The 288358-nt window shown below is 41.1% G+C and overlaps 1 protein-coding gene across 1 annotated transcript; it reads left to right on the top strand.

The window, feature by feature from the left end:
* Positions 1–62329: 62329 nt before the first annotated feature.
* Positions 62330–279607, top strand: TAFA1 (TAFA chemokine like family member 1; the record flags this gene model as incomplete). The annotated part of the gene is made up of 4 exons (XM_084269492.1): positions 62330–62447; positions 234868–235008; positions 274630–274754; positions 279590–279607. 4 exons carry the CDS (start codon positions 62330–62332, stop codon positions 279605–279607), a joined length of 402 nt encoding a protein of 133 aa, XP_084125618.1.
* Positions 279608–288358: the final 8751 nt, after the last annotated feature.

Here is a 288358-nt window from a genome sequence, read left to right as displayed (position 1 = left end):
CTTCTTACTTTCTGACTGTTCAGTTTACATACAGTTGCACTTTTGTTTTTTTCCTATTTGATATGATCAACATGCTGTTTATTTGCTTAGCTATCCATGCTGATAGTGTATCTGCTCAAGCTGTGGCTGCAGAGCAGCATTTCCAACATAAATTGTAATCACCCCATTTCGGTAGTGGTAAGGAGGGAGGCAACATTGTGCTGGGGATTAGGAGAGCAATTTCTCATGTTTCTGCTGATTCAGCGTGTAACTACAGGCAGGTCACTTCTCCTCCATGTCCTTCTTCCCTTTTTGTTTGTTGTGTCATGCTTTGAAGTGGGGATTGCCTCTTTTCTGGTGAGTCTGTGAAGCCCCTGGGTGTTTTTCCCCCCATTTTCCTTCCTCTTGATCTTGTAAGAGGGGCCTGAGGGCCCTGTGCTGATGTTTCTGCCCTGCTGAATGTCCACGTGGCATATGGGAGGCTGAACAGGTCAAGCCTCAAACCAGTACAGCTCCATTCTGCACCCATAGTTAGGAACAAATTGCTCTCTTTGCAACCCACAGGGGACTATGGAGCTGTGCAACACATCCCTTCTGCTCCATATTGTAATGTCTGGAGGAGGGTGTGCTAATGGGGGGTTACCATCCCTTTTACTCCTTTCTGCTTTATCTGCTCTGAGAATAAACAAATAGGCTGTGTACACACACACTCTGTAAGCAGAGAAGATTCTGCAGGAAGCTACTCAGTATGTAAGTCATAAATCACACAAGAAATGAGCGTTGCATCCATGGGCTGTGTGACATCAGGGATCACTTAGGTAACAAACATTCCCAAAGAGAAGATAAAAATGGCTTTCTATGGCCAAGACTGCCAAAACACAACATCTTGCTGTGGGAGAGAGGGGCTCCGGAACTTAAGTTGTCACTGAAGGCAGGAGAGTGAAGATGAAAACTGGGGGAATGGTAATGCAGAGAAGAAAGCTGGAAAGAAAAAAGAAAACCACACAAAACTCGAGCTGTTAATCACATCCCTATGTTGATAAAATATTTATGAGATCTCATTCAATTAATTAGAATAAACTATGTAACACTGCAGGAAACAAATTGAAAATTTAATAAAGTAAGTTCACTTCCAATTTCTTTTGAAGAAAGAAGCTAATTATATTTAGTTCTGTAATTATAACTTTAATTAAAATATAATGCAAAATATTTCATAAAGTGAAAACAGTTCTGCGTTAGGAAATGGAACCGTTAAGACAACTTGCTCCTCAGACAAAAATTCATAACAATTTCAAATGAACATTTGAATACACCTCTTTCTAAAGTCTTTATAGGGTAATTCTGATACAAATCCATCTTAGAAATGCTCATTAGTGTTAGCTTTTATTTAAAATATAATGTCTTACCTTTCTGCCTCTATCTAGAGATGTTTCTCGCTCTACGACAGGGATGTGAGCTTTACTCACTGTATTTAAACCAGAGACACATCTCTTATTTATACTTGCCTATTGCAGCATACAGAACCCAATTTTTATTTAGAGAATCATTTCAAAACACATTTTAAAGTATATCCACATAGCAGCTGCCTTCACGTGAGCAGCAAGGGAAGAGAACGCCTCGGGCAGAGATCCAGGCAGGCACAGGGAAATTTGGGTCTAGCAGCATAAAATGAGAACGCTGACAAAATGACCTTTTGTTGATGTTTTTGATGATGATTTAATAGCAACAGAGTCTTCTAGGCTTCTGTAAAATGAATTTGTCTTTAGGACTAAAAAAATAGTTTTACAAATTATTTCAAATGGGAAATTCCCCAGGGAGTCTGGGATGAATGGGCTGTTTGTTGATGCTCAGAGTTTATCTGAACGGCATCTGAAGTTCAGGTGCATTTCTCTCACTTTGTTGGATTCTGATTGAGCCAAGCTCATAAATATTTTCATTTAAGATAGAAGCCATAATTAGAAGCTTAAATATATTTTAAAATAAGTGTATCTTGTGTTTTAACCCCAGCTGGCAACTAAGCACCATGCAGCGGCTCACTCCCCGCAGCAGGATGGGGGAGAGAATCGGAAGGGTAAAAGTGAGAAAACTTGTGGGTTGAGACAAAGACAGTTTAATGGGTAAAGCAAATGCCACACACATGAGCAAAGCAAACCCAGGAATCCCTTCTCCATGTCCCATGGCAGGCAGGTGTTCAGCCATACCCAGGACAGCAGGGCTCCTTGACACGTAACGGGGACTTGGGAAAACAAACACCATCGCTCTGAACATCCCCCTCTTCCTCCTTCCTACCTCAGTTTTATATGCTGAGTGTGATGTCATATGGTCTGGAATATCCATTTGGTCATTGGGGTCTGCAGTCCCAGCTGTGTCCCCCCAAACTCCTTGTGTACCCCCAACCCACTCCCTGGTGGGTGGTGTGAGGAACAGAAAAGGCCTCGTCTCTGTGTAAGCCCTGCTCAGCAGGAATGGGAACATCTCTGTGTTAGCAACAGTTTCCAGCACAAATCCAAAACACAGCCCATACCAGGTAGTATGAAGAAAATAAACTCTACCCCAGCTGAAACCAGCACATTGTCCACCCTTCATTCCATACCATATACATCACACTCGGGTACCACACTATCTAATACATCCTCATTAACCACCCCTCCCCTTCTCCTCCTATGATACAATATTCAGATATCATCAGCTTTTTACTTCCCAGTGCTTAACCAGCAAACTTTGCTGAATAACCATGGGAGTGTTGGAACTGCACCTCAGTCCTTCCCACCTACTTTTTTTAATTCAGAGCACTCTGTGTGGAATTAGATCAGACAGTCTTCTATAGAGGGCCCACAGCTGTGCTGGGTGGTGCTTAACATCACCAGCATCACTGTGGAATAACACTAATTGTAATTGCTAGTGGTGTATTTGGCATAATGAGATTTGGGGGTTTGAAAGAGGTGTTTACCTCTCCCAGATACAATAAAGCCCTTTCTCTGAGAGCTTTCCATGCTGGGCTGTAGTCTCATGTTTCAACTGAGACAAAAGTATGTTTTGCTGTCCTCTTCTGTTAAATAGTTAAATTCCTGTTAATACACAAAGGAAAAAGAAAGCATATGGAAGAAGAACACAGAAGAAACTTAAGAAAAAAAGATTACTTTATCTCTTACCAGTGTTAATGTACATCAGTGATCACTAATGAGATCCCATAGAAAGGTGCTTTTTACCTCTATTCCCCTCTGGCTGTAGGAAGAGAAATGCCTTGTCTTAGCCTTCATGTCCCTTAGTCCTAGGGACTTCTACGTAGCCTTTTTAACACCATTTTGAGATGGGCCTTTGAGAATCATAGAATCATTAAGGTGGGAAAAGATTTCTGAGATCATCCACTCCAACTGTCAACCCATCACCACCATGCCCACTAAATCATGTCCTATAGTGCCACATCTACGTTTTTTTCACACCTCCAGGGATGGTGACTCCACCACTTCCTTGGGCAGCCTGTTCCAATGCTTGGCCACTCTTTCAGAAAAGAATTTTTTCCTAATATCCTTTTTAAACCTCCCCCCATTCACCCTGAGGCCATTTCCTCTTGTCCTAAGAGTCAGATCTCAGATCTTTCTGACTTTCACCTGTGTGTCACTGCTATAAAGTTGCTTAACTATAGATTTTCAGTGCTAACAAAAACTCCTTCTGTTCTTCCTGAACAGATCAGATGTAACAAGAGTGAATCAGTTATAGCAGTGTTAATTGAACAAAACAAGAACTGAAAATAGAACACTTTGAAGGAAATGCTGGATTGACATATGCTGTTTTCGTACATTTGTTGAACATTATTGAGCATTTCTAGTGCAGTAATCAGAGAGTAGGAAAATATCTGGGAGTGTTTATTTGATAGAGTTTACATTACACAGCCTGCAATACAGCCAGAGCAGCATTTTGTGATCTTTCTGATCATATAGTTCTTTTATTTTTTCTCCTCTTTGCCAAGGAACTTGTTATGATCAAAAATGACTGCTGAGTGACCACAGCTGATGTTTCAAAGTCTGTCTAATGAATAAGAAGCCCATTAGCAACAGGAGTTCTCAGAGTGGATGAGAGACTGTACCACTATTGCTAAAGAAGCTGAAGAGTTCACTCCTCCACTGAGGCTATGGCATTGGATGCTTTTATCTCCCACAGTCTCTAGTTTGCTCTGCCTGGTGAGTCAATCAAGGTGGTGGTCATTCATTTGCTACTCCACAAAGCCCTTTGTCCTTCAGGCCCTTTTTATGATGGAGTTTCTTCATCTCAAGGAGAACAGGTAAAGAGACTTGCTCATTTCTAGCTCACTTAATCCCTTTTTGCCTGGACTGGGCTCTCCAGTGACATTTCAATCTTCCTGCAGAATGGGAAAAGCTAAAGATGTGGGATGTCTGGACTCATCCAGATGAAAATCAATATTGAAGTCAGTGTAACTGAATCAGGACACGATTCATGCAAATCAGCAGAATCTCCACTGAAATTACTGGAATTGTTGCCATGTCAAATCTAAAGTAACATTTCACTTTAAATTACATTGGAATATACACACTTGCTACCTTGTTTATACAGACACAATATTAATCGCATGTTGCTTTGTGTCTTTGATCCACTCAGCGGACCGAAAAGGCCAAACTATCTTAAGGAAAGATAAATGTTTAAGAAAGATCTTATAAAACTGTACTTGATCAACATGTAGCTAGGTTGAAATGAAAATTTTGGGGTCTTTTTCTAGCTAAGAACGAAACCAAATTCTAATTTTTCATTCTTTTAAGAAGAGATCAAACCCCAGTGGCCTCCATTGCAGACCAAACTGAACTACAAGGCCTGAGCTTGCTGAGCAGAAGGTCAGTTGAGCACTTATATTGTTACTTAATATAGAATTACTTACTGTATTTTATCTTGGTGAGATCAAATCCTCTGATATAGACAAGAATTTATCCAGCTTTTATGCTTCTTTTAAATTCATTTATGCTTTTTTAAAGCAATTTAAGAGAATTAGGCACTCATCCTCAATCAATTACATTTGCAGAAAGATGTGGTTTATATTCTTATTTCTTTTGGGACTGTTGTTTACTGTAGAAACCATCTGTGGGTGAAGATTGTCTTCTGCTGGGTATTATTCGCAAAGTCAGGGACCCTTACAAGGTGTCTACAACCTAAATATCATCTCTATTCTAAAGATAACACATTGTGAGGTCTGCCATGAATCTTGTGTACAGCTTTTTTCTCTCTCTGTGTATCTCTGTCCTCTCTGGATTCTATTCTTCTGCCTATCTGGATTATGTAACTTCTACACACTACTTCAGGAATGAACCTTTATGGTATATAGTGCATATAGTACCTAGTATAAAGGGGTGTTAATCTCAGTGGGGTCTCTGGACAGTATCATCTTGCAAATGAGTTTAATCTGTAGCATGTCTGACAGTGTTGTTATCAATGCTTCTACACATTTGAAGAAAAACTAATAACAAAGGGAAACAGACTCAGTTGTCACACAAGAGATGTGAATACTTAAACAGCTGCCTGCTCTCTTTCATATTTTTAAGACTTAAATGTTCATGGGTTTTTTTTCCCCTTGCCTATGTTAAATGAAAACATCTTTACTCGATATTCATCATTCTACAGTGGCCATTTTATCACCTAGACAACATGAATAAAAGTTATTATTCTTACTCATTAGTCACTCAGTCAGGGAAAAGAGAAAAATTGAACGTTTTAGAACATTTTACTTTTCTGTCATTTTAGAGTAAATGACACTCCTAAATGATGGCCAGTCAAACCTACAGAATCTATTAGTAACTTGATAATAAGTGTGAAGGGATGCTGGGACCCAAAGGAGTCTTAAAGTGGCATTTATCAGGCATGTCACATCATTGCTACTGGTAATAAAAGCATTTTTGTTTTATGCTGCAGCGTCTATAGAGAATAATATTTTTTGTGCTATAGCCAAAAGTGATATTGCTACATTCATCACACTGTTTGATATGAAATAGCCTAAAAGCACTGGAAATTGGCTGTCATTATTTGTTTCTTTCTTTTTTTTTACCTAATCAAGGAGCCTGCTAACAGTGGTGAGAAAAGTTGTCCTTGTCTTCAACTTAAGGCACACAGACACACAACAATTATAACATTTCTCCATCAGAAGTCTAACCTTTTGTTAATAGCAGTATCTTAAAGTTTTAGTCACCTTTCAGGAAGAATATGTATGATGAGCTCATTTCATTTTCATTTTGTCCCTCTTCCTGAAAGTAAGGTTCAGCGTCTTTGGTTTGCTGCTAAGTCTTTCCTGGCAAAGCTTTCATTGGCCATGCTGAAAATTCTGTGTTTGGGCACTGCAAGACAATGACTTTGGATGTTAGCTTCCAAGTGTTAGAAATCAGAAAAGTAGTCAGTTGCCTGTGAAAATGAGAAAGTTATTTTTTCCTCTTTATTAAATCTTCTGTATAAGATAATTCAAACCAGGACAAATCACAGGGTGCCAAAGGTCTCTGTGTGATAACCCAGGGTTGTAGAAGCCCCTGGTGAAGGGATTCTGATGTGTATGCTGCTGAAAATAATTTTCCATGCTGGCATAGCTGATGATGATATAAACTAAATTTATTCTTTGGAGGGGAGGGATTCTTGAAGTATGTAATTTTTTTTTCAGTCCTAAAAGACACAATGAGACCAAGCTGAGTGTTTTAGTGTAGTCTTGGCTGGTGGCACCATGAGAAACTATTCATGTCCTGACTGTGATAGACTCTGTTCTTCCTAAAAAATACTGGTAAATGTAATGAAATGTTAAAAGTGAAAAAAATGCCAAATGAAACACACAAACCCCCCTGGAAGAGTCTTCTTTTCAGCTGCCTTTCTTGATAGGAAAAAGATCCACCAGTTACTTTCAATTGATGGGTCGACCAGTCACGGCCTTGGGCTCTGTGTGCACTAAAGAGCAGCTGCAAATTTGCATGGGAACACTTGTGCAATTTCCTATGGAAATGTAAGGCTAGGATAGGCAAATGCATCGCTGGAGCTCATTTAATAGCAGAGAGAAACAGAGCACATTTATCATATTGAATTCTTTCCTACAGATATTCATCATTTGCATGTAAAAATGCCATCTGATTTTCTCCCTCATAAACCCGGTGTGATGTTTTCCTTTTTTCCTGTTGTTGTTATTTTGGTTTGGATTTAAATCTGTCACTTTTGAAAACTTATGCTTTTTAAGCCCCACTGCACTCTGGAAGTAGAAGCGAATGGGATTTAGAAGGAGTGGGAAAGTTTAAATACACTTTGTTGAGTGTGCTGGTGCAGCACGATGGATTTTATAATTACCTGAGCCTGTTCCTGGTGGTGGGGTTGCTCCTGGAGGTTAAATTCTGCCCTGACCACTTTTTTTCCAACTACAGAATTTGTCATATTGACTGACTGGTAAGATCTGGCATGTCTTATTAACTCTCCTCAGCAAAGCAACCCACTCTTTGTCTGAAGCATGTAGTCAGGCAGGACTGTTTGAACAGTTAGAGCAACCTTTACACTTCTTAGGACCCTGATAACACCAATATGGTGAACAGTTCTCTGCACTTCTTTCATATTAACCTTATTCTGTCTTTATAATATGCTGATTTATCAGCTGACTCCACGGGACATTCAGGCCAGTAAGAGTCTGATGCTATGACAACTTAATTCAGGTTTTTAGAAGTTCATGCAGCCAGACAATTAAAAAAAGGCATAACATGCAGAAATGTGGAAAAGCACTGCCAGTGTGGAAGTGCTATACCATTACTATGGATTGGCACAGTTAAACTGGGTGAACAGTTTACACTTTCCTTTTCCTCACTTCTTATATCATTATTGCTGGCTCTTTGCACAGCAATTAAGTCACTTGCCAGTGAAGCAAGCTGTCGCTTTGAGGTCAGATATATAATCGAATCATAGAATTACACTAATAAACTATAGTGCTAAGGAACAGCCCTAAACAAATAAGCTAATTTGTAAATAACACTGATTTATTGAACTCAAGAACTCTCTGTATGAAGCAGTTCAGCCTTCCAGAAGATGCGACATGCCTGAAACCACTGGTTGAAATACCCAACAGTTATAACAACCTGCAAACCACACTGAGAAACCCTCTAGTTATAGAATGGTTTGGATTGTACAGAACCTTTAAAAGGCACCTAGTCCAACCCCCTTGCAATGAGCAAGGACATCTTCAACTAGATCAGGTTGCTCAGAGCCTAATCCAACTTGACCTTAAATGTTTCCAGGACCATTTAATCTGCCTTGGGAATCCTGTGCCAGTGTTTCACCACCCTCATTGTAAAAAAAAATTCTTCCTGATGTCTAGCCTGCATCTACCCTATTTTAGTTTAAAGCCATTACCCCTTGTCCAATGTCAACAGCCCCTTTTAAAAACTCTGGCCAACCTTTTGTATAAAAACACAATAAAGGTCTCCCTGGAGCCTTGAAGAAGCTAAACAACCCCATCTCTCTCAGTCTTTCCTCATAGGAGAGGTGTTCCATCTCTGATCATTTTATGAATGCCTCCATGAATAAACACATCACCCTGCACAAACTTAATTTCTTCTATGTACCTCTTCCCCAACAGCATTTCTTCCTGAAGCCGTTTCTGGCAGAAATCAATCTCTGTGGCCTTAGGGTAACTCTTGTGGATGCTGTTTTCTGCCAGTGGCTGTTTTCCTAAGCCCTCCCTACCTCTTTCTCTGGTAGTATTTGCTGATATATTTCTGAAAAGATAATGCATACACTAGCAGACAGTTCTGCAATAATCATGTCTCAGCAGTTGTCTTTGGTCACCAGTAATGAGAAGAAAGGAACAAGCTCAAGAAAATGCTCTAATTAGTTCCTGTAGATCAGAACACTTCTCAGCTGAAATAAGCCATGTGTCTTCACAGAGCTAATGTCATTGCACTGAAACATGGGCTTTTTTTGAGGAAAGAAATTGCAGTGTGTTTTAAGGGACAAACCAGGATAATTTCATTATGCAAAACAAACAAACAAACTGCAATAGACTGAGGAGAAGTAGTTCAAGTTTTGTATCTCAAAATCAAATATGCTTATATTTATGTGTTTATATTATTATGTACTTACAGCTGATATGTAGTTTGCTCTGTGCAGTATGGCTATTTTCAGACTGGGTTTCTTACACTGTTTGCAAAAATTTGCCTTTTCTTTTTTCAGTGCTCAGGTTCTTTCTTGCTGGTTTCAAACATTACTCTCTCTCTTATTGGATTTGATCTAAGCAAAATGACCCACTTTTGCTTTTGTTACTATTTGCATCCAAAGCTAGAGATATTTACAAAGGTTTCATGAATTTATTCTACAAGGAAAGGCTGCTCTTATTGTGAGCAAAGACAGCTTTTCCATGGGAGCACAGAGAAATTTCACCAGGAGCAAGGTGCAGATGTGTTTCACCAAGACAGCTTGCTGTTTGTTAGCACAGGCATCTTGCAGCTTCTAGAACACCACTTTTTTCAGGAGCAGTTGCCTCTGTCTCCACTGCATGTTCTGTTGAGTCAGGTAGGTGTGTGAATTGCTGACATCCATTGTGGACACACATTCACCATATCTGCGCACTCTAACTCACCTACCTGTACCCTCCTTAAACGGGAACTTTTTCCTGCCCAGCTGTTTCTTTGCACATGTTTACCACTCTGCTTCAGGGCTGTGTCCCCTACCTGCTGCCATAGGAATAGGGTTTGGGTCAAACTAAATTAAAGGTCCATCTAGGCCAATACATTGTCCCTGATAGTTGTCAACAAACTGATACCTGGGGAGGAGTAGAGGAAGGGCCATATATAGATTCTTCTCTCTAAACTCTTGCCAGACTCCATCAGTTCTCAGTATGAGTACTGCATTTTCAGTAAGCCTCAGTGGACTTTGATTCCATGAACTTTCCCATCTTCCCTCAGAACACCCAATACTAGCATCCACAGCACCCTGTCAAAAGGTTTCACAGACCACATGCCTGTTGCAGCGAGTAACTTTGTTTCAAGCCTGACCTAGACTTTCCTATTTTCTTGTTTTCTTTTTTTCCCCCAATTTGAAATCAGCTTGCAGCATTTCTATGACCTCTTTCCTTCTCTCCCCCTTCAGATAATATCTGGTTATTTGTACTGCTCATACCTTCTCAACTCCAGTCTCCTCCAGGTATTCTGCATGAAATTTGTAACCAATAGCCTATGACATAAGATCTCCAAAAGTCTGTCTTGCTTAAGTGTTCTCCACCTTTAGATCTAATAGCATGTAGGTATTTACATAAGCAATGCAAAGCCCATGTCTTTGAGGGCTGTCATTTCAGTAGGATGTGACAAGTAAGATCAGCTTGTTCCATGCCAGTTTGGGTTTTTTTCCTGCTACTGAATGCATAGGAATTAACTTCTTATCAGCCATTCAAAGACTATCCTGAGGCATTGCAGAAAAATGCATTGGAATGACTCAGCAGTAATAAAATATTCCAGGCTCAGATGCAAAGTCAAATGCAAAAGCATTTCAGCTTTAACTAAACTCTTGGAAAGGACATTCAAGCTTAGGAGCTGAATGAGGCTGCAGGTAGGTTCTATCCAATTGCTAAGGCCTAATGCTTTTCCTGCTGACTCCAGGTGTTACCAACTTCCTGCATTCTTCTCTCAATTTAAAGGGCATTCAAGCTTTAGCACAGGCTCCCCAGGGAAGTGGCCACAGCACTGAACTTGACTGAGTTAAAGAAGCATCTGGATGATGCACTCAGTCCCACACTCCACTGTGTGGAGCCAGGGGTTGGACTTGATGATCCTTATGGGTCCCTGTCAACTCAGGAGATTCTGTGGTTCAGTGATTAGCTATGGACACTTTGAACCCCAAGGACTTTGGAAGCTTCTCACACACATGAATGTGAAGTTTGCAGGAGCAGAAGCATTTATCTATCAAAAGGGCTAGAGGAGCAGTTAGCTAGGAGGGAGTGCACATGGAAGCTGCAAAGGCATCCACATAATGGTTAGGAAAGGGGAGAGAAAACAGAAGTGGGTAGTTGACTGAAACTGAGTGTTAAAATGTCACTTATCCTTAAAAAGAAAACTACCAAATGTTTTGCATGCTCACCAGTTTGCTGCAGTCCTGTATTACTTGTGAAACTTAAGTGATGGCATTTCTGGGATAATTCTGCATGCAAGAATCTTGGTGTTTCTGTCTTCTAGAAAAGAGGCACATCCAGCAGTGACATTAACAGTGGTGCATAAGCCAGAAATGATATTACATTTCCTAGCTTAACTCTGAGTTAATAGGTTTTGTGAGGCACCTAGATTTCTTCAGTGGTTTCTATAACACCCCTGTATTTGTATATACAGTCTGTGTGTGTGTAGTTCCAAATCAAAGCTGATGAAGGTGGGAGGAATATAGAGAGGTGGAAGAGTAATGTTTGCTGGAAAAGAGCTGAAGAAAGGGAAATTTCACTTATCTGGACGGCTGGATTGCTGTGGAAGGCAATATTTGATGGAAGACCCATGGAAATGTCAGGTAAGAAAGCAATACATTCTGACAGCTATCAGAGATCTAGCAGAAAGATACTTCTAAAAAGTAAAGTGAGGCTCTACAGCAGCAACATCTTCAGTGCTTTCTGAAGAGTGGAGATGTGGCAGGTAAGACAGAGTAGAAATTGGATATTTTGGTACAGCATTTCTGAAATCTGTCTGGAACCAGAGAGCTGGGTGGGGAATTGTTAAGCAGATTTTTTGCAGATCTACCAACCAGATATTTGAGACAGACATTGTACAGCAAAAAAGGATACAATTTCTAGTGAATTCATTGCTTTTCCATATTACTCAAAGCTTGAATAAGCAAGTTGTCAACTGTAGCTCACAGGGACAGGGAAGAAAAATGGAAGACAAGAGTATGACAGGTTGTGCTGTTAGGACTGAATACAGACAGGGAGGACATCATGTGAGCTGAATTTGAACAGTGTCCAGGCAACTGAGATGCAAACGTGTCACTTCCCAATCTCTCTGCACAAAGGAACTTACATGGTCAGAATCCTCCAGTACTGCAGAAAAGTGCCCTATTACTGCAGAATGGTTTGAGGAGGTACAGTGTTACAACCTTTCTACTTGGGAAGACTGATACAGATGTAATAGCTCAAATAACCACTGTTCCCACTGCTGCAGTCATTCAGGTATCAAAAATAAACCAGGGTTTGTGCTTATCTTCTGGATAACAGTTTGTATTGTAGTGGGAAGGCCTCTGTAAATTAATCATCCTTCAAAGACCTTATCTCCTTGTTTAGTCCATTCTCCTACGTGAGTAATAGATGATATAATGCAGTCCCTGCAGTTTAAAAAAAGCTCAGACAGCCTGCTTTCCTAATTGTAGAAAGAGGGCAGTGTTTCTTTCAGTTCTAAGCATGGTTTAGTTGGGTTTTTTTTAATTGAATGAAATATCTAAGAAGTTAAGCTGGATTTTTATCACATGTAGACACACTTCAGATGGGATAATACAGAAATTCTCCATCTTGCCCACATAGGGAAACATCAGAACCATAGATTTCAGGGAGGAAGCTTATTTCCTGGCATTTTAATTTTATATCTACATAAGTTATGTAAATATATGTTATAGATAGATAGATAGATAGATAGATAGATAGATAGATAGATAGATAGATCAATCCACATAAATTTGTGTGCTTTCTAGGTAACTGTTTGCATCTACCCATCTGATTAACCCTTGGACAATTCTTACCTATAAGTGCAGCCAAGAGGGTAATTATTTAGAACAGCACTTTGCATCAGTACTCTGCAGCTCAGCAATGAATGGGTATTGTGTAGACACTAAGATATAGGTCAGACTATGCTACTACATCATGTCAGATTTTAGGTATTCAGGGATATAGCTTCAAAGCATGTGAGTTTGAAAAACTGACTCTAAGTATAGTGCTGCCTTCCATCTCTGTTTCTGTCACTAGTCATCCAGGGTATTTGGTAATATGAAAGTCTGTCTGATATTCAGCTTTTTTCATTTTACTTTCTCCTTTGAAAAACAGTGTTAAGAAGAGGTTACTGGCTAGTTTTTCTGTCAAGTGAGCTATCATGTTATTTATACCAATTTATCCTGCCCCCTTGTCCATCTAAATCATCCCTGACTTAAAGATCACTGTTAAATAGTAGATTTTTATAACACAAAATAGGAATGATTGCTATCTGGACAAGTGGAACTGAAATAAGATCCCACGGCTTGTGATAATAGCTTCACAGTGTGTCCTGAGGGCAGCTCAGCCACTGCAGTTCTATTGATTTCAAGATATTGCATACAAGTTCCTAAAATGTGTTATTAAATAGGATTTTCTCCTATTATTTGTTGCAAGTAGAATGTGAAACACCCACAGAAAGTCACAGTGGAAGGAAAGCTAAGGAGGCAGGTGAATATGACTTGAGCCACTATAAAACTGATGATGCCCACTTTATTCTAATGGAACCAGGTCTGTGTGAAACAAAGCCCCAGCAGTCCACAGGTGGACCTCTCATTTTTGTTGCATGCCAAGTTCATATTCCTTCGACTCTTTCTTGAGATTTTTAAACCTGCAATTTGAAGGAAATGAATTTCAGCCACTGGCTTTTGCATTGCTTTCTAATAACTGTAAAATTGCCCAGGTTCTTTGGAAATTGCCCAAGGATCATGAACTACAACAAACCTTTGGAAAATATTGTTATAAGTTCCAGATGCTCTTAGGAGTGTTTCCAACAGCCTTCAGTGATAAAGCCTGGAAACATTCCAAAGCTGGTAAATGCATCTAATTCCCTCCAGGTCCAATAGCTACTACAGCCTCCCTTGGAGCCTTGAACCGTAAGCACATTGTACTTTTGTTGGGTAAGTCAGACTTTCCTTTAGCAGATGATCAGAATGTAATCATGTTAGCAGCGAATTTTACATTAAAGCAATCCCAAAAATACTACCAATCACTTTAAGCTTATGAACCACATCTCTCAGAAATGAACCCAAGTAACAGGAATTGTGTAAGAGTCAGATAATCCTTCCAAGCGGCAGAGAACTCTGCTAGCAATTGTTTTAAGCTGTTATTGGGGGATGAAAGCACTGCTTTAGCTGTCAAACAATAATAAATGGGGCTTTTTCTTACACAGCACCTCTTTTTATTTTTTTCCCTTTTTTTTTTGTTTTTCTGGTCATTACCTGATCTACTGTGCATTTTAATCCAATTTTGTAATGGTTTACCTCAGCTTTCTCTTACTACTTTTCAGCCCAGAGGCATTTTATTTCATTTACTTACATTCCCTAATACTTCCCCATTACACATTTCCCATCACAATCATCACTATTGTTTTGAATAGTTCTTGATTGGAAAGATACTGCAGTTATTTTACCCTCATGAGTTTCAGCCTTGATGGGGTACAGAGCAGTACTGCTATTTTGTATAATATTGGCTTTATATATTAAATCCTTTCCTTTGACCTGTACTGTAGAGCATTCAAAGCTAATAGCTGTAAAAATATTTGGCTGTGGGCCCATGACTGACTGTGCTCTAGTTATAACAGCTAACCAAGCCCACCTGCCCAGCCAAGGCATAGCTGGGGACAGTAATATCAACTGTGACAGCTAAATCCAATCAGGCTATCTGTTGGGAAAAGCAAGAGCAAATATCTGTTCAGCTCAGCTAAGCTGTGGATGCCAGTCTAGGTTTTTTCCTACTGCAAGTGAGATGGGACAAGCAAGGCAGTTGCAGGTTTGTATGTGTACAAGTCCAAAACAGTCAGTAGAGGCTTCAACAGTCATGTGAGGGCTAAAACTTGGATTGCAAGTGCACCTAGAGTTTCCAGCCCTCTGCTTGGTTCTGGTTGTTGTGTTTTCATTCTATTTGCAGGACACCAGAGCATCATATGAATAACTCCTAAAGCTGCTATTTCTAAGGCAGTGCGTGAAGTGAACCAATCTCAGGTTATCTAACAAACCAAACAGATAACTGCTGAGTTCCTCACAAGCCATCCAGTTATCCCCACAATGGTGACATCTACCATCTGTGTGATAGGTGAAAATCTGGGGGCAATGATCTCTCAGTCAGGAAGAACACAACCCATCCTATCCCAAGGGCACAGTCCCATGGTGTACATTGACAATTTAGGGGCTTGAGAATCCATGTAGATAAAATTCAAAATTTAGAATCCATTAGGGATATTTTTCATATAATGTGTTATGATCAGTTTCCTTCTAAAGGTTTTTATCTCTACATGAGGTTGTGGAGAGATTTTCTTGCTTCATTGCCTTTGCTGGCAGAAACTTCAGGACAATAAGATGATCTGGCTCTGGTCTGATCCAGATGCTATTTTAATCTCTCCTTATAGGAGGACTCTAAAAATCACTAAATGGTAAGAAAGAAAAGGATGGAAACTTAATTCTGTTAGCATAACTTTTTAGGGATTTTTACTTCCACCTTCTTTCAATAACTCATTGGCACTCGGATTATTAAGCTTTGAAGTTTTGTCTTCTGCCTGGGGTTTAGTCTTTAAATATGGGCAGGCTTCAAAATGGAGTGTTAGACTGCATCAACAATGTTTTTCATCACACAAACTCTAAATTTTGTGTGTAAAAGTATTTATTTTTTCTTGCGATTTTTCTTCAGTGTTTGCGGTGACTGTAATGTCACCATCTGTTCAAGAAGAAACAGAATAAGGTGCCAGCTCAGATGTGTCAGAGAGATTAAAGCCCTGTAATGCTCCAAAATTTCATAATATGATAAATCTATCTGGTTTCATTTAATATATGTCCATGCTGGTTATTGTTTATAGTCAGAATGCCCAAGTATGAGACTCATATGTGAGAAGCTCAAAACTAACTGGATACTTGGGGTGAAATCTTGGCTCCAAAGAAGTTGAAAGCAAGATTTTTTTTCTTACTTCAGTTTATAATGTTTCTGAAGTCAGCTCTAAAAATTGCCTGCTTATTTTGGGCCTGCTTAATAGAACACTTCAGAATAGTCATTGCCTTAGCAGATCAAGTTGTGTTCGCTCTTGTCCTGCATTTCAGCTGTAGTAATCATCAACCTTTGATGCTTCAGGAAGAGTGATGCTTCTATTTTATCCTTGTCTGAGATGGTCTGTCAGAGGTGGGATTACACCAGATGTCAGGCCTTACACTTTGGCAGTTTTTAAGTCAAAGTTTTGCGACTAAACAATTAATTGTGCCCATTTGTTTTATCTAGCAAGCTTTGGGTGGGTGCTGACCCCTTTGAAAAATTAATCACAGGCAATTATTTTTTTCTGCAATAACTGTTTCTGTTATTAAAATATTTATAATGGGAATTATTTAAAGAGGTTCCTTTATGCAAAAGGCTATTTGCCAAGCAGACTGCAGAGGAAGCAATGAATACCAGATCTATATGCAGGCTGCTTGTTTCTGTAAAAATATCCAACAGGAAGGGATGTTCCCTTTGGAAACAATCAAACCAAACTGGAACCTGCAGAGGGGACTAAATCCAACTACATTTTGACAGGATCCTCTTCTGGCATTCAGATCCATTAATCTATATAATCCGATAGTTTTTGAACTCTTCTACTCATTCAGTGTCCAAAGCACATTTGAGATTTCTTTTGCCAGGAAGAATCCTCTCCTCTGACAGTGAGGATTAGCTGAATTCATCCCCTTGCCAAGGCTCCAGAGTTTATCACAATGTTAAATTTCAAATGACAGGAAAGAATGAAATGATGGTAATGGTGATACTCACATCAACAGAGAGTGCTGTCACCTCTCTGCATTTTGGAAAGTTCTCAAGGACCTCTGACTTCAAAGCCTTATTAGGATCTTTCCTCTTCTGCCCCAAAAAGAGATTCAACCTGCACTCTGTGGTGTTAAGTGCATTCTCTTGCTAGTATGGAGCTGCAGCTGCTGCAAGTTCAGAAGTAATTGTAGACATTAGAACAGGGCATGAAGGTCTGACTGAGGAACTGTTCAGCCTTGCAGATATTTTTAGATGGCTGAACATCTCACTTAGTATGACTTTTAGAAGTACTTTTAAGGAGATTTACATAATAGTTCACTTCTGTGTGCAGAAGGAGTATTTCTCAAGATTAATGTTGCAGAAGTTATAAGCAATGCCTGTACTGGGTACCTAATGATGACAGTCAGTGAAAAGGTTAGTGTTCAGATTATTCCAGGGTTCTTCCCCAGAAGTGTTTCTTACCTTGTCTTCTGAATCTGGCCATTGTTGGATAGAAGGATCAGACCTGCTGTAGGAAAGCCTATTCTCTTAAATACTGACATGACCATATAGAAGTTCAAAAGACATAAGAAAAACAGGCTCTCACATCTAATGAAGATATGCAAAATATTTTCCAATAAGCACCTCACAAGAGGTTTCATATGTTGTCGTTCTCTGTCAATAAACAGTTTGAATTTAAGGTTTAAAATTAGGAAAGATTTGACTGAAGAATTGTTAGGTAATAAATCTGCTTAATTTCACTCTAGCATAAACCAGCCATCAAGTTCATAAATGCAAGTAAACATAGTAATTTTCCATCAGAAAACCAGGCCAATTTGTGAGTGCTATCTGGGTAAGAAATGGATGTTATGTTGATAGTAAGTACATGGTATGGAAATAGCTCCTATTTTTGTGTACATAGCAGATTCAGCAGCTACTCTGTGAAAGAAACCTGACAGGTACTCCAGGATCAGACAATATTTGGAGAAATGATCATGTTTTAGAATAATCTGTCTCATGTTGGAGAAGAACTGGTACAACTGAAATGATCATTCTTTCTGGCTGGACAATAAGGTTAGCACGTTCCCCATGAAAAGCAGCGGGTGGGATTAAAGAGCTTGTACAGTTTGGAGGGCAGGAATGCTCCTGAGATGCTGCATCAATGGAAGATTTTGTCAGTTCAGCAACTTCTCTATTAAAACAAAGAAAGAAGAAAACCCATGTAGCAGTGCTAATAAAGCGCAAATCCATATGAGTTGTGGTATTTAAAGTTCAGCCTGAAATATAAATGTGTGCTACATTGAATGGAATACTTCAAATTCAGGTACTTCAGAATCTCTGCAAAATAAAAGTAGGAGATTATAATCTTCACAATCCCTTAAGGCTACTCTTTTTTGAGCATTTTTAACCAGGAGCTTAATCAGTACAAGGAAGTGGGTGAAGAACAGCTTTAGGCGTATGTAAGACAACCCAAAACTCATATTGACAAATCTCATGCCATGGACAGGATTGGCTGATACGTACAACCCTGTCAAAATCCCTTTTTCACACTGAATGAAACAGAAGCCTCTGGGCATGTGAACTCAAGCATGTGAAGAAGTGAGCAAATGTTTCTAGAGCAGTTTAGTTTTTTTCATAACTTGTTGAGTTTGTTCTTTTAATTCTCTTCAGAATAGGATACCTACAGCTATCTCAGGTACAAAGCAATGGCTGCTACAAAACTGCAGAGTAATTATAGAGAAGACAATACCTGAGGTCAGATCTCTACATTTTAAAACAGTTTTGTCTCCTGTCATGCTGTCAGTCACATCTCTGTCCGTGGTTGCTACCTAAAAGCAGAAGGACCGAATAAAAAGTATTATAGTGTAGCCAATTGTTCCCTTATTTAAAAAGGGGGGGGAATTAATGTCTGACCCCTGTGAGCTGACTGGCGTATGTCTGGTAGTACGAGATTTAATTAAACAGATGGTAGCATACATTACTGCTTTAGAAATGTGATTAATCATTATAAATGTTCTAGGTCCTTTAAAAGAATGACTAGAGCATCTGGCTTTCCACACCGAAACAGTGTACACCCACCTGACAGGAATCCATCTCTGAAACATAGATGATGCTTGTGTTTATGTTAATTACTCTGCATCTTTATGTTTCACTTGAATGGACAAGTGCTGGCACATTCTTTTAAGCAGGAGAAGTTAGACTGCATTTAGATTCTACCTACAGTTGAATTTTAGCATCAACAGAAAGCATGAAGCAAAAAAATCCAACCTTAACCCATTGGTTTTCAAGAATCCTGGAGATGAAATTTGAGGTAGGCTTTTAGACTAGGAAAAGGCAGAGTGCCTTTTGCCTGCTGTGCCTGTACTTTCCTTCACTGAATCATCAGATTGGTAATACCCCATCACTGTAAATCCTGGGCAAGGGCACCAACATCAGTCTAACATGTTCTAGCTGACATGCTCTCCAGCTCATTTCAAAACAGCTCTCATGTTACACATACATGTCCTCCAGTTTTATCAGCAGTCAATGAACAGAAGAGCTGCCTGGATGAAGTTCCTTGATTTCCATCGTCCTAACAGCATGACTGCAGACCAGGTGTCTGGGGAGTATTCCTTACGCAGGTTCTTGGCAAGTGCCTGACAACCTGTCTGTGTTTTCCTGAGGGGACACAGCATGAACTCAGCAGGAGGTTGCTAATGCTGGTCAGCCCCTTCTGCTGGGTAAGTACCTTTCCTCGGATGGTTATGAGCGTGGTGATTTATTTGCCTCAAATAGACATTATATTTTTTAGGCCTCTATATTTATCCACGTTCTGTCATTTAGTTCCATCTGCTGTACACGGGAAATGGAGTTTTTATTTTAGAATCCAGTTCTGTGAACTGCTATCAGCTTGAGGCTTTCAGAGATTCACAGATAAAGCTGGACAGGCCCCTCACTGTTACTCTGTTCTCTAAAGTGCATGCCTCTTAACTTAATTCATTTGTGTTCTCCAATTGCACGTTGCTGGCTGATTTCCAAAGTGTATAGCAGTCACTCAGGAGATGCTTGGTGCCTTGCAGGATGGGGAGATTCCCATGCAGCTCTCTGAGGTTCCTCTCCTTGGGAACATTTCAGTCATGCTAAATGAAGAGATGAGACTAGCTTGAGGCTGAATTATAGCCATCAGGTCAGTAGCAAGCAGTGCCAAGCAAATACTGCAGACTTAACTGACAACTTGGCTATACAGGTTTCTACACCTTAAGGCACACAAACCAGATTATTCTGTTTCTCTTGTACAGCAGATCAATGGATTAATGCTCCCTATCATTTTCATATGACTCTGAAAGGTTTACAGAAATAAACTTACTTTGGAGGATTACCTCCAAGTTTCTGTGCATTTATAAATGCCATCTGTTCATATCTGAGAGCTGGGTGTTATGGTAACCTGAGTCTTTTAGACTTGAGCTAATTGCAGAGTACAAGCCCATATTCATGGAGCACATATGCATGTGGGTGCATAATGCTGGTTTGGGGATGATGGCAGGGAAAATCCAGAATATGGGAAGCCTTTGGATGGACTTCAGTGGTCTGTTGGGAAGCAAGGAGGTCTGCAAGCCCAGGAAGCAAGGAAGGTTACTTGTAATACATGGCCAGAGCCCAGGTGTCAAGAGCTCTGCTCTTTTCACTGTGCAGAACAAAATTTGGGGGAAATATGAGGGCAGGGTGGAAGCTTCCATGCCTGAAATTTTCTTTTTTCATTAAAAAAATATGAGATAACTTGTGGGTGATTCAGTGTGAGAGTGTTGCCTGTTCAGTTCATTCCATCTCTACAAGGAAAAGCACATGATTACTGTGGTCATGGAGTGAATTTCAATCATCGTGCATTTACCAAACTTCTTAGGTTATTCTTCATAGAAGGTAATTTGGCTTATATTCATAACATTGTCTCAGATGACTTTTGCTCTTAGAAGTGTCTTTCAGCAGGTGGCCATGTAGATCTAATAAAAGTTAATAAAACAGTTTCACAAAGTTGGACAGATACAGAGCCTTAGTCCCCACAGCTGGCTGTGGCATTAACTGCCATACTGCTACTGTTTTCCTGCTCTGTGCATCCATTAATTATGGATCAATTATTCAATTCTTTAGGAACTCAGGTGATGCCTGGGCTACTGAGTTGTGAAATTAAAGCAATGCCACAGTGAACAGGAAAGAACATGCATTTACTTTTGATACATCATCCTACAATACTGATATTCCAGGACAAAGGCATTATTCTTCAATCAATAATCAAGCCAATTCATATGAATATCCTCTTCCTCACACAGCTTCTAACTCTTCTAGCAGAACATTTATCAAGATCTTCTTTCTGGGTAACAATCTTTCCACATTTTTTCATTGGCACAATCAAAATCTGAGAGCTAGATGCCTGTTATCACCACAGGCATAATTCACTGTGCTCTATATTTTTTCCTAAACGAAGTACAATGCAATTACCAAAAGAACAACTGCTTTACAAAGTGAATCTTGTAGTTCAGTCAAATTCAGCCACTGAGGATCAGTTCAACAAATAAAGTATTAATTTGCTATTTGACATGCTAGGAAAAGTGTCAAACCAAAATGAGAGCGGTGGCTTCTCTCTAGTTAGTGAGAAGTTGTTAACAGCTTCTAGTTCATTCATGACACGGAGCTAAAAGCCTCATCTTGAGCGGTTTAAAGCCTTCTTAGCTCCCTAAATCTTCCAGATGCACACATTATATTTGGCTCTTGCCAACTCTTTCAGCCTTTAGAAATGTTTGTTAGCTCTCTCTCTGAACTATAGTTTAAACTTAAGACCCAGCAGACCAGGCTTTTTAAAAAAAGTGTTGATCTTCTTTATTTCCACCTAGGTTACTTGGAGTCCCAACCTGAGCTAAAGCAGAACTGTGGACTGCAAGATAGGTCTGTGATTCAAGCTTACTCAGAAAAATCCCAACCTGATGACTGGACTTTCTGGTTTGCTTTGGTGTTTAGTGTTTGTTTCCTTGTTTGTTTGTTTTCTTCCAGAGAAGATAACATGGTCTTCTGTGATGGGAAAGGTTGTCGTCTCTCATGTGGTCTGTGAAGGTGTGGAGTGTGCAAAAGGAAAGCTCGGGGTTTCTTTTTTGCCTTCCTTAGGTTTTAGCATAGTAAATGGCAAGACAACTTACTTCAGGGTAGTGATGATTTTTGGATCATATGAGGAGTCCAAAACATTGTGCTGCTCCGGCTGAGCTTGTACATATGCTGCTTTCAGAGGTTCTTGATGAAACAAGAACGTGTACTAGGAATTCAGAGCAAGCTTTTGACATGCATGATTTAACACAGAGTTACAATACAGAGTAATTTTTAGTGGGAAACCTTTAACCTTTGAAAATGCTGTGTTGGAGCACTGGTTTGTTAATTTAGAAATGAAGGGGTGAAGTTTCCCTTAGTTTCTTTTGAAAGCTTCAGCCTCCTTACATTTGCCAGTTTCTTCCAAAAAATACTTCTGAGGTGCAATAGCTGCCCAAGGATGGTGACAGGGTGCACTGTTCTGGTGGCTATTCATTTGCTGACAAACGGCCTGCCTTTGGCTCTAGATTTATATGGCCATTTAAGGAGAGAAAATGCAGGACCTGTAGACTGGACAAGAGCACCATAATGTGCTATTTCTCCATCTAATGGAAATGTCAGCTTCCTTGGTCACTCCTTCATCTGCCAAAGAAATTCTGTGCCTTTGAAGGGCAGGTGTATTTTATATAGGATTGGACTAATGAAAAAGGCTCTTTTTTTGCCTCCTGATGGAATATTTTTTGTGTTCATGTATGCAACTCTCTACAGAGGGACAGTCCTGGAGGGAATCTAAGCATTTGTTCATTCCCATGGTCTGGCTGGAAGGAGGACCAGTGAGCTCAACTCTAGTCCCCTTTAGGTTTAAAATTCATATCTTCATGAGATGAATACAGATATTTCAAACTTCCCTGTGCCAGAAAGCATAATCCACTCCCAAATCCACTCCCAACCCCAGAATTCATCTTGCAGCACTGACACAGTAGAATCACCTTTGATGTGAAGTTCAAGAACCATGAAGTGCGGTCTGGGAAAGGCCGCATCGCTGCCCCTCAGTTCAGCAATCCTTTTGATGGACTGATATCAGCTTTAAAAAGCAGCTAGAGCAATTCAGATAAGCTGTTTAGTTGGAAGCATCATTAGTAGATGTTTTCTGACAGCCAAACGGGGATGACACTTTCCGTTGTTCTGTATTAAAGGAGAGTTTTCCCCTTCTTCATGCTGAGTTGGGATAGCATCACCAACCATTGCAAACGCATTTCCTGATTGCTTTTCCTTTTCTTTTTAACTTGAGAATACATCACTTCAGGGACTGCCTATCATTTACTGAATTGCTTCTGTTTGCCTCCCCCAGCCACCACCTGCTTTGTCAGCAGTCTGGGATCCAGCCGGTGACATTTTTCACTCCTTGTCTCAGAGGCACGCGGTGCTAAGTCCTGCCCAGATGCTCCTGCACTCCTTGCTGGAAAGTCTAATGATAGAGCTGTTCAGCTGAGCGATACTCATAGCAAGAGGGGCAGGTCTTGAGAAAGAAAATCAGACAAAAAGCAGACTTGCCTCAGATGCTGAAAGCGGTCAGGGAAGAACCTGATTTCCATTTAAAGGGCACTTCTGCTTTGCCACTTCTGAAGTGCAACGTGTGGTAATAAGAGATGATTATGCCGCACCATAGCCTGAATATAGTCGCTGAACCAAGACGGAATTAAGGAAGGTTCCTTCTTGTAAGGCATGATGTAATGATTTCTGTCATGCTTACAGCCATAAATGAAAATAGCAATTCATTACACACCAGAACTAAGCAAATAGTTGAGGCTGGAGGTAGTACATGAGTAATAAAACCAAAGCCAATCTAAGGACCCAGGGGCTGAGTGCATTTTCTACTTTATTTATTAGTTTTGATCTCGACCAAAATAGACTAGACTAGAAATAACCATCCACCTGCTCTGAGCACCCTGCCAATTATTTCAATCAACAAAACCAAAATGCAATATGAACAGCTTACCTCTTCTAGAAAAGTGCAATACCCGCTCAGATATTTCCACCCCTCCCTTCCCACTAGTACTTCAATTCATTTCTTTCTCTTCCCAGTGCCAGGTCACACAGATGAGTATTGTGAGCACAGCTGATAGATGCAATAGCAAACTCGTCTTTTCCTCATTTTTCAATGAAAAGTAAAAAATGTTGTGTGAAGTGCAATGGAAATGCTTTGCAGTGTGTGTTTTTAGAAGCAGGTTTGTAAATTATCAGGCTTTTGTTCCTTGTTCTGACTTTTCTTAAGAGACTGCTTTTTCTCATCTTTTCTGTGCCTAGCTACTTTCTGTAATATTTTGACCTACCAGCTTCCTCTCTGTGCTCCATTCGACCTTTTAACAGTAAAACCTGACAGGATGAGTAGCTATATTGCTTTTAGTAGGAGAAAGATATATGAAAATCTGCCAGTGTTCTAGCTATTTAACCATTATGTCTTTATTTCTTTTAATCTCCCTAGAGGTCAAATTCAAGAGTAAATCATATAAAAGGATTAACACTGTAACAATTAACTGTCTTAACAATGAGTTTATCAGGTGTTGCTGTTATTTATTCACAGACCAAGACAATACAAAAGTGATTTTGTGTTGCAACAGTAGGTGTGAAGCCGTAGATGAAATTTTAGCATCCTGAAAAATCCATCTCAGAACTTCCTAGAGTGCCCATGCCTAGATCTACACAGAAAAGAAGTGCCCAAATCTCCTTGAAAATCTCAAATTGCTCTCAAGCAATGTCATCTCAACATACAGATGGTTTGGGAGCTGTTGCTTCATGATAAATCTACAATAACACACTGCAGAGTAACCCCATGGCAGTGAAAGCAGAATTTAGCAAACAACTGATGAAAGAGTTTGAGGCTCAGATGCTCCCATCCATGATTACATCTTCCACTCCTGCTACAAATACCGTTGGTTCATGCCTCCCTACAACTGGGCGTAAGGCTGCAGACACACAGTCTCTTCTGGAACATCTGTGCTGCTTAAAGAGGTTATGCCCCCATCCCACTCCCATCTGTCTCCTCTCCCTCTTGCTCTTTCTTTAGTTTCCATGAGTCAGCTGGTACCCTCCAAGTCTTCCAGCTGTCTGTCCAAATCTCACTGCTATTAGCAATAGCCACAAAGTAGGAGATCAGGAATTCTTTCACTGAAAGGGAAAAACAATGTTTTCCCTTTTCTAATCAAGGTAAATAAGTGGAAAGGATGAGATGCATTTTTTTTTCAGCCAAAAGTCCAAGGCAAAAGGTGGGTTTCTCATTGGCTTCACTTTGTGGTTTCCTTAATTTCTTATAAAACAAGAAAAAAAAAAGCATGGTGAATGTATGTGGCACTTCAGATCTGCTCAGAGTTATGCTGCAGGGGAGCCCTCCCCTTCTCCAGTGGAGACACAGGATCCCCAGGGATGAGATCTCTGTATACCTTCCCCTCTCTCCCCTACCCCAGTAAGGATCTGCAGGCCTTGAGGCAATACACGTCATGGGAGCGCAGTGGAAACATGACGTACTTTTCTTTTTGCTGTTTCATTTCAGGACACGTGTTAGCCTGATGCATAAATAAACCTGAAGGTGACTACACCGTATGAAATATTAATAAAATCTCCTTCCTCCCACTTCTACCGTATCTTTGGTGCGTCTTTGCATCCAGGCAAACCAGCTAAGTGACTTTCTGAGCTGCAGCAGATGCTGCCTCTTCCCTTCTGGTCTCCTTCACCCCTACTGATGGCTGGTCCCGGCCATCTGGGTCTCTGCGCTGGCTGCAGGCTTCTGGTGCCCTGCTGTGCACAGCTCTTCCCCACTCTATTCCCTGAAACATCTTCCTGGTCAGGTTTAGTTGCTCCCTCTATCCTGTACAACCTGTCCTAGGGACCCTGCTTTGGCAGGGGGGTTGGACTCGATGATCTCTGGAGGTGCCTTCCAACCCCTGTGATTCTGTGACTCCCAAAACAGTTACCTGAACGGCAATGCCCTTTCAAAGGCTCTTACTGCACAGGCAGAGAACAAGCAGATGCTATCACTCACAGGAAAAGGGAAAGCCTTTGCCTAATCTGAAGGTGTTGTACAGCCTATTTAATATTAACAAAATTGATTTTTAGCAATTCAGAGATAACTCTGAGACACAACTTGCCTTAAGTGTTTTATGAAATGCCTGAAAAGGGCTTCTACATTTCTAGGCTGTTTCCTTCCATTGCTTTAGTAGCAGCAAACAGTGATGTGTTGCTCCCTAGTTCCTTTGTTTATATGCAAAACCATATTTGAGATGGCACAAGACCTCCTTTAAATATCCTGGCAAATAGAAGGAGATAAAATCCAATTTATAGATGAAGATTGTAAAATTCCATACTCAGTGCCCTTTATGCATTTCAGTCCTATGTTCTTGAGATTCCTTACAGATATATTACCAGGCTTACACCTGAGTAAAGGTGAACTTTATCAAATAAGTTCATTGTAATGGTATTTCATAGGTTTGGGCTTGCAATTAATGGATTGTAAATGTATACTTTAAGACTAGAAGAACATGATCATATAAATAGTCTCATTGAAGTTAACAGGGCTGTTCTTTAAAAAAGATGCCATTCAGTAGAACACTTAAATGTATGCATTGCTCTGAGCGTATGTTTAAGTTCAAATGAAGTCAATCTATTTGGTTTTAGGAGGGCTTGCCTGTGCTCAGGCTCCTTGAAACATTTATATTAATATATAGGGTGGCTGCTGCAGTAGCCTTGGGATGTCATTAATGTTTTAAAAACAATAGTCTTTCTAAGCACTCATTAGCATCAGGTAAGAGAACTAAAGCTAGTTGGCAGACAAGTTAAGACCTTAAAAACTGTCATCTGATATGTTTATTAAACTTTTGTATGTATTGTACAGATGCAAAGAAGAGAATTTCACTGCATACCAGTTCCTACTGCCAAGCGTTGCAGATAAAAGGTTGTCTGACTGCAGTTCAAGAATGGTGGTAAGAAAAGGATTTGGCATTTCTAATTTTTCTGCCTAAATATTCAGAAATATTTCCTTGAGGTTTTTGTTTTTTGGTTTTTTTGACTCTCCCTCCCCACATAGACTGTAATAGAACCTTATGGAAAAATGTGAAAGAAATCCCTGTGGTCATACTTCTCTGTAGTAGGCACATCATACCTTGGTGAAGGAGCATCGCTGACACAGCAGCCACCTCAATGCATCTCCCTTACAGCAAAACCTGCACTGTGTGAGGGGAGTTTGAAGGCAGAACTTAATTATATTTCTGTAAGAAAGACATCTAATGTCTTAATTACAAGAAACTGATACAGAACTAACAGGAACATTCTACATTACTTATTAAACAAGGGTATAGAGGTTGAATGTATTTTTTTTGCTCTGTACACGTAGGACACTGTATATACAAAGGAAACTTTTGTAGTAAGCATTCCAAATCTGAATCTCAAGGTCCTTATGGTAGGTAATCTATCAAGAAATGCAAAACAAACAGCAGGCTTAATCCCCCTGCTTCTTAAGTGTATCTGCAGTATACTTGGCAGCCTAAAGCAATCACATGCTCCATGGAGCATCATTTCCCTGATTGAGAGGAAATCATCCCATAATTTTTTTCTCTCCCTGATTTCCAAAATAATTTTTACAAGAGACTCAAAGTCTTTATATAACTGCAACCACCACTCTAAAACTGAAAGATACTGCTACTATCCCATTGGTATCCATAGCCCAGGTCATACCTTAAATTTGCCCCAAACTTGTTGACTTTCCTGTAGTAAGGAGTTTCCCTGACATCCCAGAGGCATTACAGTTCCCTTGGCCTTAGGATCCTTGTATCTAAAGGAGGAATAACGAATAAAAGAACAGCTGCAATGGTGATTGATCTAATCTGGCCCCTATACATTTGAGAAACCTTTCTGGCCATCATTTTACATTACTGAGGTTTATCAAGCTTTTGGCAGTGACCAGGTATATTTATAAAATTAGAGAGGGAGAGGGAGTGTAACCCAGGGCTCCCTCCTTGCCATTTCTCTTCTGTAGTCTGAACTCCGCTATACAACACTTGGTTGCTGTTGTCTTGAATAACAACATTCTCATTTGCATAATTGAGTTGATAATCTCACTTTTTTTTTATATAAGTTCTCTTCCACATGAATGCACAAAAGTAGCAGATTCACACCACCCTGCTTCACGCTGGACACCAATCGGTGCAATTCAGAAGAAATTCAGTAGTGCCTCTTTTTTAAAGCCAGGCATAGATATGCATGAATTGAAAACAGCAAAAGTCCTTATCTTCCTGTTGGTATTGAGATCCAGTACAATGAGTAAATGTTGATTAAATGTCAGATATGCTACACTGGGCAGTCCTTTAATCAGTTGCTTCTATATATTCCAAAAAGAGATGAGGACTTTGAATTAAAAGGTCTGAAAAAACATACAAAAAACAATCCAAAATGGCAGTGCTCTTGTCAATAGGATGTAGAGAAATACCTGGGATCTCATTCAAACATTTTTAAGCTTTTGTATAGTAGAACTATGCAGGGTTTAGAAAAATACACTATTGGAAATGTAAGCTTTTAACACTGCTGCTCTGCTCTAGTGAATGGCCATAAATATGATATTTTTAGTTTTCTGTTTGTCAGTCAAGGATCTGATATAAAACCTATTAAGCTTATAATTAGAAATATAATCTGTTCCTTTTTCCAAACTCCAGACTGTACTCTAGAAGTCAAGGTACAAACTTTCTGTCCCAGGCATTGACAACAAAGATGAAGGCTTTATATCAAATTAGGGACAAATTAACACCTCGGTATCTTCAGTCTCTTTAATGTACACAAGACTAGAAATTATTAAACAGCTTATATGAAGAGGAAGCAAAGGAGGTAACTTCCATTCCACTCTTACATCTGATCTGGTTCTCAGTGGCTGAGAACAATCAAAAAAATCTCTGCCATAATGGTCAGTGGGATGAGGCAACTGGTGTGTGCAGAGGACACTGGGCACAGGAACTGGTGCTGTTTTTACATGGTCTTTGCCAATTGGAACCATAATTTGACTTGTAGCGCATGCCCTTTTTTTCCTGTACAGAGAGTTACCACTGAACTGGTGTAAGGGAGTTGTGAGCAAGTTCTCCTCTGGACATTAATGTTTGGTTGCCCCTAGGAGAACAGAAAGTAGCTGTAGTCCACTAGCAGCTGACCAGTGAACAGAGCTGGCAAGTGTTAACCCTTAAAATACACTGTGGCATGGTAAATGAGGACAGTGTGGTTTACATTTCCTTGATCAAGAGACGCTGGAGGCACAAGCTCACTACTGACAAAGTTCAAAGTTGTTGTGGTCTAACAAGTTTTCCAAGAAAAAGATGTAGACACTTGTTTTGGAAGATCACCTAGCTTAATGTTTGTCACTTCTTATTGAATCATTTGAATGACCAATCTATTGGGTTTTTTTAAATTAAAGTTTACAGAAATGATGTAGGGCTAGCCTATGAGTCTCTGAGCATTCCTATATATTTATTTTGTTTTCAGTTCTTCCTTGAATTAAAAATAAAGTTCCCATGAATGGTAGTTTCCTCTGACAGTTGGTGTTCAGAGCAGCATTCCTCTAGTTGCAGCTTAGCGATGATGTTAAGGAATAACAGAAACTTTTTAAATTATAGAACTAATTATCTACACGCAGCCGATCAAACACTTTGCACTTCTAGCTGTGAGCTCAACTCACCACATCTGTTGGCCTCTCCCTGGGTAAGTCTGCGCTGCAGTCGCTGCTGTGAATGTTATGGAGTGGAGACGCACCAAAGGCAGCATTAAACTAACAAGCCTTGGATTTGTTAGTGTGACAGCACAAAGCTTAGTGGTGGCTTTTTGCCTGGAGTCTCACTCAGTCACTTGCTGGGTGTTGGAGCCAACGGAGAGTTTGGGGGTGCCACAGAGCTGGGCAGCTGCAACTGCTCTCAGCTGTACAGGCTAATGCTGCTCTGTCCTTCACAATCGCTTTCCTCTACTGTTTGTTTGGCTGTTGGGTCTTTTTTAAGATACTTTACTTATACTGAACGCTCACTGGAGCTACAGATTGTACTTAATGTTCTTAGAGGACAAAGGAGCGACAGTCAATTGGCACAACATCAAATAGGGAAAGAATCCAAGCCATCTATGGGGTAGTTTATCCCTCCATGAAAGAGCTGACTATCCTTGAGCTGTAGTTAAGTGAAAGAGGAAATTCGTTGAGACAGGGACAGTGTTCTCTTGAGTAGATCTTATCATGTCTATTATTTAATATTCAGCCTATTCTGTTCTCACTTAGATTGTAGACTTGCAGACTGTTAACACACGGGGTGCTCACCCTTGCCTGTCACATGGAGGGACTGTGTGAATAGTCTCTGTCATACGCTCTCTCAGACCACATGAATAATCTTCTGTCAACACATGCAGGAGGGGAAACATTGTCATCCATATGCCTTGGGAAACCCTCCACTCCTGTCTTCTGTACAGTCATGAACTTGTGCTGCATGTCCAGCTTTTAATATGCATCATAATAGTACTTTAAAGGCATATGATGTTCTGTTTCATGTTTATGTACAATGAGTGCTACAGAGCTGTATGATGCTCTGTATTCTCACTGCAAGCAGAAGTGAAGAAGCAGCTGAATCCTTTTTTGTTCAGACTCATGCCATTTTCCACCTTTCAGGATCAGCAATTGTCAGCCCATTGTTTAAGAATCCCTTGTACTGATTCTGTTTGCAGTGCCTAAAGAACCTGCTTTCTCTGACTAACAAAAAGCTTCTTTTTATTGTTATTTTTTTCCTCTGCTGAATGAGAGAATAAGGGCAAGCAATTTTTGATTTAACCTTCTGCTGCTGAGTTTTCAAATTTTTAAGTGTTAACAAAAGGGACCACGTGTTTTCAGTGCTGAAAACTCTGATTATACTATGGCAAAAATTTATAAAAATCAAACGTGGGCAGAGAATAGCAGGCTAGAGATATGTGACTTTCCTTAACTGCTGGCCTCCTGTAATAGAAATTGAACTTTCTTGGGAAAACAAGCTGTAAAAAAGAGACTGTTTTACCAAGTCTTAGTCTGTACCCATTTCTGATAGATTTAGTTAACCTACAAGGGAACAACAGTATTGACATACATCACTTTGAAAAATGCCAGCTGAATGAGATATTTTGGTTTCCTGGGTTACATGATGAAGCCATGTCATTTGTTCTAATTTTTTTTCCATCCCTGCTAACAGACTCTGTTCCTGTATTTTATGATTATATGTTCGCTCTCTGAACTACCCCAGAGATATTGATTACATTTTTTGGTCAGTAAACAGTATTTCAAATAGCCTACATGAAACTCAAACTTTTATTCCTATTTATGTAATTGTTTGGACTAGAAATGCAATTGGATGGATAAAGTTCTTACCCTACAGAGCCTCTAAGCCTGGTAAATAATTTTTGGTGAGAAGAGGTCTGGTTCTAATTTTCCTCAGCCAACGTCACACATGAGAAAAAGTTGCCCCTCAAAGGAGAAAACAAATGAGATTAGTTAAATTTGGGTGTTTTCCCAATGGGTTTGTCCAAAGAATTAATCGCTGCCTGGTCCTGTGCCTTTCCAGTGTCCCTACTGGAAGAGTAACGAATATTAAGGAAAGGAACCTTTAGGGTTTTTGAGTCTTCAGTGGAACTATGGATGCAGCTGCCTGCTGAAGCACCTCACAATACAGACCCAGGTCTGGGATTTTAAGGTTCAGATCTGCTAAGAGCATGACCTAAAACCAAAAATGGTATGGACAACATCACCACTGCTTTTACTTACAGCTTGTTTGGTGAGAGGAGCGTGGGTCAGGCTTGTCAAGAGAAGTTGAGCAATTATTCTCTTTTACTTTCATTCTCTTTTCTTCTATTGCCTACATCTACAGGGAGTGGACATCCACGTGGCCAAAGCCTGCCTTTGTTGCTGTTTGCTGGCACCCTGTCCAATCTGTGAACAGAAGGCACACGCACTTGTATGATTCATCCTGGTGGGGCTCAGGATGCTGATTTGAGCTTACTGCTCGATGCTCCCTTCCTGGGAAAGCCATTGCTTGTTATTTAGTTGATAGTGTTGGTAGTGAAGGGTGTTGATAGCAGCTCAGAGCAGCTTCGCTCCCAGGCCAGTGCCAGAAAACAGATGTGTGACGTGCCATATCCTTAACAGATGGACATGCCATATGCCATTAGATGTGGTTATCCAACTTTCTCTCACACTGTGGATGAACAGATCTTATCTTTTGCATCAAAGCCTTAACAGGCAAAAAAAGTGTTAGTTCCTAGGGGAGGTAAATAACTAAAAGGAAGATTTCCCAGGTGTCTTCCAGAGTATCTCAGTGATGAATAGTTTTTTGCCTTTCGAGGGTCTGTCTACCTGAGAGTTTGGTGTGTCTGTGGGAGGCATCTTCTCTGACTCATGGTCCTGGGATTACACTAATGCAAGTCCAAATCTGAGCTATTTTTTTGCTTTTCCTAAGGCAGGCTTGGAGCTAGGCTAACATGGTCATGGGGCATCTGGAATGGCTTGGTATGCATGAGGAACAAGCTTTCATCTCACAGAGCAGTGGCAGGACTTGTAGAAATAAACTTGGACATATAGCTGAATTCTAGCTTCCCTACAGGAAGGAGTAGAAAGTTCCACAATAGGCTAAGAGCAGATACACACGTAATTTATGTGCTGGTTACATATCTAGGTTAAGTGGGACACTTCCAAGCCATGCTCCATGGGTATATAGGTACTAAACCGCTACTGTGTTTTAGGCTCACACTTGGTTATGGACCCATGGCTGATGCTATGGTATTGAGTAGTTAAGTGGTTTGATGGACTATGGTATAGGTTCTTTTTTATATTCAGGAGGGAAAATTATTGTTATACCAGTAGTCATTTGTGGTCTTAAGAAGAAAGCTGAGATGATCCAGGTTTTATCATTTTAAGGTATGAACTGCATCTCATAAAGAACTAAACCCACTTCAGCGAATGACTGGAAATATTTACAATGGTAAAACATTGCAATTATACTGAGAAACATAGCTTTTATAATATAACTTGTGCTTAGAAGACTAGCCACCTATGAGGAACGTAGAATTTTGCTGGATATGTGCCAAAGTAAGACTGTTTCAAAGCTGACTGGCATATTGGTTTGGTTTCCCTCTCACTGGAAATTTGGTTCATTCAGATGAATACTGGGCTTTGGGCTAGTTGGTATTTTAGGTGGAGATGCTACCATATGGCAGTTGAGAAGAAAAGATTCAGGGAAAGTCTTCATAGGTGAAGTCATCTTAGATCCCAACCAGCTCCCAAGGGTGGTTGTTTTTCTCTCCCAAGTTATTCGGAGCCCCAAAATGCAGGATGATTACAATGAATGGGTTTGATTTGGAGAGTCTACAGCATAATGTGGGACGATGGCCACAATAAAACCTACATGGATTGAATAGTGCAGAATCAATACATGAATGGAACTGTGTGACAGGGGTTGCTATGGCATCTCCCTTATTTAATAAAGGAATAAATAAAGGAATGGAAATCTCCATAAATGGACTCAACACAAATTAGAGCTATTCCTAATGGCTCTAATATATGCAAGAGCCTTTTTGAAAAATTAATTATCTTCCTCCATAAACAAGAATGGTGTTTTTTGATCATACTTAAAATTACTTTAATTTGGCTAAATTTATGCCAATTCCGGCTGAACTGTCCCTGAATCTTCACCTGGGGAGTAGGGAAGTTATGAATAGAGAGATCTGTACAAGTGATTAGTTCAAATGCCTTCTGCTGTTTTGTGCTGGAAGTGTTAAGAGGACAGGCATAAATACACCCTAAAATGCAATTCCTTGGAGAATATGGAGCCTAAATTTGTGAGAACTCGAGCCCTTAATTTTAGTACTTGGCTTAACAGAGAAGGGACAGTAACAGGATTTACTCAGTGTGGTAGAACTGGGCTGAAGGCTGTTTCAAATCAGGATGTCCAAGGAATTAATAGGATTACAAAGTTTGGGTGTGGACACTGAAAAGGCAACCAAGTTATATGTAATGAATAATTAGCTTAGGATGTTCAGATCTGGTTTTGCTTGCCAAACATTGATTTTCTCATTTAGCCTTACTAGGATTTGATAATATCACACACGCTTTAATAGTTTTGCCTGATCTGTAACTTCCAGGGTATGTTGTTTAGTTATGTGTTGGTAATCATGTAGTATAGCTCTTCATCTTCCACAGGACAGTACTGAAGCTGCACATCACATCTTGTAGGTGTTCAGATATGTAATTTATTGACACATGTTTTCTCAGTAACATTTCTTATTGCAAAAAACTCAATTGCTCTCAAGAAGAGTTTCATGCAAATGAATGGCAGAGGAGCATAGTGTCAAAAGGTGACAGAAAGAAAACTTGGATGAAACTTCTTCAGATGTTTTTTTTCTTCTATTTAAAGGTTGAGTGGAGGTTTGTCTGTGCTTGAGCATTTGTTACCCCTTAAATGTATCACACCCACCACATCTCCTACTGTTCCTGGAGAGTGTGTCAACCTTTCAATGAATAATTTAAAGCGAACTTAACTTTGCCGAGGAGCAGTCTAATGAATAGATGTGACTGGTGCCCCCTAGTTATCACAGTCTAGGGTACTTGGTGAGTAAATTCTCCCTTTTCTTCCCCCTAGTATGAAACAGTCCTAATTTATGAAAATGCATTTGCTAGTCACAAATATCCCTCAAAAAAAATAAAAGCACCCAGACAAAATAGTATTTGTTATGTGCGAAAGGCCTTCAGTCACTTGAGTCATGGGCAAGTTTGTACTTCAACAACAAAAAGTAAATACCAAATGGCAAATGATTAATGTTTGCTTAGGAGAAAATATCATTGTTTGCTTGCAAATTCAGGCATTTTTTATAGGCTTGATTTAAAGGCTATGATTTAAAGCCTACCAGTAACTGGAAAGTCTCCCACCTTGTGTAGGTCAGACAACTGAAGAACATATCTTTCCCCATATATTTTTGTGAGAAGAGAAAACAAGTTATGGGGATAAACTGGTCAGAAGTAACAGGTACAGGCAAGAAAAAGAAAGATTATTTGAATAGCTCTATGTGTCTTGCTGTTACAACACAGGAATATAAAGCAAACAGATAGGAAAATACTTCACCTTGTGTGCTTTGGGCTTGTGTAGCACCCTGGTTACGAAGGGGACTGCAATTTCAGTTACTTAGCCAGTTGCTGAAGTTAATTAAAAGTATAAATAATTTACAACGAGAGGACAAACAGGTCTGGGAAAATTATTTGTCCACATATTGATTGCTCATGATTTGATAAATCCCACAGGTGGTAAAAAATTTGGGCCAGATCATTAGCTGAAAACTCAGCATTATTTGCATTCAATTCCAAACTGCTGAACAGTTTTGCCTTAGCATAGCACTGCTCTGCAAATCAGCAAGCAAAATTTGGCAGCTGAGTACTTCATTCTCAATAATAAACTATGCTTGAAAAATGTTTGCACTTCCTCTCTTCTGTGGATTTACACAGATACACTTTTCTTTGGCATCATGTCACTTTTCAGCCAAAATGTATTTTGAAATCTAAAAAGAAGCTAATGGATGTGTATTAAGTTATTAATTACTTTTCACTTACCCATTAGGCTGCATTTTTGCCTTTTTAAAAGCAGATATTTAAACAACTTTTGGCCAAAAATATACAGTAGGAAATGTTACAGCCACCCTGGTCCCCATGGGGATTTTACATGTGCCTCGGGTAGGGACAAATAAACAACTGTATTCACTATAAGATCACCTCATGCAACTTTCTCTTGCCACTAGTTAGGCCTTAATATACTTAGAAGGTTGCTCTTCTAATTTGAACTGTGTGAGACTTTGGCTGGAGGCTACTTCTGTGTCCCAGTGATAAAAGAAGACATAAAACAACCCAGTGCCTGATCATTCTCCCTGGCTGTCAGTGAATCATGTTTAATAGCATCTCCATTGCAGTTTTGGCCAATTTGCTTGCAATGGCATCCTTTTCCATGGGCTTACTGCTCAGCAGGCCCTGAAGCAATCTATGAATAACTTCCCAACAGATGCTGTTTATGAATTGAAGCAAATGGCTTCCCTGTTTCTCTTTTTTCTCACTTCAATAATTTTCAGTTACATTACGATGAATATTTATAGTCCTATAGCAGTGCATAAAAATGGGAACAAGCAGACCTGTGCATTGTTTCATACGTGAGTGCTGTTCTAATGGGTTTTGGCTCAATGGGTTTAATAATGTTCTGTTGATGGACTGAAGAGAGAATGCAAATTGTAGATCAGTCACTTCCATTCACTGTTTTAGCAGACTGGGCGTTGATGGAAGACTATATTAGGAGCACGTATAGTGCACCTTATCTTCTGGAAATAATACACCCCCTAACACAGGCCTACAGTATCCTTCTGCTCAGCTTTATTTCCTATGAGTAATCCCAACTAACTTCATTGTTAAATGCAGGATCTTAAACTACTGCAGCCAGTCTTTACTGGGTTTATCAGGCTCTGGATAAAACAGAATGTGATTTATAATGAAATTAATAGTTAGTGGCAGGAGTAGACAGGGTTACAAGCGTGTCATTTCTACAATTAAGTTGGAAAGTGCAAAGGAGAGACTGATTTGCCATCTTTCTTTAACAGAACAGCGCAAAATTCTTGTTCAATCCTAAAAAGGACACTTTACAACATTTTATAATTCTGTAACGGTTTTTCAGTGTTGTTTTGCCAAGAAAAGTGGTTAGATTTACAGCCGTGGATGCTTATTGAACTTTTTCCAAGGGAACTGTTCTTGGTGCTGCTTCATTCATCTCCAAGTGTCTGGTCTACTTGTCATTTCTATTAAACAATAGAAAAGCTGGAGAAATAACACTTTTACTTCACAGTAATTCCAAGATTAATAAACCCTTCTAACTTACTAGATACACTTGTACAAACATATAATCTATAAATACACCCTAGATAATAAGCATGCATATTTAAATACAGAATATGTCAAATTATTGCATTTTCCATTGCTCAACAATAAATTCATTGGTATGATAAAAATAATTGGAAATGTGAATGACCACACATGTTATTCACACTACACACGTTTCACGCAGCATGTTATTCCCCTGTAAAGAAGTTGGAAACAGGAAATAATCTGAACAATTTCCTATATCCTAATATGATGGCGCTCTTGGACTACAGCTTTTAAAAGTCCATTGTAAATAGGGCACGCTAAATAAATATGACTGTTGTGCTGTGAAACTCAAATCGTGTGATTTCATCACTTTTAGCTTCTCATAAATGAATAAAAAGCACATACCATGTTAACTTAGATTACCAATTGCCATCTCAGGAGAGTAAATATAGACATGAGTGTGTCCTGAGTTCTAGGCCATTAAATAACAAAACAATACAATTGCCTCCACAACAATTCGTGCTTCTAGAAGCATTTCTTTAACATTCTGCTCTCTTCTAGAAAACAGCACTTGTTGTAGAAGGTTTTCATTTCTAATTCACAGGATAATTTAACATTTGTTCCATTTTCCATCAAATCAATAGCTTAAAGAGCTGTCACGTTGGATTATAAAGGCATCAAGGTCAGGTCTGGCTTGCCAAACTGGGAGCTGCTGGATGGGCCCAGACCTGTGGCTGTTCAGAGAATTTGGCCCCAGCCTTTTCTTTCCACCTCTTGACCTGCTCTTCTTCTTCTCTAGCCTGTGCCATCTGCTGCAATTTCTGGCATTTCTTTTCTGCTTCTTTTTCACCAGAAGAGTGCTGTGTACCCATGTCTTTCTCACATCTCTGTTGATGATTTTTCTGGTCTTCTCTAATCTGTCCTGCATACCATATAGCTTCATAAACAAGGCGTTCCCTTGAGACTGGATTTAATTAAGAAAGGTACCAAAACCACAGTAAGAGAAAGGCCTCATTTGAATTTTTCAGTATCTTTTAAGAATGAAAAAAAATCCATCTAAATGTTGACTAGATATTCACAAAAATGTCTTCTCCCTGTCAATCACACACAGTGCTCTTTTATTTAATTATTCCATATAATTTATCTTCACAGTTCCCTCTATAACTCATTTCCACAGCTCCTTGCTTCTTGGACAGGTTATTGATCTAAAGTGTGCAGGGAAGGTTTTTTAAAGGCAGTCTCTTAATAATAATCACCTACGCACAAAATCAAGGAGCTCTTTAATGTAAGCAGTAGTAGAAATTTGATCAATGTGAGCATTACAGTATTAGGCCTTAAATTAATTGTTTCAGCTCCCACTTTAGATAACTTTGACATCACTTCAATATCTGGTCTTTTCAGAATTTTATCATCGAAGAAACCTTATCTTCATAAATCACTGTCAGCTAAGAAATTTGGCTGGAAACGTAAAATAAAGTAAGTGGTCTGAACAATTTTCCAGTTGGGGACTGAACTAGATACTAGGCCTAGTTTCCAGTCCCCATGACAGTGATTTAATAGCTCAAAAATCCCCTGGGAAAGCAGTGAAAATGCTCTGCCCAAAACATTTGGCAAAAAGTTTATAAGGTTATTCAGAAGCGTCACTGATAAACTACCACCAAGATGCAGAGATTACGTATCTTAATAAGAAGATGGAGTCTATATCAAAGACCTTTTTTCTTTAATTCACCACACAAATCCTGGTGAGGAATATGCTGTTAGTTAAGTTTTCATTTATTTTAAAAAAGGTGGTTTTTTCTAATCACTGGACTAAGATCAGAAGTGTAGACCCAGTATTCCCTCCTTCTTAACCTCAGTTAGGGGTGATAAATAGATGCTTTCTTAGATTAATCATAAAGAGTTTATTTTTAAAAAGATACACCTGAAATAGCATTTAGGCAGTGATCTGTGGGGGTCAAGCGTGAACAGATTTCAGATCATGCACTGGTCAGCTTCCCACTGTTCCTTGGGTGCCATCACTGCTTGTTGTGCCTACCCTTCAGTAACAGGAATAATGGAGCAGGCAGTGGGCCCTAAGACATGTGAGGGAAATGGATGGATGTTCTCTCCAGGGGGAGGAGATACAGATTTAAATGTACATATATATGTAGATATATATTCCTTCAAAGGAGTTTAATGATTTGCCTGTAGTTGAGAACAGTTTTCTGTACACTTAAACAATTCTAACTGTTTCTAATGAGTTGTTTATTACTGTGGACCTTCAATTTACCATGTGCTGAGCAGGCTATAAATACTTCTCCTATATAAATTATTAATAAAATCAACATCTTTTATCACTTTCTTGCCTGACATAAACTATGATGAGCTGAAAGTCCTACAAATGCTTTTAAGTGGTCCCCTCTCCCTAGTACACACAAAGAAAATATTTGCTTTTATACAACCGTAGAAGTACTTTTTCTCTGGCTAGAATAAATTTCCTCAGTCTTTCTATAGTGGATACTAATAACCAAAGTGGCTTTGTTATTACCTAACAAAGGGCTAACATGCTTTAGCTTTTAAAAAAGTCATATCTCTCCTATTGTCCTTTTCATCTCAGCCTTGTTTTCTGCTATAGTTAATTATTTTTCTCATAGGCAAAATAAACCCCATTAGTACTAACAAGGGAGATTCAGATTAAGGGCTCACAGAGACTTGGATCTTAATGTTAACATTATTGTGTGAGCAGGAATTTATCAATTTGGGATTAAAAATTAATCACCAAAAATGTTTTAGGAGCATGATTCATAGTCGAACCAAAATACCAGAATGTTTATTTGATTCCATAGAAAAGACAGATGTCTTTATCTTAACTCTATGGGAATTGCACTGGAAAATAAAAAGCAGTGTGTCTTTAACAAAGCTAAATTTGAACTGTCACATGTGGTAATTTCTTTCTTTTTTTTTTTTTTCTTCTTTCTCTGCCTTTCTCAGTGTGACATGAGTCAGACAAAAATAGCAGGATAATATCACAGATGTTCCTTTACACCAGTCACTGGTTATTGCTTATCCAAATGATGTTTTAATACAAACACACAACTGCTCCTTCTGGTTTATTGCTGTCAGAATTTTGTTTCAAATTTAATAAATGGAGAAGTGTGAGCAGATGTGTCATTGACAGTTTGCTGTCTTCACCGGGCTGCATGGCAAGCCAGAGGATGTTTGTCACATCTGCATTTTCAGAGTACTTATTTCTGTGCCTTTTTCACCCACTCTGACCTCCTCTGACCCACTTCAACCCTCCTTGGTTGGCTTGTAGGGTCGGTGCAGAAGGGCAATGCCTGCAGAGCAGATCTGGAAGGTTACTGCAGTCTTGGAGCTGTGCACAGTGTCATCATCCATTGTTAGCTAGCTCCTGGAACTTCAGGTACCTCACTGGCTTCTTGGACAGTGTTGAATAACCTCATCCTTCCAGCCACAGATGGTCCCTGAAAACCTTATCGACAATCCCATTTACCCCAGATGTTTCCCAGTGTTTGACATAGTACTGTAGCATCCCAAACTGCTGCACCACTTTGGTTTCGGTTCCAGCTGTGCTCTGGTAAGACTGGCTGCCAAAATCAGATCAGTGGGAGTCCGCAGCCTCTGGGATGCCTGGGTCATCAGAGAAAGGGCATTTCTTGTCTGATGGAGGTGTGGTAGGACATATTGTCATGTGCTGAAATTTGGGCAGCTAGATCTAGCTAGCAAGTATCCCCCAACCTATTCAAATGGGTAGTTGATCATTCTGGGAACCAGGCAGGGAGAAATCCCAAGGAAGAAACTATCTCAGTGTAACAGCTGAGGCCACAGAACACTGCAAAATAGATATACTTTATAAACATAAAGTGAAAAAATTGTCCCTCACTTACAGTTGCGATGTGATTTATGTCTTTAATTTATTTAAATTAGTGACCCATCAAATGCAGACACAAAATTAGAAATTCAGCAAAAATTTCAACCGCCATAGAGAAATACTGAGTTTTTATTTGCTCTTCTCCTGCAGCTGCCTCTCCATGTTACATGGATTTATCTCAAGATGAAGCATGATGAGGAATCATCTCGCCAGAATATTATTGATCTGCGATTTGGGTACCAGACTCAGTACACTGCAGGCACGGATTTGAAAGAGACAATTTACTCCCTCTCACCCCCAAATTTTTCAGACTACTTGGTTTCATATATATAAATCTGTAAGCTTTCCATAGCAGTTTTGTCACCAAATATATGTTGCTTATATTACTTAGGGGATTTTTCAGTCAACCAAGAATAAGTCAGCATCCTTGCATTAATCAGATGGCCACGGTTTGAAAGCTGCTGATATCCCTGTCGTAAGGCCCAAAGGGCTCCACACACAAGAAATCGAGTCTGTAAGGCAGTGAAGTGAAGAGTTTTCTTTTTTTTCCCCTTTCTTCTTTTTTTTTTTCCCCCATTGGTTACAGTGGGATTTGGTTCAAGCTCAATAAATTCAACAACAAGTACCGTATCTTCAGCTGGTGTAAATTTCACACATTTGCTTCAAAAGCAGCCGCTGCCTTTCACGGTGGGAATTTTCCTGCTATCTTGGGTCTACACAATTTGCAAGTGCTGAAGTTGGAGTGTCCAGCTTTATAACTTTGAAAAAGATACTGAGATTTTCTACAGGTTACTGGTGGCTGTGCTCTGAACAGTACTTTTCTCCTTCTCTTCACTGTCTTTGTTGTTGACTCGTAAAATGATTATTTGTACTGATGTTTTCCAGAAGAATGTGACCAAATTGTGCCTGCAGCATTTGAGGAAACCATGATCCAAGTATCAGGACAAGCCCAAAAAATTTACAGCTCGAGGTTTTCATTAGCCTGCTGTGCTTGATTTCCTTTCAGGAATTTGGTGTTTGTAACAATCTGTCCCTCCCTGACCAAATAATCAAACCCTCTTTCAATATCCACCAGGAAAGCTGCACCAATGTATCAATCGTTAATTACAAAAAAACATGTCTGAGCACAGGAATAAGGGAGAATTCTAATTCCCTCCAAGACATTGATTTCTTTTCTAGCTTCTGAGTAGTCAACCAACCTGCTTGCCCTTGCAGTAGCCACTTATTCAGAATGCAGGTGGTACAGGAAGGAAGGGATGATGGGGCAGAGTGTCTGTGCAGATGTTCTTGGCATGAATGCAACACTTCTATAAATGGCTGCCTCAAGAAAAAGACTTCACTTTTGCAGAATTGGAATTGTACAAGCACTACTTGGGAAAGCTCTTTTATCTTTGATAGAATGTCGTTAGTTCAACTCATGAGCCTATTTATGCCTTAGGAAAATACAGAATCATAGAATGCTTTGGGTTGGAAGGGACCTCAAAGATCATCTAGTTCCAACCCCCTGTCTTGTGCAGGGACACCTTCACTAGACCAGGTTCCCCAAAGCCCCATCCAACCTGGCCTTAAGCACTTACAGGCATGGGGCTTCCACAGCCTCTCTGGGCACCCTGTGCCAGGCCCTCACCACCCTCAGAGTAAAGAGTTTCTTCCTAATGTCTAACTTAACCCTGCCCTCTTTCAGCTTGAAGCCATTGCCCCTTGTCCTGTCCCTGCACTCTTTGGTGAGCAGCCCCTCTCCCACTTTCCTGCAGGACCCCATTAAGTATTGGTAGACCACAATCAGGTCTCCCTGGGGCCTTCTCTTCTCCAGGCTGAACAAGCCCAACTCTCTGATCCTGTCTTCATAGGAGAGATGCTCCAGCCCCCTGATCATCTTCATGGCCTCCTATGGACATGGTCCAACAGCTCTATGTCCTTCCTGTACTGGGAAATCCTGTATCTATAGAATTAGGGTCTTTGAATTGCAACAAAGACAAGCTGTGCTTTCTAATGGCTAAGACATTATCTGTAATAGCTCATTCTGAAGTTAGTTAAAATATTTTAAAAGTATTTTGTTCATAAATTGAGCCTTAAAGGTGAGATAATTTCATTCAAATATTTGTTCTTGTTCCACAATGATTACCTTATTACATTACCTTTGTCAAGAAAAAGCTCTCACATTAATGAAGGAGATTTTCTGCACGTGATTCTTCACAGCTATGCTCAGGTCTGTGCAAAGATAGAGAGAGAGTTTGTCACCTATGTCAGGAGATACCCCAGATGTATTTAAACCAGATTGCATGAGTTGAAGAATCTTTATAGGTGTAAGGTGGGATACTGGAAAGCACACTCTCCCCTATCCTTATCCAGAGGGTGATCAAGTAGTGGCTTGCAAGTCCATTGCCTTGACCTCAGGTTTTTTTTCTTTATAGTCTCAGAAGCTTTTCTGAATTTCAGTTTTGAACATCAACTCTTCCCAGGCTTTCTGACCACATACTTCTGCTCCATTGCCTGGTGTCATGCTGCTGTGCTGACAGCTCCTTCTACAGCTCTGATAGTGATGGACGACCAGCATGGCATGCAGCTGTGTCTCTGCAATTGTTATAGCCAAGTTTAGATGCAGATTTAATCTCTATCAGGCATGGATGCTCCCTGCATTTGAGTCTCATTAACAAGATCCCCTGATAGGCAGCGTATGCCAAGTTTTTCTGAGTCCTGGCAAGATAGATGATAGTAGTATAACATCAGATCCATCACAATACAAGAGGTAGAGATCCATGATATGTGATCTACCTTTGGTAAAATCAAGCCCCACTCGAATTTTCTAAAATGATATGAACTAGCAGAATAATATTATACCAGACCAGCTCTTTACATTGTCAGCTGTGATGCTTTTACCATAATACTAGGACTTCAGAAGCTGAATTTACAGTACCATCAAACCACAGCTCCAAGTGGAGACTATAATTCTCTTCCCAGTGTCATCTCTATTGACCTCAAGATGAGACTGGCTTTTGCCATACTCTGTGGATTATGGAGCCCTCTAATGTCAAGAAGCTGCATTGGGTGAAAAGTGTCCTCCACGGCTCAGCTCCTCACCTTTGAGCTGGTTTAAGCTGTAGATACCAACAGATTCATTAACTCTTGTTGAAACAGAGAGAAATATACTCTATGAATGAAAAACGTGTCTTACATATACTCTACATGCAGACTTCCAGATTGTGCTCCTGTTTATACTCTGATAAGTGCTGGCTCTGGTGGTCCTTAAGCAGGCCAGAACTCAGCATGGTATCTTTCAGAAGTTGATATTTTTCTTATTATAGATGTTTGGGTTTTTTTAATGGCAGTGGTGACACAGACCATCAAGCACTGATTGGGAAATGAGGTAAATAAGCACCCTGTGTTGCATGACAAATCCATCCACAAAATAGATGCGAAACAAATTTCTGGAAGAAGCCAGTAAGTTAAAGTTAGAAATTAAATCCTGTCAAACCCTTAAAGTTTGGAAAAATGTGTGGTTACCCAAGGAACAAAAATATATGGAAAGAGTGCCATGGCATTGAACATCAAGCATTGTCCAATTGCTGAAAGCAGGAGTAAGCTGTATTAATAGTAGAATTCAGTATGTAGCAATGAGAAAATCTGTAATGATGGCTTAAAAAGCCAGTCTAATTTTCCATGACCCTACATAAGCCTAGTAATACTCATTAGTGTCTACATGAATTTGTTAAACCTCCTCAGACTGAGAAAACATGACTTCTTTCAATTTGGAGTTGTTTGCATGTAAAACTTTCATATGCCGTAGCTTCCTTGGGAGTGACAATAGCTGGTATCTGAGGATTAGTGCAATGTGTTATATATTCCACATCCCAAAAAAGAGCAGCTAAATAGCATCATCTACCACATCTGTAAAAGCAATCTCATGGACAGGCACCTGCCCTTTTAAATAAGCCAGCTTGCCTGTAACAGAAGCATTCTGAATTTCATAATTAAATGAAAAATTAGATGGATGCAAGTGAGGCTATGAGTTGATGCGGCTTGATTGTAACAACAGGGTCATTAATAGTTATTAAGGATAACTGGGAGAAGCTGTCAGGTATCATCCATGTGTAACTAGGTAGACATGAACAAATGATTAATAAATGTGTCTTAAAGAAATAAAATCCTTGGCTGAGACTTTGGTGAACTCGCAAGTGCAGAGAGAAGATACAGGAAAATCCAGAAACAGAGAATTTGTTTTAATTTTGGATATACTAAGTTTGAATAAGGAACCCAGCATCACACAACTATGGAAACAGTGATGTTACGGGGTTTAGAAGTAAGTTGCAATGAAATGCCCTTTTTGGCTCAAAAGCCTGTATTCACCCCTGACTAATTTCATTATGCTGCTCAAGCTGACACCCTGATTAAAAGAAAGTCATTCCATTTACTGCTCCTTTTAATCATTAGGTAAACAGAATACGGAGTGCTTGCTACGTTTGGTAAATATGAAGTAGATCAGCTATTACTCCTCAGGTGCTGATAGCGCTATCATACTGGATTATCTCCTTTGTTATCAGCACCCTGTTCTGCCATGTAGCAGCTTCCTGAAATTGCAACACTGTCAACAAGAGGCCTTTGGGTATTTGCTTTTCTCTCTTTCAAATATACTTAATCACTCAGCAATACCAAGATGGTTAAATTATCCTTAGAGCCAAATGACTTTGAATTAGATTTCTCTCTCAACTACATCAATCCCCCATGAGCCAGTGATGTCTGTGGAGCTAGTGCACAAAAAGATCTCTTCTGGGGCCGCATCCTGCCACCCATTGCCAGACCAAGGTGCATCTAGTGCATGAAGCCTCCTTGATAGCCAGAGAACCTGGTTCTCCAAAGGAAGGGATGGCTGAGTCTGCCCACAGTGATGCCCCTTTGAGGGCTGTCAAAGAATCTTCTCCTGTGTCAGTGCTGTCACCCCTTACTGAAGAGGGATGTTTTCATCTTACGTGTATGACCTACTGTTTTCCAGGTAAGTGAAGGCACTGCAACAGCAGGGTGGGATTTAGCAGAGCACTGATACAGGTCTAGCTCTTCCAAAGTAATGGGAGCTTTACTATTGATTTCCACAGGAGTGGAAATAGAGCACAGCTTTCCAAACCTCTTCTGTGCAAAAAATGCAGAATGCATTTTGAAATTTAGGCATGATGTAATGAGGTCCAAGCGAAGCTGAGTCAGAGGGCTGATGGGCTGCTTTGCTTTTCTCTCACTGTTGGCCATAGAGAACCACAGATTCACAGAATTGTAGGGGTTGGAAGGGAACTCCAGAGGTCATTGAGTCCAACCCCCCTGCCAAAGCAGGTTCCCTAGGATGGGTCACACAGGTTGGGTCTTGAATATCCCCAGAGGAGGAGACTCCACAACCACCCATTTGTTTGCTTTTGCACTGACACCACCTGACCGGAAAACCCAGGGGAAGCAGTGGATGGGATGAAAGAGGGGAAGGTATTATGGCACTGGCAGTGTTTTTCCTTGGACATGGCTGATCCTTTCCCTCAGACCCACAGGAGTAGAGAGCCTTGCTATGCTGCCTTGGAGGGGAACCACACAGAAGGATGTGTGTCTAAATTCTGGCTAACTCTACTAAAATACGTTATCTCATTCTGCAAGAAACAGCCTCCAAAGGTCCCTCAGGTAGGAGTTTTGAAAAGCTCTAACTTTGCAAATTAATATTTTTTCAGGCAGTTTCTGTCATATTTATTATTACAATTACTACTACTATTATTGGCATTTTTGCTCATAGCTGCTCATGCATTTTCACAGAGCCTCAGTAAAATTGGAACCCAATTAATTTTTCCAATTCTACTCTCACACCTCTAAAACCCAAAAAAATTCAGAAGTTGTCACCAGTCTGCCTATTATTTTATTTGCTGCTTCCCTCCTGAACAGTGACATCAAGATGAGCTTATATTTGATACCTTGTTGTCACTTCCCTTTGTTTTCTGTTTGTAAGACGCTGATGGCTGGTTGCAAATTGGAGTAGGCTCCCAGCACATCAGCTGTCTGGACAAACTGCAGGAGCAGGTTAGCTGGGAATAAAACCTCCCAGAGATGCAGGTTTAATACTGTGTGCATGGCTTTCCCTCTTCAGTTTGCAATCACTCTGAATTCAAAGAAATGTTTTACAAGTTCAGAGCAATGTAGAGAAAAGTATTTGTTCATTCTTCCCATCATGTACTCCCAGGAACAGCCTTACAACAGTTGGTAAAGGGGAGGGAGGTGTTTTATTGTTCTGAGTCCCTTCAAGCGGCGACGCCTTGCAAGACTGCAGGACAAATGTAGGCGCCGTGATTTTTTTTTGCTGTCACCCTTCCTAGTTTGTGTATTCCAGTATAATATGTCCTCACAGCTGTGATTTTCTGTGGGCATAATTAATATTTTGCCTTCTGAATGCAGTAAGATGCATTTTCTGGTCCGTTTAGAGGCTTAGCCAGGAAAGATTGTTTCTCACTTGGTAACATTTTAATGGTCTTGAGGAACACCGATCTGTTCAAATAACACCTCAGCCAAAACTGCTCTGACTCTTTTCACATGAATCTTTCCAATGGCCTTGTTTTACGCATGAATTTTCTTCAGGCATTGTTGCATTTACCTGTTTGTTTATTATTAAAGACATGGCAGATTGAGAAAAATAAAGGCAAGGAGGCAAAGCTGCGGATTGCTGAACCAAAAGACTCACAATCACAGAATCATTAAGGTTGGAAAAGATCTCCAAGATCACCTAGCCAAACTATCCCCCTATATTACTCACTAAACCATACCCTAAGTACCCTAAGTATCTCACCCAACCTTTCCTTGAACACCCTGAGGGATGGTGACTCCACCACCTCCCTGGGCAACCCTGATAACATACAGGGAGGTGTAGAGGCTTCTATTAGGATAAAAGTCTGGCCACAAACAATGACAAAACTATTCTTGTCTTCAGGAAGAACAACAGTTCTCCAGTACCTCTCTTCAAAGAGCAGAGGTTCTCCTACTTTCACTGAACCTTGTTCCTAATTAAGTCACCATCACCACTTTCCCTGATTTCAATCTCATTATAAAAGTCATCTATTTTTTTCCCCTTCCACTAAAAAATTAGACTTCTTTAAACCAAACTATGAACACTGCAGAAATAATCTGGTTTAGACAGAGCTGCCATCGAGTAGCTAGGTATTGCTTGTCAGAAAGACAGTAAGATCGTGGCACAGATTTCACACTGGTGCTGAGAAAATTTACCCTTCAGGCCCGTGTCCGATTGTCCTGTTCGCTTGATTCATTGCAGATTTTCCTCTTATCAGGTGAGTGGTTTGACCATTTGATTTTATTGTTGGCTTCTTTCTAGATGCCAGAAGAAGAGTATTTAAATATATATCTGAAGTTCAGCAGGAAATTGAAAATTGATTCTCTACAGCAGTTATCTGAGATATGGTTCGAGTTCTTGTTTCGAGTTACCCAGAGCAAAGAGCTGCAGCCGTCTCAGGGGAATGAATGCCAGTGTGGCAGATATCCTGGAGTGATTTCTGTGGCACCTTTCAAGAGGCATTCAGAAATTATGCATTTTTCTAAACAAGTCTTCTCTTCGCTGCCAGCCCTACTGGCAAGTGAAAAGAAGTCTTCACTTACTGCCAGCAAGCATGGAGGGTGAGAAGAGAACAGGAAAGGTTTTGAGTTACCTGCATAATACACAGGCACCTTTTCATGGAGGCGTAGGTGATGAACTGTGAAGGATGGTGATGAGCAGATTATGACTCCTTACAATTGTCTTTAGCTGTGCTGTGACATGGTCACAGGCTCCAGTTGATCTAGAGTAGATCTTACATGCAGAGATTTATATGAGGTGGCTTCTGCCCAAAGAACTAACCCACAGATTGCAACAGGAGCCAGTGGGTTGGACAGGACAAAAGCAGGACACAAGATCACAGAATCACAGAATCTTAGGGGTTGGAAGGGACCTCAAGAGATCATTGGGTCCAACCCCCCTGCCAAAGCAGGCTCCCTATCTCACATTACAAGATGACAGACCATCGCTGAGCCTGGATAGCCATGGAGACAGGCATCTCCTACATGGATGGCTGTCCCTGCATGCACACATCCACTGCTAACTGGTGTTGAAGACTCATGGCTTGACCTCTGTCATAAAAGTGAATTTACCATCCTTTCACTTCTCAAGCAGCTCCCAAGGCTGCTGAGCACAGCTGAAGCAGAGGAGTGCACTCCAGTAAAGCTAAGTGCCTACTGTAAAAGTAAGTGGCATGGCATAAAGTCGTATTTTTACTAATGCTTCTATGAATTTGCTATACTAACAGAGATGTACTGACTCGAAATGGTAACCTTTGTCATTCTGAGTCACATTCAGACAAATGGTTAAAGCAGAGCTTGGGTGGGGAGCTCAGTGATGTTTTTCTCAGCGAAATCAATGACACTAATCTTGGGCAAAATATATACAAGGATATATAAGTGACTTAGACACTTCTCTGCCCAATCTTATGCTTGTTTCAAGAGCACCTCAGTGGCCACCTATTACATTTTACTTGGGCTCCAGAAACTGCGATATACAAGAGAGCTCAACCCCCATTTCAGGCAGTAATGATTCAGTATTACAGGCCAGCATTAGTTCAATCCACCGTTGATTTGGGTGCTGTATCTTCTTGTTTAAAATGAATTTTCACATAAATGGGCCCAGTGTGTTCAGACTTCCTAAATAATCATTCCACCAAAATTCTGCAATAAATAAATTACTCTCAAAAATCTACTGGAATTAAAAATAAATCAGCAGATTCTCTGTTCAGCAGCAGCAATAAATCCTTCCTCTATCACAGCATACACTGTTTACATTTGCCTAGGGGCTCTAAAACATTATGAGATGAAATGATTTTCCTGTTCCTTGGTGTCTGGCTGCCATAGAATTTAAGTGTTTCATGAATTTAATTGTGAAGAGAACAGTTTAACATTTTTCAGCCCCCTGTGGGGAAATGGAAGGAGGAGCCAACTGGGGATTATGCTGCCTGGAAAATGATCCATTTTTAATATTCTGCTATGATGACTGTGTCAGGTGAGATTCAGAAGGCCAGCAAATGATCTCATGTCCATTAAAGACCATGCAAAGTGCCAGAAGAGGGGTTTGATATTATAAGCAGGCCCTAGACTTCTGCTTCAGGTAGAATTTCATTCCAGGTTGGATTAATATCTTTATTTATGCAACATTAAGCCAATTTTCAGCATTTTCTTGAAAATCTATTAGTTGTATTCAGGCTCTCTGAAAGGCATCATATTTCATTGCATGAGAACTCATCTCTTGTACTTTGGAGAGAAAGTTTCTATCTCCAGCAGCTAAAAGCTCACAGAGAAGCAGTTGTGCTCTTTTGCTGGAGCACAGAGAGAAGAAACAAAAACCACCACTGTTGTTTAGAGGTAAAAAGAATTATTTTTTCAACTGAAAAGATTGTCCTGGCTTAATTTGATTACTGAAATCAGGGAAAACATGTAACTTAAGTTTACCAAACCATTTTTGTACAATTTAGGGAATGGAAGAGAAGAAAAAAACCCAAACCAAACTACTAGTTATCCCTTCTTTAAACATATACCTGTTTATATTTTCATTTTCCAATCTGTATTTTCTTTCCTGGGTCTTCTTTTATTCACTTTCATGCTTTAAAGGCAATACAGGAAGGATTTCTGTGCCATTGTGTATGCTCACTTATTCTGACTTCTCTGCTTGGTGCACAAAATCAGGGTGTGGCACGAACAACATTTTGATGTACAGAGCTTCCAATGCCAAAAGAATCTACTATTTTATTCAGAAGCAAATGACAACAAAGCATTTGAAAACCTGAGAGGAAGGTGGGGCAGTAAATGGGATGTGTGGGAGAAAGGGAATATAAAAAAGAAGGATCAGAGGAGATAGCATGTGATAACATAGTTTCTTAGAGTTAAATTTGTAGCTTTCCATGTATTTTAGTGATGGATTCCCACATAGGAAGCTTACCCTAAATTATCCTTTACAAATTTGTTTCCTTAGGAAAAAAATAAAAGGAATTAAATATCATCTTATAAATTTTGCTAATGCGCTTGGCAGTGAAGCAAAATCAGCAGTAAGACAAAGAATGCTGCTGACAATTTCAGTGAAGAACAAAATCAGTCAAGTATAATGTTAATCATTCCTTATTTGCTTTGATAATTAGATCCCGACATTCCGCACTGTGATGTGCACGGCTTGCTCTGTTCAAGATGTTATCCACATTATTTCTTTGGGAGTTGTTGTCTTCTCTTTCCACCAACTTAATGTGCGAGCTTTTAGGGTACACACATGGAAAATGAGTGCTTCAAAAGTTCCTGATCAGCCCAGCACCTCTCCACACACATACGAGATGACATGGAGCCAAAAGAATCTGCTTCCACAGACACCACTGCCTGAAGCGTTGCTCTGGTTCATTAAAGCAAACGCCTGGAGTTAGGGTCAGTAAATGTCCTTTATCACTGACACTTGGCAGTGGTGTGAACTTGGTCACCTGAGCTTGAGCACTGCAGTCAGGGTTACCAATGACAGTATCTGAGTGCAGGGAGCTGGGAAGAAATAAAAGAGCGAAGCTGAAAACAGAACAGACTGGAGACTGGAGCACTCCGGCATCTCTTAGGGTGGAACTGTGCATTAGCAGATGGCAGCCTAAAAACAATATGTGCTGAAAGAGCTCGAGATGTATGGCAAGATTTTCAACACCTACGCGAACGTTCAAAAGAGTATTGTCTGTCAGGGGTGGTGGAGGAATTTACAAGTTGCTTTTGTGTGGATTTCTGCAGCTATTATCTACATACGATCAGCTCGGAGATGTTGGAGGCAAATTCAAGGCAAATTTTTACAAAATGGGATATGAGAACTAGTCACAATATTAATCCATATGTTTTGATGTGAGCCTTGTAAGACGCGTCTGAAACAGCCCAGACCCTGCCGATTGGTGGATGGTGGAGCTCTGGCTTCCTTGAGAGAGGCAGCAGAAAATTGCAGCTGAAGAGCAAATCGTGATCTTGCCATCTGCCTGGAAGGGATTATTATATAGGGTTTACTGTCAATCAAACAACCTGTTTTGAAGCAAAGACAGAACAGTATATGATGATTTTTTTTTTCCATGCTCATTTCATGCACTAATTCCTTAATGGGAAAGGAACCAGTTCCAGCACTAGTACAGGGGCTCTGGCTGCACCTGGGCAACAAGTAGAAGAGGTGTGGAAGAGAGTGCTCAGAGTGTTTTTCTTTAAATGGTGACAAAGCCCGTAGCTGTGACAAGGAGTTGAATGTTAAGGTATTGTGTTTGCTAAAGTGTTGGCATCTGGGAGGTATTAGTTACTGTAGATCACATATTCATGCTGACTCTCACTTTTTTATTTTTTCCAGTGGGAGAACATTCCTCAATGTCTCATTTTCACCTCTTTAAGAGAGTCTTTGTGTTGCTTTCTAATTTATTTTGTTTCTTCTGTTGGGTTTTTTTTTTTCATGAAAAATAGTGAGAAATTGCCTGCTTTATCCTTTGAAGAATTTTTCTACTATTGTACACTACTGCATTTCATAGAATCATGGAATGTGTAAGTTTGGACGGGACCTTTAAAGGCCATCTACTCCAACCCCCCTGCAGTAAGCAGGGCATCTTCACTAGAGGTTGCCCAGGGCCCCATCAAGCCTGATCTTGAATATCTCCAGGGTTGGGGCCTCCGCTACATCTCTGGGCAACCTGCTCCTGTGATCCACCACCCTCACATTGAAAAACTTTTTCCCAATACCCAACCTAAATCCCCCTCTTTTGTAAGCAAGTTAAACCATTGCCCCTTGTCCTACTGCTACACGCCCTCATGAACAGTTCTTCCTCAGCTTTCTTATAGGCTATTTCATCCATAATCAAAACCACCTTATGTAGCACCTCCAGCCTGAGGCTCCCCAAGCATGCTGAAATAGGTGTGCAGAAGCCACACTGCAGAATCCAGGACATTTTAGAAATAAGACATGAAATATAGCTTAAGATCACGTAGTGAGTCCATTATAAGGGTTTGCTCTGCAGGGGGCAAGTGGCAAAGAAACGTCTCAATTTGTTAATGTTTCTCCACCACTGGCTCACTCTGTGATAAAGTGGAAGCAAACACACAGGTTTGCAAATAAGCTATTTGGTCAATCCCCTAGCGTGATATAAGAGCTGAGATTTCCTCTGCAGCTGGGGCCAATGCAGCGTTCAGAGACTTTAAAGTGCTATTTTCAGGGTAGCACCTGGCTTTAGAAAGACCAGAAGTGCAATACTGCAGAGCTGAGTTGGCTCCTTGAATTTTCCTTTTGCAGCCAAAAGCCAGCCAAAGCTTTCTTTCCAAAATAAGATGTTTCTCAGCACAGGTGCTGGATTGTGCCAGGATGTGCATTTGATGTGTGCTGGAGCACCCAGGCATACCTGGGTACCCGCAGACATTTCATAGCCAGGAGAGGCATTAAGCTCATAGCAGAGTTTCCTAGGACACAGCACAACCAGCCTGGCAGATTTCCCAAATCACCCTGTTTGTGCTTCATCACTGGGATTTACTCTAAGCAAAAAAGTGTTTGCACCTGGTAAGTTTTTTGAGCCTCCAGACCAGCTCGTTCCTGTGCGGGGCTGTGGATCCTTTAAAGGCTCAGGTGGGTTGAGTTCCTGTTTTCTCAGTCTATGGAAGGAAGAGGAGTAGGGTGGGGTTATGATGTTGGCTCCTTCAGGAGTAGGGGTAACAGTCAGAAACTTAGGGGAAGAAGCTTTAGGGGAGACAGGAAAAAAAGAGTGAAGCCTGCTGTGAGCTTGGATCTGGTTGTTTTCAGGGTTGGTACTTGGGAACTAGATTTTTTTTGGTGAAGTGGGTTCCTGGATGTGTTTGTGGTTTGGGCTTTTGTGGTGTGTTAGAGAAGAACTTTCTTTTCCCAGTGATGTTGAGAAGGGCAGAGGGTAGTTGGGGAAGGGCTGATATGTCTTTTAAGCTTTGGTCTCTGGGGAGGAACCTTTCTGCTGTGGGTCCTGGCTGCTTCTCTTACTAGTTTCCCAGTGCCGGGAGCATATGGGAGGGTGGCTAGGCCAAGGGAGGGTCTGCCCCAGCACAGCTGGGAAGGAGATGGAGCATTGAGCTGGAGGTATCTTGCTGCAATGCTTGTTTCCTAGATAGCCCTCTTTCTAAACTGAAATATGTGAACATTGTTGACTGAGGTTTATCTTAGTTGCTGTTAGAGCCTCCTTTTTTTGTTGTGGGAAGGTAATGGAGACCTACTGTTTGTTAAGTTTAACTGAGAGGTAGGAACACAGGAAGCCTAGAAGGAGTGAAGACAGCCTGGTGACCATGTTGAGTTTGCCTCCTAGAGTGTCTCAACTGTTTTGCTTCTCATGGATTAATTTTATTTATCTTGTGGATATTGAAAACATTTGTACCTTCATGTGAAAACTGACTTTTCAGCAGCAGATAAAAACAATAAACTTGTGCTTGAGGACTGATATTTGACATCCTGAAACTGATAAATTAAATACCAAGTCTCCTTGCTGACTATAGCTATACTTTCAGTTCATGTGCTCTGGCCCATCATTTGTCTGCTGTAGATGGGGTCTTGCATGTAATGTGGCTTTAACTTGCATGGAAAGGCAACTGTAGACTGACAGTGGTACTAGTTTGCTCTGAAACTAGGAATGTTTCAATAATATTTCAGGTAATGGGTTCAGCTAGGCTGCTATGACAACATCTGGGCTGAAGATTTTTGAGTTTATACTCTGCAGAAATTAAGAGTCCCTGAGAGGACATTCTAGGTTTTCAGATCAGGATGATCTTTCCAACTAGTGTATAGCTGATAAAGGATAACAGTATCATCACTACTTGACAAGATCACCATGACCAGCTTTGCTTTAGGACTGTTTTAACTTGAATTTCTTTAGTATCTCTGAACTGAAACTAAATAAACAACTTGTCTCCATTACACAAAGGTTATGGTTTGCTTGCTGTGATAACCTGAGCACAGTCCTGTCTCTGTAGTTATGTTCTGGATGCACTGAGTGCTGTTGAAATGATGTTGCATGGTGATAACATACCTCACAGGTAACTGTTAATCCTTAGCAAGTACTTGTCTAATGGCAAGTTACAAATAAGTGGAGGGCTGTTACATGTGTTGTCCTCTGTACTTTCAAAACAACTAGGACACAAACTTTTGGATGTCAACTTCCTTGACAAATGTAGATGTGTGGGTTTTTTTTCCCCCTTTTGTCTTCTCTCTTAGGCATGGAAAAACTGTGAGAAGCAGAATGGTTGCCTCCCAGACACAGTAATTGTGGAGAGTAAACATCACTTAAACAAGAAACAGCAGCACCTTTAAGGTAGGCTGGGAAAACGACAAGGAAAATGTTTCCTTTTGTGCTCTACTTTTGCTTCTCCTTGCTTCTGTCAATATTTGGACTTGTTGTTGTGTATTGTTTTCCAGTACAAGCTACTTACAGCCGTCTTGTGGCTTGTTTGGTGTTTGGCTTTTTTCTTTTCCTTTGTTCTAATGGCTTTGGCTATGAGGTCTCGCTGGCTTCTCTTCCCTGCCCGTTTGGGGGTGGGAGATAGCTTACAAAATTGTTCCTTCTTCCTAGCAGGGGGAGAGGGGCTGAGGTGACATGGCATAGGTGAGAGTAGCTTCTGGGTGCTGAGCACAGCAAGTGGAGCTCCTCCACTAAGTGTGTTTTGCTTTTCCCTGGTGTTGCTGTGTCCTTGTCTGGTCCCCTCTACCTACTCAGCTGTACCCCATGCTGGAAACAGCAAAATTCCTGGCACCCTGTATGTGAGGTGGGACAGTGATGGTCTGAACCTGCTCCTGGGGTCCCGTGGGAGACTTTCCCTGCACATGTTGTTGTTCAGCTCTGCTTCTTTTGCCTTTTGGTGTGTGTGGTCTTTGTGTTTGGCCAGCAGAGGCTGTGGTCACAGCCAGGCAAATTGCCAAATATCTTTGATGTTCTTTCTTCACGAAAAATTGTGTAGCTTTCTGGCTGAGCTTTGGATGACCATCATGGCTACCTATAGGAAAACCAGGGCATTTTCTCTTGCCACTGGAAAAGTTAAAGGAGAAGAAAGCCTGACAACACGGGCTAAAGGATTTAGTACTGTTGTAGAAGGGAAAGGAAGGAAACTCAGTAACTGAGGTTGGACCACACCTCTTAAGGTAAGAGGAAAAGCAGGGACTGAGGAAAGGAGGTCTCTGGGCAGAGGAGGCTTCCATGTGAATGTATCAAAAGCTCTAGTAAGGAAGTGAAGCACTACTGTGGGCATCTGGCTGAGCACAGAGCATGGGTGTGCGTGTGAAACGTCAAACGTCGCTACACCTGCATGAATTGAGCAGGTATAGAAATGTTCTGGACACAGGCAAACTGCTGATTTCTAGGAAGAAATAAAAGGATAAATGGTTTTTGTGCTCCACTGGGAAAAGAAACCAAGAGCCAGAAAGGCAAGGAGGCTTAGGGACCTGGAGAAGGGTCGCTGCTTGGTTGGGTTTACTCTGGGCTTCACGTTGCTGTTCAGGCTGTTGCATGTAGGCAGATCAGTCTTTGCATGCTCAACTGCTGGTTTTCCACATGGGCTGGCTTTCAGCAGAAGACAAGCTGCATGGGGAGGCTTAGAGGGCAAAGCAAACCTTGTTCTGTCAGACTTTTCTTGGGGAGTGGGGGTGGGGGAAAGAAAAGCTTCCATAAACACTGTGGACTGAAGTGGAGATAAGGTGTAACTTGCTGTTAGAACACACGTGGCTCACCTGGGGTAGGAACAGTAGGTACTAAGGAGCTGTTGCCCAGGCAGCAACTAAGACGACGTTTGGGTCTATAGGAAAGAGCTTTGTAGGGTGGGTGGAAGCAGCTGGGAGGGATGGAGAACACAATCTGTGAAAAGCAAAGCTTCAGTTGTCCCAGGAGCACTAGAACTAATGAGCTTTGCATTTCAAAGGTGGCAAGCCTTCTTCAGACCCTGTAAAATATGCGCCTGGGATTTGTCATGTTAAATCTCTACATGGGGATAAAGTGTGTCTGTGGGGGAGGAGGAGAGAGAGGCAGAGGAGGCAGCATGCAGAACGCAGAGGCCAGGGGCTCTTATTTGGGTGCAAGCACCAATCTGCTGTCTGCATGAGTCTGCCTGAGTTGCATATGCTCTCCTTTTCTGTGTGCACAGAAAATTGTGATAAATAGAGGTTCAGGCACTGAAGAGCATTTATTTTTATTTGCCTATTTTTGTCATTCATTTGGCATCTCTAGATGAATGGTGGAACCTGGAGGGAAGAGGCTATTCTCCTTGTGAATACAGTCCCTGTATGCATGAGGCAGCCTGTCTCAAAGACATTTTGATGCCTGCTGACCCCGTGCATCCTACCTGTACCTTGGAAATATCACGCTGGTGTAATGGTCTGCTTTTGGCAACCCTGTGGAGTCTTTCAGTCAGAGCTGTGGGTAGGCAGTTTTCCATGCTCTCTGACTGGGATAGCTCAGGTCCTGGTCTCTGTCCTGTCTTCTGATCAGGTATCAGAGTGGAGGTGGAAGGGCTTCCTTCTGACACTTCACCTCCCAACGACCAGCCATACACCATGTAATATGAAGGCTGTTCTGCCCCTCTGCAGGGCCTGGATCTGTCCTATCCTGGTGCTGGTGGAGGCTGCCATAGCGTGGGATGGTTGATGCAACCTTTTGTCCCATTTCCCTTCTCTCCAGAGACAAGCTACTCTTTCAGCTTTCCTGTCTCATGAGAGAGGGGTTTTGAAATGTGCAGACTGTTAAGTAGTGTCTTATTATTTCTTTCCTATTATCTTTCCAATGTGCCTGTGTTAAGCTCACATTCAACACACGGACCCATGGGTACATGTAGAACATCATCCCCTTCCTGTCAAAGCTAGTGACTCCTGAAGTGAGATGGCTAAAGCCCCAAAACATCAGGTGAAGATGCCACTGTGCCTAGCTCAAAGCAGGGTAAAGAGGAGCTGTTCCACATCTTGTTGGTCCACTGAAAGTTAAAATTGGCAGCAAAGACCTCAAAGCAGGTGTGAGGATGCTTCTGCAAGATTCGCCAAGGACTCCTCTGTTCCTGTCTGGTGCTGGGAGCCAGGGCAGGGAAACACTGCAAGCACAGCCTGTTTAATATTCTCTTCTGTCCCTCTGATCTCCCCCCTACCCTGCAGAAGCAACATGTCCCAGGTTTCTGCAGAGCTTGTCCTGAGCAATAGCAGCATCTGTCAGGGGTTACGGTGGCATTAGCCTCATGGAGCTGGGAGTTAGCAGTGCTTGGCAGAGTGACAGTTCTGCTGTACCTTACATAAATCTGTATCTTGCATAAATCTGTCTCTGCCTACTCTGCCAAGGTGTGTGGTCACAATTTGTCTCACTCCTCCTGCTGTCCATAAGGCCCTTCAATTTCCTAGAAGATGTGATTTGCTTTATGAGGCCCCTCTCTGTCCTTTCTTCACACCTCCCCATTCCACACCCCCTTCCCTTGTAGTTTCCCATGAGTCCTGGAGGGAACATATCTTGTTAAACAGGTGTTATTTTAAAATAAATGCCCATCACCTGCCTCTCTCAGGTACTGCAGGGACCTCCCTGTGTTCCTATAGAAAAAGAAAGGTCTTGAGCATCCCTGTGGCTATAGCAGCAAACCACAGCAGCTCCACCCACCACCTGCTGTTATGGGCTGTGCCCAATCCCAGGCCCTGGCTCCTTGCTCACCAGTACTTCATGTACCTGGTGCACCTTTGTTGCCTCTCATCAGCCTTCTCAGATGCTTCTAGACTCTTCTGAGGCAAGAAAGTAGCAGCAATTGCCCCAGTTTTTGGCCTTCTTCCCATGCCTAAGGGAATTCTTGAGGAAAACAAGAAAAGCCTTATGAAATAGGAAATTAGATGCTCAAGCATACTAATGCTGTGTGTTTTCATACAAAGTAGCTGAAAAAAATCCCACTTGACCTTGTGGAAAAAAATTCTCTGGTCTCCACAAGGCTTGTCCTAAGCCACCCTCTCCTTCCCCAGGGCTGCTCAGGGCCCTGCTGGAGCCATGCTGCCATGGTGGTCTGTGGTGTGACCAGTGTTTTCCTGTGTCACTCTGTCACCACCTCATTTGCTTTAGTGTTTCAAGGCCCTGATGAAAAGCTGCTCTGAGCACTGTGGCACAAACCAGGGCAATGTTCCTGTCATTCTGCAGGGCCAATCTCTTACTATGTGCTACAGCAGCTCCAAAGGAGTGTATGGTCTGACAGGTAAGCTCATCACACATCTCAATTTCCACCGAGATACGCGTCCTTGAGTGCTGAGGAGGTGGAGGCACTAGAGAGTCAGGGCATTTATTGTTATTTACTATTGTTTGGAGCTGTTAAGCAGTGAAAACAGTACACTCTTCTACCACAGGTTATTAAAGGGAAGAAACCCTAAAAATCCCATGTGCTGCTAGAGTATTTACCCTGGGCTCTTAAAATGGAAGTTTCTGTTTTGTCTCCAAGGCTCCTTTCTTTTGTAGGCAGAGGTGAGAGCCACAAAGCTAAGCCAATGGTATGTATTAAGCCTATACAATGGCTCCTTAAAAAATAATTACTTATGGTACAAGAGGGAGAGGAAACCACTCCATTCCTGTAAATGGCCACTTAAGATGTGGACGATAAATAAATAAGGGTAATAAATAACCTGGTGTATCTGAGCTTGAGCATTTAGGAGGAGTAAATCAGGAGTAAAGCTTCCTCCATTGTCTGCCAGGATGCATCAGAAAGGGAGTTGAAAGGAAAGATTTCGCTCAGAGTTGTGACAAGGTGTTGGAAAGCCCTTGGGAGCCTCCTGCCCCCCAAGCCCCCCCGCCCCCTCCCCAGCCGGTCTCTGCCCCTGCACCACCCCTCCCCGCCCGCAGGCATGTGAAAGGCAAGGGACTCCCTTAAGTCTCGTTTGCCTCTCACCAATAAGTGCGAGCGCATCCCCTCGGGGAGAATCCAGCCGGTGCGGGCGGAACCGGCCGCCCCCCCGGGTCGCTCCTCGGGTACCGGGTCCCGCTCCTCCCCGCCGGCGTTCCCCCCCACCACCCTTCTCATCCCGTTCGTACCCGCTCGTCGCGGATGGAACCGGCTACTCCCCTGCTCGGTGCCAAGTCCGAGTGCCGGTATTTAAACGCAGCTCCGGTTGCTAAGCCTCGGTGACTCGCGGAGTGCCTGCTGGGGCTTGCAAGCGAGGGCTGTGTCGCTTTAAGGCATGTGATACTTTCCCGAGCAGGGATGTATTGAAATACGGTACTTACAGCATCGTATAGCAGCGTACGTACAGCCTTACTCTGCACTGCCCGCGCCGGAGTCAGGCTGCTCTGTCGCTAAACACAAACTGCTCCTCGTCCTTAAGTATCCTGGAAGCTGCAAATTATCTCAAGATCACTTCAAAGGTCTCTTCGAGCAGAAGGTGATGCTAGGAGATGATTTAAAGGTGAAAATGAGAAGGTTTCCACCCCTCAAACCTTGGCCACTTTTCTGACGGCAGAGTCTGAGAGCTCAGATGTCTTCTTTACTCTGGGAACAGGATTTGTAACGAAAAAGATTTAATTTTTTTTTTCTTTTAATCCTGATAAAGAAGATTATTGGGACGCTATTAAAAAAAAAAATCCCTTATTGTGATACAGATGGATTTAAAAAAGTGTTAGATCTTTCCAATGAACACTAATAGAGTGCTCTGCTCTTGGTTGGATTACTCAGGTAAGGAGCTTCTTTGGGATTTAAGATTCAGAAAAGCAGATCTGCAACTCATCAGATAATAAGTGGGGGAATACTCACTGCTGTGTTTCTTACTAAAGATGAGATGATCCGTGTGTAGAAGTGCGTATGTGACAGCAGTTTGCTGACGGACAAGTGCATGGGGAAATGTTTGGAAGAAATGTTGAGTTTTGAGCAGAAGTAGTTTGAAATAGTGTAGTTAGAGAGGTTTGGGTTTGGGGGGAAAAAAACGGGGGGTGAGGGGGAAGCAGAGAGCTAATAATAAAGCCTGGGTTGGGTTAAGTCAGGCTGCTGTCCATGTGGTTAAGAATATGATGCCCAAGGAAAGATGCAGGAGCGGTTAGCAGGCTGGAGAAGTTTCTTTGCTTCGCTGTTTGGCTAGGATTGAGACAGTTCAATTTAAATAACCTGAATACCTGAAATCTCCCTGTGTGAGAGTCACCTTTCCCTCTTCCCTTGCCGAATAAAAAGCACGGGAGCACCCGCTCTGACAAGAAGGCATTAATTCCTGAGGACACGGGAAGCCTACTGGGAGCTCCCCGGTCTGAGGGGGCTGCATCTATTTTGCAAGATAAATAGGTCTGAAAGGAGAGGAGAGAAAAAGTACGCTGTATACTGCAAAGTAAACAGTCGGAAATGAAATTAATCCTACGCTAAGCATGCATCAGCCACCCTGTACGGAGGAAGGAAGAGCCTCATGCTGATCAAAATGATGTTTTGGTATTTTCTATTAATAATATTTGTAAGCTACTGTGGTTCTCTTCAGCTAATTAGACTTAAAAAGCTCCCCAAAGACTGTCTGCTGCTTTAAAATCAGGGCGGAAAAAACCCAAATCAATAAATTGTATATGCAATATATTTTATTAGCACTGTATTTCGCTATTATTTTCATATTGTTAATACTCCAGCTGCAGTAACCCCCCCGATATGTCACATCCAGACTCTTTATTTTTTTGTTTTAGCTTAAGGACACGATTTTTTCTGTGCGAGAGGTTTTAATCTTTCAAAGTCTTTCTTGCTCTGTGAAAATGATGTTCAGCTGATTGGATTATTAGATAGAAAATGGCATCGCGTCATTGGCTGAATAAGGAGAGTGCCTGAAGTTTGATTAATTTGGCACTACGAAATGCAGCAGAAGGTGTTGTTAAGGGAACTGGACGATGTGTAGCGTAGCTGAGCCTTGCAAACCTCCCGATCCTTGCAGGAACTGAGGAAGAGCTGCTGAAGTTAAAAACTCCGAGGGAAATTTAGCCAGTTAGTGGGATAATGAATACAGGTATGCAGAATCACAGCTTCTATATTGGAAAGCCAAGTACGCCAGGGCTGGGGGACAAAGGGATTGCTCTTGACTTTTGCAATAGGAATATTTTTTAAAAATAATTCACACAATGTGCTTTGTGAAAAGATTGAATCTTCTTTAGAGTACGTAGGAAATGAAGTCTGGCCATACTCCAGTCTCTTTGCATGCACAGGTCGAACAAAAGGAAGCTGATTTCATCTGGGGATCAGAACGGAATTCTCAGAAACAATTATTTTGTTTAGCAGACAGCATCATGATTAAAAATTAATGCTCACAAAAGTCAAAAACAATAAAGTGTTACCTTCTGGGTCAGTATTAGCCTGCCAGGGAGTATTTTTGAAATGCATCTGGAGTATCTGATGATGTTGTATGCCCATCTGTAATGTGTTTAAAGTAGTTTGGATATTGTCTGGGAATCATTTATTTTTTTAGCTGGCCATGTGATTTTTTTATTATTATTTTTTTATAACTCCATTTTAAATATGGCTATGGACCAGTGTGTAAATAGAAAGCTGGAAAATATTCTCATTGGTCCGGGGCTTTTTTTAGTCCTTAGATTATTAGAGTTTCATTTTTACCACTGAATTCCTAAAGTTATCCAGGTGCCTGTGTTGACATCTTGTTACCTCAACTGTCCTTTTTGGATGTGACCTTTGTATGACAATTGCATCTTTCCAGGGGGGAATATTAACCCAGAGACAAAAGGCATTTAGCAAAAGGAGTAAAAAAGAATAATAATTTAAAAAATTATGCTGTTGTAATGGAAGCTGACTATCGTGTGCTGCAAGGCAATGGATAATAATGTCTGTCTAATATTTTGTTTAGAGAATGGCAGTGGTCTCTGCAATGTCCTGGGTCCTGTATTTGTGGATAAGTGCCTGTGCAATGCTGCTCTGTCAGGGGTCCCTCCATCACACTTTCCAGCAGCATCACCTGCACAGACCAGGTAGGACTAAGATCAGCTGTGGGATGCCATAAGATTGCAGGCTTGCTGCCCATGCTTATGTCTGTCTTGATAAATGATTGAATAATCATAAAATCCTTCTTATGGTTTAACTTTTATGAGTTGTTTGCCTTTGTATTGCACAACATCATTTTATTAAATTTGTTTTGGTTGATATAACATATTTTGCTTTGACAATTTGATGTTGGAATATTCATTCTTTAACATCAACTTCTGACTACTTCCTGACCCAGGAATCCCACTTGGAATAACTGCTTAGATTGTCTCTTTATCCTTATTTCTATTTCCCCTTCTCCCCATTTCATGCTGTTCTGGAGTGGGTGTGTAACTCAACAGACATTGTGACAGCCCAGGTTTGGATAGCTTTGCAGTTATCTGACCCAAACTGGACACAGGTTTTACTGAAAATATTGGTCCCAAACCTCACTCAGAGTCAGTGTTTACTGGAGGACGGGTATTTGCCTTGGCATAAACAAGACACGTTTATTCTGAGACTCTTGAGGCTCCCTCTGAAAACTGGTGGGGTTGCAAAAGCCCAGCCCAGGGGAGAATTTGTGGCTGTCCTTCCACAGAGTTAAATGCCTGCAATGTCAGATTGAATCCTACTGATTAGCAGTGGGAAATGCAGCTCACTTTGGCTGTTGTGATCAGCAGAGACTGCACATTAGTAGTTTTATTGTGTTTTTATTAATAGGAATGGATTGTGCAACTTCTTCAATTGTTAATTGTGCTTTGAGGAATAAATATGTGCTGTATGAAAGATTGAGGAGCTGGCGTGTTGTAGCTAGCACAGCATTATTATCTGGTTAAAATCAGATGGGCCAAGAATGTTGCTTAACAAATCTGGATCCAAGGAAAGGTGGGAGATGTTTTAAGAGCTTTAGAAATGAAAGATGGAAAAAGTTAACTCGGTGATGAATCATTTAACAGTGTGGTAACTAATATTTCAATGTGGGTTTTTTTTAATCTAATGGCATACCTTCAGAGATGGACTGTGGTCTTGAACTGTAGGTCTTTAGCAACCTTGATGACTCTTCTTTTTTCCCAACCACTCTTGTTGTCCATAAGTCATAAGTATTGGCATCGTCTGTTAATGTCTTGGATGGACCAGATCTGGGTTGTGACATTAGAGCATCAGATTAACTAATGGTGTTCTGTCTGCTAGTTGGCAGTAGAAGTTTGAGTGTGTTAAGTTGGAGTGTTGAGGTTCTTTAGTTGGGACTTGTGGAGACGCAAACAAAACACTCTTCACACTGCAATAGTGAAGTCATGCTGCTGGCTATTTGAGTCTGTCCCCCAGTGAAGGAAATAGGGAAAAACAGCCCAGCTAAACAGAGAGGTAAAAGGAAAATGTAATCTTGTTTTGTAAAATCAGTTGAAACAAGTGACATTATGAGAAAAAATGAGAGCTGGGCAGACCCAGAGCTCTGCAACATTTGCCTAAGCTTGAAAAATCGCCTTTTTTATGAAGCAGGAGCAGCAAGACACCAAGTGCATACCAAGCATTGGGGAAATGTGAAAAAATGACAAAACCTTTCACTCAGAGATGTGATACAGATAGAGTGAAGGTTTTACAGCTGCCTCATCACCTACTTAGAAACAGCCAAGCTTTCCCTCCTGCGAGCCTTTCTCGGGCAGCTTCTCCGCACCCTACATGAATAAGATTGATGGTGTTCTGATCCCAGGCAGCCAATTTCAGTCTCTCAAGAAATAATCCACTACATTGACAGATGAGTGGAATTTGACATGATGTTCACCTCAGATTCAGATTGGGCTGCACCTGGGAAGTACCAGCTAGTGAGTGTCCTTTAGGGAAACTGTTAGAGATTTTGGACAATTTCTGCTGTCACAACAGAAAATCAAGACAGTGTTTTTAATAAGGCCATGAATTTGCAGTCTGCCAACTGAATGTGAAAGGTTGTACATAAAAGGGATGGAAATATGTTAACTAGCAAACTGAGTGATTTTAATGTATTCAACTGCAGTCCCTGAGCACACCCTATTTTTCATATTTATAATATTAGGAATGCGTCATTTACTTTTAGTTAGTCACTGTGTAAGTAAGATTAAAATGTTCAGCCAAATAAAAGTGAATAAAAAATGGATGCAGATGAGCCAGTGCATAATTTCAGTAATTTAATATTTGGTATATGAAATTTCAACTTATTGAATCATGGCAAATATAGCTGTAATCAATAGCATGCTCAGCATAGCTTTTCCTTCAGTTCGTGATCTTCCATAGATAATGAGAGGCTGTAAAAGAAGAGATTTTGAGCTCTTCCAGCTCCCATCGTGGGGCTACTTTGGTTCAAGATAATAAAAAAAAAGCGGGTTCCACTCTATCTTGTGCTTCTCATACGTGATGAATAGAAGAGTCTCGCTGAGCCCAGGAAGGTGCAAGGAAAAGATAAAATCCTCATGGAGTGTATTTAGCATAATAAACTTGAGCTGAACTCGGTGGGTTAGCACGGTGAATATACCCACCTGTACTGGGGGTAACCCAGTTCTAAAACGCTGGAAACCAAGGGTGATGTATGAAAGGCTTAGTTTATCATCAGGCTTCTGAGCTTGTTCTTTTTCTTTTCTCCTTCCGACACATTCCTAAGCCAGTGCCTGAATGGGTTGAAAGATTTCCACACACTATGTGCAATCACGGAAGTTTAAAGCTTCCTTTCAGTGGAGCATAATTTTTCAGTTTTATAATTCAGTACTTCTTTGTGCTGTTAGATGTAGGGGAAGGTACAAACCTGAAAACAAATGCGATAAACTGCTTTACGTGACAGTATTTGTAATTGGCTGTAGCTTTACTTTCCCTCAAATGTTGACAGGCAGGCACAGATAGTAAGGGCATAGTAAATATTGCTGGAGTGTAAGATGGGTGATGTTGTAGGTATTTGTACCTGTTCATATATTCTTTCCTCTCTTCAACCAGATAAAGAGTTTGGATGCCACTGGTAAATACCCTTAAGGACTGGTGGCTGTTCCTTCTGACTGGTAGGTGAGGAGGGCTGGGTGTATTTTTTTTGGCTTCCTCACCAGGGTCCAGAGGAGACCTTTGGAATGAGGTAGCTGAACACTGTTGCAGTATAATTCACTTTGGGTAATATGTATGGCTTTCTATAGGTTTTTTTAATGACTATTTCATTTTCATGATAACTGTTGGACAAACTACATTTGAACACATTCACAGGAAATAACTTTATGTAGGAACAGAATTCCCTTTTTTGTAGTTCCCATGCAAGTATGTAACTTCTGTGTGAGTTAAGAAACAGTGATAATGAGAAGAATTCCACCTTGGCTGGTTTAGGCTCTGAGTTACACACAGTTGTAGAGCTGTTGATTTGGCCTGATGATTAGTGTGGACTGGTTGTGATCTGCAGAGTTAGCTGAGCGCCTGTCCTAGTCTGTTGATCATCTGATTGATGGTCCTGCCCCTGCCTGGGGGTAGGAAGTGGATGCTAGCATTTGGCAGGACAGCAAGATATTAACAAAGCAAAGGGTTCAAGTTTAAAAAACCAAAATAAAATAAAAATATAGCTACTCCCCCTCAACCATGCAATTCCTAGCAGATTTTTGGCTTTGTTCCATAAATGAGGGATGTCTTGCTCCCAGAGAGGACCACCAACTAGTGCTGGATCCCAGTGGATAACTCTGGGCACGTGTGGCTTAAAAATACAGGAAAGCACTTTGGATTCACCGGTAAGATTATGTGAAATAATTAGCTGTGCATCAAGGATGCTGGGTTAGTCTGGCGTCCAGTGTAAAAACGTGAGGCAGGCACAAGCAGAAACATGTACCTACTGTAGCAATGCTGACATTTGCAAATATGTTAATTAAAAACAGGCCCGTTAGGGGAAGAAATCATAGATTGAGTCAAGGCTGGAATTGCCTGTCTACTAAACACGAAGTACCTCTTGTTGTGACAGTGGTTAATGACGTGCCCATTAAAACTCATTTTAAGTAGTGATTCTCTGTGCCTCACGTTATGAGGAGGGAAATCGGTCTCAGAGCAATTCTGCACAAACTAACAAGCAGCAGCAACCTAAGGATGCTCTGACTGTGTTTCTCAGCAGACAGCATTTTGCAGAAACTTGAGTCTGTGGCTGCGAGGGAAAAAAAAAGTCTTAGTTCTGATCTTGGCCTTCCCACTGATTTTTTTTTATAGCCTTGGGTGAAACTGCATATTTTCACATTTCAAAAGGTCTGCTCTTTTCATATGCCCCATACACGTGGTTACTCAGTTCAAAACAGACTGGGAAGAACGTTGGTCTGAATCTAATTCCTCAGGAAAGTGTAAATAAAATATGTGTCTTTCCTTTGCAGAGGAACTGAGATTTGGAAGATGAATTCAATGGGATTTTTGCTCTTAATGTTGATAGAAGCAAGTGTAGGACTTGGTAGTTGAGACATGTGTGCAGTTTCTGTGATTAGCAGGAATTGTATTGTTAATCCTGCTGTGTGAAAGCAAATTGTTGCCATCAACGCACAATGTCCAGGTTGTCATGTACCAACTTAGTGAGTGCTCAGTAGATTGTCATGGATGTAAAAGCTGAAAACTGGTGTTTCTTGCTGTGTTAATAAAAATGAATAAATTGATGAGCTCTGAGGCTTGATTCAGACCTTGCTTACACCTGTAAATGCACAGGGGGCACAAAACATATCCCAGTTTGTTTGTGATCAGAAAAACCTGCTCATGATGAGCTATTCCAGTCACTCACTAGAAATCAGCTTTCTCGTGGTGCCTTTGTTGCATATGCCTGGCCTTCACAGTCTGTTCCTGAACATGTGAGGCTACCAACTGCCAAGTAAGGGAATCCAGGTTGGAGGTACTTACCGTATTCCCAGTTGCATACAAAATGGATTTGGTCGTGTGTGGACAAAAGTATCTGTGTGTATTTTGCGTGGGCAGAGATCTGGTGTAACAAAATCAGCTTAGGGATGGGGTAGGATTACTAGCAGCTTGATAACAATAGATTGCCTACTGTGCTTGTGTGATGCAGGTTGTTTACAGCAGCAGACTTTATTAGAAGTGTCACAACTTGTCTTATATTTTTTTTTACCCCCTGAAAAATCAAAGTTCTGAAGGAGAAACCGTGTGGCTGTCGGGTGTGTTTTCAGCCCCAGAGTTACCTGTGTGGGCTTTTTTAGTGGAAGCTGTTAGCTGACACACAGAAGTGAAGGGGGATTTGTAGGTAGGCATTGCCAAGGAGCAACCAGCACTCTGGAGAGGGTCAGAGGCAAGAGGACACCTCTCCCCTTCACTGGAGATGGGTGTGTAGCTGCGAGGCTCGCAGCTCAGTTGCAGGTGGAAGGAAGCTGTCACCAGTCACACCGCTGCCTGTGACGCCTTGTTACTTCTGATCCAGGGAGACGAAGCAACCTGAGGGGGAGCAGGTGTTGCAGCTTGATGGACTGTGAAGAACAGCATGGCCAGGGTGCGTGGTGGAGCGCTGAGCAGGTTGCGGTGCCCAGCGTAGCTCCACAGGAGCTGCCAGAACTGTGGCTGCAGTGCCTACAGTCGCCCTTGTACAAAGGAACAATGGGGAGGTACTAACAGTGGTATTTAGAGAGAAAGGATGTGCCCCCTGCATGTGTGGCTTACACTCAGTGTCTGTCCTCTGTTTTGGTCCTCCCAGCCATGCTCCCTGTATAAAAAAGACAGGGATGTCCTGGAAAGTGTCTAGTGGAGGGCAATGAAGGTGATTAAGGGCCTGGAGCATCTTCCCTACAAGGAAAGGCTGAATGAACTGGGGCTGTTCAGCCTTGAGAAAAGAAGACTGAGAGGGGATCTGATCAATGGTTATAAATATTTGAAGTGTGATACATGGGGAAATGGCCAGCCTCTTCTCAGTGGTCTGTGGGGATAGGACAAAGGGTGATGGCCTCAAGTTGGAGCACAGGAAGTTCCACACCAATATGCAGAAGAACTTCACAGTGTGGGTGACAGAGCCCTGGGACAGGCTGCCCAGGGTGTGTGGAGTCTCCTTCTCTGGAGATATTCAAGACCCATCTGGATGCTGACTTGTGTGACCTGTCTTAGGGAACCGGCTTTGGCAGGGGGATTGGAACCGATCTCTGGAGGTCCCTTCCAGCCCCTACAATTCTATGGTCCTGTCCCCATTCGCTGCCCCCTCAGGCCTGTCTGCAGACAGCAGCGCAGGCGGGTGCAAAGCATGTCCCTCTTCATGTGGCAGAAACTGCTGTAGGGAAACGGGGACCACAAAGCGCCTCTTGCTGCTATAGCCCAGGCAGGCATCTTCTCCTCCCACAGCCATGTGCTGAGCCTCCATCTCCAAGTGCAGCCTGGGGGCCTTGGTGAGTCATGAAGGGACCTTTCAGTGCACTGCGCTATTTGTAGCTTGCTGTCATGGTATTAAAGACTCTGAGAATTCATACTATGGTGGTTAAGTCCCAAGGAAAATTTGGCACCTACAAATATAACCCCCAAAGGCAAGCGACGTTGCTCTGCGCCGGAGTATTTCTGCTGATAACATCAGAAACCTGCCTTTAATGATTAGCCTACTTTAGTCCAAGGCTCATTTATATTTTAAAAGGCAATATCCAAGTGCATTTCCTCGTAAGATGGATGTGTTTTCTCCCATTAAGTTTCATATTGTTTTATCCTATCCTGCCCATAATCTTTGTGTTTCCTTTTGAATGTTTTCTTTTCACTGCTGTGAAATCAACCTTTGCTGTGAGCAAGATTTATTTTCCTGATGGGATTCAGCATTTTTGCTATTTTCAGATGCTCTGTACAGAGCAGTTCTCTCCAGCTTAACTTATTTTTTTCGCATGGCAGCGGTGCTGGAGATTTCTTTTCATTGTGCTCTAGGCAGGGACCACGAGGACTGCAGCACAGTTGGACTCTAAATTTATGAGACTCAGTCAATGATGCACAATGGGGAATTGGGGGTGTAAATTAAGCTGAATGAAGTTACAAAGCCCCGTGTATGTATCTGTGACTCATATTTCTATGCTCTATTTAGAAGATTGTTATCTGACATCTCTCTCTTGCCTTCTCTATTCCTTTCAGAACAACAGTTTTCCCCTTTTCCTTCGCAGCTGGTGAAGAAACCAGTCCTGCCCTCCTTGAAAGGTCACTTCAGTGACAGCAGGGGCGGGATGACTGTTGTAATCATATGGTTGTCAATAATTGTGTCATTCCATTGTAATCTGTATTTTGCTTTGAGAGAACAGCTTTGCTTGGAAGCTGAACTGATGGCAGAAATGAAGAACCTCACTGGGTTTTGGGTAATGCCGAAGTGATTCCTTGGAATCACCAAATCAAGATGGACATTCTGTTTTCTGAGATGTCTGAATTTCCTTCTACCAGGGTGCTCTCATTGTTGTGCCTTGCCTTTGAGTTATGGGTAACCTGGGACTAGCCTGTTCTATACTAGCAGTTCTCCCCCACAGTCTCATGTGCTGAGTACTTTTTAAAAGATAGAGCTGTGAAGTTTTATTTGTATACTATGCACTTTGCCTTTCACTAAATGATTAGGCGATTAAAAATGAGCTTAAACAGTGATCCTTGTCTGTTAGTTATTAGGAGAGCTACTGGTTCAGGTCACAATATGCATTTAATCCATCCTCGTGCATGATTCAAGACTCCTGTTGGACTAATTTGGTTTTGTGTAGATGACAAATCTGAATTGGGAGCAAAAATCACTTCCATAGTGAACTTCTGTGCCAGTGAGAGTTACATTGAGGGAGAACTTGATTGGAAGTGGAAGTTGTATTGGTGTGAAACTTGATTGGGAAAACTCCTATGAGCATAAATGTCGCTTTAGTGGAAAGTGGGGTGTGTGGAATTGTGACTTCCTATGTTGTAAATAATGTCAATACCCAACAGATCAGCCTGTGTGTAGGCAAGAGCCTCCGGATCTTAACTGCACACGCTCTGATAAAAGTTTATTATTTTTTTTACTGTCCTCATTAGTGCTCTTCAAAAATGCCGTTAAATATTTCTGGCAAGCAAAGCTTCACTGTAATTTTACTGTATTGTTAAGGATTTATTAATTATAATCTTTTCTTGCGGAGTCTATTTATATTTGATCATGACACTAATTGGTTGCCAAAACAAACTAGAGTTAATTGTGTTTAATTAAGTGGTTGGAAGGAAGCAAAGATAGTTTATTTGGAAAATCGGTTTCATTGATTTATATGTTTATTTTTTAAAAGAACATGAGTAAGTGAAAGGGAACTTATTGTTTAGCACCTCTTTCCCTACGTGCTGCCCAGGAATCATCAATAACACAGTTGTGACTTTGACCAGGTTCAGGAGCAGAAAAGTATCTGTCACTATATGTATTTGCCTATACACACCTACTAAGAAGTAAATGTTCACGTTCTGAATTTAAATAAAACCCAGGCAGAAATGAGATCAAGTGACACTGAAGCTAGCAGTAAGGTAGTGTGCAGAATGATGCATTTTGAAAAATGCGTTTCAGAGAAACCTTAGCTTCATTTCTGACTTGGCTATAGGTGCTTTGGATACGGAAGGCATGGCAAAATACATGAGACAGTTACTATATGAGTATTCTCTATAATAAATATATTAATAAAATAGTTATTGTATTTCTGTGATATAGTAATTTCTGTATTTCCTGTCATGTGTTTCAAATTCAGATGACTTTACAGTTCAGAAGCTTTTGAACACCAGCCTATTTGACGTTTTAGTGCTAAAATCAGAACTGAGTGGAGAGGGCTTAATGTGGGGGTTTCTGACCAAGCAGGTTTCTTAGAAACTAATTAAAAAAAAAAAAAGTTTCTCTGTTCATTCCTTGTTTCTGCCTTGATACTCCTTTGTGGGGATAAAAAAGCAGCAACCTTGTTGCAGTCATTTGAACCCCAGCAGCTATCTAAACCAAGTTGTTATCCTGATAGAATAAATTCTCCCTAGAAGCACACATTGAGATACACTAGTGGCTGCCTCTTTCCCAGAAGAAATCAAGACCTTAGAGACTTCAAATCCAATACTGATGCATGCAAGAGGAAGGTCATCCAGCTGGTACCATCTCTCATTCGATTTGCATCAGCACTAAACTTAAAGGAGGCCTAGTGTTTGGTCTAGTGTTTCCCAGAAGCTGTCTTTCCCCTCAAATCAACTTTCTCTGCTGCTTTAATAAAAGGTATTTCCCTTATGTAAAAATCTTGTTTAAATCCATAAGCTACCCAGGCTATAGCAACACTGCCTGCTGTGAATATCATTAACTCATGAAGGTCCTTTTCTTGGTGACTTGTGTCAGATTCTTTCCAGTCCAGGTGGTTGGTTGATCAGCCAGAAGTCACTAGTGAGGGTTATACAAAACCTCAAGAGATGAGATGAAGATAACAGAGGTTTTCAAGTTTGTAATTGGTTTCAGTTTGCCAGGGCAGGATCTGACAGAGACTGATTGTGTCTAAGCCAGCTCCCACATCCGTAGTATAATCATTTCTGTAGCAATATCATATTTTTGTGAGACTTTAAAATGGAGCTGCATTTTCACACACACACACACCCCCCAGGTAATTAAGCCTTTCCATGGCTGAAACCTCAGCACTTTCTTCATTAAGTCAGCTGCCTGGGTGGTGTTTATCTTAACCTTGTTTTGAGTTCCTCCAACAAATAGATGACTCCTTTAGTTTTAATTTTGTTTCTCTTGGTATTTCTATTATCTCTTTCTAGTTGGCAGGCAAGGAAATCAGATGTGCATCAAATGAAACCATTTGTCATGGATTAGTGCATGCAAATGCCTTGATGACAGCAATAGACAGAAGCCAGTGAGTGTCTGCATGCTAACTTTGGAAGTGAAAATTAATGAGGCCAAAACACCAGCGACAGCAGCCCCCCAGAAGTGATCATTCCATGCCTAAGAGCTAAAGTGACACTCTTCTGTCCCTTCCCTTGCCACTTGTTCTCCTACTGAACCCTTAAGACATTAGGGCAATGTGTGATAGCCCCTGCTGAGTAGCAAAGTGTCCATGGGAGCTGCTGGCTTTCCCAGAGCTGCTCGATAGAAGGACCTTTCCTCTGCTTATCCCTCTCCATTTGCCCCCACAGCAGAGGAGAAGGATGGCACTCATGGGTAGGCAGAAGTGGAGGAGACCATTAGTGATGTTGCAGTGTTCAAGCCCTAGTTTGTCGCAGCACACTGGGAGTCAGAAGGGCTGCCAGGCAGGATACATAAGTGAATCGTGTTGAGGTGGAATATATCTTCCTCAATGTCTGGGTTGCAAATGTTTTGCATTTCCCTTTTCCCTGAGGCCAGGATGGGTAATTGTTTAATGCTCGTCATCTCCTGCTGATAACGCACTGCACTGAAGGAGTTGACAGCAGTTATTAGATATTTATCTCATGCCTCTGATTGTGTTACTCCAGTTTCTTTATGAGCCTGCTTGGACTCCAACTTTGAGTCTGGAAAGGTCGGTGTGGGCTCTACTGAGTAGCTCACTTGAAGGGTGGTGTGAGGAAGAGCTGAGATGTGGCTGTGGGGAGGGAAACTTGAGATGTCCTGACTGGGAGCAGGCTGTGGACAACAAGGATTTTGTGCACATTTCCACACCGGATTTCCATCCCTCCCAAACTACCCAGTCCTAGATGCTGTAGTTCAGTTGAAGAACTACAATACAGCCAGACCTCCTGCTGTCTTATCTAGGTTTTGCTCCACTTCAATCTCTTTTTTTCCCCTCTCACTGATTACTCTGTCTCTCAATCTGTCTCCCTTTAAATCAATTTCCATTATTTACTTCTAAGTCTTTCTTTATTTAAGCTTTTTGGGCTCTCACTTTTAGAAAAGGTTCTCTGAAACTCCTCCTCTTAAAGTCAATGCACCTCGATGTGATGTTTGAGCAATAAAATGCCACTTGATTTCATCCCAACTAGATCACCACCCATGGTTTTATGAAAGAAATAATTTCAAACATTATTATTTGGAAAGAACCAAAATGGAGCTATTTGATCAAAAGATGTGAAACACTAAACACTTTCCACTTTCTGATATTAATACTGCATTTTAAATGTTTTCTGGAAAGGAGAAAAAACCAACTGGGAGAAATATAATCTATAAACTTTTTCATTCATACGAAAAAATGTTTCTGTTGGAAAAATAATGTCTCTGGATCAGAACTTTTCTTTAAAAATAATTCACGTGTACCTTGTGCCTGTCTCTGTGGCAGACTATGCGAGGCAATATACTATCAAAGCGGTTTTGAGGGGTTTTTGTTCCTCCTCTCTTCCTACCCTTATGCTTTGAGTTTGTGTATGTGTACTGGAACCAGACCTTCATCCTTATGCCACTGCAGTTTCTCCCTGTTTTGATACTGTAGTGTAGCCAAGACACCTTGTTAAACTCCTGATGTGACCACAGACATAAGCATGTTGGTCAGATGGGGTGATGCAGGCACTGGGAAGTGAACTCTTGACTGAGCACGACCAGGTCAGAAAATTGGAACAAATGCTGGTGATAAAAATAGGTGCTGATTAAAGGGAAAGGGATTTCTGCTTCCAGTGTGACTCACTGATGCTTTCCCCTAGTAAAACAGTCCCTTGACTTGTTAGGTTGTATTTGAATTGGCCTTGAGCTGCCTGTTGCTGCAGCGTGTTTTGTGATGCTGTGCCTTCTATAAGCACTGTGATATCAAGCAGTTCTTTTGTACCAGACATACTCCTCTGAGGTTCAGGTTATGCATGTGCCCCCTAAACCCTGTTCTCATGTAAATTGAATTATTTGCTTACATTCTTTTTTTATGTTGTTTTCCGATCTATCAAAGGAGGAGGTGTGTAGTGTCTAGAGATAAACAAACTACAAAGCAGTATTACACATAGACTGAAGTCCTTCTGATGAGGATTGTATGTCTTTAATATTCTGTTCCCTGCATCTGAAGGGCTGTGCTCTTTTGAGACGTGAGAAGAGATTATCCCATAGTCCTGACAATCTATGAATCAAAACCTGTTAGGGAAAATTCACATAGAGTTTGAATTCAAGCCTGCTTTTAGTGTAATTGGAGCAAATAATTTCCTTTATATAGTACATATGTGTTGTATGATTTACCTGAACTACATGACGTTTCAGAGGTCCTACTGTAAGCTATGCTGTGTCTGCTCTTAAAGAAGAGCTTTAAAGTCCAGATTTCACATAGGAACAAATTCAAATTTACCTTTGTCAGGAAGAAGTACTCCCTACTCTGAGAGCACATGCAGATCTCAACATCAATATTTGCTATAAAGACAGCCTAGTTTTACAGGACACCCAACCATTGCCTGCCTTCCTGTTTGGCTCCTTTCTCGTTGTGCCCAACCAGGGGACAGCCAGTTCCCCTGTGCAGGCTGTACACAGCATCCAGCAGCAGGATAGATCAACCCAAGCAAACTGAGCAATCCCCACCATAGAACGTGTTAGGTGGGAAGGGACCTTCAAATGCCATCTAGCCCAATCCCCTTGCAGTAGCAGTAACACATTTAACTAGATCAGGTTGCTCAGAGCTTTATCAGTCCTGACCTTGAATGCCTCCACAGATGGAGCGTCCATCACCTCTCTGGGCACCCTGCTCCTGTGTTTCACCACCCATGAGCATATTTAAGCATCATGAGCATATTTAAGGCAGTTGAGATGCAAGTGAGTGAGGTTTAGTTATTCTGTTCCTCACATAGCATCTTTAAAGGGAGCCTGGCAGCTGCTGGACACGCTCCTCCCAGCTGGTACCCAGAGCAGACATCCTGTCCCTAGTGCTCCCGCCTTGGCGTAGCTTGGCATGCAAGTAGAAGTGTTGCTGTGATGGATCATGGAAGCTCTTAGCTCCCTCTCTTCATGAAAAGAAGTGCTTTAGCGTAAGCCAACTTCACGCTGGCTTAAACTTTCATGGTGGTTAAGCTATAATCTATCAGACTGCCCCAGCTGTGAGGTGTTAAGAGCTTTCACGTTCAGTTACTGTTACCCAATTGACAAGCAAGTGGTACTGCTGTTGTGACTCTTTCCTGGGTGTCCACGCTCTCAGCTGAGCCGCCAGCCCAGCACATGCAGGCAGCTTGCTTCAAACGTGGAACTTCCCACTCTTTATTTAATTGCTTCCTTTAAGGGATGAGAAGGTTGGCCTTATCTTTGGACAAAAAGGCATCTGTTTTATGAATGTTTCTCACTTGAAGGCTCCACTTCCCACCAGAGTTCTGTGCTGTGCTTCCAATCTTTCACAGCCAGTGTAACACTAATTCTGCATAACTTGGAGCATATTTGTGTCTGACTTGCAAATCTCGTTAACTGAACACCATTATCTCCATATTCTTGCAGGCCAGCTACAGCAGCATAAAAATTGTGGCAAGATAAATCATGCCATTTTTTTAATAGGGGAAAAACTTCAGACTCTTTCATTTGCTACAACTGGGAAAAAATCCCAAACCCACTTTATCTCCTGATTGCTTGTAAAGACAGAGATTGCTCTGGGGAAAGAGCTAGATCATTCCCAAAAAAGCATCTGGGGGTTCTGGGGGCTTCTAGATAGAAAATTCACTAGTGAGCAATATCATGTTTGGCCCAGCTGAGGGAACTTGGTTAAGCCAGGATGCTTTTATGGTTCTGCATGTCCTCCTTCACTAATGGCCCTTTTTTGGCTGCTGCTGTTTTGAATAAACTGCTGAAGTTTTATTTATCACTCTCTGAAATCTAGGAAACCTCCAAGCTGGGGAAAGGTCTTCTCTATTATTTAGTTCTGGCTAATTTTAGTCTCTGTTGTGACAATTGTTCTGGTACATGGAAGGAATATGTGGTAACTTGGCATTTTGCAAAGCAACGTGTCTTCTGTTGTGTGACTGAGGTAGTAGAAGTAACTGAAGGGTTTGGGGTGGTTTTTTGACAGCCAAAGCAAGATGTCAAGTGGTGGTTTGGTGCAGTGTTTACATTTTGAAATAAGTTTGTAATAATTTGATTGTTTTCCTTACTGACTGGAAAGAGAAAAAAAACCCAAAACCCAGCCCTGAAACAAAGGGTTGTGTTTTTGAACATGGAGAGAGGGGGGAAAACAAGGAAAAGGCCAGACTAAATTAACAGAAAAAAGTCTAGAGAAGATACTGCTTCTTAAGTAGATTTAAATCAGAGTATCTCTGATCATCAGCTGTAGGGGTTGAGCCCTCATCTTTCTCCTAAAAGCAGAGCTGGCATGTTAAGATGATGCTGGTAGAATAAGCCACTTCCAATGCCTCTCCAGTTTTCCATTTTGGATAAATAGTTGGGTGTTCAGGGGAGCAGAGATGGGACACTGAGATTTTCCTCTCACTTGCTACGTGAGGGCAAAGAAAGCTGGTCATTGCTCAGTCTCCATGGTTAATGTAGTGTTTTATGTAAGGTGAATGGACTTTGAGACAGCCACTGTGCCTGCCCAGAGGTGAGGAGTTAGAAGGGGCTGTGCTCAGCTCTCAAGCTGAGGGTGTAGCTCTGCTCCAAGCTGGTGGGTGGCAGGCACTAGTCATTGAGAGTTACATGGGGTAAAGGAGGTTTAACAAAGAGTTTAACAAAGAGTTTAACTTCTGGAAGGGGCACATGTTCTTTGGGTGGTTTTGCTTTTCTTTCAGAAGAGAGCTGAACCACTGCCTGGTAACTCTGTGTGGGGTAGTAGATTTTTCTGCTATTTGTCTGCTGTATTTGAACAGAAGGCTCAAAGTGTGGCTTCTCTCTGTGTGTGTTTTGGAGGGGATCAAGGCCACAGTAGAGCATTACCTGTGGCCTCTGTGCATCCATTCTGGAAGAAGCAGGAGCCCCCAGAGGGAGGGGACGCAAAGCTTTGACAAAGTGTTTGTGGTGTTATTGAGATGTTTTGCTGACTTCTCAGTCATCTCCAAATCTTTGCTAATTTAATGAGCCTATTTCATTTGTCAAGGTTGCAGTTACTCATGTTAGACCCCCAATACTCCTCCCTTAATTTATGTCTGTAGCTGTTATTTCACTGTCCTTGAAGAAACTGGAATATCACTTTATACTGAGAGATGCTTCTAGGTTTTTTAACAGAGGCTTAGTATTAGAAATGTGTTTTGTTATCTGGGTGATAGTATCTGCTTTTGTCATTTTTATGTAAACTGGGCTCTGCTTTGCAGAGCGCTGCTGTTCTCTTCTGGAGATGTGATCGTCTATCAGCAGAGAAGCTCTGTCTGTGTGCTTTAATATTAATCACCAAATCCAGCAATTACTCAAACTGTATCTACTTGTGCCCTTCTCACCATAAGTTCTTGGGGAGAGGGGTTAGGGAGGTGGGTTCTGGTAAGATTCATGAGTGGCTGTATTAGATCTTAAATAAGAATGCTAAGAGTACCTGTGCTGGGGAATAGGGGCCAGAGGAGACATTTGGTGAATATATAGATTTGTCAAAAAAGTTAAAAGATTACAAACTTTTGGTAGGAACCAACTAGTTTTACCAAATTTTGTTAAAACAGAATGAAAGAGAAATTGAGGATTTTTATCAGCAGTATGCTCACTGCTCTGGTGTTTGGGCCACATCCCTGGAAGCTGGTTCAGGTGAAGGACTCAGAGCTCAGTCTTTCACTAGGTGGTTGAGTTTGAATTTTCCCTTTGCTGGGAAGAAAGTCTGATTCAACCAGTGAGATGCTGCTTCAGTACCCAGGGAGCTGAGGACGTGGCCTGGCAGCAGCAGGGCATAAAGACCAAGGATTGTTTTCCACCAGCACAAAGCACAAACCTCCTTCCAAAGCCTTGTGATTTTTGTGAAAGCACCAGCCTAGTTCTGTGTGATGTCTTCCTGTGTTGTTACCCAGCTCAGTGGATGATCTGTAGCTGTCAAACCTTGCAGAGCCCCAGCTTTCTGCCAGCAGAAATAGAATAGGGTGTAAAACACTTCGGATTCGTTTTGATTGCCCTTCATGTGGAATAGAAAATGTAGATTCATTTCATAGCTGACAAAGAGCTGATTATTTATGTTTCTTAGAAAACAACTAAGAATGCCTAGGAATCATTTTTTTTATCATTATGGATGGCTTTTCTTACGTTTCCACATCATTCTTTTTGAATCATGACAAACTGGGATTAAACAACAAACAGTCCCTGAGATCTGTCACTTTTTTTGATGATTTACATAAGATGGTATCCATAAATTATGGAGGCAGCTACCGGATACTGTGAATGAACAAGTACTTTATTTGTGATGTAGTTCTGAGAAACATCCTGTGAATTGTGTCTGCAGAAGATAATGGTGCCATGCCATAAAAAAAAAGCTCCTTAACATTTTTGGGACACTAAGCCATGAGGCAAAGGTGCTAATTTTTTGTTTTGAACATAAACCCATATGTTTTTATGCTGGATTATATTACTGTGTGCCTATCTCTATCTCTCTTCTCATTACTTTTACCATGCCATCTAAATGTCAGAAGAACAAAAATTCACCTCTTGTAATGGGAAAAAAATGGAGATGCTTCATCTTGCTCTGGTGCTCTGAATACTTTGACATCTGTAATAGAACTATTTCTCAGTAAATAACTCACCCAGTTTTGGACACCCTCTTTTGTCTGAAGCATCTCCCTCTTCCATAATCAGAAGTTTTGGAAAGACGCTAGAAGAAAAGGAGACTTAATCTTGTTCTGCTGCAAAGCCTCCTTATTTATGACTGCTATTATTTTATGTATTTCCTTTCATTGCTCCTTGAGGAGGATGGAAGAGGGCAGCAATGTATCATCTCCCAAAATGAGCATGTGTGGATATGGATATGGCCAGGCGCGTCTACGCTCTTTGTTCTCAGTGGTGCAGGCATGTTTCCATTTGAGTCTCTGTGCATTGGTTCATCTGGTAGTGCAGAGACCAATTTTCAGTGTGGATTCTGTGCTCACTTTCTTCACAGGGCGTTGTTGCTTGCTCTGCACTTATTTCTCATCTTCTCAAAATAGTCCATACTGGGGATGCTCAAAGCAGCAAGGTCTTAGTGGCGCTCACAGGTAACTGCTAAACGATTCCCATCAGATGGCCAGGTTTTGCAGTCAAGTTATTCAAATAATTGCAAGAGTTTGGGGTTTGGCTGTGTTCCTACTGGGTCTTGATGAAGACTGAAGTGTTTTGAGTTTTGCTGCTGCCGAGAGCATCTTTCCTCATTGTGCAAGTGCCAGTCTGGAATGAGATGCTTCCCCCAGGACCGCAGCTTGTCACAGGCCAAAGCAGCAGAGGGAACAGCTTTGTAAGGGGCAACAGAAAATCCCTGCCCTGCATTGCCCAGGGGAAATGCTGCTGCCTTTCTCAGATTTGGTGGTGTTTTTTTCCCTACAGAGAGAATTTCTGCAGCTTCCCTAATTGCAGCAAAGATATCTGTTTGCAGCTGCAGAAGCAAGATGCCTGCCCTGGTGAGGGCAGCCACAGCAATTCCACTGCAACAGGAAGCTCAGCACATGTTAATCTTCCATGCTTCATGCCCATGCACCCCCCAGGCTGGTCTAGCTTTGCCTGTCCTCAGGGACACAGGTCTGGTGGACACAGGTTGGGAGACCTTAGTGCTTCCAAGGACTGAGTTCTCTAAATGAAGCATATGAAGTCATGAAAGATAAATGGGTGAATCGTGGGAACAATACCAATTGTCCTGCCTTTCTTCTCTAGAAACATTTTTCTTATTACATTCTGAACTATGATTCCTGTAACTAACTCTACAGTGTACATGTAAACTCCAGTGCAGGAAATGCCTGAAGTGTTGCAAAGTTTGCTGTGGCTGTTTCTGCTGATATTTAATATTCAGGTAAGTGCAATTCATGCTGTAAAAACACCACGGTACATTAGTGGAAGGCAGTGCTGGCATGTGTACATGTCCATAACTTTACTGCAAACCAGCTTGTTTCCTGCTTTACATTCCCCACGTGCATATGGATTTCTTTCATGGGGGTTCCAGGCACTACACACTTCTGCATCCGTGGTACGATTCAGAAGCTTCAAATCCATAAAATCAATCTACTTGATGATCTTCTGGTAAATAACAGCTGAGAGTTTATGGTTTGTTCAGCTTTGTGTTAGATCATAATTTGGATTTATAGCCGTTTGCCAGCCTGGCGGGCAGAGGGGTAAATATCCTCCCCCCCTCCCCAAGAGCCTGGCAGCACCTGTGTGTTAAATCAGGAGCAGAGGGGATGCTTATGGCTTTCCTGGGGAGGGACTGGTGCCTCGCTGCTCCAGCAGCTCCTGTGGCTGCCTGGCTGCCCTGTGCTGCAGCTGCCTTTTGAGATGGGGTGTAAAGATCTGTGAGTTAGCTCCGAGTTGTGATTTGAGGTAGTAACAGCTTTTCTTTACAATAAGCTTGCCAAACATTTTGATTTCATCTCACTTCTTCTGGCAGTGATAGATATATTAATTAGCATTTTTATCTAATAATAGTCTATAGCCTTAAAATGTCAAATTGTGAGCACATTTGTAGATTAGGTTTAACTATTAGTGTTTTTCCAGGAATTATATATAGATAAGTATTATTTCTTTATTGGCAGTATTAAATCACCATAGTTGGAGAGCTATACATCTGTTCTTTATTCACTTTCCCCTGCCACCAGAAACAAGCAGACATCATGGCATCTCACCCAGCTGTCAGTATTTGAAGATGTTTTCTCTTTTTAAGTCTCTTCTGTAACATGGAGGAATGGAGGATATAAACGTTTCATCAGTATGCTTTTCTGGGACTTAATTTATTTTTTCAAGGAGGGCAAACTTCCATTCCTATGAGGAGACAGAGGTAGACTATGAAACATTGTTCTTAACGGCAGCAATGAAAGTGTTCCGTGATTTGGGATGTTAGAGCAAGTCTGCTGGGAAATGGATTAGTAGGCCAGGAGAGGGTATTGTGATCAAAGTGCATAGTAAATTAATTTACCTCACACTCCTGCAATTTATCACATAGATATCACCTCTACACATGAAAAGATACATGAGTATGGATGCAATATTGCTCCAGTGCTTATATCTTATTCCGAAACTTAAATAATTTAATGCTCCTGCTTTAACCTTAGTGAAATATTAAAACCCTGCAATCTCTTAGATTTGCTTTTGTTACAACTGGAACATTACACTTCCGTGTCATTATGACACCAGTTCATAATTGCAGCCCAGACAGGTCTTTGGCCAGTTGAATAGAAAGCAGAACTGGTTTTGGCTGGTAAATGCTAAGCATTTTCATCATGAGCAAGGACGTACTTTATAAAGAAGGGGGAATCACAGATCCACTGACATCAGGAGCCCTTTTAAAAAGAACATTTTCATTTGCTCACCCTTGCAACTTTTGGCTTGCAGTCATTTCCCATCTACATAGCAGTTCTGAGTGATTTTAAAGTTGCAGTAGTTAAGCTCCACAATTAGACTTGGCTGGTAAACAGTTCATTAAAAATATCGACTTCAAAGCAAGATGAAACAAGTCTTTCAGAGGTTTTGATGGAGAATGGAACAAAACAAAGATCCAACTATTGTTGAAGGGCCTCCAGGTTTGAGGGGAGGAGTGGTGCAATGAAGTTGAGCAAGAGAAATACAGAGTTACATCCTGACTTGAATTCTGGGGGCTAAGAGTTGTCATTTGCTACTTGTGGTCCAGGAAAGTGCTCTGTCAATGATGCTTTAGTCTATGCCTTTGGCCAAAACCCACCTTGTTCCTGAACAACTTTTTCCCATCAAAGTTACTGCCAAGTGGCGCTCCTCCTCCCAAAGTTTAAGCTGTACACAATATATACATGGAGGGGGGAGTCCCAATTTAGCTCTAGTCACTGTGCCTATTTCACTTGAGCTGAGCTTATCCCTGCTGCTCGTGGAACTGGCAGGCGCAGCGTTGCAGAGGAGACTGTTTGCTCCTCTCCTGCTGTCCCACATCCTCTCTCAAGCAATCGATTGCTTGGTTCCTGTCTACAGAGTCATTGACTTCATTAGATGGATTCACTTTATTGCTAAAGTTCCTCTAATTAATTACTTATTTCCAGGTCTTTTGAAAATTTGGTAATTGGTGTATGTAGCTGTTTCCCCTAAAGTCTGAAACAATTTTATGTACATCTTATCTTTGTGTACAATCAGATCAATTAATACTAATTACAGTTTCTGAGACTCTCATGAATTGTTCATTTTCTGAAGGGGGACGATGCTGATGCTTATTTATGGGTAGAGGTCATGAATATCACTATATTAATCTTTTTGATGATTAAAACTCTAACTCAGCTTAGTTTGCTTTTACTGCTGGATCTAACACACATTCTGCTGTAGTAAATCACTTGCCAACAAGGCTACATCTCTTTAAATCAGTGCAGACTTCCTTGTGCCTGTGGTTGTTCTTGTCAGACTTCCACTCAAGGAAAAGGTGTACCTGACAATACTCACAGAAAATTCAGGCAAGAAATCTGACTATTGGGTAATTCACATACCTGCAATTTCTGAAGTGAAATATTGTCACCTGTAAATTTCTTCAGAATTAGACACCAGCATCAGGGAGTTGGACCATTCTTTGCATAACTTTTTTCTGTATGTTTTTAAGAATAGTAATATTAGTGTTCCTTTGGTTTAAGTTGTAGGGCTCAGAGTCTTTACTTATAGTATGAAAATACAACACACACCAGGCAGTGGGGCAAACATGCTGAGGGTGCTTTTTGCATCTGGCAGGGATGTTGGATCAGCCCAGGCTCTCATAGCTTGGCCATGCAGAACACAGCAGATGCAATGAGCTGAGATCAGCTGCAGGGATGTGTGCGGGAGAAGAAGCTAAACCATGAGGGTGGCAGTGATTCTGAGAGCTCATTGAATGATGAGGTGGTGCAAACATTGGAACTCAGACTCCAAAACTGGCAAGAAAAAGGTGATGGAAGAAGTTGCTACTCTCGTAGAGAAGGAGGAAATCTTTCCAAAACAGGCAGTTGGTTCTGAGTTGAGTTTTCATCCCAGTGTTACTCCATCAGCAGAACGTAGGCACCAAGCAAGGCCACGCTGATTCAGTGACATCTTTTAAGCATTGCCCAAAAGACTCGGGGCAGTAGATAACTGTGTTCTAGGGTTTGATACAGAGCACCCTTAGATTCCTTCCCTGATGGCCTGTGTGAGGGATTTCAGGTGAACTAAGTGATCCATCAGAGAAAGGGATAAATGGGTAATCAAGACACTTGATCTTAACCAGTGCGAAACCTTTTCCACTGAGGTGGAAAATTTCTCATGACAACTCACATTCAGGTCCCCAAGAGTGAGAAGTTTTGCAGGTGCCAGAAGTGTTTGGGTAGTCAAAGACAAATGCAGCAGTCTTAAATAGAGGGGGCTGAAACTACAGAAGTGCTTTGCAATGTGTTTATTCAGATCACAAATCAGCAATATGCTGGGATTAAAAAATAAGTAAATCAGAAATATAAATGATAAAACATCTCTCTGTATTCAGATACATTTTTTTAGCTTGTAACCCTCACTTTAACAATTTGATTGCAAATCTACCTTTGCACTTTGCTGTTCAGTGTAGACTAGTTTCAAACTATGGTGTCAGTTTGGGTGCTTCTAACACCAAAATACAATGTTTGAAAGTTCATCAGAATTTATCTTGTGTGCTATGTGTTTCTCAGGCTTTGATAAGAAATATCAACAATCATTAAAAGGTGTACCTAAAACTTAATACGGTTTGAATCACTTCTGCATGCAAGTGTGCATAATATGGAGTGCCCTGGCTTATTAATCTGAACCTAACTGTGCTGCTCTGAAAGAAGGAAGAGGTTATTAAAGTGAGGTATATGTCTGTAGCTGGGCTATTGCCTTACAAGCTGCGGTGATAAACCTGAGGCTTAGGTACTCTTGAAAATATCCCCTATAGAGAAGTGCATGCATTTGTTTGTAATAAGTCAGAGATTTAGAACAGGATTTCTGCTGGCGTTTGTAGCCTGTGCCCTGGCAGCAGTCAGCAAATACTTAATTAGCATCTAAACCTGATGTTAGGGCCTCAAGGGTGACCTTCAGTAGAGGGGAGCAATCAGACACTTTTAATTTCCTAATTACTGAGTGGGGCTAATGGATGCATGGCGACATCAATTCCACAAAAACTATTCTTGCTCCTCTTGGGTTCCTCAGACTCTTTTGCTTGTATCGATTGCATCTCTGCCCTGAAAAAAGTATAGGCAGTGTGAAAGAAAGCTATTTTGGCGTGAGGTGCTGCAAGATCAACACTATCATAGTATGCAGAGCGATTTAAATGTGATCTTCCTAAAAGAGGGCAAGATACTGTGCTCATCTCCACTGAAATACAAGTTATTAATAACTGTGCTCTGCTGTTGAGGAAATAAATGTGGAACAAGGAATTCCCCCAGAGTTGAGGGCTTTAAATTGCTCCAGTCAATAGTACACATAATACCATCAGTAATACTTACTCAATGCTAGACTCCAAAAAGGAGAAGCTAACTTTGAAACATCCGTGGGTGGTCATTAGTTTGGTGGCTGAGCTACTGGCTTTGTGTGCTCACAAAGTGTCCTTGGGCTTGGATTCAGAGGCCACACAGTGAATTATTTCCTTTGCAACACTGGGATATGGGATCCTGCTTTCCTTTCTCCAGCTTTTCTACATCCCTTAGTAACACAGCTCAAGCTAGTGTAGTAATCTAGAACTAAGCAATTACTGTGCATAAAAGTACATGGATTTACTGGAGTAAAATAATAGCTAGTGTGCCACATGGTAATCATACCACTTCAAAAATTACCCATCCAAATCAATTTGATGTGTGATGTCTTTTAATGCTTTTCACCTGTTTTGCATAATGAAGGGGGTAAATAACTCCTTGGTCTTTCCATGTCATCAGCTATCTTTGTTGTTTCCTGTGCCCTCCTCATTGTTTGTTCCTGCTGGAAATGAAGTGTTTAAATCAGATTAGTGCCCTTGATTCCCTTTGGTCTCTCTCCTGCTTTTTTGCCTTTTTTATGGAGGGGAATCATAAATTTTACCCTTTTTTTAAAAATAATGGTTTGACTATATTCCTTCTGTGCTAATTGTTTTTACAGTTATTAATTTTTCTAGCTCCCAAACTGTCTGACATTAAGCCTGAACTATCTTTTTCCCAACCTGACATTATTTACTTTAGAAATATCTTAGAGAAGGTGCAGCTGACTGTTATGACTTGAAGTGGGATTGCATCTGTTAGCTCTTGTATAATTTAATGATTTTTTTCCTTTTTTCTAACAAAACAAAAACAACTGAAAAAATCAATTGAAATGCAGTTCAACAAATGAAAATAACAATTAATGTTGGCCTTCAAAGTGAAGCAGGGGGAGTTAATGCTGGTATTCCCTCCAGAGCTCCAATGCTATTTTTCTTCCTTTGATAATACCAACAAAGTGGAAGCAGCTTGGGCAGATTTGTGTGGGGAGGTGTAAAAGTTGTGGGAGTGTGGAAATAGCAAAATAAATTTATCTTCATCCCACTACAGTGTGTCATTGCAGCTGTTTATTTCAGTAGTTGTTCCACATAAATTACCAACTCGGGGCCAGCTTCTCTGCTGCCTCGACTGGCTGCAGTATCTGGGTGTTTTCAGGTAATGGGCCAGTAAGTGAGGACAGGTCTGTATTGCTGTGTGTGCCTTGGGCTGGGTGCAGGTCCTGCTGCTTCATCAGTTGACAAAAAACCACAGCTGTGAAAACCATCTGAGGAGGAGCTCGAGGCGGGAGGATGCTCTTGCCTCTCAGAGTGGAAACCAGCATCCTGTGTTTTATTTTTTCCCCCTGTATCCCTGTTCCTGAGGGGAGCAGTGGGACAAACATTGAGGTGCATCCCCCTGTTTCTCAGCTACTTTCTTCCCACTGGCAAAGTGCCATGGTGAGTCACCTTTCTTAAAAACAAGAGGTGACTCTAGGAGTGTGTCTGCTGCTATTGACTGTATGTGGGGTGAGCTCCACCACCTGCCTGATGAGCCAGCATCCCTGCCTTTGCAAGGCTGGGTGGGTTGGCTCTGATATAACTGAAAGCCATTACCTCTTCCTCAGGCCTCCTGTGGCACCTGTGAATTGTCTCACTGGAAAGCGACCTCACCATCTGCTTCCAACTTCTCAGTGGTCCTGGCCAGAGACAAACTTTTAGCTGTGGTGTGACACTGGGGGGGGGGGGGGGAAGAAGAGACTTTGCACAATTAAATACAGATTATTTGATATTTATTAAAATATAGCAACCATCAAATTTAAATAGAAAAATAGCTGTTGCAAATGCAAATTTTTCTAAAGTTCAGCTGTTGCTAAATGAGATTCTGGTGCTCCTATACTTAGAAATGCTTAACATAAATTATGACCTAATTAACATTTGCATGGTAATCTAGACTTCCTACAGCTTATTCTGCTAATTAACACATGACAAATGATCGAGAATTAATATTTCATTGAAACATAACTTGTCCAAGGAAGCCCATTAATGCTGCAGAGAACATTTCATTCCCTCATAGTTTTATACCTGAGAAGTGTTCTGTTAGTTAGGACTATTATATAATCTTTGTCATAAAAATTATTTATTATTAGAAAAATTACTGTGATAAGGATGACTGGAGGTGTTTCAAGTGGTTTTTTTCCTTAGGTCCATGTAATGAAAACAAGCCCTGATCTGATCAACTGGGCTGATCAGAGTTTGGGGTAGTACCCTCACTGGACTCTGTCGGCTTCAGGCTGAAGGTTGAAACAAACGTGCTGTGGTTGTGTGCTTCTTTAACATGATAGTACCAAAGGGTAATATCCATTCTGTGCAATGCTGTGTTATGAGCAGACCTGCAGGTTAGCTCTGAGCTGGCTGGTATCAGCATGGAGCACAGTGTTGGGAGATACCAGCTTGGGTCCTGAGCTGCTGTTGCTGTATTTGCTCTGTGAGTCAAGTTTTCCCCTCTTTAATGCTGAAAAATATCCTTGTGTTTATTGCTGCCACTGTGCAACTAGTCTTCTAGCACCCTCATTGGGACCCAGCTCCTTGCCCTCACTTTTCCTGGGGAGGAAGGTCACCTCTTTGCAGGGTATGGAGGTCTAAGCAGACACTTAGGTCCTCATCTTAAATGGATGGCGAAGTAGGGATGGAAAAAAAAGAAGCTTACTCTTCAGAAAAAAAATACTTTCTTTAGATCCACAAGAAAAGAGCCTGAAGATCTCAGTAAATATGTATAAGCTAAAGATAATTAACACTTACAAGAGTTAGCAATTAATTATTACTTAACCAAGAAACTGAAGTTTTAAATCAAGGCTGTGATTAGGGTTACATGATCAATGCAGCACAAAAATTTAGTGAGCGAGTTCCCTGAGTTCAAAATGATTAATCACTGGCCATTCTTGCCAGGGTTTTTTTGTGATTTATTTTTTCCCAAGCATTTCTATTCCTGATTACTGCTCACCCAATATTTGAATACTAAGGTATCCTTGGACTGAAAAGGTAAGTGAAAAAATTAAAAATAGTTGAATGAAACCAGATTGTTTTCTTCTGCTCATATTCCTTGGCAAAAAAATGCCACTTAGAGCAATAGGTATCCTTTTGCAGGAATATGTGTCTTACTTTCATTTCTTGGTTATCAGACACATCTCTACAGACACCAATTGCTCCATTTCTTTCAGATAATATATCATCATTTGTTCACTAAGCAATAAATCCTTGGTGATTAATCAGCCAAAATACCTATTGGTTTCAGAAGGAATCTCAACTGCTTGCAAAATACAGGATCTGCTCTCTGAGGAAAGAGCAGAAAACATGCCCATATTAGACTAACATTTGCTTTGTTTTAAAGTCAAATTAATTTTGCCTTGCCTGAAGCTGAGAAGGAACTTAATTATATATATAGAGTCTGTAATAAATCCTGCTTGACATATGGTATTTCCCTATGAGCTTCTAGAAAGGAGGGGGACGCAGCAGATACGTTGTTCGGGGACAAAGGCCTGGTATTTCTTGAGCACCGGTTGAACTCTGACATTTTGTGTTTGCTTTGCTCCTCTAGTTGTGTGTGCTCCTTCTTGGAAAGACCTCATAACTGAATTCTGTTGCACATGGCTGCTTGGCTCTATTCTCAGATGCGGGCACAACATAGAAAAAGATCTGAAAAAATCTGTTTCATAGATTGTCAGGCAGCTCGTCGCTAATGTATAAGGTCAATGTCTAAGATTTGAGCTTTATGGTTATCATTTTATAATCACTCTAATACATATCTAATTATAAATTGCCCGTAACACTTTAATTCAACCCAGAGCAATAAAGATATTCAGGTCTGTATGCTTTCCGTTCTGAGGTTATGAACATTGATCTCAACCGTTCACCTTGCCCAAACTTCTTCAAATTAGGAGTGAATTTCTTAGAACTGTGATCATGAGGAATCATGACTGATTAGGTTGGGGAGTTGCTTTTCCCCACCCACACCAAATGAAAAACACAGTGCAAGAATATGGGGAAGGGGAATTCGACCAAAGCAGGGTTGGACCAAAGAGAAATGACTGGATTTGTATCTTAATGGTGGCATTACGTAGCATATAATCATCTCTACTACCAAGTACACACTGAAATTGTGCAGTCATTCTATTATTGCCACCTTGGGAGAGGCCTTAGTGAGCACTGGGGGTAACCCGTTGTGTAATTAAGCTTTATTGCTTTAATATTATAATGACCTGAGTGTTAGTAGAGTCGTGCCTTTGAATTTCTTGTAAGGGTAACTGTTAGAAGAGTTCCCTTTGTCCAGAGATGGGAGTGCAAATAGAAATTGGTAATATTGATCTGCCAACAGTGATATATTTTACAACTGAGTCTGAAGCATATCATCCCTTTGAAGTTCTCTTTCTTGTTTAACTACTCTTCCTTTGTTCTGGTTATTTTTTATGTTCTGGCATTGATGCCCACAATGCCAAGAGAATTGAATAGAAAAGCCCTTCAGAAATCTAGCAGTTTGTGCCTGTTTACATTCTTCTGTTCTACATTAGATACTCCAATATATTTGACCCTGAAAAAAGACTCCCTTTAAGACACTTGATTCACTGTGACATGTTACATGCATCTGTGTTGTGCAGGTGGTGTCATGGTATTTACCCTCTACCATATTGCTGGAGGAGAAAAGTAATAACACAACATTTTGCGTCAATCACTTCAACTTTCAACTGGCCTTTCAGTGCTCCCAAAAGCCTGATGTACATAATTCCACCCCCCTGTCCCTCAGCTTCATTGGAAACAATAGAAGGTTTCTAGTATAGGACTTGCTTTTAACACGTAATGCAGTACTGTGTTGTATGTTTTCTTCAACTAAAAAAAAAACCCTGACTCTTGAGTCTGGAGAATCTTTGAGTCTGCTCTAAAACTGCAGATTTGCTGCAGTTTTTAGAACAGGATCCTGCTGAATTTCTGTTACTGTGAAGTCCCAAGGTTGTTTTGGGATCTTCAATTTGTAGCCATCTCTGAACCTTCATGGTTTGAAGACTTAAATGATATTTTAATGTTTCTGAAGGAGGAGTGGCACCTGTGGTAGGATACACCTGGAGTGGGCTGTCCTTCTGAGCTCCAGGGTGTTGCAGATGCAGAAGGTTTTTGATGGTGCTGATGTTCCAAAAGCCCATGATGTTTCCTAATTAGATGCCACGTTTTGGAATAATCCATGTTTATCCAGGCTTTTGTTGCATCATGTAATTAAAGTAACATAACAAATAGCAACCTCTTGTCTCTGCATCTTGTTATAACCTAGCTCTGTAAGATCTGGAGGTAAACCACAACCCTGATTTGCTTCAGGAAAGGCTTTACTTCTTTCCAGCTGTTTGAAGTAAAACTCACTTGGAAATAAACAGCAGGTTATTAACTGTGTTCTTTAACAAACGCTGGTCAGTGCAGTAAGGAAGGAACTGTTCTAATTTGGCTGTCTAAATGCAATTAAATGCTGCTAGATTTGCCGTAACAAACTGCTAAACTGTCACTGTCATCTACTGAAAGAGACACCTCAAGTTATTGAGGGTACTGTTCATTTCCTCCTCACAGATAAGGGATCTGTCCGGCTGTCAAGTGTCAGTCATCATCAGGCGATGCTGCTACGTGCCTGGACTTCAGAGCATGCAGTCTAGTTTGTGCTTGGATGGCATTTTTGCTTATTCTTTTGCTTAGGCTTGCAAATGCACTCCCAAAGTGGCTTTTTCAGTTTCCCAGAGAGTGATTTCAGGTTGTAGCAGGTAGAGGTGATTGTTCAGGCGAAGAGCAGAGAGGAAGCAGTAAAAAATTTAGTTTGGGATGTATTTGTGAGACAGGGCACCACTCTGCCCTGGTCGTAGTGAAGGAACTAGCTGCTGTTCTATTATTTTGGGGCTAGCTGCGTGAGCTAGCAATTGTGAGGTGATTTTGCTTTCTGTGCTCAAACTTGTGCTTTCTTCTGGGTGTCTGTTTACACAGACTGCCGCAGTCATAGGAAAGGTTAAAACTGAGGGACAGGAAAGCGTGTTATCTTTGTTGGGCTAGCAGTGACTTCATCACAGGGTAGTCTTTCCTTGCTGAGGAGGGAGGCCTTGCTACTTGAATTTGGTCTGTCTCCAGCATTGAACTCTATTACTCATTATATCATTTTGCTTTTCATTTCCCTTTTGAAATGGGAAGAGTCCACCAGAGGCAGTTTTCAGCATTAATTAATTGGCATAATTTGAGATGCTGAAGGAACTCATGATAGTTCAGACACTTTATTTTGAGCTACAGCCTCTCTTATTGATGGATGTTGCTTTTCCCTCACATACTAATTCAGTGGGTGGAAAAACATCTTTTTTTTTTCCCCTCAGTTTGATGTTAGTCTAACTCTTCTTTCAATCTTTTCCCATCCAATCTGGATGATGGAAGCAGCTGCCTGTGTGCCAGGCCACTACCAAGCAATAGTGGCTATGCACTGTTGCACATGTACGTCTCTTTGAGGTGTTTAGCTCTATTGATGTTGGAAGGCAATCTTTGGGCAATTGGAGCTGGTATTTGCATTTAGAGCTGAACTGTCAGTTTGCTTCTCAGTCTGGAGATGTGAGGTTGTCCGTCCATAGATCCAGCACAAGTGTTGGAGAGCCCTTCAGCTCACAAGGAACGTGAAGGGATCGCTGTACAGTGAGTCATCCAGTCATATAATCAAAATGTTTATAGCATCTGTGTCTTGGCAAGGCCATCTGTGGTGCCCCAAACACAAATTCCATCAAACAGATTGTTGCAGAGTGGCCGTGTGTATTAACTCTATTTATCAGATAATTAATTTTGGAAGTAGAGAGAAGGGATGACCATAACTTACGATGCAATTCAGGGCCACGTGGAAGAAAGAACAATGCTGTAGTATTGTGGGCTGCAAACAGGAATTTTAAGTATGTATTAATATCTCAGAGAATATACCAAATGCATTAGGTAACCTTTCAACCAGAAGGTCACCCTTACAGTAACAGGGGAGTCTGGACCGTGTCTGGCTGCTGGGGAGGACAGGACTAATTTCCTTTTGTGAGTGTGTGTCTGCTAAAAGGTGGGTTTTGGTTGGGTCTTTTGGCTGTTGTTTTTGGCTTTTTGTTTGGTTGGGTTTTTTTTGAGGGAAGGATGGGGGGAGGAGGATTTTTTGGTCATTATTCCGTAATCCTCATAAATCTCATGAAGAGAGATTATTGGCTCTCTGGCAGCAGTCACACTGTAGTGTTTTAAACAATATGTTTATAGGCTAGCAAAAGATTTGACAATTATTTTAAGCCACAAATCCCAATTAGACTAGGAGGTGTGGAATTAAATTGTCCCAGACAGGTCCTGAACTGTATAAATGTATAATCAGCCCCAGTGCTATTTCCTGGATGCATTTTGATGTCGAGTGCCCTACCTCAGCCTGCTAGATGACTTTACCTCCGTTTCCCCACTCCTTGCCAGGAAAGAGGGAGCAGACATCATCCGTGTCTTCTCTGAAGCATGTGGAGCGCTTGTACCTTCTAACCCTTGGCAACAGGTGCATTGGAGGCACGAGGGCAGGAAGCACATTTATCCTGGTTCCTCTATATTCCCTTTGTGTCACCAGGCTCAGGCTACTCCCGTTTGATAAAATGTGTACAACGTGCAAAGCTTCATCTCCTTTTTCATCATCGGGGTGACTCCTGTTTATCAAGAGCTCAATAATTATTGATATTACATTTCCTACACAGCAGGTTATGTCTTCTAAAATTTATTCTCCTTCCTTGCATTTTTCCTTTGTTTTCTATGGTAACTAGCTGCAGAGGAGGGATCAAAATGAGCATCAGCATCCCTTTCGTTCCTGCAAGCAAAGTGCAGGTCACCCTGTGAGCAGTAGATAAATGGCTGGTTTTACCTCATCACCAAGTGAAACACTCTTGTTCACCCTCCCCCCTTCCCCAACTCCCCCTCTTACACCACATTTGGTGGTGTTCCATTTGCAGTGTTTGTAAAATGTTCCATTGTGGTGACCTCCTGAGATCCCCTCAGCAATGCTTGTAAGCAGCAGGTTGTTACAGAGGAAGAGAGAATGGGCAAAATTTTCTTTACTGCTGCATGACTTTTTGCCAGTACCTTTGGAATATGCCTCTTACTTTATCCTGGGTAGCTAGGATCAGTTGCACTGACTGCTGTGGACAGCTAAGACTTACACCCATTGGTGTCTCAGCACAAAGAATGTGGCTGTGCTTTAAGGCACATCCTGGGAAGTGCAGCTAGGCTGGATGCCTGGGCTGGAGGTGCTGTGGCTCGGGCTGGAGCCGTGAGTGCACTAGTTGGCTCTTGCCTCTTCCTCTCCATGATGTGGGTGACCACAATCACCCTCTTCCAACAGGATATCTAGACTTGGCATGGTTAAAATGTGGGATTTTCATTTTTTATTTGAAATAGCTTTTGTTTTCCAGTTTTTTATATTCTGTTTATTAATTTTGCAATACTTTTTTACAGCTGAGTAGTGGTTCAATATTTCAACTCATCTTTAATGTTTACTCTTCTTTCATGTTCCTTTGAATATCATTATTGCCTTGCATTGACCCTTTATCTAGAGCAAAGCATCTGCTTTGAGATGCAATGAAGGCTAAGTTTGACACTTGTACAAAAATCATGCATTAAGACATATCAGTAGTAAAGTAGTGCTGGATGTTACTGCCATCGTGTTGGAAAATTTGTGAATAATAACCATGTAAAATATGTAAAATTTTAATACTTAAAATTCCCTAAATTTAATTAAAATATATAACTGGAATACATTAAATTTCACAATATCTTTGCTGAAATTGGTATTGAAGTGAATATAACTTGTAGGAGAAAAGAAAAGAATAATCTCTTTTTTTGACAAAGACCAGCACTTAGATCCAAGACCCTACAAACAAACAATATATCATAAGGGTCAAAAGCCCCTTCGTGTTATCCAGGTCCTTACCAGAAACTCCAGAAGATTGGTGCTAAACACACTTTTTATTCTTGCTAGCTCTTTCTCAATCAGCCCCTATTGTGGGAGAGAGGGAAGGAAGAACTATTCTTTCCTAAAGCCCTTTCACGATGATCTGGAATCCAAGAGACAATCAAGTCTCTATATACTGGAGAAGTGGGTGGCAGATGTCAACCTAAATAGATTAGATGAATTATTAATGTGCATATTTTTGAGATTTGACAATAATCGGTTGAAGATGACAAATCTATTTTCATAAGTAGCACACCTTCAGACACAGCACCAAGTTGAGGGTTTGGACTGGAGCTCCTCAGTTTGGAGGGAAGAAGATTGAGGGGTACGTGGACATGCCTCCCTCACCAAGTCACAAGGGCAGAAGAAACAGCTCACGTGGAGCTGATCACCATGTTCTTAAAAATTGAACACCCACAGCTATGGGCAACCAAAGAATGAACAGAAAACTGATTTTAGAAGGATGTTTGTCCCCTTGAATGTCCCTAGTGCAGGGCTGTAAGTGCTAGGGCAGGACAAGGGAACAGGATGGCACAAAGTGGTGGGGCCTTGTGTGGTCCCCTGAAAAGCACCTTATTGCCCTTGTGGGAGAGGGAATGCTGTGCCACAGGGCAATTCCTATGCTAACACGTCATTGCAAAGGTTCCTTATTTTCCTGCCTTTCCCATATATTCTGGGGAGGGACATGGACATATGACTTTGAGCTGAGAGAGAAGGTGCTTTGGCTGTTTTGTGAAGTTCTAGGAAAGTACCACTGTAATGATAATGTGCAGGGGGAAAAAAATATCCCACTTGTCCAAGTCTTCCTGATTATTCCCTTGCTAAGAACCAGACACGCTCAGCTCTGGTCATCACCATGCTGCTGCTTTTGAAGCTCTGAGTGAAATAGCAATGATATGGATAAATACTTCTGAGGTAAGTTTGCAATGTACGTATCTTGTTTCCAGAGCCACTTAATCTCAGATTATCCAATATAAAAGATAAATTCTGCTTAGCTTTCAACACCTCTCAGTATCCTATGCCCAAGCTTTCTGCAAGGTATGCAGCTTTAGAGCATGTAATGCTATCATGGCAAATGCATACATAATGTATTAAATCTATTCATAAACAAATGCTGAATTATATTTACCAACACTTGCTTTATATCCAAGACAGTCTTTTCAACTCACTTTGATCTTTCAGCCTGATTTCTACCTTTCCCATTAGGTTTTGTTCAAACCGTTGCCCTTAATTTTGTCCTTTGGTGCTGTAAAAATGACACGAGTGGTGCTAATGGGTTGAGTTGATGGTGACTGTAGCAGCTTTCATTTTATTTAATTTCAAATCCTCAGGAATCTTCAAGCATGTGACTGATACTCCCATATGATTTTCATCTCCTGGGTTGTTATAAAAAAAAAGGCAGCTAATCCAAAAATTCTATTGCCCCCCACATGAGAAGCGTGTACAATAGAGGTGTTAATGGTTGGTGAAACAGACTCCTATGTTGCCTTTTAGAGCTTCTTATTTTAACTGATGTGGAACCAACAGCATTATACTCTGATCAGAAATATGGAGGTTAAAATTTAATTTGATCGAGCACTATCCCAGTTGTAGGGCTGTCATGCCTGCAGAATGAGAAGGGTCTCCTTGACAAGACACCCCCTGAATCCCAAGGCTGTATTTATCGACTTAGAGGTGGAATTCTCCCATGTTTGTACATGTTTCCCAGTTTGGCACTTGTGGCTTTAAGAACCATCTGAAATATTTATGTGTTGTGCACATGGTGCTGCTTGGTTACTATTGGATACCAGTTGTGGTACCAGGCTTGCATCAGAATTACACAAAGTCTGAATCACACGGTGCAGAATGAACCCCTAAAAACAACCCCATTTTGTTCCAAGAAGCCGATCCTTCAGTTTGAGGCTGAAGGAAAGTCCTAATTCCGTCTGTTTCCAGAGGGATTGTGCTTTTGTCTGGCTTTGCTGTATCAGGGGAGAGATGAATGCTTGGCAACATGTTTTGCAAGAGGAGTAAAAACGCATCTTGGCTGGGATATTATATATTCTTAGATCTACTCCACAGGGAAGAGCAGGTCGAAAGGACCATCCTGCTGGCTTTTAGCTGTCTCTCACAATGCAGCTATCAGTTAACTGATGAAGAACCACAATATCTTGCAAGATTCAAGATATTTTTTATGAGAGGGTGATTACCTTCTTTTTCCCCTGGGAGCTCAAAACACTGAGTGCCTCACATGTTATGTTCGGCACTTTGCAGGACTGGCTCTAAAGGTGACATAACTATATCAGGGTTAATTTTAGGGGCAAAGACTTACAGAGAAGGTCTAAAAATCGTGACACTGAGGAGATAATTTCAGCCCTGCAGCTGTCCTACAGCACCTGTTTAACTTTTTGGTCTTCTGTGGAGATTGGAAGCAGGGCCACAGCTAAAAACAGATATGTGTAGGTACCTAAAGATGGTATCAGAAATCCCTAACTGTCTTCCCTATTACTAAATATTTTGCTCTTGTGAGTTGGGTCCTTGAATCACAGAATCGTTAGGGTTTGGAAGGGACCTCAAGAGATCGTCGGGTCCAACCCACTAAGGACTCTTGAGTTGTGGCTCTTTCCTAAACTTTTCCCAACCTTGCCTAAAATAATCTGGGTCTGTGGTAGTGTTTTGAGTTAAATTTCTGAACTTATGTTTTCTGGTTGGGACTTCAAATTTTCATAAATTATTTTCTTAAAATACTGTGAATGATTTCCTGTTGATTCTGGGTGTTCTTTTTTTCTTTGGAACGTTGCAAGTTCAATGGGCTTGTTGCTGTTTGGAAGCATACAACTGTCAGTGCCATTTGCTCATTTCAGGGATGAAGATACCTATAATAACAATAAATGCTTAATAATATCTGTTTTTAATGTCTACTATTTGGAATTAAAAATGCCACGAAGCTTTTAAATTCTTTCAAATTGTGGTCAGTTAGTGCCTTTGTAATTGTACGTGCTGGAAATCTAGCAGCTATCCCTCTCATGCCTGTTATGGCTGGAAACACAGTTGTCTGACTTCAAAGTCATTGGTCAGAATGAAAATGCAGAGTGCTACAGCTTTCTTAAGCTTTTGCTTTAAGACTTATTTTAATTTATATTACTTGGTGATTCTAATCTTTGTTTCAATTACAGTAACGTGTTGATAATGTGATACCTGGGAATGGATATAAACTGAATGTATATGTAAATTTAATAGGTAGATCTACCTCTTTATCTGCTGCAGAAATATCTCTGTGGGTTTTAGTTGTCTATAAAAAGTAATACACCTGCATAATTTGCAAAACCAATTAATGCATGGTATTACAATGCCCATCTTTGAACAGACTGTAGTGAAGGTGACCACAAACTCATTACTTTAGGAATAGCACAGTATAGTCTCAACAGCTCTTAACTTATGTGCTATATTTAAAGCCACCTACCCTGGAAAAGCTCTCTGGTATATCTGTCAGCAGGTGGGATCAGTGTGACCAGAGGTACAAGCTCAGTTGCTTCTGTATTCACTCTGAGATCTGTTGGAGGGCTGAGGTGCAGCCTCCAGTGGTCCTGCTGGATGAGTTGATGGAAATGGCATCCCCTTTTCCCAGGATACATCATCATGCTCCAAGAGTTGTGTGTTACCCTAAAATAAACCATTGCTGTGTGGAATGCTTAGTATAAAATAATTTGCAGAACTCTTTCAGATGGGTGTTAGTGTACCCCAGCGCTAGTTTAGCCCAGGCAGTAGTTGAAATAAAAAAACTTACACAGTCAACATTTTTTTCATGTTCACATATATTGCTTGTAGTAGCATGGATTAAAGTGCTCTAAGGAATTTGCAGACATTTCTTCTTTAGGATGACCTTGGTAAATTCCTTGGGAGTTTACTCTCTGCAATGGAGACGTTCCCAAGGAGTGCCAATTAAATATTTATACCACAACGTGATATTGCACAGATACAGTGATCACCATTAACTTTTCAGAATTTGTTTGCAGATGCTGCATTCCCACCAGTTATTTGCTAATTCAGGCATCTGCACAAACAAATGGTATATCAAATAGCTGTTGGAGGAAATGGTAAATTTTTAATTGTGAGCACTGTATATACATGTGGTGTGTATTGTTATTCTTAAATAATTGGGCCTGAAAGTCCCAGGTGGGACTAGCAATCCATTGGACAAACTTGTGTAGGAATCTGGCCAAGTATCATTGCAATGGAAGAGAGCTGCCATTCAGAAAACCTTTGGAAGATTGTTGGGTTAATGGAGGTATCTGCTAATTGAAGGGAAACTGAGTGCACTCATTCACAACCCGTGTCAAAATGTAGGATGTAAATTGGGTAACAACATCATTTTTCCAGTAGAGTTAAAACTGTAATAATACAAGGTGTAAAGTGCTGCTTTAAAGCTAGTAAGTGATGTGTCCTTACATAGTTTCCTCTCACTTTGGATTCAGAGTTAAATGCGATTTACAGTCCAGCGCTTGTAGTAGGAATGATGTTTCTTGTAAGTCACAGTGATTCCTGTGCTTAAAGGGTACAGCTTAATAAAACATAACTTCCCTTTGAACTGTCTCTTGTCAAAACTAAACACTTCAGAAATTTTTGAACAAACATCAGCTGAGCTTGCTGTAATTTGCACTAGTGTGTTGAATGTAAAGTACGTTACTCTGGTAGGATGTGTTTCGCTCTGTGTTCATTTCAGGATACTGGGTTATCCTGCATGTTGAAAATATTTAGTGGCAAGAAAAATAAGTGATGAATGAACATAACTAGCAGTACAAGTTAAAATGTGCTGGTAAGTGTGCACTTGTACTAATATATAAACTTTATTGGGGTTGGGTAGGCTTGACTGTATTGGGGTTGGGTAGACATCAGCAAGCAACATGCTGCACTGCAGTGGTTTTCTTTGGTGTCTGATAAATTCACTTCATAGGTTATGCAGTGGGAGTGAAAATTTCCCCTGTTGTACAAGGATTGGTGTGGGGTTTTTTTCTTGCAGGTCTTTGTAGTTGAAAATAAGCATAGTATCTGTGTCTAACTCCACCCCAGAGAAGAATGGTTGTGGGATTAACACCTTTCAGTCTCACCAGATAAGGAGTGGTCTTTCTGAAATGATGCTTGAATTATCTTTTCATGAAGAAGCTCCCACTCTGTGTGCTCATCTTTAGCTTTACTTTTTCTCTCCCTTATCTGTGGCCTTTGTAGCCTTTGGTGCCAGTCTGGCTTCAAAGAGCTGTTGAGGGCAGGTATCTTCACGGAGGCCCACAGCCTTTATCAATGGGAGGCACATGGAAGGTGTTTGTGCATGCCAGGTGCAATTAAAATGTTGGTTTTCTTTTTTCTTTTGATAGAACCCTTCTAAAGGGACTGCAGCCTAGCCCCTAGATCCCTTCCCAGCCTTGCCACTGCACTGCTTCCCAAGCAAGACCTGTTTTATCACTCTTCTTTCCTCCTTGATGTGCAGTGCCAGCAAAGCACGCTCCCTTTTCTAGGAATATCTCTCCTTAGGGACAGACAAAAATATCCAAGTGAAGAAGTGCTACCCATGTTGCTGAAGGGATGTCACAGGCCCCAGGAAAGATGCAATCCTGGCAGCTAGGCAATTGCCAGCTTCAGTCTAGCTGATGTGGGGAAGGCATAGCATAAATTTCAGCGCTGCCCCCTCTGCTCCTGGCTGTGAATTTTTGTTGCTGACCTGTGTTTCTGTGCTGCCAGGGTGAAAGCTGTGCTCTGCCCTGGGTGCAGAAAGGTGCCTTGGGAGAACAGGGCACCCTTCCCCATTGGAGGCAGCCACATGAGAACTGAATGAATTTCATTCCTGTGCAATTAATCGCTCAGCTCTCTGAGAATAATACAAATTATGTGCACTCATGTTAAAAAAAATCCTCCTCCTGACAGTGCTGTTTAGAAATATGTCAGCTTCTGAAATCAATGTTTGAAGTCTTCGTTTAGGAAACCTGCCTTTTCTGAGTCCTTTTCTTGCTAGAAGACGGTATAAAAAGCTGGCATCATAACCTCCTACTAATTTGCTTCTAGTCAGTCAAACAATTTAGCTAAATTCTTTTTTTAGTAACTGGCAGCATCAGTTAGCATCTACTTTTTCTCCCTAGAACCACACAGATGTTTCCTGACTAGGTATATGTACGTTGACAATACAGCTTCTTAAATCATCTGTTATCTAAAAGGCAGTGAAGTCTGTTTCTTGTAGAGTTTCAGAATATTTTCAGATTATTTTCAGAATAAGTTTGACCAGTAAGCATCTGGGGTTACAAGTTTCTGCAAGTTTTGTTTCAATAAAAGAAGTAGGAGTTTTTAAAAAGAATACAATGGGAAAGTGATATTTTCTTCAGCAGTTGTATTCCTGGGATGGATTCTGGATTGCCTCTGCTGAAGATTGTTACAAAATAAGTTTATGCAGCTCAAAGTCAGACAAGTACACCCATCAGAAATGGGGTAGAAATGCTTCTTGAGGTCTAATCACTCCAAACAAGCCTGCCTGGAGCAGGCAGGATTACAGGGATATTAAGAAGGGCAATCAATATAAGACTGGTGCTATGAGAGAAGCCAAGCGCCCAGGATGCCTTTCAGCTCAGAAGTTGAGTTTGTGGGGTTTGAATTTGGGAGGTTTCTCAGACTGTTCCTGCCTGGAAATCACTGATTGATTATGTGGAAGCCCAAAACAAGAATGACTTTCAGCATCAGAGCTTTGAGATTAGCTTGTTTGTCCTCTCTGTGCATTTCATGTTTTAGAGGGGTAAGGAGAGGCACATCCACAGCAGGTAAGTTAGCACTATGTAAAGCATCCACATGGTGAAAGGAGGCAAATGAGTGCCTTGGGGAGGATGTTGGATGCACCTGAATTAGCCTGGATGCCCAGTGTGAGTGATAAAGCTGACCCAGGCCTGGCACAGGGGTATTAACCACCCATCGTCACAAAGAGAGCAGGTAGTCACACTGCAATTTGCTGCAGTAAATCACCTGGTAAATGAGAAGCAAGCAGGTGAGCAGGATTTACACAGCGCTGGTATGTCATCCTTTTACACGAATAGGCACTTAAGATGTTTGGTGCAGTTATGTCTTGCTCCCCTGGGAGGCTGGAGTCATTTTTTGTGGGGGTAGTTTAGTTCAGCTCTGAGGTTTGTCTGTGCTCTTTGTTTTATGGCACAGTGAACGCTCCTGATCTACGTTGGCCTGTCTCTGCTTGCAAGTGCTTGCTGTCGAGGTGCAGGATACCTCTGTTTCCCCAGCAACTTTGTTAATACATTGAAACTCTTTCCTGAAGTAACTTTTGCTGTCTATCTTAGGATAGGGAATTGTAGGGGAATTACAAAATCAATATCACAAACCAAACCCAAACTAAATTTAAAGACCTCTACCAAAACAATCTGTGTTCCTGTTCCTTATCTAAGAAAGATTTACGTTTTGTATTGCTGCCTTTGTTCTTCCTACATCTGTTCCTTTAGCCATCACATCACACAGGAAAAAATGCTGAAGCTACTGAGGTGTGACTTTGTGCATATATTTTGGTGTGTGATTGATCAGTGTTATTTCCTTTGTCTAGCTGTATCTTAAAAGAAGAGCCCGCTTTCTGTGGTTTATAAACAGTAGTACATTTATATGGATATTTAAGAGGTATAGTGGATGTACATGTACTTCTGAGGAGGTGAATTCTGTATGGTTGAGCAGGGTGCTGGATGGAGATGCAATCCCAATGTCCAGCCAGGGTGATTTACTTAGTTACAACCATTACGTCAGAAACAGGGATGTCTGAATCGGTTTTGTTATTGATTAACTCAGTATAAAAATTGCAATTCAGGGTAACTGTGTGTTTGGATGCCCAGCTAAGTGCTTTTGCTTTGGCTCTGCTTTGGAAAACATTGGCATTGAGATGAGGAGTTTCTCCCACAGTGCTGAACTCCCACAGTCTGCCCAGTTTGATTCCTTAGCACTCTAAATAAAAGCCCCAGGACGCTGGCAGAGTCTTGGAATTTCCTTGGAATTCAGGAAAATATGAAAAAAATAATGGCCATTAGCCTTTAATATTTGGCATAAACCCTTAAAAATCAAATCCTCTCCTCTTCCAGACTATGAAACATCCTCTTGAGTTGTAGGAGCTCTTCTAGGCCAGACCTTCTCGGTGGTTTGACCAGAACCAGGTGTTGAAGATGTGTGAGATGCTGCTTTGTGCTGAGCAGATTCCAGACCTTGTGTTGTCCATATCTGCTTTCCAGACTGTAGAGAGAGATGGCCAGGGCACAGCCCTCTGCATCATGCCCTGCTCCAGAGCAAGCAGCATTTGCAAGCTTTTCCAATATCAGCTCCCACTGTTCTGCATTTGCCAGGCACTTCCAAGGAAAGCTGAGACTAAACTGGTCTCTCTGATAGGGAAAGCTGCACTGTGTTGACTCTCCATCCCCTGTCTGCTTCTAGAAGATTAAAATTAAGCTTGTAGTAGTGAAAGCTTAATGTGAAAGTTGTGCACAAGCCTATTGGCTGTAGTCTGCATGGGGGCCAATTTCACCCTGAGTTTCTTCATAGCCCAAGGCTGTCAATTCCGTGCTTTCCCTGAGCCATGAGCATTCAAAGGAAAAACAAGCTAAAGAAAACAGCTTTGATTTTATTATTTTTTTGCTGCCACCACCAAACAGCATATAATTAGCCTTTCTTTTACATATTAAAGCTAGTCTGATGATGCAATATCCATTATAACTCTAAAAGCTTAAACACAGCAAAAAAAAAAACAAACCCAAAAAACCCCAGAGGAGGATCATATGCCTGGAAATTAGCATAGGGTTTTTTCCTCTTTAGAGGAATGCCTGAGTGCATGGATGCTAAGAGGATGTGACTCATGCAGAATGAGAACGAGTTGTTCTTCAGCCTCTTGATATAGTGCCTGGGATATTAAATCAAGTCCAAGCCCTGATTTGAAACTCCCTTGGAGGACCAATTTTTAATTGGATGTGAACTACTTTTAATGATGGAAGGATACAGCTTTGGAGTTACATTTATTGGAAAAAATGAAAAAGTGGTTTTATATGAGCAATAATATACTGCAAGGCATGCAGCTACAATCACATAGACACATTTCCCTATTGCTGTATTCACAGCTGCACTATAGCATATAGAGTAGTAGACAACTTGGATGTCGCATATCACACAGGGATGAGTTTTGTTTATGATGTTCTTGGCACTTTGTACAGACAGCTTCCATCTCAGGACAGGAGTATTTTGCCGTGTTTATCCTAAGGAAAGACTAGATCTCTCTTGTATTTCCTCTGTTCAGTCTGTGCATATGAAGAATAAATGACTGCCTCAGTCTCAATTCTTTTCTCCTTTCATCAGACCCAAATCTTTAACATAGGCTGTGGTGCATGTTTCACCTCTGCATATGCTCACTACCTCCCTCAGTACAGTGTGTAGCTCTTGACCCCATCCCATGTGTCATGGTCATGTGTTTGTGACATTACTGTGCAGCCCCTTGCCTCTAGGTAGTGATTTTGACTACATGTGTTTTGGGCTAGCTTTTCAGTGCCAAGGTTCAAGCTCTCAGAAGATACCACCTTCCATCCTGTACTGTGTTACAGTGCAGGCAACACAATCTTTCCACCCACCACTTGTAATCAACACATGAAGTTTGACAAACAACTCATGGATAATTGTTACTCTTGCTTAGAAATCAAATTGTGCTCTTGTTTTGGTTTTGCTCGGGTTTTTGGGGCTTCCCCCCCCCCCTTTATTAACCAGCTGAATAATGGCTTATTCTAACTCAAAATTTAGACCCCCCTGTCCCCCTTTTTTCATTGGTCCTGACAAGTATCAATTTGAGTCGCAGAGCACTGCTTTTGAAAGGGGAAAAAACCCACTTGGCCTTTGCCTTGTACTTTTTCCTTTATTCAGAAGCCATCAACAAACAACTACCTGGATATTTAAATAACCTTTCACTCTAATAACTTACTCATTTGTCTGTCACAAACACATTATTTAACATTAACAAGACTGTTTTTCTTTGCAAAATCTCAGTGCTTATTGTACCTGTTGCTGCTGTTATACATGGGAACCCTCATACCAGTTGATTTTCTGTCTTTGTTTTTACAGTATAAATGATCTTAATATTCTGCCCTATGCTTTCTGTGCCCCTGATGTCCTCACTGAGTTGTTAGAGTAGCTAGGGCAGGCTACACGTATAATTTGCTTCTCAGTAATTTTCCCGTGAGGACAAGCCATAAAACAATTATTTCTTTGAGCTAAAGGTCTTGGAAACTTTATTTGACTGTCCAACAAGCAAAGACCTGATCTCAGGGTTGACTGCATCCACATTGTTCTTCCTATTCTCTACAGGTTTTTCTAGCCACACATCCACAACTGCACCTGACCACCTTTCAGAGAGCATTATGCAGCATGGTTAATACCTGGTATGTATTTTTCATCCCACCTGCTCCTTGGGAAGGGAAGGGTGAGCCACAGTGCACCCTGGTTTTTTTGGTCAGTTGGTTTAGGCTAAATGCACATCTCTGAGTTTGTTAAACTTTGGATGTTCTTGAAACAGTGATGTTGAAGTGTTAATTCTTGTTTCAGACTAGGAAAGCTCAGCATCCTGCACACACGAGCTCAATTGTCCTCACAGCATTTTTTCCCCACACAATGAAGTCCTGAAACACGGGTTTCAATCTGTGCACAGTTCATTGTGGGAACAATGAAGCTCAGTTGCATCAGGAGAGCAGCACTGTCCATACTAGTGCCTGCTGAGTGGGCCCTCTGAAGCATCGTGGCCATGTCAGAGAACCACTCTAGTTTCTCCAGATAACCAGGATAAACAATAGTTATAGTACAGTGCTGACACAGGTATTTCACTTCTAGTCTACTTAGTGTTGTGGGCACTAGGTCCCATAGCTTCATACTTCAAGGTAGGTGGTTGATGGGGATTCAGGCTGCCCGAGAAGGACTTTAGAACCCTTCTGGGGATGTTGGTGTAACAAGATTAACCACATTTACTTGCAATGGAAGCTAAAGGGAATTGTTGCAGTTTTCTGTCCTGGGTGGGATTTCTCTGGTCAGGTCTTTCTGTCCAGGACCTTTGCACCACGTGCAGACCTGACTAGGTAGGACCAGGCTGGGACTTGAGTCTTCACCATTGAGGGGGATGAAGCAACCATTGTGTGTGTAGCCTTGGGTTTCTTCAGTCTTATAACCACTGTGAAACTCTTCTCTAGACTGTAGGACCCTTGAATCCTATTTTGTCTTGGCCACAAAGGAAAACTTCTAACAAATTTCATTATTTCCTCACTGAGAGTTGAATAGACCTCATGTTAATTGAGACAGCGCTTCAAATTTTCCATTAGTATATGCTGTATCACTCTTTCATGTCAGTAATTCTTTGTTCAGCCTGCCTCACTGCAGGAATATATTAAGAATCCTTATAGCCCAGATTTAGGCATGCTTAGGCATGATGATTTTTCATTTATTGTTGTAGAATGAACATTGCAGAGCAAGCAGGAGGCTAACCATTTAACACCAAGTGTCTTATTAATCAGCTTTTGTTTATTTAATTTAATAAGCAGCTTTTGATAGCTGTGAGAGTCTGGTTGTATATTTAATTTAAGCAGCACTTATTGCTTGGATCTTTGGAACATCCGACTTCAGCCTTCCTGATATTTCAGTACTGTTTAGTGGCCTTTGGATCTCAAAATTTTTCATCTTTTCCTTATTTTTCTTAAAAATTGAGTGTTTTCTCATTTTGTAAAGATGCCAGGGAGTCTGCCTTCTTGGGATGAAAGTTTTATGCTGCTTGGGTTCCTCTAATTGTAATGGTCAATGGGTTTTTGTTGTGCATTTGTGCTTAGAGACGTTTAAAATGCTTCCCAACATCCTGCATTCCTGTGCCTGGCACTGCAAACCTTGTCACCTTTGGGATCTGGGATCCAGGAGATGATTGTTGCTCTTGTCCCACTGAGGCAGAAATCAGGGACCTGCAGGGTAACAGGCCTCTAGGAAGCCTTTCATTTGCAGTTCATGTAATTGCTGCTTATTTATTAATTAGTCTGGGTTTTATTGTTCTGAACTAGAAGAATGCCATGTGGTTATGTACCTTCCATTAGTTCAATCATGTCAGATTAACAGGATGGGTTTGCATGTACAGCCTGTAGTTGATGGCTGTAGGCACTTTTTTCATGGATCCAGCAGCTGAAGCTGGATCTTGCTGTATCTAGTGGATTTTCCTTAATATCTAGTGCAACTGGGTTAAATAAAATCTTGATAGATCAAGGACAAAATGTTACTGAAGTGAACTTACATATGTGTGACGTCTGAGAGATTCTTTTTGAAGCAAAACAAACCCCCAAAACCCTTCCTTCTGTTACCCATGATAGTCTTATTTGTGCATTTTTGCAGCACTAAATTGACATGGAGACCAAGTATTAAATTGACCTTATATATACATGCCTAATTCTATTCAGTGCTGTGGGCTATTATATTGTGTTTTGAAAGACTGTTCAGGATTAAGTCTCTAACTTCATGACTCCTTGCATAAATTATTTAAATACTGTGGGGTTGGGGTGGGGAAGAGTTTCAGAAAAAAGGATAATTGTAATTGTCTTTGTGAAATATATATTGACAACATGAATATTTAACTATTTGATAAGCCCTTTGAAAAAAAAATCAGGTGCTGTTGGCTGTAATTGGCAGCTCCCAATGCAATCTGAGAAATAGAGATTGGAACAGGACTGCAGAGTGTCCTTGGCTGTAGCCCCACCACAAGTAGCCCCTGTTACACCATTCAGATACCTAACCAGGAAGATAAGCAAGAGACAGCTAGTGCTGAAAAGGTAAAAAAAATCCCCCCCAAGCTCCCCCTCCTACCACCACTACTGTTCCCCCAAACTGTTACACAATTTGTTATATTGGTTATTAAAAGACCCTCACACCCCAAGTGCCATGCTTGGCAGAAAGCCAAAGGCATCATCCAATTTAATTTTTTCCAAAGCATGGATATACAAATAATTAACAAAGCAAGCTTTTAAACCCAATTTAAAAGGAAAGAAGGGAGAAGAGTACTGAAGCACATAATTCAGTTTCTCTTTTCAGTTTGTTCCCATGCTTTCATCGATTTTTTTAGGGGCTGTTGAGTAGTTGGGTTGTAGCCATTAGGATTCTAATTCTCTTAATTCGCTAAATTGCTTGCTTGTGCCAGTCCTTAGTAATTCATTGTCCTGAAATAAAAAGAGAAAGAGCAAAGATTGACATCTGTATTGTTATTTTTCCTATTGTGTTATCTGGCAGAACAGTAAAATCAGCATTTTACAACCTTTTCCTCTCTCTGCCCTGTAATCAGAATGTAAGATATCTCTAGAAATGATGGAAATCTCATCTATATGGGAATACTTAAGCATCTGTTCCCACGATTTTTTTTAATCCTTCCAGGAACAGACATACAGATAGGATTCTTGGTACCCAGCTCCTTCTATTTCTGCATTTCCAAAGGGAAAAAAGCCTACTGTGTGCAACAGCAACGTAATGCTCCTTTATCCATTAGCAGTGGGACTTTGACCCATGTTTCCAAATAGAATCTGGAAAAAAGAGCTTAAACGTTAATGTGGGAGACTCAGCTCTTCACTGCAAGTGAAAAGGGCTGTTATATAGAAGCAGACATGGAAAGTTACTTTCTTATGTCCATCAGCCACAAGAATGGGCCATCTCTCAACTATTATGCTTGTAGGGCCTGTGCGGACATCTAAAAGGTATTTCTGCTGCAAATAATGTCAAAAGGTCCACAGGTTAATTGTCTCTGAGCATTAAAGTTCCTTGGGGAGGCATAAGCACAAACCCAAATGCTGCTGTGTGCATTAGGCACAGCAAGTACAGCAGTAATGTTTTAGGCACAGATAAGGCTGGAGTGGGAAGCCTCTCCACTGCCAAGCCTACGGTACCTTGGCCTTCCCAAAAAATGAATGGCCATCTGCAAATGAACTGGAGATCGCTCTAATGGGATTGCAGGACCAGAAACAATGCTCTCTGATGGAAGAAATCCTTGATAACAGATTGCAAAAAATAGTCCCTGGGGAGGAAGGGTGAATCAGAAGCTCAGGCTGGAGGAGTCAGTTGTATATGGCAAAAGGCTACACCAAGTTCTCTGTGTGAGATAAGGGGCAAGAACTGATCTTGAAAAGTAGTGGGGTCTGTTACCCCTTAGTGACCTGAAGCCACGCTGATGCAAAGGAGCTGTCAAAGGGCACTAGAGGCTGAGGAACGATCCTCCTTTAAAGTGAAAAATGAGCCATTTGAGGAATGAGTTTGCTTTTATTTTTTTATTTAATTGCTTTTCTCTCTGTCTCTATTAGCTAGATACCAGCTCTGAGAAATGTGCTATTTGGGCTTCTGGGAATTTGTCGGCAGTATTTCAAGTTTGTTTGTCTATTGGTTTTATAGACTTGTCAGCAGAAAATCATGGGAGAATGCAAATCAGGAAATCTTTAATTGTGTGTAACTTACCAGTTCATTTCCATAAGTATTTCTCAATGATCTTATTTCTACAACACTAAATGCATGTATGCATTTTATTTTCATTGTGTTTATTCATTGAAAAGCTATGTTATAAATAGAGAAGTGCTTTCCTAAATTCCATCTTGCTAGTATTGTAATGTCATGTCTCTGGCACTCTGTCACGCTGACTATTTGCTGCTTCCAGTTCCAAAGAGTCAGTTGTAGGCTGCTGCTCCTTCTCTGTTTCCTACATCAGGCTTTTGTACCCCTGGTCTGCACAGAACTCCTGTGAAAGCCTCATGTTTTGTCAGCACCTTTGGGGCCCATCCCTGCTGTTGCTGAACACCTGCGACGTAAAACTGCCACGTGCATCAAACTGCCTTCTCTCCTCTCACAGAATCACAGAACTGTAGGGGATGGAAGAGACCTCCAAAGATCAATTCCAATCCCCCTGTCAAAGCAGATTCCCTGGGACAGGTCACACAGGTTGGCATCCAGATGGGTGTTGAATATCTCTAGAGAAGGAGGCTCCGCTCCCCCCTGGGCAGCCTGTCCCAGGACTCTGTAACCCCCACTGTGAAGTTTTTCTGCATATTGGTGTGGCACTTCCTGTGCTCCAACTTGAGGCCATTGCCTCTTGTCCTGTCCCTACAGACCACTGAGAAGAGGCTGGCCATTTCCCCCTGTGTCCCACTCCTTAAGATATTTATAAACATTAATCAGGTCCCCTCTGTCTTCTTTTCTTAGACTGGACAGCACCAGTTCACTCAGTCTTTCATCATAGGGGTAATGATCCAGGCCCTTAATCATCTTTGTAGCTCTCCACTGCACTCTGTCCAGGAGATCCCTTTTTTTTTTTATACCAGGGAGCCCAGAATTGGGTTCAATACTTCAGTTCCCAAGTGGCTCCCCAGGTAGGACACTGAGTGCTGCTCCAGGCTTAGCTCTTCCCTTGTTGCTATTCTTTTTGTCTGTACTTTGCCTCTAACTTCTTGTACTTGCCAAAGTTTTCCTCTTCTAGACATCTTGCTGCTTTTTCTCTTTCCGTTATCACCTTGTCCCTTTCTGTGTTCTCATCCCTTACTTTCCTCTTAAAGGGAAACCTCGTGTTTCACCTACTCTTGCTCTCCCCAGTGATTGCTTTCCTTTCCTCACCCTCCTCCTTTCTCCTGGCACTCTAGTTGGTTTTTTTTTTCTCCAGGGCAGTGGCTGACAAGCTGATTTACACCACTTTACACAAACTAGATGAAATGAATGTGCAGTTATTTCTGCTCATAGCAGCCCATTTCAGTTTACATCAAAATTGCTCTTATACTCTACCATGGCAGAAGCAGCATTCTTCTATGCTGAAGAAGCCACCCAAAGTATGTTTCTGGCTGATGCCCAGTGGCTCTTGGTTAACCAGATGTGGGAACATGTGGACAGGCTTCAGTTCACAGCCTCTCTCTCCATTGTCTGCTGCTTCTTCCATTGGTTTGTTTTCAGATGGAAGAGGCATTTCCCTTCCGACTCAGCCATCTGCCTTGGTTGTTGCACGCTGCTTCTTTTCTATCTGTAAATGGAGTTTGCACCATCTGGACCTTCCCCCTTTTAGTGGACAGAATTTGTAAATATCATGATGGGTTTTCTGGTTGGTTTCCTCATTCTTCTCTTCTTTCAGCAAGAGAGTGGAATTGGCAGAGCAGACACCTCCCTTGTTAACTGAGTTGCCCTCATCATGATCTCTCCTGCCCCATGTTTTCCACCTTGATTTGGGTGCTTGGGCTGGAATGCTTCCTTTGGTGCAAGCATAAAACACTTTATGAAAATAAGAATAATGCTGCAAGTTTTTCCTCACTGTGGTTTGAGTTCCTTTGTTTTAAGCATAGCTCATTAAGACTCTGGTTCATTTTTTAAATCTCTTATTATCTATTCATTTTCAGCTTGGACACCATCCTGTTGCTATTTCCTTTAACCTCAATGGGCCACTGCAGCTCTAATAGTGTCTTCCTGAGTTTATGGGTACTGCTGAGGGCTCACCTCTGACAGCAGCCAGGTCTTTAACACTCTACGATCATATAAATCAGCCTGATATACCTGATTTTTATTGCTGCCGATGGAATGTGATGTCTTCATTTGTAATGATAAAATATACATTTGTACCCCCACCCTCAGCTTCTCCTTGTCTAGCTCAAGCCAGCGATGGTTATTTCTCACATCACTCAGGTTGACTTAGAGTGCAACTGTTGTTTTGTCTATAACTCTGGTTGCAAGGAGAATATAGAAGACACCTATAGGACATTTGCTCGTTTGCAGAGGGATAGATCACCCCTGTCAGCCATCCTCTTGCAGAGACCGATGAATGGGCTTGATGCCTCCTTCAACATTGAGTATTTAGTGCTTCACTGAGCTGCTCTACGAATTTAACTGCACCGAGGGTTTTAAAATAAGCATCAGTGCCTTCAGCTTAATTAATTAAATATTCTAATTGTGCTTTCTCTTTACTGCTGTACAAGATAATAACTGGTGCTTTAATTTGGGTAATTCAAGGAAAAAAAACCTAATTCTTATTATTGGGTTGTGGGTTTTGTTTATTTAAGGGTTCCCTCAATATGATGCCCATAATATTAAACTGCTTCTGACTGTGGGAAAGCATTTGATATACACAACATGGGGAAGATGCTGAGAGTCCTGGGTGGTGTGGCTGCTGGGTCAGGGCCTGACTTCCTAACAGCCCCACAGCTGGTAATGCTGGACTTCATACCACTCCTGGGAACACACGTATCCCACATACCTTTTAGGATTAGTTTGCAGGATGAGTATCATGGCCCATTTAAGCCTGATCCCAATTTATAAGGACTTTATTGTTCCTCTGAAATGGATATTGGAGGAGAGAAATAGGCCCTTTGGGTGTTATGTCATAGGGTGTATACCACAATCCAATCCTTGTGTAGTCTGCTTAATAGAAGAAAACACAGCAGAAAGAGCCGTTTGGATGGCTTTAAGTTTATCATCTCTGCATGTATGGTCCTTATTTCCCAGAGATATTTCATAAATGGCAACTGCTGCTTTGGGGAATAGGTGACAGAGTTTGTGGACATTTGTCAGTGACTGGAGTAAAGGGGCTTTAGGGGCTTTTCCACATGGGAATGTACTGGTGTAATTACACCAGGGTAACTATGTAGCTCTGACTATACCAGCATAAATACCCCCTGTTTTCCAGGATAGAGGGTTACTTTCTTGTTCGTTGTGCTTGCACCATGACATGCTTTGGGTGAATAGGAGAAAACTTTGGCAGGTACGTTCACCCTTACTGGTGGGGTTATTTTGTCCATGGGCTGTTCTTCAACCAGCTGTGTGGTAGCTGTTATCTCACTGTTCTGCAGAATTATAGAAAGGAGCTGTCTAGCATGGACTTTCATGGTACTGAGACTCAAACGGGATGGAGGCACTTGTGCTGTCAGTGAGGTGGTGTGTACTACCCAACATCTGAGGCATGGGAGTCTCCCAAGAAGTGTAAAGTAGCATGCTCAGCATGCATTGCTGTCGGGGCTGGGAGGAGAATGCTCCCAAACTCAGAGCTTTTCTGTGGGTCTGGGTAAGTTGGAGGGTAGAGATGGCAACGTACATGTGGGGGGGGGGAATTAATTTCCTGGGGTTTCTTTGCCAGATGCAGTTAAAAGCATTAGGAGTCTTTGTGTAACAACCATTATTTGAGGAGACAAAACTCTAATTTAGGAATTATGTGTGTTCAGGACAAAGAAGCATTGCTTCTTTCTGCAAGTCAGCATCAATAGCCAGCAGGAACCTGCCTAAAAATGTTTCTCTTTGTATTTGCAATTATTATTTTGGATTAAATAAAAAAAGAGGGACCTCATTTTGTTTTAAGAACACATTCTGCACTATTTCTGATAGTACGGGGAAGAACATACTATGTGCTTAAAAACTACTGCTCATTAATTAGCTTCTTTGATCCAGAGAGTGAAAACATCCCACCTGTGCTACAAGGATGCTTGCAGAGTCTTCTTTAGAAAAAAGACTTCTGCTGAAAAAGCCTATCCTCTCTGCTGTGTTACGCAAACAAGTTTTTTTCCTTTTAGTAGGAGTGCAGTATGAGTTCTCTTTCTTTTCCTGGCTTGCTAAAAATGTGTGATAACAAGTTGACTTCAGTGGGAGTTTTGCATGGGTAAAAGCTGCAGGATCAATCCCCATATTGTATGTGATTTTTGCCCTAGTAATTATTCTTCAGTTGAACAGCTTCTCCATGGCAACTGCTTCAAATAAGTCTTGTATCTTCACCTATTTTTAAAAAAGGACATATTAGGACGGATTTTTTCTTTTTTTTTAGCCTAAAAAGAGAGACAAGAAAAGAATCAGATACAAGTACAGGATTTGGCCAAAGACATCCTCTCTTCCACTCACATCCCCACCTTTCCTCTGTCCTAGGTGGGTGGGGAAAAAACCATATAGAGTTAAAAATAAATCCACTACCTTGTAGTTCTATGTCCTCTTCCCGAGCCTCTGAGACATTGTGATGCTGACTTGATCAGTCATCCCACATCCACCCTGACAGTTCCTGAACACAAACTTTGTTCTTCCCTCTTTTTTTTCAGCCACAGTCTGTTTTCAGTCTGGCAATTAATTGTTCCACTTCTCCCATCCTCACAATTGCGTTCTTCTCAGATGGCTCAGCTGAAGGTCAGGGCCTGTTTGCTGCTTGCTTTGTTTTGCTCCTTCTTCCTAAAATATAAAGAGAGCAAAATATTTTGTGGCTGGATATTCTCTTTCATACTCATCTCACGCACCATTGGTGATGTCTGCACATGCAGTTCTACTCCCAAAAAAAGGGGCTTTTAAAACTTTCTGCTAGAGGCTAGAAAACACATCCATTGCCAGTAATACAATAGTCAGGAAAAGCATCCAATTATTTTTGACTTAAGTTTCTATTTTCATTTTTGTATGACAACTGTGGATTCCAACAAAACTCCAAGAACAAAGGTTTCATAAGAAACCATCTCACTCTTCATAGTTTTCTATTGTAGGAGGTCATTATCTTTTGAGATAAGGCATCCTTCTGCAAGGTCTCTTTCCTTGATTCATTTCCAAACATGGGGTGGTGGTTGTATGCTGGACACAGGATTTTCTGCTTCATTTCTTATGCTGTGCCGTATTTCAAAGGCTACTGGGGTAGCAGTGGGGCTCCCCTCCTTTCTGCTGAACACATGGATATGGAAACTCTGGCAGATAAGTTCACCTGTTCTGGTGATGTGGATTTTGAAGTGCTGCTGCCTGGCAGTTTTGTTGGCAGGTTTTCCCACATGTGGCTTTTTAGAGCTGACACATAAGGCCGTGTTACATGGGGTTTTGGGTGAAATAAATGCAAGGTGGCATACGAGAGGTGTTACCTAATTGGTTTCAGCAAGACTACATTCTGGGTGAGAGCTATCTCATCGTTTTTCAGGTTGCCTCTGAAATTTGTTACAGGGTATGTCTAACTTTAAAAATTGCCATTCTTTGTGAAGATCATCAAATGCTGATGATTTTTGGATGGATTTTAGCAAATCCAGGATGACTGACACTGGCCCTGGGTTTTGCCTTCTGCAGCTGCTCATCCCTCTGGTTATATTCTGCTCTCATCTTCCTGTGCTGTGTGTTGCTGTTAGAGATCCAGTCTATATTATGGCCCAATAAAGAGTTTTATCTGCAGAACTAAGATGGCAACAAACCGTGGCAGAAGGTGGGAAGAGTTTGCTGGAGGATGAGAACATAATAAACCAGCTTTCTCATTTAACCTGATTTATCACTGTACCCTGAGCCACAGTACTCATGCATGTCAGCAGGTGCTGCTCAGTTTTCTTCTGTTCTTTGCAACTCTCAGTGTCAGAAATAGGGCTCATCAAAAATAGGGATCATCAGGCAGCATCCACAAGTTTGCAGGTGTACTATAAAGCATTGCCTTTTGCTGTTTTCTGACAATCAAAGACAAGACAGTGGTTAATAAAGCTAAACTAGTATTTTTTCAGTCAAAATGTTGACAGCCATTTTGCAAATGCCATCTTAGCTCTGACATCTTGGGAAACAGCTTAATAATTAATGTTACAGGGGAGGTTTTAACTGTCTGCCAGTTCTATCACCAAAACAACACGCAAACTCACTAGATGAGGCAGCGGTACCTCAGGTGGGATGGACATCAGGCACAGAAGAGCAGCTGTCATGTTTGAAACGGTGCCATCAGATGGAAGAAACTCTGAATCTTAAATAGGATTTATCTATTAAGTTTTTATTATAAATTTAGCCTGATTGGTTATACCACCAATTTGATTGTCTTTAAAAAAAAATGAATGCAGCAATTAAAAAATGAAGTAAATATAACTAGCAGAGAAAAATCTGGTGTTTGGGGTTTTTTTAATATGTCTTGGCTGTAATAGTGATTAAATGCCATACTGTCAGTCAGGTTGGGAGATTGTGACTCTAAAAAAGCTGTGAGACAAAATTTCTTGTTACCCTTTGGTTCTGCACTACCTGTTTTGTCACTTAGTCTAACACCAGAGTAATTAATTCCAAAGAGCTATCTTTGAAAAACAAATATCCCTGGGTTCCTGTTGAAAGTTATGGATATCGCTTTACAGGGAGGATCAAAAATAAACATTGGTTTATATTTATGACAGAAATTTGGATGGTTTTATTTAATTGAGAAAGTCTGTAAGTTGTCTGGTTAGTTAATTTGTATGTATGCTACGTGGGTAAAAGTGGGTGTGATTTAGTACCGTTCATCACTGGTTTTACCAGTCTTTTGGTCAACATACTGAAAATTGCAGAGGGTTCTATGCCATGTCAGCCTTATTAATGATGTTACTAATATACTCATCATCTTTATCCAAGAAACCCCAGCACCTAATCCCTACATTTTACACCTTTAATGTGGTTCCACAGACCAAAGTGGCATGCTTGGTGCCTTGTGGCCCACCGCAGCAGGTGACATCCTCACTGTGCTCCATGGAATGTCATTGCTGCAAGGGTGGAATTCCCACAGGCAATGCATTGCAGCCAGGATCAGTTTCCCTACATGGCAAAGAGAAAGATCTTTTTCCAGCAGCAATGAAATGATGGATGCTTTTGGTTTTTATTACAACTAGGTCTTAAAACATCCATTTATCCCGTTCGTCCATCCCATGCAGATTTCAGACAAAGTGATGACATCTCCATGAGTCTCCTGAGCTTGATTCTCTCCCTGAGGCAGGGCTCCTTCAGTGCTTGTATTTTCCTCAGGACACCTATCTCTTTGCTTGTGTAAGTAGGATAGTGAATGAAGTATTCTTTGGTGGGGAATTCAGCAAGTTTATGGTTTCATTTATTGCTGGATTTGGGTTTTTGAGCGAAGAGTGAAGCAGAGGGACTGCAGGTTGAATGCTGAAGGGAAGAACAAACGCACAATCTGGATTGCTGGCTGAGCTACATACTGATTTGGGCAGGGTCCTGAGGAGAGGGGGCATGGAGTTATGGGCAGCTCATACACAAGATTGATGTTGTAGGATTAGACCCGACAGCAGATTGGATCCTGCTTTCTAAGGACCTGACTTTGCAACTTTAGCATTCTTCTCAGGCATTTTGTGTCATTATTGCTTATGAAAGAATATCTTTAGAGACCTCCCAGCAACCTTCCTGACGTAAATCCTTCCAGTCAAAACCTTTTGTACCTGAACTACAACTCCTGCCCCGCTGTATTACAGGAATTAAACTTCTTATTTCAGCTGAACCCAGGATGTGGCTATCCAAATGAAGAAATTATTTTATGTCAAACCAGAAGCGAAGGCACAAGGGAGTGGGAGAACAGGGCACAATTTCCATGGTTGGAGGCCGAGGAGGAAATGTTGTTATAGGTTCTATAGGTTTCTGTAGGCTAGTTTTCCTTTATTCCCACTTAAAGCTGTTCATATTTAAAACTGATGCCTTTCAAGTAGCTATATGTATTTAAGGTAACATGGCAAGTACATCTTTCTGTTGCTCAACTAGCAAGAGATCCTACATGAGGCTGTTGAAACCCTTTTCCTACCATGCTATGTCATCTTGCTGTCGCAATTAACATCTAGTGAACCAAGTATTAGGTGTCTCCTCAGATCAGAGCATCCCAGCTGTTATTACAAATTAATGACACCAGGGCACCAAACTAGATGGGAAAAACTAATTTATCAAGAGTCCAGCTTACAATTTTGAGTATTTAAGGAAAAAAAATTGGAAGCAGGGCTTTGTATGTGTTAATATTCTCTAGACTGAAAAATGCCTGTTAAACGTGGTAAACCAAACGCATGCTCATGTCAAATTACATTTCCAGCTATGGAAGGTACATGAGTGGATTACATCTTGCGGTTTGTCTCAAGGTATGTTTGTTTAATCCCCATCACAATGTGACTGCAAGGCCTGCTGCCTGTGTTTTGTTATATTTACGTCCTCTGCTCACCTAGTGAAATTCTGTCTTTTATTAAGCTGTTCAAACTGATCCTAATTTTCAAGTGCCTATTAGAATGCAAAAGGAGTCATGACATTTATCTTGCAGACTCATGCTTTTGAGATCTAAATGAGTGTGTAATATCTGGTAAAGAAATTCTACTTGCTGTACTGGAGTTTGGGGTCACACTGAATTTACACTTGGGTGATATTTTCTGAGGGGAAGAGCCTCTGCTTATATTTTTGAAGGGATGTGAGAAAATGGACTTTTCACTGAGGCATTTGTACTTCCAGAAAAGCTTTTACTGCCCAAGAGCAATGCCTAGGTGCTTCTGTGGCTCGAATAAAATGAACTGGTGAAGAGGCATTCTGCATTTAGTGAAAATGGAAAAAAAAATAAATAAGGTTTTGATAACTTTAGAGACTTTCTCCCTAAAAATGACCGTTGGAGCGTGCTGAGGAAGGTATACTGTTATGTCAGTTTGTGGAGATCAATCTCAGAGAAATACATATACATTAGGCAACAGAGTCGTGGCTGTGGGCTAAATTACATGGCTGTGATTATGGATATGGAGGAGAAATCTGAGCTGAATTCCACATGTAACTGTGTGTGCAAGTTAAACCTTTACAACGCAATAGCAAAGGGAATAGCGTACGTTGTGAAGTCAGAGTTGAAAAATAGTCCTGCAGGCTGCCTCTCTTCTAGTTAATGAAGATGGAGGAATTTTTGTAACGTACAGAAAACTGGGACTCTGTAATGTGTTGATTATTTTCCCATTAAACGTTATCCTGGACATATAAATGGAATATAAGTTAGCTTTATAGGGGAAATATTGACTAGACAGGCTGCTAACATAGAGATTGATTTTATTATTTAGGAAGGCAGAATATTAGGATACATGAGTGTTTCTTTTTTTAACCAAGATGCTATGCTGTCAGTGGTGAAATATTACTGCAGGAGAGTTTTCTTTTTATACACAGTGGTAAGAAGTATGGCTTCCTTTCTCGGCACTTCAGCCACAGATGCTATCAGCTAGACCATCTGTGGTGACAGATTTGTGTTATATCACTTAGAAACTAAGCGAAGCTGGTAAAGCCTCCTACTACAGGATATAAGTAGCTCCTGCTAAGGCTGGGATGTATTGAGATTCTGTCTTTCTTCGGGGGGCAGAGGAGTGGGAGGATTGTGTGGATAAAGGCTCACAATAGCTTTCAATCACGTCTTCTCTGAGTCTTGAAATGCTGGCATGGACCTTCTAAGGCAATGTCCACATGAAGATCCTTCCCCTGTGTCCCCACAGGGGACAGATCTGGATGACTCTTGCTCACCAGGAGTCATTAGCAAACCTAACCAATTGGGGAGGTCAAGGGGAACACTAAATCTAACCTTGGAGGAAGTCTGTGTAGGTGGCATGTACCAGACTCTCATGTGGCCAGTTTCTCCTATAGAGGTATGACTGAAGAGAGGCCAATGTCTCTTCAAGGTTACATTGTCTTAAGGAGGGAGGATAGTGACATTTTAGGTCATGGTGGGCTTCTTCCTGCCTATCTGTTGTGGGTTTTTTTTTTTTCTTTCTTCCTCCTAAATTTCAAAATATTCTTAATTGGTGTTCTGGAATTTCCCAGAGTGACAAACTTTGAATGTTGTTGTTAGCAAGTTACTATGGTGACCCTGAACACCATATGAACACTGCTAGGACTGAAACTATTACACAACCCAGGGAAAGCTGGCCATGCCAGGGACGGTTTATTCAGCCATGAGTAAGCAAGAAAGGCATGTTGATGGCATATAGTGTCATGCAGTATTTCTGTGCAGTGAAGTGTCCTACTAATAGGTGTTTTGGCACAAACATTGTAGAAAGCTCCACTGAGCCAAGAAGGGAAATCTTCAGTCTTTGCATCTATGACTGCCCAGTTGAAGGTACTTGGAGATGTATTAGATTAGGAAGATATTACTTTCATGTGTCCATAAGCATAAAGGAAATGTGGGTTTTAGATGGAAAAAAGTAAAATAAAATTGCTGCTGAGAACAGTGTGATGCTCTCCTGTGTTCAGAATCAGCGGGGCATACTCGGATACCAACTCAGCACAATAGGATTTACCAGTATAAAAGCTCTCTGAGTATCTTGTGCTGAGAATTACGAGTTCCTTAGCTCGCAGTGCTATAAACTCATTCCTCTTCTCAAATTCCAACAGTTAAAACAGAGGTGAAGGAGCTGAGCACCTTTATGGGAGCTAGCGCTTCACAATCTCAAGCTCTCCACCGTAAAAGCAGAAGACATCATCCATTTGGTTATGTAGGGGAGTGGCCATGACTTCTTTCAGTAATACATAAAGCAACCAAGAATAAAACTATGGCATTTTACAAAATCTAAGTGGTAACAAACACCTACTTGTCAGTATAAATTTGCAAAATTGTCCTTCCGTTCTTTTAAAATAAAATCCTACTGATACATTAAATTCAGCAAAGACACTTTCAGATGATCTCAGGAAATTGTTTTTTATCTTTGTCTTTGGAAATCTGGGCTTGCTACATTTCACCCACAATAATTTTGCAGAGGGAAATCATAGCAGTGGTTTTCTGGGTACTGTTCCTGCACACCATGCAGCCAGCTAAAATTTTCCAGTTGGTAAGATAAATACTGTGAGAGTCCTAAAGTGAACAGCCTTTTTTTGTGAAGTCAGGTATTGCCTGAAGGATAAATTGGTAGTCAGATAAGTCTCTAGTTGGAAGATAGGGTTTATATACAGTAGCTTATCAGTATATCAGCTGTTACTATTCCTTTACTTAATTTGTCAACTTTTCATCCTTTCCTCTATCCTTCCTCCTTTCTTTTCATCCCTCTGAATATCAGGGCCCCACCTTTACAAAGACTTGAAGTCATGTGCCCAGAATAGTGGTATTGATCACAGTGGTTACCTCATGTATGGCATCTGTGGTTGCCATACTGCCTTTAAGCAGAATCTCTGCTCAAGTTTTCTTTCTTGCCTCAAAAACTTACAAGACACCACTGCAGCACAGAGAGCAGGTTGCTGAGCCTGTTAGGCTCAGCCTTGGCAGGCTGCAGGTTCGCTATTGAGGATGGCCCAACACAGCACCTGAGGAGAAGGGTTTGTGTGTGAAGGTACATGGGTATCACACTGCTCCTTTGTGAGGGTCTACTGATGCATCGCAACCTCCACCTACAGCACTCCTGTGCTACTGTCTTGGGAAACCTTGCCCTTGACCCAACACCCCGAAAACTACCTCTGAGTAACACTGGAAGATGACAGGCTTGGAAGCCTCAGATCCTGTCACCAACCTCTAGTCTATTTTAGACACCTGCGTCTTGCCACAATCTGTTGGGACTCGGTGCTGAAATACTTCAGATTTGAATAAAACTGCTTAGTACAATAAAAAGATAAGATCAGTCAGTGCACCATCCAGAAACATTTGAAATGATTTCTTTTCCCTTTTTGGTTTCCAGAATTTATTTTTTTCTTTTAAAAATATGAACTGTCTATCATCCATTTCATAGCAAAATAAAACCAGCAACAAAGACTACTGCATTTATTTTTAACATATTAAAAGTATTGTCTACAAAAGGTGTGCATTAAAAAAAAAAAAGGAAGAAACTGTGCTTGGTTTTACTTCAGGATCAGTGTTGTCCCTTTAACTGGGCTTTTTTCTTTGTCAGGCAATTGTCAGGAGGGTTTGTTCTGTGTGTGTGCATGGTAGGATTAAGCTAAGCTGAGACACAGCAGGTTTATTCATTGAACAAGTTTTCTTGCTTCAGTCTTCAATATAATTAATGTGTTGGTGCTAGCTCAATGCCCTGCTCCACTCATGGAGTGAGGGAGCTCTGTAGTATCTCTGCAAGACCTTGGAGCTCTAGAAACACACAACTGTGTGACAAATTCAGGCTGAGCTTCCTGGACCATGATTCTGGGAAGCCTTTCCACAAAGACCTTGAGCTCCTGAGCGCTTTGCTGAAGCTGTTGTCCAAAATGTCTTGTCTTAGCAGAAGTGGTCCATGTCTGTGTGTGTCTGGCTCTCTGGACATTAGAGGTATACAGCACAGTGTGGTCCATGGGGAGGTTGCAGGAGGTCTGTTGGAGTTTGTCTCCAAATCAGAACAGCTCTGTATTGAAGACTCAACTGCCAGCATGCACAATAAGGTATTTTTCCCCAGCAACTCTTCATACAGCTGAAGTGGTTGATAACTTGCATCTAGCTGTCCTTGATCCCCATACCCAGTATGTGACTGACTGGAAACATTAGACCAATTAGAAAAGCAGGGAGTTTAACCATGGGCTCTTGTCAGCTGGAAAACATCTAAACTCCTGCTCACATCTGGGTAGGCAGAGCAGGCTTCTCAGGAGCTTCTGCAGTCAAGATCTGAATAAGGCATGCTCTGTGAGGTCCTATGGAGCTTTGAGGGTGAAGTTAAATGTAGACAGGAGTTACTGCAATAGAAAAGGTCCTGCCAAAGAGAGATCATTGCTATGCCACATGTAAAAGGAGAAAAACAACACCTTTGGCACAAATTCTGCTCTGTTTTGTCCTTGTGATGTCCTTGATGCCAGAAATTCCATCCACTGGGTAGCTCAGGTCAGAACCCAGTTTTGCATCAGAGACATGATGAGTATTCTGTGAAGAAGAATACTTCATTAACAGTGCTTCTAAGTTATGTCAGCTATCAGCCATTCATGAACTTTTATTGACAGTTAAATAGAACCTGAATGATTTGGGTTTTTGGCTGTCAGTCAGGGGTGCTTTTGCTTTCAGGTCTGTCTTAACCTGAAAGCATGTAATTTGTTTCATTTGTGGTGCTGCATAGGAAATGAACCTGGGTCTCTAGTGCTCAGAGGCAAATGCAGTAATCATCTGCATGACTTGATTCCTTATTCCGGTAATATGAAAATTGTCAATTATGGATGAATTATGGGTGTTACTGATACCTGTAATTTGGTTCTGCAGTTTTGTAAACATATGCAGCTGCATTTAATTGTATTTTACTAGTCATGTAATTCATTAAGGTGCACCTGCAGTCACCTAAGATACAGATATTAATGAACAGAAAAGCTGTATTTCATTGTCTACTACTTATATTGACATTTCTTACAGCAGTATGTTTTTAATCACATATCTGCGTATCCAAGATGCTGATATTAAAAAAAAAGTTAAATGATTGTGAAATAAACAGACAGCATAGCTAGATGCTGTATTTTAACTTCCTGAATGTACTTGCTAAATAATTAATTTAAATAATTTCTTTTCCATGCAAAGCCCAAGACTGGAGGAAAGCTGTAGAATTGATTTTTGCAAGTTATTGTGGCAAAGATGAATCATTAGATAACTGATTCCGGGGATATGAGCTGCTGAAGCCCTTACTCTGTGTTTCCATGCTTGAATGGTGATGGATGTTGTTCAGCTCTGCCCAAATGCAGCGCGTTTACCTTTGATCTTTCAGTCCAATCTCCTAGAAAAGTCATCTTCAGATTTGGCAATGTTCTTTTAAAATAGGCATGTTATTAATATGCACAGCCTGATCCTCCTTTTCTAGATATTCCTGATTAAAATAAAAAGCCAAGTTGTATTAGCTGTATTGCCACACCTCTGTTTAGTGCGTTTTGCAGAACGTACAGATTAAGCACTGAGCATCAGATCACACAGGTCATACCTCTGATTTCAACACCACACACACACCTGCTCCCCAATTCTTTCAGCATATCTCATTTTGCCAGTTATTTCGGGGTGGGGGGGGGGGAAGTGGTGTTACAGCAGAAGCCTATGGCTTCAGCAGGGCTGGGGTAAACTGTCTCCATAGGGAATTGTCATAACTTTGCACACAAAGTTGGAAAAGAAGGTGACACTGAGAGCCTTGGTTGCTTTCTGCGTCCCTGGGAACATTGCTCCCTGGCTGCTGTCTGTATGGGAGCGCACGGCGAAGAGTGATGAGCCCATTATCTGCAAGCTGCTTAGGGGAAACTCAAACCGTTCCATCATCACAGGAGACATACTCTAATCTCCTCTCAGCACTGGTCTCTGCCCATCCCTGCTCTCTGTATTAGCTACCTCTTGTCTCTGACAAAATACAACAGCCCAGTACCTTTTTCCCATCAGGACTTTCTCCTTGAACAGAGTTTCAGTTTTTCACTTCAAAGGTTTGTCCTCAGTTATTGTTACTCATATGAAAGAAGGCACACCACTGAAGTTAAATAGCATAGTAGCCTAACAATAAACTTATTGAGTCTGAGAAGAGATGAAGTTGTTGTTTCCATCCCTGAGTCGAAGCTACCATGTTTCTTGATTAACAGCCTCTTGTCCTTGAATAACCAGTTGGCTGGTTGGTTGAGAATCTTTTCTGGAAACATTAACTTGTTGTATATTCCACTTTCAGTGAAATATTTTTTTGTCAGAAAAGTTTTCCCAGCTCTAGCTGTTAGCATACACTTTCGACCTCCCATAAAGTTGATTGTCTGCCCTGTAATGTAGGTCCTGGGATAAATACACAGTGAATCCTTTCCATGTGTCTTGACATTTTCAAGGATGTGTAAAATTTTTGTTACAGGTTGGGGGAAAGGGGTGCTAATTCAGTATTTCAGAAGCTTCCATGATCTGAGTGAGCATGATGGCATTATGCTAAGAAATGTTCTCTGGCTTTTATCATTTTATTCTGTGATAGATGATGCTTTTGCTGTTGCAGTATTTGTCACAAAATGGACTAACCCTATCGCTCAGATGAGGTACTTTGTGACATGGCATCACTTAACTGCACAGTGATGGTTATTGTAAGAGCAAGCTAAGTAATTTTTGAGCCTATGTAGAATATTAAGTACTACCAAACATCACACCACCTTTTCTGGAGGTGCTTTACAGATACAGTTTCCAGCTAGGAAACTGTCAAGCAAGAAGATGAATTGAAATCCAAATAACAAGACTTGCATAAGGGGACACAGGCTTCTCAGATGGAAGAGGCAGATATAAGGACAGCTGCCATCAATTAGAAGGAATTAAGGATTAATATTGTAAATAACTTCCAAAAAACCACAGGAGTTGCTGGAATGAATAATATGATTATGCCTGTCTTGACATCTGTGCAAGTGTTGGAGTATCCAACAGGAGGAACAATCAAAGTACTCATGTTCTTCTTATGCTAAGGGTCTAAAAACATGAAAAAGTGAATTGCTTGTTCCTTCTGTTTCTTTGTTATGCTTAAGAACATTGCAGGCAACTGGAGGAGAAAGCAAGGAAAAAAGAAAGAGGGAACTTCTGTTACTGGGGACAGGACTGGGAAATGAGGGAAGGTGGATGGGAATTTATCAGATTAAGAATGATATTATTCATAGGGGAATACTGTTCAGAAATCTCAGTTAATATGGCAGCTTGGCTGTTTTATGATTCTGTTCCACTGACTGTATTGAAATGAGGTATTAAAGAACAACTGAAAGGCAGAGAAGTGTTAACAGTAGGCTACGTTTTGAAATCACTTTGTTCAAGCTGTGCTTTCCAAGGAAGTATAGAATAGATGAAGCATAGTTCCATTAAATTAATGTGTCAGTTGAGTCATTTTAAGGTCCTCTTTCTGCCTAATAACAGGATTTGTAAGGTGCTCAAATCCTACCAGTTGGTTCATCTATCAGGCCTCAAACTTAAGCCAGTTTCAGTTAGTGTCATTTTCTTCCTTGGACTTGGGTGAAACCTCCTCTAAAGCTTGGCTTTCAGTGGCCTTTGGAGAAGTTCTTTGCACTACTGGCATCTTATCCACTTCAGTGTGTGAGGGAACAAGATTTAGCTCTCATCTCTGCCTACACACATCATTTGAAGTTGCCTTTAAATGAGATGCTCTTCCAAGCAACATAGGTACCTAGATTAGAGGTAAAATATCTCAGTCATTAAATGGTTCCTTGTCTTGCTGCAAGTCATACAGTGTTGGGGAATAGCTCAATTATTTTTGTGTTTGCAAACCTATTGATTTTCTGCTTCTTTCCCCTCTGTCAAGCAATGGACTCTAGTTATGGCAGCATCTATCTCTGTTTCTATGAAAAAGTTACATGCACAGCAACAAACTTCAGAAATTAATGGCTTTATAACAAACTCACAAACTTGTATGATTGCATTTACTTTGGTCATTGATTTGTGTAACAGTCTGAAGTGTTAGAAGAGAGGAGAGGTGTACCCAGCTCTCAGTTGACCAGGAAGTGCTGTATCTAATTGATTCTTTTGTGCCAAGTGGAGTTTTCTTGGCTCAGAGAAAGGCACCTATTTCTGGAGTTTGCTACCATTTAAAATGCTTCTGTTAATGGTCATGATTGCCATTGCTATGTAGCTTTGTAATTTGCTTTTTGCTGTTGGTTTCCAAGCACACTGAACTAATGAACTTTAGTTTATAAACTTAATGGTTGTTTGTATAATTGGTTCTTGCTACATTGAACACTTACCCTTATACCTCAGGTCTTTTATTGCTGAACTCCTCTCGAACACTTCAGTGATGTAGGCTTATCTAGACCACAGAATTGCCCGACACACAATACAGGTAATTCAGAGTTAGGTTTCCTGTGACACATCTCAAGGATAGTTATCCTAACCTCAGTTTCTCTTGAATAAGGTCAGAACTATGACAGTTTTGGGCATCAGTAAAAAGCCAAGGGGCCAAAAATACTCAAAACAAAGAAGAATTTTATCTCTTTCAACAACATTGGCAGTTTCAAGATGCTGCAAGACACATCTTCTGCTAACTTTCAGCTTCCTGCTATCTGTTGGTGATATCTGAAAAGGGTAGGACTTGCAGGATGAAGCACATAATGGCTGTGTATTAAACACAGCTTTAAGTTGAAAACAAGCGTGGGATAGTTTGTAGTTTAATTGGTTTGTGGCTTCATCTGTCTAGAGGAGGTAGGAAGAGAGGGTATGTAAACCATCCTCCGTTCTGCAGCTTGCTTAAACCTCCACTCCCAGTGAGTAGACCAGGAGATGGTGGGTAGCTCCAAGGGCTGGGTAACACCTTGGCTCGGCTCTCCCACTCACTAGGTCAAAATAGCTGAGCCAGCACCTGTGTGCGGGGAGGTAATAATTCAGTCCTGTTATAGGCCAGTGGTAAATCACTACCCTTTCCCTCCCACAGGGAGTAGGTGATTGTGATTCAGAGATGCATCTCTGAGTCAGGTGGCCTCCCAGGGCTTATCGTGGGATGTTTGCTCCCAGTTTGGCATGCAGCAATGCAGAAGAGTTGATGCTCGCCAAAACATTGCTGGAGGGTGCTGATTACACCTTCTTCTCAAACTGGGTGCAAAGAACTGCTTTGCCTTTTGGTTCTTTCTAACCAGTGTCCCATCAGCCCCTTTGGGGATAAAAGAAATATTTAACACCCTGAAAATGAAGTTCACATCCACGCTTTCCAACTGCTTGTTTTCTGAAAAATGTATCATAATGCATAGGAATGTAATCATGGTAGAGACTGTGTGCCTGCAGAGATGTCATACCTGCCTCAAAGGTAAAGGAGGGATCTGAAACAGCTGAGGGGGTAAGAATTTTCTGACAAATCACTTTCCAAAGGAAAAAATCTTTCTTTCCAAATCAGAAAATGCCCATCATGAAAAACGTCAGCTTAATGCAAATTAATGTGGAAAAGAAAATTGGAAGTTTTCTCTGGTGTATCCCTGAAGGCTCTCCTGAAGGACGCTGATGTTACTGTCACTGCCTGTCTGCTGGAGGGAAGGGAATGTGCAAGAAGTTTTCCCTCGGGCAGCAATTTCAGCCATGCTTAGATGGAGTTTTTTCTTTTTTTTCTGGAAACTCTCACTGAGGAGCACAGGGAATTATGTTTCTTTATAGTTTACAATGATGTTTTAAGGGATTTTTTTGTTTGGTTGGCTTTGGGGTTTTTTTTTAAAGTTAAAGCAATCTCTGCTTTCCAGCCCAAACCAGAAAAGTCTGATCAACAGCTTTATTATATATTCTGACTGTGTCATGGGTTGTTCTGTTACCCTCAGGTTTCCAAATTCTTTTTTCCTAGTATAAGAGTGAATGTTCAAGCACGAGCAGGAATGCTGTGGTTGTAGTAGGGCAGCAGGAGCCTGCTGTGGATGAAGCACAGTTTCCTCTGCACGTTGCTTTCTCATTAGGGTTGTTTCTTGACACAATCTATTTCTGAGATTCTTAGAAGATAAGGATGTACTCTTAACTCTGACTACTGCTCTAAAACTAACAAACATGCAGGAATGAGACAACACATTTAGAATCTACCCAAATATCCAAGAAATGTCTTTGTTCTTCTTTACAGGGCCTGGTTATTCACTAACTGTTCCTAGAAAGCCAGCACCTGTTGCCCTCAAAAGGGACAACTACTATTTCTTGTAAATATATTACTTGTGAGCACTCTATTAGCTAAAATGAAAGTGTACTCAAAAACCTTCTTTAGGCAGGAGTGAAAATGAGTGGAAGAATAGGAGAGATATGATTTTTGATATGTCTTAACAGTAAGTGACTCACACTCGTCTAAGGTACCTTTTATTCCCTTCTTTTGTGCACTCATGTCATGACAGATCCTCATGTTTTGTTCTCTCTGTAAAGCATCTGTGGTACTTGTGAAAAGGCTGTCATCGGTGCCAGAGAGGGAGAAATGCTGCATGAAAAGCAGCAGCAGAAGTTTTCCTGCTCCGCAAGTGTCCTTGCTGTGATTTTTTGGGAGCCATCTAGTAGAATAAAAGTAGTGCCTCAGCTATTACAGCCATTCAAGAAAAATTGACTGTAAATATCTCTGCCAGTTCCTGGTGTACTTTGCTCAACTGGTATTTCCTAACCACCCCCAAACACTGCTGAATATTGTCTCTGCAGAGCAAGGGCTGTTCTCTAGAGAAGCACTTCCCCACAGAGGTGGGACTCTAGTGTCTCTTAAAGGCTTTTGGTGTTGAAGGATCGTAGAATCAAAGACTGGTCTGGGTTGGAAGGGACCCCAAGGATCATAGTGTTCAACCCTCTGCCACAGGCAGGGCTACCAACCTCTGGGCATGATCTACACAAGGTTGCCCAGGGCACCATCCAACATGCTCTTGAACACCCCCAGGGATGGGGCATCCACCACCTCTCTGGGCAGCCTGTTCCAGCCCCTCCCCACTCTCTCTGCAAAGAACTTCCCCCTAATATCTAATCTAAACCTTCCCTCCCTTAGCTTCAATCCATCCCCTGTGTCATGCCATTATTTACCCTTTTAAAAAGTTGATTCCCCTCCTGTTTGTCTGCTCCCTTCAGGGACTGGAGGGCTGCAGTGAGGTCAGGATGGTCAACCTCATTCTCTAGTGTCTCAAAAATGATGGCTTGTACCTCTGAAAGATCTGATCATTGATGGAGTAACTGTACTGTTGGGTGTTGCTGGTGTGGGGAACTAGTGGTGGTTCCACAGTTGTGTTGGTGCAGGACTGCTAATTTCCCAAATGATGGTGCAGGGAAACCCCTTTGCAGATGATTTCTTGGATGCTTCCAACTGTCCTCACCCAAGGAATTTAGTTTTATGCTCTTCTCTTACCTGTTAATGAATCCTGTAATTCTAATCTTAAAATTCAGGTTGAACATTAGATTAAAATTTCATGGTAAAGTAATTGTTTTATATGAGATCATTCCACTTCATAAAAGATGCCTTCTGATGGTCTGAAAATAATTTTATAAAACAGAGACCCAGAAACACTAATGCATCACCATCTCTAGAATTGTGTTATCTAAAAAATACTCGAAGCTCCTTTCTGCTGTGCACTGTGTCCAGAATCAAAATGAGGAAAGACAAATTTTTAAGATAAATTGGTTTGTGAAAAATTTATGTGCACTTTACTAGTGCAGGCAGGATGTAATCTGTTTTGTATTGAATCTGCTTGGAAAAAAAACCCCACAATGATAATGAGATTTTTTAAAGGCACTTTTAAATTCATGCTGGCAAAAGACAAATAGTCATGACTTTTAATTTCTATAAACTTAACAGCTGGGGACAAAATAAAGCGTTATTAACTTAAGGGGTGTAAGGAAGTTGCTTTTGTTTCAAGGACGAAGTAAGTTATTCTATTCTCAGTGTTATTCATCTAAGCTGTCTGTCTGATCTCTGCTCGTACAACCAGGCTGGTGAGTGATTTTATTTATGCTGCTTTTACTGTCAGTAATGAGAGAAGAGGGGCTGCAAACATCTCCAGTGATGTCTGTGTTCCCCGTCCTTGGTAATGCCTGGAAAAACATCGGTTATGAAGGAACTATGCTTCAGGGGCAAGTTGCTCTGCCAATAAATGGGATATTCCTTGTATTCAGAATGTAAAATGCATTACCGAATGGTGAGGAGTTTCTTAACCTCATTTTATTGTTTGGGAAAATATTATTTGTTTCTTCTACCATGACAGCTATTAATGATAAAGGCATTTCTCCTTGTCAAACTGAGTTCTTACACTAATTTTAATTGCATTAAGTGCAATTTACTGTTATCAGAAGATAAATAACAGTTATTTTTTCTTTATCACGCTCTGTCTATAATATTGCAACTAATCTGATTTTTTTTTCATTTTGATTATGAATTTAATGGCAATTCAAAGGCCAACCACAGTTTCTTGGTGTTCTTATGTGCCTGCTGTTTCTTTTGCCTGTTGCATTCAATTCCATTTCTATTAGTGATTTATTTTTACTGTGAGTATGTTTGTTTGCCACCTGCAGACCACTCCTGTATTTTCCCAGACTTCACTGTAGAGGAAGTTGCAGAGTATATTGTGTTAACCGTGAACCACAAGTTCATGTTTACATACCAAGGGGTTTCCCCTTGAGTCCTGAGTCTTCACTAACTGATTTGTCATACGGGTGAAGGGCACAACCTCTGTGTTTAGGAAATCAATAGCAGTTGCCATTTCCATTAAGGAGCCTTGGCTGAAGTTGCTCTGTCCTGCATGTTACGCTGCTGTCAGTATATGCTTTCATTGCCTTGTGACCTGAAGATGAAAATGGGGACAGACCAAAAGAGGTGGAGGATTTTTTGTCCTCAAATAAGCATATCCTCTCTGTAAAGTTGGGAGGGGCTGATCTGAAAATGGCTTGAGCAACGACGAAATATAGAAAAACTACTGTGTGTAGATGCTATGAAAGGGGTGTACTCACACAGGCTCAGCTAAACCAAAACACTGGAAACAGTTTGTCCTAGTGTATAAAAAAGAGAAAAGAATGGAAGGGCTAAAAACAGGAGAAAGCTCCCTCTGTGGGGGCATTTCTTAGTACATTATAGGGGTAGCAGACTAATACCTCTGCTCAATAGATGTTAAGTAGCATCTGATGGTATTCCTAGGCATCTGGCAGAAAGGCTGGTGTTTGAAATCACTGTGGGTGGAGTAATGTTAGAGAGCCACATGCCAATTAGGAGCAAATGTGTTGCTGCTACTGTTTAGATACCAAATTATGGATCCCCCAAGGGCTGGCTTGGGCTGCAGTCCATTATTGGCACCCGTGCTGCTGTCCCTTTTCACTGCTGCTGAGCAGGACACGTTGTGTTGCTGTTTCCCTTTGACATGCAGGAACGCACAGGACTGCGTGGTGTCATTACAAAATGAACTCCCACCACTGTAAATTCTGGGGATGAAGTGGACTGAAGCCAACCATAAGTGCTCCTGAAGTCAGCATGTGAAATTACAAAGCACATCTTTCATGATTTTGGACTGACATATCCCAGTTGTCACCAACCATTTCCTCTAGGCAAGAGCGTCATTTAAAAGAGATTAAACTGCACATGACAAGAATAAACTCCCCTTCTCCTCACATAGTGCTACTCAAAGATTACCTGTTTAATACCTTCTTCTCTCACTGTAATATCATCTTGATTGGACCCTGAGGTCTCCATCTGGAACTAGAAGGATGCTCACTGTGCTGGAAGGCTCCTCAGGACTGAGGCTCTGGGAGCCTAGTCCATGCCCGACACCCAGTTAACGATGGGGAAAGATTCATCCCCCAAGGCAGTGCTAAATTTGTAGCAACCACGGTGATGTGGAAGTAGGTTAGGGGAAAATTCACTAGCCCTGCTTGTGTCTCATCATGTTTCTGCCTGCAGCAGAGCCCCTGTGCTGCTGTGGGGACTTGCACGCTCTCCAGCACGTTTCAAACACTCTGCCTTTAAACACTGACCACCAGCAGAGTGATGTCAGTGCTGTACTTGCAGATCTCGGGGAAGATACATTTCTATCAAATTATTAAAGGGGCACCTGATAGCAGTGTTTCAGTTAAGCCTTATTAAACATTCTCCATTTTATCCTCCGTTTTAAGGGAGTTATAATTTTGCTGTAAAAATTCACTCAACCTTGAAAGTGGGCATCCATGGTTTCATTCCAGAAGATATTTTTAAATATACAAAAGCAGAAATATCCCTATTCTGGCAATGGCTTAAATGGATATTAACTTTCAGTCCTGCTGCACAGCGCGTTGGAAAGTTGAAAAAACTGCTTGAAATTACTGCTAAAAAGAAAAAGGAGCCTTTACAGCAGTGCAGCTTGGATTATCCACTGAAATCTTGATCTCTTGAATATGATCTGGTACGTTTTGAGGACTGTTGCCCAGTTTGAGAGAGAACTGGTGAGACACACAGATAGCTCTGCACAGTATTTCTTGCAGGGGCTGAGGTCACATTCCCCTTGGAAGGGTCTGTGCCCCATAAAGAAGCCTTATAGATAGTGAGGATGCCTGAGTGCAGGGAGTCCTGAAAGCAGTGGGAATGAGTGGTTTTAGCAAGGGAGCTTAAGCTTTGAGAGGTGGGAAATCCTGCATTACATGAATGCCTGGGAGTTTTATGGGATTGGCAATGGTTGTACTGTTTGAGTGTTCTAGAAACTCACCAGAAAAGAGTTTTTCTAATTGTTGAATCTCAGAACAAATTTCTTTGGGTCACTGTAGGGTCAGACCTCAAACTGGACAGGCTAGGCATGTGTCAGGGACATCTCAGGTACATTTAATTCTGCCTTAGGGAGGAGAGATGGATACTCTAACATGCCCTCCATCCCATTTCTCACTCATTATTTGTGATAAAATTTGCCATATACTTTGTGATTGTGATTATTCCTTTCCCCATTTCACCGGGCGAGCCCTTTACTGTTGTCATAAGTGGGTCCTCACTTCTTAATGCAGAGCAAAGTTTTACGTTCTCAGTAGAGCTCTCTATTTTGCTGCCCTTTTTACCTAACACATCTGAGCCTGGTGTCTTCTTGATTTCATTGGCATTTAAGCTGCTTGACATCTTTAGCCCTCAAGGATGCTCTGAGCTGTAAAGACTCCTTGCTGAAACTGCTGTTCTGGAGTTACAGGTGACGCACGATTGGCTGGCTGCTTCGTGCGCTAAAGAAATCAAGCAGCGTGTAGCTTCTCCCATTAAAAATTAACGCTCTGCAGTAGGCAGTAAAGACGTTAAATGTTTTGTTGTTAAGGAGCAAATAATGGAAAAACACCACCTTTTTGTTAAAGAATGAAGGATGCTGAAAGTTAGGAGCTTCCTCTCGTTACGTGGCTATCACCGCCTTGAATCTGATGGCTGGAGAACAGTGTCCAGCAATGTGTGGATGGGTCACTCAGATGTTATTCCACTGTTTGTAATCACACTGATTTTATCTGAAATGGCCAGTGCATGTATATACTATGTTAAGAGATGGATAAGTACCTATGTGATTTGGTAGTGATTTGGGTATCCTTGCATATTCTTTGTGTGCATGTAAAGCTTCACACGGCTGCAGATGGCTAATTTGAAAAGAGGCCTGTGGGAAGTTTGGCACTGAATGGATTCACTAATGCAAATAACAGTAATTCAAGGGGGAAAGAGTGAAAGGATTACTTAAAACAGAGCGTTGACTCCAAAACTTCTCTGAATATCCTGGGCTAAGAAGCTAGGACTGTGGTGGAGGAACCAGGGATTTGGTAATCGTTTGAGGTTATATGAAGATGAATTGTGGGGTGTCGATGTTCACGTCTATTTTACACACTCAGTCTGCGGTGGGAGATCTGCTTGGTGCATGGGCCTCTGCTGCTCTGTTGCAGCTGTCTCAAGCTGTTCTTCGTTCTGCAGAGCAGCGATGACTTGAAGCCTGAGGAACATCCATAGAGTGCGATGCAGTGATTGGAGCAGACCTGTGGAAAGCAGGCACGTTTCCTCTGTCTGTCTGAAATGGCATAATGTTTTTGGCAAGGACAGCGGTGAAAGAAATGAGAAAGGGCATTCTGTCCAGCCAACTGTCGCTCTCACATCCACCTCCCCTCTCCCTATCTGGTGCTTTGTCCCTCTTTCAGTTGCACCATCTAAATGCTAAATAGCAGGAAAAGTACACGTCTGTAACCATGCAGCGCTCTCCTGCTATACTCCATGCTGCTATCGGATGAGAAACAAAAGTAGTTACTAAGTAATTGAAGATTTAGGAGAAGTGTGAAGCACTGCCATGCAAATAAGAGGAAAAAAGATAATGTTGTAAGAATGAAACGTTTGTCTGGAGAAGTGCTCTTGGGTAATATAGAGTGAAGCTTATCTGTTTAATGGGGTTGCAGCAGAGGGGTCCGTCAGCACATCTAGGATGTGACAGGCTCTTTATTGGGACACTTGCAGTCTCTGATTTGGAGTAATTGCAGTAAACTAGTGGTATAATAAAGATTAGTTAGAATAAATGCTACTAGTGACAGCAACGTGTGTTAGCAGTGATATGACTGCTCGGTATTGTTGGGTAATTGTTAGTTTGCATTTTAATTTTACAAAAGGAATTATCTATTGTCAGCCACCCGCTTGTCCAGTACAGCGTGAAGAGAGGTAGCTGAGAAAGACACCTTTATTCAGGCTGCCTGGTTGTTGTACCCATGTTACACCGTGCTCCTCTTTAAAGTATGTCCACAGCCTCCAGCGCACATCCTTTACGGAAAGAAAAGAGCAATGTCACTTTGAGACGGATCCACAGGGTTTAGACCAACTTTCCATTTCCTCAGTTAATTACCAACATAATCTCTAGATAATCTCTTCTCAAGTCTATGAAGATTGGCTGCCTTTGAATTCAGAGGACACTTGGTCTTTTTGGATCCTAGCCATAGATTAAACTTCTTCAAAGTGGAGATAGCTGTACTTTTCTGCTGTTGATTGAAACATGCTGCTGAACGCTTCTGAAGTTGGATAACCCTTCCAGAAATGCAAACAATTGCTGGCCTCCCCGTGTCCTCCAAGCTCAGAGGTGCCAAATCCCATTATAACTCATTTCTCTGCAGGCAGTCAGTCATAGCCTTGCTGGTCGATGTGTGAGAGGATTTTCTAGTTGTGCAAGGAATGCTTTATCAATAGGAAATCACACACACTCTTATGGAAGAGCTATTTCCACCAAATTTGCAAAACTGCCTGTAATTGTATTGCTATGCATTTGTTGCATAACCCTAAAAAGGGTAACTTTCTAATTATGTTTTCTTAACAATCATCCTTGTGCCTGGGTTCTTACCTATCCTGTGAAAGAAGAGATCTCCCATCTGCAGTAGACATACCACCGACATTTGCACACCTCTGCTATCTTCAGTCCCAGGCATTTTGGCCTGCTCTGTAGAGACCATCTGCCTACAAAAAGGTTCACGGGTTTTCTCTGATGTCCCTTCTGAGACCTTTGCAGAAGATCAGAGAACTGGTAGAATAAAGTTAAGCATTTGCCTGGGAAAAGGGGGAAGATTTCTTTAAATGAACATATTTACCTTATCATGCATGCTTTCCTTCTATCCATCCTCCTTTCCTTACACCACCTCTGCAGTGTAGGTTATCTAAGGAGCCATTTGCCCACTCCATGCGTACGGCTGAGATTCTGCGTGCTCAGAAAGCAACTTCATTTCTTGTGAACCACAAAATGTTCAAGCTTGTGCTATTCTGTCCCATAGTAAGCTCTAAGATCGTTCCTGGCCCTGTCCTTCTCGGTATGCACTTCTGATCTTAGCAGGCTCCCTTAAAAATGCTGGGATCTGACAGTATAAATCCATTCTGTGTCGCTGTTGGAGAGTTAAAAAAAAACCCCCTAACTTTTAAAAAAGATTTAGTAATTTATGAGGCAGCAAGAGAATCAAATGCTTAATATATGCTTTCCTGGAGGGCATCATTTCAAATTAAATTTTGCTTTTGAATGGGCATTGCACTTCCAAATTATTTCACATCCAAAAAAAGCAGGCACCTTGCATAGTCATGCTGGTGGGGTTGGTCTCTGGTGTAAGATGGGGTCTGTAGCTGCAAGTCTGTCATTTAATTTGTGGATGTGTCATTACGAAGTAAACCCTACCAGCATCTGAATGTAGCTGGGTAAATGTCTGTGTGGTTTCAACGCAAGCTATGACCCGTTGTTCAGATATCCGTGCAGTAATTTCCCATGAGCTCAGGGGAAATCATTCCATCTCCCAGTGGACATCCAGCACCATTACTTGAAATTTCTTTGCTTGTATTACATTTCTCCCCTGCCCCAGACACACAGACTCATTCCAGTTTCTGGTAACAAGTTTTTGATCAGGTTTTCTTTGTACTCTGGGTGTTTGAAAGCTCACCATTGGGGTAAATTTCCCTTTCATCTTCACGTAGCCTTCTCCTCCCCTTTTTCTCTGAAAACATCTGAAACTGGTAAGGAAGAAAGTTGCAATACAAACATAATTTGCTTGGTTAGCTTGAAATTGTAAATCCCCTTTTTAAAATTCTCCCTGCAGTGAAAGAAAAAACACGAAACAAAACAAACCCACAAAAAACCCTACGAACCCAACAGCTTTTTTTTTATCTTGTGACATTAAAGACTGGAATTTCTACTTATGAAGAATAAGACAGCTCTTTCGTTCACCAGCTGTATGTGTTTTTACAAATGCCAGGCTTAGTTTTGAATGAATGAATGCCTGAAAATATAACCGCATGCTTAAATGTGTCACTGTAAAGGCATATGAAAAGACAGTTGGGGTTAACACTCTCTGGAGGGAGGGAATGGTGAGAGATTCACTTCTGCCCCATCTAGGCCTGGTGTTTTGAATGTTATCTGCAAAATACAACAGCTGAGAAGTCTGCTAATCAAATCTTGCTCTCTATCAAAGTACTAAAGATGTTATTATAGCTAAAATGTTTATGGCATGTGAAGTGCAGAGAACTGGGCGAGAAATAGCTTGTAGAGAGTGACAGTGATTTTGATTTTGAGACTGCTCCAGTGTGACTTTCCTATACAAAATGCTTAGAAAAACTATATACAGTTAGGCAGCTCTTTGCTCGTGTCCCCTTTCCCCCACCACTGCCATGGAGCAGCAATTATCTGTGTTGGAGAGTCTGTATGAAACACAGTTTGTTACTTGCTGCTGGTAGAACCGTATTGGCTCTCTTCTCCCTCCACGTTCTTTATTTTCCTGAGGCTTTGCACAGGATCCAGAAATCCTGTGGGCTGGACCTATTCTGTTAAGGAATGTTCTTTCTGAGTCCAGAAGATAAAGGCTGAAGCAAGGAAAGGGCTTTCTATGCAGCTCAGGCAGGTGAGCTCCACCTGCGCCAGTACAGCCACATGAAATACCACCAGCTAAACCTAATCCAGGGTGAGGTGTAAAGGCAGATGTTTCAGGCAGGCATGTCAGCTGCCTTTTTGTTTTCTGAAATGAGGACTGGGAATAATCTTGAGGCTGACATCTCAGGAGACTTCAGTAAGATTTTGGAAAGCTGCATGTATTGAAGGCATTAAAAACCCATTGGTTATTGCTTGCTTTGGGCTTGTTGAATGTAAAACCTCCCTGTTCCTGTCTGGCTTGCTACACAAATCACAGTTTAAATCACAGTGTATGTTATACATCTGTATATGCATTCGTGTGTGTACGCTGAACACTTTAAAATACATGAATTACATCCACCTGGTGGTTAATAAATCCTTAAGGGAGAAAGGACCCTCCTGCATTTCCAAACCAAGCATGGTTCCTGTAATGTTACAAGGGGAGACAGATCCCAGCTGGTGTAAACAGGTATAGTCTCAATGAAACTAAAAGAGCAGTTCCGAATCAACTGAGAATTCAGCCTGTTTCACAAGCAAGTTTCAGAAATAAACAGCTTACCCGTTTTACTGTTAGAATATTGATTGTGTCAGGATATTTTCAGGTTCTCAAGTTTGCTAAAAATACAGAAAATACCTGAGCAGTGCTAAAAGATGTTAATTTTGCCAAATGTGGTTTATTACTTGCATAATTGGCGTAAAATAGAATGCAGTTCATGGTAATAGCATTGTTGGTACTTCTGTAATTAAGATTGTATCAGTATTTGAAGGGCATAATACCCACTTAGAAAAATGCATGTGATTATAGCATTAGTACCTCGGGAAGTAGATCTTTACCCAGTTTTTATGGGGGGAAACCCTGCTTTGGTTGGTGACCAGGTAGAGGAGTCCAAAGGAAATGGGTTCTGGCGTGGCATCAGGTGCTTTGCATTCCTCACATAATCAAAAACTAATGTGGAAGTGATGCCTTAACGGCCTTAACTAACAGAAATGCAAATATTAGACTGGCTTAGTGTGTTCCATTTTTACAATGTATTAATTGCTGTAAATATGCAAAGGTATGCAATTAGAAGAGCAAATGAGTATTTCTAATTAGGATGGAATGGTAGCACGTTTCATCAAAGTAGGACACAGTGTGCTACTTAGCTGTGTATATGTTTTTGCCAATTAGTCAAAAAGGAATTCTCGTATGAACAATTGAGCCTTATATAATTGGAAAATGAGTGCTGAAGCACCAAAGTCCAAAAACAACATTTATATTATCCTGTAGCACAACAGAGTACTTTTGGCCTTCTTTGCATTGGGGGACAGGGATAATTCATTGCAAAACCTGCTCCTGGGAATGTGGCTTCCTACTCGCTGTCTGCACTGCAGCGTGTACCCAGCAGAGATGTGGGGAAAGTCCTACTCTCAGACAGACAGAGCAATGCATGTGGGACTGGGAAACCTGGTTGCAGGCACCCCAGGGACTGTGCTGCTTCCTAACCCCTTGCATTTGCTCATTTGGATGTGCCTCTTGGCGTGCCAAGCACTGCGGCAAGCGACTGGAGCCTGGCGTTCCTGGCAGTCCCAGGAGTGTGTTACTACTAGCTTGTTCTCAAGGAGAGAATACCACACAAACATGTTACCAGCACTTCCCTAGAAAGCATTTGGAAACAGGTCTGAGCTGCAAATATAATGGAAACTGTGACTCTTGGCTATAGTATTTTTGATCCGGTCCCTCTGCAGAGCTGCATCGCTGTGGATGTACATGTGAGAGAGCGACAGTTTCATGGGGTGGCCATGCATGGGATGTGCTGGGGCTGCACAGCTACTTGGACCCTCATAGCCCAGCAGACACTGACACCAGATTTGTGTGCTGAGCCTTGCACAGTGGGGAACTAAACCGACTTTCTATGTAGGCAAGAATCTCCCAGTGAATGCTCCCCTTTTTGGATAAGGGGGCACCCAGAGCAGGTGGAGTTCCTCTTGGTTGACCTTACACAGTGTCCACACTCCCTTTGGAAATGTGTCTGGTGATTTAGCAAATGAATTATTTGGCAGCTTTAAGACTAGATTTCTTGGGTTTTTTTCTCAGGTGGGGGTGATAAGATTAGAAGGGGAGTAACTTCTGATCCTCTCTAACCTCTCTGGGGGGGATCTGTATGGATAAGGGTGCTACTGATGCAAATTGGAGCCACAAACACATTAGGCAAACTGGCAGTTCAGACTGATGTGGAATTTGCAGGAACAAGAGTTTAGTGTGCCTACCATGGGGAGCTAAGAATCCGAAACTGCTTTGAAAAGCCCTTGAAGGGGCAACAGGGCACCAGAAGGGTGAGGGAAGGAGTGGTAGGACTCACAGCAGAGACTTCTACCCAAGGGCTCACAGGACCTGCTCAGAACAAGAATGTGCCTTTGGTAATGTTTTGCTGGGTTGAGGGCTGCTCTTCCCATGGTTTCGAGTAAAGTTTGTGTAAGAATGTAGAATCTGTGTTGTGGATTCAGTAAGTTTAGGGGGCTCATTTGGGGGAAAGAAAAGCCATTTCTCCTTTGTATAATAATACAAATGCACTTGGATACAGGCTGTACTTAAAGAACTGACTGACAGCCTCTGTGACAGACGCAATAGAACATTCTGGGGTTGCAGAATAAAATAATATAATTCATACTGTACTGGGCAGTCTCCTGCCCTGAGCCCTGACCCCTCAACAGATATTCTTCCCATAACCTCCTGAAATATTCCCAGAGCCTCTTTCATGGTGAAAGGTAGCTTGCTTAGTGCTTCTCCTGTGCTCAGAAGGCACTGGCCTGTAGCTATAAATAATTACTGACAACTCACACTGCCTAGCACAAAATTTGGATTGGATTTGAACTTTCAGATACCTCTGTGCCTGTTCGTGCTTGCTGTATGTGGTAAAAGTTGTATTTTCTACCTCTACCCTGTTTGTTCCAGGTTAAAGTGATTCTGTCATCTGGTCTAGATGCTCAGACAGGAAATGAAGTTGGGGGCTTTTTTGATGGGTTAGTCGGGGATTTTTCCTTTCTTTGTTTCTTCTTCTTTTCCTGTAGAAAGGTTCTAAAACCTTGTTCTTTCCAAAAGAAAGAAGGGAGCTGGTCACCTAAGTCCAGGTCATGGGCATAGGAGTGTTTAACTCCTTTATGCTCTGTTGGGAACCACAACCAAAACACTGAGGTCTGCCCCACAACTGCCTTTCACAGCTTTCCTCAGGAATTAGGGATGTCCCTTGGCACCCAGATGAGGCGATTAACAAATGAAGGTGGGGAACATTTACAGCTCCCTCCATCCTGAAATTCTCCAAGTCCTAACAGATGCCCTAAGGCTGGACATTGCCCTTCATACCATTTTTGGAGTAGGTCAAGCCTGTGGTAGCCCAGCCATGAGGGAACTTCTCTGCTAGTCTTAGCCAGAAGAAAAGTCCCTCCAGGCTGGCCTCCACTGAGGGTGCACTGATGGCACTTGTGAAAAGCTTTACACGTTCCCACGGGACTACACCTCTATTTCCTTTTAAAACACCAATTATGCATGTTAATAATAACAAATGCCTTATGCATCACGACTGCATCTGATGTGTTGATAGCTGCACTCCCAGATGCTGCTTCAGTGGAGCGAACCATCTTCTCCAGCTTTCAACAAAACTCAAGGAATTTTGCATCTAATTATTTTCAAGCTGCTATTTTGACAGACCTCCTACCCAAAAAGCTTTGCAAAGCATAACCTTGCCAGATCTTGAGCTTCATATTTTGAGGGTAGCTTTCCTGATGTATTGAAGGTGTTTAATACTTTCATTTGACCTTCACTTTAACTTGCTCATATTTGTCACTGGAAAGAAAGGTGATTAGGAAGATATATGACACTCTATCCTGATTGCAGACAGCAGATATGCAGCACTGTCAGAGTGGGCAATTGCTGGTAGAACTGTTTCAAGTTTGGTATGGTTTGGATCTCAGGCTCACATCTGTCAGCTCTATTTGAATATCTCCTAGCACAGTCTCAATATTTACTTCATGCAGAATAGAGAACATCTGGGATTTATGCAGCGGCTCACAGGAGTAAAATACAAAAAATTCGGGAAAAAAGAAGTGATTCTGTGGCTTTGCCTACAAAAGCTTCAACTTTCTAAGCAAAGCTAAATGCTGTTTGGCAGTGCTATAGTAGAAAAATTGGAATGAAAATGGTATAAAGGCTCCTGCTAGTACCAAAAGAACTTGTATTTCTGCAGAATTTGGCATGGCAACATCATGCATTCCCAGAACTCTCCCTATGTATTCAAAAATAATGAAGTGAAAACAAATTGGGCTGGTGGAGTACATTATATGTGCCAGGAGGCTTGTTTGTGCGTGTCTGAGATAAACGTGCGTGCGCCTGTGCGTACGTGGAGTAATTGTTATCAGCTAAACGGTGTGTGATCCCCCTCCCTCCCCGAACTCACATCACCCCTGCATGCTGTGCAAAGCAAAGAAATCCTGGGTACTACCATTTGTATGTCTAGACTCATTTTCCATGTAAAGAGGCTAATGCTAGGGAAGAATTAAGTGGTCTTCTCTTCCTGCTACTTTTGAGGCATTTGGGAATATTTTTAATCCCTTTAGCTTTTAATTGCCATTGTCCCTGCTTCATCCTCTCCCTTGTTGCCACTTAGTCCTTGCTGAAGTGAAGAAATGGGTTTTACACAATGTTCTGTAACCACCGAGATCTTTGATTATAAAAGGTACATGCTGTTTCTGCTGCCTTCTGTAACTGTAATTTGCACAGGGAAGTAACGGTGAAGGTTGTGTTGAGGGAGTGGCCAGAGCCTTAGGAAACCCACTGACATTAAAGTGCAGCTCTCCTTTGCGCTGGGTGAGGATGTGTGTCTCTTCTGGGCCCTTAAAGGTGATTATTTTTGTCAACAAAATAGGGCTTCCCTACAGCTCTGGGGCTTTGTTATCCCAGAGAATGTCAGTTGAATTTTGGGACAGCACAGTATCTTCCCAGATGTTTGATGCTGTGTTAATGCCCACTATTGACAGCCTGCATGGGAGATGAAGCTGTGCACTCAGTATATTTAAGAGCCCAACGTGCTGCAGTAATTGCACAAGGATCCCATTCATGAGCTCATATTCTTTATTCCATGGATGCTGATTCTTTACCTAGCTCCAAAAAATTGAGCATTGCACTATACCTGAGCCAGCTAATCTGTGTGAGGTAAGGTTGCTCAGTGCAAGAATTCATGTGGGAAATCACAGCACCTCACTGCTAACTCGGAACTCCTGATTCTATAAATGTCAAAATTCATCTATCTACCCCATCTCCAGCATACATCCTGAGTCAAATTTCAGGGTGTCACATGTCTGAACTTTTCTCTACTCCATTTCATTTTCAGTTTTAAAAATTTTCCTAAGTTTTGGCTTGCATACTGAATGGTTTTTTACAGCTACATAGTAGCCTTTATCTCCAGAATTCCCACGTGTCTTACTGCACGCATCAAGGTCAGGGCACTGCAGGTACACAGTAAATCAAACTAACCCTTTAAATGTTGACAATAGGGTGTGCACACTGTATGTTTATTGCTAACCCATAAAGCAAGTCCTGGACTTCATTAAATATTTGGGTTTACTCAGAATGTCTGGGAAGTCAGGCATGTGTGAAAGTGATGGACCTACAGAGAGTATCTTTGTGGTACATACACGTTAGTAACAATGCTTTTGTGGGACATCAGTGCATCTCTAAGATATGCTTGGGGTAGTAGATGTGGAGAAGAATGCTTGGTCTTCAGGAAAGCTTGCCTGGAGCATATGGCTTGTGACTCCATAGTGTGTGTGTGTGTGGGGGGGGGTGGGGTGGGGTGGGGTGTCCTGGCCCCTCTTTCAGAGTGGTCTTTCCTGAAGGAAAACCAGCCCCATCTAAAAATAGACTGATGACCAGGAGTGATGCAATGCTCATTATTGGAGAAAAAAGAAAATGGTATGTAACTTATGGAGAAAAAAAGGGAATAATCACAAAGAAAACTTCTACTCTCTACTTTTCTATAAATGCATTTTTATGCTTAGGAGTTAGCTAACACTTCTCTAATTGCAGCTCCACTGTGTCTCATATTGCATGTAGATACATATAACATAGGGTGATAGTTTTACTAATCTCAAAGGAACATCAAAAGTCTGAATGATATCTAAGCACTGGCAGCTCCCAGTTGATCCTTGTCCCTTCTGCCTCCTGCTTTCCTAATAACTTTGACACAGCCTTTTTTCTTCTTTCTTTGCTTCTTTTTTTTTGACACACATATCCATAAGCAGTGAGATGTACATCCCTACGTGACTCTGGGTTTGTACAGAATTCCTAACTTGCATTTCAACATTCATTTTACCTTAAGATAGTTACAGGTTATCGCTGTGCCTGGTCTAGGTACATTATTTCCACATCAGTTTTGCATGGATGTAGCGGTATTTATTAGTACACAAACAAAGCCAATAAAGCACATATCTAGTGCATATTTTATTACTAATGTAACATTTACAGCACTTTATTGTTAACATAAAATAATGGTACACATATAAAAAGCAAATGTTTCAGCATAAATCACTCTAAATGTTCAGCCAGCATGACCATCTCATATAATGTTTCCATTTATCAATCAATATGTCAACATGCCTTGATGCATCAGATGTAAATCATCATCTAAGGTATCTTATAACTCTTCAAAATGTCATCCATTGAACTGAGCTCATTCAAGTTCACCTTTTAACTTTTTCTCTGAGATGCTCACTGTCCATCAAGTGTGCGAAGGAGGTCAGAGGTTAATGAATCTTAATTGGACTTCATTATGTGGCATTATAGCACCTCAAGTGCCTAATTATGCCCCAGTACTGAAGAGCAATGCCATAACGCAAGGATGTAATGAACTAGAAGGTATGCATTATCATGCACTGCAGCACTTCATGACTTGTTATGGTTCTCTGCATTGTCTCCAGTGAGGTTCGAAGCTTGGTGCATACTAATACAGTCAAATTTCAGTTTTGGAAAGTATTTAAAATGCCTTTTTAAGTATGAAGGCTTCTGATTGATTGATTGAATTATGCTGTAAGGCAAACCCAGTGCTATATAACATCTGCCATTGCTCTAATCCATTGTTCTTCATTGTCTGTGATGCTAGAGAAGAAATGGTATTCCTACACTGTAGGTAGGGCAAGTCCAACTGAAAAAAAGAAAATCCTTTGCTCCTAAATTTTATGGTGTTAATTTGCCATGTATTAATTTTCACGTATCATTTGAGAGCAAACAAAATAATTAAAGTAGTTCATTGGGTAATAAAACTGTTTTATTCAGAGTTGTAATTAGGCTATATTATTTTCAGTTTCCCTTTGGAGGATTGGAGGCCATGAGCAGAAAATGATTGTACTACTGCTTTGTATGTCAATAAGCTTGCTTATACACCAGCTTTTAGCAAAAGTGCATGTAAGTTACCAGGGAAGCTGGCAAGGCATTGCAGGAGCAAAACATCCCCAAGTGAATGTAGTTTAGGTACATTGTAACTACTGCTGTGTATAAATAGATTTGTTTTCCAAAGCTTCATGTTCCACATCAGATGCGTTTTACCAATTATTTAGCATTTGTCATTTATATAATCCCTTTGTTCTCCTATTTAAAACAGGAGCCAGGTGTGATGTCTGGTTGCTAGAAACCATATTCTACAAATAAAAGTTGTGGTAGAGACCTTGCAAAGAGCTCTTCACAGACCTGCATGCAGATCCGATAGGCCTGTTTGGTGGTGTATTTTGGTGGCTTTTGGCTTTGGGTTTTTTATTGTTATTATTTTAGTAATTCTGGAGCAAAATGTTTTCTCTTAGTTTAAAAAAAAAAAAAGTGTGAATTTAGGTTACCAAAAACATTTTGTTTGAATGAAAATGATGTTTTGCATTTCTAAGAATTTTAAGCATCTTTGTGATTTTGGCCAAAAATCTTTATGGACTTCAGCCCAGAAAGGCAGTTTTCTGCATGTAAACTCTTCACTTCTCCAGTTTTCATTTCTTGGGTCACTCATTGTTTGTGAGATTTTTCTTTTTGCCTTCAGAGACTTTTAAAAAACTTTCTTTTTATCCAGGGGAAAGCCCAACCACCTCCACTCCTGATGTTACCTGTTTGGGCTAAATCTTTCTTAACACAGTACGTGTTGAATTTGCAAAACCAAAACAAATTCAACCCAGAAGATGCCAAACAGTGGGGCTGTTCTAAACATCATTGCACAGAGAGATAACTGTAGTTTGGCTTAAGAAATGTGCTGATTTTTCCTGGCATTGCAAATAGTAGCTAATTTAAAATTGTTTCATAAATAAATGATTTTCAGTCAGCTTAAGAGCTCCTTCATTTCTATGCTGAAACTGGTAATTTTCTTGTGGAATTTCAGTTGTTAGGAAAGGAAACCTAGTTACACGCTGCTGTCTGTACTGTCAGGTATCCTGCTTTGAATCCAATAACTGAGTTCAACAGCCTCAAAAGGGTATTAAACATCAATATCCTTTCCTCGGCGAGAACTAATCAGTTCCATCTCTCTAGCTTTTGGGATAAAATGAGGCTTCCTGGTTGCTGTAGGATTTATAATATTTATAGCTGCCTTTTATAGTCTCTGTTTCCATCTGCCTTTGTTTCCCTCCCTCCCGTTCGCCTTATTTACGTAGGGTATGTGTAAGCTGAGTGTAACGCTACAAATTAGTTCAAAAACCTGACCTGTTGGATGCTTCTGCCTTGGGAAAAGCTCCAGTGGATTCACTCAAGAACAGAGTCACATATTAATCTCTTCTTCTTTCATATTTTCAGTATATAAGAAGAGCCCCCGGGGCTAAATGACCCCTGGGGAGACTCTTTGGACACAGCGGTCACTAAGTAGTCTTTCCCCTCTGAAGTGCCCATGTCTCCTGGGAGCCTGGGCTGCAGTGAGGGCAGACCTCTTAGGTATCCAGAGTGTTTGATATGATCAGATGCTGAGGGATGGTGGGAAATGCAGATTTCTGCTACCACTCCATGTAAACTGTGCCTACTTCACTTCTTTCTGGGGTCTGCTCTGAGTTAAACCCAGTGGTGAGTGGTGCTGGGCAGTGAGCCTTGTGTTTTGCTGTCTTCTGACAGCCTGTAATACAGTGGGACCCTGGCCCTGATGAGGCTGTCACAGCACTCTTGTAATGACACGTTTATTTTTCATTGCATCAGCTGATAACTCGATTCAGATAAACGATTACATGAAGAAAGGAAAATAAAACAAAATACCCCAGGCATACATGGTGTATGAAAGCACATCTCAGCCCCTATTAATTTTTAGGTTGTTAAAACCCACTTTCCCACAGCATAACACATTACTGTTGTCCCTAAAATGTGAAATATAATACAAATAACCAGAGGCGGCCAGGGATGTATTTGCTGTGTGTTCAGGTAGGGTTCATCTGGTGGAGTTCTATCACGTTCTGGTAGATTTATGACAGTTCAATCAGAAGTACAACGCTCGTACGCCTGTGCTCCATACCCACAGGGGCGATAGAGATTTTGGGAGATTGCAATGAGCATTCCAGCAACAATCAGCATTCAGGACAGCAGTGTCTTCGCTCTGGGTATCAGTGGCAGCCTCTAATTATAAAGAAGAAAACGTCAATGCCTTCCCTGTGTTACCAGTATTGTGGCTGCATTAAATCTGACTTTACTTGACAGGGACTACTCAAAATTATCTCCTACAGAAATGTGCTATCAGACAGCAAGAGTATATCTTTGTCAAAACAGCAAGTAGTAGCTGCTGTTAAGCAATTTTGCAAATACGGTACCTTCGGGCACATATACTATATATTTCATTCTGCATTTACTGGTGTGACAATTAGCCTTCAGTGTCAAGATAAAAAAGATTATGGATGCAAATATGGCTATTTCTTTTCTTTCAGTTGATTGTATCTGATCACAGCCAGATACTACTTCTCAGAGTGATGAGTTTAAATATGTTTTACTCTTTTCTTAAGGAAAAAAAAAAGGAAATTGACAGCAGAGTACTTAACTGCTGAGATTCATATGCTCACTTTATGCATATATGAAATGTAATTCAAGTGGCTGCAAACATTGACTAATCCAAGAATTCAAGCTTATTTGAGTTTTCTGTAGAGAAGCTTAGATTAGATCAAGTTGATGAGTTCTTTTGAGTTACATATTACAATGTCATAAAAGACTAACTGAATTCACACTAAATGCAAGCTGGGCTCCTGTTCTCAGCACCGCCAAATAGACTCAGGATTTGCATCTTCCCTTCATAGACAGCAAACCTTCTCTCTGAAGAGAGAAAGGGGAGTTTTGGTAGATTGTCTCAGCAGCAAAATAACATCAAAAAGTCATACTATGGGGTCAGTCCTTATATGTGGATTTTATTATTGTTGTTTTCTAAACATGAGCTATTCATCAGGTTTTTTTGGAGGTGGCTTAAAAACTTGTCTGGGAAATTCAGTGATCAATTTGTGATAACATTCTGGAAAACTAGCTGGAATTATAAAAAAATACAGTTAAAATTAGTTACTTCAGATCATCTCTCAGGAAGGTCATCCCTGAGGAGCTCTGCTGAAGGTCTGACCCTTCAGTGAAGCCCAGTGGGCTTGTTCCCAAGTATGCCAGGGAAGAGCAGAGCCCCGGTTCTCTCTGCGCTTGATAATGGAGACAGCAGAGATTGTTATGGAAAATGAGCAGTCTTGAGCACAGTCTTTGTAATCAGAGACCTTTTCTTTTGTATCTACACCAAAAAATCTAGTTGTGTTATTTTTTTGCTGCTTATTACCCAGGAAAAAATAAAGCACTAGTGATAGAGAGACGGAGTCGGGAGCTAAACAAAGAGAGCAATAAATGTTGCTGAGATTATGCTGTTGGCAAAAGAGCCTGGATGCAGTTAAAAATCCAGCAGATAAGTTCAGTAGGATGAAATTCATTGAAGAATTCTAGGCAGTAATCAGAAAATCGTGTTCCAACCACCACAAAAACTGAAAAGAAAACACCGAGACGACCACAGCAGGTGTATTTTATACTGCTGGCACTCCTGAGACCTGCCAGAGAATATTATAGACATGTGGCAGCCGAGCATTTGAGTATAAAAGGAGCATAAAGTTGCTTTGGCATTCACATCCAATTTAAAAGAAAAGCAGTGCTTGGATACATAGAAAATATGTATCTTCCAAATATTTCATATGGAGATTGCGGTGCTTATGCTGCTCTAATCAAGAGGACATTCATGGAAGAAACCAGTAAACAGTAGGTTTGAACAAATGCTTTCCCAGCTCCCAAGCAGGAATTATTTTTAACCATAAGACATAAAGCTTCCATTGGAGCAAACCCCTGGTTGTTATCTTGCCATAGTGTGAGTTGTTCCGTTGATTTCAATGAAGTTATTAGAGACTACAACATGTGCTTAAGTGCTTGGCTGGGTTGAACGATAAAGAGGGTACGTTATTTTTGTATTGATACCTGACAAAAACTGCAGTCATTTGCAACTTAACTCCATTTCATAGTTCTATCCTTTAAGAAAACATTAATTCACTGAGAATAAGAAAGGAGTCATAGACCCAAACTGCACCAAAACAGGGGAAGACTGTTTTCCCTGCAGAGATTTCAACAATATGCAATGACCTCCAACAACTTTAATTAAGGAGAAAATGCATACAGAAAAAATAATACAAAGATATAGCCAGGGCTAATAATTTAGTTCAGCATCAAAACCCAGTAAATTAGTGTGCTGCATGAAAAGCAACTGTCAGTCCTTGGCCAACAACTACAAAACATGCTGTGATGCACTGAAATACTATGAGAGGAAAAAAGGAAACTTTTCCTGACTTCTTAAAACTGGGCACATAGTTCATATTCCTTTCAGCTACCTGAGGGAATTAATTAATGAGGGGAAAAAAAACCCACCACAAAAACAAAGTCCACTGGGAAGTTAATTGCAGGTATCTGCTTTCCAGATCACCTGCTGCTTTGGCTGTTTTTTATCCAGGACTGCATCATTAGCTGCTGCTGACCTCACCCTGTGAGTCTGGTGTACAGACTTATATAAAATTCAAGGTGCTACAACCCTGTGTGGCATTCACCTGAGCTGGCTTTGAGTGGTTAATCCAGGGCAGGTGATTATGAGAGAGCAGCCATCTGTCCTTTTGCATTAGCTGCAGACCTACAGAATTTGCATCTCCATTTACTGGGCTAAGGGACTCCTCTGCTACAGGGTTTCATTGTGTCTCTGCCCCTCCAGCGGATTCCTCCATTGATCGCACTTCGTTCCTCTTTAAAGATACTCCTTGCTTCCTCCTTTGAGGGATGGTAAAGCTCGAGCTGGGCAAGGGACACTGAGGGGTTTATCTCTGCTTATCAGATCTTCTCAGCCGAAGCCACATAAAGCTGTAGCAGAATGGGTCTGTCTTGACTTCATCTGCAAATGTTGTCTTGTGCTGTTGAGGTGTTTTACCTTGAGCAAACATCATTCAGGAAAGTGGTAGGGCATGCAAGTGTAGGTTGCTTTGTAGGTTTTTCTCCCCTTTCCATGAAAATCCTATGGATTTTTTTTTTTTACTCCAAACTCTACTATGTGTTTGCATATTCATTGTTGGAAACTTCTGCAATTTGTAGCAATGATCAGGATATAGGACTTTGCCTGGAATGTCTAAATGTCACATCGATTAAAGAAGTAAGGTAACAAGTCATCAGCTTGTGCACCAGCACCTTTCCTGCTTTGGTCCTGTGCAAAGACTCCTGAAGGTAGAAAGAGATATGTTTGTTTGGATAAAATGGGTACTGTCAAATTAGGGAATTAAATTATAAGTAACTGAGTTGGCCAAAGTAACTATGTAGTGCCTGGAATTTTCTGCTGAATTTGAGGCATGTTTGCTTGTTGGCAGCAATCTGTGAAGATACCTTTTCTAGGCATTAATTTAACCGATAGCATCACTTGAGTGGTGTCAGCTGAAGAGAGATTTCTCTTTCCTTCAGCTAATGGAGACTGAAAGGGCCTTGAGTTCCTGGATTTAGTTGTGTGAACATATCAGGTATTTAGGAAGGAAAAGGAAGATAGATGGATGTTGGAATCAAAAGTACTACAAAATTAACAAAGTGTAAAACAAACATCAGTTCATGCAGGGTTAGAGCCTGCCTGTAGCAGACCTGTCTAGTTCAGGCTAAGCCAGGACACAAATTTGAAGGAATACCATCAAAAACAAGGCTGAAACTTGGTCTTTCACCTACATTATTGTATTGTTTAGCTGCAGGCATACGTGACTAAAAATATTCTAGTATGAATTGGACTTGATCATTTTTCTACAAGGATGCTTAACGTATGTAATTTTGGAGGTTAGATGGAGAGATCTATTGAGAATTAGAGCAGGTAACAGCACTGGTGAGATCTGCTGTACTCTATTTTACTTACAATGCAGGGTGAAATTGTATTACTTTAATTTCCCCCTCCCATACAAAGTATTACTGCAAATACTGTGGCTGAAACTGAATAGCCAATAAAGTCCTTGAAGTTGTTATTTGATTTTTAATCCATGTGCGTAGATTACAGTTTACAAATTAAACTACTGATGACAGACTTTTATCTATTCTGAACCAGCCACTGAAGTGTGTTTTAATGTCAAATTTCAGTTCTGGTTCCAAGCAATTTAGTAGAACTTTTAACCAGTGTAAGGATTCAAAATTGAACTCCCTGATTGCAGACTGTCACTTCTGTGGTAGGCACAGTGATCTCAGAGAAAGTCTTCTGGCTGTTAGTGTGACATCTCTAGTAGTACAGCCACATCTCTTATTGAAGTGTGTTTCATCTAAACTGTATCATTTAGCAAATAAAAACCATTTAGTAAGATACAGTAGACGGATGCTGAAATTGGCCTATTAAAGATGCTATAACAAATGGTATAATGAAATTCTCTGCAGCTGAGACACTAAGCTTAATATGACTCAGAATAGATAAAGCAAATAGTGACTAAGAGTAAAAGCACTTTATAGGAGACAATTATCATTTAAGTAAGGTACTTTGCAGATGCAAGGAATTTCTGCCATACACTTCTCTTTCTGCTACCATTAAAGGTAGTTTCCTTTCAGTACTGACTCAATGTGGAGCAATTTGTTTCATAACTTGAGAGTTTAAAATGTAGTTTGGAGGTTTGCTAAAATGTCTCAGGCTCTTCATTTTGTGATGCTTTGAAATAGACTGTGTATTTATGAATGATTTTCCCCTGAGTCTTTATTAACTAACAACCTCAAGTTCCCCTCATCTTCCAATACAAACTCCTGTGAGCAGTAGATTTCCTTGTTGCCTGCATATTTTCATATGCTGCAAGAAGCTGTGCTTTACAGACAGATGCTCTAGTAAAATTCTGGCTGACTAATAAGCCATATAATTTAAGGTCAGATTTCAAGTACAGGTTGGAGTAATCCCTTTGATTGCATGTAGCAGCTGGATGTGTGTACCAGGCCTGGATGGGTTATAAATATGTGCCTGGGTTATAAATATGTATCTGTTCTCACCATGTTACAGGTTTGATGTCCATAGTCTTGTAGCCTCACCTTCATAGCTCACACGGAGACCACTGTCAATTCTGTATCAGCCAGATTTTTATTTAAAAAATCAAATTGATTCCAATTTTGCCAATTTTTCCTCTCTGTGTTTTCAGACTCTGAATTTATCCTCACACATTGGTGACTTCTTAACTTTATCCATAGATAACGGTAAACCAGAGGTTAAGAGAAAGGCTGTGGCTGGCTCATATGTGGGCAAGATCTAAAGCTGGCCTAATCTAAAGCCAAGTGAAATGAGAGGTGTACATCATGAGTTGTTTTTCACAGTCCTCTGAAGCCATCATTTTCTTCTGGGTAGGGCTTCTAGCAGGACAAGCTTCCCCAGCCCGGGTGGAGAATGTTGGCACAGGTAAATGATTTTATCTGCTTAAGATGTCTTCTGAGATACATGAGTCCTGAATCACTTTTTAAGTAGGTGATTTACTTGATTAATTAGTTTCTGCAATATGTGTTATGAGCAGTTAGGAAGCCTTTCCCCTTCATCACAAAGCACTTCTAGTTTGCCAGACGTTATTTTTGTTTAATATGCCATCTATTCAGCGACTGATTGCGATGCCCCATACAAGACTTTGCAAGTGTTGCTATGTTTTAGTAGTCAGTATAGTTCATGTAAGGTTTAATGTTCACAGCCCTTCTGAAACAAATGGCTTTTCAGTGTCCGTTTTATTTTATCATATCAGTAATAAGCTATTACATGAATATGGAACAAGTTTTACGTGACACAGCAGAGAAACAGTAGTAATTTCCCATACCATTAAATTCTCATTTTGAATTAGCAAAGGTGTGACTGAGAACCATTTCTGAAAAAACATTGATCCATATATTGCTGTATGAGGAACGTCCTGATTAAGTTGCTGTGGTAATAAAGAGGATAAATGGAATTTTACTTTTAGATTACTATCCCTTCTTTACATATTCTCCTCCATCTGCGATGCTGCAGAGTAGAGTACGACCGTGCTGCTTAGACACTGGCCACCTGGAAATCCTGCAGAAGCTCCTTGTGCATTTGATTTCATTTCTCTCAGGCTGAATCCCATAGCCAGGTTGCTTAGAGGTCTCATCTTATCCACCATGTTCCCATGCAACCAATAGAGTTTGGTACTACTGCCTCTACTGCATCTTCTCTGTGGCTTTCCACCTTGATAGGGTCTCACAGCTTAATGCAGTGTTTCAGGTTAAGATTAGATTTAGGGTTAGGCAAATGTTTTTCAGGGATTGAGTGATTCACACACAGAGGTTGGAGTGATCCCAAAGCTCCTTGCTGACGGGTTAAAATCAAATCTGCTGAATAAAATTACTGCAGGCTCAATCCAACCGGGGGCTTGGGCTATCAGCACAGAAGGAAAACATCTGCATTTAAATGACAGCAGCAGACACGGCGTGTGAAGGAGGGCAGGGGATGCCCAGGTGAGCATCCTTCAGACCTCCCTCCATAGAGTGGGCCATGCTACTCCGCACATGCCAGTCAGAGGTGACTGCACATCTCCTGCTCTCACACCGATGGCCACCCAGCTTCCCTCAATGGACTGTCCCTCCAGAGCTGGCTGTGTCCCAGTTGGTGTCAGCACATCTGATTTGCCTTCCAGACCATAGTACTTTGCATTTGTCTTCAGAGAATTTAATTTTCTTGATTTCTGGCTGCTTCTCTGATTTATCAAGATGGTTTTTCTAAGCCTGTCCCTGAGAGACTTCCCCACCTCTCCCAGGCTCTTGTCATGTGCGTGTTTCAGCACTGGGCTCTTTTCTAATTACTCACCATGTATAAAGCAGTACCATCGCCGCTGATAAAGAATGGTAATAATTTCTTTGCAGCCTGTAGAATTCAATGAGTGTTACACTTCTGCTCTGGAAGGCTGTAAATGGGCTTAAAAATCTCCAGAAGGTGTATAATTATTTATTTAAATATAGTGGGTTTATCGATTCCCGTGGAATCCAATTGATTTCATCCTTGTTAAAACCCAGGTGACTGAAGAATGTAGCCTCTTTGATAAATTAATAATTGAAAGTAATGAATTATTAATCAGGGCTCGTATTCTGCCTTTGGTGACACAAGGTGCAAAGACCCCAATTAATTCCCCACCCCCCATTTCATTCAATGAGCAGCTTCCACACCAAATTCAGGTCTGATATAAATCTAGCAGAGGAATAATATTAAATATGCTGTTGGGCCATTTAGTTTGGAGAATGAACTATATATTTGCAGTGTTTGAGGCTTACTGAAGTTAATTTAGGGCTGGGATTTTTTTTGTTTAAATGCATCTCTTCTGGTTTTCAGCAGAAACTATTGTATTTCCCAAGTGTGAGGTTCACTGTGTGCATGCTACAGCCAGGCATGAAGATGTGCATTCAGTCACCTCCAAATTATGGATAAAAATTACGAGTGGTCTAAAGCAATCATTAAAATGATAAATCGAATATTTATGTGGCACAAATAGCCCTATGGGAAAAAAGCCTGAAAATCCTGTTCTGAACCCTGTGTAGGGCAGTAAGTGGAAGTCATCCATGGTACAAGTTGGTTTAAGGAGGTCTCGACCACGTTGCAGGAGAAATCAGCGGATAGCACTGGGTTCTGCTGTTTCTTTCTGTTTTAATGTTACTGCTTGTTCTAAGACTCATTTACTGCCCCTTCAGACATTGCTTTTTCTCATGATCTAGACTTCCTATTGATTTAATGAGGAGAACTCAGTATGTTTTCTGGAAGAAGGGATTACTGCCAGCACTAAACATATGATCTCTCCTTCTCTTGTCCTGGCCTCAGGTACCTCATTGGCCTGACGACCAGCAAAAGCTGCTGCTTGGTGTCATCTCCTTGCCTGAGGAAGTGTCAGCCCTTCTAAGTGTCCTTGATCTTACGGAAGGATTTTTAAGTAGAACTACCTCACTCCTAAGATTCTTTTTCCCCCACTGAATTATTTTAAACCAAGGTATTCTCTAAAAGGATTTATAACTTACCATTAGAAATCCTCTTCATTGCTTTTTAGCCCTTTAGGATTTTGTCAGGATTACTAACGGGATTTTTATCGCTAGGGAAATATGGCTTCAGACATTATATCTTAAAAAAATAAATCTGAAGCATAGACTGTCAATGAAGCCACAAACACATTTATATTCTTCTGCAGAGTAGCTTGTCTTGTAAGCCAGAGGAATCTTTAGCAAGGTGTTTTAATTTTTTATGTGTCAGAAAAAAGCAAATTTCTGGCTAAGAAAATTTGGATAGATGCACAGTCTTACCAGCTGGTTTACTGTTTTGCTAACATGTATCTGCTATATAGATTTAAAATATTATACCAGGTTCTGTTGCAGCTGCATTCTTATTCATTCTGGTCCCATACTTAAATATATTCTTAAGTCTAGCTCTGCTCAGCAATTCACTTGGGATTACAAGCATGTACCTAAGTAAATCAAACAGGCTCTCAAGTGTTTTCCTGCATCGAGATCTCTCCTTGTGTGTAGAAGATGAGTAAAGAAGGAATTAGGAACATTAATTCTTGCTATTCTAGACCCAAGAGGGTAAAAAGCATTCAATATCCCCCCTACATTTATCTCTGGGCTTACAGATCACGTAGTAGTCAAGGGGTACAAGCTGGGTGGGCTTAAATACTAAAGAGAACTGTATAAATTACTTTAATGGCTTTTCCACACAGGTTTCTTTGTCTTGATGTAAAGTTGTTATAAACATCCCACGCAGAGGAGGGATATCAGCAGGGTTTTACGGTCGCAGCTGACTGTGTATCTGTTTGTGAGGTCCCTGAGAGACCAATGGAGGCAGCTCACTAGCAGTATTAATGTACAGACCTGTGCGTGACCTTGTTACTGTCTCCGTGTCATACCCAGTATATCAATAGCTGGGGAATGGAAGTCAAATTAGGAAGGAAATGGGCCAGAGCAAACATTGCATTGCAGAAGAAAGTGTGTTAACCTTAGATGTTGTCTTCAGGGATGCAAGAGCCAAAATGCATGTGAAAGCTGCTATTTCGTCAAAAAATGCTTCCTGATGAACGATTCCTTTCATTGTCTGTCAAATGAAGGAAGAAATACATTTCCTTTCTTAACCCTCAAAAACTGCCCTGAGGGGTACGACGAGCCTGTGTCTTTTGGAGGCTCTTTCTGCCTCCATTCCCCCCAGTGCAGTCTGGAGTAAAGAAATACTGGGCTGCTGTCATAGAGCATTTCCAGGTCACAGTTTGGGGCAGGCTCTTGAAATAGGAGGTGGCAACTCTGTTTCTGAAAGCATTTTTCCAAGCCTTGATTTTGCCTAGGAGGTAGGCCCCCATGGTGGGTCTCTGTGCGCCAAGTTCATTGAAGCTTGGCATGTTCTCTTGTCAAAACCATTTTCTGAATAATTGCTTTATTTAGAAAAATCCTGTGAGGTTTTTTCCTGCTGTTTTGCTTTTTGGGGATTTTTTTTTTTTTGGTGGGTTGTTTGGTTTGGTGTGTTTTTCTCTGATCAATAAAGAGCATTTATTGGTAAATAAGCCACCCCCATCCAACAGGCTGACTGACACTGGGTTAATTGGTTAAAATGCATGACACTGAAGAGGTTAGTGGGTCACATAAATGTTTTAGAGCCAATAATTCTGGTGTGTGGGTTTTTTTTTTAATTTGGAAAAGTTTATTTAAAATTATGTGTCTGGGGATGTACTGTCAAGGCCATTTTAATTTCATATCAACTATAATTATTTAAATGACCTCCAATTTATTATATCTTATAAAGTCTAAAATGCAATAATAGGTACAAAACCCTGTGAGTACAACCCTTCTAGTGACTTACAGGATGATCCTTAGCAATTCTTTAGTGCTTTGGGAGGTAGGGATGGACAGACCTTTCTGAGATATTTTCCTTCTTTTCTAAAAACTTTCTGGATTGCTTAACCACAAGCTGGGCTTAATTAACAACTCCAAAAATGCAGAGATTCCTTGGAATGACAGAAAATCCAAACGATAAGCATGCAGAGAAGGGCAACTAGGCTGATTAAGGGTCTGGAGAACAGGTCTTATGAGGAGAGGCTGAGGGAATTGGGCTGTTCAGCCTGGAGAAGAGGAGACTGAGGGAAGACCTTATCTCTTTCTATAGCTACCTGAAAGGCAGGAATCACTGTCCCTGGAGTTGTTAAAACGGGTAGATGTGGTGCTTTGGGAGATGGTTTAGAGGTTATAGTGGTGTAGCGCTGACAGTTGAACTTGAAGATCTTGAAGGTCTTTTCCAACCGTGATGATTCTGGATCCATCCAGATCCAAGTGCAGAGGGATTTGTCAACCTACGATCGTATGATGCCCATGAGCTGCATGCTAATCTGCTGTTTCCAGAGCTCTTTAGGATGCTCTCCAGCTCATCCTCATTTGACTGAAGAGTATGAAGAGCTTTGCAACAAAAAAAAGCTCACATTGAAATACTGGGAATTTTTAAAGTGTTAAGGATAAACCTCACAGTAAGTAATTCTATGCTATTTACAGCAGAAGTGATCTGTGTGTCTATATATTTAAACAGGCCACATAGTGATTAATATTGGGGGGGGGGGGCAGCTTGCCTCAGCAGGCACAGCCATTGAAGAATCCCCGCTCCCACCTCTCGCCCAGCCCTGGTCCCTTTTGTCCCTCCATGCACTACATGCTCTGCCTTTGCACCACCAAATTATGGAAGTCAGAAATCATGCAATAGGATTAAATTTGTGTGATCTTTAAAAAGAAGTCTGTGTCAGGTAACTTTTATTTCCATCCTTGGCTTTGACCCTTCAGGCTTTAATCAGCTTTCATTTTCCAGCTCATCTTTGAACCCACAAAGGCTCTCTTGTCAAAGGCGAGATATTGTATCTAATCACTCGATTTCAAGAGCTGGGCTTTAAAATTAAAATACCAGATATTCAAGTTCACGATAAGGATGGGGAAAAGTCATCCTTGAAACAAAAGTTATCAGGGATTCTTTCTCCATCCGTGCCGCCCCTGACCCGCGGTGCAGCCTGGAGCCAGCTCTCAGCAGCACACCCGCGTGGGGCAGCTCCTTTTCCCAGTCAAATTTCACAAATACTGAAGTTGGCAGCTCGCCTCCTGCACGTGGTTTGTTTTAGCAGGGGAGCAAACAGTTTAATTGCTCAGATTCCAGGCCCCGACCTCAACTAACCTTAATTAATTAATTAGATATCGGCGCAAGTCATCAAGACTGTAGGTGAGGAGAGGGGAAAAAGCTTCTATTTTTGAGGTCTGCTCTAGGACCTTCTGGCTTGCCTTTGCCAGAGGAGGGGAGTGAGGAAAGTGCTTTCTGCTGCTGTGAAATGTAGCAATGGCATGGTGTGAGCAGTGGTGGGCATGACTTCAGGCCATCTGCAGTGCCCGTCATGTATTTGAGTGGCTCCTGTCACCTCAGGGAGGCTGGTGTCCCTGCCTAGGCTGTTCTGCTGAATCAATTTCTTTAGAAACTAAATGCACGTGAAGGCAGAAGGGCTGCAGCTGGCATGGTGCTGTCTCATACCAGGTAGGTAGAAGGCTGTCCATCAGAGGCTGGGCTGTTAGAGGACAGGCTTAACCAGAGTTCTGAGTCCCTGTAGACTGTCTGTAAAATTGAGGGGGAAAAAGGGTCCATGTAGTGGGCGATTCAAGAGGGGGGGCTTAGCTGGAAAGAATCCCCCTCTCTTGCTTACGAGAAGTCCCTGAGCTGCCCTCCTGGAGCAGCAGCCTCTGTGAACATGTCGATGGATGCCAAGAAGGAGGTGGAGCAGTTGCAGCAATTGCTTTGGTACAGCTTGGGGTGGCTGTAACTCAGCAGGACACAAGCTTGTTTGTCTGCAGGCTCAGATTTGGGATATAACAGATTCCTTTGGGAAGGGAAACACAGCTCTTTGAATAATTCATGGGTTTTCCTTAATTATTCAATAATAGGTGCCCATTCTTTGGTATTGAGATCCCAGATAAAATGCCAACAGTATATTATGTCTCTAAATCTCATTTTCAGGAGTAGTTTAAGGCCAAAATTTCAAGGTTATAAAAGCACCTTAAGATAGAGATAGCAATTTTCAAGACCAGTAATTAAGCCAGGCATCCAATTCCCTAGGAGCACAACCTCTGTAGGCATTTTGTAAATGTATCTTTTGGCACCTAATGACCTTGGCATCATTCTCAAGAACAGAGAACTGAGGGAGTTTGGATGCCTTCCTATGGCTAAATTGCAGTGGAAGCATTTGTTAAGTAGGAAATGTGAAAATTATCTTTGAGCATGTTTATTTTGTTAGCTGCTCTTGTATGATACAGCAGAAAAGAGGGATCTTTTAAAAAGCGGAGTGACTGCCACCATTGGTGTTTTGAGGGTGGAAAAAATAAGTAATGCCATGTTTTTCTTCTAGTGCATTTAAAATTTTATGTCTCAGACTGTGGTACTGAGTTTATGTGGCATCATTAGAATGTATTTGTTTAAAATAACCTTACACTAGTCATTTCTTAGTCTGAAATGCAACTAACAAATGCTAAATCTTTTAAGCATAGTCTTTCCAGCTGCACAGCACTACTTGTTTTGGCAGGTCCCCAGCATAGCTGGGGGTCCTCTCTCTGCTTTCTGTCCTCAAAATGCTTTCTGGATCAGAGCTTTTGACGAGTAGAGATTGTGGGAGTGTTGTGTTTGACAGCTCTGAATCGTTAGGAAGAAGTTGAATTGGAGTAGGTCAGTACTCCTGCACTAACCATGGTAGTGTTAGGTTTGTTTGGTCAGTTGAGGTCCTGATTTATTTCAGAAAAGATTAAATTTGGATGAATGTTTTAATGTGCCAATTGAGGGGTTTTTTTTTTACAAAAATTATCTCTTTTATAGTGAAATATTGCTTTGGTTTACAGATTTATACATATGCATCTTTTATAGTAAATTAGTAACGGAAACTAGAACAAGTTGATAGTGATTTAATAAAGAATAGAAACCAGGGGAATTTGTAATGCTTTGATTTCCATTAGATTGGGGTCTGACCACCCCAGCCAGCCTTGTGCAGGAGGAAACCTGTCCCCTGTCTGCTTTTTGGGGACCAGCAGGCAGCAGGGCATCTTTCCCTACGCCCTGGTCTAGCCTGGGGAGCTGGTTCAGTCCCAGGAGCAGCACGGCCATGTCAGCAGGCACTGAGAGCAGAGTTAATTCTGCTGGGTGGCCTATGTTTGAGGATCAATATGTTGGATGTTATCTATAATATAGACTTGCCCTAAGGCTCAAGTCTTTAAATGTATTTAGGAACCTAAATATGCAAGTGATTGCCTGATGGACATGTCCAAGGTCACAGATGGAGACTGTGACCCAATGCTGTAACCCTTTCTAGTCCATGACAAGAGACAGGGCATTTCTGGAGAAGGTGAAGTGTGTTGGAGTGTGTTAGGATTCTGGGAAAACAAAAATATTTGAGAACAAGTAGAATTCCCATACCCCTGACACGAAGATTATCTAGCCCATACCCTACTTCAGCTTCTGATATTGGAAATTTATAGCTGATCACTTATGAATAGACTAAAGAACTGTAATTATTTGCAGGAATTATCTGGTAAATAGCTGTGCACAGCCATTATATTTGCTTAAATGATAATCTGCTTGTGGATAATTCACAAAGAAGAAAAACGCGATGCTTTATTTATGGCAAATTATTTACCACTTTGAAGTGATTTGCTGGGGAAATGCTGATTCTTGCCAGATGTTTACAGAGCTGTGTGCAAACTTTTTAAGCATTTCAAGCAAGAGTGAGCCTCCCTACACCACGAGAGAATCACGTAGTGTAGGTAGCGTTTGTGTGTGAAACTCTGGTACCGATTGCTTAGCATGAAGGTTTGTCTGAAGAACATCAGGCAATACTCTCCACTGGTATTAGATTTTTTTGTACCTAAATTTCAGATCAGAATAATGCTGCCTCGATAACTGAAACTGTCTATGGAAACTAGGGGAAAGCAAGTGAAATGACAAAAATAATTGTTTGCTAGGCTCTTGCTTCAGAAGGTTCTTTCAATAACCTCAGCTTTTCAATAGGCTTTTATGGTGCCCAGATAGACAGCAGCAGTTTCTGGTAGTTGAATTTTCCTGTGTGATACTTGACAGCTGTCGATCAATCACTGATGGAATTTACTTCTTTGTTATATGTGTTTTATGAAAAAGAAAAATAATAGGAGGCCACTCATACAACCTAACAGGACTTCATTAGCATAATGACAATAATAAAGCATTTCTGGAGAAAAAACAGTGTAATGACAGTTTAACTTGCCTGCCAGCCCGGTTTCTGCATGGAATGGGAGTTTTCTAACCAAGAAATCACACCTCATTTCCTAAATCTTTAGTTAGGATAGTAAAAAATAGTACAGGGAATAGAGAATAAACTTTTATAACAGGGAATAGAGAAGCACTTTCTTCATGTGGCTCTATCACTTGTGAGATGCCTGCCCGCACAGGCTGGCTTCTTTGTTTGAGCCCTTCATCTTCTGACTTAGTCTTGATTTAGATAGTTATGGCTTTTGTCTCTGTTTCACTTCGTATGCCTGGGAAGCTTGCAGAGGAAGCTTGCCTTGACTCAGCACTTATTGCATGATTCAGTTAGTATTAGCAGGATGTTTGCAATTAATACTACAGTATGTGTTTATATGCTCTTTGTCAGTGACTAACTCAGCTGCACTAAGGCAGTAACAGTGATATGGAGATACCAAAGCCCTGTTCAGGTCAGTAGCCATGTAACCTTCATATTTAGAGACCCCAAAATCCCAGCTTGTGTGAATTGATGTGTGGTAAAGCAAGTTTTTTAAGGCCTTCAAATACATTGACCAAACTGTTCTGAGAGTTTATATTTTGTAGTGAATACAGAGCTGTGCTGATTTTTCCCAACTAAAGACTGCAAACCTAGTCTCACTGCTTTGAAATTGCTTTTCTGACTTTTCAGAAGACTCCAAGGGAAAATGTCTGTGATGCTAGAGGCCCAGCTTTGAAAATGTAGCAGGATTCCTTTACTGTGGTAGCTAGGGAACAGGCTTGAAATTCAAGTTTATCCATATATGTGCATATAGATGTGCACACTTGAAATGTGTGTATGTGTCTTTTGAACCTTTTAAGTATATGTTTATATATTCACAAATATATATTTACGTGTATAAGTTATAGAGGTTTTAGGAAATCAATTTGTGCTAAATCATTTATAATTCTTCAAAGAAAACCCAAAGTTTTCTTCATTGCATGAGACACAACCTATATAGCGTGCCAAGCAAAACAACACAGCTTGTGTGCCAAGGTACTGGGGGTTTTGCTGTTCTGAGCAAGTTAAATATAACTGATTTCAGAAGATGTTTAATGAAAATGCTTGCTTTCTTCCATGCTGGTGCTGTTTATTTTTGTCAAATTCTGGCTGGTTTGTTAAATATCACTAAATGATATTTACAAGTTTGCAATGATCCCACAGACCAGGTGCAAAGATTTTTATGTATCTACCCATATATTACATGTATATAAATACTCTTGATTATACATAATGAAAAGGAGAAACTAATGACAAATTCCCACCTACCCATCATCAGGCATGTCGCTACATAAATATCATCTCATTTTATCTCTGCTCAGGGAAATGGATCAGACATTACATCAAGTAGATGCTGATGAACCTTTCCAGCAGATTAAGGTTTTCTTACCTCTGTCTTGGGCTCATCCTTCTATTTTCCCAGAAACTTCACCTCTATTCCACACAAACCCACAGCTGCTGGTGTTTGAATTTCCTCAGCCTGGACTGTCCAGGATCTTAATACACACATATGACTCCACCTGCACGTATGTCTTGGCGAGCTTACAGTCACGGGATGTCCATGGTGGTCAGTGCCACCTCAGAATACCTTGGAGCACATCAGTAACCAGCCTGCAAAGCCAGAGTCAAGATTTTCTGCTTAATTCTAAGGCCTTTTCACTGATCCAAAGAACGAGGTATCACATTCACCACGTCAGTGAAAAATTCTTAATTCTTGCATGAAAGCACAGTTGGCATATCAAACGCTGAAGATAAATTTCTGATGGCAATTCTAATTCAAGCCACGTTCCTGAGTTCAGTCCACCTGAGCACAAAGACTACTTGATTGATAGAAAAAATGTGTGATCTATCTGTCTCTGGGGTGCCATCTTTTCCCATTGTCCCTTTGAGCTCTCAGTTCTGACACAATTGAAAACAAGGGGTCAGGTTACTGCTCAAAATGGAATGATTTTATGCCACTTACTAACGTGATTTCCTTGTAGGCCAGCCAAAAAAGATAGAAGAGTTTGACATGCTTTTATGCCCCTTGAAATGTGGTGTTGAAGATCGTATTAGCATACACATATTTGCTCCGTCTCTTTCTTCTAATGTACAGCTAACATGTTCTAAAATTAATCCAAAACGGGTTTCTGATAGAGCAGGAATATGCTTAGTTGAAAGATTTCTTACCTTGATTTCTGACTCAAAATATCTGAGTTGTGTTGTAGATTTAGTTATGAATAGGTATAGCTTCTTGATAGACAAATGATACCCCTGATTCTTTGCCTTCCTGTTATTTTGACATTCTGCCTGTAATTGGTGATTGTGAAACTTGTGAATTAGCAAGATGGAATTATCTGATACAAAGAGAAGACGTTGAAATTTGTGATACTATAAGGGAATAGAAATTATATCTACAACCATTTTCCCGTATTTTTTTCCATAATCATTTCAGGTGGGTGTTCGTGTTTCAGAAACTGCAATTTATTCTGCATAGCTCCTTTCATCCAGAAGAAATGGACTACAAGGTGTTTTATAGACTGCAGTAATTTAACTTACAGCTGTAATATAGGCACAACATGGCAAACAGACCTTCTAACTGGCAGAGCACTTAATTCATGCTGAACATTAAGCACCTCAGTAGTCCCATGATGAAATCCACTTTGAGACTGCTGACAGGCCATTTTAATGTTAATCACATGCTTACAACCTTTGCCATATCAAGGACTTAATTTACCAACACTTGAGCAGCACGCAACAAAAGGAGGAGACAGTAGGGAAGACAGTAAGAAATGATTTCTGGATGGAAAGTACCAGGCTTCAAAAGTTACTGAAGTGATCACACATTCAGAAATCTTATTGACACTTGACAAGATGTTCTTTCCCACAAAAGAAAAGAGAACAGGTGAACTAGGCAAAGGCAAAAGCTTACTCTTTCCAATGCAAAATTTGGCTCTGGTTGGCTTCATCACAAGTGCTAGTAAGATCAAGATCTTGCTTACTCTTCCCTTTATGGTAAGCAATTGCTTGTGTGGCATTACTATGTTGAATCTTAGTATTCTTGAGCTTATTCAGAACAATTACATCCCACCTGTTCCCTTGTAACTCCACAGGCAAACAAAATAAAAATGCAGCCTGCTGTCAACACGGTGCAAAGGGGAAGAGTCATCCTTTGCCTTCATGGGGATGGGGCTGTCACCAGCCAAGGGGACTGGAGGAAATTCCCCAAAATAGCTTTTCATTTAACATAGGTCAGAAAATGTGTAAATATGATTGCCTATAGAGATGGTGTGAAAACTGTAGCATGATGAGGTTAGGGCTTTGGTGAGCAAGTGGAAAGGAATATGGTGAAGCAGGATCAGATTTGATCCTCCTAGATCACAGGAAGGCAAGATTTCAGGCAACCTGTGAGACTTGTGCACAACCACTTCTGAGAGATTTATGAATCCTGAAGAGATTTCAATGATAGAATCAGTTTGGGATTTGTTTTGCATCCCATTGTATGTATATGTTCTGTAGATTTTCCTATCTGGGCCTTGAATGAAAGATTGTCTTCAATTTCAGGGGGATGAGTCTTAGCAGTTCCTTATGTGTTTCTTTTTAAATATAAATATATATATTTTTACAGATGCATTGATTAATCTGCTGGATGAAACCTAACATTTCTTCTCTAATTATTACAAATTCAATCTAACAGAAATATCACACAAAACAGAAGATGGAGAGATGTGTTCTGACTCTGCTGACAGCAGTAAAACTTTTGCAGAACACATTCAAACTTCTGTCATTTGAACTATTTTATTGCAGCTGGGAATAACAAGAACTGTAAAAACTAATCATTAGAGACAATAAAAACAATGCTTTTTTTCCTCCAGATAGGTAAATCACATTTTGAGAGGTAATTGATAAACTACACAGCCAGGCGTAAATAAGCCATCCATCCCAAGGATGAAATATATACTTTCTTCAGTCACAATCCTAAACCTCCATCAAAGATCTAATTTCCTCTCTTTAGCAGGGGAAAATACAAGCCTTTATCAAACAGTTATCCTTTTAAGAGAAATGCCAATTAAAGCTACCCGTTTCTTTATTCTGTATGGGTTCTTACCATCTGTCTTGCAACTCTGTACTGTAAATGAGAAGGAAAATAAAAGGATTCTCAGTTTATTATAACTTTAACTGTAGGAAACAAAATTCAAGCATTCCCTTGATGTCAACAAACATCTCTCTTGGCAACCAGTGGAAACATGATCGTATTATTGCACTTCTGCTTGAATTAATGGGTTTGAGCTTGGTGCTCAGGGTGCAGAGCTGAGCGCCAGAGGTTTGTAACCTATAATGCAAGGCTGGAGAGACTTTTTTTCACTAAGGGCAAACAGGCCTTTGAAAAGCCTTTGACAGACCACACAGCAACATGTACCAGGAGGGACAGTGAGCTCTGAGAATGCACAATGAGAATCGTGCAAGGGTGAGGCTGCAACTAGTAATGTTGCTTGGAAGTCCACCTTGGTGTTAACAGCTCTTTGCACCATCAATTAAAGTGTCTTTGTAACTAATCAGTGATTTCTCATGACCTATGTAAACACCAGGACTTCTTACCTGGAAATGGGTTGTCTTCCCAGGGTATCAAAGCTAGGAGATGTCTTCTGCACTTTCCTATGGAGTTCTATGTTTAGTCAGAGCAAGGTGCTGGATCATAGCTCGAAGTAATATCTCTGTCTCTCCTTTGTCTATCATGCCTACATAAATGCCTATCCCACTGCTCCAAATCAGGAGATGGGACAACTAAGCCCATCCAAAGTAATAGCAGTTTAAAAATGAAACAGAGGAGTCACTACTTCTGGAAGCTACAGTGCATTTTCAGATTGGTACTGTGAAAATACTGCAACACTTTGTGAAGATGCTCAAGGCCTTTTTCTTTCATGTACAAGCATATTTTAAGTATTCCATGACCCCCTTTTTTTTCTTTTTTTTTTTTTTTTCCTTTTTTGCAAGTGATTCATAAGCTTATTTCCATGTCCTGTGGGACTGATGTCTTCACAAGCGTTTTCTGTTCTGGCAACAACCTGATCAGTTGGCCAAGCGGAGTCTGTCTGTATGCAGAAAAGCTGCAAGCCTCCAAATTTGGATGAACCATAAACTGGGATTAAAAATGACATTAGCTGTTATTAAAAATGGGGTCCAGAGATTTATTTTTTCCCTTCCTCACTACATTAGCTCTGTTTCCCAGAAGTGCCACTGGTGCCTGGCAGTGGCACACAGTAGTTAGTGGTGCACTGTGGTGTGATGTGATGCCACACTTAACAGGTGGCCCTTGTTTAAAATGACATGAACATTGGTTTTGATAGATGTATCTTATGGATCCACTGCAGTATAAGTTCAGCAGCTTATTTTTGGGCCAGCTCCTATGGAATTGCAAATATAAGCCAGGGAGGGATGGTTGCATTTGATTGTGTGATCAGGTGGAAAAACCTGTTAATTTCAGGGAAGATAAAATATCTTTTTTTTTACCCAAAATACTTTTTTAAAAAAGCCCTCTTTTTGAGATCCAAAAGGACAGAAATTATGTGTTGCAACAGGTATTAGACTGAATGTTAAGGAAGAAAGCATTTTTTCCCACCCACATACAAGAAGAGAGTCTACTTCAATGCCTGTATTCAGAACTTAATTAATAACATTCTTATCACTGATAAAAATCCTAACAGAGGCAACTCTTTTTTTTTTTTGTCTATTTTTTTCTCCTGATTTTTCCTGTTCTTTCAGATTGGCCTTTGTTGGGTTTGTAGTTTTGCAGATGATTAATTCTGCTTCAGATACACCTTGTGTAGACCTAACCATATGTTCCTACCAATTCTTTTTAAGTCAGCACCTTCTCCTCTGGGAATGGAGTGACAATACCTCAATTCCCCTTTGCATTCAGGAAGTACACTGAAAAACTCGCTGCCAAACAACTTCTTATCCTTTTAATAACTCCTTTAACTCTCCCATCTCCAGTTTGATGGCCTGTGTTTTATTGCAAAGTGAGCTTTCCTCTTAAAGATAATGATACCTTTTGGTTTCTAAGTACCTAGTAAATTGGTTCCAAGGTGTCTTACGGCTTTGACTTGTTGGAACATCTACTCCATTCCTTGTACAGCTTACCAGGTTCAGGGCAGTGGTTCAGTTTGTGTTATACTTGGAATCATGTCATAGCTGACAAATAATCTGCAACATTGACATGTTTACTGAGATGTGTACAAATGCAGAACTCAGATCAACAAGTATACCTGACAGACAAAAGCTTTACTAATGGAAAAAGACATATGCAATGTAGAAGCTACTGCTTGAATTATTTGTTAGATGCTTCTCATTAAAAATGCCTAAGAAATGGGAGAAGATAAACTTTTCAACATAAGACACAAATGTATTGAAATAACTGAGTCCTATCTATCAGAACGTACCTGCTTTTCCACCAAAGCAGCCCAAATCATACAGTGATCCTGAGGAATATGATATGTTTTTCAGGCAAAATCAGTTCAAAATTTCCGATCCATATTCTGGTTTAATTGTGCTGCCTAGGAAGCCTGTGGTGTCTAAAGGTCAGTGTTGTGTGTGATCCCAGGTGGCAATAAATGTTAGGATGTTGCTAATCCATGAGTATGTATTACCAGTGATAACCAAAACTGTGCTGTATTTGTCTCAAAAGAATATAAAGAGCTTTAGTTCCCTTTCCAGTGATGTGGTGTACTAATGCACTAATCATTCATGTAAAGTGTGAACCAGAATGTCTCCATGATGAAATACTGTAGTGTCTAAAAAGGACTTGTACACTACCTCTGGGAAATTTCAATCAACTCAGAAAAATTCAGAAGAGCCGATATCATAGAATCATAGAATTGTAGGGGTTGGAAGGGACCTCGAGAGATCATCGGGTCCAACCCCTCTGCCAAAGCAGCTCGCCAGGACATATCACTCTGATAGGCGTCCAGGCGGGTCTTGAATATCTCCTTCTAAAAGCTCCAACTTCTGCATAGGACACATGGGGTTTAGTTCTGTAAGAATTTCATCACAATTGCTCCAGGTGTTGATTTACTTCAGACAAATGTGTACAGAAATTCGGAATCCTTTGGCACAATACCAGTTCAAGTGAGGAGTGCTACTGTCTTTTTGGCAAATTTCACTGTATCAATGGGCACTCATAAATAGTAATTGATTGGAATAATATACTACAGAACAAGGAAAGTGGCTTTCTTGGGAACATTTGTGTAATGAGTATAAATAATACCACACTGAGGGTTTTGTCAGGTTTCCTTAGTACCCCTTTCTGAATGTTTCTCTGAATGATCCACTTGACCTGTCATTCATGTGGTTTTTGAAATAAAACAATCCTTATATGAAACACTCAGTGTAATTACTAAGGCCACTGCTTAAATAACTCTGCTGGAGTCACTCCATCTCTGAACTGCATGAGCCTACGTAAAATAATTCACTGCTCATGTAAAAAGAAAAGGAGACACATCCAGGAAAATTGCAGATAACCCTGGGGCTTAGCAGTAGGTCTACTACAATTAAATGGAAGATTTTCTGAAGGTCACCTTATGGATGTTCGTTTCTTACTCTTGTCAACAGTGGGCCATGATGACAGGGCGGGCAGAAGGTAGTAATGAGACAGTTTGATTGATCAGTGAATGTCAAATTAATTCAGCTGGAAGCTTGCCAGAGCAAAGCACAAAACTGCATGGTGGAATAAATAGAGGAGTGGATTTGATACTTTGGATAGAACAATGCCCTGCAACCATTGAAAAGATGGCTCGGGCATGGAAAGGTAAAAAAATGAATTGTGTAATGAATTATTTGTCATTCAAAGCAAATTTGGTTTTACAACAGGAGATAAAAACTGTAGGCAAATCTTCTCAGCTTTGCCAAAAGGAGAAGCAATATATTAGAAAAATGTTAGTGGGACAGATGACAAATATTCATTTATCTTTAGGCAATCCGCAAATTCAGCCCCTTAGATTAAAATCAAAGGCACCAGCCTGGAGAATTCAGTAATTTAAAACATGAAGGGAAAAAGCTCTTTTTTTACTTTATTTTATATGTCGAAGCACGTATCATTTTATAGAGCTTCTTCAGAATCAATCCTGAGAAGATTGGCCTATTAAATACATTTATTTGGATTTGATTGCAATCATTTATGAAATGTTTATGGTCTGCTGTATACACAGAGGGAAACCCTGGCCTATTGAGTCAATGGCAAAGCCTCACTGACTTCACTGCCGCTGGATATTACTGCTTACATGTACAAGGACAAATTGTTCTTACTCAAATCAGGTTTTTACCTGATAATCAAGTTTAGTGGCTATTTTCAGACTTACTTTAATCTGATCCATTTCACTCCTATTAGCACAAAAAATAGTATTTACCTCCTTAAAAATAATCCTCCTTGAGAAAAAGTCTTCTCATTTATGCCTCCTGGTAGTATGTTGCTACCATTGGGCAGCTCCCTTCTTTTCTATGTGGCTGCACATTCAGAAAACCTTCTTGCTCCTGAATGTAGGGGGGTTTTTTTTGATGTAATGGGGTGGGCAGGAAGGGAAATGGTGGGAAATCCTCCATCACTTCACTGTCAGCTGTATCATCCCATTCTGCTCTTCCCTGGAGCTGTTGTCAGGTACTGTCTTTACAACCATCTTTCTTTAAAACCAAAAAGCTGGCACAGCAAATGTGAAGTCTACACCTTAGAAATGCCAGCACACGACTTACATTAGCTGCTGGCAGCCTGTAGTTACACAGGTGCATGTTGCTAAATGTTCTTTTATCATAAAATAAATAGCACTGTCCTATTTAGACTGTAAAGGTACTTGATATATCAGCTTTGTGATGTGAACATAAGGTCTGGAGTGGGAATTTGCTAGTTTCACACAGGATTGCTATTTATGCCAGGATCGCAAGACATACTTTTATCAGCATAGAAAGATACCTAACTGGGCTTCATCGTCAGCTCTTTTTGCATCTGATGGTTTGCTGGAGGTAGAAGAATTTTTCTTCCAAGTCTAACACTGATATTGAAAACACTGAGAGCTCTCTTATGACTAGGGTTAGTTCAATCACTCTGTGTCTCCTGGGAATATTCATGCCATCACACTTGTACATGAATTTCCTTCAGCTATTCTGTGTTCCACTTGTGTTAATTTTCTATGAATGATGTTGGAATATAGTTTTATGAACACAATCATAGAGTGGTCATTTCTAAATCAAGGCATATTTGCAGGAGATACTCCTGCTCACGCATGTACCTGTTCTGAAAACACAAAGGGCTCTTGTTTGTAAGAAATTCTTGGTTTTAAAAATTCCTACTGAAAACAACAGCCATTTAGACAAGTAATTTTGCTCCAGTGTTAACAGTTTTAAGGATGAAGATGTGATTTGTTGAACACTAGTATAGGCTGATAGTAACATTTTTTGTGTAACCACAGCTCCATCATCTTCAGTGTATATGCCATAAATTGGGTATTGTATCTGGAGGGGGTAGAACCAAATTCCTTGAGATGACCTGCTGACACTCGAGTTCATTTGTACCACAGCACTGGCCAAACCCCAGTAGTTTGACACTGCAGAGGTTCAGAGACTGGGGACTCGATCTGCACAGTGCAGAGGAAGCAAGAGGAGTGTACACAGTGGTAGGATTGGGGTCCTGTGGATTTTCCCCACAAGCACTGCTGGGTGAGTCTGCTGGTGCCAGCACTCTTATTCCAACGTGGCACCAGGAGTGCTGTGAGCACATCTGGGCCTTGTGACACAGGTTGGATGCTGGGTAGGAACAAGACATGGGAATTTTGCCACTGACTTCAGTAGGAAACAGATAGATGCATTGTCTTTTTATGCATTTAGCTGCAGTGATTAATTTTTTAGGGAGTCAGGGGCAGCCAGCTGCCACTGAGCTCTCTGTTCCTGTGCTCCAACTGTTCGATACCTTCCCAGACGGAGAAGCCTTTGTCCCCACCTCATCTCTTTTTTGGTTGTTCGCATTACCACTTGATAAATATCTCATGGCATGATGCTCTGTTTTCCTCAGACCTGCAGCTCAGAGACCTCCCCACAACTTCTGCCATCCCAACCCCAGGAATGTAATGCATCAATAAAATAATAAAAGATGATGACTTGATGTGACATGAGGTGAGGCCTGACATACCCTTGACATTGTGTGGTAGGTACATTTCAAACCCTCACACACTATGGGGTTTAAGGGCTTACTGCAGTTCTGTTGAAAAACTTTACTTTTTTCATGTGAGTAGAGATTTGTCATATACAGAGGAACAATTATTCAACCTGATAGACAACAGAATCTCTTGATCTGCTCGGTATAATTATACGATGCCTAGTAGGTCCTTAGTCTTACAGCTGCAGGAGAAGAACAAGCTATTTAAATACGTGTTTGGGGACAACCTGCCACTGATGACAACTCCTTCTTCTCCTCGCCCCCCCCCCCAGAGGTCAGCCCACCTTGTTAGCACAGTGAAAAAGCATATGGATGAGAAACTTCAACAGAAAACTTTAGGTGCTCAGTTTGAATGCACAGTCAGGAGCCAGAGCTGAGCCTGGTCTCTGGTGAGCAGAACCACCCTCAGGAGGTATCAGGTTTTTTCTGCCATGAGGGTACCTGAGCAGAGCTCAACTTAGGTGTCCTCTACAAAGGACCACAGTTTTGGAAGTGGTTTCTAAAACGGCACAGCCCATCTTTCCTCCAGGAGCAGATATTTATGCACTGATAAATCTCACTTAATTTTGGCACAGAAATGGTCTCTTGTTCTTAGTGATGCAGATTCCTTATGTGTGCAGGGAAAAGCACAGTCCTGCAGCTGCACTTTCAAGGATTTCTGCAGAAAAAACGATCCCTCTGAGCTTCTGGTCTTTTAACTCTCAAGGCAGGATACCAGCTGTTTTTCCAAGGAATCATTTTGTTGGTCTGAGTTTGCTGCTCTTGTACCCTGTCATTGAATTCAATGGGCAGGGTCTCAGCCCACCCACTGCCTTGAAATTCATCTATTCTTTCTTGGAACAGCAATAACTAACTTGTTCTTCACTGTGATACTGCTCTTTAACTCTCCAGTTCATTTACAGTAATATCCTCCCCTAATATTTATCGTATATGCTGAGAATTTTACTTGATTTTCAATTCCAGATCATATCCAAGCGTCTATATGATAACATTTTGATTTTCCAGCTCATGTACATTTCTCACTAATGCAGCACTTGAGTGCACAGCAGTTGCTCTGAACTTTGAAGAGGTGTCAGAGGACTGGAATGAACCTAGAAGTTGCTTTAAAAGCCTCTCTGATCTTTAAACTATTCACACAAAGGATCAAGTGCAAAGCATTTCATTGATTGCCCAGGTGGCCGAGGAGGCTAATGGCATCTTGGCTTGTATCAGAAACAGTGTGGCCAGCAGGACCAGGGAAGGGATTGTGGCTCTGTACTTGGCATTGGTGAGGCTGGACCTTGAGTGCTGGGTTTGGTTTTGGGCCCCTCGCTACAAGAAAAGACATCAAGGTCCTGGAGAATGTCCGGAGAAGGGCAACCAGGCTGCTGAAGGGTCTGGAGAACAAACCTCACGAGGAGCAACTGAGGGAACTGGGGGTCTTTAGCCTGGAGAAGAGGAGGCTGAAGGGGGACCTTAACCTTTGGGGTGTTGTGGAGTCTCCTTCTCTGGAGATATTTAGGACTTGTCTGAATACCTACCTGTGCTACCTGTCCTAGTGAACCTGCTTTGGCAGGGGGGTTGGACTTTGATGATCTCTGGAGGTCCCTTCCAACACATACAACTGTGTGAATCTGTGACCTTATCACTGTCTGCAACTACCTGAAAGGAGGTTGTAGAGAGATGGGTGTTGGCCCCTTCACCCAAGCAACAGGTGATAGGATGAGGTGGAATGGCCTAAAGCTGTGCCAGGGCAGGTTTAGATTAGACATTAGGAAAGAATTCTTCATTGAAAGGTTTATTGGGCATTGGAACAGGCTGCCAGGGTGGGGATTGAGACACCATCCCTGGATGTGTTTAAAAGATGAGCAGATGAGGTGCTCAGGGATATGACTTAGTAGAGAACAGCTATGGTTGGACTCAATGGGTCCAAAAGCACCATATCTAAAAATTAGTCACATTTCTGTAAGCCTGTGCTGGTGTTTCTGATGGGAATTTTATTAATGTTACAGGAAGGGAAATAGTTTTGATTTTTCCTGAAGGAAATACGAGGTTTTAACGTGGTGAAAGGACAGCCGTTGGTTGCTGAGATTCCCATTGCTGTGACTCATTTACTTGTCCTACTCTTTTGGTAATTAGCCTAGATGAGCTCTCTTTCTGCCAGTTGGCATTCCCAGAGCGTCTGAGGGGAATCCTGGTGCTTTCTGTTTGTAGCAGCTGAAATGAGACAGGTCCAGGGTCACTCCTGAGCACTGACGTTGGCATCGTACCCCACTGTGCAGTGAGCCCCACTCTTCCCTCACCTCCCTACTAATTAAAGTGTCCAATCAGAGCAGTTGGGTCTGTCAATGGTGTGCTCCTGCCCAGGGATGTGGCATCTCAGCAGGGTCACCTTTAGGGAGGGAGCATTTAAAAACATATGGGAGGAAAATGCTACTTAAGAGATTTTTGACACCTTGAGTTTCTAAATTGGTGCTTGGATATGAGGAGAGATTACTGCAGTGAGGTTTTCCCTTCTTCTGAAAACCCTTTGCCACAACATTTTGCAGTACAAAGCATTTTTTTTTTAAGTAGAGGGAGAAAGAAGGGGGAGAAGCATTACTGATAAGGATTATATTAAGGGAAGTGGCCAACTTTGGAGCCAAGCAGCGTGACAAGATTGAGGTAGAAGAGACTGATTTTTCATGTGGGATAATTTAACTTAAGACCATGACTATCACTCACAGTTTTACACATTGTAATGAATGCAGGCATGCTGCAAGAACAGTTTGGGAGCATCTGATACATGAAAGTATGAATATGATATTAGGTGCTTTTAATTGCTGAATTTTTGGTGTCTCAGGCTCTTTTTTAATAATTTCCATTGTTGTTCTTCTTTCTTAAGCTATGAGGGTGCTCCTTAGCTCTAACAGAGCGTGTTGGACAGGGAAATATAGAAACCAATTGAATTGTTTCTATACTTTATGCTAGTAAATGGTTTATTTTGTATGAGAGCAGCTTTTGTAATGCATCTCCCTAATTAAGCTACTTCAAGCACCCTTCTAAAGCTCAGTGTATGTTGGCCCAGATTCAAGATCTGCTCAGTGCAGAGGAGGGGTACCAGAGAGCCAATTATGGGTCTCAGCCTCACCAACCCCATCTGCTCCAGCCTTGATTTCAATTAGAGCATCTGAAGGGGCGGCTCCAAGTTGCCCTGGTTGTTTTGTGGCCTTGGAGACTCTCAGCTAGCTGGGAACAGGGAAAATGGAGATTTCTACCCATTTACATGTGTTGTGACTGGGTCTGTACCAGCTGAGTGTTTCCCCATCTGAGGACATACTCTGGATGTGCTCTATCAGTGGTTGGGATGAGTGGGAAGAAAATGTGGCCCTTTTAGGATAATCCCACTTCACTGTTACATCTGTCTTCTCTCAGTAATGTGTGTTAGTCCCCAGTGGCCTTTCTGGGTGATGATGGGTACTGCTTTCCCCAGACTTCCACGCTGATGAGGAAGTCATTCCAAATGGTCAGTACTGCCACAGCACTGCAAAAGCTTCCTCAGGATGTGTTTCTAAAGGAACTCTTACATAAAAAGCAGTGGGGGAGGAAAAAATGATAGCTTTACCAAATTCAGGAGGAGATCTTTGATGTGTTAATATTCTTGGTATGTTTCTATCCAAAGCATAAGTTCAGCTGTAACTAATTTTACCAAAAATATATTTGTGCTGCAGCACTGGGAAGACAGATACCAATCTTGGGACTGAGGAAAGATGCATTTGTTGAACAAATGCTCCTAAAATTATCCTAAGAGCAGTTCTAAATACAGTTGGTATTTGCAAATAACATATTAATACAAAAAATAAAAAGTAAAAGTTAATCTGTTGTTCTTACTTAAATGAAGTCAAGTGGCTGGTAGGATGCCCTTTTGTAGCTCCTTTGCTGACACTTGAACCACCTAATCTCACCTGCAAAGGACTCTTGCCAAAAGAGGGGCTGTACCTGAGCAGCTCTGAAAGCAGTGTGGGCAATTGGAAATTGTAAAATTACTAAAAAAAAAAAATCTTCCTGCTGGAAAAGTCAAGGACAAACCTGAATTTAAAGGGAATTGAATCAGATTTTTTTTTTTTTTGGTAAATTATCCTCCCAGGCTACTTAAGAAGGAAGTTTGATGGTTGTAAGGAAAAATAACTCGAGCTTGATATCTACGATTTCTGAGAGAGCTGGTGAGTGCTTTTATTGTGAATGTGTTTATGTTTTTATGACTTGTGAGGAGATTCAAAACTTTGATCTAGTTCAACAAAATAAAATCATAGCAGGAGCACTTGAGGAAGGTGCAGGGAGGCCACCAGGGATCTTTGTCAGCGGTGGTGGGTCTGCTGGAGAGTGTCCCTGCACAGTTGGCACAAAGACCAGTTTTGCTTGCAGTGAAACTTCCAAACAAACATCTCTCTCTGATCTCCACAAGTCATATTTTGGAGAGGGCTCCCAAGTGTCTTTTGGTAGAATTCCCTAACGCATCGGAGCAGAAACATCTGTGTTTCTGGTAGAGTTTATTCTCTCTCAAAATACTTTATCCTTGCCAGAGACACCTTACACCTGAGCCTGGGAGAAAAGCATACATCAAAATGTTCTTTTTCTCTCTTTTTTTCTTTCTGTTCTTCAATAAAGTAAACAAAGGGTATTTACCACTAAAATAAATCACCAGAATAAGATCCTTTCAGTGCCACAGTACCCAGTTCTCCACCATCAATATCCACAGGATGATATCCAGGTCTAACATACAAATGATAATGAAAAAGAGGATCTTAATGAAAGCAGCTTTTTCATATTTAGGGGTTTTTTTTCTAGTAGCAGAGTTATTGCTTTGCAAAAGCCATTAGAAGGCTCCTGTAACTGCACTCTGTTGGAGAAGGATGTCACGTCTAAAAATGTTGTCACCTTCAGAATACTGTGAAAGTCAGGGGCAAGTTATTTTAATAAGGCAGTGCTAGAAGTTGTGGGTAGAATCACAATGGAAAAGCAACGTTTCCCTTTATATGGCCGGTGCAGCAATCTCAGCTTCTCAGTGGAGATGCTGAGAGTTATGTGGATGGTGAGATTAGTGTATCCCTAAAGCGTTTAACAGCAAGAGCAGCTACTGCGTTACCTCTCTAATACCTTAAGGATACTTAACATTCCTGAGCTGTATAGCCCGTTTCTTTACAGGTTTGTTGTGCCCATGCTGCCTTCACTGCAGTCAGCTCCAGCAACCTGAAGAGGTGGAGAAATAGGAAGCAGAGCTTAGGGAAGTGATTGATTGGGGTGAGGTTGGAGTTCCTGCAGGAAAGGATGGCAGCTGCCAGGCTTGTGCCTTGGAAAAAGCTGCTGAACAGCAGTGCAATTTTTAGAAAGGAAGAGGCTTTCTGGTATGGGAGGGATGTTGCATTGTGCTTGAAGGAGCCTGACGGTGATTCCCGGAGGAAGGGTTAATAGGAGAGTCATTTTGTAGCCAACATAAAACTTGGCTTACATTGATGGCTTCTTCACCTGGAAAGCTCTTTCTGCAGGGCAAATCACAGTAGGTGAGTGGGAATAAAGGAGATTTCTTACCCATTCTCCTCCAACTGACCCCAGGCCTCACAATTTATGCATTGTGCTCTTTTCTCTCCCCTGCTCCATTAGCTTTCTCCACCAACTCTGATGCCAGGAGTTAAACTCCTTTCAGTTTGGCTTTTTCACAGGCTTAGCTTTAAAGTTTCATCTCACTTTTGGAGCCTTCCATCCCAGATTCCCCGTACATATGTATTTATGCGTAAAAGCTGTTTCTCAGCAAAAGTAGAGACCTGGGCAGAAGGCACAGTGACATGTCTAATATTTCCACTGTCTGATAGCAGGATTTCTGGAAGGGTCATGCTAGCACAGCAGAAGCAACACACTTCACACAGGGCCGAGTCTCCTGCTGTGTCATGTCTTGCTTGCCTGTCTGCTCGTAACTGAGATCCAAAGAGCGTCATGTACTTGCACAACCTTGGTAATTATCCTGGCTACCTTGGCTTCTAACTCCCAAGCCAAGGCTGCCAATCTCTTTTCTGACCAGCCAGACTTGCTGCATACGTCCTTCTAATTGGCTTTTTGGGATAACTGAAGTGTACCTATTCTGCTGGCCAATTTGCTAACAAGGCTCAGCTGCCTTTTCTGGGCCTTGACAGGCTATGGGAGAATTTTCAGGCTTTGGCTAAACTCAGAGGCTTTGGAACGGCTGCCAGTAGTACCTGAGGGTTGCTCTTGGTGGCTTCACCTCTCCTGAGAGAGGCTTCATGTGTGTGTGTCCAAAAAGTGGATTTTTCTCATTGATAAAAGATGGATGAGCACTCCTTCACCCCTAAATATCCTCATCCCTTTCCTTCCCTTCTTGCAATACTGTGCAAGTGATGTATGCCAAGGGAAGTAATGGACCTGTATCTGGTATTTTACTGCTACTCTCTAGCTGTGTATACTATGTCAGATATATTGAAAGTAATGGGATTTATAACACTGTTATGGTTCTGATAGTTGGCCGTATCTATGGCTAATCTTATTTTTTCTCTGAGATCCCCTGTCCTTTGCTGCACACTGATTTGATTGGGGCTTTTTTAATGTAGTGATATCAATCTCTAGGAGGCAATGTTCTGTCACAATTAGAGTTATTAGATGGCAGTGTATATAAAAAGAGGCCAAAGTGACTTGATAGTTGTTTCCTTTTTTTTTTAGCTATAGACTCATTAGAAGAGCCTCATCCACTTGTGGCAGGCAGGCCAGAGCACACCTCATTAGTGTTTACTATGAGAAAACCCTGGCATGCAGCACCAAAGGTTAGTTACAGATGTATTTCATGATAGATCTAAAGCCCTCTATTTTAACACTTGCTCTAAAGTAAGGCTGCTGAACCATGGCTCTGTATTGCAGTACATTAAAACGCAATGATAATTACCCTCATTATGAAAACATCTCCTTATAGCTCTTGCAATACTTGTTTCAAAAATGTATTAAGGGGGAGAACTCTTGGGATGCAATCCTCAGAAGTGGGGGTGAAGGCTAGGAAAGCAAAAGCACATTCATGGACAGAAGAGGTGAAGTGATGTCTCTCCCTGACTGAATCCTACTGCAAACTCCTCTTTCTCAGGAAAGGTCTAATTCTCTCTGCCAGTCAGAGGTTTCCCATAGACCTCTGTGGAAACAGCACTCAGCAAGAACCAGTGGTCCCCATTTGTCTTATATGGGTCTGGTATGGGATTGACCAGTTCAGTGGGGTCTGTATAGATGTATGCTTACCCAGTGCCCCCTCACAGAAATTCTGCTTCTGCTGGTTTTGAGGTGACAATGTGAAAGGTGTTTTAGCTGCAAACAGAACTCATTAAAAGTTGGGTTTGTATTTCCAGCCTCTCCAGGCACTCAGGGGAAAAAATGGTTCTTGTGCGTAATGTGTAACCCTCAGGATTTGGTTTGAAAAGCTGTATTAGCCTGGAGACAAAAGAAGGAAGTCTTAATTAGAAATAAAACAAGCATGATTGCAACCACCCTGAACTTGGTTGTATACAGAAGAGGCCTTGTAGTAAGGAAACTCTTTGACCTAACAAGTTTCTACAACTATTGCTTCCTAGAAAAGCTCTTGTATTGAGTAAGAAAAGAAAAATAGGATATACCTCCCCATCCCAAGCAGTGGTGAGGTTTTCTGTGACGTGCTTCTTAGCAGGGGACAGCAATTTGATAAGGATCAACATCCCATCCTTAGAATTCAGTGGAAAACTTTGCTGACGTCTAGGTTTTACAGTTTGTTGCTCGCTCGTAGCCTCCAGGAGGTATATGAGCAGAAAACCAGTCAGTTGGGTAATCGTGGTAATTAAAAGAGATGTAAACTTTCAAAGTAGCTGACACTTAGTCATTACACCAAGCTGTCACGCCTGACTGAGCTAACGTTAATTCCGATATCCCATTATATCTAGCTGATATCAGTTTAAAAGATAGCTGCTGTGTTTCTTCAGCAACTTGCAGCTACAGTCATAAAAGTATTGATTGCAGCTCACGTTTGACAGATGTGAGATGTATTTAAGAGAAATTGTGCCATAGATACTCTTTTACTTAAGCCGCTCGATGCCACATGGATTCTAGATATGTCCTTCTGAATTTTACTGGTAAGGTGCAGTGGAATCTGCCTGAGAGGTGCAAGATTGAGGAAACCCCTTCCTTTCCTTTGCATTTTTTTTTTTCTTAGCCAACTTCTCTTTGATTTTGGTACCTGACTGCAGAGGTGATGGAGAATGGGTGTTTTCTATTCCTTGGGAGTTATCTACGTATTTAACAGTTATTTTATCTTGTCTGACTTTCTGGCATCAGATTGATTTCCCAGTACTGAATTATTGTTTTTAAGACCTTGTTAGATTTCATTAGATACTAAAACCCCAGCTAGTGGAAGCTGTTGGGAGCCATCAGGGAAGTTATATGTGTATATATATGGGGAAGTTCTCATTTGCAGGATGTAAACTAAGTGGAAGTGGCAAGCGACACTGCTCACAGCAGGCTTGTTCTTACAGGTCACCAGAGGACATGAAGTTTCTTTTATTTTCCTAAGTATCCTCCCCTTAGTATCTTGCAAGTTAAAAATAAGATTTTTATTAGACAGCACATCCTCAATTTCTTTATTTCTGCATGCAGTTTTGAATCAGTCCAAGTGCCCACGCTGAAACATGAAGAAAATGCTGGCAATTGTCCTAAGATAAGAAAACCTAAGAAAAGAAAAAGAAGATTATAATTTCTCTTAAAAAATTAAAAATCCAGCTACTTGAAAAATCCAATAAGCCTAATTACTTTTATCTCTTTCTTTAAAATCATGTGCTAGCTTATAGCATGGCAGGAATAAAAAAATCAGAAGCAGGCCCACCAATGTGCATGAGAAATGGGAATAGTGAAGTGAAATGGCAAAAGAATTATTCATAGATTTATTTCTCTGTGTTTGGCCAAAAAAAATTGTGACTCTGAGGGCTTTCACAGGCAGAGGCATGCTGGCATTATGAAAAAAAGGCCAGAGTTCAACTCTATCTAAAGATTCAAAAGCTGTCATCAGATCAATGTATGCCTTACAGTGTAGCTTGCAAAAATCGTTTCTCAGCTAATATCCTCAAGGACAAGATATAGTTTGATTTGGCTCTTCCAGGAGGTATTCTTGATTGCTTTGGAAAGCAATATTTTAAAATGGGGGCAAGGGAGGGAGGGTGGTGTGGAGTTTTATTTTTAAAGCTCTGCAGATCACAACATCAATCAGTCGTGAGGACAGAACCTCTCCCTCTCTCTTTGTAACATGAATCTCCTATTTTACGCCTAATTGGGAATTGTTTTAATGAGTTTATGAAGATCAGTTTGCCTTCCGTAATGTTTCAGGAGTCACTCTTGTTTGGGTTAGTGCCGCCTTCTGTTTGTTGGCTTCTACATTGCAGTGTAGAGGGATTGGGGACTTCTAATATTTTTTTTTGTCAACCTTTGCCTTTGATTTGCATGTGGACAGACCTGTGTGAATACATCAGCTAGGAAATCTCACCAAAAACTGTGTAGAAACATACCAAAAACAACCATCTGGTGGTTCAGTGTTCCTCTACCATAGCATGTTGAAGGCAGAAATTTACCTTTTTTAAAATATATTATTTTTTTCCCTTTTCCAAGGCTGATTGACACAGAAAATGAAAATGGTAAATAAATGTTCACGCTAGTTTATTTAAAGAGGTGCACGGACTTTTGGCGTGCTTCCCACAGCTTATTTAATAAGATTTGTGTTCAAGACTCCCACACAATGCCTACCCCCTGATGGGCAAATGTGCATGTTACATGGCTACTTTTAAATGCAGAGGCCTAATTCCTATTTCTTTATTCAGTCAGCAGTGCCATTATTACTATGGAAGAAAGGGATCTTACGTTTTGAAAAGCCCCAATCTTCCCCCCACAGCCCTACACTGGGAGCAGTAGCTCTGATGAATCACATCCAAGGAATTACTGATGGAGAAGTACTTGCTTTAAAACTTCCCTGGAAAATGCTTACAGGGATGCTTTCACACAGGAGAACCTACAAAGGTCACTGAAGTAGCAGGCAGCTGTTGCAAGTCAGAGCTCTTGCTCTGATGGGAGATTTGGTCAGAAGGCAAATTCTGAGCGTGCTGGTAGTTGACTTCATTCATGAAGCAAAGTATTAAAAGGGTCAGTGTCCGGGCTGACCTGTACTTGCCTTAAAATGGGAAGAGATCCTGTGCATTTAAAGTGTTTTACAACATAGCCTTGCGGATGAAACTAAAGCAGGGACAGGATTTGAGCACATCCATAAATGGGTGCTGGTAGTGGGGGAGCTGTCCTTAGGGCAAGTGGCACCCATTTTTATTTCTACATTTATCACTTTGAGTGCTTCTACCGGTCCCCCTGGTTGGTTTGCTCCCATAGCTGGTAGTTTTACATTAAAAACAAAAACCCAACCCAATAAAAAACTCCAAACCCCCAACCAACCAAAAAAGGATTATTTGGCTGTTTTGCATCAACTGGACAGAGCCATTTTTCTCAAACTGCTCTGGCTGAAAAGCTGAAAGGGAAAATATATCACCTTGTCCTGGTTTTAGACAGGACAGACTTTATCTTCTTTCCTGGTCACTGCTGTGTTTTGGGTTTAGTACGGAAATAATGTTGATAACACACTGATGTTTAAGTTGTTGCTAAGCAGTGTTGACAACTAAGTCAAGGACTTTTCAGCTTCCCAGGCCCTGCCAGCAAGGGGTTATGAGCCTTCTGCAGGGGTGCACAAGGAGATGGGAGGGGACAGGGCCAGGACAGCTGACCCAAATGGCCCAGGGGATATTCCATGCTGTAGGGAGTTGGTCAGGGAGGACTGCAGCTCTGGAACTAGCTGGGTATTGGTCAACAGGTGTTGAACAACTGTGTTGTGCATCATTTATTATGTACAGCCTATTGTTATTAATTTCCTTTTCTGTCCTATTAAGCTGGTTTTAGCTCAGCCCATGTGTTTTACCATTTTTGATTATGTCCCTCGTTCCACTGGGGTGGGCTGGGTGTGAGCAAACGACTGTGTAGTTGTTTTACCTGCCTGCTGGGTTAAACAACACTTGTAATGTTAGTCTGGAAGATACATCCAGCATACACAGCTGAACATCAGCACAGGATTCAGAAAGAGCAGGTCCCATACAGCAGCCCTGTTAACCAGTTAAGATACTGGTGGACTGTTACATCAGGACTGGGCAGGCCAGGATTGCAGAGACACTACTTTTCATGTCAAATGCAGAAATGGCATATGCAGCGTAAAGGAAATAGCAGGAGAAAATTCCTTTTCCTTCTCTTCAAATATGTCAAGTACAGCCTACGGTGGCACAAATCAACATTGATTTTTCCACCTCTATACTGAAGTGGATTTCACCTGCCTTTTGGGAAGATGTGGACACTCCTAAACGTTCAACATGGAAAGTGTGTCTCAGGAAACGTGTTTTTAATGGCTCTGTTTCCTAAAGGTACTGGAAATTGTACTTGTTTCACTCAGAAAAACTGTATAGCGTGCTCTCTTCTGGCAGTGCTGCACATCAAATGGGTTCGTGGGAGGGAGTTGGGTTCACCTCCAGTCCTGGCTTCATCAAATTGACTCAGGCTGTAGATTCCCACATCCCTGAAGCTGTTTTTCTGCCCCTCTGTCACTAAGCTTGCCCAAAACGTGAGCTCACAGTGTCAAGCCTACAGTGCTATCAGTGAAAGAGAAGAACAAAGAAAAGCTCAAAGATGATGAAAGTTGCTGAGAAGGAGAAAAATTGTAATTTGGCAAGGGATTTTTTTCACAGCCACTTCTCTGACTGCAGTGTCACCTCATTGTTTTAAAGGATGTTTTTCCTTTAGAACCCAGTACTGTTATCATTTAGGGAGACTTGGAGAACAGATTTTATAAAACTCAGTAATTTGAACAAAGATATGATCAACTATTAAAAAAAAAATACAACTTTAAAGACATGAGAATCTTTTGTTCAGTGTCCTGTGCAATGATACTTGGCTGAGAGTTGTAATTGTTTATCACCCTTTAACATGATCAATATAGTAGCTAACCACAGCTCTCTCTTTCAATACCATTGATTGTAGCAGCTCCTACAGACAGTCGCTTCATGTACGTTACAGCCGTAGCAACGTATTAACATGACTTCTGAATGGCTGAGGAGATTTAGACTCAAAGGATGCTATTCTTCACTGATTTACAGCCCTTACAGTATTCCTCAGGCTACGTGGACTGTGGATCAATGGAGAAGTTGGCCTAGGTGATGAGCTAGTCCATTATAAGGAAACATTTCTGTTTTGGTGTACTTACAGTATATTGCACTTAGCTCCTCCAGTATTGCTGCTAAAGTGAAGTAGGGGTCCAATATTGGTATTGAAAATTAAAAAAAAAAAAATAGTCATTTGTTCTTTGAACATATTCCCTTGCAAAGGTATTACTGGCTTTTTTGATAGTGTTTGAGTCAGCACAAGTGCACAAGCATCAGAAAGGCAGTCCTGGCAAACCTGTGGTGAGAGACTATACAGTGGGACCCTAGGGTAGAGGCTTTACCTTAGTTTTATTTTTTTAGTCTGCAAGAAAACAAAGTGAGGAACTACTCAAAGCTTAGAACTGGAAATTAAAGATCCCAAATAAATTATTTCTGTGCTCCTACAACTTGAAAGCAGGGTGTTATCCTACTTCTTTGTGTTGGTGTCTCATGCCGATCGTCTTATTAACAAGCTGACATGATCTCCACTGCCGAATAACTAAGTAAATTAGGATGGTGCTTCATGTGTGTTACTTGAAGGACATGCTTCTGTTGGGATTTCCTTCAGCATCTTATCTGAAATCCTAACGTAACTGCTTTGTATTTAGTACTTGTGGTGGTGCTTCTGACCTTTTGCGATTCCTCTCCCTTTTTGGATAAGGCACCTGCATTCTGGACTGGCTTGCCATGCATGTAAATCACTGTAGCTGGTGAAATGACTTTTTCTTGATTTGACAGAGAGCACTCACTACGTATTGTGCTTTTGTTCCCAATGCTGCTGAATATAAGAGTTGGCTAACTATACATACTGTGAGAGGTATTGTATCACGCTGTTAAAACCTAAGGAGCTTTTTATTGGACTTTCATGCTAAATAACTTTAAAGGTACTGCCTGGTGTTTTTATATAAATTATAAATGTCTTAAAAATACATCAGAAAAAATACTTTAATAGCACAGTTTCCTGCTGCGGAGTCTCATGCTACGTAAACTTTCGATTACGGCTATTTATCCCTTCCCCCACCAATGACAGTCTGTTTCATGGGATTCAATTATAGCTATTTATTCAGCTTGAATAAAAGATTTCTTTAGATATTTGGCCTTGGAGCATTCTTTTTTATTTCGTAGGTTTGGTCGGAAACACCTACAAACATGATTTCTGCTGCAGTCCCGGGGATGGTGGTTGTTTGGGAAACTTGGCATAAAGACCATCATAAAACAGAATCACCTGCAGTTTCAGAGAGGAACATGGAGTTTTCCATGAGTTTGATCTTGCTTGGTTTTACTAGGCTGTGAAAACACTAGCTCTGGTGTTTAGAGCCGCACGGTACTGGGAGTGCAGACCCGCGGCACACCTGGAAGGTTGGGTTCTGCAGGGGATGCCTGGTTTTCCCACTGAAATAGAAATCCAGCAGCTGATGTGCCTGTTGAAGGCTCTCCTGTAAATTAGCGTGCTGTAGTAACCAAGTGGCCAGTCAGCTGGACCCCCATAACCGTGTACAGGCTGCATGGTGAACACAAGGTAACACAGCTTCCCCTAAAAGCTGTTTCCCTGGGGTGTATGAGAAGCTGCATTAACTTGTGCTTGCCGCAGGCAAAGAGTGTCCACACGGATGGTGAGAGGACCTCTGCGAGCCTGGTGTAACTTGTCACCCTGCAGAAACTTGACTGTAAGTCTAAAAACGCAAGTCGCTGGTGCTCCTCGATGATAAAAGAGATGTCCCAGGGTCATGGAGTGTTTCCTATTTCCCTTTTATGAGGGGCATCTGCTTATTATCCTTCTGCTAAGGGTTGTTTCAGAACTGTCTCTGATAACTCCTAGGACAAGAGAAGCTGAAAACCTTCTTGCTCCAGGCAAAGGTGCTGAGCGAGCCCTTTGCCGTGCGCGGCTCTGCATGCGGATGAGGGCGAGCTGCATTGCTTCTTGCCTCGCCGCAGGCACGAGGGAGCATTTCGCCTGTAAGCTTCTGCGTTGAGCTGCGCTGCCCTGGAGTGAAGGAATGCTCGTGTTGGCACTTCTGAAAGGGGCAGAGAGGAAAACAGACTGACAAAATGTGCTTGGTGTATTCGTAGGTGATATATAGCAGTCTGTGCTGTTAAGGGTGACACATAGGTGATGCTCTCCCATGAGGAAGGTTACACAGGACCAATGTTCACTGTTCTCCCTCCTAAAAAGCACTGAAGTACTGTCCGCAGGGCAAAAGTGACTGGACTCTCTAATTATTTCATCTAGGCAATCTTTCTCCCTCTGCTGCTTTCATTCTTAATGTTGAGTTCAGGTGTCCCTTGCACACCTTCTAATGAATAAATGGTCCTTCGTACAGAAGTCATCTTGCATGCTGGGGTTGGGTAAATTCAATCAATTGCAGTCAGTAATGGAGCTTCAGGAAGGAAGGTTGCTTCGAGCCATCATTTCCAGTGGGGTCCACAGCCTCCAGGTGGAATTTGGCTCATGGTGTTTCTATACTGCTGAGTCTGGCTGTGAGGTCAGTGATGGAACTGGGGGGCAGGGGAAGCCCTACTCCCAAATATTTGTATATTAGTGACCTAGGTGTTCTTGTGAATTCAGCAATAGAGGAGATGTAGCTGGGTAGCTGGGCATTTGATTCCAAAGAAGGGTTTTTCCTAGAACAGGTAGTTATTTTCTGTACATAACTCCTGTGACCGTCCGCTGTGCGTGGGCTTACAATGCACTACAGATCAGAGTATTACTTCTGATGGCCTCAAAACTGCTGCCTGGAGCGAGATAACATCTGCAAATGATGCATTGTAACTGTTGACGTGGGAAAACTGTTTCACAATCTACTACAGCAAAAAGAAATTAAAAAAGCAACCACAGAACTTGCAAATGTAACAATCCTGCAAATATTATTTCTCTTTGCCTTCCTATTTATTCATACGTTTGTAAATGCCAAAATGTCTTTTATCTGCCCTTTCCCAAGGGCAGTTCCCTAGTGTCATAGTAATTGAAAATTAAGAATTTACAGTATCATAATTAAATTCTACCCTTTGAACTCTTGTAGACTGTAGCTGAATATTAACAACATCCCACTCAGATCATGAGTGGCAAGATGTATTTTGAACACCAACTGCTGCAAGATAACATAACAAGCTCTGACAGCTCCCTAATTACCAGACTACCCACTAGTTAAAAACTCTTTACTACTGTAGCAATTCTCTTCTTTGCACATAAGTCAAAAGGTATAACTAATTTGTCCTTTAATTGATATCTATATTGCTGTTTAAATAAGGGGCACATACTCCCCCAATATGCTTAAGCATTAATTTGTCACCTATGAACTGAATTTGGAAAGTAATTGGAATGACTGTAAAGGCTTCCTTCATTGATTTTTATCGCTTTCACAAGGAAACTTTTACCTCTGATTTGATTGTTAGTCATGTTAAGTGATCAGCAATGTCATGTAAAGGGATCCTAAGCAAAGCTGAAGTTTAGATGCTTCTGTACATGTAAAAGATTCCCCCTGAGCCATGTTCCAGTCCTTGTGGCTGAGTGGCAAAATGACAAATAATTGGGCTTAAACGAGAAGTCTCAGAGCCATGATGCAGTCAGACCTACCACCTGAACAGCAGCAGAAGGAACAAAGTCCTCTCAGCAGTATAACACCCTGCTTCTAGTCTACAAGCCTGGGAAGATTGCACTGGTGTCTCATTAGCAGTTTGGTACCCCAAGCAAGGAGTGGTTGTTGGCAGTATTGAGCTCAGCTACTCCAAACCCCACTGAAACCAGCCTCCTACCCTGTAGCCATTGATGTGTCTCTGATTTTCCTATTGGTGGCTCTGATTAAGGGGAAAAAAAAGAGGTTCTGTTGGCTTGCTGCTTTGGCAGGAAGAGTCGGAAGGTGATATGGAAGCTGCTATACCTCCAAGCACAGACACAGACAGTGAGTTCTGGAGGGGTCTGGAAGTGGAAGAGGGTAAAAGCGGGATGTCCTGCTCTTAGGAGTGTAGTGTTTTCCAGAAGAGATGAGGACATGTAGAAAATGTGACCAGGACTGCTGTGCAGCGTCTCTGAAGGAGGCAGCTTGCAGAGATCAATACATGTGTCTGCCTGAAAAGCTGCTGGAGAAATGTGCATGTCTCCAGGGCTGTTTATGAATATGCTGTCGCTTTCTGAGCAGCTTCTGACTCTGTGTTCTCCAGCTCTTTGTGATTGAGTCATGATTGAAGTCTTTCCTTAGACTGCAGCCAGAGGAGGTAGGAGACTGCTAATGAGGCTGGTTTTTGGGACGTTCCTCGTGCTATGTAAATACCCCTCAGAGAATGTACCCTATGCAAAGATAAGAAACGTTGGTTTCATTTCTTTCCTCTTTTGTTCAATGCCTGGCATGAATTTAATAGAAATGTTGCCTTCAGTGCATGTAAATACAATGAGATGTTTTGATGATCACGACTAAGATTACCTACACTGTTTAGGTAGCTAAAGATGCAGGCAAGAAATTCCAAGAGCATCCTTCTGTGCCTGGCTCCCATCAAGGCTACAGGAAGAGGAGATGCTCAAATGAACTCACGTATCCTAACTGTACTTTAGGTTGCATCTGCCTTTTAAACCACTCCATCCTTCCCCTCTGCCTTTCATGACACAGAAAACAGATTCAGTTGTTATTATGAATCTTCAACATGCCATATCCTTTGCATGCATTCCTTTAATGTGTTACCACTGAGTTCAAACCGCTTGCATTCAGTCAGTGAATGGCCCAACAGACCTATGCTTTTCCAGTCCACACAGAAATTTGAGTTCTCTGAAGCACAAAAAAGGGCTCGAAATGTTTCTGAAAACTTTTCTTCATGCTTCAGTCTCTCAGAATGCCAGGGCAGAACGTTATCGATCTAGCTAAGAAAAGCCTCCCCTTACAGAGAAATAGCAGGTTACCCAGAGCAAGAACATTGAGCCCTGCATCTAAGTTATTTGAGAGAATCGGTAGTTAAAACTCTAAACTATTTTGGCAAACATTTTTTTCTTTCTACAGAATTTCTGGGTCATGTTTTTAATTCTGGCCAGAGCAGAGTCTTAGCTGACTGCAAGCCAGGACTGTAGCAGTAAGGAAAAATGTAAATTATAAGAAAGACAACCAATGAGACAAAAAAAAAAAAAAAACAAAAAAAACCCAGCATACTGGCTGTTTGTAACATCTGTCATTAAAATATTTTTTTAAAACTGCATTGCTTGTAAGAAGTACTTTTGTCTTTTCCACTGGGAAGAAATAGAAAACATCAGCACAATTTAGGAGAAGAATGACTGGCAGTCTGAGAATTTGGTAAGCATTCACTCACATTGAACAGCAAAAAGTCCCCAAAAGTCATTCATAATTGAGCCAAGTGCTGAAGTATAGACCTGGCTTTAGATGAGACTCTGGAAATGAAGAGTTCCCTCAAGCAACAGACTTCTATGTGCTTATTCTGGGATGAAAGCTTCCCCAAAGTGACACTGAATATAGACACGCACGTGCTGTTAGGTACAGTATACTGTATATGGTGAACGCGTGAGGCCAGGCTGCTGGTTTGGTTACAGAATATTTAATGAAAGTCATTTTCATGTCTCCCAAAAGAATGAATCTGTGTAGTCCATGGCAGAAAGTTTATATTCATGTGTTTTTCCCACCACTTCTGTGTTTGCTTCAGACCCTTACAAGGTCATTTTCCTTCTATATGCTCTTCTGGGTCCTGTGAAACTTTTGATGTGAAAGATACATTGTCTTAATGTCTTTGTAGGGTGTCAAGTTGGTCATGGCCCATCAAAGTGTAACCTTCAGCTGAGCAAAACCAGTAAAACCAGATGGAAGGAAGGCAGTGAGGAGAGACCACTGGTTTAATAAAAATCCCAATTCTCTCTGCTTTTCTGGATAAAACAACCTGGCTTTTTGTATCGACTGCTGAAATGTGCTGCAATCGTGTAAAAGGGACCCCTAGACAGAAATCTATATTTTGTTCCTCTTCTCCTTTGTATTAAGTGAGCTCTTTTGTAATGTTACTTTTTATAGCCTATAATCATGGTAATTATGTTTTGTTGAATCTTTCGCAGTAGTCTAACATTTAGTAACATTTATCTCACTGTGCTGGGACTTGAAATCTTCCCTGCTATCAGATGCTAATACGGTTATGTTATTGTGGCAATATGGGAGCGAAGCCTAAGTACAGTTGTTACTTGTTACTGTTGTTACCTTTGGCAAATTACTTCTGGTTATTGTGAGTCGCTGAAATCAGAAGGTCACTGTTAAGCAAACCGTGAAGAAGATATAAGCAATAGATATGTTTAAATAGCCATGCAAAGCACATAGTTGTTGGGACCTCTAATGTGTTGGTCAGCATCCAGCAATCACCAGGACTTGCTTTCAGAGTCGTGCTCATTGCAATGATTATTCCTCGTTGAAGATCCCCCTCTGTGCTTTTTCAACAGAACGCACGTGTGTCCAAAGCTAACTCAACCAGATAAATTCTCCTAAACCCTAATATTAGTATACTCCTGCCAGCTTATTTCTATAAATACTGGACTGTATAACATCCTAATATCATCAGATCAATATAATGAGGTAGCTCAAAGGAAAGAAGTTTAAGGAACGAATACTGTACTTTCTGTAACATACTCTGGGAAAGGGAAATGCATATCCCTTTCTCTCCCTGTCATCTGCTCGCTTGCTCTCCCACTTTATGACTGGTATTGCACTCTGCACTGTAAACAGTCACCATTAAACTCAATTGAGGCACTTCAAGGCAACAGCAGAACTTACACCAACTGTTTATTTCTCGTTATGTTCCTCCAGCCCAGCCTGCTGTCATTGTTCCAAAGCAAGATCCTCAGATGGCAAAAGTCAACCAAGTAAATTTGTGTCAGTTAGGATGTACCCTGTAGTAAATGTGCTTTTATACAATGTCTATCAGGTTGTCAGGTGCTTGAGCTGTGTGTTCAGAAGCCATAGATCCTGGGTTGTCAGTGGGAGAGGCGTGATCCACCCCACATCATGTCTGCTACTGAGAGATCAGTAAGTTACAGCATGGGCCTTAATGTTTTTATGTTAACATCAATCCGGAATAGGATTGATTAAAGGACTGATATTTAACTAAAAGCATTGCTGCTGCTTCTTTTTCTCTTCCTTGTACAACCTTTTCTCAGATGTTCCTAAGCTAGGAAATGTAGTCACTACAATCCCTGCCCTAAGGCGAATCCTGTGATACAACCTGGGTACTTAAAAGAGATACTGCTCCAGCAGGAGAGCAAAGTGGGAAATAACACTTCTGCTTCAAATGTGATGACACAACAGTGTTCAGAACAGTGTAATTCTGAGCTTCTGTGGGTTTTGCACGACAGAACTGCAAGCCCTATGAAGTCCTAGATCTGTATTTCTTTGCAGACCAAACAAGCCCATGGTGCATCCAGAAGGGGTGACTGGGGGGAGCTTCTCTTCACCTTGCAGAGTAGGGCTGCCTTATACTCAGAGCAGCACAAAAACTCAGAGGGCTGACCTGACCTCTTGTGTAATTGTAAATGGTGTTTAAACTGCTGTAAAGGCAAGTGGGTTTCAATGAAGGCAGGTTGCCATGGGTGGCATATGCCGTGTTGTGAGTGTTGAAGAGTGAGAATCAGAGAGGAGTGTCTCACTGCCTTCTGGAGATCCTTCCAGGCATTGATTGGCATCTCTTCACTAAGAGGTTCCTCCTCCTCCAGGTTTTTTTGAACTTGCCATCCTTTCTGTCTGGAGGAACCACAACTTCTCCCTGGAAGTTTTGGGTTTGACTCAATGAGGAGAGGAAAAATGAAGTTCATGTTCCCTGAAACTACTGTGGGGACCACAGGAATCGGTGATGTGCTGGCAGCAAGATGGTCTTTGCAGTAGAATTTTAAGGAAACCCAGCAGGGTGAGCTCTGAAATACAGTGTGACCGTGGTAGATGATGTTTCTTCCCCCCACTTTTTTTAAGGACACTGTTCAGATGGCCTTGTTGCTGCTGCTTTCAAGAAGAGCCTGGTGGTGCCCTGGGAAATAAAACTTTCCCCTAGAAAAGCTGGCTTGGCACAAAAATCTCCCAGTGCTGTGTTTGCCAATAGAGTCCCCATGCCTCCAAATTTTGGAAAAGAACAAGGATAGGTGCAGCATCTGCTTGTAGAGCTTTCTGCTGCAACAAACTTGCAATATAAGAAAAGTCGTTATTGATTTGCAGTGCTATTAGAGTTTCTTTACCCTCCCACCACTCTGCTTCAGTGCTTCTGACAAGCAATTGGCTCTCAGGTCCTGGAGTAGAAACGAGCAAGACAAATCCAATACAGGATTTGAGCATCACTGTAAGGCTTGGGCAAAATTCAGGTTCCTGTGTCTGAAGCTATAACTCTGAAAGCTCATGCAGCTACCCGCTTCTGGGGTTGCCTAAAAGCTTTGGTTTAGTAGCAGGTCTCAAGTGACTGGGTAAAAGGTGTCAGTGCTTCTGGAAGCGGGGTCCATGATCCACAGCTTATGCCTTTCCAGAGGTAGATATCGGCTCTCATCTCCACTACCCAGCAGCATGGGGGTGTTCTGCCTATCACTTAGTGACCAGGGTGCTCAGCAGAAGTGGAGGATGAGGGCATCTGTGCCTTGGCTTTGCTGGTTCAATACTTGAGCTACAAAACTTCTGTGCAACAAAGAGGAAAGCACCAGCACCAACAGCTTCATTTTAAAAGCTGAAGGACTGAGCAGAGCCCATGTTTTGAAAGAAAGGCTGTGGATATATGTGTTCAGAGAGGGTCTGGCTGGGAGGATTCCACAGAAATGAGCTGTAAGTAGGACATTAGGTAAGAGGGGGTTAAGTCCCACATCTGACCCACGTCTACCGATAGCTAGATAGACAGGAGTGCTGACTTCAGATGTTCTGTGTTCCTAGCACGGGATGTTTCGTGCTCATCTGGAGGCACTGTGTAACTGTAGGAGTTGTATCACCAAAGCCCTTTACTAATTCTGCTCAGAAAATGAAAATGTTCATTGTGAATCTTATCTGCACAAGAAATTCTCCCTTGTTTCATGGTTTCTAACTGTACTTTTTAAAAATATCTGAGAAATATTAACTACCTACCTATCTGTGAAAGACAAATGCAAGTTCTAGCATCAGCCTTAATTGTTTGCTGCCTTTGCTTGAAATGCCATTTTTAGGCAGTTTCGCACATTTTACGAATGCCTCCCATGCCAAATCATCCATGGAACGTACAAATCATCTCAATTGTTAAATTCATTAACCTAACAAACTGTGGACTAAAAGCCACATTTAAAGCATGCGTCCTAAATAGTATTCTCATTATGTGGAATCAGATTAGTCCCTAATCAAATTTGACTTGGAGCTTGGAGCAAAAGGTAATGGCGTATGACCCTTGATGTAAAACAAGGACAGGTGAGGTGAGTACCTAGCACCATGATACCTCCATTTTGTGCTGTGCCAACTAATTCTGTCCTTTCTGAGAATGTTCATTTTGTGAACAGATTTGTACTTGTTTAGCTCCTTACCTCAGCTTGTAACACACACACGACATCTGCTAAGATATTTACAGATACTCTCCCCAGCAGCTTGATGTTTTTGCACATTCATGTCACTGATGTAATTTTAATAGTGTGGACTGATAATAATTATCAAGTCTATTATTGTGCCAACAGACCAAGCATTGATGAGACACTGTGGTTTAAGGCACACTGTAGACAGGACAGGAGACAGTCTCTGCTTCAAAGTTTGCCATATAACTAGGAAAGACAGGAGGTGGTAGAACATGTAAAGACAATGGGTAAAAAAACCTAAATGGAGACAAATATCTCAGTCAATTACTTGCATTAAAGAAATCTAGAAAGACCAGGAAAGAAACTCACAGTAGAGGAAAGGCTGAGAAAGACTGACCACAGTAACAATTATGTGTTTCTATAGTAGATTTTCTCCAGGGTTTTCCAAGCATGTCTTAAAGATATTCCTTAAGAAGGATTTGGGTAAGCATCTTGCTTGAGTTAGCCAGTGTGAACCCTTTTTCCCATTTGCTGAGCAGTTGGGACTCCAGTGTGGGTCATTCAGCACCAGCACCAGCATGGTTTAAGGGGATTCCACAGCAGTAAGAGATGTGAGTTTTGTCCTGCCTGCTCCCGACTGAGCTCAGCAAACTGACTGTGGCCCATGGTGGGACCATGCCTGCCCATTTTCCTTCCAGTTCAAACAAGAACATTCAAGTGGGCAGTGAAGAAGATCCACACCAAAACCAGGAGGTGGCAGGATGCATTCTTAGGTCCCCTAGTTAACCCTCTGAGATGTCCTCTCTATTTCATGCAGGAATATCCAGTGTGTATTATAAAATTAATGTTTATCCTGCACTTACTGTAAAGTACCTACATACAAAAGACTGGTTTGTGGTGAGGTTTTCTACTGTTACTTAAATACTCCCTTTATGAAAAACTGTTTTTTTCTTTCTCAAAGGATGCTTTCTTAACAGCATCCTTTGAAACTGTCACATTTCATGTACTGCCACAGGTAGTTCTTTTGTTTGCCAACCTACCCTTTGGCTAATTAAAGCTGTAGCTGTTCATGTTCATTCATAAGTTAATACTATATCTCCAAAGCTGGTTTAGCCCTTTAGTTGTGTTATCAGTAGTAGGAAGGAGGAATGGACTACATCTACCCAAAAACCCCACCCCAGAATGGTTAATATATTTTTTACAAAGTCATCCTTCTGACATGCAGAAGCCCCAAAGAAGGACTGTCAGCTTCTTGGAAGCAAGAGACAAATACTTTTAAAACTATGGTCAAGGACATGAGCTGAGGTTACCACAAAGCAATTTAGTAGATAAGAGTGTGTGTGATGGTGCTGAGGTCATTGCAAGCCTGCTCATGTGCTGTTAGCAGGCTGATTTGTGATAGAGTTTGAGATACCTAATATTTGATGCTGTCCATCTGCAACACTTATTGCTCTATCAAGGTCCTGTGCACATTGACATGCAGTGGGGTAATAGACGGTTCCTTATATTCCTTCCTCTCTACCTGTTGCAATCAACTCGACTGATGGTGTGAATGTCTGTTTATGAATTTGCAAGTGTTCATCATTTTTTTCTTTTTTAATTTTTTTTTCTTATTTCATGTAACATTGATGACTTCAATATAGAAACAAATACTTTCAATGCAGCTTGCATTATTTAATAAGACTTCCACTGGCCATCCAAGGTAATAACTGCATCGTGTGATTCTAAAAACAATCTCAGCGTGACGTTTGGTGGGTTTGGTTGTGCTGCAGACATCACAAAGACATGCTTAGTAATGTGGTCAGACAGCAGCCTTTGCTAATGAAATGGTAAGGACTGAGTTAGTACAAATTACTCCTAAAACTAAGATTGCTTTTTCTTTCTTCCCTGCAGAATTAAAAAAGTCATCCATTTACTTTTCCTCTTTGCAGGTCATTTCTCTTCTTGAATCTTCTGAAAAAATTGGAAGTTAAAAAAAGCTGCTCAGACCAAACTCTTCAGACAGATCTAGTAAATGAATGGGATAGCTGCCTCTCTTATGATTCTCCTTTTTAAGCTACAAAAGTTTTAGATTTTTAACTTTTTGGCCCTTTTAAGTAAATGGGAGTTTTGATTTTGACTTCAATAAGGTCTGTCTTTCTCCTTCTAGAAGAAAATGTGGATATGTAATTTGAACTATATCAAAACCTTTCTTGCTGAAATAAAAGAACGTGTTCCTGCCAGTTTAGCCATTACCCACCAGTAGTCTTTGTGGCGACTTCTGGAGTGCTATTTGGTGTCAGCACCTGGGCAAGAATTAAGCTCCAATAAATTGGTTCAAATTGAAAACCATAACACAGCATCAATGTGGAAAAACAGTAGGAGGAGAAAACAGTAAAAAAACGTGAGTGAGCATAGCTTGGTGACTGCTTTGCAGCTCATAGTACAGCTCCTGGGCAAAATCCAGATTGCACATGGACTATCTTGTTCAGTTGATGTATCTGCTTGGAGAAAACTCAGTGTCTCCTGTACACCAAACCCCTGCCTCACTAGGTATAGAAATATGGTCATTGCTGCCCAAGTCCTCACCCAGTGCATGAGCTGCTGATATAAATGCACAAAAACTTCATGGGAATTAGTTGCACATGTTGCAAAGGAGGCTGCACAGCTCCAAATCCCAGCATCAGGGTCTGGAGGATGGCAGAGTGGGAGCGTTAAGGTGATTTCATGATAAATACTTGGGCTTCAGCATATGCATGAGGCTTAGAAACTGTCCCTGCAGACTGACACGGTAGTGAGGAGTATGTCATCAAATAAGAGAGGCTGCATTTTGAAGGCAGTTGGTCTTTTGTGAGGGCTGCTTCTTAGGAAATCTTTTGAAAATTAGAAGTACAGTAAGGAAAGGCTTCTCTTCCTATTGTTATCCCTGTCTGAGGTGTTTAGAGTCTTTTTGTACTGCTTGCTTTATATCTGGGCAATACTTTACTGGACAACTAATAAATTAGCTGAAAAATAGGAGCTAGCTGGGGAGAAAAGAATTTGGGTCAAATCCTATAAATAGGTCCTGATGAAAAATATAGGAACAAGAGAGAATTCAAAACCATTTCATGGGAAATGCCAAAATGTTTCGTTTCAGCGCTTTAATGATCCAACTTCTTAGCTCTTTGCTTCAATTCAGCATTTTTAAAAAATTGTTTTAGTTTATAAGAAAACCCTCTACATACTAAAAGAGGAAACAGTGTTTTGCTCAGGAGTTAAATAAGCCCAAACCATAATAAAATACTTTGGTTTAGGTTAAATGAAGCATTTGAGGTTGTGCCTATGCTGAATGCGGTGGTCTTGTTGTTGAAAAAGCATATATATTTTGACCTAAACCAACGTCCTTCTCAATCTCAGAACTATCAGGGAGACAGAAGAGGCTATTGTGGGGGTTCATTTTGTCTCCTCCTCCCTGTTTCAGCATTCTTGAAACACCACATTTCTTTAGCAGATTTTTTAAGAGTGGACAGGCTTTCCTGGAAGCAAATCTATCTGCCTGTGACTAGCAAGAGAAGTTCTTCTGCTGAAATATTTTGGATGTGTGTTCTTTCTGAGATGGGATGTGTTGTTGGAAGACACCTGTCCTTGGATATGTGCTCAGTGAACAGTTATTCCATGTGTGGTTTTGTTAAAGCTTTGATTATTCTGGCAAATGTAGGAATTAAATTCCCATATTATTCTGTGAGCAGGGGAAACATCTCTGTTGCCTTTGGACTTTGGACATAGGAGTCAAATGATGTCTGTTTGCAAACCCCCGTAGTTTGCAGGTTAGCTCTGCTTGATCAGGATTACTACAGAACCACTGCAATCACATCCATTTCTTTACCAGCTAAGTTGGCTTCTGGCTGGAAATATACACCTCTGAAAGCTGCACTGACACTTTCAATGATGTTTAAATGCTGGAAAAGTTTGCTGCCATGCTATGGTATCCTTATCTCTCACTCTGGTATCCTTATCTCTTTCAATAATGTTGAAAAATACTTCAGGACTATGAAGAGCAAGGAGTCACAGAGAAGACAAAAAAAGGAATGCTTTTGCTCAGGACACAGCTGCTCGAGTGGTGTCACATCTATTGCTTTGTCTGCAATGGAGTCAGAAGCCAGGCAGTGCCTGTTCTCTGTTCTCTCTGCAACCCACATGCGCTGCAAAGGGAGACAAAGCTGCACATCTAGGACCCCTCTTGAGGTCCTCTCCCTTTGATGGCTGAGAGTAAGGTGGGGGAAAGTAAGGCTAGATAACAAAAAGAGGGCAGCTGCTGTTGTCCTAGTTACTCACAATATTTGCCTTTTAAATTTCTCATACGACCTGGGACTGAGCATACTGGGGGATGTGACACAGGGAAGCCAAAGTCACCTGGGATTCAGCATCAAGCCCACAGCCAGCCTCACCGGGCTCAGGCTCACACCCTGAGGGTCTGGCATAGAGATGAATCAGCCCAAAAACTCAAAGTGATATCAATGGTACTCTATTGCTCTTCTGTGGCATAGATGAACTCTAAAATACAGCCCTAATCATACAGATGAGTCTTTAGTGAGTCCCAACAGTGTTCCTGTGCCTTCACAGCACAGCATCCCTTTTAATTCAGCCTTTGTGCCTTCTTACCTTTTTTCTGTTTGGGAACAGACAGCTCCAGAGCTGAAATGAAATTTCTGCCTTCTCTTTGCTGCTCTGCTGTGATTATGTGTATGGGGAGGAAAAGAGAGGAGAGAAAATCTAGACTCTTGTGATGTTATGGGAGAAGGCAAGAGATAATGTTCATGAGGAGTGCACATTTACTGTAACTTAGAGTAAAACATTTCCTAGATGTATGAATGTTATTATCTAGATCAAGAGTATTATATGGAAACATCATTTAAGTTTCATGCCCAAGTCCCAGTTTAACTTCCTCTAAGTCAATATGACGAGATTGCAGTGTTTTGAATGGAAGTGAGATGTAGGTCTGTAAAAGAGGTTTTCTTTTCACAGGGGACATTGCTTTGCTATTTGTACTCTTTGTTTCTTAGGAACGTCTCTCAGAGGTACTCCCCCCTTTCATTCCTCTCGTCAGAAACATGTGATTAATGATCTCTTCTTAGGCTTTATTATTCAATTTAGCCCACTGATCCAGTACACATGTGCATAGTTCTGAAAACCTGAATTGTCACCACATTCATCCAGGCTGATATATGTAGACTTGCAACTATCTTGGAGTCTGGCAAATCAAATCATTTTAATGAACAGCAAACAGTTCATGTTGAAACAGCTGTAAGCACAATATGCAAATCATGTTTACTGGTAGCTTATGCTCCAGAGAAATAATCTTTATATGACTGCTTTATTATTTACAGTAGTTCCAAAATTTAATTTTAGTCAACATTGACAGATTCCATCCATGCTAATACTTGGACTGCTATATATGGAAAATGCTAAACATATGCAGGGATCTCATGTTTGTGAGTTGATAATGTGGTTGACAAATGGGTTTAACAATATCCACTCATTTCTGAGCAGTCGGCTAAAATTCACCTGAGGTCTGTGGTAACAGAGTGAAGAGGAAGGTCAGAGGAATATGAATGAAGAAGAAATAAAGGAATGACTCCAGAGAGCAGTGGGTATAATAAAAGCATGACAGAGGATGATTAATTATATTTTAGAGTCAGATAATTCCCAGAGAATATGTGTGCATGATAAAACTTTCTAACCTTTCAAGTTGTAATTAAATAAGAGATACACTAATCTGACCAAGTAGAGACTATTCTGTTCCTAAAACAGCACTAATGCATATATTAAAAATGTGTTATTTTAAATAAGCAATCCTACCTAGCATGAATAAAGTCAGAGGCATTAAATGCAAGAGACAGAACCTAAAGTAAAAGAGCTAAATTAAAATAAAGGAGATTTTGACATGTGCACCACAATGTGCAAGATGCAGGGAATGAAATGCGTAGGAACAGCAATTGCAAGAAGAAAGGGGCAAAAGCCCCCAAAATTCTTCCCTACTTTCTGTCCCCTGTCTTTTGTTTTGAAGATTTGCATATTTGTCAATGAGTTTGGTGGTTCTTCAGAAGCAACATGGGTTTCTAGTCAGGTCTCGAGGGGTTGGCAAGTTGATTTAAACAAAACTCCTGAAACTGGTAAACTAGTTTGTATGTATTGAACAAAGATAAGCATGGGTCACACAAACCATGCCTTTTCCTCTTCTATTGTTCATTTCAATTCAAAAAGGATCTTCAGTTATTTCTGGATCTTGATCTAAGCAGAGCTGTTCCCTTTGCTGAAATCTTAGAGCAGGTAGGTAGGAGCTGTTCTGGACTGTACAGAGAGGGTCCTTCAGATTATTATCCTTTTAACAATATTCCTTAATATTGATTATGGAGGTTCTGGAATTTCAGGTATGAAATCACAGTGCTCTAATTCTTAATTAACCCAAAAGGATGAGCTGTGTCCCCATGTTTAGTGAATTTCATGTTGGTTTGCAGTCTATATGTTCATTTGTAGTTAATGCTACAAGAGATGTTACAACCCTCATCCTACCTTATTTTTAATACAAAGGCTTTGTGCAGTGGGTCAGAATGGTCTTCAGCAGGTCTGTCTGGTTCCTGAAACACCTGGTTTCCAAGGGGAAGTGGATTTAAACTTTAATTATCTCTATGGCACTTCATGCTGATTTTTGAAGGGGAAGACTATGAAATCAGGGTCATGTTTTTGAGAGGGATGTGCTGGTGATAGACTGCTCTTGGTCTGCATTCATGAGAAACCGTTTATTGCCTTTCTTTGGCTGTTGTTGCTTCATTCTGATTTGTTAGGAGTCCTTGAGAGAGGAGCATCAAAGGAGCTCAGTAATCCCACCCTCTTCTTCCAGCTGATCTTGGAGCCATCCCTTTTCCAGGCTGTGGCTTCCTCTCAGCCTCCTCCCTCTTCCCCTGTGTGTCTTGCTGCAAGAGACACAAGCTGGGGACAGCAATGCTCCTTATCTTCTTCTTTTTCAAGCTACCTCAGTCGTCTTTTGTGCAGTGTTTCCTGAAAGCTCAAACCTGTTCAACCCCTGCTTTGTGGTTATGGCTGCAGGTCAGAAAAAGTAGGGTTGTTCCTAAGACATCTGCAAGAAGTGCAGGATGGGCTTTTCTTCTTATTAGATCCTTGGATTATTTCATAAAGAAATCACAGTGACTTCTGCCAATGAATTTGCATAGCAAATTAGGGACTCTTACCACAAGAAGTAGTTGAAGAATTATGTTGGGTCTTTCATTTATCTTTGAAATCATTATCAAAATACTAATTTGCTATTGACTCTTTTTAAAGCATATTCAAATTAGAAGTATTTCATTGAGGTTATTTGCCACACCATAAAAAACCCCAAAACCAACAACAACCCCAAAATAAATCCTGAACAGTTGGATTTGAGCAGGAAAATTTCCTTTTTTAATAGATCTGCATGTATCACAGAAGCACTAGCATACAGCAAGCCTTTATGTTCATGGTCTGCTCAACAGAAGCCTATCATTTGGCATTAAAATCTGAATCTGTGAAATGGTGAAGCACATGTTTAATCATAATAGATTGTGGACCCACTCATGTATGTCTTTTTTCAGCTTTCCAAAACACATTTTGCATTAAGTTTTAAAATAATAGTGCAGTGAATTATGCTGATTTCACCCTGATCTCACATTTTCTAATGTTGCAGGCTTGATCAGCAAATTTTAAATCAAAGTGTTTCCTGTGGCTCCTTAGATTAAAGTAAAAAAATGCAGCTCAGCTGTTTATATACAAACATGCAGCAGTTATAATGAAGGAATTGCCCACAATGTCAGGGTAACTATAGTAACCTGCATTCACAAAGGTCTACATTTAGCAGTGTTTAAAGCCAAATACGTATTTGTTTCACACAGACAGTATCGTTCTTGCAACTGAACACAGCAGCAAAAAAAGGACCTGTAGATGCAAACATTAGTTAGGTGTGGAGTTTCCTTCAAAATAAACTCTGCCTTTGCAGTATGCAGGCTCCCAGGATGCTCCAAGTCACTCAAAGTGTTATTTCAGCACAATGTCAGCTGAAAAACCAGTTGTCTAAACCCTTGTCTGTAGTAGTGTTCACTGGTGGAGATCCCAATCTGCGCAGGGTACCACTGAGTTCAGCCAGATGCTTCAGGACTGATGCTCTCTAACCTGTGGCAACTCCTGCATCTTCATTCTGCTATAAATACCAAAAAACAGGTGTTTGACTCTGGCAGAGGAGTTATTGATTCAAAGCAATGTAAAGGGAAAATAGTAAAAACAAACAGAAATCAGATAGAGGAAATAAACTAGCAATTGGATGTACACTGTAATCAAAAGGTCCTCTCTAGTTTCGATGCAGTTTCTGATGATGCTCTGCTAAAGAGAAGGGAGGGTGTTTTCAAGTCTATGGCTGATTGCAGGCAAAAATAACTACTGATCAATAGAAACCTCCACTGGGAATGGAACATTGCCTGGAAATGATCTTAGCAAAACTATCTGGCTTATTGCCCTGTATGTTTATGCAACTTCATGGTTGTTTCAATTCTTCTTGCGTGCAGAAAGGTCGCTACTGGCCTATACCCACCCTTATAGCTTTGTAGTTTCAGGGAATGTAAGGGTACAAAAGACGAGTCTTTCCTCTGCTTTGACAGCTTTTAAATGCTGGGCTTTAGATTTTGTCCAAATATCCCTCATTGAGACTGCAAAGCATTTGGGACACTAGCAGTGAGTGGTGGGCAGAGGACAGGAGAGAGCTGGGAGTCCAGGCACCTTCTGTAGTGGGAGGCACATGAATGATCCTAGCAAGAAACCCTCACCTCTCCTAAAGAGAAAGGCACAACCATCCTGCAAGCCCTGCACATCTGACACGACACAGAGGGAAAAATAATAAATCATCCCCAACCCCAAACCCAGTGAGCGAGGAAAGCGCAACAGGCAGAACCGGTGAGCGTGTGTCCTCTGAGCCACCTCCTTCATTAGTCCACAGCAGCCCCTCTCCAGCAGCTGCGGCCCTCCACTGATCCTCAGGAGCAAAGAAGAAGAAAAACATCAGATTTTATCTGGGCAGTTGTTTGTTTTACAGAAAGAAAGCAAAAATAAGTCTGACTGGGTTTATCTGAGATGAGTGGCTTCGAGCCTGGAAATACCAATACAGGACTGAACAAGGACTGGCAGGGTTCAGGGTAATTCTGGACCATTTTTTTCCAGCCAAACGTAGAGCATGCTGTGTTTTTCACATATTATAGCATTTCTAACTGCTGTCAGATCCATGTCTGCCTATCCCTTTGTCCCTAAAGGTTGGGTTCCTATTCCAAAATACATGGAGGAAATGCTAGGGTGTAACATGGGTACATGAAAGGTTAAAAACCAGCACCTGTACTGTGGGTTAACACAAATTCTTACCAGAGTTTGGTGTGTCAACCTGTATGGTTAAAATAGTTTCTATAGTGGGCTAGCATCTGATATCATGACAGCTGGTACTTTATCCATCTGGTCTGGCTGCTGTGGTACCCACTCACTGCTGCCTTGGCTGTCGACGTCCCCCACTGCACGGAGGTATTACCTGCCTGTGTCCATATCGTCTCTGTGGCTTTGAAATAAAAAGCAATATAAAGCAGCTTGAAATTAGCTGCATTTTGTTACAGCTGAAAACAAGGACATAATTTCAAATGAACAGCACAGAGCTGTCAGATGCTATGTTCTTTACACCTAAAAGTTTAATGCGATTCGCTGTACGTGGATGAAGAAAAAGGAGAGAAAGAAAGTGTGAGTACGTGGAGGGAAAGCTAAGGGGTGAGGGGTGGAAGGGCCCAGTTCATTAGAATGTTTCCATCAGATCTGAAGTGAAACTGAGACAGTGAGTAAAAATGTAAATGACTTGTATAAATAGAAAGAGAATTGAAAATAGAAAAGTAGGCAACAATACATCCAGGATATAATATTCATAATGACATGTTCACAACATAGGACAAAAGTTTAAAATCTTGTTCTTAAGTCAATAAAGAATAAAAAATGGCATACTTTACTCCAGTCAAATAGCTCTTTGAATTTCAATTTCAAGTAAAGTGAAAGCAGGTTGCCATGACTACTGAGTGTTATCGAATGTCTTCATATCTGTATAATTGCTGAATATTTGTAGACAAACAGTGGCAGTGCATCTTCCGCTTTCACTTGAAAACTTGGAAGCTAACTAGTTGTTAATGTGAGTCCCCTGGTGTCTTCGTGAATAATTGGCTCAACGTTAAGCTACAATTATCTCTATCCAGGCAAAAAGATAGCTATCCAAACAGCTGTCATACATACATCAGACCCGAATGTCACTGTGTTAACACACAGTATATCTTAATTTTACAGAGCTTTCCCCATTTAGATAAATCAAGGCTGTTAACAAGGTTGACATGATTTCCTGAAAGTTGTCTTTGGGCTGTTTCATCTTTGCTGCCAAAGTGGATATGTTTTCCCAGAGAAGTGGATCTCTTAAAGCACAGCTGTGGAGGTCCTGTGCGTGGAGAGCTGATGGCTTTCTTGGGCTTGCCAAGGACCCATCACAGGGCTCTTTTCATACAGTGCTTGCACACGGTGTCTCCCTTCATCTGGTAGGTGGGAGATCAGCTCGAACAGGCATTGCTCATGATTTTTGTTTACTTTTCATTTGTGCTGAAGATCTCAGTTAAACTGTTCACATGCAAAAACAAGATGGGGAATTTCCACAGCCCTCATGTATTATGCATGTATGCTCCACTTCATTTGCCTGCTCAATTCAGCACGTCCCACTGTCATGAAACTAATCAATGTTTAGCCCTGCATGAGCAAGAATTGCCCCCAGTGAGGATAATTGAGGTGCCCAAACCTTTCAATAGTGCTTCAGATCTCCAGTTTTGATTAAGCTGTAATCACCTGTAAGTTACCTGCTTGGCTTGTCCTTAGGCAAAGCATTCAAATTTTTATTTGCTGGTTTGGGTTGGTTTTTTACCTGTTGCATGTCATTGAGATCTGGTCCTAAAACTGGGGAGGGGGGAATCATTAATAATTTGCCTGCTTTTCGTGCAATTCAGAAATATAACAAAACTTTAGGAAAACCAAAAGCACTGCTACTCCTGCCTCTCATTTCTTTTAACTGCATGTACAGTAGCACATAGACTGGAGTGAACAGAAGGAAGGTGGCCCAGAAAAAGAGATTCTGTGTGGTATTGAACAGTTGCCTGTGTTACACAGCACCTCTAAACAAATCAGGAACACACAGGGTTAACAGGGTACAGTCCCATAAGGTACCAAGAGTTTTCAGCTCAAACTTGTGCAGGTAAACACGAGTGATAAATACATATGGAAAGTAAGCTCTGAAGGAAAGAGGGAAAAGCTGAATGATGCAGGAGGGATATTCCCCCCTCGCTCCACCAGCACTTGTCCTGTTCTAGAAACTGTGTTACTCCTCATACAAAATTTTTGAACCTGTATGTATGTGTTGCTCACCAGCAGTAAAGACAGTGTAGTTCTTGGTAATTAGTTGTTATTAAAAAAATGGCAGAATGCCAAATCGGAGATCTCTTAAAAGTGCTGGCAGCACCTGACAGTCCAGATCTGGAGCAAATATTTCAGCTACTCCGTTCTGGGAAATAATTTAACTGTTATTACCTGCAGCTTCCTTTCTCTAAAAAAACCCTCCAAACTTTAAGAAAAAACCCCTCAAAGCCAGAAAGATGATGAAGGGAGTGACGTTTTCCTTATGAGGGAGCTGGGCCTCTTTATCTTGGAGAAGAGGAGACTGAGGGTGAGAGTCAGGAGGATGGAGCCAGGCTCTTCTTAGTGATGGCCAGTGATGGGACAAGGGGCAACAGGTGCAAGCTGAAGCAGAGGAAGTTTCATGTGAATATAAGGGGGAATGTTTTCACTGTGAGGGTGGCAGAGCACTGGGACAGGCTGCCCAGAAAGGTTGTGGAGTCTCCTTTTCTGGAGACACTCAAATCCCACATGGATGCATTCCTGTGTGATTTAGTCTGGGTGATCCTGCTCTGGCAGGGGGTTGGACTAGATGATCTTTCGAAGTCCCTTCTAAGTCCTAATGTTCTGGGATTCTATTTTATTTCTGCTACCTGTACTGGGATTGGTCCAGTTTAATAATTTATTCTGAACTTGAGGTCTATATAAAATCAATTTTACATTTCGCTCTATTTACATAATTCCAGGCAACTAATAGGAGAAAAGAGTCACTGCATGAAGGTCTATGTCCTTCCTTCCAAAGAGCACTTGGTTAGTCCTCTAACCACTTAGGAGTTTCCTGTCAAACTGTATTAGCTCCATTGCACTAGGAACTGAGCTGTGAAACCTTCTCCCTTTGGCACCAGTGTGTGCCAACACCAACATTTCATATGTGTAACTCAGGTGTAAATATGCAAAATATTTTTTTCCAATCAATGCTGAAAACATCATATAGTTTTCCCTTTTTCATAAAAAATGGCCTCCTCTATAATTTTGAGATTCTGTTATTTTAATGAGTGTAATTTATGGCATTCTGAAGTTTTTCATTGTATTAACACCAGTGAATTAGGCTGAGATATAATTACATCAAATTCTAGGCTATGTCCTTATATATATGAACACCTAACTTCTGAACAACCGGAAAAAGGAAATCAGCTAAAAAGGGGAATATATGGAATTAATCCTGCCAAGGTTCATGGGCTCATCATTTCAAAGATGTCTGAAGCTTCTTTTTTTTACAGAGTTATTCCATTGACTCAAAGATTTTTAATGTCAGAAAGTGTCACTAGAATTATGTATTCTGTTCTCTTGTGCAATATAGGTCACAGGATTTCATCCAGTTGTTTCAATGCTGAACCTCATAAACTCTGTTGAATAAGCATATTTACTGAGGCATAAGTCAATGAACTGGAGAAATGAACTGAGTTCTCCCCTCTCAACCTGGCAAATCCCTTCTCTCCTAGTCCATTTTTACTCAAAATGCCAATCTTTCTATAAAAAGATCATTTACATACATAGAGATTATGTAATTTCTTCAGAGCTGGCATGTAATGTGTGTTTTATAGCAATGAAAGCACATAGGATGTACTGCTCTGAATACACGTGCGCACACACACACTAGTCTCATGCTACTTCCTCTACTTGGTAAAGCATCCCTGAGACTAAATAGTATTAGTTCTGCAAACATTTGTAATCCCTATGTCATGATCATTTCTACATCTATAATCCATTTGTTTTAAACAATGGAAATTCTTCAGAAACTCATAAAAGGTTAAATTTACAGGGTGGAGGAAATTCTGACTTACAGAAGTAATACTGCTGGAAATAAGGAAAAAAAAAAAAAAGCATGTGGTCTGTGGTTATTTGTATAATTTTTGGTCCTCTGTCCATTAGCCTGAATCACTGCAGTACAATGCAAAGTGAAAGAAATTACTCTCTAATTATGTTGAGCTCGCAATATGGTAAAAAAATGTGGCCATTATCAAAGTTATCAAACTTATTATTATTAGTGTAATACCTCAGGAAAATTTCAGTACAGGGTCATGTACCTGAAAAGCTTGCCAGCTTGTAAGTTTTTTGTCCATAAATAAATAGGTGTCATGAATTTCCTATCATTTTATCATACCGTATTATACTGCAGCATTACATATGTATTTGGTAGGAGTATTGTCCCTGCAGAGTCCTCCAAAGCTGGTAACTACCAGACACTATGTGTCTGCTGCACATCTTGGAGATAGGGATGGTTGCTGCAGCAAGCAAGTGTGGTGTCAGTTTAAAGGAGTGATCCTTGCGTGGATGAACTGAAACTGCAGGGCTGGCAGTGTGCTGTCAATAGTGATCCAGCACAGGCAGGAGTGGGTCTCCCAAGTGGCTTTCCAACCTCATGGTGCTGGTCTCTATTGAACTGACTGCAGTGGTCAAGAGATGGGACCCAGATTGGTCCTTGGACACACAGGCTGAAGTTCTGAAGTTTGGCTGGTGCTGGAAATGCTGACGTCAAAGTTAATCACTGTGTTATTTAAAAAAAATTCTTCTCTTGTGTTAAGCATAAAATCTTGTTGAAAATAAGATTTTCCATGTCTTAATTGTAATACAGAAAGTGTCTTTTATTCTTCGTATGCTTGAGATAGCAAGGTAATTTCAGAACTGAAACTGATTGTCTCAGACATTCATGACTCAAATATTTAATCTAAAGGGTAAAATTCCCAGAGTACTTCTCTCATCATTCCTTAGTTCTATAGAGAATAAAAGCTTCAGCTTTATATGATCTGATATTATTTCCATTATTGGTATTATGCTGGAGGCAAATATCCTTCAAAAAGCAAAAATCCACTTCCCTAGTGCTTCCCCAATCTCTCCTTTGCACTCTGTTCTGGAGATGCCTTGTAATCTGCTGAGAATTTAATAACAATTATTTTACTTCTTGTAGTGAAGGGCCTTCAAGATGTAATATAAAATATTCATCTGAAATATGATGTATCCAAATTTCAGGAGCGATTTAGGGCCGAAGGATGAATTTTCCAGCGAACTGAAGAGTTTAAGTAGCAGTACGCCTCTGTGTGTAGGTAGCTGTGTACCTCTCCACGTGCATAGGCAAGGAGTTTCTCTGGCACAAAGCTTTCTCTGATTTTGCTGTTTTAATATATGCAAAGACTGTGATAAGTAATAGCTTGCTCCTAAGTTGTTCAAACATTTTTGGAGCTCTGCCTCTGGAAACAGGAATGAATGTAAGCTGTTGCCTGTGTAGTAAGCAAAGACATCAAATCCATTTTTTCCAATAACCCCTCAAATATTTTATCTCTTTAATAATCCCTCTACAATGTTCATGTGATCTTGAGTCCAATTGCCTCCATCTGAAAATGGTAAGTGCTGCTACGTAAGAACCTCTAAGCAGCATGCAGGGCACTATGACAAACTGTAAAATATTCTGCAATTGAAAGCAGCAGGTAATACAGTGCATCTTACTTGTAATACAGAAAGGACCTCTTAATGACATCAGACAAATTCCTGATATCTTCCCCCACTCCCCCCAGGTTCTTACTGAGTAGGAATTCTATTGACTTTATCACCTCAGTGGGGCTGCGGGATTTTATCCATCCTGCCTGATATCATAACAACATGAATATGGATTGCTTTCTATATTTATTATAATACAAGGGAATATTCTTTGTAATTATGCCTAATGAGGTCTGTAAGGCTGGGGGCGGGGGGGATGTGGGGAGGTGTGCCTGTGCATTAGCCATAGGCTTACAGGTAGGAAATTGATACAATTTCTCTGCTATCGATCATTTCTAAACATAAAATGAGATGGTAGGGAAGATTGCTACTGCAGCTGCACAGAGCAGTTACTGCATCTACAGAAGGAGCTTGTGCAAATAAGTGTTTGCATGAGTGAAAGACCGAGGGCTAGAATAAATACATGAGAATTCAGGGACATGTGGCTGATAAGTGTGTAGTGGTGTATACACCCAACAGCGAGATCAAAGATTAGAACCAAACGTTGAAGTAGACAAAGTCTTCGTGTCACTAAAATGTGGTGCTTTCTGTTCCAAAATATCTTTGAAAAAACATTGTTTTCTGCATGTAATTGCCACATCTAATTTGTAGGTGACACAGTTGGGCTTTGATCAAAGAAAGAAAGAAGGGAAAGGAAGACCAAGAATAGGGGATCATTACTCAGGACTGTGCAGCAGACTGAGGAGAGAGAAATAGCAACCTGTGCCAAGGAATGAGAGCATTCATGTGTGCTTAGTCCAAACCTAGAAAATGGGAAGATTTCAGGCTAGATGGTAAAAAATTCAAAATAAAAAAATAATGTTCCCTTCTCTGCTGTGGCACAGAAAGGGGAATTCATTTCATGGTGGTCTGAGCAGTTGCAAGTGTTTACACCTGAGGTAGGAGATCCCCTTGCAGTCAAACCCTTTGCATGATCTAATGTGCAGAATGCTGCTTGCCAGGCAGCAGATGCTTGACAGCATCGATAAAGTCATGTAGATAATACATGACAACCAAATAAGCAGCCTCAGTTTTATATACATTGACAAAGACCCAACAGATGCTGATAAAGCAGCAAAACACCGAGCTGCGTTAGGAAAGGCATTCGTTTTGCAAGAGATGCTGCATCCAGGTCATGGCAGTGTTAGCTTTGTGGACCAGATTTTAAATCGTGGAAGCTATATCAAGTAGACACATCAAGCTATCATAGCTGTGATGATCATCATTAGTCATGGATCCACTGCAGGATTCTGATTATGGTGTTTTTCAAACAGTAGAGAACAGAAAAGTAATCCAATGAGTTATCAATTCTGACAAAGTGAATTAACATAATAGATCATTATTTTTACTGTCTGGAAGTAGGTGTAGTTAGTATTCATTGGGTGAACTAAGATTATCACCAAAATGTGACATTTTATTGTAGAAAATGGTCTGTATATTCAATTCTTTACCTGAGTTGCAAATAGCTAGTAAATGTCAGAATATGCCAGGTGACATTAAGAAAGTTATTCAAGCAAAGATGGTTTAAAACACTTACTAGTGCCTGTGGTGGTTTTAAATGGGAAGTAGAAGACATCACTCATTTTCCTCTTGTTTTCTGACAATAACAGCAGGTAAAACCAGAGTAGTTGTTTGAATGTACCTGGAGGTATCTGCTAAGTGCACATATCTTTCAAGACAGGGGCTGCTGAGGAAAATACAGTTGAATTTTAAATCCTAAGCTAGCTGACCCTTTCTGCATATATGTGTTTAAAAATGAGAACGTGTGTATACACATGTACACAGAGTTTAGAACTATTCAGCTCAAGTATGTGCAAATGCATCCTTAAATGGCATTATAATCTCCACTTAAGTACAGAATATGCTCTGCTTGAAAGGCAACACATAATATTTCTCTCATTCTCCTTTATTTGCTTCTTTCAAAGAAGACTGTAGGAGAAAAGTTAGATGCAGACTCTGTTTTGGTAGGTGAACATAGATAATATCATTGAGCATTAATTGATGACCCTTTTGTTATCTTCTATTCCTTGGTCTTTTGAACAAACATAATGCAGCCTACTGTTGCATGAAATTCTTAATAAAAATTGCTATTAGGTTACTTGGAACAGGTTTCCTCAGCTTTAGCAGGGCTGACATTTCTCAAATGGTTATGTAGTTAAGTATTTTATTTTACATTTACAGCCACTACTTGCTGCATTGTCAGGCTTTCCAAGGGACAAAGCCTCTAGGAGACATCAGTATTCAGGAACAATTGTAGGGTAGTGCGAAGATTAAAAAAGAATTAGAGGAACAGCAAGAAAGCAGCAGATAAATAGTGAGAGGCATAGTCACTAAGAAAATGAGATTGCCACCTGTGATTGGAAGAGTGATGAGTAAACATTGTGCTCCATCTCAAAAAAAAACCCAACCACAAACAAAAGGGCTCTTTCTGATTTTATTTGGTGGATGGGTTCCACAGTGATTTGCACCATGAAAGTTATTTTGGTGAATATAATCTAATTAGTGAAATTACAGGATAATCTAACGGAATTCCTGGGGATGAGATTGTATTAATTGTGTGCATGTGGCCATTCAACAGCTTTATATATTTTGGGGAAGAGACAATGTCTCTTGCCCCCCTGGACCATTTCAGAAATGATTCCTAAGGGAGGTTTTGGGGTTAGGGAAGCAGTGGGCCTGCTCAGCAGGGAAGCCCCTTGCCTATGCTGGGAAACAGTAAGAGTTAAAGAGGATCTCAGCCCAGGTAGAAGGAGGTCCTACGCGGGGATTTGAGCTTTGTAAGTCACATTCCCAATGATGCAGGACATCAATTACCTCTAATAAGACAGGGCTTTTTGTCTGGACTTAAAATAATAAATGGGGCGAGCCTTATAGAATCCATTATCAAGGTTCTTGTAGTAAAACAATGGAAAACCTCAGCCATACAAGCTAAGTGCAGGAATCCAAAAATGAAATCCTTTCTGAAACTCTGTTTTCTTTCCAAAATAAAACAAGCTGCCAAGTAACTTCCAGTCCTTCTTGCTGTGGCAATAACCTTTCTCAAATAAATCGATTCACTGTTACTTTATTAACTCATCCAGGTAGAAAACTGTCTCCAGCCAGCCAAACAACTGCTCTTTTAAGAAAATACAATAAATTTAAGCATATAGCAGGGAATCACTTGCTGCTATGATGGTCACAGTAGATCACTAGGAAGAGGTGATACAAATGCTCATAAAGCAGTTAGTTCTGGGTTAGTGTGCTAGCTCTCCTTAGCAACGATCACCACTTATAGTCATTAGAGATGTGACGAAGCTCTTCACGTAGGGGTATGATTACATAAAGTTATTTCTAATGAAAATTAGATGTTAGGGGGTCTAATGAGAAAGTACCCTCATTATTCATGATCCATTTCTCAAAAGTTTTGGGCATAATGGCTGTACAATTTTGTCCAAGTATGTAAGTACCCCATGCAGAACCAAGTGGCTCAACATCTCATAGCTGATGACAATGAATTTTCTTGGGAAAACCATGTTTTGTTTGGAAGTATTTCAATTTTCTGTGATATTTTCAGTAGAGTCAAAAAAAGCAAACAGTACAATACATGGATAGTGTTCATTCACCCATGCTTTTGAGTAGTTTCATAAGGGCTGTTGAAGGAAGTTGTGAAGGAGTTTGGATGCTGTGTGGACATAATTACAATGCTCTTTAACCATGTTTTGCACAATGTCTGTAATGTTTGTTATTTTCTGTAATGTTTAGCTGTTCTAGAGTAAATCTGGAGGACTAGAAAGCAATTATCAAAGTATAAAAGTACAAAAATGCCCTTTCTGAGAACATGTACACCACTGATTGCTGCCAGGTTAACTCCTGGTTTTTACTTCGCTCCAGCCGTAGGTGACAAGACTCCTTAGTTACTGGCCTGTCACATGATAAGTATTGAGAGACAAAAGGGTCTGCACATGGAAGAAATATGGCAAAATTTGCTTCATTAGTTACTCCACAGATCTGCCCTGTAATACAATGGCTTACTCAGCAGCTTGTATTACTGAATTTGTATTACTTATATCTTGAAATCCATTCTGTACAAATAAATATGACTTAGGCAGTTGTTTGAACTCACAGTTTGGCATCATACTAAGACACAAAGATGTTTAAAAAAATGATTCATGTGGAAATATTACTGGTTTATGCTAAACAAGAAACCACTGCACTACACATTAATGTGTGGACAATGTAGCATAATAGAGAAAAAAAGTTTTCTCATACCTAAATGATAATAAGAATGTATTTACTTCCATAACTACTTCCATGGGTGTGGACAATACTTTATACTTTTGAAATCAAACTATTAGGGGTTCATAAATCAACTGTGGCATTGTTTCTGTTGTTCCTCTAACATTTTACTGATGGAGAGTAGAAATCCATCATGTAAAAAGAATCCACAGGTTGTGAGAGGAGATATCCCTTAATGGTAAAATAGCATTGATTTATTCATTTTACCCTTGCTTGTAGTTAGATTAGGCATCAGATTTACTCCTGATTAAATATTAATGCAACTAAGAGTAAAGCCTCATTGTCTGTTTTACTAAAGCAAAAACGATCAGGGTGTAATTCAATTGATAACTTATAGTGCAGTTAGCATGATATTACAAAGGAAGCCTCTGCAGAGATTACAAGAATACTTTGGGGTTTCTGAGGTTTTCAGGAAGTACTGATTCACATCAGTTTTGGGGGATTGCCTTAGAAGGGGCAATGGGATGGAACACTGCCTTTATTAGAGAAGGTTTTTTGGCTGGATGCCTTCAGCTTCATCAGCCAGACACATTGGTCTGGTGTTTCATGTTCCTTTGAACATTTTATTTCATCCTTTCTTTCTCTTCCTTGAACTATTTTGCTAGAAAATGAAAACAATAAACCAGACAATCTTGGAGCTCAACACCCATGGAGAGATACTTCTGTATGATAAAATTAACTAAGGAAAGACCTGGGTTCCTGGGAGTATGGTGGATAATAAACTTCAGAGACTTTTTGATGATGTCCTAGTAATTGAATCATTTACAGCCTAGAACAGGGGAGAAAGGAACAATTCAACAAAATGAACTTTCAAATTACACTTACTCTCTTGCATTTAGTAGGTGCATTCTTTCACCAGAGGCTGGAAACAAGTTGCAGAGATGAAATGAAGACAGATTAACTTTGTGCAGTCCACACTCCATGAATAAGGCAGTTTCCAGTTTAAATAATTGAGAGGATAGTATCCCATCCAATTTGCCAATTTCTTCAGTGAGACCAGGATTTTTGCCTAGAGATTTTGTGGGGCATAGAGGGACCAAATCTCCTGTCAACTATACCACTCTGAGCTGTCTTGATGAGTTAGGTTTCTTTCCAGCTACATTAATTCCTGAGAAACATCTTAGAAAGATACTTTAGTGGATTTTGCTGCATGTGCTTGGAATAGCTGAGGAAATTCAAAGTGAGTGGGAGCTGAGCCAGAAATGGAAATGTCTCATTTCTTCAAATTTCTAATGCTGTTGAATCTGAACTTCTGCTTTTTTTCTTTCTCCCTTCCACTTCTGTATGGTTATTACCATCTGATTAGTTAATTATTGCTATTGATTCTACTGCATTATCAGAGAGACAGCTTTTCCCTTCTGTTTTACCTGTGAATTATGTTTAGACACCCAATAATTATTTTGATAATAGTAGGTATAAGAATGAAGGAATACTTCCTCACTCCATAGGCAATATCTAGCTTGAAAAGTGGATGCTGAGTTGAGTGCCACAAATATAAGGAACATCTGAGTGAGCTGGGACTTTTAGTCTTGAGAAAAGGAGGCCGAGGGGACATCTTATCGCTCTCTACAGCTACCTGCAAGGCTTGGTCTCTTCTCTCAGGTCACAAGAGATAGGACAAGAGGAAATGGCTTAAAATTGCACCGGGGGGATTTAGGTCAGATATCAGGAAGAATTCCTTTACTGAAAGGGTTGTCAAGCATTGGAACAGGCTGCCCAGGGAGGTGGTGGAGTCACCATCCCTGGAGGGATTTGAAAGGCGCATAGATGAATTGCTTGGGGACATGATCTAGAGGTGGGCTGGGCAGGGATAGGCTGTGGTTGGACTTGATGATCTCAAGGATCTCTTCCAACACAGGTGATTCTATGATTCTATATTTATCAGTGTTGCTGTTCAGTTGAACTGATGTGTGTGTGACCTGCTGTAATCAATGTGGAAAGGAGCTGGCTTGTGAAAAGGCCCAGCTATAAGGGCATTAACCTGTTACTGTGTTTGGGAAAGGGAATCAGCATCTCTAATCCATAGCCTAAGACATGTTTTAAAAGCCATATACAAAGGTGATAGTGTTTCTGCCTTTTCTCTAATTGCTCCTTGATGATTGGCATTAAGAATCAAAAGGGTGGGAGAAAAACCTTGACATATCCCTTAGTGACATAGAATACCTTGTAGGCATGGATTGTATTCAGCAGGACTGGGTTTCGATGAATAAAATTCCAACACTTCCACACAACCCCCCTGATGACAAATATCTGCCTTCCACCACTTCAGATGTAATACATAGCCTTCCAACGACAGCCTCAATTCACAGCTCTGTCTGAAATATTGTCACTCCAGCAATTAAGTTTGTGAAGCTCAAGGCAGCAATAGTAAAACACCAAAACCACAGCACGTAGCGTTTAATATTGCTTAGTGATACTGTGAGATTAGCCCAGTGGAATTATAGATATGTGAGCGTGTTTGTGCGTGTATTTAATGAACTGAGCTAAAAATATGTTATGGAACATTTTTTAATGCTCTGAAAAAACACAGAAAAATGTACTGCTCATCCCTAATGAACACAGATTTTCTGTAATGGGCCCTGTGGGTATAACATGGAAAAGTCTTTGTATCTGCACACAGACCACGGTTTGGCATGCTCAGCACTGATGGTTGCAGACCTGGATGGATGCTGATGTGCACAATTGCCTGCCCTGTGAACATGCATTCAGAGGTTTTACAGGCTGACATACACAGCCACTGCTAAAAAGGCTGTGTGGTTCGTGGTCTCTGATGTAATACAAAGTTCTTTAACACTGAACTCAGTCTTAAAATTAAGCCCTCCTTATATTTGGGTAGGCAAGACAATATAAAGAGAAATAACATTCATATAGCAGCACGTGTACGTGTAGGGTGTGTATGGAATTACCTCCAGAAATGCCTTTCATGTGCTGACACTGCTTTCAAGTATTTCCAGAGGTACACAGGAATAGTTTGTTACAGTTAGATCTTATTTCTAATGTGGATTAATGAGCACTAAGAGATGTTTTTTACCGTAAATTAGATTTACTCAAGGTTTGGGCAGTGATCTAGCAAGTCTGGGGTGGCATAAAAATATTATTTTGTGAAGCATGTGGAGAGACTTGACTTAGAAAGACTGATGCACTGTAACAGTTTTGGGTGGTGGAGAATAAGACAAAGTCTTTTGTAAGGGCTGAGAAAACAAGATAAATGGGTATTAAAAAGGCAGATGATTTTCAGTGTTGATAAAAATCAGGAAAAATAAACCAAAAATGTGTACACAGGAGGAAAAACACAAAGGCTAATTTTAGCCTTCGGGCATTATTCTGCCTTTATATTCAGTGGAGGGAGATGGGCATTTAAAGTGCCACTTCATCATGTCTGGGCTAAAGCTAGTCCTTGTGGATGTCCCTCACGGTACCGGGCTCTAATTAAATCCTAACTACTTAATTCAAAGACCTGATTCATCTCCTGAGCAGAACATCTGCTCACTGTGCATTATAGTTAACATGATCCAACGTGTGATGTGGTTAGCAACATTGTGCTCTGAAAATGAATAATGGATCCGTGAAGGATCATCTAAGTGAAGAACTAGGGAAGGTGAAGTAGTCAAGATGTAAACTGCAGAGAGACAAGAGCACCCAGGGGAACGTGTGGTGAATTGTTTGTAGGGGCTAGCAGAGACTGTAGAATACTATAACAGGAGTTCAAGCCCAAGAGGATAGGAAGGAATAGAGAAAGAGGCCAAGAATTATTAGAAAGCAAAACTAGAGTAGTCCTAGGGACAAGTCACCAGGGGCCACCTACTGCTCTGGTAGTGGTGAGGGAAAAAAACACCCATCTGGTGAAAATCCAGAGGGTTATTTATTATGAAAACACTGGATATTGAAAAATAAAAAGTGTCAAAGTGAATTAGGTGTGCCCAAATTGGTGACTATCAAAATGCTGGCTCTAGCACACAAGTATAATAACAGGGTGGGAAATGCTGGATTGAATACTGAATTCTTAGTTGTCCTTATGAGAATTTAAGGTGTATCTACTGATGGGTTCAGATCCCCCCTTCTATCACCAAATCCAAAGCACCAGTGAAAACTAAAAGAGAAGCCATATAATATGTTTGAGAGACAATGAAATAACTTCAGATGAGCCAAACTTGATGTGCCACACACAGTGGCTCATGAAGCTCGTGAAAAGGCTTGAAGCAGAACTGGAAAATGAGTTACTGTTTGCAGCTGTCTTAATGAGTGTAGACACTTAAGAAATTTAGTAATGTGATGCAGGGAACCAAGTTTAAAAATATTTATTAATACAGTGTGTAACATATGTGAAATGTACAGCACACCAACAGTACCAGGGCCATAAAATAGCATGCATCATCTAAACATGATGACTTTGCATAGGGTGAAATATGCTTCTGAAGCAGTCAGAGCTTATTCCCCAGGATTTAAGTGTGCAAGCAGACTGCATTGTAATTGTCCCATTTATGACCTTCTTTAATGTTCCTTTGAAGTCCTTTGTGTTTCATCTGTCAACGACTACAGACCAGATGATGGACAATTGTTCTGATCTAGTGTGGCAGTATTTATGTTCCAGGTTTGTACATGTTTAAGGTCCATTTAGCAGTGAACCTGGGATACTCTGAGGATTTCTCAGATGCATGGGAGATTCATCCCTAGCTTGAAGCCTAAGCACAAAGAAGTTTTGGAGAGGGAGTTGCTAGCAGCAGAAATCAGAAAATTTGGGGGAGATTTGGGGAATGAGAACTTTGGCATTTCTTCTGTGCTCTGTCCTGTAGCAGTGACTCTGGACAAGGGTCCACAAGGCAGGCTGTCAGATGAGGAATGAAATACATAAAACTTTGTGTACTTCTGGTGGTGTTTCATAGCACAAGACTTCTGATGCAGTTTGAGCAGAAAGAGAATGCAGGAGACGGGTGCGTGAAGGAGATTGGCTCTGGATAAGAACAGGAAGAATAGAAATACAAGACCTGTAAAGGGGTATGAAAATCCCAATATATGATTTATGTTAGGAATACATGTCCTAAATAACTTGGTGATACTTTGCAGAGGGTTACTATTTTCAGACAACTAGAAGAATGACCTCTGGGACATTGGGACCATCTCTGGGAATATAAAAAGAACCATACTGGGTCAGACAAATCCAGTATCTGGTCTCCAGTAGCAGTCACAGCACATGTTAAGGCAAGGTGCAGGAGTGATAAACATATAGGGAGAGCTTTCCCCAAGGCCTTCCCAGTTTTTGGTAGTTTGTGACTCAGGGATTGTGTTTAGTCAGCTTCAAAAGAGTTTTCTCCCATTTGCTTGTCTAACCACCTCATGGAAAACTTTCAGTTCATGTGCTTTATGTGAGAGAGTCTCCGCTATTTATTTGAACCTTCAACTGCATATTCTCTTTTAACTCCTGGACACAATGAAAATTTGTATTTCTCTGACACTTAGCAGTGCCCTGATCACACATCATTCCAAAGCACACCTCCTGTTTAGAAGTCTTAACAGCAGTCTTTTCCAAAAGTCACTCTTATTTTTGTCAGAAACATTCAGATTTTGTTCTTAACTACTATTAGTCACCAGCAGTTTAACATTCATGTTTTACATTTGGGCAAATCTAATCTCCTCATACAGGTCTTTAAAGAGTTAGAATTGACTTTTTTTGATCCTCTTCACATTATATTGTTATTTTACTGAGCTTTGTTAACAAAAGTTTATTAGCTTCATTACAAACAAAGTCAGATCTAAGGCAAATACCTTCCTAAATAGCAAGGGATGGTGGAGGGTTCTGTTTTGGGGACAAAACTGAAGTTTCTGAAAGGTGTCTGTTTTTCAGCATATTTTTCTTTAACCTTTACTAGCACTCCAGTCTCTTAGCACATCTCCAAGTAGACACCCAAAATCAGCAGCTACTGTGGAAAAAAAATGATTTAGTTATTCCTTAGCTAGCAGGGTCAGTGGAGAACTGTCTTGTTCATAGGAGTTAAGTGCTAACATTGTATGCAGGCTGAGAGCTGCAGAATTGCTGTTATATGTCAGATCAGCTTTTCAGAGGACTGTCATGTGTACCAGCTGCCCTTATAGCTGTCATTTGCTGTTCCTGAGAGATTAAAGTATGTTCAAAAGTTTTTCTAAACACAGAATTATGAACTTTCCCTTGAAAATACTGATGTAGTTTCTTCCATCTTATATTTTATTAAGTGAATTTTGCATGATTGTAAGCCCTTGTTTTTACACACTGGTAGTGGCCACTCTAGTAGTGGCTTCCATACTAAAAGATCTCTGACCTCTACAAAGAAGAAAGAAAGTGTTTGACTGCTATAACTGCATTAACTTAAGAGAAATCCCACCAGGATATGTTAGGTCCATCTGCTGGGTAAGCTTCATAAAAGATGTTCTTCGTGCAAAGAAGTAAGAAATACATAACACTATTGTGACTCATGCTACACTGAGATCTCTGGGGTGGGACATGATGACACTCAGCCAACACACAGGCAGTTCCAGGCAGGACTGAGGAGATGAGGACGTTGGTCTACAACAAGAATTTAAGTGCAATGCAATTATCCAGTTCAGAACCCTGTCCCTTTTCTAAAGGTTTATATTGATATTGGCCATCTTAGTATTTGAACATTTTTCATGAGGGGATGTTCCATAGTGTTCCATGAGGAACTTTGATACTGCCACTTTCTTTGCTTAGTGGAAACAGGCTACTTCTGTGTTGGTTTTTGTCATTTCCACTCTTGCAGCATACAGAGGGTGTGAGTGGTATCTGGTTTAGCTTTGTGGTGTGAAGCTGGGTAGGCTCTTTTGTGACTGTGAACGTTCTTAAATCATCTGGCAATGAATTTTACAAAATGATTAAGTTCTTCAAAGTTTGCATTCCTGTTTGTGCACACACCAAATCCACCTGCTCTCAGGAACCAATGAGGGAGGTTACAATGGCCGTCATGGCGTTCCAAACAGGTTATTGAAACCTAATTCTGTGGAGGGGTTTCAGAAATCCGCAGGGTGGCACCTAGTAACCAGACCTTGCTATCTAATGGAACTGATGCAAAGAGCAGTGGATGATACTTCTGAGAAAATAAGCTTGATGAGATGGCATCTGTTACTTTGTGAAGGGATTGATGTTTCTTTAGGGCACTGTTTCTTTCCTACCCAGGGGAATTTGGCAGTAACAGATTTGATTTCATCTCTTGTCATTGACATTTGCAATCTTGCATTTTTTGTGAAGGTGATTGCCATCGCCTTTTGCCAAAATGATTTCTCTCTCTTCTGTGTTTTTTATTTAATCAGTAGTATCTGGGGGAGTTCAGTTTAAACATTTGCTTTAACTAAACCTGTATTTCTTCAAGAAGTTTCCGTGCAGTTTAACACTTTTCTTTTTTGCTTTGTTGTGATGCCCAAGTGTCTCCTCTCCCTCCCTCTCTCTCTCTCTCCCTGGTCAGAAAAAAAGCCATAAAACCAAAAGCAGTTGACTGAAAATCCTGTATGTTAGATAACTGTCCAGAAGGGAGCAGAGCTATCATCAGTCCATCATGCTGATGACCATCTGATAAAACACACAGCATGATAAAAAGAATTTCTTACCTACTGAGGGTCAGTGAATGAGCATCAACAGCTAAGAGCTCATTTGTCTAGAACATTGATCAGTGCGTATTTTCAATCATCTTAAATATCATCCCTTTTGAAGCAGTCACAGTTAGTAATTTATTTAGGACACAAAACCTCTAACATAAACAAGGATTAATCTTGGAAGAAAACTAACACAGACAACAGCTTTGTGCCATTTCTTTTGTTTGTATAATTAATGTTCAACATTAAGTGTTCATTCGGCTGATACATGCATAGTACCAGCAAAGTAAATTCATTCAAATGCAAACAGTTTCTCTTGTATTGTTTTTGGAACTATACGTTACATTTGTTCAGCTCCTTAGTAATACTTTAAAAGCTAATTACTTTGAAAAGTAAACAAGCATGCAAATACACATCAAGAAGTGCCAATTGGTTGTTTTTGAGGTTTTTGGGTTGAAAGAACCCGAGAAGAGAGAACCATGCGTTTGCTGAGTTTCTGACAGTGCTGTATTTTCTATTGTAGCTCTCTGCAGTATTTTTTTCTATTGTCAGTCTCTACAATACTTTCTTTATCCAACCTAGTTTAAAAAGAATTGGAATCAATGCTTCAAGATCGTGCAAATTTTCAGCTGAAACAAGCCAGCAAAATAGTGATAGTGGGGAGGAGACCGCAAATGCCCAGGAGATTTGATCTGTTTGGAAAGCAGCAAGCAGTGGAATATTTATACACAAATTGAATAGACCTCACAGATAGTTTGCCTACATTGGCTAGGGATGATAGGCTTTTGATTGCTACAATGAAAACATGAATGAACAAAGCAGGGCAGGAGAATGGGAAATTTGGGGCAGCTGTGTCCCTTTGTGCCTCTTCCCAGCTCAGCTTTCTCCTGTGCTGTGCACTGAGCTGAAAAGTCTTGTGTAAGGATTCCCTCCCTGCCTCTGTGTCTGCTGCAGTTCAACACCAGGATCTCAGACTTTATAAGCCCATGTGCCACCTTCTCCGTGTCCTCTGCACTCACACTGTTATCTTAGATGTAAAGAGCGAGGTACAGAAATTTGCACTTTGTTAGTTGCTGGTTATGCCAACATCTTAGTACTCAGCTGTGCCAGTGAAACACCTGCACTCAAGTGCTCTTGCCAGTCTTACCTGGGTGGAAGAAACCACAAGCTCATCTCTGATCCTTGCAGGTCATCATCAAGAGGATGGGTACCAGTTGTTTCTGGATGTCACACTGCTGGAACTACATGAGGCCGTTCCTCAAGCATAACCAGTGAGCAGAAGGACAAAGTTCAAGTCTTCCAAATCTAGCGACAATCTTAGATTTTTCAATGATAAAGCTATACTCGTAACAGAGGTGGACTGGACAATGTTCAAACATTTCCTAGAGACAGATAATAATGCAAAAAGTTATTGATCTCAATATAAGGAAGATCCTGGTTCATGTTTTCAAGGGATCAGGCAGATTATTAAATCCCTCACTGAAAGGTTATGCCCAGCAACCTCAGCACCTTCTGATATGGCCATAATTTAGGACCTAGTGCTCTCCCACCAAGCTAGACTATTTCTCACAAGAGCATCTCCTGGTCTGAGAAAGTCCTCCCATTAGATTTCTGTTCCAGCACCATTGATTCACAGAATCACAGAATCGTAGGGGTTGGAAGGGACCTCGAGAGATCATCGGGTCCAACCCCCGATTCACTAGCCTGCCTCTCAGTATGATCCTGTGATGGTTCATACTGATCCCTCAGAATGGTCTTTAAATCTAAAATTCCAGTGCCAGTATGGCTGAATATTGTTTATTGGTGTGGAAAGAAAATGTCTGATCCTGAAAGTACTAATGTATATAGTTAGATATTGATGAGGTGATTTGTCCCACAGAGAGAATTATGCTTTCTAAGAGAAGAGACTGTGAGAAGGTGACTGCAATATTAAAGCAGGAAATGGAATAAATGAACTTTCCAATTATTTCAGTAACTTACCTGCTTGATAGAGTGTGTAAATTATTGTAATTTATTTAAATGAAATTGTGTAAGCAAAAGCATTTCTCTGGATACGCTGATTTATCAGAAAAAGATTTTTTTAGATCTTCTATGTGGATTTGGTTTTGTGGTGATTGAAATAAGACACACGTCCTAAAGCTATTATTGTAGCAACATGGATTTTCTGGCTGCATTACTTGTTCACAGATGGTTAGCCTTTGACATGGCAATGAGATTGTTCACTTCTGCAAGATGTTAGCACAGATCAATAAGAAAACTGTCTTACAGAGAGAACACCTGTTTGTCAACCAGGCCTGCCTTAAAGGTGTTTCTGATATTACATTTTTGTTTGTTTAGTAGAAAGTCAGTAGTTTCCCTGGCTGCAGGGTTAAATTCCCTCTTTGCTAGTGTGCAGTTTGGTAGTGGTAAGGAGAAGATTCCCTTTGGAAAAAGAAGGGAAACCCACATCTTTTCAGTGCTGGATGTCTTAAATTGGGCTCAACACTCTATTCTACTTACTCCATTCTGGCCACAGAGGGTTCATCTTACAAGTTTTAAAATAAACATTTAGGGACTGCTCTATCCAGGCTGTGGCTCACAGGAAACAGGGCATCTACCCATTTACCAGTCATATCAAAGTATGTGTTCGGAGAGATGTCACTGAAGTCTAAGGCTTATAATAGAAAGGATCAGAAAAATTTGAAGGCCCAGGCAATAATGTGAGTGGAACTAGAAAAATGTGCACTAATGTATCTGGGGGAAAGATGTATTCATGTATTAATGCTGGAAAATTGCTAGGTGCTACAGTGGGGATGAAAAGAATAAGGAAGCAATGGCATTTTGTCAAAGAGCAGAAGGTAATAGTTTCTTTCCTTGTTGAGAACACTGATGGAAAGCAGAGCGCCATTTCAACTAGGTATGGCATTCCTCTTCCACTCTCAGACTGTTGGCTAGACTTTCTATTGCATAGCATGTCTGTGTTTCTATCCCTTGTTTTCATTCCTTGTCTATCTCCATAGAGCCTACATGCCTTAAGCAATAATAGATAAATGCCCATGTTTTGGGTAGTTTATACACTGCTGCTCACATATTTTTGAAAATTCATAGCATCACAGACTGGTTTGGGTTGGAAGGGACCTCAAAGATCATCTAGTTCCAACCCCCTGCCATGGGCAGGGACACCCTCCACTATCCCAAAGTCCCATCCAACCTGGCCTTGAACACTACCAAGGATGAAGCATCCACAACTTCTCTGGACAGCCTGTGCCAGGGCCTCCCCTCCCTCACAGGGAAGAATTTCTTCCTAATAGCTAATGTGAATCTACCATCTTTCAGGAGTATTAACTTTGTTGGCTATGTTTTAGTTAACAGTACTGAAGAGCAGACTAGAGATAAATGCTGGGTTGGGAAAATAGGGCAGATTTCCTTTCTTAAATGGAGATAATAGTACTCATCAACTTAAGAGCACAGCATTTTCATCACTGTTAATAATAATGTTGTTGTTATATAGTAGAGTTTTACAAACATCAGTACCATTGATGTCAATGATGCAGAGAAGAGCTGTAGACATAATTAAGGTGATGGAGGCAGGCTTATGAAGAAAGATGAAGAGAAGCAGCAAATGCACAGCTTGTCTAAGTGGTGATAATGATGATGGGGGATGTGATGACCATCTAAAACATATCTGACATCTGTAAACATAGAATAGGGAATAGTTGTGTTCAGTTGGTCATAGCATTACAATTAGGGTTAATGAGGAAAACTGAGCAAAAGAAAACACACAACATTTTTTTGCTGTTCAGCCCAATGGTAGATCACATTAAACGCTAGAATGGTATCTTCAAAAGATCCCCTGTTGCAGCAGCAGAAGCCCAATTGCTTAAATAATGTGAAAATAAATTGAGCAAGATGCTCATGAGTGTGCAGAGGGAAACATTTTGATACTGGGAAAGAACTGGGCAAGATGACCTCTTCTGCTTCTAATTTCTAACATGCTATTAGAAAGAGTTGGCAGAGATGCCCTATTTCTAGTTTGTAGGCATTTCTCTTTTTTTTTTAATTTTTTTTACTTGCAATGAAAGCCCAGCTTATATTCAGCATTATCCAAAACTTTCAAGACTGGAAATTCTGGTACTAAGCTGAGGGTTCAGAGCATTAGGATAGTATCCCTGGTGGGGATCACCTGGAGCTGCGCACCCTGGATGCGAATGAACCCCATGGAGCTGTCTGAAGCAAAACATTTGGGGTTGAATGAAGTGGTGGTTTTCCAACTGGCTCAAAAGTGGACAAAGGTAGACATGCATCAGGCAGGATAAGTGTAAGAGGAATTGAGGGAAGTGTCCGCATCATAACTGGTTTGCTGTTTTTCCTTAGGAAGTTGCAGTACATGCAGAAGGACATGTGCATATCTTTGTTCTTTTTGCATGACTGCCTTGAAATATATTGTGTAGTTTATTTTGGACTTAAGGTTGATTTTTAATTTTTTTTTAAGTGTAAAATGGCTCCTTTGTGATCATAAGAGACATGGTTCAAATAATTTCCTATTTTCCTCTCTGTCTGGACTTCAGCTTTCCCAATACATTCCCTTTTTTGATGTGGATGTGTGTACGGCATAAAATTTCTTGGCTGTAGTACTGTATAGGAAAGAAACTGGAAATCATTAGCTAAAAGTAGTTGTGTTATGTGAATTACAACACACACACACCCCCCTCTCCGAGACACAGGGATTATATCTAGAATTGAACTTTATTGATGTTTGGCAGCCAAGTGCCAATGTTTTTCACCAAAAAGCTTTTAGTTTAAAAAAAAAATCTGTTTAAAAGCAACTTTTAATTAAAAAAGCTGATTCCAAATTCTCTGAGATAGAATTTGGATGAATACAGATCATTACCAAGGGTAAACAGGAGAGAGAAAAATTAATGCGCTTTCCGCCTGGCCTCTTTGGTTCTGCAGAGCTCCCTGTGCACTGCTACTGTTTAACTAATAAAAAATAAATTAATATGAATTTCAAGCCGATGTTGTAATGTATCACACGTTGCTTTCAAAGTAGGAAATTATTTGCTCACTAGACTTCATGTATTTCCACTCAAGTATGCAGCCCTTTTTATTCACATTATAAGGGAACAGAGTGAACTGAATTGCACATGTATTCAAAGAAGCAGCACAAATCTGAACAGGAGCCAGATGATCAATTATTAGGAGGTAGTACTGCATTGTGTTGTTCACCAGGAGCTTCAAGAGAGACGAGAAAGAAATTGTCAAAGAGAGAAACATTCAATGCAGTTACAAAAAAGGTAAAAATAGAGAGAGAGAGAGGGGAACCAGAATAAATCAGGGTGAGAATTGTATGCTGAGAGCTGGAGCGGAAAGACAGAGCAAATCAAGGTGACAGGAAATAAAATATTGCTCATCAACAGAAGCAGGGAGGAGAGAGACATCAAAACATGGAGACTCGTATAACAAAAGCAGCTCAGGATAGTGACTGTGGGAAAATGTAGGGAAAGGAGGTTTGGGAAATGTTTAAAGTAGATTGGAAAAAGAGAAATTCAAAATTTAGACTTCTTTTTTGAGATGAATGTTACTGAAATAAAACAGAAAGAAGAAAATTAGAGGAACCAGTATTGCCACTGTCCTCGCCCTTAAAATTACTGTGAGGTGGAGGCAACCACCATCCCACTAAGGCTTCCCACAGAAGTGGTGACAATGAGGAGTTAGATAGTGAGAACAGCAAAGTCTAAATCCCATGTCATCCTCTGCTTCCATCTCTTCCTCAAACATAGTTTGGTCCTGACCTGTAGTGAAACAGCTTAATCATGCTTAGGTTTGGATGAGATAGATTATTTTGAGAGAGAATTGTTTGCTTTTTTTTTTTTTAAACTGGTTAATTTATAACCACAGTATAGTAGTCTGAAAATTAAAACATTAGTGTTGCCATGTCCAGTCTGTAACCTTTACTGGGCTGTGCTTGAAGCTAAATAAGATTTTGGTGATGTTTGTGCTATAAATTCCTTAGGCAGGTGTCTACCAAGTTCTTCTGCTATGTATAATGAATGCTGTGCAAAGTGCTTTCTATGCAAAACCAACTGATTGCTTCTGTTCCTTCAGCTCCACCCTCTGTCCTGCTGCACCACTGTACAGTCAGTTCCTGGCCAAGAGTTTTCTGCTCAAATGTAGGACCAGCTGCTGGTGGTCACGGTGTGAATGACTCGAGGAATATATGGGATGGGATAATGTGCATGCTTGTCCACTGAAAAATGGCTGGGAAATGATTGCTTGACATTGCTTAGCTGCAGCAGAGAATAGAATTTACTGCTGCTGCTCATGGCACGCAGCACCTGTACAGTGACATTTTCATTACATATGCTGTAACTTATGGTCCTTTGTTTTCCTTCTCATGGATTTTGCAACATGTGGTCAAACCTGTTGACAAAAATGTTACTGCCTCTATAGCCAGAAAACCCATCTGTAAGAGACCCCATTCCAAACATCTTCAGCTTGATCCCACCCTAACGTCTTAGTTCTATAGACTGGCCAAATTATTTGAGTCCCATTCCTCCTTGTTGTTTTATTTATTGCCATTCTTTGGAAGATTAATGCAGCTTCTGCACTGGTTATAATTCTCTGTATCAGTCTGTCTGTAGTATCTCTGCAATCCTAGCTCTTCATCACTGTACATTTTTATGGATCACATTACTTTCACCACCCCTTATCTACCTACTTCATAAAACCCACCTCACGCATTTATAAAGCATGACAAGAGTATTACCATAAACCATGTTACTCTGCTCAGTAAACACATTGTAGACTCTCCATAGGCTAATCACCTTAGTGGATGAAATTATCTGGGGATGAATTTATCTCAGCAATCATATCAAAAGACAAACTGTATGGAACAGACTTGTTCTGCTTTTCCACAAGAGTTTAAGGTCGCTGCATTATCTTGTCTTGACTGAAAGACTGGATTTTAAAGTTGGTTATTGTTGTTCTTTGTAATCAGTAGATTTATTCACGAATATTTCACAGAAACCCTAAAAGTGTGAAATTTTCCTGTATCATATGAAACAATAAAGGCTACACTATGAATGTAATGAGCAATTTTTGAGTCGCTTTTGAGGTTGATGGGGAAAGTAATACAGTTTCCCAATTTGGAGAGTAGGCTGAAGATAAAGGCATTTAATAGAAGGATTAGGCAGTTTTAGAGATCTGGAAACATCAAGGTGCTCGGGGAACGCCCGTTGGGCAAGAGCGAGGCTCTGTCGGGGACCAAACAGTGCTCACAGGGTTGACATAGAATAATTTCTAAATCCTGTCTTAGTAACTACTTCTCATGCACATTTCTACATTCATCTCTCAGCAGCAGCTGTGCCTAAATCACCTATTTCTTATCAGCCTAATTATTCCATCCAAAAGGAGAGTTATCCTGTGTTTTTTCACTGTATGTCTTTTCTGAGACTCTCTTGACTTATCATCCGTTCTTTGGATGCCTTTTATAGAGGAACAATGTTTTGAGGGCCCAAGAACCCTGTTCTGTGGTTCACCCAAGGTTTGTTGTCAGAATATTTTCAGACCTAATTCCATTCTGGATTTTCACTGTGCTCTGGCAAGGAACTAGACATGCCAATATTGGAAATGTTTATTTCTGTTCAGCAGCAGCAATGTTCATTTCTTTACAGCTTTGCTACCTAGAAAACTGGTGATAGGGAAAAGCTGTGCAGCTGCAAAGCAGCGGTCAGAATAGCAGAGTAGATCTTTTTAATCTCTAGCTCATACTGCTGCCTGCAGTTTAAGTTACAGGACGAGCACTGGTTGTATTTTGCCCAAACTGTTTTTTGTTTTTAATCTTCTCTAGCAACCTTGTGTAGCTCCAGGCCTGGAGGTTGGTGGCCCTGCCTGTAGCAGGGGGGTTGGAACTCAATGATCCTTGGAGTCCCTTCCAACCCAGCCCAGTCTATGATTCTGTGATATCAAATATTAAATTTTCCAAACAACCCAATTAAATAAGGGCAAGTTTTGTTTTTATAAATATACTTCTAGATCTTATATTCAGGCTTACAAGGCCTGCCTACATCACTTAGACCAAGAAATCTCATTTACAACTGATACAGACCTTTAGGAGTGTCATATCTCACCAAAAGCCAGTGAACATTAGAATTATAATATCTATTACTTTTTGACATGGAATTTAAGCTATTTCTCAAGAACAAAATTCTTTTCTTTCTGAATTTTCAAAGCCCTGCCTCTTCATGTACATCTCTTAATGGAATCCCAGAGCTGCAAATCCTACCACAAACTAATTTCTAACCTCTATTTCTCAAAGTTTCTTTAAGTTGCTCTCCCTTTGAAGTAAAAAAAAAAAAACCTCATTAAAAGACTGAAGATCCCCACTAAGAGAACATTGGATTCTTGGCTGCCTCATGGGTTACATATCTGCTTTTCGTAGTTCATCAATACGAGAATGCTAATAGTACCTATTACAATTCACTTTCAAGGCTCCCTGTGACCAAAAAAAGCATCAGACATTATGGGCTAGTGTACAGTCCTCTGCAGACAGCTGCCTGATTGCTCTCTCTCCTGCCTGCTAGGGACAGCAAGCACACACGACAGGTGGGATTTCCTCACAAAGCCTGTCATTTTTTCTGTATGTGTATACTGCATATGTGCATGCAAAATCATAATTAAAACTACCCATAACTCTGCTTCTGTACCAGCTAGAAGCACATCCCTCATCAGCATTCCTCTCCAGCCACTCTTGACCTGTTGTCCTCTTGAATACCTCAGCCAACGCCGGTTTTTGCTCTGCCATTTGAGACGCACTGTGCCAGAGGCAGTGGCTGCTAGAAGATTGCCTTGTTTTTCTGGAGACCATTTTTCCTTTGATTCATCTTTAAGAGACTTTTTTTTCTTAAAATATGCATAAGAATAAGGTCCTGTGCAAATTTCTCAGGAGATCAATTTGCAAGGCTCTTTAGTAGAAAGACCTATTCTCTAGTGTGTATATTGGTTTGATATGGAAATCCATAAGCCTGCCCTAGATCCACCCACATCTCGTACACTGGTGTGCTCTCAGTTTTCTTTGTGAATTCAAGAGTGGAATCCGTACCATTTCTCCCTTACAAAGAAAAATACTTAAATTTCTGTGAATAAGCCAGTTCTTGAGAATCAGAGTATATTCTGGGTGTAAATATAAGAATCTGTAAATCTCTCAGATAAAAAGCCTCCTGTGGCTGATGGCAGAGAGCATTAGGAGAAAATTGTGAAAGGCTACAAATCCATGTGCTAATTAGAGCTTTGCACACCCCTGCTTCCCCTATTACACTGAATGGAAAATAAAATACAAATAAAAAAAATAAAAGAAAAAGAAGAGTTAGTGTTCCAATGAAATATTCACATTCTGCTGAACAAGATATTTTACAGATATTATTTTTCTCTAGAAATTATTTTGGTTTGGATTTTGTAGAAAAGTTTCATTCCATGGAAATGGCCTTTTCTATGGAAACTACTGTTAGAAAATCGGCTTATAGCACCGTAAATAACCAGAGGAGCCTGTGCTGAACGCACATTGCCCCTCTTAGCTTATGAATTGACTTCAGCATCTATTAAAACCATGGCTTAGTATGAAATTAATTCCCAGTGGTAGCTGACCTGCTTTGTCGAGCAGTTCTTGTCCTGACTCTGTCTATACAATGGGTCAACACGAACCAAGGCAATAACCTTTCTTGTTGCTGTACCGGTGATAGAGGAATTGGGGTCTGAACCAAAGGGGAATGCTTCACCACCCACCAGGAAAAAAGCCCATGTGCTCCTGAGTTGAGCCGTGACCTCCTTGAGTACTCTCTTAAGTGACTTGGGACATCAGAAGAAGCTCCCTAGGAGTTTGAAATGAGCTACAAGGTGCAAATCCATGGCAAACCAAATTTCTCTAGCCATGCTCTTCATGGAACTACCCAGTCCAGTCTTTTGTAAACAGGCAGCATTTTCTTTAGAGGAGGCACCCTGTGTCTCCAGAACTCTTTCCTAGCAGCAACAGTCGAGAAAATGATATCCCAACCTAAAACTTAATGACCCACAGCGGGAATCGCTTGTGCAGCTGCAGTTGCGTAGAGCCTTCCCAAAATGAAAATAATATATATTCTGCATAATGAACAATGAAAATATTGAATATTAATGAAAATATAAATATAGGAATCTGACTCCTGCAGTCTATTCTGATCCACTGGGCAAAAAAAAAAAAATCCATAATATAACCAGGAAGAATGCAGAGCATGTGCAGTGCGTTACAAATTCCCACAGTTATTGTCACTCCATATAAAATGAGCAGCCCATGAATCTATTTGTATCAGTTAACATAATAGGAAAGAATTACCTATGGCTTAACGCTTACTTTATATGCCTGGGTCCATTTTTTGATGGTACCTCTGTGCTACTTAAAAGTTCATGGCCCAGATTCGGGTATTTTGTAAATTTGCTGGAACTAGTAGTGCTCTGGCAGCTGAGGTGCAGTTAGCCTTGACCTTGTAGAAATGAGTAAAACCCCTAAGCCCAGTCTGATCGCTCCGTGGCCATTGTCACCCTCCATGCACAGAAAGGCACACTGCCCTGCCTGCAGAAACGCATCCTGCAAGCTTGATCCTTTTCCTTCTGGAACAGATGCAGTGTCAGTGGATTATATGTAAAACAAAAAATTGGAGTGTAATTGCATTGTGGCTACAAGGAGTCTTTTATTTGTTCACTTATGAAGTGGCTCGTGGCATAGCATGGGACTTCGTTTTTCCATCTGTTACATATTCCCGTCAGAGGCAAAAGTGTTATTTTGTAAGTAACATAGTAGTGGCTTATTATTTCTTAAAGTAAAGTAAAGTATAGTATTTTCCCCTGAGCACAGTGTAGTCTGTAGTTCTGGCACATTAGCTGGCATAAACATTTTGATTAAAGCTTATGAATGTATTAATTACACCTGGGAAGTTTCCAAAGCTTATTCAAACTCCAAAGTCTTCAAACTGCAGCCCCTAAATCTGATTTTTTTTTAAGCAAACATAAAAATGGCTATCACAAGGTTGCCTTTTCTTTCTCTAGGATGACTGTATAAAGACATGAGGTGGCAAGGGTGCAAATTTTTTTACCCATTAGTTTCTGTAGGCACTTTTTCAGAAAGCTTTCAAGTGTCTGATGGTATTTTTTCTTTTTTTTTTTTTTTATTATCACGTTGTTAAATATTTCCTTGAAGTCTAAAGAACTTCAATTCTGTTTATAGTTTCCTGTGATCTCCTAGGTCTAGCAACATCTGCACATATTTAAGCATTTATCGGAATAACATCACTGGGTATATGACCCCAAACAGGATGACAACGCTGGAATATAGGCTGTCTAGCTGAGGCTCTATAAATTAACAGAGCTAGAAAATCCAGTCACAGTTCTAATGGGCTCTCTGGAAATGTTGATGGAACCAGTCCATACGATTTCCTTTGCTCATGTTCCCACGGTGGGTGGCTTATGGTGTAACAGAGAGCAGAATTTAACCAGCAAAGCCTATAAAGTTGTTTGGGTATCACTATTTTCTATTTTTTTTTTGGTGAGTAACATGAACAAGTTCTTACAACAACCTTCAACTGGCTGAGGTTGCTTGCTGCACTGATGATGAGATAGGAGCGAATGTACCAGAGGATCTGAATTCTAAAATCACTGGGCGTATGACCCCAAAAAGAAAGGCATATCTTATCTATCAACCGTCTGTGCCTTCGCCAAACAACCCAAGAAGTCTCACCTAAGCGGTGCTTTGCTCATGCATTCATGCACACATGCATTCATTATGACTGACCTGCCCTAGGAAGGTCCATTAAGTGGAACTCATTTCAAGCACAGATGGTCCTGAATAGCTTAATGTCTGCCTGGTGGCCAGAATAAGTGAATTCTTGATGGCCTTAGACTTCTGATCACATACATGCAGCCAAGGAGGAAATGAAAACATGTTTATCATTTTGATAAACAACCTCTCTCATTGCTGCAGGATGCTCCATGTAACTCAGCAGAGTCAAATACTATTAAATTGTCATCACTGTCAAAGAGAGAACGTATAAGTTTTGCTACCTGAGTCATAGTTAATGACTTCCACAATGTATAACACAAATCAGTACTGCTGTTTGCCTTTTTTATGTTTGTTTACTGATAAGTTCAGGCTTGGCTAGAATACAGAGGCGAGTTATAATTTTGAAGTGCAAAATATGCTTTTATTATTACCTCTCAGCTAGAGATATAAAAAAAAGAGATGACTAGAAAATGGCTTTTTGGCTTCTGCCAGGCAAGCACTCAGACCCTATAGATGATTAGATATTTTAAATCACTGCCACCCACAGTAGGCTCATACTTACGATAAAATATTTCACTCTGCAGTGTGTAAACTCAAGGTGGCTTTATAATAGAAATAAAACTGAACATGTTTTCAGGGGTTTAGTGTTCCCCAATTAGAATTAAACCATTTTCAGGTGTAGCAAGCAGTTGTCCCTGTTTTACAGTAGGAACAATGGATAATTTCTAGGTTTATGTTTATAAACCTATGTGGGCTAGGAAATGTGAGCAGAGTCATCTGCCACACATAATTAGTTACCATTTTCAACAGCCCTGAATCCTTCCCAGCAGGCAGTTCTGTCCCTCTTGCTTTAGTAATCAACACATTTCCTCCATGCAAAGTTTGGGGTATCCTGTGAATTGAGTGCTTGGAAAGGGTCAGCTGTTCTCACCAGCAGCCTGGTGATGTTTGGAGTGAAGAGGTTATAAGTCATGTTAGGACATTTCCTCCTCCAAAGCTTCTTGAAAAAAAGAGCAAAGCTATGCCTGATTTGCAAGTTCTTATTCAATTTCTAAACTGTTTTCTCATTTTCTTGGGGCAGAAGGAAATTAAAACAACCCAAACCAACCCTAAGCTCTCTTTCTTGCCAGGTGGATAAAGCAGTCACTTCATGAAATGTAACCGTCATCAAAACATTCAGAAGGCACTTACTTCTAGAATCAATGTCAAATCCTCTATTGACTTCAGTGGGTTGGATGAGGCTGTTATTATGGAAACAAAGCCAGAAGGTACCTTAGCTCAACTGACAATAAACTTTAAAAGAAAAAAAGACATTTCTGTTCTTTGCTGTAATAACTTAAACTTTTGCTGCAGCCTATCAGGTGAATCATTCAGATTTTTTCAGGTCTCCCAGCGCTGCAGCATCTACCCAGGTCTTCTTATAATTTAGAAGAACCACTGAGAAAAATAATCAGTCTCAGGAGCAGAAGTCCTCAGACATTGGTATTGTAGCAATTCTTGGCGCTCTCCCTAACCCCCACTCCAAAGAGAAAAAAAATCTCAGAACAAAAAGGTACTTCATATATACATCTGAAACTGAAGTATAGATATATACAGTGGAAACTGAAGACTGACTCGTGTTCCTCTCCCCATTCTCACTTATTACCTCATTTGTAAAGCTGAAAGATATTTAAGTTGAACCTCCCCTCCAGTATATTCCCAGTATGTATGTATTTAGGCAAATAACGTACTCAAGGCTGTGCTTTTCAATGAGGTTTTTTTCCTCGTCACCCTGTGACCATTTGTATTTGTCTGGGTGTCTTGATCTATTCCCATTTTGTATATGGCTTTTGAAATGTCTAACATGTACATGTATGGTTCATAAAACATATACTAGGAGAACACGTGCCATACAATGCTACCCAGGAGTCATTCAAAGGCTGAAAAATGTGCTTTAGTGGAAAAATCTGATCTCACATTAAAAAAATTTCCAGGAAAATAGCATGTGTAACATCAATAAGTTTCTCCATGTGAGATGGATTTTTTTTTCATCTATGTCAGCACCGGAAAGGGACTTTTTATTGCTGTCATTATTTTTTGCATTTCAGTTATAGTCCATGCAGATAAAAGTTCTAATTAATGTACTTAACTGTCTAGAGGTAAAAAAGTATTTTTTTCATTGCTTTTGTCATTTCATTATGTTTTGCCACTCCTAAACAACTATACACTTGGAGTTAAATTCTTTATTGCTGCGGCAACTTCAGCTTCCACATAACAATTAAAGGTGTTATAAAGCTCATCCACCACAAGCCATCATTTGTAATAGATAACCAAATAAGCAAGACTAGCTCATGTGGTTATTAGTACTCATACAGCAAATTAATAGAGAAAATTAAGTGTTTAGCTTATTCACAGATATTTACCACACAGTCTATGTAGGTTAAAATTAGAAATGCTTATTACTGCGTACATTATCTTTATTGTTGAGTTTGCAATCAATAAAATCACAAATCTTTCTTCTCTTAGGGCATGAACATAAGATGAATTAAACCAAAGAGAATCCTTTCATTGCTTTCAATATGATTTGGATGGGGGAACAGGGAGTTTATCGGAAGAATTACTTCATAGGAAAATAGAAACGTTTGGGGCTGAGTTGATTGTCACGACTTCTCTTACTCCTAAGAGACACCTAAAAGACCATTTGTTAAAAGATAGCTTTCTGAATTGTTGGGGTCTCTCTTCTATAGTACCCAGTGGCTTTCAAAAGCTTTATGTCAGCAGGCCAAATGCACCTTATAACTAATACATGCAGCAGCATTTCTCTCCAGATGAGTTAAATATTTACTGCAGTTAGTCTTGCCTCACGCTTGCAAACTCATCAGTGCTTAACCCTGTGACCATGCCACAATCCAAGTTCGTTTACCTTAATGGACAGTCATAGGTTTTCAGCCACTGGCTCACCCTCGAAGGTCAGCAGTTTGAAAATTTAATATTATATAAGAGTTCCACTGCTTACAGAGTCCCTGTTCATTGGTAGCTGTGCTACTTCATACTGCGGGTAGACCTGATGGCACACCACCACCATAAAAACCTTAGCAACACAGAGTCAAGGGAGATTTCTCCCTGCCTGTCTTCCCCAAAGCTTCATGGCAGAAATATCACATTTGTAGAGTCACTGGGTAACAGGACTCACTGCTGAGTGGGGAGATGCCACTGGACTCCCAGACGTCTTCCAAGATCTCTTGTTCACAGCCAGACATGGATTGGTATCTCCACACTGCTTATTCTCCTACCTGGCTGCAGGGTTACTACAGTGTCCAAAAGCTCTCAGAGCTGTTAGAAAAGGCATGAAAGCCAAAGACAGGAATGATGCTTTTTATGCTATAGTAAAAGCAATGTACTGTTAGCATTTCATAGTGGCATAAAGTAATAACATTTTTCTAGCAAGCCTAACAAACCTTCTTACACTCACTGCTCTTCAGTAGGCTGCGCACGAAGCTTTGTGCTGAGTTTAAACATATCCTGCCAAATTTATGCCGCAATTTCATAAAGTAGCCAAATATCTGTGGGGAACATACTGACTTAAATACTTGGTGATTATGAGCTAAATGCAATCTGAACTGAGGAACTGGGAAATTTCTTGGGCAATGCATTAGCCCACGGTGGTGTCTCATCCTTGAGCCATGCAGCTTAGGTGAATGGGAGCAACCCACTTGACACTTCGTTTTGGGGCATAGCATATGCCACAAAAACCGAGTCTTAAGCAACTGTCTAATCTGCCCATCACTCCTTTGTGTTCTCCACCTAATCAAACTATTGCAAATGTTCATAAAGAACAACCAGGGAGAAGACAAATTAAGCCTCGTGTCCTTGTATACAATGGGAATGTTTCCTGCCTTTGAAACTGCCAATTTAGTGAGGAGGGTAGCAAAAGGAGATGCTGTGGGACCGTCCTGTAATTTGCAGAGGTTGATTTTCATCTGCTCGGGGCTGAGTTCTGGCACAGAACCAAATACTTGGAGAAAACTCCAAGTATTCTAGATGGATTGCCTTAGCCCCAGTCCTCATATGAGAGACTAGTTGGGGGAAGAGGCCACTGGTATTACAAGTGTAAAAACAGGCAACACTCGCTGCACATTTACTGCAGCATGTTACCTACATTTCTTTGGGCCCAGACCTTGGCACAGTCATTTTTAGGACAGAAATTCTGCTGATGTCAGAGAAGCTTCTGATATAAAACAAGCAAGCTGTATCTACTGTAGAGGGATGTTTGTCTGCGTTTCCTATTAAATCTGGAGTATAGCAGCACCCAGCTTAGCCAGGAGCACTCATAATGGGAGAAATAATGTTGTGATCCCACCTGTATAGAAGCTGTGCAGAGACACAGACAGGAGCATGCCTGGGTGCTTTGATTAGCCGCTGCTGCTCGTCCTAATCAGAGTGTCAATATTCTCTTTTTCTTTTTTTCTTTTCTTTTCTTTTTTTTTTCTTTTATCTTTTTTTTTGCCAGAAGGAGGAACGTGTGAAGTTATAGCAGCACACAGATGCTGTAATAAGAATCGAATTGAGGAAAGATCACAAACAGTAAAATGCTCCTGTCTACCTGGGAAAGTGGCTGGGACTACAAGAAACAGACCTTCCTGTGTTGATGGCAAGTAGCTCCTCCTGTATACATGTCTCTGTTTGTGTACCATCCAGTAAATAGCTTTAAATCTATACATTATGCATAGGAAGTTGATTGTGTTCTCTATTTAACAAAAGAGGAAAAGGAGTATAAGGATACATTTATACCACCTTGCCTGCTACTTAGTGCATTGTTTTTTGCACATGGGTCATGTGAAGATTTATTCACAAGAACAGGAGTATCACGCTCAGCACAGGCACTTAGTGAAGTTTAACAGCTCTTAATAAATAACTGGATGAAAATATCCCTTGTGTCACTTTATAGAGCCCTCCCCCAGTGCCATGTTACTTTTTGCTTCATGAATATTTCAAGGGACAACAGCCATATGAAAAGTCAGTGGTGAAGATAACTAAATGAATCCTGTGTTCTTGTGTTGTAACATCACAAAAAGCTAGGAAAAAAAATCTTTATCATTTGAAATCACTGGTGCCTTTTCTTGTCATGGGGATCTTGTTTCTGAAGGAAAAGCACCATGGTTTTTATGTCTGGGGTCCACACCAGGTCTGGCTCCATGGGGTCTGTTCCTCCCTGGGACTCCAGGAGCAATGGAACCATGCAGCAGACAGGGAGAGACCCATGGCTTGGAAGTGCTTAGCAAAATGTAAATTGCCTAGGAAGGTGGAGAGTAAGTGATACCAATCCCATTAGTTACCCTTCCCAAGCCCTGTGTTGCAGAAACCTTCTGTGCAGCAGCTTTGGAAAGAGAGTATCTTGTAAAAATTCCTCCCAGTTCTTTGTGGTCAATGTCTGGTGTCAAAGTTTATACCACCCCACAACCCGGAGGTGCTTTGAAGACCTGAGGATCATTTCAGGTGGAGTTGAGGTAGGGTCTGTCTTGGGCTTTCCTCAACCTTCCCATAACTGGGCATCCTGGCATGCTGGTGTAGCCACAGGGTTTGGAAACATCCAGCATTTCCTCTTTGGGTATGTCGTTTGGCATTCAGCTTCCCCAAAAGTGAGTGAGAAGGCTAGCTGTACAAGCAAACTTTGGGGAAAATGGTTTCTTCTGGGTATTTTTCCTCAATCTCCTGCTGTAGCATCACTAAGAGGAGCAGGGACTGGTCCAGCTGTAGCCCAAAGTTAGACAGGAGTATTGGTGAGAGCTGTAAACTGGAGGATTGTGTAGACAAACCTCTGAGGCTTGCACATTCAGCACCAAAAAGATGAGAGATCGGGGTTGCCTTCGTGGGATGAGAACTTCTTTTCTCAGCAGGTGTTTGTGGTGTGAACTCATCTGGTTTGTGTATTAAACATAGAAAGAAAACAGTTTATTTTTTCAAAAACACTTCCAGATTTGGAAATTATGAGGCAGTATTTCATAGCTTGTTACACTGGCAATGCAATTCAGCATCTGAACTCGTGACTAGAAACATGCTATGAATGCACCTGTGAATGATTACACTTTAATCCACATTCTGTCATTCTGTTATTGCTTAATTACCCTGATAAAAAGAAGCTTTTTCTTTTTCTGTTAAGCACACTCATAAAACCGTAGGTGAAACTTACAGCTGGTCTTAACCAAAGATCAGCTGTACAAGCCTTGAAGAATTTCATGTTCTTCAGCAGGTCATGAAAGACAGAGGCACTGGATAGAGCAGAGAGACACCATTAATTCAGATCTCATAATCCTGTTCAAAAAGGAGCTCAAAGAACGCTGTGCTAAGAAAAAAAGTCGGGTGCAGGTGTGGACTGGAGCCTAATTGCTCTGTCAGGATTACAATAAAAAGAAATGTTATTGTCTGGAATTTTGAAAGGGGTAAGGATAAAACAATGGCTAATATAAAAGTGCAAAGCTAGTCCCATTGAAGTCACTGATAAGACTCACAGTGACTTCAAAGCCAGCCAATGTACACTACAAAGGAATGTCTTCCCCTTTCAAGTTCAGCTGTTGTAGTCAGCCCATAGCTTCTTTTGTAGATGGCTGATAAATGGTCCAAAAGCCCAATATACTTGTGGTAAAAATTAATAGAAGGGGCATTTTCTTTGGCCTTTGTTTTAAACCAGACTTTGCTTTGGGGCTTTTGACATACTGACCTGTCTTAAGCCAAAACTGACCTATTTAGTGGTTCTGTTCTCGCTAAAGCAACTCCTAAAACTTCCCATGGGAGTCCCATTGACGTCAGTACTTTAACTCACACAAAGATTTGGGATTTGCTATTTCTTTTGTACATTGAGAACATTTCAAAAGGTCATTTGCAACTTCTTACCTTTTCTTGCCTACCATATTGAAATGATTAAGACCATTTAATCTCACCCTGGGTTTTACCCTGTATACAAACTCAAACCATAATGTCACTAAAAGAGCTTGCTTGTCTCCATTAATTAAAAATCTGTGGGGTTCAGATTCATCAGTATACTCACACCAGCACACTGACCACCTTTGAGAAGTGACAAGGATTGTGAGATAGATCCCATGTTAGCAGTTTGAGTCCCATCTGTGGTTGATTATTGCCTTGAGCCATCTCCCCCTGAGGGTTCCGAGTACAAAACAAGCTGAACCTCTGTTTTCCCCTGTTTATACTATTGGCCAAACTGTGACTTAGTGGGATCAGAATTAAGCTTTTGGTGTTTCAAAGTCCAATCCATCAGAAAACACCTCATCAAGGCTGATGCTTTGACAGTTTGTGTTGATGTTACAGTGGAAAGATTGCATTGCCTTCCACTCCTACCAGCCATCATTGCAGGACGCAACTAGGCTGTGTGGGTGGCACTGTAAGGAGAGATAGTTTTGTTTTCCGTTTAAGAGAGAATACAATTATATGTAGGAGTCAGATTAAGCTTTTTAATAAGTATCAGGAGTAATAGATGGTCCTTTCCCCTGTCATTGTGAGATGTCATCTTGGGTAGCACACCATGGTAGCACACAGGATTCACGTATGCAGTCCTCCTCCTGAATGAGCTGAAATTCAGGCTGCAAATGTGTTATTTATGCAATGAAGGGTGGGATGTTGCTGTGTATTCCCAAGCATCACGCTCTGCCAAGTCCAGCAAACTTTTTTTTGGGGGCCTCATCTTAAAAAAGTATAGTGAGGCCAGGCTCTGGCAGCCTCCTAAGTTATAAATTATTCCTTGCTGCTCATTCAGTAGGCGCTGTCCTAAAACCTGCCTCAATCACCAATGAATTATGTAATAGCAACAGTGAGAGCAAAACAAAAGCCAAATCTTGTCATGAAACAGAGATGCTAGTTTCTGTTTCTTCGCCTTTTCTGTTGCATATTTACTTTCTGCCTTCACTACTTCAGGGTTGGGTTTTTTTGAAGGATGGTTTTGAACACTCCCTTCCACTGGGCAACCTTGTGTATATCCAGGCCTGGCAGTTGGTGGCCCTGCCTGTGGCAGGTGGGTTGGAACTGTCTGATCCTTGGGGTCCCTTCCAACCCAGACCATTTTATGATTCTATGACTGGGCGTGGGAGTCTCCCCCTTTTCTACATTCTAGTTGAAAGCATGTAAAAATTCTCCTATTTGGAAAATTCCCATCCTCTGTAAGGATACTCGTACTTTCCACTGCTCTTTGCAGCAGCTGTTCACATTCCTTCCAGAACAACAGTAGACAGACTGGTCACATACAGCCAGGGCAAAGAAGGTGGGAAAAGAACAGTTCTGATACTATTCTCACAGTTCTAATACATCATATGATTGTTATAAAAACATAATAGCAATATAAGCTATTTATAATGTTAATACCGTCACCTTTATGCTGGGAATAATGTGTTTTGTACCATATTATTTACAGCAGTATTGAACCATTCTGTACAGTTAGTAGGTGGTTACGTCCATGTGTTCTTCCAGACCTTTGAATAATACCTAATTTGTTCACCTATACTGAAGTTTACTATGTTGCAGTTAACGATGCTCTCAGACACACATGGTTTTAATGCTTAAATGTTTTGTTCCCTTCCCTTCAGTCTTCTTCCAGCCTTCTTTTAAACTCTTCCAGAGGCAGCTTCAATATTCCCTGCACAGTTATCTGTGAAATTTTTCAGACCACAGAGTATGGAATAACTAAAAAGCACCTGCACTGGCTTTTGAAATCAGTCACAAAGGGACTTTCATGCAGGTTGTGGATGTTGCCAGTGCTGATAGGAAATGGTGTGGTTTGAACACTGGTCAAAACCAGTGAGGGAAAAGGAAGGTGCTACTGAAATGCTGTGCAGTATCTCTCCCGCTAAATTATTCCTGTGAGAAAGGTCTCTGCAGAGATCTGAGATGATCCCATTCCATGTTGTCTGCAACACAGGGTTTGAAGCGTTAGCTCTCAAGCAGCAGGACTGGTGTTTTAACTCTCCGTGCTCTGCTGTTTCCTGGTTTATACCAGCCATGCATCAGGGGAAAGGGAAATCACTCACAGCTACAGAACAATAGGAGGAAATTAATCCAGTATTTTTCTTTCTTCCAGACCAGTTTTGCATACATCAAGTTTCAAATAATTTTGTAATACATAAAATATTAATGTGCATGTAAATACTTCAGTTTCCTATTAGTGTGAGGATTATCTATCACCAGCCACCATGACACCCTGTGAATTTACATCAGGCTGGGTGAGGACAGCAGTAACAAACTACAGATGAGTCTTAATGACCAGTGGGAGCACTGTGACTGTTAATGCCTCTCTGGGCCAGCACCTCACAACTCTCCAGTCTTGCTACTGGATGCTGCACATCCTTGTTTTTCCATGTGCTGTAGCGGGAGCAGAGAGAAGACAGCATGTCTCAGCATGCATTCCCTTTGCTGACCTTCCTTTCCCTCACCCAGGACTTGCAAATGAAGGGGTCATCCCTGGTATGTCACTCCTTGGGCACACAGTAAGTGTGGCCACGCTGTTGGAACAAGCTAATGTATTTTCTTTTTTAAATTATAGATAAGATGCCTCTTGTAGAGCAAGCATTCATAATTCAAGAGAGCTGTGTTCCTGCAGGACTGGGGTGTAGCGTGTCCCCTTGCTGGTCCCTGAGCTGCTGCTCAGCTCATCCATCCTCCTGCAGCATCCATGCTACCCTAGCTCACAGTGGCTAAGAGACAGGCACAGGAAAGAGGGAAACTTCCTGGCTCTCCCTGGAGAGAGTGCAGGATTCGAGCCCTGTAGAGTCAAACGAAAGAGTTCTATTGACTCTAGGTCAGGTCCTTAGTAAATGCTTTGTTAGATATAATCCTGTATCTATCAGCACTTACATCAAGTGAAAACGGTTCACAGTCACAAAGCCAATAGTTTTCTATTTATCTAATGTGTACTTTAGGTGGTATCACCAGAAAGCCTTTTTTTTTCCCCATTCTGTGAAAATGCTTTCAATCAATTCTTATTTCTTGAAGAAAGGGGGGAAAAAATGTTTTTTGAAATCCAAGGAGTCAGTTTCTCATCCCTCTAGCTGTGCTTCGGCCTAGATAAGAAGAGATCTCAGGGTCCCATATTATTAATGCACTGTCTATATGAATAACGAGCAGGCTGGGTGAATTATTCTGCACTCCTGGGAAAATCTATAGCCCTGTCCTTCTGCAGCACCACTGGAACTGAGCAGGAGACGTGTATTTTTTTCAATTTGGTGAATTCAGATGACTTCATTTGTAAAGAGGGGGAAAAAAATGTATCAGTGCCCTGCTAACACCCATTTAGTAAGCTCAAAATAAAATTCACAACATATTGCCTGCACTATTAAGAAAAAAAAAAGCAAGAGAGAGAGAGAAGCCCAACTGTGTACTGGAATATTTTAAGACTTTTGTCCAGAAACACATCTTGAAATGCCCTTGCAGCCACCCTGAAATTGCAGCCAGGTCCTGAGAGGTGCTGATTTCAGGGGGAGCAAAAGCAAACCTGGCAGTGATGACGCAGAGTAATTAGTTCATTTACCAAGGCACAGCAGCTCTCATTACCGGTTTGCCTTCTAATCTGCAGGGTACAGGCTGAGCAGAGCAGAGGGGAGGTCTGTCCCCGACCCTGCTGATGGTGGGTGAGATTTTATGTCAGAGCACAGTGCCGTTTCCTGAACCCAGACCATCACTGAGAGACCTAGGGAAAGCAGAGAGGGCACAGAATCATAGAATCATAGGGGTTGGAAGGGCCCTTGAGAGATCATCGTGTCCAACCCCCCTACCAAAGCAGCTCCCTAGCACATATTGCACAGATAGGCGTCCAGAGGGGTCTTGAGTATCTCCAGAGATAGAGACTCCACCACCTCCCTGGGCAGCCTATTCCAGTGCTCTGTTGCATGATGCTCCCTGAACAAGTCTACGTACAGGTTTTTATATGTATATATATACACATATATATATAAATGTATGTGTATATCTCTGCACATGCTGTAGAGTCATCCTGCCACGGGCTGTACATCAAAATGCTGTTCAGATGTGTAGATATGTGCTGCCAGTGATTAAGGTGCATGGGGGGGGATACTCTGGGTCAGATTTGTATCCAACCCAGGCCAAACTCGGCAGCAAGCACTGCTGAATCAGGCGCTTCCCCTTCCCCCGGCGAGGGCTGCGCTGTTTGTGCTGCATGCAAACATCCACCAGGCATTAGGGAGAAGTAGACAGATGATGATGTCTTTCTGGTGTGAAGATGGTGCAGCTAATGAGATCATCTGACTGTGGGTTTATGTGAGTACATCTTCATCTCAGCGATAATTTATCTCCCTACCTGTGTCTTATATTTCTTTCTTTTCCAATTGACATTGCGGTTCCCTGCATAGCAAAGCAACCACCTTTTTTAATATCAAGCCCATAGAACAGCTGTCTAATCCACCCCTGATGAAGTGCAGAGAGCTCACTTAAATCCCAATTTCCGCAGGAAAAAAAAACCAAAAAAACAACCCACAACATTTTCTTTTTCTACTTAAGAGGGGAGAAAAGACATAAGTCATGGCGCTATCTGTGTGAGGGCTGGTCATTTTTCCAGGCTCCAGCTGACAGGTTTCAGTGCTGACACAGAGGGAGCAGAGCCAAGGTGCACAAGCAGCAGCCTTATGGTGAAATTAGAGAACGACACGGCCGCGTAGCAGTGTGAAGGCACACAGGAACATATAATTACTTCACCTCCATGCAGAGGAAAGTAACCTTTCTCTAAAATACTTGCAATAATCCCGCTAGAGGCTAAATGGAAAAACAGTAGGAGTTTTCTCCTCTTATAGGTAGCATTAAGTGTTAATCACAAGACTGGAAAGAGCCTGGGAAGAGGGTTTGGAGGCAGGGAGCGCAGGCAGGGAGGGCAACCAGCCACACCAGTGCACCAGGCACAGTGGGGAGAATGGAGCATAAACTGGATAGGAAAAGAGAGCCTTAATTTAGAGAAAATTCCCTTACAGGGGTGCAGCCAGAGGCAGGAGCATGCAGGTGAGCCCTGGGAGTTCAGGTAGAAGAAGGATCAGGTGTCCTGCCTGTCCAAACATGGAGAACAACCAAGAGTAGGGTTTTTGCAGCTTTTGCATCCACAGATCGACCTCAGTAAACTCAGATTAGCCCAGAATAAGGGCAGCAGCCCCCTGCAACCTGTCTAAAGATCTACATGGAGGGTAGGAAACCTTCAGTGATGCTAAGGGAGGCTTCTCTCACAGGAGGGCATTCAGCAGTGCTGAGGCAGAGATTTCCAAATATCAAGAACTAGATGGAAAAAGCCTGCCCAAGAAAGGATTACAAGGCTGGGGTGAGCAGCGGTGTATCAGGGACTAAAAGCTCTGCTTGGGGGGAAACACAGAAGAAGCTCAGAAGCGTAAGATACGGGTATCTAGAAGAGACACATGTGTAAGACCCTTGATGTATTCATATTCAACACAGCCACTGCAAGGTACAGAGTCCGGTCTGTAGCTGCCCTGTGTAGCAGCAGCAAGGCAGTGAGAGAAAGAGCTTGGGTACCTTTTACTACATTTGTGTGGAGTGATGTTGCCAGCTGATAGAGGATGTGTACTGTCTTGGGAGTGAAAGGTTTAAGCATTGGGTTTATCTCCTGTCTTGAGCGACAAAGCACACGTGTGTGGTCCAAGTACAACACTCAAAATGCATTCAGAAAGTGGTTTAATACCCAAAGATGGATTTTCAGCTGGTGTGAGCTGGTTCTGGAAATCCAGAGAGACCTGCTAGTTTGTGCAAAATGAGGATGTGGTTTGCTGTATCTAGGAACATGAACAGAATGACGACTATCCTCACTCTCACAGTCTTTAGGGAATATATGGGACCAGCATTCAGTGGCCAAGAGGAGCTTAAAGAAGCGTTAAGGTCAGGTTAGCATCTGTGCGGTGTCTCCTTACACCAAATCTTTGCAGGAATTCAGATGATTCAGATCTATCTCTGCCAGGAAAGACCATATTAATAAATGGCTAATTCTGTAGAACCTCACATTTTACATCTTTTTCGGCATCAGATACTGTATTTTCAGGGCACCAGGACTGTGAAATGTTGCTTGTCTACAAGTGTCTCCAATATAGTAGAGAAATACGTGATCAGAGTATTGCAGAGCATTAAGGAGGGTTTTTTTCTCTTCTTTCAAAGCTATTTTCTGTCTACAAACGTGGAGCTAGTTCACAAGGCTTGAATGTGGTTTGTAGGATTAGTATTTGAACACAAAAGAAGTTTATGATTAAGTAAAAATGGAAGATGCTGCTACATAGTGTGCTCTCTTTAAGTTAAGGAACCTGAAGTTATTACACACAGAAATTTTAAAGAGACAATGACCAAATCACCGTAAGAAGAATACACATTGTTAATCCTTTTATTGATGCAGTGAGTTCCAATGAGAGACACTAATTTAGCACCAGGATTGTCTGTTGTGTTCAACTTCAGGAATTAATCTCACAATTGCAACTAGAGGCAGACAAGTCAACAAGTGCTTAATTGATTTCAGACAATTGATTATCCATAAAATTGACCACAGACACATTCTCAGTTCCTCCTCCCAGAACACTGCCAGGTCGGTGTAGGACCCAAACCCCTCAGTAGTTTGTCAGCCCCGTGGGCTGTTCTGGGCGATTTTCCTGCATTGACATTGCAGAATTGCCTTACATTTAGGAATCAAGTAAGTACATTGCAAGCAAGGGATTCATTTCAAATCTTAGGCTCCGTGCCAAGGAAGTGTACTGCTCGGCACGTACATAGCCTGCAGATTTTGGAACAGGTCTCTGTACGTAGGTGTCAGAAAGCAGCATACTAATCCAGTATCTCAAAGAAAGCGTAATTCCTCTTTGGGAGTTAAGTGTTTCCATAGACATTTCAGTTTACTACAATAACTGCTCAAGGTTAAGCAAGCACAATTGCTGATGTAGTATGGCGAAATCCAATAATATTCAAAAAGTGCTGCCTCCCCCTTTTGAAACTGCCATGCGAATGACAGCGGTGTGGAAAGGAGCTGTGCTCTACAGTTTAAGCATCATGCCCCGTGTCATTAGTACACAAAACCTATTCTGCAGGCAGATGGATTGTTTTTAATATGTGGGCTTGTGTAATCATTTCCTTTTGATTACAATTCCTAGGCAGCAAGCATACAGCAGAGTTTTCAAGATGCATGTGCACGGTCAGTCCATTATTTTTGTTATCTTCCTAATGCGCCGAGAACTCACGAACAGCAAAGGTGAAACATCAGCAAGAGCCATCGCTCAGCAATGAAATTGAGAAGCAAATGACACTGTCCTAACTGAGGACAACGGCAAATCTCCCATTAACTTAAATGAGAGAGGAAAACATATCTCTGTATTGGCTTTAATGTTACAAAATGCCCTGTCCTTTTTCTCCAGAACCCTCCACAAAATACCTTTAAATGCAGTCGCATGCAATATTGTTAATGCAAATATCAAATGAACTCGAATGTCCTCTGGAAATTTCCTTTCCTTCTCTTAAAAACAGTTAACTGGAAGAACATCTTTTAAAACAAGAGCACCTGTAGTCCTTGTTAAATAAAAAAATAAAGCCCGTTAGCACAATGAACACTTGTATCACATTAGTGGGATCGTTATCCAGGGACACAGATACCTATTGCTCTGAGCAGTAGGGGGGAAAGGAGGGAGACCACTGCTTTGAACCACAGAGCACGGGAGCGAAGCAGTGAAGGAGAAAATCCATATAGTTTTTGACAGGTTGTGTTTCCTCTGGGATTCAGCTCAGTAGCAAAGGCCTGGCCTCATTATTGCACCGGTGCTATTCATTTCTCCTTTGTCTGTGTGTTGTGATGAATTCGGTTCATCCAAATGTCAGGCAAGGAATTTGTGACACAGTTGGGAAAGTGTAATGCTTTTCTGGGCCACAGTGATGGGCCCTTTCCTGGGATGGGTCACTCAGCTTCAAAACAGGACAGGAATTAAGTTGGGGGCCCAAGGTAGTGGGGAGAAAGGATGGGCTGCTCAGGATAAAAGAGTTGCGGGGCAGCAAAGCAAAGGAGTGTGAATCTGGTATCAGATCATTGTGTGAGTACCAGGAAAGGAGAAAGGCTAAGAAAACTGTGGAGGATTTAATAGATATAAACTCCCCATCATTAAATGTAGGTTGGAAATTAGAAGAACGGTCGTAACTCTTAGAGGGGGTTGGCAATAACTTCTCAGTAGGGATGCCAGCTAGTTTTTCAGACTTACGATGTTTCTTGCCACACACATAAAAGGCAAAGAAATTAGTATTATTTGATAAAATAACCCTGCAGCATACCGGTGAATAAGGGAGGTACCACAGGCTGGCATAAGTGAAGAAAAAGAGCTGTGGAGCAGACTCATAAGAATCCATTTGTGTGTTAGAGAGACACTCGACTGCATATATGCTTTGTCTTTAATGTAGCAAGCATTGATTCAATCTGGGGGGAAAAAAAGTCTTGTTACAAACAAATTGCATTAGTTTTCAGGGAGATGTGTTTCATGCTAACTAAAGGGTAAAGTCTGGGGGGTTGCGTGGTGGCTTTTGAAATACAATTTTTTAAAACAAAAATGTTTTGCCAATGTTGTGAAATCATGAATAAAAGGAGGAGAAAAAAACTGCCAAGCAGATACATGTAAAAAGTTTCATCTCATTTTGAAGTCTTTAGTTACAGGTTGACTTTATTTGATACAGTAATATTTTATTGTTTGGTTGGCCAACATTGGTATCTTTTAAAATCCATTTATTTGCAATAACATGCTGATAAATCATTTTTAGCAGTGAAACCAATTAATTCTCCATTTTAAGTATTGACTTATATTTTTTTAATCTATTCTGTTTGTCGGAGATGGCAGTGCAGGATTTCTCTGCATGAGCAATAATCAGGGAGTACAGCAGAATCCACTTCTACTGCTCCTCTGAATCAGTGCTTGTAAGTTCTGTGTGGTCATTGCATAGAACCTCGGCATTTGCATACACAAATTAAGTAAATTATAGCCTTGTTATTTGGCTTCCATTTTTCAAGTGACCCCTGGTGCCTACAAGTGGGGATTCCAGCAAAATGGATCGGTTTGAGTTTGCAGATTTCCCAGCTGCGTTTGCTCATTAATACACATCAGGATGGAAACTGTGATCAGAAATTACCTATGATTACAAGGGATGTGGTCTACATCTGTTGTTTGTAATCAGGTTCGGTCAATACAGTGGATAAGGCTGGTTTGGAAATTCCTAAAATTCATAATTACATATCACCCAGATCTGTGTTTTACTGCTATTGTTTACCAGCACTGAAAACCTTGGGAAAGCTGATACAGTTTCATAGTGAAAGGAATAAATTGACAAACCAGGTTAGAAACTGGGGCTCCCATTGCAGCAACCCTTATGCAGAGGCCTCCAGTGAGAACTCCCACAAGCATGTGCTGTACCAAATCAGTATGCTTCCAAAATAATCAGGAGCACTCATTTGTAGCAAGCTTCAGGTTAGACCCTTTCCACGTGAACCACCTTCATTTTAAACTCATTATTTATGGTAAGCATAGCCACACTCTTCATGCATTTTGCATATTCAATTTTTAAGCCAAAATATAGGAGCTGCATTAGCTTCAGTGCTCCCAGCAGGTAATCAGCCTCCTGCAATATCAGACCTTATGTCACCAACAGTAATGGGCTGAAATAGTCAGAGCCTCATAAGGACCGTGCCTGCCCAGTTCCTATTAAAATTAATGGGGACTGGGCATCCATTCCCTCTAGGCAGCTTTGAAAATATCAGCCAAAATGTAGTTGTAAGTATTAACCTTTAGGAAGTTAGTGTTGGCAGCTTCCCACTGCTCTGTACTAGTTTCCAAAATCAGTAGATCTGATTAGGCACGAGCCCTGCATGAGAGCCTCCAGCTCTGGTTTGCTGGACCACATCCTTAGGGGCTGCTGGTGGGGAGCAGCTGTGGGCTATTTGCACCTTCAGGCGGTTTTGGCTGAGCAGATGCTGGGGAGTCAGAAGGCAAATTGTGAGGCTGCTCTGCTGCTTGTACTGGGAGCAACCTGAACTGAACAGGATTTTGGGTTTTTTCCACCCCCTCCCTGGACTTCAGAGGCCAGGATGCCAGTCCCATGAAGGTCAGTAGAAGCAGTGTGAAAAGGCTATCCTGACTCTGAATGTGATGCAGTAGGGAAGTTTGGGGCAGAAATGCCAGCAATGTTACAGCCTAACTGTTAAAATAAATATATTTCATATAGAAAAAAACCCACCTGTGAATGCTTTTATATATTAAACCCTGTCAGGAACTTCTTACCCTGCTGATTTTAAGCTTCCTTAATTAGGGCTTTTTTTTTCCCTTTCCTGACTATATTTGTAAAGAAAAACAACCTGACATTTGAAAAGAAAAAGGGGATTAGAATCATTTATTATTGGATTACTATTAAACCAATAGAAATAGCGATAGAAATTAATGTTTTTAAACAACCTCTGGGCCTTGGGTCTAATCCATACAGATGATGACCTATGAGGAAGTGCTGTTACAGGAATAAAGTGGTTGTGGTTCAGACGGAAGGATTTCAACCCACCTAATAAACCCTCATTAGAACATGCCTGAAATGTTGCTGCAGTAGCAGGAGAGCAAAGTGTTCCCCCTTTTACATTTTTTTTCACCTAATAGTTCTAAAATAACCCAAGTGTAATCAACGCAGCGAGCAGACTGTCCATGGACACAAAATACACTCCTGAATCAATAAATTGCTAACTGTGAAGCATTGGCTAGGCTCTGCTTTACATGGGATGATGTAAGAAGCAAATATAGCACGCTGGTCTCTATTACTGACTGCTAATAAACATGCAAGGAGATAAATGTGCTCTTTCAGTTTCAGCAGCGTGTCATTAGTAGTAATTCTGTAAGGACCACCTGGATCTTAATGCCCTGTCACAATGCATTTTGCACCATTGCAAGTGCCAGCTCTGGTTTTAGTGGATACTGATGTCATTTTAGAAACTGCTAATTGCATTTTGCTGAATTTTTGCTGCATTTTTATTCTAATGTTGCTTTGTTTTTTTCTTTCCCTTCCTAAATATGACTCTCTAGTAGTCTTGGACCTGGGGAACTCTGTAGCCAGGAATATTAGCGGTGCTGGCAGATCTCAGAGGCAGTAAAAGGGCCAGCCAGAGCCCTTCCTGGCTCTGCTGAGTCCACAGGTTTTGAGCAGAATTATGGGTAAGGCTTATTGCAGTATCCCTGGGCTCAGGGCATGGATCGTGTGCTTGTTCTGCTAGCTTTTCCTGAAATATTAGGGCTTGCTAAGTGTAGCTTTCTGTAGAATATAAATTGGCTACGTTACTGTAGTGTCCTGCTTGTACAACATATTTTGGTTATGTCTACCCTTGTATTTGCTCCCTTCATGGCGTGCTACGATATGTCAAAAGGATGTAGATGCTGCTACTTCTTCCGATCACATTTTTCAGCTAAAAATGACAGGTGCCTGGAATTATTATAGCATTATTTTTGTTTGGGTTTTTTTATCATGAAGAAAACAACACCATAGATGTTGAGAGGTTGTTGCCAGGAGTTTTGCAGAGACCAAGGGGGCTATATTTGCACTCCGAAGTAGCAAGGAGCTACAGTCTACTAGTTTATGCTGCAAAACAAGGTAGGGATCCAGCAAGGGCAAGAGCACAGGCTTCGTGGGGAGAAAAAAGGAAAAACTGGGCTGTTGGCAACACCAGAGTGAAGAGAGGTTAGTTAATACTGGATACAGAAAATAACCTCAAAGATTTGGAATTTTTTCCTTTCTTAGAAACCTGAAGGACTGTGCAGTCACTGAATAAAGACACGCACTGGTCAGATCACTGGTACCCTACCTGCGAAGGATGAGATCAAAGCATACAGCATGGGGGGGCAGAGAGAGGGCAGAGCTCCAGGGTCCTGTTCCACACTCAGTCTGGGGAAACCCTAGAGTAAAAGGAGATACATCCTACAGCCGGCTTTCAATTCCCATCCAAAAAAATACTCTTCCTTCCAATTTCTCTTTGATGTCAAAATAAATGAAAATATTTCATAGTGATTAATGGTGTGCTGGCTGCACAGTGAATGCTGGTAAGGATACAGCCCATCAGTGCAGAGGATATTTTCAGAAAACCTCATCATATTTTGTTTTGACTTTACGCTGACATGTTGAATTTTTGGCAAAAAAGCGATGAAATCCAGCCAGTTCCATAGACATGCCTGTGAGCACAGAGACACATTGCAGGGAGAGGGAGAGTCACTCGATGGTTCTGCTCCTGCCTGGTGACACCTCACCAGAGAAGCACTTCATGGCTCAGAGCCATGGACAGACGGTCACTATTTGCACCTGGACTGTCCTCTTCAAGGGTTATGTTTGCAGGACATCCAGTCTCACATGACACCCTGAGAACCAGCAGCCACTGTGAAGCAGGTTGATGGGAGAGGGAGGTTTACCTGCCCCTCACCCTACCTCGCTGCACCTCCATGAGCTACCTTTGAGAAGAAAAAGAGGTGACAAATGCCACTACGTCCCTGGTGTTTGGGGTTTGTTTGGGGTATTTTTTTAAGGATTCAGCTTAGTTATTTTAAAAGTGCTTACAAGGTTTTGGAGAGAGGTCCAAAAAAAACATGTACCCTACTGCAGATCAACTCAGAACTTCTTCTAGTTTTTGATAGAACTTGTTGTACATAAAGTCTATACTGTATTTATTCACCTGGAGACTTCAACTATTATGTATAAAACAGAACAACTACAGCACAATATTGCTTCTTTCGCTACCATTGATCTTTAGTTTCACACTTCAATTTTGCCCTCTAGATTAAGGGTGGCTTTTTTGTACTGCTGTGTATGTGAGATGCTTAAAACTTGCTTGAGATTTCGATTTCCAGAGAGTTCTGTGAGACTGAGGTTGTAGCTTATCTAATATTTTGACAAAGTCCAAGCTCCTTGTTGTAAAAGTCAATTTAGTTTTAAGCTGTTGTTTTCACCACTACAGTGAATAATCCAATTTTTAATTATTTTATATGTTGCTTTCCCATTTTTTATGTATTTTTTGCTTAAGATTTAGTTGTTTGTCATCATTATAATTTCAGTGGAAGGGACACAGGAGGAACAAAGTCTTGCTGGAATAGATTGTTATCCAGTGTAATGTATTGATCAGGTCAGGTAGTAAATTAACAGGAGCAGAACACCATTAAATTTTGAACTTAATTGCCTTCTACTTTTAATTTCTATTGGATATAATCAATAGGTGCCAGAGGAAAGTTAAAAGAGTTATTTAGCAAGCTGCTATTTCCTGCAGCATAATGGAAAACTACTGTTTCATCCTCTAGTTGATGCAAATAATTTGCAGTTCAAGTGTGGCCACTTAAGCATTTTATCAAAGACTCACTTTTAGTTCTGTCTTGATTAATCTTCTTCCCCTCCAGAAAGAAATGTCAGTTAGGGACACAATCTGTTTTGGTTTAGCTGCCCCTTTGGCCTTTGGACTTACACTGGTGCTGCAGCAGCACCGTTTCTCTCCAGCATCTCTCCAGCATGTGCTCCTGTCTTTAGCCATGTACACGTGGTGTCTTCAGGGGAAAACTCTCAGGCTAGTGCCTTATGGTATCATTTTCTTTTCCAAGGAAAGGCAGTGTTACAGCCAGTGGAAATGAAAACCATGTCCTTGGTCTTGACTTTTCGTCTTGGTTCTTTAACTAGCTTGTTTGGGCAAGTTGCTCATCCCTTATTTCCCCTGCCTGCAGAATAATAAGGTAATCAGTTGCCTTCCCTGAGGTCTAGTGTCAAACCAATGTGCCATACTCTCTTCTAGACCTCCCTGTGGTGATGGTACACCTGGTTCTGTTCCCCAGCCTGTTCAGTTTGTTACTCCTGTGTCTCACACTTCCCTCTATAGTAATATTTTAGGTATTTTTAATTTTTTTTACTTGCTGTTGAATTTAAGTATTGCTTATCCCACTGTAACCTAAAACCAGTTCCTGATAAATCCTTATCTCAGCACTATTATTATTTTTACACCTCTCTGAACACTCTTCCCATTACCTAGTCTTTTGCTAATAAAATGCTGCAAAGGAAACACCGTGTTTCGGGTGGCCCGATGCCAAAGCTGTGTGCCCAGTATCACTGCCCTGCAGAATCACAGGGACATTAAAAAGCCATTGAGTGGAGGATAGACATCTGATGCAAATTAGGGGATTATTGCAAACTTTGGTGGGCCTTGGAAGCTGTGTTACTGAAGCAGCAAGCAGATTAAAACAGGCCAAGGTAATCATACCTCGTATTTTACAATAGTGTCAGTTCTGTGCCAGTGGTGCTATTCCATATTTATAACTTTATATTGGCATAAGGTAATTCACATTCAAGCTAATGGGAGTTTTCCAGGAGTGTTGATTCAGGTTCTTGATGAGAAATGAGTATAGCCCCTTTTGCACATCTTTACAGCAGAAATAGCAGTTAGAGTGGTGAAGAGTCTACTTGAGATTTTATGAAGTGGTGCATAATGATGCACCAAATAGACAGACCTTCATAGCAGTCTCATTTTCCAAGAGAGCTGACCTATACTCCCTCTGAAAACCAAATCTCTTCAGCGAGTGGCAAGTTACCCACCTCAAAATAGAGTCAACACTTCCAGCAAGCCTTGCTCTAAAATCTTGACCTACATCTGTCCACGCTTCTCTCCATTATGAAATGCAGATAACAGGTATTTTACTGTGAGCACATTTGATTTTAGTCAAGTCCAGTATATTTGAAAAAACATTGCCTGCTGTCTGTGCAAATTCAAAAACTGCCAAATCATCAAAAGAGCTGCGAATGAATTTACTTCTTTGACAATTATTCCTTGTCACATTATTTTGGTTAACAGGGAATTCATCACAGGGGAGCAGAAAAAAATAAAGCCTCTTGACAGTTACAAGGAATTAACTGTGCTTGCAATAATGTGTTTTCCACGGGAGGGCTGGAGGGCAGAGTTTGACAGTGCTGAAGCTGTGCCATGTACAGTCCTGTGACCATCACTAGTCTGGAGTTAGCCTTTACAGAAAGAAAACTTGGTGGTTGGTGTTACAGACTACCCTGAATTGTGCAGGATTTGCAGCCCCGGAGGCTGAAGTCCTCCTGTTTTGGTCATTCCACCGGTGACCACAACATCACTGGTCCTGATCTTATGAGCAGATAGACAGAAGAGTTTTTGATGTGCCTGTGGTATATCAAGGGAACTGAATCACAAAGCCCAGGTGCCCACAGAAGCCTGTGGCCAAAAAGGGATTGGACGTGAGGCTATAATTGAGTATCCCTGGCCGGGGTGGTAGTGTCAGCAGTTATAATAGCATTCCCTGTTTCCCATGGAGAAGGGCTGCTCCTCGTGTTTCTTGCTTCTGCCAAGAAAAGGATAAAAGGAGATTTTTCTCTGTGTCACTGAGGAGAAGCCCCTTTTCATCCAAATGAATTATGCTGTCTCCAAGGCGCCAGATTAATCTGTCTCTGATATCCCTCGTGTATTGTTTCTAGACTAACACATATCTGCGTTTCTTCTGCCACGATCAACTTGTACAAACGAGAAGCTAACTCACACAGTAGTCTTTCACTGCTACCCACTGCCTTGAGAAACTCTACAGGAACCCTTGATCCCTACTGAAGGAGAGAGGTAGGGATACGCTGCTGCTCGGTGAGCAGAGATCTGCTGTGCCTTGGGGTGAAGGTCTGCCCCTGAGTTGCCTTGTAGAAAGCCTCTGGGAGAGACGCTTGACACATCTCACATGGTTCCCTGGAAGAGCAGCAAAGAGAGGCAGCTGAGATGGTATTTTGGTGCTGTGCCTGATCCCCTCTTGAAGATTCCCTGGCTTATTCTGAGCCTCTTGGAAGGCAAGGAGCTGCCTGCATCATTCATACAGCAGCCTAGGTCCAGTCTGAACCTCTGCATGAGATAGATGTTTACAATGATCCCCAAGCATTTTGGAATGAGATGTGGATAATAAAACAACATTTATATAAAGGTTGAGGACATGTACAGCTTCTCCCAGTTGAAGCTGCTTCTCTGGCTTGCTGTCATCATAAACACCTTGTGAACTATAGATTATTGCATTATAGGTGTGCGCACCAGGCAAGGCAGACAAGGTAGGAATTCTCAGAGACACACATGAATTAGGATTAAATGGAGCAAACTAATTCTCAATCAGATCTAGTCACCACTAAAATGAAGAAGATGGAAAGAGACAGAATCAAAATTAGCGAGATAACAGATTGCATTTCTGGTTAGGAAGAAGTCCAGCGTTATGAAATGCTGGTGGATTTAATGTTCAATTCTACCCTTATTTGTCATGCACATTGTAAAACATACTCGCAGTCATCACCTTCTAGTTGAATCAGGGCAGTGGGTTTTTGTTTTTCTTCGAGTACTGTATGTTTTATAGCTTAGAGCCTTGGCAGAAGTCCATCTATGGTAATATATGATTCACATCGTTGTGAGGCTGGAGACTACAACTGTTGCTGTTCTGTCTATGCTCCGACGTGTTTGTGGAAGGATCAAGGTTGGAGCTGTGAGGTTTTTCTCATGATCCCTAAATCCAGAAGTGTATTTGCACCATTTTCATCCCTAGAAAGTTATCTGCTGCTTACAACTTGCTTTCCTGAGAAATAGTCAGGCAAGGCATATTGGAAAGCAGGCTTACCTTGTGTATGCTAAAATATAGGAAATTATACTAGACAGTAACTCTAGTTATGACCCAAAAAACCCCACCAGACAACACCACTGTCCCCTCACAAAGAAAAAAAAAAACCAAAAAAACAAACAAACAAACAAAAAAACCCCTAAAACCCAAGAAACCCCCAAAAGAAAAAAAATAAAGAACTCCTCCCCTCCAAACCCCAGCTCTTTTGGAGCTTTGCAAAACAGTTTTGGGAGTTTCAGGTAAAAGGAAAATATTCTTTACATACCTGTTTAAATGGAATGTGTTGATTTTATATAGAAATTGTTTTCAATTCTATTTTGTCATTCAGTCTAAAGGGAGTTTCAGTGGCACCTTAGTGGAGTTTCTCAAAACATTGGTCCTGGCAGATATAAGATGGGCTGCTCCAGCTGGAGGGAAGCTGAAGGGAAACTTCAGCTTCTGGGGAAAATTTTGCCATTAATTTCATGGCCAGTAGAACTAACAAATTATGGAGGCAAGAAAGTTCTAGAACATGCTGCAACTGGAAAGTTCTTTAAACAGCATTGCCAGTAATGTGAGTGTAAAACCCCTCCACTTCCATGCACCCATCTTCCAAAATCAGGGGATTTCCAGATCTTTGTGCTGAATGATAAGCAAATGCCTTTTACAAAGATATGCTCAATGTCCCTATAAATAACAATTTCTCCTTTTGCCTTTGCAAGCCATCATCAGAAGGTGAATACTTCTTCACTTCCTCATTCCTATCCTTCATCTGCCCACAGAGCCAGAACAGCATACATGTAAAAATGTATTAAAATTTCAGCCTTGCAATTTAAATGTCAAGTCTTCAATCTTATTCCAGTACATTTAGATGCTTTTTTGCATACACTATGGCTGACTTCTTACAAATCTAGTTTTCTTAAAAATGAAAAGAGATGCATCTGTGGCCCTTCCTGATAGTCCCATTTGTTACTCTATCCTTGCAGAACAAAAACGTAATGCAGCGTGCTATGCCAAGTGGTCGGTCACAGACAATCCTTTAGGGATATTAAATAGATAGTTATATTGTCTTTGTGGAGCTGATCTGACTCCCCTTCACTAGATTTTAGCAAGGTCTCACTGCAATGCTGCTGAGATTTAGCTTCCCTGTGATTTAACCAGGCATCTCTACACAGGGAGAAGATGTTGCAAAGGTGTGTCCCTATCACCCATCTCTTTCAGTGCACTGAAAAAGAAAAAAAAGACAGCATAGGATTGGATATGTGTGTATATATAAATAAATATGTAATCCATTTCACAGCTATCCATTTGTCTGTTTCTTTTTTCCCCCATCCTGTACAATTTCCTCAGGTAGAAGAGAGAGGCTCTTCCTTGAGAGAAGCTGTTTGTAGTTGTGCTGAGTTATGATTTTGGGGGGGGGGGGGGAGTGGCTGTTGCAGATGCTGAAAAAAGACCCACCACACACACACCCTGGGCTGCATGAATAAAGTTGCAGGCATAGCCGGCTCCTCGTTCTCTCTCTTTAGAGCAAACTAAGATTTAGGATCTGTTTCAAAGACTGAGGGCTTCCAGTTGAGTCATCTAAATTCCACATTTGGGCACCAAAAGGACTTGCCCACAGTGGTTTTCTAATTTAAAAATTACAATTTTTAAAGCAAACCCCAAAAAAACCCACAACTACAACTTGTTTTCTCAGACTCCTTCCATTTGAAAGCAACAACAAATACAATGACTTAAAAAATCGGTTTACATAACCCATTAGCTTTTGAAGAATCTCTTCCCAAACATGTGTACATTGAGAGCTCTCTCTCTCAGGCCAGTGGGTTTTAGTATAAGAAAAAACTTATTTTTATGGCCATATAAAATGTTACAGCCATTCCTAAAGAATTCATGAGCACCTTTTTATCCCACTGCCCACAGACAGTGGAAGGGAACTCCCCACTAACCTCTCTGTCCACAAAGAACACACAAATATAACCCAGCGTTTCCACTGAAGGACAGTGGATATTTTTAGCCTTTCTACTCCTGTCTTTTGGAGCAGCTTCTACAATCCATAGTGACCCAAGGACAGGAACATACTTTCCCTCACACCTTGGCAAGGCTTCGCTGTGTCAAGGCAGGGCTTGGAAACTGCTTTGAGATCCTTGCAGTGGAGGTGATAAAAAAACAGAGGAAACTGCCGCGGTGTGATGATGCGCTGACTTTGCTGCAGCATGAGCCTCCCCATTACTACAAAAGCCTTTGGAGGTCAAAAGCTGTCCTACTTTGACTGTTTCTACCTACTTTTTAATGAACAAATGCTGACACTGTTTGAATAATTCATTTATATTAAAATACAACATCTTGAAGCATATCAGCCTCTAAAGATGCTTCTTTGCAGAAGACACTCGGCATTTCCCTGGCCAGGGCTGTTGCTCCCTGCAAGAGAGCACTGGAAAGTCTCCCCATGAACTCCCAAAGCAGAATTGAAGTCTTGAATGCTCCCTGGCCACGAATTGAGCCCCTGAATGTGCAGCAACTGAATATTCATTTTGTCCATTCTTCAAAAAAAATACTTACAATTTAAAGTACAAGAATAGCTCCATTCATGAGCCGCTCTGTGAGACAAGCCTCTGTCACCAGCGCCATATCTACATCCCCTAATAAGAAGTGAACAAAGCTGATATATTACCATGTATAAAAATAATGAAAAAAAAGATATCCAGAGAGAGAAATTACCTTTTTGTCATAAAGTGATGTGGGTTGATTATAAGCACACGTATTATTTCTCTTTGTTGTTCGCTCCATTGTGCAGTCCGGGAGAAGAAGGAAGCCGTGTGCACCTGCTGGATGGCTGGATGCTATCAGGGTTTGACATTTGGAACCATGGATACTTAGGGTAAAACTTTCCCCTGATTCAAGCTGAACTATTCATCACACACGTAGCTGTCATTAATCTTACATGCAGAGCCAGGCTTCTCATATTTCAAAAATCTTTGGAGAGGCAGCTTTTTAATCTATATTTGGTTCTTCTTTTTTCCCCCCTCTGAGATTGATTTCTCTTTGCATATAATGCTGTAGTAGTTTCAATTTAAACAGAACCCTGAAATAAAGTAGTTGAATATGAAATCTTAGCAGGGAGAAGGGAAACAATTATCTTGAAACTCTGGGTTTTTTGAAGGTAAAAAAAAAATCAATGACAGCACCACTGACTGACAAAATTGACGTGTATTTTAACTTGTGTTTCAAGCAATGGATTATCTTAATCACAACAAGAGGGTGTATACTCCTGGATGGGGCTGTAAATTCAATTAATCTCAGTAGTAATTCTCAAAGCAATTCATTTTGATGTAATGTAGCACCTTGAAGTATCCAAAATGCAGCAGCTGGAGCTGGTTAAAGAGGAGAGGCAGAGGCTGCTCAGCTGCTCCTGGTAGCAAATTTTCACCTTTTTACTCTTCTTCTGTGCCACGCCAGCTTAGGCAGGTCTGTTGGACCTGCTCCTCTGAGCCTGGGGAGGAAGAAGATAAGGAATGGAAAATGTCAGGGAAAACAAAGATAAGAAGCAGAATGGATGTGAGGGCAGCAAATGGCATGGGGTAAGGTCTAAGCTTATACTCAAAAATATATGAACTATGATGGCTGCAGGTTGGGAACTATCTCTATTACAAGTTTCTGGTGGCCAAGGGCAAAATTTTATGTGGTTGGCATATTTCTCTGAGCTCTTGAGTTAATAATGTAGTTGTCTGTTCCTTGTTTTGTAGGTCACTTAAACAGCTCGTATTCTAAACCCTTCTTTCTGCTAATACTCAAAAAGGATGTTACTGGAACCCTGAACTCCTTGCTGTTTTGCAGGGATATAGCTGGACATGTTGTATTATGAATTCAGCAATGTGTGTCACTATGGGAACTGCTTTTCCTGCCAGGCAGTGTTGGGAATGAACTGGGAACTGGCTGTTTAGACGCTTGTATGTGTATGTGTGTCTGTTTTTCTGCCAGGCACATGCACACATAAACATACACATACGTAAATTTTCCCATTAAGTGTTTGCATTTCTTTGCGTCGCCATTTCTTCCTATTTTGCTTCTTTTAGCATAGATTGTCTCTGTAAGCCTGGCAACTAGTCAATTCCTGAATTCCTTTTCAAAGGAAGGAAAAAAGATTACAGAATTCATCAAACTAGCATAAATCACCATATCTTTCCCACCTGAGGATCTGACCCTCTAACAGTAGTTTCTTTCTTCTCTATAAAGGTAATTATTCTATTAAAATTAATTGTAAAATGAATAGTGCTGTGACTGAATTACATGGGATAAGCGTGAAATACTGTGATCTGTTCTGCTGTGAATTAGTAACCATAGTGTGCCCAGCTAAATGTGTGTGTGTTCCTCTTGCTTCCTGCTATACACCTTGGTTTAGTTGCTAAAGCTCTCTCCAGGATTGGAGCTGGAGACTGCTAGTGGTTTACACCAGCACAGCAAAGGGGAGGTGTTTGCAGAGCATAGAACCTGTAGGTTGTAAGATAGCGGAAGTTACAAGATAAGCATGGATTGGTTTGGTACTTGAAATGTCTGGGATTGCTTTTCTAAATGGGGAGGGGGGAGTTGTGCTTACATAGACGAGGTAAGGAATGAAAGAAAGATCTCTCTCCTTCCCACCTGGTATTTCTGTGTGCAAAGTTTGGCTTTGTGATGTGACTTTGAGTTCACACTGCCTGGAGCAGTGGAAGTAGTTTACGTCTCAAAGGGACCGCACTCTGAATAAGGCAGATCCAGTACTCATGCAGGAACTGTTTCAGAGTGAGCAGTGTGCACCTGCTTGTACTCAGGTGGTTCCTGGATAGCTTTAAGTCAACCTTGAAGAGGATAGAAGGCAGCTGGTGCAAGGCAGCCTTTCCTTGCATTGAGATGCATGCCTTGAGCCAGCAATACCAATTACTATTAACTAGAGGATGGCAGGAAACAATAAGATCTTTGGTGCTCCATGGGTGTAGGGCTGAAGTCAAGCATTGGGTCCAGGCTGGTTCCTGAGGATGAGGATAGGTGCCCAGCTCAGCAAGGTGGGCTCTTTGCCTCGGCACAAGCTGAATACGCCACAACCTGATAGAAGGGCAGGCAGGGAGAAAGCTGAGAGAGAATGAGCTACTCCCCTTCGAGCTGTGGTGGCATGAATTGCACACCCTTCCATGTGTCCTGCAAGAGCCATGTGCTCAACTTGGCTTCGGAGGCGGAGGGAGGAAATCGCTGTTGCCCAGGCAGCATGGGAAAGCCCTCACTGGCTGGATTCCCATGAAGTAATTGCTCTTGTTAATAAGATTTTATTGTTATTAACCATATTAAGATGGTTGCAGGCTGTTTTGGATAGCTTTTGTTTGCAAAATAATGACCTGCTGTAGTGACAGATGCAAACTCGTCCCAGTGAATGAAAAACAGGGTTTGCTTTCCCAAGAATAGTATGCAGCCACAAGTGCTCCAAACAAACAAGAAAATAAAAGAAGACTTGTTGATGCACTTAATTAACATTATGTATTTTGTTTCTTTGGATAAACCTCAATCTTGACAATCACCAAGCTAATAGAAGGATGCTCTGTTTTCCTTCCTGAGGTGGAGTGTGCAGTGCATAGCTTAACTGGCTCCATAGAAACACCTTTTCACCCCAAGAAAGCAACCTTAGACAACTGGGAAAAAAGGTCATATAAACTTTAGAAGCAAGCCATTATTTTTAAGTCATGCAGTCTATCCATGTTTCCTAACACCTGAACAGCCTTTCCTGCAAATTAGATTCTTTTTGTGAATATAAACAGTTTATTAAAACTCTGATATTAATTATTTAAATTAATTTATAAATATTTGAAGAAGCCCATGCAAAAGGCACTTATAATAAATTACCATATTCTACCTTCATCAAAGGTTCTATTCCAAAACTCTGAAGACTGCCTTCTAGAACAAAGACATTCCTGCTGCCTCTCATCATGACGTCCAGAGTAATAGCATTTTATCTAGGTAGCAGCAAAAAGAATAAAAGTTGGTACTTAATGTTTAAATTAAATAATAATACTTATATCTTAGAGGGTTTGTACTAAATGTGACATGCAATCAAGCATGTGTCCATTTAATTACCCGTGCTCAATGTTTTATGGGAGGAGCCAACATGGTCCAGCCTTGGCTTTGAGATCACAGATGTGGAGACTGAATTATGAGTAAAATGGGGAATATAGGTACTGAGGAGAAGCCTGGGGCAAGTGAAACAAGAAATCGTTCACACAGGTCGATTGATTGAATAAGTCAGATACTGTAAGTGGTAGTGGAAAGAATATCAATCCTGCAACTGTACAGCAGATAAACCTGGGCAGTGCAGGGAGATCTCTTACATGAGAGGACAGGTAAAAAGTAAAATTAAATAAAAAATGGAGGTAGCAGGATAATGATAACTTCTGTAGAAAAACTTTCCTGGAGATTCTTTTCCAGATGGGAAGATGGTTCAGCTTCTGAGTTCTTAGCTTTGTGCTGTTGGTGAAGACATTCCCATCCCTTAAGTCTCCATGCACGTGGTCACGTCTGGCTGTCAAGGACACTGTGCATTATAAATGGCAGCTGTCAATCAGGATAGATGTGCTTCTTCAGGGTTTGGGTAATGGATAATTAAACTGATTAAATAGAGATGTTCAATACTGATACCCTTCACCAGGTGCTTCTTTGTTAGCTGTCCTGTGTTCAAAGAGACTCTTGAGATGGACATGTGGATTTCTTGAGAAACTGGTAAAGTTACTTTGTGGTCATACAGGATAGATAAGCAGATAGTCCTGCTGTAAAGCCTCAGACTGTGGACTCATGATAGTTGCTACAACCAAAACACTTGTAAAGATAGACTCACACTTATGAGGAATGACAATTCCAATTAGCTTCACATACGCAGACCTTACAGTTTTCCCAATGCTTGCTGACTTGCTTGCTTCTCTTCCTCCCTTTTCTCTTCCACTTGTAATCACTGCTAAAGCAGAAAATAGATAGACTGTGCAGTCTTCTGTCCTGGGAGGTTTTCAAAATCCAGACTGGTTCAAGCTGCAGCACCTGAGAATTTAATAAAGTGGCAATGTTTTTCCACCACACCAGAATGTGGGAATTTCCAGGAAGAGCATTAATCATAACACTTACTAGCCTGAGGACGGCAATGCAGTGCTCACAATTAGGGCCTTCACTACCAGCTTACATTTACTATTTGATCTACTTAAAGTGTTTGTACATGTGACTGTTGAGAAAGAAAACCCAGCTATTTCAACCTTGTGCTGTTTTAAAGTGCTTTAAGGAGTAGAACAAAGAGTATTATAAAGTTTCATCTAAAACAACTTAGGTTCGTGAGTAACTATAGCAATTTGCAGTGTCTTTGTTTAGCTGTTCTTCTTTGGAGGGCTTCTATGTGCATATGTTTTACAACCAGAAGAACTGAACACATTCTGCAAAGCATCTTACACTAATTCATGCTCAGATTTCTAAAAGAACTTGCACTGGGCACGCTCAGGCTCCATTTACATTCATTTTGTATGAGCATTAATGAGATCAAGTAGAACAAGGACAGATGTTTATGAAAAATAAAATGATAAACACCTATTTGTAGTGATGAGAACAGAGCTTGAGGCTTCATAGTTAAGAATCTTCTGACCAGAGTGTGTGTGAGATTTCTGGAGTATCTGGAGTTGAGGACTCGCAGCTCCTTCCATCTGTTTGGTTTTTTCCAAGAGCACATCTTGTGCATTACACTGGAAATAAGGATGAATGTATAAATTCAGGATTGTTCACCCTAAGGACAACAGAGCAAAGTCATGATCTAAATTATTTGTAGCAAAGATTTACCAAGAAGTGCAATCCAGGAAGTCTTCCCAGATTTTTAAAAGAACAAAACCCAACCACCAAACAAAATAAGCCCAAACCAAAACAAAACACTGCAAATGGTAGTGAATTTTCATCTCTTTAGATAATATGACTCAGAGTTAAATTGAATGAAGGCAAAAAGACACGAGCTGTGCCAATACCAACACGGCCATGAAATTTCAAGTGCCCATTAACAGACTTCTCAGCTCTGCAAAATGTTTCAGAGTAAATAAGCATTATGAGCACTGAAGGAAAACATAATTTAAAAGAAAAGCTTGTCGGTTAAGGTCAGTTTAATATCCACTCATGAATTTCATTGTTTTTAAGTCTTGCTGATAAGCCTTTATAATTGACTTACTTCTCTTATTCCATGCATATTGAGGCAGTAATTAAGCTGTGATGTGAGATACAAGGTATCGTGTGCTCAAGTCATCAATTTTTCTTCAGTCTCGCAGTCGTTCTTCCGATTGCACTGGCATTGTTGCACTGAAATATCTCCAAATCTATCGTGTCAAGATTATGCATGATGTAATTTGTAATGGTAGCTAGGGATTTTGTTTACAAAAAAACAAATGTTCCTTTAATCTTTAAAACAAAATTAGACTTGTCTTACATCACAGAACAAAGAGATTTGAATGAATACAGCGCTTCTAATAAATCAGTAATTACCTTGTGGAGTGGCAGTTGGCTCATTTAACATAACCTTTGAAAACAGCTTCCTCCACACAAATTTTGAACATTGCCCTTTTGAGAAAAATTTTTGAGAGCTGGACTGTGGAGATTTAAGTGCTCTATAGGTGTGTAATTTATACCACAGCAACGCCCTATTTATGGAAGAGAGTTTGGACCTCGTCTCTTCACAGCAGAGTTAACTGCAAGTTAACTAAACTACCTCCTAAATAAACTTGCAAGCTCTTCCTTTCTGTACGCCACGCACAGGTTCACAGTACCATCATTAAGAAAATAAAACCCCCTCTTAGTTTACAGTTTCAAATTGAATTATACCTACGATGAGCACAGGGCATTTGACCCTAGTTTGCTGTGTGAGCTTGTTCGTTGATGAGGATTTAAATAACTCTCCGACAGATATAACCAGTCTGTCATAAACATATTCCTGCTGTTGATATGGTCTGAAGGTAGCTGGTGGGTACAGAGAGTAGCAAAGGGTTGCTCCCATCATTTCCCTGGGTCATCCATGGGTTACGTTTATGAGGCCATGTGCCAACAGGGCACTAATGAAGGCTGCTGTTCTACATGTGTGTGCATTGGGCAGTGGATTTGTGCATGTTGTATTAGGCTGAGGACACAACAGACAGAATTTTGTGGGGAAGAGAGCGGACCAGGAATGTGTTATGAGATGCTAGGTCAAGCGTAGGTGAACTCCAACAACTTGAAAAGTGTTTTAAACCTCAGGCATGGACCTGAGCATCTTTACTGCTACTAGGCTGGACACAGATGTGTGATGGTGGGTGTTTTGCATGTAAGAATGACCAAACCAGTAGGTGCTTGCACGGGTAGGATTGGGGAGAACAAGAAGGTCCTTTCACAGCCACGTCCTGCCACCGTGAGAATTCCAGCAAACAGTTGCTCACACCCAACCCTCTCCTTGTATGGTGGGGTCAGCCTGTCTGAAAGGAGGATACCTCAACTAGTGTTCTATACAATTGCAAGCCTGAGTGTCTGATGGCTGAAATCTGTATTTAGTCACACAGCTCAATGTCTTGCTGAATGCACCAGTACTCAGTTCAGGCCAGTGGTGATTTTCAGACCCTTTTAGGACATTAGATTCTTACAACAAGCTCAAAATTAAAGGGTGTTTTGATTCAGGAATTTTCCAACTATGATTAATATCCTCTTTCCATCCTTTCTAGTGGAAGAACAGCAGATGGTTTCATGTACTTCACACCTCTTAGCAATCTCTTTTTCCAAAAATTTCTTGATAACCAGATTTCAGGAGAAACATCACCCTTTTACTGCTCTCACTGATCTCTGATCATTGTGCTTTCAGTTCTTTTACCACTTCTCCTGTTCTCACGTGTATCCTTCAGCAGCAGGTACCCAGATGATACCCTAGCTATTGCAAAGACACCTGGAACCCCAGGCACGTATTTCAGCATTGTATAAGCTTAGAGATTCAGCCTTAGGTCTTTAAGCACAGACAACTTAGTACTTTTCACAGAGAAAAGCAATGGCAAGATAATAGCTTGCATTAAAAAACAACCAAAAAGCAAGATGAAATTCCCCTGGAAAAACATACACAAAGCTAAAAAAAAAAAAGTGCTTTTGACTAATAGTGCATTCTATGTTTCTGAGATATTCACATAATGTGTTGATAATTTCTTTAGATTCACAGGAAGAATTTCCCTTATTCGTATATTTACAGTAATCTTCTCTGTGGACTGGAAACAGGAAGATACAAATATTACACAATTTATACCCAAGCAGTACACCAGAACTTAATTTCATAACTGATAACTATTCAATATATTATGCATGCTTTGTTATGCCTTATAAACTCACTACAGTTATATAATTTATTCATTTTTCAGTGTTCTTTCATGGAGTGCTTTGCTGCTAAGCTCTGTTTCTGGCACCTCATTCAGTCAAAAATTTCATAATAGACTTTCACCCTTCAGAGCCCATCTTGCAGCTTTTCCCTTCCACTTCACTAAACCCAGCCTCCTGCAGCGCAGGGGGATTCACGTTTGAGCAAGCGGCAACTTTTACAGATACCAGATTTGGTCTGGAGCCTGCAAGAACTAAGGTGGATTTATATTTTTTTTTTCTCCTCTTTCTTCAGTAACTGTTGGATCAGATCCTAAACACAGATCATCAGCTTCTAATGCAAAAACAGGCAATAATTGTTCCTCTTGAGCGCTCGCTTCCACCGTCACGACAGTCATAACAATTACACCTTTGGTTCAATGCAGTCATTTCCCAGCACTGCTGGTTGTGTGAGCGCACAGCTCCACAGCAGCATCAGGACCACTGCAGCCTATCAGATACATAGAGGTATCACAGAATTCTAGGGGTTGGAAGGGACCTCCTGTAGAGTCCAACCCCCCTGCCAAAGCAGGGTCCCTAGGACAGGTTGCACAGGTCGGTGTCCAGACAGGTCTTGAATATCTCCAGAGAAGGAGACTCCACACGCCCCCTGGGCAGCCTGTCCCAGGGCAGCCTATCAGATACATAGAGGTATCACAGAATTCTAGGGGTTGGAAGGGACCTCCTGTAGAGTCCAACCCCCCTGCCAAAGCAGGGTCCCTAGGACAGGTTGCACAGGTCGGTGTCCAGACAGGTCTTGAATATCTCCAGAGAAGGAGACTCCACACGCCCCCTGGGCAGCCTGTCCCAGGGCTCTGTCACCCTCACCATGAAGAAGTTCTTCTGCATATTGGTGTGGAACCTCCTGTGTTCCAACTTGAGGCCATCACCCCTTGTCCTATCCCCACAGACCACTGAAAAGAGGCTGACTATTTCCCTTTGTCTCCCACACTTCAGGTATTTATAAACATTAATCAGGTCCGGTCTCAGTCTTCTTTTCTCAAGGCTGAAAAGCCCCAATTAATTCAGCCTTTCCTCGTAGATATATATGACATGTAAGATATAGGGTCCCTGCAACTCTGTGTACCTCCCTTATCTCATATCTCTGGCTCTTCTCCTTCCGCATTTCAACTCATTCATTTACTTGATTAATGAATTATTATTAATGAAAAATTAACATTGCATGGAGACACTTTTCATCTTTGATGGCACACCAGTCCTCAACCCTGGTCTGAAACATGTGTGTGAATATTTATAAGCAGCTTCCTATTGTCTTTCCAAAAATGTATAATTATGCTGCAGTTCATTGGCATTTCATTAAATATATAACAATAAGATTAAGCTTTCATTAGGCTATATAGAAGCAGTTCAGATAGGGTGTAAATAACACTGCAATGCTGCACAAATATTTTTATCAGCCTGTTCTCAGCTTTATTCTGCAGCAAGGGATGGATTCAGTTCCAAATTTCAGCAATAAGTGGTAGCACTGGGTCTCTCTAACCTACAAAACATTGGTTCTCCCCATACAGGTTGGGAGGGGATCCTCAGGCACCTGCATTCATTCCAGCTCCCAGCATGTGAACACTTCATGTTTTTATTAGTCTCATTAGCACTCATTAGTGTCAGCAGGTTGCTCTCAAATGACCCACTGTCTTTGCAGGGAGGTTATGTCAAACACCAATAAACTCACATGCATAAAATTATAACTAAAGGTGGGCGGCTCAGCACTTGCCTTAGCTGCATGTTGCTGTGCCAGCATTCAGGAATTTTCCAAGAAAAAAAATATAAGGCTGTGTCCTGGCACCCTGGAATATCACAGAATGCACTATGTACTCTTGGAGAGACAGGATTATCACACATGGGTTATTTTGTCATCTCGTGTCCTTTCGCTCTGCCACTGATATCTACAAAAACCATTTTGTGTCGAGGCTCGCGCTGTCTTTCATGGTAAAAATCAAGTTTCCAGACAGATAATGCAATGAAGGTTCAGTTATAATATCATCTATGATCCATAACTGTCAGAGGAAAAAATGTCAGGCATTGGTCTTGTCTGAGCTCAGTGGAATGTGGAGTAATTAAAAAAGCCAACGATGCTTTTTGAGTGTAGTGTTAGCAAATGAGAACCACGCAGGGTTGAGAGCCGGCTGCCAAGCACATTTCGACTGACCTGGGACCTCCTGGCATCTCTGTGAAGGAGTGCTACCACCCGTTGCCCTCTGAGCCTGACAGCTTCTGGTTGCTTCATTTTTTTTTTATTACCTTAATATATGAGACTTTCAAAAGATCTCACAAGTTGAACTACAGGACCCAAGAAAAACTTTGATTGCTTTTCATTGGCCTGTACTCACTGCTGCTGAGATTTACCTGACTCATAATTATATGCAAATCCTACAGTTCTCCTTAAAATCTTGATGTTTTCATCTGTGTACCTAGCTAGCAAAACAGTCTTTTACCTCTGAACAGCTGTAAACGCCTTATAAATACTCAAAGGACTTAAGGACTGTCATTTTTAATGCGCTCCTGGAAGTGGAGATGCACGTTCACTCACCATGAAGGTGCCACCCATGAGAAATCATGGTCCTACTTCAGCTATGGATGCCCCTCAGCCATATGCCTAAGCAGCACTTGTTTCCAAAGGTGCAAACAGGGGGACATTGGAAAAAAAGACAAAGTTGCAGTGTACAACCCTCCCAGGCTGAATGGCATTGAGGGCTAGAAATTCCTTTGCACAGTCTAAGCTATTTTGAGTGAGTTGGGTTCTTTCAGAGACCATGAAAGTCAGGCATGTGCTTAAAAAGCTTCTGCCAGCACAGAGACTTCATATAATTTTTGTAATAATACCTAGGAAACCCAGTATCTGCCCAAGATGCCATCCTTCCAGTTACATGGATGCAGGAAAATGGTCAGTGTGAAATTGCTGCCATGGAGTTTTGGAGCTCAATAGGTCAGTAGAGACAGAGGGGAAACAAGGGAAAAATAACTCATCCTCTTAAGTTAATAAAATTACAAATGGTAAATTGGTATAACAAGATGATTTACCTGCAGTAATAGAGAAAGTCAGAAGCAGAGCTGGGATTAAAGAAACCTCAGGGGTATCTGATCCTCAGGCCGTTAGCTGACACCATCTCTATTAGTCATTTTGTAATGAGGGAAGTATATAAGATGCTTATGTCATTTTTTCCAATTTACCTGACAGTATGCCAACTGTTAGGAAATGGCAATGTAAGTGGTTTTTCACTAGTGAGCCTTCTTGTGATGGAGAATTAGCACCCTTTTTTGCTGGTTTATGCAGATCTTAAATAGAAATTGTTCAAGGATTCTTTGCGTCTCTTCTGCCCTTTCATATTTTATAGGTATATTTTAATGCAGCCCACAAGGTTGTTCAGACACATATTACACTCTTAAAAGTATCCTATGCTGAATCTATTGCAATGAAAAAATCAAGAATTCAGGATGGAAAAAAATATACAAACCTTTGATTCTTTCTAAAGTTCCTGCCCATGAATTAATAAAACATCATTAAAAATCCTGGGGAATATTGTAAGGATCAGAAAGTTCTAAAAGAAAAAAAAATAATATTATGATCTCTTCTTAATGTTTACTACAATGAAAATACAGTAAATTAGCTTAGCAAGACGGGATCTGAGGCGATTAGGAGACACGACACATCACTTGCCAGACTGATTGCACTGTGCTTGTATTTTAAACTGGAGAAATGTCAGCTTTTCTGGAGTTATGAGAGGTCTGTTATCAAAGTCTGCGAAGTATTACACTGTGTGAGCATTAGATTGATGCTTCTAAAATTGAGAATGATTGAATTAAAGCAGCTAGTTTGATGCACTCCCCATAGGAAACATCCCATGTTTCTCCTAGACAGCATTGTGCAACCTGAAATCATTTGTTTTGGATTTGTATTTTTTGACTTCTCAGACTGCTGCTTTACAAATCCCAGACTAAATGGTATCTCAGTCTGTTTGCAAAATACAAAACCCTTCAAGTGATGCATTCTTTCTCTCCGGTTTCTCATCCTCCTAGAAGGTGTGTTCCCACCCCCATAATTCATTCCACACACCCCATGACATCCCAATATAGTAAGAGAAGCTACGTGTCTCATTCAATTCTCTGGGATTTTGTTTCAGATGGAACAGAGGAGTACAGGGTAATGGATTCTCCTATGCTAGTTTATATATTTAAAAAGGGAAAAAAAAATCCCCACCACAACCTGAAAGATTTTACCTACCTCTGTGCTATTGCCATTGCCAAAAGTCTCCATCAGTGCAAGAGTCTCTCATGGGGAGTTTGAACTTTCCTTTAATCTAATCCATTTAGAAAATGACTCACAATTTATTGAATAATGTGGAGAAAATTGATATCTTTTCATTAAGCTGACAAAGTCTTTTTCACTGCTGGCATCTGTGAAATGTGTTCTCTATTTAAATTTTATTTATATCAATCTTCTCTGGTGGAAACTAGATTAAAATGGAATGCTTTATACTTACAGTAGCAACTTTCCCATCCTGCAGTGAGTGTCATACTGGTTTTGAAAACGAACTCAGTTTCTCATTCCTTGGAGTAACATGATACCTGTGATCAGGAGGAAGTGCAATCTAATATCTCTATTCCTTTGTATTCTATTTCTGTATAAACAAAATGTGCACACTTTATCACAGGCAGAAAGAGATAGCTGCTGTGGCTTTATAATAGCAAATGCAGAAGCGATCCTGGAACATTTTAATACACGGCATGTTCCCTCTAAGCTGCTGAAAAATGCATGATGATACTTTGCTCTGTTTTCATATTTCAAGGTCTTCCATAAACATGAATTAAAGTTAGGTATTAGTCTGTGAGTATTGTCATATTGTTGTTAGATATAATGTCTTTATGCTTATTGTCATATATAGTTGGTCGTATCGTTAAGCAATTTCCTATATACAAATGCAGAAATGTTGAAGGAGAGTGCTGTCTGCAAGCAATGTCCTTGCATTGTTTTATGCACACTGGAGTAGCAAATATGACACAAGCAAGTGCCTCTGAGTGTCTGGGTTGTGTGTGCTGTAGTGTCCCAGACCACCCTCTGCCTGTGTCCTGTTAATCACCTGTGATGATAGTTACTCACTGCTGTGAATGACTGAGGACCTGTGAGATGATAGTTACTCACTGCTGTGAATGACTGAGTAGCTGCAGTTTAGTGCAATAACTCAAAGGCCGAGAAAGGTGAAACTCAGAAAGTTCAGGAGATTCAACAGGTAGGGAAGTTTTCAACAAATGGATTGTGTACTTTTGCTAAGAATTACTTGATTTAAGAGGAGGATGATGAAATGATTAGTATTTCCATGCTAATTTGATCTCACTTTAGGTGTATGTATTTGAAGGTGTTCGGTGCATTGTTGTCTATCCCAAAATAGAATAATTTGTTACTGGAATCTAATGGGAAAACACCCCCAGCCAGCTCTCTTCATGCCTCAAATCTTTGTGGTCCAGATGATGCACAAGAACAAGTCAAAACTCAGTCACCAGCCATGTGCATCCCACAGAGAGAGGTTCTTAGGAGCTTTGCAGAGTGAAGCCCACTGAATCCAGTCTGGGCTGGACACTCCCTGCAACTGCTTAAGGCTCTGGGCATTGTGTTTAGGAACAAAGTCTTCTTAAAACTCAATAGCAAACTTAGGCTATTCTCTTGCTCTTTCCCTATATTCAATCTGATCAGCAGGTCTCTTTGCTGTAGTTCATCTTCCTGTTGGCTACCTGTGGTTAGCAGATGTCATTTCAACCAAATGGGGTTTTGTCTGTTAATCCACACAGACTAAATGCCTCAAATTTTAAATATTTTGATCAAAAATGTTCTATAGCTTTGTAAATAAATATATAAAGGAACAGCGTGAATTAGGCTGGGGCAGGGGAACACAACTTCTCAGTTTTCTGAGAAGAAAGCTGCTATTCTCCTTGGCTAAACTTAGTTATGTGCTCAGAGTTTAATATTCTTAGAGACATTTTCTTCAAAAAAACTCAGATGTAAGCAAGCCTTTATTTACACTAGCAGGAGCTGGGGAACAAAAGAAAAAAACCCAAAGCAAAATGCAAACAAAGCAGGAGTAGTCGAGCCTCTTTTGTATCCTATCCCTTCTCTTTCCCCATCGCTGAGGGTATCAGTCACCGTCAAATCAGCCTTGCATGAAAAAACTCCACGCTTCATGTATCCCCCAGCCAGTGAGAACACAGCGAAAACCACTCCAAAACGTTACAGGCATCTAATTCAGCATGATGTGAGCACTCACAGCCTGTGATGCCTGGTGACTACCGGGAGTCTCTAATTCTCATCCAGAATTAGCTGTACGGGTCACCAGGAAGCTCAGGTTCCTCAGGATTTGGAGATCTTGAGTGCAAACACCCCCCCAGGGAAAAGCATCTTAACTCTCTTACGTGACTGCTTCAGCACAGCTCAGAGAGGCATAACCTAAATGTGGAGAAGTTGAATTGTATTCCCTGTGGAAGCTTTTTTTCCACCCCCTCCCCATACAGGTGTACTGAATCTCAAACACAGCAAACTGTGATTCGTTTTTAAAGCTTTTTCCTGCCTCTTTGAACAGAGCTGGAGGTGTAAAACTTTGAAATCAGGTAGACCTCAAAGGATCAGCAATGCCCAAGAAGGACAGCTGGTCCTGAAGATTAAAAGGCTCTTAATAGAAGAGAAAACCTATAAACACAAGACTCAAAGGAAATAATTTTCATTGGGCTCTGGATGCCCCAGCCCCAGCGTGGTGCTGAGGACTAGGCCACAGTGAGCTTTGTAGTCCTTCAGACTTACAAAGGACTTTGCCCACTTACATATTACACAAATAGGAGCTTTTCATCTGGAGATGTCCTTAGTTTCCCCCTTTATGAAAGCTCCAGCCCAGCTATTCTGGGTACAGAATGGTGTGTGTGTTCACTGGTGGAACCTTGGGTGGCCTACCTTGTGATTGTAACTTTGCACATTGATTGGAGATTTTTACATATCTATAGTAGAACCTGCACACTACTAGATGAATCACTTCAGTACCCAAATACTTGGGCTGTATTTAGCAGCATCAATAAGTCGTTAGATTGTTTTAATTGCTTTGAAGAGCACTGCTTCTCCATGCTGCCTCTCAGTCTGCATTCATCTTGTATCTCTGTTTTACATTGTAAACTCCACATGCCAGGGCATTCAGTTTTGTGGGGTTTAGTACCTAGCACCATAGATAGGATCCTTCTGCATGGTTACTTAATGCTACAGCACTGTTACTAGTAAATAATGATGATCATTGCTTCTGATTCCATATTGCAGGATTCTCCTCACGTATTCTGATGATGCTCTATTCTGATGATTGCTGTGAAGGCCACTATTTAGCAGGATATGGTTTTTCAGTTTGCCCACTGCACAATCTATTATTAGAGCACAGATTCAGCCCTCATGTGCCTTTTCATGCATAGCAAAGAGAGGTATTTCTCTTCTCCACTGTTAGCAGCATTAATGATACCCTTCTGAAAATGATGTGTGAATAGCATCAATAAACTGCCTTGCAAGTGCAGGTGTAAAGGGTTTTTTTTGTTGGTGTGTGTTGTACATATGGAGAAATTATATATTGCATTATAAAAATGAGGTATAAGCTTTAAGAAGAAATAGGAAAGATAACACAAAGAGGTAGATGAGCATTGCAGGTCACTTCCAACGGAATTATTTTATTCTATTCTTTCTATTCTGAGCTCAGCTAACTTGCTCCAACTTACTCTTCTTCCACACCAAAGGAGCTTTCAAACACAAGGTGTTTCTCCCTGTGCTTCAAGTCAACTCAGCAGGTGAAAACCATATTCCTATTGGGACAATTACTCAGCAAGCCTGGTATAATCATATATCAAATGAAGACCTATTTTAGAGATACTACCTTGGACCCCTGAATTGCAGTAGTTTCCCATTAGAGTTAATTAGCTGGCCCAGAAATATTGCTTGTCATTCTGGTTTATTTTTTACTAAGTTGGGCTGGACGTTGACCATACCATGCACTACAACAAGCAGCAGAGGCTGGTTTGTCCAGCTTCTCTGAGGAACAAAGCTCTTACCTTTCCAGTGGATGTCTTAGCTGCATTTTAAAGGAAATAAAAGTGAAATTTAATGAGCATATACTTGACTTTCTTTACAGGATGACCCACTTTATATTTACCATCTTTATTTCCCAGTTTACTACCAGCTTTATTTAAAGCCAGGTTTATTCCTGGGTCCAAGACATATTTTTTGTGTTTACTTAACCAATCTAAATTACTTATCTCTGTTAAATTCTTACTGAATAGCACAGTATTTCGCTTAGTTTGGGTGTAAAATGCATCTATAGTACTGCACACCTACATGTCTGCATCTGCCTGCATCCTGTTTGTCAGTCTGCAGCAAAAGAAGCTGGGTCAGAAAGTCGGGGGAGTGTTAAGGAGAGGGAATTGTGTGATGCTGCCTGTCAAAGTGGCTGAGGCTTGACCCTACCAGCAGTGGTTCATTTTTCATGGCCCACAATGAAAAAAAAAATGCTGAGTTGAAACAGTCCCATGAAAAGTCAGGTTTTGCCTCAGAAGATCAAAATGGGAAGCCTGCCTAGAAAACAAGGATTGGAGCAATGAAGTCAAGTGTTTAGGTGGGGTAATGGCAGGTCTGGTAAGACAATGTGATGGGTACAACTCTGGGTAGATAATGTGGATGATACATAACTGAAGGCATGGTCACCCAGAGCCAACATCTCCTAACCTGAAAGAAAAGTGCAGTGCAAGTGTTACTGAAAGTGCTGGAGTACCTCCTTTGTGCCTTGTTGGGTCTCTTTCTTGAATAGTCTCCTGCTCTGTGTGCCACACAGGGCCTCCTCTTGCATGATGAAGTGGACACATGGTGCAGGCTTTTTAGTCTAGGACTACCTGGCTGTTTGGTGCATTTATTATTTAGTGTGGGTTGGTCAGGTTAAAGGTTGGAGGAAAAAGGACTTGTCGCTTCATCTGTGCACCTGTGAATTACAGAGATGGACATCAGCAGCAGCTCCAGATACATCTTCAGGTGTTTCCTTAGGACTTTGTGAGCATAAACAGATTACAGCTAGACAAAAAGATGAATCAAGACTTTAATTGTAAACTCCAAAATGTCCTTAAATGACTGCATGCAACAGGGAATTTTCCAGAGTTAAATGGTGTGATACAAGGTAATCTGCTGCTGAAAAGGTGCTTTATGGGCTGGAAGCGGCTATGGGGGGAGATACAAAAGGGTTAAGCATCTCTCTTGGAGTCAGCGTGTGAGAAGCTTTGACAGTTCAACTTCATGAGTGCAACCATGAAATTAATTCTTGCCAGGGAAAACAAACCACAGACAGAGCCACTCATGCACCAACTAGTCACAGTTTGCAAGGTTAGCTAAAGTTTATCAAAATCCCCAGACAAAAAATGTCATTAAGATACAGTTAAGGTTATAGACAGATACCAATTCCCAGGCAAGAAACTTCATTAAGGCACACTCAAGGTTGTAAACATATGTGCCAATTAAATTCAAACAAGATCCAAACACTGTCATTATTTACAGTGTTAAATATTTGGAAATTAAAAGTTACTGGTAGAGATAATATGGTTTCTGCAAAATTCATAAGCATGTTTCAACAGAGTGAACTTCTGCTGCTGTTCAGTAGTACCTTACCCTCAAGTTGTAGTTCTGGTGCTCCTGCCATGGCATACTGTGAAAGCTGAAAGCATACATTGGTTCAAAAAGGTTCTGCAGAGATTTGTGGAAGAAAAAGCCACCTGTAGGTACTGAAAGGAAAGGAGACGGCTCTTGTTCTGGTGTACCCTAAGCCACATGTCCTCAAGAGCTGGAAAATAGTCTTGGGAAAATCTCTTTCAACTTGCCTTGTTCTTATATATGTCCATAAAGCTCAGATTTGCCACTGCCAGAGACAGGCTGTTAGGATGGATGGTCCTTTGGTCGAAAGCAGTATTGCTGCCATCATGGCATTCCCCACAGTCCACAGCATGATGGCAGATGAGATCTCATATATAAAGAAGCTGTGGCAAGCAGTGCCCTGTCTTAGAGAATACAGGCTGCAAAACAAGTAATTAAATGTGAAATCCTTGCAACATTGAAATTTCAATTGAAGAGTTTAGAAGGGACACTCTGCCTCTTAAACGCAGTGTTACACCCTTGAGATATTATTTAATTAGATTTTTTTATTTTAACATGGTTGTGAACTTTGTCTTTTCTCTTTTAGCTTCAATAGTGATTGGGAAATGGTGGTGTGAGATGGAGCCCTGCCTAGAAGGAGAGGAATGTAAGACATTGCCTGATAATTCTGGATGGATGTGTGCGACTGGCAATAAAATCAAGACCACCAGAGTAAGTTGTCTTTCTGCCTATATCTAGGAGATGGTTATAGGAAAGGAATCACTAATAATTGCTCACACACATCTTTTCATACTTCATGTCTGCTGTGAAAGTCTTAAGGATTACTGCCTGCCTCCTCAGCTACCCAATGCTTCTGGACAAAATTTAGTGATAATGTGCATGGATGCAGGCTTGTCATCAGGGTCTGAGCTTGATAACCAGCAGCAGGGAGCTGCTGAGTCCCCAGGTTGCTTACAAGCATCACTACCTCAAATAAAATAGCTAGTGGACATCTCTGGGTGCCCCTCTGGTAGCTACAGGGAAGAACATTAGCTGGAAGGGACCTGCTGGATCCTATGTCCATTCCTTGGCTGTTCCAGCCCACATCTCTATCAGCAGCTGTACAGGTGCTCTGTAGTATGAAGGATTTTGTAGCTGAGGACTGAGATCTGCATTTCAGGTCTTAAGAGCAGTTCTAGCCCCATGCCCTTGTTAGTGACATGCTCAAGATGCTGAAGGTTCAGGTAACACAGGCGAACACGTGACAACAACTGTCACCATGCATTGCTAGGAAATGCAGAGACCCAGCTCCAGGGAGAGAGACCATGAATGTGCTGGCTAAACCTCTGCTATGAGATCATCTTTGGAAAAAAAAATGTTTTTCAGAAGTAGAGTCCAGCCTTTCCTTTGCACTGTGCAATGGTTTCACAGTCGTTTGCTCAAAACTGCCACTGACACCTGTGTTCAACAATATTAATTAAATTGCTTTTATACCATGATTGGATTTTTATCCAGGAAAATTAGATGGCTGACAAGACAAAATATTTTTTATAAATTACTAAATTTGGGGTTTTAGCAAAGTGGAAAATAACTTTGAAAAAAAAAAAAGGCAAATTTAAGACTTTTTTCTCTGTTTATCAAGAATTTCTATATAGTCATGCCCAGCTGCTAATTCACAGGAACATGAAGCTTGGTGTCATGATTTCCTGATGTCTTTCTCTGTCTCCAATCCTAACTCTAGTTTTTTTCATGTTTTCAAGGCCTTTTGTTGGAGGAGATTTTGACCTCAACTGCTCCCCATGCCTTCTAAATTCTTTTCTTTCCTTCCATATGACTTACCCCAGAATGAATGATTTGTATTGCCCCTCCAGTTTCTTGAATGCCGCTTTCTGGCATGGCCAATCTCAGCACCAGATTAAACTACTAGGATGCATACTAACATAGGAGGTGTTCTCCACATAGAGCACCAAGCAGCCCCTGAAAAGAGGAGGCGTGTTACTATTACCTCTTTGCCATCTCCTGGAGCACAGGAGACAGCATGCAGGCAGCTATGATTCCTTGGCAAAATTTGTTCCTGGAGCATTGTTGTTGCTCTAAAGCACTCTGTGCTCACACCAGTGGAAGATTGTGCCTTCCCTTACAGTGCAATTAAAAAAAAATAAGTAAATAAACCCAAACAAACTTACTGCCTGTCCCTTTCAGTGAGTCAACGTTCCTCTCGCTGAATGAGGGATTTAAAATGGAAGAAAGTGATATTAAAGAAGTAATAAGCAACATGGAAAAGAATGTTATACTTCCGTTAAATTACAATAATTCAGTACTTCTGCAGTCTGCCTGCAAATTATATAATTTAGGAACTGCACTTGCTTTTTTTCCTGTGAATTTGTCCTGCTTTTAACTCCCCCAACCCTCATCATACAAACTAGTTTCAGGCTATAGCCTGCATCTAGAACTGATTGCTAGAAATTTAGCAGCTTCATTAATATGCAGATGTATGGTCCAATGTATTCAGTATGCATTATTGTATTTCATTTAAATTAAATACTTACAGAGTGAGTGCTCATAACCGAAAAAAATATTTCTTCATTTACCCACAGGAGTTCTTTTAATTAGCTTGTGAGGGGAGTACCTTATGGTGCTGCTTCCAGTAGAATTTTGCTTTGTTGCTTTAAAATATCATTACAGAACCCAACTGACAAAGGCAACGTGACGTGATGTGCTTAGCAACTGTCGCTTGCATTTTCTAAGCAAGAACTCGACTTCTTCATAATCCCTGAAACTTTGCTTGAATCCACGCTGCTGCTTCAAGTCTGGCAATATAAATATAAAAGAACAGAAGCAATCAGATCCTGAAACAGGCTTTTTTTTTTTTCTTTGTTTTGTCATTTCAGATGGCATCAGAGAAAGAGATTACACTGTAATCTCTACTGACCCCAGTCCAGGCTGCAAGATTGGGCCATGTGTGTCTAATTTATGTAGTTAAGGAAGCTAAGACAGCAGAAGAGGCAAGACAAATCAGTCAGCATCTTAGATACATCTGTGATGATTAGCCAAAGAGCTAGAGCAAGTCACCATAGGCTTTAAACTGTAAACTGTTCTAATGAAAGCTTTTCCTTACACTAAATACATTTACATTAGGCAGCTGCTGTCCTGACAAGGGAAATATTCACATTTATGACATGAAGTATTAAAATTCCTTTTAGTATATTCTTCAAGGCCCACAGTAAATCACAGAAGCATGTGTGTATGTAAAAATGTATGTGAATACATGTATATACGCAATATATGTACTTTTACAGTGTAGTGTCTTGCTCTGTGGTTGGGTCTCAGATTTCATTACTGTTGTTTAGTGTCAGAAGAATGTGGACAACCGATCCAGTGAAGGCTTTGCCACCACATCCTCCGTTCCTTCCTTTTCATGCATTTATTCCTGTGTTTAGTCCTTTAGCATAGCTCACTAATTAAGTTGTTAAAGCCAAAGATATAAAGCTCACAGCCTCTGTAAATCAATTCATTTCTATTGATGGTCAGAGCAGGTGACAAACACTGGAAAGAGATCATTTTGTAATTCAATTTTAGGAGCGGTTTCAGTGCTTTTTTAAAATCCCTATTCACTCCCCTTTTTTAGGAACCTAAGTTTCAATGCTTGTCTTAAAAATGTGGGGCGCTCAGACTAGTACTGGGACCTGGCCAGAGATCACATCACTACATTTCAGCAGAGCAACCAACACCCAGGGAAATGCAAGAGCCTGGTGTGAGGCTGGATGCTGGGTGAGGGTGCCCACGAGGACCTAAAAATGCCTGTGAGAACCATTGCTGCTGAAACACATGAAAAAGTGGCTCTTCAGGCATCCCCTGGTTTGTCCCTTCCCATCTGATCCAGGGAGTCACTCACAAGCTCTTGCCATTGGATTGGTATCTAGACACAACTTTGTGTGCTGCTTTGCAGGGCTGTGGAGGAGTGCAGGGCTTGCTGGAGATGAGCCTCCAGCGAGGGGCTCATCATGCATATGCTGTACTGCAAAATGCCCTTTTCAAGTAATACACACCAAAGACACCTGGTATTCACATGCTAGCCCTCTAAATACTTCATCAAGCTGTTTTTCTGCTGATACTGTGGAGGATGGAAATTAAATTTAAGCCTTGAGCACTTGGGGACCGGCAAAGCAGCTCTGCCAGAGCATCACTCCAGCTTCACAGGCCATACCCTCCACTACAGCTCACCTTCCCCCTCCAGACTAACTGTTGGTTTACCATACCTTTTGCTGTCAGAGAAATGCAGGTCTTTTTTATAGAGCCCCACAGGACTCGAGCACCACATTTCTCAGCAGCCACTGCTCACCTCATGCTGCAGCAAATAGTACCTGAAGTGCCCACGGCCCTGTTGGCACCATGGTCCCTTGTCATTCCCTGCTCCTACACCAACCCCACAAATCCTTGAGGCAGCGTGCAAACAAGAAAGGGATGTATTTACCCCTGAGACAGAAAACCCAACACAATCACTTGTCATTGTCAAACCAGGAGAGAAGAAAATGGGAAATGGGGGAGGGAAGGAAATGGTAAATGAACCCAGAGTTTTGTTTTCTTTTTTAAAGCTGTCCAACTAGTTTAATATGTCAGATGATTTCCAGATTAAGTTTTTCTTTAGAGCAGTGAAGAAGCCCTCTATTTTTGTGATAGCAGTAATTAGGCCAGTTCAAAGCAGTAGAACACAAGATAGTAAATATCTCTTGCAGACTTACTGCTGCATTTCATCATATCACCTAGTGCTTAGCTAATAATTTGTAGCCCTGATTTAATGCCCCAGCCTGTTTGTATTCAAGTCAATTGGAGTTTCATTGCTGATCTAGTGGTCTAGCAAAGGGCCAGACCCCTTATGCCATTCATCTGAGTGTATCCGTGTGGGAAAGAGCCAAAAGCCTCATCTCAAGAGATCTATTTTTGCTTCTGGTTGGTCGTTCTTATTTCAGTGCCCTAAAAATCCCCCTCTGGGCAGTGGTGTTTCCTTTTCAAGCCATTAGTGTGCTCAATCCAATCAGTCATGGTGTCAGTCATAAACTGCGATGGGTTTATGGTCTGTTGCAGACCACGTTATCTTACCCAACATGAGTAGATGGTCAGACCTTCCAGTCAATTGTATAGCTAGTCACTCCTATCCTGCCCTTCTTTGGGCACACAGATTGGGGGGGATGGGGGTGGGGGGTGTAGAAACAAACCTGAGAGATGGATCCATCTCCATGTCCTTGTCTAGCAGAAGCTACTAGAGCTAGGGTGGGTGGAAGGCTGGGATGAACACAGCCCCATGCCAAAAGCTGTCCTGGCATCTCCTGCACCACCAGCCCAGATGATTGATGCACATCCAAGATCTCCCAAGGCAGGAGCTTTTTCAGGGTCTGCCTCTTACACATCCTGAAGTCCCTGTGCCACAAGAGAGAAGAACCCCACCCAAAAACCCTGGGATTTAAACTCAGTTGTATCATGACCAGGGCAAAGTGCCATGAAACCTGTGTCTGTTCTTCCTCTTGTAATGTTTTATGTAACTGACTCTTTGCACTTTCCTACTGCAGATCCATCCCAGGACCTAACAGAGCATGCAGAGTCTGCATGGAGACAGTGAAAGCCCTGCTGATGTATGAGGACAAAGTATTGAAAGTTTAAAACCATCTCAGCATTTACAAGCCAAATGGATTTCTTATTTGCACTTTGACTGTTTACCAGATAACAACAGTGGCTTTACTATGTGAAAGAAAGTATTCAGTGGAAATAATGCCCCTGATTTTTGACAGCTCAAAATAAAAATGAAGAATATGGTTCCTTTGGTAAAGTTTCCAAGATTGCGAAGTACAAACAACAGTATGAGTTTGGATCTACAATTTACTTTATACCAGTTAAAGTATATATATATATATAAATATATATATATTAATATATGATATTTTGAAATAAAAGCCTCACTCTTCAAGAAATTGAATAGTACCACACTTTGCTGCAGCTGCTGTAAGTTTTTTTTTTTCTTTTTTTGTAATGGTCTGGAAGATCCCTACCTGTTTCAGAGAGAAATGTGGCAGTGAAGAGGCAAAGCAAACCTGCTGCAGTACAAGGACGCCTAAGAGCTACACCAATCCTACCGATGAGGCATTCAGAGCTTCCTGTTCCCTTCGGCAGAATTTCGAGGGCATTTGTTGTTCCACTTTGTGTTCTGGAGGCTTTTCCCCTTGTGCAATACTAGCATGCTGGCTTTGCTTCATTAACCATACTTGATTGATAATATAACAATGATAATTCTATCCTCTTCCAAGAAAATATTTTTAGAGCTGTTAGATATTCCGTGAAGAAGAGATGGACAACTACTGAGTGAAGTACAGTATGTATTAAAAGTTTATTTGGCAGTTTGGTAGACTGTGAGCTCCCTTCTTATTAAAGATGTACTGTACATACAATGTCTTCAGACTTTGTATAGCTCGTAGAGACTCCAGTAAAATCCCAGTAACCAACTCCAAAGCTTTGCGTTGTTGGCTTGCTAATTCTTTAAAACAACGACAAAGCTATTGCTGTCCAGACCAACACACAAGAGGGCTTTTACATACAGTTTGGGGGTTTTATGAGCCTATTTGCAATTGGTGAACAAGCCCTTCAGCTTAAATGAATGCCTCTGTGCCCAGCTCGGATCCTCAGGCACACCCACACACGAGGGACAGCCTAGCTGAGTGCTCTTATCCCACAGCACATGTGGGAGAACAACCTAAATTTAAGCTTCCCTCCTTGCAGGCTAGGCTAAGTCACATTGAGAGCATTTTCCACCAGCTAAAAGCGTATGTGTGGGTCATTCCACGGCACAGCAAACACAACAGTTTGTGGTAAGCAAGCTGTCTGAGCCCTGCTTTCATTTCAGGAATCATTTCTTTCACTTTGATTTTAATCTGTTTCTTGCTAAGGTGAATTCAGCTGAGATGAGCTGCTCTTCAGCACGGATGCGTCCAGAGAGACATTGATCTCACTGCGAGCAGTTTGAATTCATGTTTCTAGCTAAGCTGTTCATCATGGTGCCTGGCCCCTGTGTCACTGAAGAAAGGTCAGGTCTGAGGGCTGAAAGGTCCAAGCCTGGTTCACATTCCCAGGCACTTTTCATGAGCAGCCCAATTAATTTCAGGGGGTTTATTTGTGTGGAAGTATCTTGCCTCACTCATAAGTCTGCACAATCTATCTTTCAGTACACCTAATGCTACCACATCAAAGAGGAATAGGGAACTGTAAAACTTGCTCTACGCAGCTCAGCTTTGTTTCTTTAATATTTCCAGTTTCCTTTCAACCTGCTTACCTGTCTCTCACAGGACCTGGTGGCCATGCTGATCACTCTTAGTCCGATGCAGAGGAAGTGCTGTGTTTCCCAACTTCAGAATTCTCCCACTTTCTCTCTCCTTCAGGGAAACCCTTGAATCCCTGATGCTTCATGAGGCAGAGATTTGTCACTGTAGTTACACTGTGCATTAATGCAGCTACACGACGTGTCACACCACTCCATGCAGGCTTTCCATGCTGGTCCCTGCCTGATGGATACAGCATTCCCATCCATTTCCACTGCGAGAAAGTATTTCTATTATTTCCCCTTCAAAAAGATAGAGAGAGTTAAAAGTGTCCTGGGCAGAAGCTTGTTGAAAAACAGAAAGACTACACAGGAACACGAGCCTTACTGCCACTTGTAGGTCCTAGCACACAGACACCAGCCTCACTGGTGGCCCAGATGGACAGGTCATATATTTCCTGTCCACAGCCACCTGCCTAAACCACAGAAGATATCTGGACCCTCATCTATGTTTTAGATAGTCTGCCATGGCCATGTGTCCCTTGTCCCATCGCCTCAATCCATAGAGGACTACTTTGTGCTTGCTTACCCACAGATATGTAGGGTCACAGAGCAAGATCATCATCCAGGCTCACCCACCACAAGTAAGGAGGAACTCCTCCAAAATAAAGCCTTAGCTTTTCTCAGTTTTACTAGAGCAGCTCTTTAAAAGCTGCAGGACCCTCTAGAGCTAGGAAGCCCTTTGTGAGAGACCCTGCCCCCAAGAGGTAAGTTGATTAACAGACAGGGTATGTTACAATCCCTTTTAACAGTGGGGACTGAGGCACACAAAGCTAAATGGCAACTCAAAATCTCATTGGGAAGCTACTGAAAATCGAGCAGAACCTGAACTTCAGTTTCCTTATTCCCAATCAATTGGTAACCTGTAAAACAACCCCACACAGCAAACTAACCTCTTGCACCCTTTGCCAAAACCTGAGTTAGCACCCTTGAGAGGTATTTATCCCATCACAGTGTATCTCAAATGGCTCAGGCTGTGAGAACACAACAATGCTTATGGCTGTGTCTCAGAAATATGCCTGTTGAGACTGGGAAGTATTAGACTTGCTAAAATACAAGAAGGAAATGTTGTCATTACCACAGCAAAGTTTCTTAGAGATGTTTATGAATTCTTTCTTTGCCAGTAGGCAGCCTCAAATATCACCACACCAGATTCAGTAAACATCTGCGTCTCTTTGAAGTTGCTGTGAAATCTGCTCATGAAGTGCAGCACTGAGAAATTGCTGTTTTAATTAAAATGTTTTAGAGGGGAATTAAGGCCTTTGCAAAAAATAATGACTAATAAAACGTGAAGTCAAATTAAGAGCCGGATGCAGCTAACCTTCATTGTTTCAGTGAAGCACATTGAAAACAATAATAAAAAGAAATTCAACCAGCCTGGAGTCCCGATGATCATGTATTTCAGTGATGAGCACACCAACAGAGTGCGTGGCAGGAAGATGTCAGAGCTGCTTCTTCACTTTGGCTGATGGAAACCCAGTGTGTTTCAGTGGTGGAGTGAACAGGTCCCACGTCCTTAGGAGAAAGTGAAAGCCATGCCATTCTCTGCACAGTGTTCATAGGCATTTACATCAACAGAAGAGGAAGTTCCAGCTTTCTGTCAGAAGTCTAGACAGAGTCATGTCAGGGAAAAAAAAAAAATGAAAAATATTTGTAAATGCATCAAAGATAAACCTAGATTTATGTCAGTGTTTCTTCTTCAGATGTGCGAAACCAAGTTATGTAAATCTAAAGTGTACAAGTTGGAAAAAAAAACTGGAAAAAAGAAAAACATAGTTACCATCCGCCTATCGATTCAGAAGAATCTACATTATGTGCTTCTGTCCAAAACTCTCTGGTAATAAAAAGCTCAGTGTGGTATGACTTGATACTGCTTTGAATATGCTACATGCTATAGTTGACACCTGTGGAGAAAGTCCACCGCTGTGGTCAATTATGAACAGCATGATGTACACCCACACCTGGCATTGCACAGAGAGAGGCCCACGAACAATTACTGAGGGTGATAGAGTTTGAGATGAGTGATGCTCTTATCAGACCTGTGATCGACCATTTACAGAGTTCACAGATACTTTCAGCAGTGCTTTGCTCGTATATTTTCCTGTTATAAAAGTTTAGCTATGGTTTTAACTCTCCTCATTTGACACTTTTCTCTTTCACTGTATGGTCCAAATATAATCCAAAAAAATTGGTATCTCTAATTATATAGATTTATAGATATATAGGTATCATAACAGATGATAAAAAATCTGCAGAGATAACCATACCTTGGCTTGGAAAGCACATCCACTCCATGCTAAGGTGGCAGTCGTCGTTTCTTCTCAGTGTCAGGATGAATACTGTGGCCTAAAATGAGCTTCTATTTTATTGATACCTCAGTCACATCCCAGTAAGCAGGGTTTAGAGCTTGGCTGACAAAGAAATGGGTCATGCTTCTTTGCTTGGTATTCTCTCTTTTTGTCAGAGAAAAATAGAAATACATTCCACAAATAATCTTTCAGGTAGACAGAAGGAGATGTGTGTACAGGGCAGTTGGTTTAAGGCTGTCAACACTTTCTAGTTCACCGGTTTGAATTCAGATCATAGACCTGACACATATTTATGGTTCCTTCTCTGAAATTCTCACACGGTCAAAACACTTCACAAATATTTATGCTTTATAAGGCCATGCTGCTCTGAGGAAAAGAAACTGAATCCTCCAGCTTGCAGGTAGGAAACCAAGACTCGTAGGATGTGAGCCCTGTCCAAGATTGGTTAAAAAAACTTCAACAGAGACAGCAGTAGCACTGAGGACTCCTGGGTTTTACATCATCACTGCAGATGGCTCATCTATGGTTCCTGTCAGTTAAATTTCACTGACAGCAGACCCCAGCTTTTAGCTGGGGTCACAAAGAGCAGAATTAGGGTGCCCGCAGCCAAGTGTGGACAATCACTCCCTTCAGCTGGGATTTTCAAACCACTGGTGCATGGAAGATCACCAGTAGACATACCCCAACATCGTCTGATCCCAGGGGGACACAGCGACACAGTCCTGCTCTAGTTTGATTTCATGGCTTCTGAGCAGAAGCTGCTTTGAGCCTTTCAGATCAGAGCAGAGATGAGAAAAGGCACAGAAGTGGCTGTGCCTAACCCTGATGGGCTAAGAAATAGATGTAGCCAACGGTCCTTCTTTTGGCAATCACAATTCCTCGGAGTTGCTCAGCTGATAGAATGACTTTCAGGTAGAAGTTGGCTTTGAGCAAAGAAAGCACATGTTCCCTGACAACAGAAAGTGCCTGAACCAGCCAAATAACCTATTCTCAACTGAAAAAAAAAAAAAACCCCAGAAAATTGTGAGCACCATTGCTATGGAACATAAAAAAGCCCTCACTTCATTTTTGACAAATATTCATCTGTGGGCACAACTGGCAGACCCTTGATAAAACCTTTGCTTGACAAGTACCTTTAATTCCTGATCACAGCTCAGGAATGCACAGAGGTCTTTTCCACAAGGCAGCCCTGGCTATGACATCTTTTCAGGCAATGTTCATTGTTGGATTATTTTTGTTTGACCACCATGCAGCAATATGGACAAATCTGTATGCCCAGAAACAATATACATGTTTGAGCACTGGGTTACCAACCCACTTTATTTCTCATCAGCTTCCTTTGTCAGATGACTGTCCTTGCTTCAGTTAGACATGAGGGCTAGAGGCCCACCTAGATTTGAAGGAAACTACCCATAACCGAAAATATTGCTCAGGGAAATATGAAATTTCTCCATCCCAACTGCCATTCCTCTTCATTTCCTATTTCATTTCATTTCCATTTAATCTCATCCCCTCTCTTTCACGCCACTTAATTATTTTCATCCATCTCTATTAGTCCTTCATCAGCACTACTGCCCCACAGACCAAAGAAAAGCAGCTAAGCTGTCCAGACCCAATTCAGGGAGCTGTTCTGCCCCTAAGAGCAGTGATTTATATGGTCTTTCTTTCCTTTTTCCTGTGTACTTTGGAAGGTGAGATCCCGACCTCGCTGCAGCTGCTGTGCCAGCAGCTCCTGGTGTTTGCAGTGCCCACACCAGCAGTCTCCAGCTCAGGGTCACAGGGTCCAGCTCAGGTGAGCCCTTATGTAGAAAGTAGATGCTACTGGTACTTGATTTGCAGCAGACAAGTTAATTGGCAGCTCCTGACCTTCACTGAACCTGTCCTGTTTGTCGCTTTTCTTACAATCTCCTATACCTTGACCAGACCCAAGAACTTGACATGCTGACTAGTGAGGGCTTCCCATTACTTTATGCCTCTGCAAGAGGAAAATTTATCACTATTGATTTGATCAGACTTTTCTTGGACTTGAAATAGAGAGCGCAGAACAGGCCAAGGTGCTGTTCTCTGCACAATGTGGGTTGCAAGCACAGACTTATTAGGGTGTTGGGGTTTTTTTCTGGGTGTTTTTTTCCTGGTGTTCTTTCAGATACATTTTCTTTCTAAAAGACTGCCATCTAGACTCATAGAGCCTATATGGTATCTCACGTAAAATGGTCCAGAGGTTGGGGGTTTTTAACAAATCTGGCACCAGGTCACTAAAGCCCTTCTTGTATGTCAGAGACACTAATTTGAAGCAGAGTAACCATTAGGAAATGTTACAGGCTGAAGGAAATGGCTCCTCTTTCCTTCCTCTGCTTCAAAAAAGAAAAATCCTCCCTGAAAGTGTCTTTGAAACAAAACATCAACCTGTAAATCACTGTGCAACCTGAAGAACCTCAATACTGCATTGATGCTGAAGATCAGCTAAAAATCCTGGAAGACAAAATGCACTTTGGTCTTGAATTCAAGCCCTTAGTCAAGTGTTCCACTAGCTTTGCCTCTGGAATAGTGTCTGATGAGTCACCTTGAGACCCATTTAACTCTTAGTACTGACCATAGGCAGGGAAGGAGAGCTATCATAAAGGCATTGCTCCCTTTCAGTGCTACCTTCAGGCACTCTCCAGCTACTGCCAACAGCAAGTTTAAGATTTAGCACCCAGTGCCTGCAACCAAAGGAGCTGCACTGGACCCACTGTAAGCTGGTTTGTATCTCCACCCACTTTCATTTGGTCTAAGTATAACCTGAATTCGACTGATGCATATGTGGGATAATGGCACTCATGGCTCTGCAATACAGTGTGACAGTCCAAATCAAGCTTTCCTATGGAGGGGGGCATACAACCACATTATAATTACCTGCTTTTTTACAAGAGCTTGGTGACATATATGTTGGAAGTTTCTCAAGAATGACAACCAGGCTAGAATACTTTTCCTTAAGCAGCTTGGCTCTTTTCCTCTTTCTGTTTGGCCACCAGACTCTCAAAGACAGGTAAGCCAAGTGGTGTGTGGCTTCAGGGACTACTTCATTCGACTTAATTTTCTTCTGACCTTGACTTCCTAAACTGATGGGCTCAAACCAGCACTAAGAGTGACTAGATGGAAAAAAAGGTGGAAAAAAAAAAAAAATCACAGTATCCCTAGTTGTTATGCCTTTGCACTGCTTCCTCCTGAGCTGGCACAAGAAAAAAGACAAGACTCAGAAAGGCACCCAAATCCCTAAAACTGTTACAAGCCCAACTGTGCTGAGATGTGATTATTGTAAGAATATCATGCTCTCTGCTAGCTTTTCTACTCTCTCAGCACCTGACTTCTAAATATTTTTATAGCCTAGCTCCTTTTCAGTCCAACTCCACCCTGCCTTTGTCCTAGGCAGAGAAAATGATATTCTACTTACACAAAAGCCTATTCTTTTACTTGACATACAAAACAAGACAGATGATAAGAGCCAGTTGGTCTGATTCAGCAGAGCTAATCTTATCACTTGCTTCACTGTGGGATTATAAACAGTATTCCAACTTAGCCCCATAACTGAAACACCTTATTTTTTTTGTATCCCATCTTTTTCTTTTTAATGTAAGACAGCTCTGGTTTGTTTACAGCTAGCTCTAGCTCCTGTAACTCATTTCTAATTCTCTGATTTGAACAGAATTGAATGGAGATTTCAGAATTTTTTCCTGATAGATATTGTACCCATGTAACCTGTGATTTTTGCCTTGCAATGCTCCTTCCAGCAGCATCTTGTTAAAGACAGCACCATCTCTGGACAGCAGAAACTGAAACAGCTGACTCTGAATTGATAGCCCAGGCATTCACAGATTTTATAAATTAAAATACATGTTAGATGGTTTAATATTTAATGCTAGTCTTTATCCTTTAGTCACTGATCTCAACAGTGGGTACAACAAAATTTGACCAGTGGCCTGCAGGATTAGGAGAGAGATAGGAACAGGAGCAAAACAGGAAAGTTACCTGCATGCATAGATTTACCTCCTGTCTAGAATGGTTTTCCAGACTGATATTACCAAATTTATCCCAGAGGACTGAACAGTAAGAGTTGGCCTGTGTTTTCTGCCAAAATGCATCAGTTTCCCTCATTTGTAGATTTGATGATAATATTTTCAGGTTTGTAATGTTGCTTTGTAGCACTGCTGAGTTAAAAATGTCTTTTTTTCTCCCCAATAATTATTTGTATCATGGCATTTGGGACCACTTGTTACACATCATCTATGAGACCCTGGAGTTAAAAGCCAACCCTCAAAAGCTTCAGCTTTTCTCAACAATAACATCTCAACTGTGCATCTAGCAACAACCTACACAAAACACTTACAAAGAAATCACACCACCTCCCTTTCTCCAGCATGGAATAAAGCTGCAAAGGAAAATCAGGATGACAGGGTTTCTTGCATGTTCAAGATCTGGGGGGCAAAATAAGGAAAAGCAGCCCAAAACTTGGTTTAGCAGATAGTTGTCATTGTTTTCCAGTCTATGTGGTCCTCCCTTAATACTCCAACACCTACCTGGACATTACAGTAAGTCCACCTTGAAGGTCCTCCTGTAGCTGTACCATGCAAAGCCTTGGCACTTGGACAGGAGTCCCAAAAGCCAACCATACCACATGAAGTGAG

This window comes from Gallinula chloropus (assembly GCF_964237585.1).
Source record: "Gallinula chloropus genome assembly, chromosome: 12".
NCBI lineage: Eukaryota > Metazoa > Chordata > Aves > Gruiformes > Rallidae > Gallinula > Gallinula chloropus.
Note: the sequence above shows the minus strand (reverse complement) of the source record. Positions and strands in the feature narration are given on the sequence as shown.